Genomic DNA, 288358 nt, shown 5'->3' on the forward strand with positions numbered 1-288358 from the left:
GAAGGCAGGAAAATCGCAGTTTGGAGTAGAGGAAGGGAGGGATTAAAAATCCTCTTGAAAGCGAGCAGAGGAAAACGAAGAGGTTAAGGACATGTTCTGACACTTTCCACGTGTTCATAGAAAGGGGTTTATCTCTGTAGCCAGGGTCTTTCCTCTGACAACACGTTTTTATTATTTTCCCATTCAGAGTACCGGCCTCATTAAGAATGGTTTGCTGTGTTATCCCTCCAACCCCACAGAGAAGTTCTGAATTCTGAAGTAAGCATAGGAAGGCCGCAAATAAACACAACGTGGTTTTTGAGGCAATTTTCCTGTTGCTTCTTTCTGGGGGGTGGGATGGAAGGGATAACAAGCAAAGATCCTGGCTGAATTTAAACGAGAAAAGAATATTTATAAAAGAAAAAGTGTAGTCAGCTCAGCAGCGACAGTATTTCCTGACTGAGGCTCAGATAGGGCATACCTCACTCATATTTATACCCTTCCTGTGGCACTTACCTCCTTGTTAGACCAGGGAGGTGTTTTAAATTCTTAAGAAACGGCATCTTTGGAAGGAGGTTCAAAAGGAAACGGCGCTGTGGGAGTGGGGCGGGGCCGCGTGTTCGCTCCGTTTGGATTAAGAACCCGGTAAGGCCATCCCTCCTGGGGACCGGTTTTTTTTTCTTTCTACACCTATTACCCTCCAGGTCTGCCTTTAAAAGTCAAGACAGTTTCCCGGTGCTGCAGAAAATCCCATCAAGGTCCCTAGGAGAGCGGACCAAGTGCGCAATAGGAGTTTTCTTCTGGCCGAGAGGGGGAGCCCCGCGATCCCAGCCCCAGCGACTGGAAGTCCTGACCCAGCCCGGGCCGCCGCCAGCGCCAGTTCAGGCTTCGGCAGATTAGGAGACGGAGGGAGGGGACCGGAGCCCGTGAGTCCCGGGACCAGCGCCGTGTAGACGTCCACAAAGTTTCCTCGTCCTCCACGGACGCGGGACCGCGGGCCAAGGTCCCCGGAGTTCCCGTGCCTGCCCCCAGCCGAGCGGCCGCATCCCTCTGCGGAGCCAGGGTAGGAAGCCTACGCGTCCGTCCGTCCGTCCGTCTGGGTCCGGGCAGCTCCGGCCAGGTGGCGCGGGACCGGGAACAGAGCCCGGGAAACGGGCGCGGTCAGCGGGGAGGGTGGGGAGGGCGCGGGGCTGCGGCTGCCCGCAGGTTGCACAGATCCGGACCCCAAAGGCACGGGGAGTCGGCGGGCGGGCGGGGGAGGAGGCTGGGACCTGTTGCTGCAGGCGGGGGCAGTGCTGGAGGGAGGTCGGGGAGCCCTGGGTCCCCCGCGCTGCGCCTTCCCGCCGCAGCCCCCCGCTGGCCCCTCGGGGGGGAAACTTCGCCTGGATGCCGCGCGGGGCCGGGAGCGAGCGGTGGGGCGCTGGACCATCCCGCTGCGGGTGCGTTGAGCAGGCGCTGCCCAGCGAGCGGAGGCATCGCTGGGTCAGCGAGGAGACCCGAGAGAGCCAACTTCGTCCAGCCTGGTCTCGCTTTTGTTGGGTCGCTGGGAAAATGTGGGCCGGGGGCGGGGAGGCAAAAAGCTCGTGACCGGGCCGTAGATACTTTAAAGCCCCACGCGGTCAGGGCCCCCAGTCTGGGGCGGTGTCCACGCAACTGCCCTTTGGCTGGGCGTTTCAGATCCCCGCTTCTGCGGGCGTTGCGTTAGTCGGACCTGGCTTGGCAAGCTTGCTTGCTCGGGTTCAACTCCCGGTAGTGGCCTTGCTCACGACCTCGCTCAGAAGACAGTCCAGCTGGTTCTCTCTCTCCTCGAGTTGCTGGCCTGACTTCCCTGTGTGAGGAGGGAGCTCTGGGCAGTCTAGTTTTCTTGGAATGTGTTTACAATGTTGAATGGGACTTGAACAGGAAGCTGGACGCTGCAGCTAGAAATAGCGTGCCAAGGTAGAGCAAGGAAGACATAGCTGGTGTTGGGGAAACTCCCAAGTGTGGGCTGACAAGATACCCCCCTCCCGCCTTAATGTTTCTAGACGGAGCTATTCTTCGTTTGTACTTAGAAATTTACCTCTATTGTATCAGTCTGTAAGTTTGACAACATAATGTCGGTGAGGAAGGTGTAATACATTTATTCTGTGCCTTCTTTTAAAGATGTTGCACCAATGTTTAAGAACGAAAACTTTCCAGACGGTGCCAGTTCTAGCTCCCCTATTCATTCTAGGTTTTGCAGAGGCCAGGATACCGATGGTTTTATGTCGTCCATATGGGCGATCAGGTCGTAAAAGAGCAGATTGGAAGACAGAGTGAATGGCGAGAAGTGGGAAAACCCTGAAAAGAATTGGAAAATTTTCAGATTTGCAAATGGCCTGCTTGCTCTGCCAGCCTTTCCCTCCTTCCCCCTTGTAAACAAATAGCCTTGCTAGAAAACCCGCCTATTGGGAGAGTTCAGACGCTGGTGACTGACTGCAAGCTTTTCTGGAAACAACGGTCTTGCTAAGGTATTGCTCCTCTGCATTATTAAATGCTCTCCTTGAGCTGTCCAGGAGCGTGTTCCAAGTTTTTACGACCGACAAGGAAAGAAGAGAGGAATCTGGCGGGCAGCCAAGCTATACTAAGCTCGGTAGCCAGGCCTGAAAGAGACTGGGAAAGTTGCAGGGAATACTTGGAATGGGTTGGTGGCGGTACTGCTTCTGAAATAAGGGGTTTCTTTTGAAAGGAAAAATTTAGATGATTGGGAGTCTTCTTGGAAAAAAAATAGCTAAGCCTAGAATGCAGTTGAGTATCACAAGCAGGCGTGGAGGCGGGACGTGGGACACTTCATTCTTTCTCTCTACTAGCTATGGTGCCCTCGCTGATGATGCTTTGCTTGTGCTTGCACTATTACCAAGTCTCCTCCAGAAGCCCGTTGTTAGCAACAAGTTCAGTCCTTTGACCTTGACCTTTTGTCTTTGTTCTCCTGGCCAGTGAGAACTCAAGACCGGTTCCGAGCAGCTGGTTTTCCACCTAAATTAAATAATTCAATTATTTCCAACTCGCCTGGAATGTGGGGTCATGGAATTAAAGTGGAAAGTTCATCTAGTATTTCTTTCTTGTGTTTCAGAAGTGACCAGAATAAACAGATCTCCTTCTCTTACCTGAAGAAGTACAAATCGGGGCATCTCAGTGTTTCACACACGCACACACCGCTTTCTGATTGCAGGCTAGCCAGGCACTAGGTGTCTTATTTGCAGTTCTGACGCTTTCTGTGTTGACATCGCTTCTGTTTGGTCGTCTGTCTCTCATTTTTGTTACCCAGTGAGGTGGGCCTACTATTGTGAGCCTGGGAGATGAACTGTGGTTGCTATTTCTTCTGGCAGTGGGAGTTTGAGGTTGTAAATATCACCCTTCTCTCTGAGATTGACTTTATGAATCATCCTGGGTAAAGTATCTTTCCTGACTGTGACTTCAGTTTTTCCACTTGCAAAGTAAAGAAACTTTCCTTTACACAGTTCCAAGCTCATTAAAGAAATGAAATGATGTTAAGAGCTTTCAGTCCTAAAGGTCATGAGCTTTCTCACTCAAGTCAACCGAGTTTATGAGACATTTAGATCTTTTGTACACGCATAATATGTTGGTACATTTTAAAATTATTTTTTTGCATTTATTCATAGCTATAGTTTAATCACAAATTTTTCATTTTTAATGTTTTTGAGATTTTTTTACATCATTTTTAACCCCCTCGCTTCATTAACATCTTCTGTACCTCTGTTTACATCGTCTCAAATTCATCTCTTTAAATTATTACTGTTGCATGTATATGTATATACATATATTACACACACACTCCACAAAAACACCCTACTGGTTCCCTTCAGTGTTACTGCTATGCAGATGTGTTTAGGATGACCACTTGGGATAGAGTAACCTATCAGGGATCCTGTCTTTCAGCCCTGAGCAGCCACAGGTGGACTGTAGCTTTCCATCTAAAGGTTGGAACCTTGTGAAATGTACAAATCCATGTTGACACATGAGCTGGTATTGTCACTGTGCCGATCTTGTTAGGTGACTACATTGCTGAGATTTCCTGGGTACAGCTTTTCTGTCATGTCTACAGTTCCCCATCTAGAGTTGATGTCCTGGTTCTCTGGTTCTTACGGTCTTTCTGTCTTTTCTAACACAGTTCTCCCTGAGCCTTAGCTGTGTGAGTTATGCTGGAAATGTGTTTCATTTGGGATTGGATGTCTCATGTCATTAATTCTCAGCATTTTGACCCACTGTGGATCCCTGTAATAAATAATCTGAAAAAAGAGGCTTCTTGGATGAGGCATGCGAGCTACACTTATCAGGCAGACTGATATGAGAGCTGCATGTCCGTCAGGCCTAGAAGTATAGGATGTCCCAGGCCCCTTCATTCTCTGATTTTCATCTTTTGAAGACGCTGAGTGAAATTTTGTTACGTTAAAGTCTGGGTTATTTTGTTAAACGGTACAGAATAACCAGTAAACTCACTGTTTTTGCTTTATTCTTTATATTAAAAACACGTTTTTGTCTTTAAGCCTAGGTGATGTTTTTCCTTCGGGAAATGTTCACAAAGATATTTGCAAAGTTGTGCTTGCTCAACTGTTCAATAATTTGCATATTATAATATTTGCCGATTCGGAGCAAGTATGTAACCCTGTAGCCCGTAGTGGCTTCTAAGTCACGATTTATGGAGTTAAGGTTGGCTATCTACCACTTCACTCGGTCTCTTGAGTTTTGGAATTCCAGATGTGAGCCAACACGCCAGTTCTCTTTTCTTGGATGCAGCATTTGAGGGACTGATGATTGAGAGTCACGACAATTTCTGTAAGGGTTCTTTCTATGAGAGATTTGGAGCCAATGAGGGATTGACTCATTCTAGTATTTGTTATGTGTTGAATATGAACATAATTAGTTCTGTGTTAAGATTTCAGCACCAAGCTCGGCTTCATTGGTTCTTATGTGTTAGTTTATTGTCTGTTTGAATATTTATCATTCACGCACTTGTTAGTTAGTGATGCATGAAACTTTGTGAAATGGTTAATTTTACTTTCAGCTGGTAGGATGCACATTGACAGCGAAGCATATACCTGTTTTGAGTAGTATGTAGTGTATTTCATTGTAGTATGTAGTATTCATGAATGTTTAGCTCAAATCTTTAAGGTGAATAGGTCAATGGAACAGAGCAAACGGAATAAGAATGATAAATGACTTAAAGAAAGACAGCTCATCTCTGTAAAATCCGTAGTCTTTCCTATTGGATTTCACATTATCACGAATAATGGATGTAGCAAAAGCAAGTATATATGGAATGAAGTAATATTGGTGTAGTCGTCAGAAGAACACTAGAGAAACTTTTGCTGAACAAAGGAGTTTCTTAGGATAGATTATGGTAATTTTAATAAAAAAATGTCTGTGTCTTCTATGGTGATATTTTGCTTGTTCTTTAGCAAATAAACCTTGCCTGAAGATCAGAGTGAGGAGCTAACCACCAGTTAGCCACACAGACCAGGCAGTGGTGGCGCACACCTTTAATCGAAGCACTGAGGAAGCAGAGGCGGGTGGATCTCTAGAGTTCAAGGCCAGCTAAGAGAGAATCAGAGCCAGGTGGTGATAGCTCACACCTTTAATCTGAGTTTTTGGGAGTCACAGGCCTTTAATACCAGCACTAGGGAGGTGGAGACAGAAGGGGATAAGGCTGGGTAGAGAGAGGATTATCAGGAAAGTGGAGACAGGAGCTCAAGTCTGAGGACTTGTAGAGACAAGATAACCCATTCGCTCTGAGGCTTTCATAGACAGAAGAACTAGTGGCTGGCTTCCCTGCTCCTCTGATCTTTCAGCTTTTGCCCCCTAATATCTGACCTGGGTTTTTATTATTAAGACCGATTAGAATTCGCGTTACAATCTTGTCTTTCAGAGTCTTTCCCCCCCACGGTAGAATGGAAATGATGACTTTTTAATGTAAATTTTACTTAGACTGATTAGTTTTTCATTTGAGCTGCAATATTGCGCTCTATCTTCCAAAATCTCTAAAGGATAAAAAAAGTTATTTGTTTGAACATAATAATGAGTTCAAGACAGTTACAGAAGCCAGCGACATGGCTGCTGTTAGCCCTGGTCTCTAATGTACTCGGTGTTGGTGGATTTAACTGTGTCTGGTTTATGCATTTATAGATCAGGAAGGTTACATTTGTTCCTATGGGAGCCTAAATGTATTCAAATTGGAGGAAGAAAAATGGCATAAACTTTGAACATAGAAATTGCTCTGCTTTCAAGCAGCAGAGATACTAAATTGAGTCAGACCTTTACTTTCAAAGAGAATAACTGAACATTTCTCTTCCAGAGGAAGTCTCGCTGCTTTCAGATTGTTATTTGCTATTTGTTATTGGCTTCTGTCTGTTTTATACCTTAGGAAATGTTCTCAGCCACTCTAGTGATACTAACCATGCGTGGTTTTTAGTTTTTGAATAAGAACATAGTATATTGGCTCACATATTGTGTAGGAGGATAAATGCCATGTTTCTGTTTTCACTGAAGTGGTGTACCTGTATCTTGAAATTGGTTTTATGCTCCAACATTCCATGCTTAGAATAATTTACAAAGATGGCTTCCCTTCACAGAGGATTACTAACTCTTGAACTCTTGTGGCCACTTCCAGTATTCTGTACTGTATTGCAAAGATAAATAAAGCTTCAGAACTTATATTTAATATTAAACACATGGATAAAAACGTACTGGTGCACTCTCGTAATTGTAACTTTGTCTTCTGGTATAAATACCGATCATCACTGGCAATACACATAGTTACCGAGAAAGTCTGACTTATTATGAAGAACAAACTGTATAACAAAATTACTTTCAAAGTTATTTATTCCTGTGCTATATGCAGTTCCTTAGTGTAATTAGTAAGAAACTGCTTTACCCAGAACATTCTCTTGAAGTACAATTTAATAAAATATTAAAAATGTCAAAATTTGAGTAAGTAAACGTTTTTGGAATGATTCAGTTGCTACCTCTGATAGAAGTCAATGGGTACTTCGGATTTATTAAGTAGAATTGCTTTATCGCAAGAAGAACTATTATTTTGCATTTGTAGGAGTTACAAGTTTTTCTTCTAATGAACTCTAAATATTAGCTGAAAAATTTTAATAGCTGAGTAAGGAATGTCATGTGACCAGTATCATCTTCAATCATTTTAAAGGAAGAACTGATCTTCCATTTATAATAAGGGTTTTTCATAGGCTTGGTTGCTTAAGTAAGCATTCTTAAGAAATTTATGATCAGTTTGGAAAAAAAATCCCCAGAATAGTGGAAAAAGTTTTAAAAAACTGTTTTAGATGGGATATTATTGATCTAGTGGGTGCTTTTGTTTGCCACAATGACTTTCAGCTACATCGTTGTAACTTTGCAATCTTCACCTTTTCTCCTTTTGAAAAATACGTGTTTAAAGTATGAATCGACAGAGAAGTGGACTCTGCTGTGGTTGAAGCGGGGGAATATTTATTGAATACCACGCATTCTTTTGTAGTTCTGAGCATATCGGTAAGAGGCAGATCTTGCTGTAGGACTTGGCACTTTTCTGAGGGATAATGAAGAGGATGTTGAGGGGGTAGAAGCAAGGGGAAGCAGTATGTTTTTTAGACAAAGTCTCCCTATTTCAAATGAACACTAGAGAAGGCTTGGCAGCATGAAGCCATGAGAATGATTTAGCAGCCCTTAGAGATGTTTCTCTTAGCCTTTATGTTTATGATGGCAATCTTTAATTACATGTAAGATTTAAGGAATTTTAACTGAATCATTTTTTAAAAAGTGATCATCTGTCATAGCTATCATCTTTCTATTTCTCTAGATCCAAGCAACATATAATTGGAGTCATGAGGAGGAGGTTGTTCTTTTTATTAAACATTTATGTTTAATCTGGGTATATGCAAATTAAAAGTATTTATCTTTGTCAGAGCATTAATTGCATTGGGAAAGACAATTGTCTGACTAGCAATATTTTTCTTTTTAATGGGGACCTTTCACTTCTGTTTAAAGTACATATGCTATAATATAGTGCCCTATCTGTAGTCTTTTTCTTCTTTTTGCCTGGCTTAGTAATTTTGAGGGATCCATCTGTTTTATTATTTCAAAATTTATCGATGTTTGATTTCTTGAAATTGAAGGGGTTATTTTACTTTTAAAGTGTGTAAATAAGAAGGTATTTAAACATATTCATTTGAGGTGATCGATAAATACAACTTCATGTACTCCTCAATAGATCTATACTACCTTCAAATCCAAAGGACGGGGTGTTGGGGCTCAGAAAATAATATCCCAGCCTCTAAAGTCTGACAACCTTGGACTCAAAGAACAACATGACAGAATCGGGAAGCTGACTTCTCCAGCCTCTCCTGTGTCCATCCTTTTCATGGAGTGGCTTCTTCTGGAGCTGTCTTCCAAGAGGAAAGGCAATTATAGAATCTCTTTAACTTGGAAATACTATTGGGGGAAAAGAGACTGCATGTAGGACTCTGTTCTTGTCCAGTCATCATCTAATCTGAGGGCAGTACTGAAACTTTATTAACGTTCTTTACCGACCTCATGTTACCACTTTTGCTTCTGTGTGTTCCTTCTTCCATCCTCCCAGGACTTAGCACTGGCCTCCCACCCTGTTTAAACCTGGGCTTATTCATATAACTTCAAAGAACTTTAATAACCAACGTTATTTAACCTTCAGTTATTCAATTTTGGATACTGCTATTTTAATCACGTGTCTTATAGTTTGCCTCTCCCCAGAACACACATACATCCACAAATGTGTGTGCCTTTCTTTCCTATTAAATATGTGAATTGTCAGTTCATTTTTAACGTTGGTATAATTTCCAATTACTTAAAACCAAAATTTGAGTAAGTGGAATCGTAATTGTATAAGCAATCATGCTAGAAACAATGACTCAGTTGTTAAGTTAGATACCTGTCTCATCAGAATTTTAGGCAGAAGCTGCAGCTGTCTCAACAGGCACCTGCTCCAATATGGCAACTAGAGAGACGAAGATTGAGGAAAGGCAGAGTGGAGAGAGACCTAATCAATATGGCCACACTGACAGAAACAAATAAAGAGGATGTGTTAGTCAATGTCTATCTATCTATCTATCTATCTATCTATCTATCTATCTATCTATCTTTCTATCTATCTATGGAATTTACTGGAATGACTTGCAGCCTGTTGCCGACTAATCCCCCAATGGATAGCTGTGAATGGAAAGTCTAAGAAGCTACAGTTGCTCCGTCCCATGGGGCAGTGTGTCTCAGCCGGTCTTCTGTAGATGCTGGAATCCCCAAGCACTAGGCTCCAGTGCCAGTGAAGGGATGGATGTGCTGACAAGGAGGGGACAAGAGGGCAAAGAAGAAGGAAGCTTCCTGCTTCTACTGTCCATAGAGAGGCTTCCAGCAGGAGGTGTGGCCCAGACTAAAGGGGCGTCTTTCTGCCTTAAAATCTGGATTAAAGCTGTGCCCTACATTTCTGGATTATAGTTCATTCCAGATATAGACAAGTTGACAACTGAGAATAGCCATAACCGAGGTCCAGGAACCCCTAAATCCTTCTTAGGGATACTTAATTATGCATAATTAAGCATCCTGGTCAAGGTGCAGTCTTAATTGCTGTTAAATTCTACAAGGTGGTTCTGCAAGGTAGTCCAAACAGGTCCCTATGGCTATCATCTAGGAACAGGATCAGTCTGGTTGGTTTGGGTCGTTTCTTCTGCTTTAGGGTGCAGCCTCAGCTGGGTGGTGGTCTGCCTTGGGTGAGTTTGCTGTTCCTGGAATCCATTGTGATTGCACGTTTAACACATTGTCTATCTCCATGCTCCTTGAATTCTTAATGTGTCTGCTGCAGTCGTAAGTAGGTAACTCAGACGCTAGGCTTTCATCCTTTCTAGTTACTTTTTCTAGGGCCCAAACAAGGAGTTGGTAGTTTTTCGTGCAAACAGTTTCTAAATGATTATTATACACGTGTTCTGTAAACATTTTGCATAATAGTGCCATTCATCTATAAAAATGTTTTCAGTTATTAAATATTACAATAACCTCAATGTAGCAAATACATGCATCATTTTATTAATAATATTTAATTTGAACTAAAAAATTAGGGGGTAAGCAAAATGAGGAATAATCTAGTAGGCTCAGAGTTAATCAGTAAAGAATAAATTAATTTAAAATATAAATTCATAATCTATAATCAGTTTGCAAAATTATACCACTATTCATTGGTTGTGGAGTATCTTTAGTATACTGATAATATTTATTACACATAAAAGATTAAACCAATCCCAGCTCCTGGTTTGAGTAATTTAAAATCATCTCATCTTAAAGCTGACTTATAAGTATTTATGTAACACATACATCTTACAGGAATGAAATTAAAACTGTGAACTGGAGACCCATCCACAGAGGCTTTAGAGTATAGATCTATACTGAGGTTTTATGTTAAAGGAGATAACACAGAATTCGTTTACCAGACAGCAGTCAGGCACTTGTGAGCTTTGGCCTCTGGGATTCTCTGCTGCACTGTCTAGACTTAGCAAGAATCTTGCTAGCTCAGCTGAGCAGCTACAGCGGTCACATCCGAGTAGACAGCTGGGTTTCTTACTGCACATCTGCAAGATGATGTCTGGTGGCTCTGGCTGCATCTAACAGGAGCCCTGTGAGATCCGCTTACCCACGGTCTCTATAACTGGTGGCTGGGATGCTGCTTTGTTATTTGTCTTCTATTCTTCCCCTTCCCGCTATTTCCCAGTTTTCTGTTGCCTTTGGGCTTGAGCCCAGTGTTTCTTCCGTACCGCAAAAGAGTGGCTAGTACCTACTGTGATCCTGAATGTAGTTGGCCTTGCTTTCCTCCTTACATGTGCATCATGTTTCTATTATCCCCTCTTCCTCCACCCACCCGGGTCCCTCACAGTACGTGTGTATGATTGTGGGTGTACAAACAAGATCACTCGTATAGATCAGACTACAACTGTGTGATGTTAGTTCTCACCTTTCACCTTTTTGTGAGCTCTAGGTATGGAGCTCACTTCTTCAGGCTAGAAGAACAAGAAGTTTACTCGCTGAGTCATCTCTCTGGCCCATTTTTCATATTACGAATAATCTTTTTCTTTAACGCGAGTTTTCCAACCCCCTAACTCACTACAGTCATTAGTAACTGAATTATTTTCTTGACGTAGGAATTTGGTTCTGGTGCTTGGATGTATCTGTGTGAATGTTTGCCCCTTGTGTTCCAGGGCCTGCAAAGGTCAGAGGATTCCATCAGATCATGTGCAATCATGTGCAGCTGGAGGTACAGGCAGTTGTGAGCCAGCTGATGTTGCAGTTTCTGAGAACAGATTTCAGGCCCTTTGGAGATGCAATATGTTCTTGTAGATGCTGGCTTATCTCTCCAGTTTTTTACTTAGGTTTTTGATGACTTAACTTAGAAATATTTATACCATTTTCTTGTAGCATGCTGTCTCAGAGTACGAAAACAACCTTTGGCTGTATAAAAGTGATAGGATTCACCCCAAGCTGAGAAGTGGCAAGCACAAGAATAAAATACATACTACTTTGTCAATGTCCTTCCAAGCTGAAGTATTTACCCAAATAGTTTAAGCAGAGAATGAAGGCAAGCAAAACTATAAAAAACCTAAGAGGCTCAAATAAAAGGCAAGAGTCACAAATGGTCAGGCTTGTTGTGAATAAGGGTATGTGAGAAAAAGAAAGTAGAAAAGGTTGTGTAGGTGGCGCAGAGCAGGGAAATCAGTGGGTGAGACTGTGGCTAGCAGTCATACAGATGCTGAGAAGCTGCTGTAAATAGGCAGTAACTGAAACAATGGCAAGGCTATTACTATATTAGGGCCGGTACCAGCATGGATACTAGAAACATGTAGGTCCCAGAGAAACGTAGCTAATAACCTGAATACTCAAGGAAAAGGAGAGAGACATCAGAGGGGCAGTTACTGATGCCAACATTCAAAGTCTGGGACCTCCTGCCATGCTGGCATTGAGACATTCATCTCAGTGTTTTGCATAAGAATGCAATAAACATGCTTAAGATGCTTCACCCATGAGATCATGACCTTCACTCCAAGCAACTAAGGAAGCCACACACTAGGAAGCTTGCTGTAGGGAGCCTAGAATAAAACATGCTACCATCCTCAGGATTATTGTTCTGTTAGAAGCTATTGTCCTATGAATGTTTTGGGGCCTCCATTTATGATTGCAGAACAGATGTGCTCTCTGGTGAGCATGTTTTCTGGTTTAAAAGCGGGCTACATTCTTATGGTTTTTGAAACAATTAACTGCCCATTGGAATGAAGGCTTTAAAGTGAATCTCATGACTTATTTTGGAAAATTTAGTAGTAAATACAATATGGGGTGGGCATGACAGCTCACATCTGCAATTCCTGCATGCAGGAAGTTTTGATAGGAGGGTTGCCCCAAATCTGAGGCCAGGCTGGGCTACCCTGGGAGGAAAAAGACTTCCAGGCCACTTGGTCTTCTGTCTTGTTTTTAAAACACACACACACACACACACACACACACACACACACACACTCTCTCTCTCTCTCTCTCTCTCTCTCTCTCTCTTTCTCTCTTCCCTCTCTTCCTCTCTCTGTCTTTCTTTCTCTGTATCACCTTACAGTAGATGTAAAGTGAGGAAGAGATTAAGTATTGTAAATTGAATTTCTAGGGTCTTTTTCTCTTTAAATAATCAAACAAAATATAATCTATCCCCCCTTATTAATTTGTCCTTCTTTTAGGATTTTCCTGGCACCTGTCCTCTTTGTATACTTAAGAATCAGGACCAAAGGACATTTTTGAACAAGAGAGTAACAGTAAGAAAAGAACTTACAGAGTCCTTCCTCTATCTTCAGCATTATTGTTCTTGTTTTCAGTTATTTGTAATTATAAACTTGTTCTAAGTGTCCACAGGTAGCCAGCAATGGAGGCAGAGTAGCCAGTAGACTGTGAATAATGTTGGCAGCCCCTGGAGCTCTGCATCACTTTGAATTACCTGAATGTCGAGATCTGATTCCTTCTCATTTGTCCTCCTGATGGCAAAACAGCCAATCGTTTCTTTGTCTCAGACATAGCAAATTGGAAAACCCGTGTATCAGGACATTTGTCTATAGCCCACCTAGTAAGAGAAAACATAAAAATTAACTCACTGGTCTAGTTGTGTGCATATAACCTTGACTTTTACTTGATTTGTTTTGTCAGAAGATTAATAGTTTTGATTGTAGGAGTCTTACATTTGGATGTTAAATGTCCCTCAAAAAACCTGTGTTGGAAGCCTAGGCCCAGCAATTGATTATGCTGTTGTGGGTGAGACTGGAAATTTTAAAGTTGGGGCATAGTGAGAAGTCTTTTAGGTTTTTAGAGGCTTGTATTTGGATGAGATTGTGGGACACTGCTCCCTCCTGCCCCTCCTCTGTCCTTCCCTGTTTCTATCTTTCCTTTCTATCTGTCTCGCTCTCCCATTCAGTATCTATTAGTTGCTACTTGCGCCTAACTAATTTTCTGACTCCACGTAGACCCAAAGGTAATCATGCCACTGTTATCATGTATGAATACTCCCCAAACTCTACACCAAAACAAATCTTTTCTATTTATAAGTTGATTATTTTATTCATATTATTTTAGTGACTTATATGATATATCTGAGTTTCATTTCTGTTGCTTTGATAAAATACCCTGACAAGAAGCAACATAGTAGGGAAACATTTTGACTCACAAATCTAGGAGAGCTGGGAAGTTAAGGCAATGGAAATTTAAAACAGTAGGTCACACGTACTCAGGTACTTGCTTGCTTGTACTTAGCTCGCTTTCTGTGCTTTATTACAGTTCAAGAGTTGTTGCCTAGGGAATGATGCTGCCCATAGTGGGCTCAGTCTTCTCACCTCAATTAACTTAGTTAAGATACTCCCAAATTAATGTACATGATGTCTCAACAAGACTTTCTTGTAGATGATTATAGTTGTATTTAGGAAACAAAGTTAACCATTACATGATGGTAAGGTAATTCAAGGTAAAAACAAGACACTGATTTAATCATACCAATAATTTTGAATGATCTGTCATGTCCTTTTCACTTATGTATTCCGCACACTTTTTCTTCACTGAGATGATAGACGGGATAATCTTAAAGAACTTTCTATTCCTTATGATATTCTTTATTTTTGTTTTGAATACCTTATTTTAGAATATGTTTATCTTCTTCATACATATGTAATTTAAAACTTGCCCTAAATTTGGCAAATTTATTTTACAAAGTTTTCTTTTTTTATAATAAGTTAGGCAGTTAGACAGTTGATCTCTTGTGTTATTTGGAAATTGAATGTTTTGAGAGGGTTCTTTTGACTTGAGAGTATGGCTGCTAAGTAAAATTTCTTATGGAAAGTGTGTGTGTATGTGTGTGTGTGTGTGTGTGAGAGAGAGAGAGAGAGAGAGAGAGAAAGAGAGAGAGAGAGAGAGAGAGAGAGAGACAGACACTTGTAGGAAGCCATGTAGTAAGAGGGGAATATAAGGTTAGGCCACAAAAGCAGATGATTAGAGCAGAGCCAAAAAGTGAATAGAGAAAAAGGAACAGAAATTTCAAGGGATAATGACAGGGAGTCATAATAACGGGTTTGTTGATATACCATCTGTAGTTAGGAAGAATTGAGCTTTTCTTCAACCATTGTATACAGGCAAGAGAAGGCTGAAACAGAAGAATGGGAATTAGGAATTATTCTAGATGTACTTTGAAGAAAATTATTCTGTTCACTTTGTTTTTCAAATTTTAATTAAATTTTTGGTTAATATACAGTATGAATAATGTGGTTACATCATTTCCAGCTCTCCATATCTCCACCACACCAATCATCCTGTGTCTTCTTTCTCAGTTGCCTTCAAACTTATGGTCATTTTTTAAATTATTTTTTTTGCATATATACATACATAAAAACATTCTGCTGAATTCATTTAATGTTGCTCATATACATACATCTGCTTAAGGCTGACCACTTAAGGATGGATCTTATCTCTGAAGAAGACTAATTCATCCTCTCTCAGCATCCTCTAATTGCCTCTCCACTATTCCTTAGATTTTAAGCTGGGGTCATCCTTGAGAATTCCTGGAAATCTCCCTAGTGTCAAGTATTTGATAATCCCATAATGGTTCCCTCAATCAATCTCTTTTCTTGCTCTTCCTCTTTGTACTTTTTCCAATTCAACCTTCCCTATCCTTCATGTTCTACTCTCCCCTACCGTTTTCCCTACCCAATTTCTCTTCCACCCTCCCCAGCCCAAACTTGTCAGGAGCCGTTTTCCCCTCAAAATTATTACAGGAACCATCGCCCTGGGGAGTCTGCAGAGAACCCCACTTCCCAATTGTATTGAGAATTGTTTTACTGGCAGAGCCTACCCCACACCCAATTATCTGTTAATAGAGAGCTATCTGTTAGCGGAACCCGCCCCACATTCCAAACTATCTAGAGAACTAGGTGTGTCAACTCGTGACTTCCTGGCCTACAGGACCAACGTGAACCACGCAGCAAGAGTCCAGGCCCTTGTGCCCCCCTCCCCAATTCCTTATCCTATATAAGCTGTAACCCTGTCTCTAATAAACGGAGGCTTCGACAAATCTGCCTGGCCTTCTTCCTCTCTCCCCCCATATCTTACAGATAGCGCCTCTCCAGGACCCTGGAATTACTGAACTGCCAGGCGGGTTGCAACCCCTAGACTGAGTAACCCGCCGAGGCGGACTACACAAACTCCCAGTTTACTCGGGATATATTGTCTATTTCCTTTTCCCAGGGTAATCCATGTATGTCTCTCTTAGGGTTCTCCTTGTTCATTCTCTGGGGTCATGGAGTATAGGCTGGTTATCCTTTGCTTTATGTCTAATATCCACTTATGAGTGAGTACTATCCATGTTTGTCTTTCTGGGTCTGGGTTACCTTACTTAGGATAGTTTTTTTTTCCCTAGTGCAATCCATTTGCCTGCAAATTTCAAGATGCCATTGTTTTTTTTTTTTTTTTTCACTGAATAGTACGCCATTGTGAAAATGTACCACTTTTTTTTTTTTTTTTTTTTCATTCTGCAGTTGAGGGGCATCTAAGTTGTTTCCAGGTTCTGGCTATTAGGAATAATGCAGCTATGAACATAGTTGAGCAAATATCTTTGTGGTATGAGTATACGTCCTTTGGATATATTCTCAAGAGTGATATTGGTGGGTCTTGAGGTAGGTTGATTCCAGTTTTCTGAGAAACCGCCATACTGATTTTGAAAGTGACTGTACAAGTTTGCCCTCCTACCTACAATGGAGTAGTGTACCTCTTAATCCACATCTTCTCCAGCATAAGCTGCCATTGGTGTTTTTGATTTTAGCCATTCTGACAGGTGTAAGAGTTGTTTTGATTTGCATCCCCCTGATGCCTAAGGATCTTGAGCAATTCCTTAAGTGCCTTTCAGCAATTTGAGATTCCTCTGTTGAGGATACTCTTTTCAGATCTGTGCCCCATTTTTTAATGGATTATTTGGTATTTGGACATTTAGTTCGGTGAGCTCTTTACTTATTTTGGGAATCAGCCCTCTGTCAGATGTGGTGTTGGTAAAGATCTTCTCCCATTCTATAGTCTGCCATTTTGTCCTTTGCCTGATAGAAGCTTCTCAGTGTCAGGAAGTCCCATTTATTAATTGTCAATTTCAGTGTCTGTGCTACTGGGTTTATATTCAGGAAGTGGTCTGCTGATCCAGCGTGTTCAAAGCTACTTCCCACTTTCTCTTCTATGAAGTTCAGTGTGACTGGATTTATGTTGAGGTCTTGGATGCATTTGGACTTGAGTTTTGTGCATGGGGATAGATCTATCTTCATATCTTTTCAATATAGTACTTAAAGTTCTAGCTAGAGCAAAATGACAACAAAAAGGGATTAGAGGGATAAAAACTGGAAAGGAATAAATCAAACTTTCACATTTGCAGACAATATGATAGTATACATAATTGCCTCAAAAAATTTGATGAGGGAACTCCTACAGCTGATAAAAGTGAATAAGCCTCAGCTTTTCTGCCATGTCCGAGCTCTTCTCTTATACCATCTCTGCAATGATGGATTTAATTGCTTGAAACCATGAGCCAATAATCAGCCTTTCTTCCCTGATGTTGCTCCATAGTTCAAATGGATCTATTTGCATTCTTCTACATGTCAATATCCAGTTATGCCAGCACCGTTTATTGAAGATGCTTTCTTTCTTCCATTGTATAATTTTAGCTTCTTTGCCAAAAGTTAGGTGTTCATAGGTGTGTAGATTAATATTTAAGGTCTTCGATTCCATTCCATTAGTCCACCTGTCTGTTTTTGTGCCAAAACCAAGCTGTTTTCATTACTATGTACAGTAAAGCTCAAAACTAGGAATGGTGATACCTCCTTAAGTTCCTTTATTGTAAAGTATTGTTTTTGCTATTCTGATTTTTTTGTTTTCCATATGAATTTGAGTATTTTTCTTTCAATATCTGTGAAGAATTGTGCTCGGATTTTGATGGGGATTCATTGGATCTGTAGATTGCTTTTGCTATGATTACCACTTTTACTATGTTGATCCTTCCTATCCAAGAGCATGGGAGATCTTCCCATTCTGAAGTAATAAGAGTGGCAGGGCTGCATTCCCAGCACCCCGGCCACCTGCTCGGCTAGCTTATGCCCCAAAATAATTACACAGACACTGTATTCTTTTAAGCACTGCTTGGCCCTTTAGCTCTAGCACTTACAGGCTAATTCTCACATCCCGATCAACCCATCTCTAATAATCTGTGAGAACCGGTCTTACCGGGAAGATTCTAGCCTAGTCCATCCTGGGTTGGAGCTTCATGCCGTGTGTCTGCCCGGGAGTGGGGCATGGCGTCTCTCTCAGGCGTCTGCTCCTGAGAGGAAAGCTGTCAAGTCTGAGCTCACTTCCTCTTCCTCCCAGCGTCCTGTTCTGCCTACTCCTCCCACCTATCCTCTAACCAATAAAATGGGCCAGGGCAGTTCCTTTATTAGCCAATGACCTTCCTCCATCATTTCCCCTTTTTCGGTTTAAACAAAAAAAAAAAAGGCTTTAACATAGCAAAATTACATATAACAAAACAGTTATCAAGTAAAAGTTACAATAATCTTTATCATAACTAAGGAAAACTATAACTATAACTAACTATTCTTAACTCCATCAAAGACTCTAGAAAGATATAATATTACCTAAGTAAACAAGAACTAAGAAACTTCAAACTCTAGAAATGACAAAGACATCTCGCTGCCTGGACAGTCACCCAAAGTTCTTTTGTACCATTGGGGCATCCATCTTCAGCCTTCAGGCCCATGGTATCCAGCAGACATTTCCATAAAGCAGGAAAATTCAAAGTCAGTTCAGTCACTATCTGTTGTGTCCTGCAGAATGTCTCGCAGACTCTTTCATGAATCAGGAACCCCGAAAGATCATCTCACCTTAGGCAAGTTCAGTAGTCCTCTCTCTGCGGGTTCTCTGTGTCCAGTTTATGCAATAGTCCAGACAAGAGCAGTTTCTTGCCCAAATGGCTATCAAACTCCATAAGGTGCCTCTTCGATGCCCATCTTCCTCTTGAAGTAGATTGGTGCTGCCAGGAGCAGAGTGTCTCATTGTTATGAAAAGTCCTAAGTTATTAAAACATTTAAAATGCCATATTCTGTAATCTTTGAAAGACATGAAGAATGTCTATCTAAAATATATCTACGCACATCTAGAAAATCTTAACTAACATGACTACAAACTTGACTATTATTTATGATTATCCATCAACAACCTGTATTTCCTAATTATACATTACATTTTAATAATGAACTACGCAATCACAACACCTTAATCAATATCAGAAATACATATACATATAACAGAATTGACCGTAAATCTCTAGCAAAATCTATACTAATGCACATTATTCATACCTATATCATATCCCCCTTTAAATGTAAAAGAACATTTATAAACATTTTTTGGGAATAAGGGCGCAGTTATTTCTCTCCAAACTGCTTCCTGCTGAATGGGGGCGTCGTTAATTAGGTCTTTCATAGGTGTGCTAGTTTCATCTCAGTTGACAGTTGAGCGAAGCAATTTTTTGAAGGTGTTCACACCAACCCTTCAGGAGGGCGTGGTCCATCATACCAAATTGGAATAGAAGAAGTGAACAGCGTTTCATCCTCTGTGAAAACAAAATAAGAAACTCCTTTCCAAAGCATCATGTCCTTAGATTCCAATTTCAAAGTCAAGGCATCATAATACCTATGTTGGATTAGTTCAGCAGCATTTATAAATAAATATCTTTTAGCATCTGTTGCTCCTTCCTCAGCATTCAAACAATTCAAAGAGAGCATAATAGCATACAGTATCAAGATTCTCTGTGTATTTTCCATCTTTGTTCGTTTTATTTTAACCTCTATTTTGTTTATTTTTACTTTTAACTTTTTGCTTTTTGAGATAGGTTCTCTGTATCTTTGACCTGAAGTAACTCTGTAGACCAGGCTGTCTTTGAACTCTCAGAGATCCGCCTGTCTCTGCCTCCCAGGCATTGGGATTAAAGGCGTAAACTACTACACCTTGAAGTCACAGAGATCTGTTTGCCTCTGCCTTCTAGGCACTGGGATTAAAGGCGTGTGCTACCACACACAGCAACTCTCTTCCTTTTTTTGTTTTTTTACTTTAAGAACTTTAACTTTTAGTCTGCATATATTTTTAACACAGTTTAAACCATTTAGAAATTTTCTCTGTCTTTGAATCTCTCTTTACTGTATATCTCTCTTTTTCTGACCACATGAATCTTTAATTTACCAAGCAATCTCAGTAGGACTAAAGGCATGGCTTTGCCAGCTAGATCCAGTCCATTCCTTAGCTTTCCAGCCTCATGGCCGATATACAGGCTGTAGCCATGTTTACTGCAACAACTGTATGGCATTTCAAGGTCCCTGCCAGCAAGTGAGCTACAACAGACAATACTCAAGTCCTCTCTCAGTAGCCGGCCCTCCTGCCTCAAACAGTCAGAGTTTGCCCTGGCAGGACAGCCCAGAAAGCCGGCATTTTTAAACGGCGCAGCTTTTTCCTGCTATGGCTGAAAACCGAAAAGCATGTGTTCAGCTTTTCCTCAACACCGTTTAAGTGTTTCTTGGCAGGACCTCTTAATGAGCTGCAGGCTTTGCAGCTAAAGCTGAGTCAGGAAGCCTCTCTTAGATGAGGCCCTTGCTTGCCTCTAGCAAGCAGAGTAGAACCGAGAAATTGCTGCTACCAAGAAACCAGGCACAATGCTTTCATTTTGTTCTAGAATTACTTCCCAAGCTGTCTCAGGCTTTATGTGGAAGCAGTTGTCCACGTGGGCGCCATATGAAGTAATAAGAGTGGCGGGGCTGCATTCCCAGCACCCCGGCCACCTGCTCGGCTAGCTTATGCCCCAAAATAATTACACAGACACTGTATTCTTTTAAGCACTGCTTGGCCCTTTAGCTCTAGCACTTACAGGCTAATTCTCACATCCCGATCAACCCATCTCTAATAATCTGTGAGAACCGGTCTTACCGGGAAGATTCTAGCCTAGTCCATCCTGGGTTGGAGCTTCATGCCGTGTGTCTGCCCGGGAGCGGGGCATGGCTCATCCCGGGAGCGGGGCATGGCGTCTCTCTCAGGCGTCTGCTCCTGAGAGGAAAGCTGTCAAGTCTGAGCTCACTTCCTCTTCCTCCCAGCGTCCTGTTCTGCCTACTCCTCCCACCTATCCTCTAACCAATAAAATGGGCCAGGGCAGTTCCTTTATTAGCCAATGACCTTCCTCCATCACCATTCTCTGATATTTTCTTCAATTTCATTCTTCAGATACTTAAAGTTCTTGTCATACAGGTTTTTCACTTGTTTGGTCAGGGGTAGCCCAAGATATTTTATATTGTTCATGCATATTATGCAGGGTCATGTTTCTCTGATTTCTTTCATCCAGTTTATCATCTGCATATAGGAGGGTTACTAATTTTTTGAGTTAATATTATATTCTGCCACATTACTGAAGGTGTTTATCAGCTGTAGGAGTTTCCTCATCAAATTTTTTGAGGCAGTTATGTATACTATCATATCGTCTGCAAATGTGAAAGTTTGATTTATTCCTTTCCAATTTTTATCCCTTTCATCCCCTTTTGTTGTCATTTTGCTCTAGCTAGAACGTTGAGTACTATATTGAATAGATATAAAGATAGTGGGCAGACTTTTCTTGTTCCTGATTTCAGTGGGACTGATTTGATTTTCTCTCCATTTAGTTTGATATTGGCTGTTGACTTGCTGTATATTACCTTTATTATGTTTAGGTATACTCCTTATATCCCTGATCTTTCCAAGACCTGTGTCATGAAGGGGTGTTGGATTTTATTGAAGGCTTTTTCAGCATCTAATGAGATGATCTTGTGGGTTTTTTTTTCTTTCAGTTTGTTTATGTGGTGAATTACATTGACAGACTTTTATATTTTGACCCATCTCTGGGATGAAACCTACATGATCATTGTGGATGATTTTTTTCTGATGTGTTCTTGGATTCAGGTTGCCAGTATTTTGGGTATTTTTCTATCAATGTTTATGGGGTAGATTGGTCTGAAATTCTCTTTCTTTGTGTGACTTGAGTATCAGGGTAACTGTAGCCCTTGTAAAAGGAATTAGGGAATGTTCATTCTGTTTCTATTGTGTGGAACAATTTGAGGAGTATTGATATTAGCTCTTCTTTGAAATTTTGTTATAATTCTGTCCTGAAACCATCTGACCCTACGCTTTTATTGGTTGGGAGACTTCTGATGAGTGATTCTATTTCCTTATGGGTTATAGGTCTATTTAAATTGTTTATCTGGTCTTGATTTAATTTTGGCATGTGATACATATCCTGAAAATTGCCCATTTCTTTAAATTTTCCAATTTTGTGCAGTACAGGCTTTTGAAATATGACCTGATGGTTCTCTGGATCCTCAGTATTTATTGTTACGTCCCCATTTTTATTTCTGATTTTGTTAATTTGGATATTCTCCCTCTGCTTTTTTGTTAGTTTGAATAAAGGTTTGTCTCTCTTGTTGATTTTTCTCAAAGAACCAACTCTGTGTCTCACTGATTCTTGTATTGTTTTCTTTGTTTCTATTTTATTGATTTCAACCCTCAATTTGATTATTTCCTGCCATCTACTTCACCTGGGTGGGTTTGCTTCTTTTTGTTCTAGAGTTTTCAGGTGTACTGTTAAGTCACTATGTCTGTGATTTCTTCTGGTTCTTTATGTAGGCACTTAGTGGAATGAATTTTCTTTGCTTTCTTTAAAAGAATTTGTTGATTTCTTCTAATTTTTTGTTTGTCTTTTCCTCCAAGTTTTTCAGTGAATTTTTCATAAAGACCTCTACTATCTTCATAAAGTTATTTTTAAAGTTGTTTTCTTCTGTTTCATCTGTACTGGTATGTTCAGGTCCTGGTGATATAGAACCACTAGTTTCTGGTGGTGCCATATTGCTCTTTATATTGTTGAATATTTTCTTACACTGCTGTCTACCCATCTCTTCTTCTAATTGGTACAGTTGGGGTCTTTGTCTTAGATGGTCCCTCCTCCTCCTGTTGCAGGGGAGGTTGTGTGCCTCTGGTGGTCTCTGATGTCGCTCTGGGGGCTCCTCTCCAGTTACTGTCAGAGTCAAGGTTATGGTTGTTACAGATGTACTGGAGGATGGCTGTGGATGTAGGGAGGCTACTCTGGGATCTGAGGGGATTTGGTGGGTGGGGCTGGTGCATGGGATGTGCCCCTGGGGATTAGAGCCTAGAGAGCAGGGCCCTTCAGCTGGAAACACAGACACTCACTTCTCTAGGAACAATCAGGCACCCTTATAAAGGAAAAAAAAATTAATTGTGGTAACCTCCTTATAGTTTAGTGGTTCCATCTCTTATCATGGTGGAACATGGTAGTGTGCATGCAGACACAGTGTTGGAGGAGGAGATGTTGCATGTTGGTATGCAGGTAGCAGTAAGTAGACTGCCACATCGAGCTGTATCTTGAGTACAGGAAACCTCAAAGCCTGCCCACAAAGTGGCACACTTCCTCCAACATGGTCATACCTAATTCTATGAGGCCACAGCCCCTAATATTGCCACTTCCTATGAGATTATGGGGGCCAATTACACTTAAAGTCCTACAGGGTCCTTGTGAGATTTATCCTGTTCATGCTAACTGTCAACTAATATCATTATTCAGGGCTTGATTAGGTAGCCATATTACTGAAATTTCATGCAGGTAGCTTGAACTGGAGGACACTGCCTCAAAGCATACATGCTGGTACTCTCTCTTTTCTTATCTCTCTGCCCTGTCCTCTGTGATGTTCTTGAGCCTTCAGTGTAGGAGATTTGTTGTAGCTGCTTCCAGTCAACATTGTAACTATGATCTGTCTTTCTCTGCCTCTTACGGTGGTGTCTCTGTGACAGTCACCGTCTGCTAAAGAAAGAAGTTTCTTTGATGAGGGCTGAAGGCTGCACTTCTCTGTGGGTGTAAGCATATTCTAGTAAGGGTTTTACTGCTGTCATGAAACACCGTGACCCAAGCAACTTGAGGAGGAAAGGGTTTATTTGGCTCATACTTCCATATTGCCGTTCATCGTTGAAGGAAGTCAATACAGGAACTCAAGCAGGGCAGGAAATGATGCAGAGGCCTTGGAGGAGTGTTGCCTACTGGCTTGTTTCTCACAGTTTGCCCAGCCTGCTTCCTTATAGAACCAGGACCACCAGTCTAGAGGCGGCGCCACCCACAATGAGCTGGGCTTCCCACATTGATCACTAATTAAGAAAATGCTCTACAAACATGTCTGTTTGCAGCCTACTACTCTGGGGGCATTTCCTCAATTGAGGTTCCCTCTTCGCAGATGACTATAGCTTGTGCCAGATTGACATAAAAGTAGCCAACACAAAGCATAAGTTTTTAGAATGGAGCTATGAATTATATTGATTTAAATCAATAATAGGTTTCCTTTGGGGTCCATGACCTCTCCAGTTATGGGGAGTTGGCAAGGTTTTCAGTACCAGACACAGTTTCCCTTCTATTGGGCAGTCAGTCCTTAATGGTTGTGAGAGTGGTTGACAACTGGGTATTTGTACTACTCATTGACAGAGTGAATATAACATATGTATAATTATTGGGGAAAAAAAAGAATTATTTCTGCTTTGGAAACTGCTTGATTTGGCTTTCATTTTTTCTGCCTGTAATATTACGTATTTTCCTTTGTCTAAACCAAAACTCTGTAGATATAAACTACAATGTAAAGACTTTTACATACTCAACAACTACAGTCATACCCAAATATGGATTGTGTTAGGTCAAACTTATGAGCTCCAGGCTTACATTATATCCAGTGTATATTATAATTCTAAATGATATTGAGGAGCTAGTTTCAAGTGACTATAGTGGAAGATTAAAAAAGTTTTGGGTATCATGAGCAACAGAAACCAAATAAAGATACTAAGGACATGAAAGTTGGTAGGAAAAGATTGACAGGGGGAAGGAAAGAGGCCATTGCTAGTCACTTTTCCATTGTTGTGATAAAATACCTAAAAAGGAAAAAAGAAACTTACAAAGAAAGATTTATTTTGGCTTTTAATTCAGTGGTTTTAGTCTGTGTTTTAGTAGCTACATTAATTTAAGGCCTGTGATAAGGCCAGTACATTATGGCAGGTGGGTGGTGGCATAAGAAAGCGTCTGATGGCAGAGCAACCAGGAAGCAGAGGGAGAGAGAGACTGGGGACCAGATAAAGCCTATAAGAACATGACCTACTTCCTCCAGTTTGGCCCATTTACTAATAACCCTTTTAGCTGTGAATGAACTAGGTCCATGATAGCCAAGTGTCTTTTCAATAGCCCATTCACTCCAGCCGAGCCTTTAACATGTGTGAGAGGCATTTCCACACCAAAATAGGCTAAGGAATGGAGAGAGAGTCAGCAGCATAGACTTGTATCAGCTACTTTTGTCCTTCGGTGAACGGAAGGAGCAACAACAGGGAAGAAAGGCTGATTATTGGCTCCTAGTTTCAAGCAATTCAATCCATCATTGCGGAGATGGTATAAGAGAAGAGCTCAGACATGCTGAGGCTTATTCATGTGATTTGGACCAGGAAGCAGAAAAATTAGGCAGGAACCAGAGGAACCTGTAATTGTCAAAGGTCTGACCTACTTACCTTCTTCTGCAAGCCAGAACCCCACTTCCGCAAGGTTTCATAGCCTTCCAAATAAGTTGTAGAGCAAGTGCTCAAGATTTATTTCAAGATTCAATCTGTAATAGGCATATTAAGGATATCAGAAGGTGTCTTCAGCACGTTTGATTCTTGAAATGTAATTGTTTGAAGTAATGAGGACAGAGGACCAATTGTCTGAAAATGATAGGAGAAAATGTTTTGAGTATGGAAATACTGGATGAGTATTCCTATAGATTTTGAAAATTTATCCCAAGAGAGATATTTCAATTTATATACAGATATGAATGCTAACAACAATAATAATGGGGATACATTCTCTAAAGGTGGAAGCAGGGAGGGTTGGATCTTGGAATGCATCTTGGAATTTTCTTGAATTCTCTAGTGTCCCGAGTTGTGAACATGGCCCTATAGGAGGGGGAGGGAGAACAGGAAAAGTCTGAAGATTTGAACATCATGATTATAGTTGACCCATAGATGGTGGTCACCTAATGAATGGTTTCTAGTGCCCCATGGAGTGTAGTATGCTCAGGCTGTCGTAACAAAATACCAAAGGGGGGCTGGAGAGACGGCTCAGTGGTCAAGAGCTTTGCCTGGTCTTCCAAAGATCCTTAGTTCAATTCCCAGCAACCATATGGTAGCTCACAACCATTAGTAATGAGATTTGATTGTATACATAATTAATTACTTAATTAAAAAAAGAAGTCATGATGCAAGATGCCAACAAAATGCCAAAGGGTAGATGACTTAAACATCAGTGGGTTTGAGTAAGACCTGTCTTCCTAGATTTCTGCCTGCTTTGTGTCTTCTCATGACAGCAAACGTGGGAAAGATGAAGAGAGAGAGAGAAAGAGAGAGAGAGAGAGAGAGAGAGAGAGAAAGAGAGAGAGAGAGGGAGGGAGAGAAAACAAGGTCTGTGGTATTTTCTCTGATTAGTGTATGCATCTCATTCATTAGGGTCCTATCCTTATGATTTTCTCTAAGTTTAATTAAAAAACAAATACATCAAGAATCAGGGTTCCAAACTAGGGATTTGTGGAGTCTATAGCACCCGGAGATACATTGGCTTCACACTGTGAGGGCAATAAGGACTTTGTTTGTTACATACACACACACACACACACACACACACACACGAAAAAACAAAACAAAACACCTCACTGCATTTCTATAGATCAGTACTCAAGGTTACATTGGAAAGCCTGAGCGTTTAACTAGGGACTAGCCAACAATTTTAGAGGGATAGTTCATGCTTATCAGATAGGCCTGGCATTGAAACAGTAGCTGGGGCGCAGGTAGATATTGACTGAGGTTTTCTGTCCTGTCCAGTTCCCACAGTTATTAAGCCCCAAAGAAATCACACAGAGATCTACATTAGTTATAAACTGGCCCATTAGCTCAGGCTTCTTATTAACTAACTCTTATAACTTGCATTAGCCCATAATTCTTGTCTGAGTTAGCCTCGTGGCTTGGTACCTTTTTTGGCTAGGCTTCCTCTGAGGCTGGGTCACAACTACAGAATGAACTTTCCTCTTCTCAGAATTCTCCTGTTCTCATCGCTTCATCTCTACTTCCTGCCTGATTGAGCCTATACTTCCTGCCTGGCTATTCGCCAATCAGCATTTTATTAAACAAGAAACACATGTTTAAAGGTTAAAACCATTGTCCCACAGCAGATAAACAAGGCATTGGAACAGAAGCTGAGATTTGCATCCTGATCTGCAGGCAACAGGCAGAGAGAGAGAGAGAGAGAGAGAGAGAGAGAGAGAGAGAGAGAGAGAGAGAGACTGAGCCTGACATAGGCTTTTGCAACCGCAAAACCAACTCCCAATGACATACCTCCTCCAACAAGACCATACCTACTAATACTGTCCAAACACTTACGCTGAGGACCAAGCATCCAAACATATGAATGTTTAGGGCCATTCTCATTCACAGGACCCAATGTCCTATTCTGACCTCTGTGGGCATAGACATGCATATAGTCAAAATATCTATACACATAAAAGATAAAATAAATATTAAAAGAAGAACTTGGCTTGCTATAAGTTATGAAAAAGGAGCTTTGTCAAAGACTACTTTGACATGGGAGAGCTCAGGCTTTCGAGCTGAGATTATTACTACTCCATGACTTACCTATTGTGGTTATTCACTTATATACTCTAATGTCTAGCATGAGGTATGTGGGCTGGGACAAATACAGAATGAATATGAGGAGACTCTGGCACATGTATATAACTTGATTTCAAATTCATAGCACTGGTAAAAATGCATCAGATGCCTTGAATTCAGCAATGGTGGTGTACATCTGTAATCCCAGCTATGGAAGGTGCTCACAGATAAGTCTCTATGAGTTCAGGGTCCAAGCTCCAAGTCAGCCAGGGAGCAGAGTAAGAGTCTGCCCTAACAATCAGACAGACAGACAGAAAACAACAACTTGGGGTTCTGTGTATTTATACTGTCTAAACAGAAAGTGAGTATTCAGAGAAGCATGCATTATCTGACTCTGTCAAAACCAAAGTGATTTTTTTTTTTTTAATCAATAGGCAACCGAGTGAGCCTTGAGGAAGGGTGAGAGCATTGTAAACTGATGTCCCTTGCGCCAACCATGGCCCACTGATTAGTACCGAACTCAGCTCTTTCAAGCAGTGGCTCAGCTTCTAATCTAATAATTTTGTTTATGGTTATTAGAAGCTGAAACCCTGAGCCATTAGGACATCATCTTCTCATTGCCTGCATTAGTATCCATGTGTGCTGGACTGGAGTTATGGGAACAGGCTGTGTCTTTCTATTCCTGACATCTACACAGGCATTAAAGGAAATTAGGCCTTGTTGATGAAATCTGTTTCTCAGGTTTGGTATTTAAAGCATGTTATTCCCATCAAAGACTAAAGAAAATCCTCATTTAGCTTTGTAAATCTCTAGAGGAAAACCATTAACACAGAAAATCTTAAGGAAGTACTTCTTTTTTTTGTATTAAAATGAAAATCTTAAAAATCCGATATTTACTTGTATCAAATTTATAACATGTTTATTTTGTAATTAATTAACTAAATAATTATTTGAGGCAAGGCTTCAGTTTGTTGCTCAGGTTACCTTGGGTTTCAGTTCATGGTATGAGCTGTACTTGAATTCATGGCACTGGTCCTGAATACTGGGATTGCAAGTCTGTATCAGCATTCCTCGCAGCTCCCCACCCCTGCCCCTGTAACATTTTTCAAAGCAATGTTCCCTGATTAAAATATGAAGAGGATCATGTGCATGAACAAAGCAAAGACTCAGAAGCAGAAATGCACTGGGCTTGTTACATTTTCCTGTCTCCTTTGCATCTTACAGACTGCAAGAAAATAAGAAAGGAAGTGTGTAGTCTGTGTGGTTTATTAAAACTTACTGAGCTATATATAGATAACCAGGCCCTGGGTCAGGTATTCCCATTGTGTGTCCTTGACTTCATTACTTACTGCTTAAAGGGGGTACTTATTTTGCCAAATCAGACATGTCTTCTGGACATTTTTCCTCGAGTGTAAACTGAAGACAATGATTTGATATGAATGTTCTGTATCTCTCGGGCAGGTGTAAAAACAAAAATCTAGGCAGGAATCTATAAATTATTACTTAGTTGCCTCTAGTGTGTCCTTCCTCTGGATTCGAGATTATTGGGTTGCACACTGTGTGTTGTAGAGGAGGCGACATCATACTTTCCTGTTTCTGCTCTTTCAGGTCATCCAGAAGCTTCTGAAAATTAAGTCTTTCTCTTCTAAGGTTCCACTGTTGCTTTGAATTTGTTGTTTTCCTAGCTTGACTTCAATGAGTGTATGTGGGTCACAGCTCCATTGGGGGTTGAGTGACCATTTCACAGGGCCTTCATATCCGATATCCTGCACATCAAATATTTACATCACTTTTCATAACAGTGGCACATTATAGTTATGAAATAGCAAGGAAAATAACTTTATGGTCAGGGGTCACCACAACATGAAGAGTTCCAGTATTTGGAAGGTGAAGAAGTACTGTTAAAGGAGATGCAGCCTCCCCACGGGTCTCTACATAAAGGGGAACATGTTATCTTGAGATTCCATATTAGTGTCGTAATGGAACTCTGATGGTGGATCGTGATCTGGTCAGGATGCTGAGTCAATGGTGATGTTGTTAAGAGAAAAGCTCAGCAATGATGGGTCTTGTGGTAATTCCTCCACAAGTTGGCTCATTGCATAGATGAATGTCTAACTGTGAACCCTGAGATTCAGAAAAGGTGATCAATCAACTGTGATAATACTTGTGGACTGAGAACCAATAATTGCAGGCTAAATATATTTCTGGGGGGTTGTTTTTATTCCACATACTCTTAAAACTTTATTCTCTGTGTCAACTATTTTAGTACACTCCTTCAAAGAGTTCTTATGGTAGGAGTCATGGGTATATGCTTAATCTGGCTGTTGGGAGTGTAATTCTTTAAGTTTTTATTTATTTATTTATTTTTACATGCAGGGTTTCTCTGTGTAACAGTCAAGGCTGTCCTGGAACTAGCTCTTGTAGACAATGCTTGCCTTGAACTCAAGAGATCTGCCTGCTTCTGCTTCCCAAGTGCTGGAAATAAAGGCGCCACAAACTTTTTTTTTTTTTACCAAAAAGTTCATCTAAATCTTGCCCTTTATGTCACAGAGTTTGCTTACAGTAGGAATACTATGTTTTGATGACAACGAAGCAATGTTAGCTATCTAGACATATGAGATACTAACTTGAAGACTTCATGTAACCCTCAGATTGGTGTGTTTCCCTAAGTGTACTTAAATTCTTGTTACAATTTTGTGACAGAACCTGTGGGGAACATCCTGGAACTTTTAAGTCCCATAAGATCAAAGGCACAGAGAGATGGAAACACCAGCAACATGGTACTAATGGGATGCCAAATTTGGGGGAAAGCAAGGAAGGATGAGAAAGTAGATTAGGGACTGTTCAAACTGTATAGCTTGAACTGAAGAGGTGTAAACAAGATTGAAGAAGAATAAACTGGACTTAATTCATAGTATTTTGGGCAGGTTAAATTGTAAGCATTTCAGAGGGTTGTCAGAGAGATGGTCCAGTAAAGAATTCAGACTGGAATGATGGATGAGACTGTAGTAATATTTACAAAACCAAGGCCCCATGTAGGGTGGAGAATATGACTGGAGGAATAAAGTTGGAATCCTGGTTTGCATTTGGGAGTCTGAGGTGTTTGGATGTATTCACAGGAATCAGTCTTATGACCTTTGAGAAACGGGGAGACTCATAGGATGAGGGTGTCAATTTGGGAGTTGTATTATTTCTCTAGAACTAACCAGGGTTCTCTAGAGTAGCAGAACTTATAGAATGAATCTTTATGTATACGGAAAGGGGATTTATGGAATCACTTACAGGCTATGGTCCAACTAACCCAACAATGGCAGGCTATGAACAGAAAATACAAGAATCCAGAAGATGCTCAGTCCACAAAGCTAAATGTCTCAGTTGGTCTACAGGAGATGCTGGAATTCTGAAGTAGGAATGCCAGTGGGGGCGGGGTATGCTAGTAAGGAGAGAGCAAACAGTCAAAGAGCAAAATCTTCCTCCTTCTTTGCCTCTGTACAGACAGACATCTAGCAGAAGGTGTGACCTAGATTAAAGGTGTGTCATCCTGCCTCAAGATCCGATCAAAGGTATTTATCTTCCTACCTTAAAGGTCCAGACTAAAAGTGGATTCACCCACTTCTAGCCAAGCACAATTAATCTCTCACAGGTGTGCCCTCTATTCTATTGGAATGATGGTAGTTCATTCCAGATGTAGTGATGTTGACAACCAAGAATAGCCAGCCAGCCCAGGAGTCACCAGCACTGAGACAATTGTTAGTGTCCTGGGGTTACAGTACTGCTGTTTAGGAGGAATTGAAACTAAGGAACCAGCAAAAGACAGAGAGAAGAAAATCTGCACCCAAAGAAAACCTAGCTTTTTATAGACTGAGCTGGAGTGCCCTTTAAGATGGGTCCAGAAAAGACTAACTCGAAAATTAATTTAACGAGCTATTGTGTAGTTGTTTCAGAGAAAACTGCACCCAGTATTTACTAAATACTTCTAGGTTGGATCAGCTTATATGGCCAGGACTTTAAATTTTTTTTTTTTTTGTTTCAATTCCAGGTCCTCAATGTCACTGTTCTAGATACTGACTGAATACAGGTCTCACATGATTAGCAAAAGGAGCTGCAGTCCTTGGAGAGAGGACAGGGAAGTAGGGGCTTCCTTGGGTGGTGACTGTATTCTCAGTCAGGATCCCCACAGTCTCCTTCCACAAACCATTTCTCAAAGTCACTCACTTTGTGTCGTGGAGTGAACAATTCCTGTTTGTCCTCAGTGCTGTGCCTTCTGATTCAGACATTGTTTAAAATCTGACCATTTACTATAAAGGGATAGAGATACTTGGCGCAAAATCGGACAGGGTAACCAGTTTTGACAAAATAGATTTTTCTCAGATTATTGAAAATCGTTTGCTGTTAAATAAACATAGAATAACATCCTTGAACAATAGTTTACTAGTTTTATGAGAAATTATATATAGGATGTTCTTATATAACCATTGTTATGAACAACTATACATTTTACATTTATGAAAATGTTGTCTTTTTACATTTTGACTATGGTTGATATTACAAAATACTTACTTTGTTAAAATTTCATTTTGTGGTGGTGCCGGGTTACAAGCAAAGGACTTGTCTTTGCTAAATGGACACCTGCTTTCTGAGCCACACCCCCAGTTCTAAACTTTGCTTTGCCTTACTAAACCTGATAGCAAAGGGAAGCATGAGGGACAGAGCAGAGATGTGGGCGTCTGGTTCTTCTAACAGGGCCTTCCTGCACAGCTCCTTCAGCATGACTGAGAAACAGCAAGCCTGTTACTGGTTTGTTCCTGTCTTGTGCTGTTCTTGTCTGTCCTGTCTTGTTCCTCCCCCACTTTCTTTTAAGAAACAAGAACATTGTAGATAGTATTTCTTACAAAACAAAACAACAAAAAAGAAAACTTTTCCTCTAAACTTCAGTGAAAAGAAAAATTTAAATCAAGCATATGAAAGTGATATGAATTATATGAATTAACACAATAAAACAGCATTTTGGATGTAGTGGCATGAACCCTAAACATTTTCTGTTGTCTGTTTTTGAGACAGGGTCCTCAGTGGAGCCGGTTTTAAAATCCGACCCTTGCCCTGGTGTTTCCCACTCCACCCTGTACTGCTGTTGTTTCAGGGAATTTTTACTTGTGGACGTTCTTGAATTTTCTATCTGGTTCTTTGATCCAACTAGATGCCATTCATCAAATTACCTAATCTATCTTTAAACAATTGTATTGAGGCGAGAAACTCTCCACATCAATTTAAATGCAGAGTTGTGGAGCCCAGTCCTAACTGATATATCTGTAGCTCTGCTGCACTTCCGACTCAGGAATCACTTCAAAGGAGAGAATGGAAAAATGGGAGAGCCAGAAAGAAAAAGACAGGGACACTGGCGGTGAGATTTTTGTCTCCTAGAACTGTCAGACTCTGCAGCCTTAAATCCTCACTAGCATGACTCTATAAACATAAATTGAACAAGGGTGCCACCAATAGCTATGCTAATGTGAGTGAGGGAATGGTCAATAGTGCTCGACCTAAACCAAAAACCATAGACAACTAAGGGATGCCGAGAGCTGGTGAAACAGTCTTCCGTAGGGAAGAGCACACCAATTGGTTGTCCAATACAAATGACCAGCCATTAAAACATGCATTTAAATAATAATATTTAAACTAAGCAGGTTGTGTATTTTGGAATATATATATATATATATATATATATATATATATATATATATATATTCTTTTTTATTGATTGATTTATTGAGCTCTACATTTTTCTCTGCTCCCTTCCTTTCCTCTACCTCCCCCTTCAACCCTCTCCCATGGTCCCCATGTCCCAATTTCCTCAGGAGATCTTGTCTTTTTCTATTTCCCATGCAGATGAGATGCATATATGTCTCTCTTAGGGTCCTCATAGTTGTCTAGGTTCTCTGGGATTGTGCTTTGTAGGCTCCTTTTCTTTGCCTTATGTATAAAAACCACTTATGAGTGTGTACATATGATAATTGTCTTTCTGGGTCTGGGTTACCTCACTCAATATGATGTTTTCTAGTTCCATCTGTTTGTCTTCAAATTTCAAGATGTCATTGTTTTGTTCTGCTGTGTAAATGTACCACATTTTCCTTATCTTCAGTTGAGGGGCATTTAAGTTGTTTCCAGGTTCTGGTTATAACAAACAAAGCAGCTATGAACATAGTTGAGCACATGCCCTTGTGGTACGATTGAACATCCTTTGGGTATATACCCAAAAGTGGTATTGCTGAGTCTTTAGGAAGGTTGTTTCCTAATTTTCTGAAAAATCACCATACTGATATCCAAAGGGGCTGTACCAGCTTGCACTCCCACCAGCAATGCAGAAGTGTTCCCTTTAACCTACAATCACTCCAGCATAAGTTGTCATCAGTGTTTTTCATCTTGGCCATTCTTACAGGTGTAAGATGGAATCTCAGAGTTGTTTTGATTTGCATTTCTCTGATGACTAAGGATGTTGAACATTTCCTTAAGTGTCTTTCAGCCATTTTAGATTCCTCTGTTGAGAGTTCTCTGTTTAGGTCTGTACTCCATTTATTATTGGATTATTTGTTCTTTTGATGTCCAATTTCCTGAGTTCTTTGTATATTTTGGAGATCAGACCTCTGTCTGATGTGGGATTGGTGAAGATCTTTTTCCATTTTGTAAGCTGCCATTTTGTCTTGTTGACTATGTCCTTTGCTTTACAGAAGCTTTTCGGTCTCAGAAGGTCTTACTTATTAATTGTTTCTCTCAGTGTCTGTGCTACTGGGGTTATATTAGGAAGTGTTCTCCTCTGCCAATGCGTTCAATGTACTTCCCATTTTCTCTTCTATGAGGTTCAGTGTGCCTGGCTTTATGATGTTGAGGTCTTTGTTCCATTTAGACTTGAGTCTTGTTCATAGTGATAGATATATTTCTAATAGCACACACATTCACACACACATATATTTAACACCAATTAAGGAAAAAGAAAAAAATGGTGACTGTGGGCTAAACGGAAAGGTTTGAATGGAGGAAAAGGAAGGGGAAATGATGTGAATATATTATAATCTCAAAAAATACTTTAAAAATGATCCATAAGAAATAAGTAGAACAGTAGAAGGATTGCTGTGTTCTTGAGAAGCATTGCTTTTTAAATTTGAGCATTTAAATTTTGTCTTGTGTACTTTTTTCCTTCATTAAATTGAAAGAAACTACCTGTGCTGTGTTATTTTCTCTCCGCTTCCTGTTTGTGCTTGCTTGATGACCTCTGCCGACCATCTGTCTGACTTTCAAAATCCGTGAGATTATATGGTCCAGTGAAACTTATTTCGCAGAACTTACCACCTCTGGTGCCATCATTTTCTGTATGAAGAGGCCCTGTTTAATTTAATGAAAAGTAATTGTAACCATTAATTATATTTTATCTCAACTTCAAATAATAATTTTTTTTCTGCGTGTTTAGCCCTGCATCTTCCCAGGGGGTTTCTTCCTCATAGTAAAGAAATTATGAACTCCCGCGGCAAACCTATGCCATAGGCTACATTGTCTTCCTTCTTCACTAAGGGAATTTGAAGGACAGAAATTTGGATAAACTGCCTTAGGTCCTGCAGCCACGGCATGTGTTCTGCTCAATACTATGAGAAGAAACTGACTTTGTGAAGGTTCCTTTAACTTCAGAGGTCAACTAGTTCTTCCTCTTCTCTGATGCAGCCACCCTGAGTACCTCAGAGGTATTATTGTGGCAGAGATTGCTTTCCCTCCTCATAGTGGTTACCAGAGGTTCTTTCTCAATACCGCTGTTTCATATATTATTAAATGGATTTAACCACTGTCTTTTCAGGACTCGGCATCACCTGGCGCTAATGTGTGAAAGGTTTCTTTAGTTGATGCAGAGATAAACCAATGAATGTAAGAAGTACTAACCATGAAAAGCATGATGCGATTTAACTGCAGCAGTGGAGGACGCTGAGAAACAGCTGTGCTGTGGTGATTTCCACCGAGTGCATGGCGCACAGCCTACTGATAGAAGTCCAGTCTGCTCCTTTGTGGGAGTGGGCCATGTGCGGCTGTGGGAAGCTGTCTTTTTTACAACTCATTTCCGCTTTCCTAACTGCAGAAAACCCTGACATGTTTACGTAGTGAAGAGAGCCCTTAACATAATGGAAGTAGAGTCAAGATGGACTCTCTACTTCTTGGACATTTGGCCTACTGCCTTTCTGTTTGCTTATTGCTAGATTTGATATTAGAATGGCCTCACTCACTGCTGAGATATCTTTCTCTTTGTATGTGTTTGTGTGTGTCTCTGTGTCTGTATATGTATGTGCATGTGTATATGTGATTGTATGCTTGTGTGTGTGAATGAATGCATGGGCATGTGTGTATATATGTTTGTAAGTGTGTGTGTGTGTGTCTCCTATTCTGTTCCATGTTATTTCTCTACAGAAAACTTTCCTGTGGCTCCACTTGACATAGAGAAGAAGTAATTACCTAGACTTTCTGGTACCTTTCTGCTTGCACTGTTTACCCATTTCTCCGGATTCTCACCAAGTTGCTTTCCTCTCTCTCGTCTTCCCTTGGAAATTGCCTTCAGGATGGCTTGCTCTACCACCCCTGCTTGCCTTATTCTCCTCAGTCGTCTTAGCCTATATTTCCTTGATCATCTTATCACAGCATTTAATTTTGTAATGCTTGCATGTCTTTGTATACGGGAATGCAAGAAGCACAGATATTTTATGTGCGATTGTTTATTTCTAAGGACTCAAAACAAATGTGTGGCATAGTAGACATGAAAAAAATTGATGAGTGAATGAAGAACCTAGGAATTAAAGATCTATTTTCCTTTAAAGCATGCTTTTTCTAAATAATTTTGCTCAAGTAGCATCTTGGGAGGTGCTCCTAGGAAGACAGATACTAGACAAGGACTTGGGCAGGGGGTAACCCACTCATTCATACTTGCTTAAACAATTTGTTATTTAGTATCAGTATTTGGCCAAATAAGTTTATTTTTATTTTGTTGTTCATTTTGCATACCAACCACAGTCCCTTCTCCCTCCACTCCTCCTGTTCTCTCTCCGCCCTCGCATCCATTCCTCAGAGAGGGTAAGGCCTTCCATGGGGAGTCAATAAAGGTTGACATACCAAGTTGAGGCAGGACCAAGTCCCTCCCCCGTGCATCAAGGCTGAGCAAGGCATCCCACCATAGGGAATGGGCTCCAGAAAGCCAATTGATGCACTAGGGATAAATCCTGGTTTCACTGCCAGGGACCCCACAAACAGACCAAGGCACACAACTGTCACCCATATTCAGAGGCCCTTGTTCAGTCCCATGCTGGCTCACCAGGTGTCAGTCCAGAGTCCATTCGAATCAGTTTTTATTTCAGGCTAGTTAATGGAAAATAAGCCAACCCACAACATGACACACTGGTCATGAATAAAGAAATTAGCTATTGGGCTGGAGAGATGGTTCAGTGGTTAAGAGCATTGCCTGCTCTTCCAAAGGTCCTGAGTTCAATTCCCAGCAACCACATGGTGGCTCACGACCATCTGTAATGAGGTCTGGTGCCCTCTTCTGGCCTGCAGGCATACAGACAGAACATTGTATACATAATAAATAAATAAATAAAGAAAGAAAGAAAGAAAGAAAGAAAGAAATTAGCTATTGACTGCCTTCAGTCTTTGACCTTTTGCTGCCTATAGATTCTTAGAAAATGATCCAACAACCACTAACTGCCTATTAATCCTCAGGGAGGACTGGAGAGACAATGATCTTTCAAAAGTAATACAGGAAGTGAGATGCTTATAACCTGCGACATTGCCTGCTCTGATGGCCTTTTAAAAGCATAACTTACTATGACTTCATTTGCTTGTCTTTGTTAGAACAATTGATGACACACACTTACTTTTGTATATTTTTAATTATTTAAAGTTTATTTTCTCATTAAGGTTCCACGTGCCAAATATTTATGTGCTGAAAAATACCTCTTGTTAATGAAGTATAAAAAATGAGGAGTTATTTATTTATTTAGTCATTTTATTGTACGACTATCCTTGGAAGGGTTCGGAAGACACTGATTTTATTTGTTCTATCTAATAATATGATATAAATGATCGTATAGTCCTATGATTTAAATGCACAATATGATTTTTAAAGATGTGGATATTTATACTATTTTAAAATGAATTAATTGAAATATAAATAGTACATACTTGTGCTGATTATTATACTGTTTACTATCTAATGCTTAGAGGTTTATTTTACATATGTAATATATTAGCGAGCATGTTTATTTTATTTTTTGTCTTATGGCATACATATAAAGCATGGATGATGGTAGTCGAAGCAAGAAATTCTGTTTCAGGATTAGCACGACTAATTTGCAAGGGAATTGATTTTATGATCACTGTCTTTTTCATTTCCAGATTTACACTGTTCATTTTTCCATGTTGGCAAAATAATTCTTACAATCTGCCAACAATTTTCTTGACTATTTATTGTACATTGCCTTAGTGGATGAGTGGGAACTTCATGAAACCACTTCAGTTTTAGTTATATGGAATAACTGATTTTCTTCTAATTTGCGTTTGTCCCAGAGAATTATATGTTAATACATAAGGAAAATCAAACAAAATCCATCAAAGTGCAATTATTCCGGCTCAGAGTTAACAAAGGGCACAATTGAGAAAATTCAAAGACCTTAACTGTTTACTGATTATTGCTATGTATTATGTGTCAGTCACTCCCTGGAGTTGTAAAAACGAACTGTTTCAAAGAAATGGTTTCAAATGTTGTGGATTTTTTTTAAAAAAAATAAATATCAGGAAATTTTCTAAATTTCTAGAAATGCTCTACATTCTCTGAAAGTATCAGCTAAGTTTTCAGAAACATATTGGAAGCAAAGTGCCAATTTTTTTTTTTTTCCTGAGGAGATAGCTCAGTGGGTAAGAACCCTTGCTCTGCAAACGTGAAGAAATTAAATTACTTCAAACCCACAGCACTCACGTAAAAGCCAAGCTCAGTGGATGAGCCTGTACCCCAAGCCCTGGAGGTGGAGACAGGGAGATTCCTGGGCCTGACTGGCTAGCCAGCTTATGTGCAATGGAGAGCTTCCAGGTCAGTCAAAGACCCTAGTCTCGAGGTATTAAGGAAACAAATGCGTGATATCCTCTCCCCATCTTCTCATGCACGCTTATGGATTAGTAGTCTGGAACACTCGCTTGCATGCACCCACACATATTCAGATAAAAAAAATAGTGTGCGTAAAATTCCAAACATTTGCAATAATGTACAGAAAGTATTCATTTGCTCTTATTTTATTTATTTGTTAATTCTGTGTCTAGAAGTGTATGTAAATGCATGGGTGATATATAATATAAACATACATATATACATTATATATACACACATAATGTGTACACTATATATATATTAACAATAAGTGGGCAGGAGAAAAGATTGGTGGGAAAACCATTTGCTGCATTAGCCTGGTGACTTCATTTTGGTCATTGGAACCCATATAAAGATGAAAAAAAACCAGACTCCACAAAGTTGTCCCCTGTTGTTGTAATAAGAGTGGCGGGGCTGAGTCCCTGGCACCTGGCCGCCCGCATGGCTAGCTTATGCCCCGAAATAATTACACAAAAACTGTATTATTTTAAACACTGCCTGGCCCATTAGTTCCAGCCTCTTATTGGCTAGCTCTTACATATTGATCTAACCCATTTCTAATAATCTGTATAACACCACAAGGTGGCTTACCAGGAAAGATCTTAACCTGTGTCTGTCTGGAGTGGGAGAATCATGGCCACTGCCTGACTCAGCTTCTTTCTCCCAGCATTCTGTCTGTCTACTCCACCTACCTAATTTTCTGTCCTATCAGGGCCAAGGCAGTCTCTTTATTTAACCAATGAAATTAACACAAAACAGAAGACTCTCCCCCATCACCCTGTCTCCTTACAAGCTCCATGGCACATGCACACACACCACCCTCACCCCAACTCATGTAATCAAAAAGAAAAAAAAACCCAAGCTGTGGTACAAATTTCAAAATGTCTTTAACTAGCAAAATTGTTTTTTGCGAGGTTTGGCTGGGGTTCAAGGTGGGGTTGGAGAATGACTGAAGATCTTACTGTGATGGTCTCACATTTATATCGTACATAGGACAAGGTATTTCTATCATATGTTAAGAGGTTAAAGCAGACCTTTTGCATGTCATAAAAACTCGTTCTTTGCGAGAAAACAAAACCACCTAAGCTATACATAAAAATGCATCTCCATCATATAAACGCCTAAGTCAGAAGACAAAAGACCAAAATATGAGTGTTTCCTCTTGCCCTTCCCACGCTCATGCCTTTTGGAAGTAAAAACTCCTATTGGTTCAGTGTGTTTCATTTCAGTGAAAAATTCTAGCCATTTCCAAATGTGCACTTTGTTAAAATATTTTTTTGTAATTGGGATCACAATGCACATTCCTTTCGCTGGGCTGGAGGAGATAAACATTCTTTGTAATGAAAGAGATTGGCTTATATGGCCAAAGGTCACCCTTTATTATTTTCTCAATCATCACTGCCTTGTGTGGTCTCACTAAGTGACTCTTATCTTTCCTCACAGTCCACGTGAGAAACAGGAACCTTGCCCACAAGAGCATCAACTTCTTCTGTAAAGTCAGGTTGTGTTTTAAGCAAGAAACACTGCTTTTAAAAAACAAGAACCTTAGCTGGGCAGGGGTGGTGCACGCCTTTAATCCCAGCGCTCAGGAGGTAGAGACAGGCAGATCTCTGTGAGTTCGAGGCCAGCCTGGTCTAAAAGAGCTAGTTCCAGGACAGATTCTTTTTTTTTTTTTTTTTTTTTTTTTTATCTGTGATAGGTGTTTATGGACATTGCCTATATCCTTTTCTGTGCCTATGATAATGACTACAGAGATACGCCACATTCACTTCATATCAACCATGGAGTAAATATTAGGTGCTTCCAGTTCTTTTACTGATGTTGATTTTTCTTTTTCCTCTCGACCTTTTGTGCCCTTCCCGTCTTCTCTCTTTAGCACCCAACTTTTTGCATCAGTGTTGAGGGTGATGAGTGTAGCCGAGGGTGCCTGAGACACAGCAGCTGTATCACTTTTTTGTCTAGAAAACCATTCTGTGCATGGTTGGACATTTAATAATATCCCTGGGCTCCACATTCCAGGTGCCAAGAGAATGTGCCCAGTTGACGCAATGAAGGATAACTCTTGAAATTTTCAAATATTTCAGATCAACATCTCTAGTTAATGCCAGTGTTTGACTAGGAAGGTAACAAGGGACAGTTACTCAAACAGAGAGTTGGGAATAAGTAGCATTTCTGAACCCACAATCACTTCCTTACATATATTTTCCCTGGTCCAGGTCACAGTTTACTCTAAAGTATGATTAAAATTGTCTTCAGTACAACAGTACCAAGTCTGAGCTCCATTTATACACAGTTGATACAGACTTGGGAAACAAAATGCTTTTACATAAAAAGTACTATCTAACTCTTAAAAACGTCCTCATTTCCATATAAAATTATGAGGAACTGAAGACATCAAACTAAGATCTTTATGTTGTCACCGCAGCTCATGCAGAATGGTATTTCTTTGTCCTTTGTAAAAAAGCATGTGGAGGTAAAGGCTAATGTGTATGTCGTTTTCATTTCTTTACAAAAGGAATTCAGGGGTAGATGATGCGTTGCAAAATCAAAATTGATTTTTCTTAGCATTGGTTCTTTAAGATGCACATATAAAAACAATTAAGATGGAATAGCAAAGAGGAGCTGTAATGTGTCACCTAAGATTTGGGAATCTCAGCGACAATTCTGTGCGAGGGGACGTCTTCAGATAGATGGCGGTCATCTTTGCGATGTCACAGCTGGCCGCTATTCTGAAGAAAAGGACTAGAATAACGGCTTTCCTGACCAGAAATCTCAGCCTGCTTCACAAAATGTTTCCTGTATTTTACACTTAATATTCTTGTATCCGCCCTTAGTATATATTCACGCTTAATGAATTTCCTGTTGATTTTAAAATAAATTTCTATTATGGACTATTTTAAAAGAATTGTCTATTTTTAAGCTGCCCACAGCACAGAGTTAAATCACTTCCCTTCCAGGAACAATGCCTGACTTTGAACTGGAAAATCTGACCGTGAAATTTGGGCATTTTACTCATTTAAATGCACCATATTTTTCTTTTTATTTTCAATACAATATTTTATAAATTGGAAATATCCAAATCTTCTTCTTTAATTTCCCTTTTTAAAAAATGACTGGAAGTCAGTTTTAAAATATTCAAAAATAGCAAATCTTTTCAGAATAGAAAACTGAAGTGTTTTCAAAGGAATCCGAGCCATGTTCTATAAACCAGTAATATATTTAATGCTTACACGGATTCTACATAGAGTAAGAAGTTATTTTTCCCATAAACTGGAGAGCAAGTACAATTAGTAAAAATTAATATTCTAACAGTGACATCTATGCCACTAGTGCTGATGGAGATAGAAAGTTAAGCGTGTGCTCTGTAATGATAAAAATGATCCTTTTGTATGGATTTGCAGTACCGCCAATAATATTTGAGTATTGTTTCTAAAAATTTTAACATTCTTTTTTTTTTTTTTTTTTTTGGTTTTTCGAGACAGGGTTTCTCTGTAGCTTTGGAGCCTGTCCTGGAACTCCCTTTGTAGACCAGGCTGGCCTCGAACTCACAGAGATCCTCCTGCCTCTGGCTCCCAAGTGCTGGGATTAAAGGCGTGCACCACCACCGCCCGGCTTAACATTCTTATTTAAATAAACCATTTTAAAACTTTCATGTGCTTCAGTGGGAAGTGCATCATTATCTCTTTCGCCTGTTACATCCTTACAAATACATAATTCTGTAAGAAAGGTAGAGAGGTTAAGTGAGAGTGAGGGGGGTCACCATCTTGGAAAGTATCACTGACCGCTGAATGAAGGAACACATTTATGTCCAGTGAAGCTTCTCCCCTTGATTCAGAAAGGTTTTGGTTTTAAACAGGGATTTTCTGGAACATGATAAAATTAGCGGTGCCATTATTTTTATATATTATTCACAGTGATCTCCACTGAATATTAACTATCATGGAACACCACTCATATATGGCCTTTACGCCTTAGAACTCTTTCTTGGTTCCGGAGAGGAGAATGCTGTTAGTTCTTCAGGGTTGTAAAGGGAATGACAATTCAACCTTCTTTTTAATTATTATTTATTTAATGTTGTTGTTCTTAGCTCATAAACTTTAGTTGCTGGTTCAGTTGAAGGAGAGAAGAGAAGGCGATTCTAGCCTTCTTAATTCTAGACCTCCTCAGGGATGCTATTAAAAGACGGTTCAAACATGTGGCTGGGTGCACTGTTCTCGGTGGCTTTTGATAATCCACTTTTATAGCTAATCTTTTATAGGCATTTCTAAGCGGTGTCTTGTTTTTTTTTTTTTTTTTTTCAAAGCTGAAGTGCTGTGTTGTTTCAGTTGTTCCATGAAGGTTTCTGTTCGAAACTCAAGTTTCACTTGTCCCTTTTACTTCATTTCTGTAGTAAAGGTTACATTATTTAAAATTGTAGACTTTGTGGTTAAGAGGAGCGTAAGAGCTAACCATTCCCATTCCTTTATGACCCCAGCTTTGGCCTTCCGTACCTCTTGCCTGGTAACTTTGAAACCCTTTAACTTTCCTCTTAGATTTTGCTGTTCTCTCCCTCCCATTCAATGCCACTCTGGTTGTGTTTCATCTTAGACAAAAGCCTCCAGAACCCTGCATCAAGTCAAGACATCTTTTTCTCTATTCCCTCAACCTTCTGCCCTGTCCTTGTATTTATTACTCCTGTGCACCACACAAATTTACCATCATGTGAGATTAGGGAATTTTAATTTTGCTTTGTAGTTCTCACTCCTCTTTTATTAAGTTTTCCAAAAAAAATTATAAATTTATTTGTGTGTGAATTCCTACACCCCCTTCAAGGTTCAGCAGGCATTTTGTCTCTCCTCTTAAATATCTCATGTTCTCTCTGAATTATTTGCAAATGGGTACATATTTTCCTTCTGGAAATGCCATTTTAATTCTTGTGGTTTTATTTCGTTTTACTTTTTATGGCTAGATTGCAATCTCAGGGTATAGGAAAGATTCAGGTTACAGAGTCAGGCATATCTGGTTTCCGATCCATTTTTTATTTATATTCTGCCTTAGGTAGTAAAAATTCTTCTGATTTTTTTTTTCTTTTGGTTTTTTGAGACAAGACAGGGTTTCTCTGCAGCTTTGGAGCCTGTCCTGGAACTAGCTCTGGTAGCCCAGGCTGGCCTCAAACTCACAGGGATCCACCTGCCTCTAGAAAGAATTCTTCTATAATCCTTGTATGTAAAGTTGTTTGTTGGCAATAACTAAGAGTTTGAAGGATAAAGAAGGCTTATTTATGGAGCAATGCTATTTTAATATTTAGTTAAACGATATTCTAAAGAATCTCAGTGTTTTTGCCACCCACAGAGAAATAGCTTCCTTATCAAAATAAAAGTCATGCTATAAACACAGCGAAGGAGTTTGTGTATGGGAATGGTATGTGAAATGCCCCATTCAAGGAGTAGCTGAAGGTGTCTTTGTCATGTGTATTTGTGTATTTACACATTTGGAAAAGACTCTGTTTGCTTTTCTTTTTCTTTTTTTCTAAGTTCAATATGAGCTCACTTATAGTAGTTATTTAGAGCCAGCTGGAGTCAATTCTGACTCCTAATGCCAATTTCTGCTTTTGAATGGGGAAATGGATATGGCATAGTAATCAATTGCAGGACATCTCAGTCTCTCGGTTTTATTTATTTATTTTATGAAATCTTTTCTATTCATAACATTACTGGACAGAAGAAAACCCTAGTGTGTTTGCAAACAGGATATGCACAATGGTTTACTAACTTGAAAATGTAGCTATATAATTAGGCTCCTGAAAAGAATAGCTTGCTTTCATACTGTTCCTGTTTCTGTGATGGAAGATGCAGTATGCATAGCATAGAAAAGTTTTAGTGCTAGCTGCATTTATCTTAAACTCAGCCTGAAGGGCTAGTGGCTTGTGTTTGGGTGGAAAGAACACTAACAAAAATCTTAACGTCAGAAGGATGCCTCCGTCGGTCTGGGCCTTCTTGCTGTTTGCATGCAGGTATCTGGGATTACTCTGGCAGGTGTCTGGGATGACTCTCCACACTGTCTCGCATTTATTCAGGGCTGAATGAGTAAAAGGCTGGATTTCAATGCTATTCGTTAAACTTGTAGAAGAGCTTCTCGTACCTCTCAATCGTTTTCCTGGGGATGTTCTATAACTTAGCCCTGTAAAAATAATTGCTTGGAGGATGAATACAGTGACAGCAAATATTTCAGCACCCTCTTTTCAAGAGAAATAGTATTTCAAGGTCACTTAAAATGACCACAAAATATGTCTGTCCCCCACTGGAGGCCTCTAAGACACTGAATAGCATGAGTACGGAGCCTTGGATTGATTTCTTCAGACATGTAAAACATGATTTCATTTAAGGTGTGGATTCATTTTTCTTCTGCTGAACTCAATGGCAAGCACACAAGTAAACACAGAGCTAATAAAAACTGATACTTTCATTAGTATGTATTTTGCAAAGTCTCAGTATAGTTAAACCTCTTTTTCATTGCCCTAAAGCATTTTAATTATACTGCTAATGTATTATAATAATGTATCCTCTCCTTTTTGCTATCCGGTCTCATGTGCCCATTCCTCAGTCTCCAAGAGAGCAGGCAGAGAGGATGAATTTTGGAAGCGGCCTTCCATTCAGTCGCGCCTCCACTGTTGGAACCTGCCTGTAATTCCTCCATTGTTACTTGCTGCTGTCACGTGCAGTCCGGAGCTGCGTGGAATCAGGGGCCGACGGCCAAATTTGCAAACCCCCAAATAAAACGAGGTCACCCCTTCCACCTGCTGCTTCTATATATCCACAGGATCATTAGAACTCTCCGCAGCAACACGGCCAACCTGGGAGTTTAGTTTGAGTTAATTTGAAGATTGAAGGCAAGTGGAGTGAACACAGCCTCAGGCGATGCTGTGGATTATTGGGCAAAGGCGTTGGTCCCTTCATTTGTATTGTAAAAACAGAAGGAAATTGAAGTCACAGGGCCTCAATAGCAATTGCAGAGAAGACACCTTGGCATTAGAGGGGCTTTTATTTCCAATATCCCTTCCAGGAGACTAGGAGAACCAAAGTACCTGCCAGCTCGTTGGTAGGAAGCTCATTGCTTATACATAAGGGATTTGACTGTATAGATACAGGAGTCAATAAGGCAGAGGTGTTTTGCTCATCTTCCTGGACTGATGGTGGGCTACCATCCTGAGCGGAAGAAGTTGACTAATGATACACAGCTCATGAAGAATATTTAGCCTTATGCCTTATGGCCTCCAAGTCAACTCTGTGGGTGGGCTGAAGTCAAGACTCTTGACATATTTTGCAGCTGAGAAGATGGACATTTAGGGAGCATAAGTGACATGCCACAGCCACAACACTGACAAATAACAGAAATGGGACAGTCAAGTAATTGCCTCTCTGGGGACAGAGATCCCTGAATGTCTGAGACTCATAGTTCATATTGTGGCCCAATGCATTATTAGCTTCCTTCCATCTTTTTCAGTTAATGAAACCAATGACTTCTGGGTAGAGAAAGTTGGCTGATGCTTTAAAATATCTGAGCCAAGAGGACAGAGTTCCATGGCCCACCCATCTGTTCCCATTCCTGTCTCCATTCCTGATTCAAAACGTGATGTATTTTAGAGTCAATAAAACCCCCTTGACGATCTAGTGTAAGATCAAACTTGCGGCCGGATTACATTGTCTGCTGTCTCATGTTGGACAATCTTGATGAGTAGAATACGTGACCTGTGTCTGCCTCTCTACTGAACTGTATTAGAATGTGGGGCATTCTGAGCCAGCTGTCGCAGGATGACGTGGTCAGTACTGCTTTCCTTCATCTGACCAATCTGGATAAGCAATTACTGGTAATAAGTCTAACTGATCACCAGGGCTTGTTATTTCCTTGTCATTTGCTCTGACGACCTTGGGATCTTGACTTAATAATGTATTAGTAAGTTTTCCTTGGTTATCCGTGGGATTTCTAATGATTTTATGTAGATCAAGAAAGGGTTTAGTGAACAGAGGACAGCCAGGAAGCATACCAGATATAATAACGAGAAAAGACACTTAGTGAACCCAGATATAATAACGAGAAAATACATTTAGTAAACCCAGATATAATATTGTGAATATACACTCAGTGAACCCAGATATAATAATGAGAAAATAAACTTAGTGACCTTGATATAATAATGAGAAAATACACTTAGTGACCCTGATATAATAATGAGAAAATATATTTAGTGGACCCAGATATAATAATGAGAAAATACACTTAGTGACCCTGATATAATAATAAGAAAATACCCTTAGTGAACCCAGATATAATAGTGAGAAAATACACTTAGTGAACACTGTCTGCCATTTTAAAACAGTCACCAACAATGGAACAATCTGCTGTTCTGTTGGTGAACACTGCTAAGTGACTCAGGCTGAGTACAAAGCTGTGAGACCCCGTGCACCTGTTCAGCATCTGTTTCATAGTAGATAGGAGTCAGGGAACAAACTATAATTGGGAACCCCAGAAACCATGCTCCGTGTGAAAACCACATGGGAAAATATACTCCCCGTATGGATGTTTATGATGTCAATGGATGTGACTATGAAGGAAAACGATACTTTGTTTGCTGAGGGTCATTCTTCCTTTCACTAGGAGTCTTCTACCTTGGGTCCTCCTGAAAGGATGCAGTTGAGATGTTCAACTGATGAGCTCAGAGATGTGGGAACATAAAAGCCATTCCTGGGGGTTGGTTGCTGTTTTTTCTGAAAAAATCTATCACTGAAGATCACAAAGAAGTAATTCATAATACAAAGAGGGTGTGTCACCATGCTGGCAGGAAGCCACTACTTCCTTGCTCCTGCCTCCTTTTCTTCCTCTTCCTTCATTCTATTCCTTCCTTCCTTCCTTCCTTCCTTTATTTTTATCTTTTTTAAACTGGAGGCCACAACAACTGTGTGACTCAATGACAACTATAGAACCAAGAAGTCCCTCAGGCAACTAGTACACAGCTATCTTCCAGGTGAGCCCCCTTGTAGTATGAACGACACATGGAAAGCTGTACATTTGGAGTCCCTGCATGAATCCCCGGGACTTGCTTTACTGAAAAGACCCTGGCAAACCAATGGACCGCTAAACTATCCATAGGTCCCTCCTCAGTTTTAATTTTTATTTGTTTACCTCTTCTATAAATTCAGGGAAAAGAGGTGCATAGTGGGGGTCTCATAAAGATGCCTGAAATTCACGAACCCTGGAGATCTTGAGGTCTTTGGTACCCCAGCACTCACCCCATCTTTATATAAGGAAATGCATTTGGCTTGATCTATAAAGGGTCTTTGCAGATGATCACTGATGGTGGGATTTAAGGTGGCAATGATCGTGAAATTGATTCAGAAGAGTATGCGAGGATTAGCCTCTTGCCTTTTCCTGTGTAGCAGGTAGAAGGCAGAGAATGCCAAATAGTATTGCCTAACCAGGGAGAACATGGGGCCTCCAAACTTGCCAGAACTATTTTTGGCCATGGCAGTTGATTTCTCAGAAATGCTATATAATTCCTGTTTATATTGCAGACTGATACCTGTGACTATAACTGGTATATTAAAAGGAGAATAGACATTATTTTGTATTGCTACTGGAATAATAGTTAACCTCATGTTTGATCTAGTCAACTGAAATTGTATTAGCTTGATTTTTTGGGGCATCTTTTCACAAATTCATATTATTCATTAGAGATGTATAAGATAAATCTCATAGTTGTCTAGTGAATCAATATTTCTCATTCACTATAATTAAAATTTTGAACCAATCTATTTGGTGTTCTATAAGCCTTTATGTGCACATTCTTCTTTAGGTTAGGGAATTTTTTTTCTATGATTTTGTTAAACATATTTTCTAGGTTTTTGAGCTGAGATTCTTCTCGTTCTTCTATTCCTATTATTTTTAAGTTTGGTCTTTTTACGGTGTCCCAGGTTTTCTGGATATTTTCTGTTAGGATTTTTTTTTTTTGAATTTCCTAATAGACTTTCTCATTGCTTCTGTTTCTAGAGATTTGTGTTAATAATGTAACCAAGCCATTTTGTTCTTTTGTTGTTTTAGCAATACTAATAGATCATTTTGGCAAATTTCTTTTTCTGTTACTAGTGATTATTTACGTATAAAATTGTTTTTTAACTTGTATGTTACATGCATACATTCCTGTATAACATACATACATGCATATATATGTACATACACACATATATATTTATTTACATACACACATGCACAGACATGTAAGTATAGCAAAAATATCTCAAAAAGAAGCAGAGTAAAGAGCCAAACATTGACTCTTCGCTCATCACTGTGACATTTTTTGCTGTGATGGCCAACAGCTTCAGCGGGACTATAGGTAGCCACAGATAACCCTCCATAGAGAAGCGTCTACTGTCTTAGAACCACTAGGGAACCTCACACTTTCCAAATGAACATCCACTTTATGGAGAAGATGGGTTTTAAGTGTGAAATTTGTGCTCTGAGCTTATTCAGTGAAGGACATGTGTTCCAGGTTCTATTTGCCATGGGTCCTTGGTTTCTTGCCTATCTAGACTAATCTTTTGTTTTCCAATGCTTTCATTGTGGCTCTAGTGTGTGGTGTTCCAAATGACAGACAAGGCTACACCCATGAGATCCATGTCCTCGGTATAGTTCCAGGACTGTTTGTTACTTTCTTAGTTGTTTACTAGTGTATTGGAGTGGGTTTTTGGTACACACTGAGTTCAATGATGAACTATTTTGCTCAGTATCTTTGCTGAGTTTTTCTTAGCTCATTACTTAAGTTTGTGGAATCCACAAGGCTGTGTTCTAGCTGAGCTCAAGACCTGTTGATTGCTCTCTGTACCTTTGCTGCATGTGTGGAGTGCACTGCTAATATTTCAGCATTTGTAAAATCTGAACGAACTGTAAAAAACTAGTCATGTGTTTATGACTTGAAAGATGGCTCAGCGGTTAAGAGCACTACCAGCTCTTCCAGAGGTCCTGAGTTCAATTCCCAGCAACCACATGGTGGCTCACAACCATCTGTAATGAGATCTGGTGCCCTCTTGAGGAAGAGGCCTGGTCTGTTGTCCTCATGAAACCCAATATTGTCCTCATAAAACAAGTTCAACAGAACTGCCGTATATGGGCTGCCCACGAATGCTTCAGCATTGCCAGGGCATAAATTTCTTATTCATTTATTTATTTATTTATTTATTTATTTATTTATTATGTATACGATATTCTGTCTGTATGCCTGAAGGCCAGAAGAGGGCGCCAGACCTCTTTACAGATGGTTGTGAGCCACCATGTGGTTGCTGGGAATTGAACTCAGGACCTTTGGAAGAGCAGGCGATGCTCTTAACCGCTGAGCCATCTATCCAGCCCCTGGGCATAAATTTCATTTCATTTTCATTGACTTTATGATTTTATATATCCACTACTAAAGGCTAATTTTTAATTTTCACCAAAACCCTGAAAAGGTAAGTCAAATTATCTTTTCTTTACAGAGGAAAAACATGACATTTAAACAATTAAAATAGTTTGACTTTGGGGTTAGTGAGACAATGAAGACATCTGGTCAACAAACTTCATCGACCTGGTGTTGAATAGCCTTCAATAAATGTCAGTTTTATAATTGTTGTTTATTATTTGTACTGATAATAAATGCCTCAGTATAGCTGAAGCGCTGTTCATCCGAGTCCGAAGTCTTTTATGATTTTTAGATACCTTTAGGGGTACAAACGGGGTGAAGAGTAAATGTAGTTTTACTTCTTTTCTTTCTGTAGCAGAGTCCTTGATTATTATCACGAAGTCAGATGTTGGTGGCCCTCTGGAATCTAGTCCCTTCCTATTGCTGGCTTCCACTCACAAAGCCAACCTCCAGCTATGGGGCCCGGTGCTGTGCTTCATGCTGACGACTGAGCAGCCTGTGGGCATTGTTGGGACTCAGCAAGGCTCTGTCCTGCCCTGGCTGTGGACTCAGCAGATCAGCAAGTCCTGCCTGTGTGGGGCTTTGGTCTGGGGTGCAGAGGCTTATCTGGAAAACCTGAGAAAAAACAAACAGGATGCCAGTGGAAGTGGGTTGCGGGCTCTAACTTCTGGGTGGTGTCTGGTATCGGGTTTAAGAACCACATGGCCAGGAAGCTATTGTCTTGTAGGGCTATTTAGCAAATAGGATGGCGTCAGGTTCCAGATCAAACACAAGTTTGCATTTTGTGCTGAGACCGCTTTTTATCAGAGGGTGCTGTGTTTTGCAAGTACTCACAAGAGAACAAGATGCCTAGTGTACACAATGCAGCGGATGAATTCCCCAGCGACCCACAGAGAGATGTCATTCCTGTGTCAATAAAACACTCTTTGTTTCCCAGACTTCTCCCTCACTTTGGACAGGATTGTTTGAATCCAAAAAACAGATGGAACAGGCCCTGCTCTTCTGGTGCCTCAGACTGGGAACTACTACTTATGTGATAACTCTTTCTTGTAGGGAAAAGAGGGGTCTATTTGTTTTTCTGATTTATTTAACAAGTGTCCTTGAAACTAGTTACAAATGTTGAAATTTTGGTGACAGGACTGAGCAGCAGAGTGACTCACGATGGGCTCTCAGGTTCTGTCCAGAATCTTGGGCCTTCTTCACATAGTTATGTGTACATTTACACTTAGGATGGTGTGACTATCCTGCCTGTCATACTTCCTGGGTTACTTACAATGTGGTGCCACCCTTGCTGTGGCTACCCTTGGGATCTGGCTAATGGGATGTCCAGTCGCGGGTACATTTATTATGGACTTAGTTCGCAATTGTAGTGCGAGTCACCTGGTGCCAGCCTCACGTGGGCAGGATGAAAAATGAGGAGTGATTACTCCTGCTAATAGAGGGAGACCAGAATCAAAGAATTAAGAAAGGAATACCCCAGCTTAGTAATTGTCTGAAAATATAAATGATTCTCCTTGATATTATTGCCTTTGTGATACATTATTTAAATTTGTAGTGTTTTACAGTTGATGCCTACCTTCTGCCTTTGCCTCTGCCTTCCTTTCTGCTTGAATCTCAGATCATCTGTTTGGGAGGAAAGAAAGACCTCCACTACCTAGTGACGGAGATCTGTGTCATATGGAACTAGGGATGGGCGCGAAAGACCCTGTTCTCTAATATGGTTCCCGAGTTTTCTTTGTTTCTCTTATGTTACCTGGTTGCTATTACAATCAGCAAATCTATTGCTTGATAATAGCATCTCCGCCACTGTTACTTTTTTTAGTTTGCACAAGTAAAACAGAAATTTGCCCTTTCCCCCACTGTTTTTTTTTTTATCTTTTCCTTTAATCGCATCCTCTTCAGGGAGTCTGAGAAGCTGGAAGAGAAGAAGCAATGCTTTTCTGATTGCCGTGCACATCAAGCAAGCGAATGAGACGTATAGTTTAGAAAATCAATAATCAGCGGTTCTCCTAACATCTCTCCCTCCCTGAGCTTCTCTTTAGTAAACTCCTTGCTCTGGGCATGAAGTGTCCTATGATTGAAGGTTGGTTGATTTATTCATGGTGAAAGCAGATAGATAGGGTGGATATTAAAATATTTAATACTCTCTTTCCTTTTGGCATACATATTACTGTCTTTTTTCAGTTTTTTTTAAAACAGAATCAGAGACATCTGTGCTGTACATTAAAGATCATGAATCTGCTCATAATCACCTTCTGTCTTACAAAAGCCAGAGGAGTTGTTCTTAAGGAACTATTGTTTATATATCATGTTTAAAACCATATTCCAAAGGTTTTTGTCATTCCAGCTACGTTGACTCATTCAGTACATGATACTTGCAAGCCAGATATTTGCCAGGTCTTGTTAGATGTTAGGGAAACCATAAAACACCAGCAGACAAAAGTCCCTGCTCTCTGAGTGCTAACATTTTCGTGTGGAAGAAAGGAAAAAGAAAAGCAAACTGAGTAAAAGAGGTCAGACAGTGGTGCTTGTGATGGGAAGAGATACATTAGCTCAGAGAACCAGTGCTGGACACTTAGAACGTCTCCTACAGATCCATCCACCAGTCTGGAGCATTTTGTTTTCTCCCCTGGCCTGCAATCCAGTCTGCTTTGTCTTAATGGGTCTCTTGGGAAGAGATCAGAGGCAGGGAGAAATCTGAGTTTCAGCTCCGTTCTTTAGCAGGTACCTTGTGCTTATGACTGCTCTTTTCAGTTTCTAGCACTTTTCTCAAAGCACCCTTCTTTACTGTATTTTTTTTTTCTAGTTTCAGCTGTCTTCGTTTCATCGTGTCCCTTCAGGACTGATGCTGGTAATAACTCACTTCCTCAGCAATAATCTTTCACTCTCTTCACGGTTTCAGTGAGGCACCTACTTGCCAAGACACTGACCAATACAGATATTAGTCTTGGTTACCAAAACGATGGCTTGCCATGGTTAGGGATACAAATAAGGCAAAGGGAAAATAATGCGGGGGTATGGAGAGGAATCTTTCTTCAAGAAGGAGCACTTTTCTCAGAATGTTGGATTAATAGCAGGATGGGCTGGGTCAGAGATGGATTGGAACAAGCAAATGGGGGAGAAGTTGGAATTTTAGATAGATATAGAGGAAGAATAAGATCATGGAGCGTTTTCCTAGGGTTTATAGCTAGTGTCAGACTCTGAGGAAGCTTCTAGTACATTGCTCTCTATACTGCTTGGAAACTTTCCAGATGGTAGCAGAAGTGGAACAGGAAGACTTTTAGGAGGCTGCTGAAGAAGATGGTAGTGATGACTGAGGGAGTAAGGAGTAATGACACATTTAGAGAGTTTTCTGATGGATGAATCATGCTAAGAGAAGACTCTGGAATGATGCCAAGTTTAGCAACCTCATTGGGTCGGCTTATCTTTTGTGTTCTGAGGACCAGCTTCGGAAGAGGAGTTTAGAGAAGATTAGTGATGTGGTATTGATCCGCTTAACATGTCTCACAGCCAGTCTTCTGAGTTGGCAGTTCATGAGAAGCAAGCTGGAGACATAAATTAGGAGTCCTCATCCTCAATAAATAGATAATATTTAAAATTAAGAGACTTCTTGAAATTATTTATGTTGTTGATTCTCATACACTTGACTCTGATATTATATTTATAATTTTTACTGCAAATATATGATGTTTGGGTCAATTTAGTGAACTTTAAAACACACACACACACACACACACACACACCCCTGGCACCTGGCAATGTGCTTATTTGTTAAAATACTGAGGTCTTTGTAAATTCATTGATAGGCATACCAAGTGTGAGTAAAACAAGTAATCTGTTTGAAAATACTCTTATTAAGAGGGCATTTTATGTAAATGCTGGAAAGTGAGTGTAATCACTGTTTTTCTGTGAAGTAGAATTGAATTTTAACTCTGAGGAGAGACCATAAAGGACTTTACTGTAGCTGTCTTTCAGACGACAATTTTCTGTTAAAATACAGTTATTTTAAGCCATCTGTTTATAAAGTGGCATATTTATCAGTATAAAATTTCAAATACTTGTTCTTTCTGTGGCTTATGTTAACTTTCTAGGATTTTGGATAAAAGATAATTTGCAGCCATGAAATCATCATTCATACTGCTAGAACTAGTGTCAGCTGCGGAAGTTCAGGAGAATTATTTTGTCACTAACCAGCCACGGAAATTCGAAGCAGAACTTCACTGGGTTTAATCACTTTAAATAAAGTGATTCTTTATTTAAATCAAGACTTCTGATACCTAGTCAGTCTCCTAGGCTCAATGGTCACAATGGGCCAGGAAGATCAGCAGTGCCTGAGAGGGGCTGGGTCCTGCTCCCTGTTCTAGCCCCATAGCTATCTTCCCAGGGAGCTCTCCCTTCTGGTCTCTGCGGCATACTTTAGTCAGAAGTTCCCATAATTATATGGTCTCGGGATCTCCTAGTTCAGACGGCCTGTGGAAATGAGCCCTTCCAACCTCTAGCCTGCTACAGAACACACACCACATCCCTGAGAACAGTTATTCAAAATCTATTTGCAGAGTGCCAGCACCTCGTTAGCTGGGATGGTAGCTTTGGTAACAGCCGCCATACTTTCTTTTTTCCAGCCAAAGCAAATATAAATCTAAAACCTCTACTTTTGGGTCATTTTACCCTACGGATTTGTAAACACTCCTTGCGGTTTCGTGGCTCTCAAAGTTTACAGTATGTAAGGGTCACTCAGAGGGTTCTATGAGGAACACTGGAACTCCCTATCCTGGGGTGATTTTATTCCATCACAGATAGGCTCCAACCACAGACACGTCTTTCTGAGTGTGCGGCACATGAGTGTGTAAGCATGTGTATGCATTTGCACATGTGTGGACGCCAGAGGTCAGCTTCCATTGCTTTCTCTCAGAAGTCCTCATCTTTATTTCTTGAGATAGTGTCTCTCATAGACCCTATAGTGCCAGGGCTTGCCAATTAATCTAGGTGGGGGGGGGGGTCAGTGAACTCCAGAGATCTCTGTGTTGGCTTGCCCAGCGTTGGGATTACAATGATATACCACCATGTTCTCTTTGGGGATTATACTCAGGTCCTCATGGTTTGCACTGAGCAGCCTGCAGTGTGCATTTTAACAAACCTGTCACATCATTAACGAATAAAGATTTTACTATAATTCACCACGAATGTGTGGCATGAAAAACTCAGTTCTAACGCTGTTTGTATAGCGGGGTGAGGTGGCGGTGCCTTTAATTTTAGCACCCAGGATGCAGAGGTAGGCAGATTTCTATGAGTTCAAGAGCAGTCTATTTACACAGGGAGCTCCAGGCCAGGCAGGGCTATACCTTGAGATCACTTTACAAAGACCAAAAACTTAACAACAACAGCAACAAAGAAACACTTATATGATACAATTCTACATTTGGAATGAGCCAACCTTGGAGCAGTTTATGCACTATTTTAATGAACTTGGGAAATGAGGTAAGCAATCCTTCAGTTCTGCCTTGGGGGAACATCATAGCACAGAGATGGGAGGAGAGAGTGGAGAGACCAGAAGACCAGGAGAACATTGGTTATGGTGAAGTGCAGAGAGTGTTAGAGGCAAAAATGTAAAAGGGTCAGAAGTCTACCTGCTTAAGTGACAGGATTTGGGGCAAAGATGCCAAGAGGCTAATTGGTTTAGGAGACAGGATTAGTTTTCTTTGTATTCCTTTCCAATTCAAAAGAAACAGTAATTGAGTTTGACAACTTTTAAATGAAAATTACCTTTTCGAGTCACTCAGAGAACTTACCTTAATTTGAGAAACCCCCAAGATGACGCTTTTAGCCTCTAGTCTGTTAAAAGCAGACTTAACTCCTTGGGGTTGGCAAAAGGTTTGTGTGTTGGAAGCCGATTTCTGAGTTATATTGTTCTATAATGTCTGCTTTCCTCTTGCTTTAATTTTAATGACAGTACAGCCACTGTCTTTGTTTTGTTGGTGGCTTTGCCCTCCATCCCACGAGCATCAGTCTGAAACCAGATGATTCTCAGATCCATCCTGAAGAGTCCAGCTGCTGCTCAGATGTGACTGCTCATTGTTCTAAAATAAGCAGCTTGGGCTCAACTAGCCTCATGCTGGACCATCCCCTTACAAAGCCCTCTCTGTCCCACATAGACTGGGGACTCCCTGTGCACCAGGCTCAGCTGCAGGGTCTGCTGGATTAATCACAGGATGCTTAGGTCACACTCCCTGAGGACTTGGCAGTTTCTAGAGTCACATCACCCAAATGCTGAACTCTCCGCTCCCTTTAAATGACTCCTTGATGGCTAGGGTTGGAAAGCAGTGTCGCCCCAGGAGGACAGCTTAGGAAGGATGCTCTTAAAAGGCTGCTGAGGAGAAATGGACTTGTCCTCTTGCCTGTCAAGACGACTTCAGTAGTTCATTCACAATCAACATTTTCCGCACTCTAGAGCTCAGCAGGCACAGAAGGCGGTGTTTTGCTTCAACTATTTCATTGTCTCTGGCGCACCAGATACCCTGACTCGTTTTGTTTGCAGGAACTAAAGAGCCCCTTAAGTAGAAGTCACATTGGAAAAGTGGCTTCAGCTGAGGCGATACAGTGAAGTTATGTGGAAAGCTTTTATGAATTATTAATGCCTGGATCTATGTCAAATAAATTAGGTAAGAATTTGGAGTATGGGGTGAGAGAAGAAGTGCCTAATCACTGGAATTTAAAAAACACAGGGGAGCTTCCTGGGTAATTCTAATTTGTAGGTAAGACAGAGAGTCTTTTTTCTGTGTGTCTGACATTCATATCTCATGTTAACTGACATAAGTTGGTAGGGATCTCGAACCCTGACTGCTGCATTCAAACCTGAATTTGCCAAAGATTCCACAAGGAATGATTTGCACTAGCTTTTCAACTTTCTGTAATTTTAAAGTTACCCCAAGATTTGAAAAATGTTCACAAGGGAGAATGAAGATCATGCTTAGAACATGAAGACCAAAACCTTCGCTCTAGAAACTTAGCAAGAAACTTTGAAAAGGCAAGTTGCTGAGTGAACCAAAAGCACATTAGAAAGTGTTCCTGGAGTACAGAAGGAATCAGAAGGCTATGTGGTGGAATTTGAGATCCACCAAGCCGGATGACGCCAAAGTGTTCTGGGCACTGAGAAAGAGCAGGGGTAATCCCTCTTAGGGAAGCTGTTAATAGGAAAAGAATTTCAAAGAGAGGAGGGAAGTGGGAACTGACTTCAATGAAGCTGTATTTAATGCACCTGTGTACATATTTAAAGCATAGCTTCAGAATTCAGTTTCAAGAATCGTGTCAGGCTAGAAGGTGACGTAACAGCCAATGAGTTTTTCTTTTCTGGAAGAAATTATAGAGCTGAGAAAGTCAATCTTTGCTGTAGCACTAACTGTAAAGTGGTTTACACACATCTATTTGCTCCAGATTCTTCTTGGGGCAGCTGTGACCCTGTTTCCTAAACTACCAATTTCTAAGGCGGTAGTGTTTGAATTCGGCACTAGATCTTTGCAGATTTTGTGTTATTCGTATTTGTCAATACCTTGGTCATGTTTGACCCTTCTTGCCCCTATTTAGTCCCCTGTTCCTTCGTCCTTCATGTAGAATGCTCAGAAAAATTTTCATAAAAAGTCTTTTTCAAATTAGGTATCGTTTTGATGGAGTACCATTCATTTAAGATCCTGTGACATCTTGTGTATGTCACGTTTGGCTGGTTTTGCCTTTAGTGTATTTATCATATGAAATGGTAGATTAAGGTGTTTTCAGTGGCTTAGTGGCTGTAGTATGATGCCTTCTGTTTCAGTCAATAAGTGCTTTCAAAATAAAAGAAGTGAAACTACAAGTCTATTTTGGGCCTTGATCTTTGGCTGAAATGTATTTAAGATTAATACCGAGGAAGAAATTTAGAGGTGTCTATTGTGCACTGTACATACCTGCTACAGAGCAGATTTCCGGTCAGTTTTAGTTGTATGGAGTTAAAAGCCATGATCATCTCCCTCAGTAGAACTATGGTTGTATTAGTTTACAGATGTCTCTAGTGTGTCAAGAGCATATGAACTCAGATGTGGCTGTCTTTGTTCATACATTACTAATTTAATTAGCTTCCAATTATAAAGCATCCGTATATATCATGTTCTAACAAGCTCTTTAGGAATGTGGGTCATACTTTATCCTCTAAGAGTCTTATGATGGTTATAGAAATTTTGGGGCCGGGCGATGGTGGTGCACGCCTTTAATCCCAGCACTCGGGAGGCAGAGGCAGGTGGATCTCTGTGAGTTCGAGACCAGCCTGGTCTACAGAGCTAGTTCCAGGACAGGCTCCAAAGCCACAGAGAAACCCTGTCTCGAAAAACCAAAAAAAAAAAAAAAAATAAATAAATAAAAATAAATAAAATAAAAAAAATTGGGGGGGGGGCAGGGATTTGTATTCTGCAATGGGTAATTGTAGGCTCATTGTTCTTTTCTAATCAGTATTTTCTTTCTTTCTTCCTTCCTTCCTTTCTTTCTTTCTTTCTTTCTGCTATGTCCTTTTGTGTTCTTAACTTTAAGAAGAATGGGGCAGGTCACAAAAGTAAAAGCAAACACATTTGATTAGATAAAAATAAAATACTTCTTTATTAGAAGACAGTTCTCAGAGGACGATATACAGATGGCCTACAGTTGAATAAGGAATGCCAGTATTACTGATCATCATGGAAATGCAAACAAAATCACAGTGGCTTTATTACTTCACAACGGTGAGAATGGATATTTCAAAACAGACAAAAAAAATATACCACGTGCTGATGAGGATGCAGAAAAAAGGAACCCCTGCATAACACCCTGGTTCTCAGTGAAGCTGCTATAGAACGCGGTGTTAAAATTAAACCCAAAATTTTTACATGATCCAGCTGTATCCAAAGGGAATGAGATCAGTATGTTGAAGAAATATGCAGACTCCCATATTTATTTCAACACTACTTTCAGTGGCCATGAAATGAAAACATTCTAAATGTACATGTACCATGGACCACTGTTGGGTCAAAAATTTCAGTCAATTGTGGAAAGAAGATGGAAGTAGAGCTCATTGTGTTAAGTGAAATAACTCAAGCACACAAGCAATGACGAGTGTCACATCATCTCGCTCTATACAGTCAATTTCAAAAAAGTTGAAAGTGTTGTGGGGTTTAAGAGAGGCTGGAAGAAGTAACAAGGGAGGGGAAGGTTGGAAAAATTGTTCCGTGTGTATTCTGTTACCGCTTGACAACAGGCAGCCACTGGGATTTGTTCTCATCAGGATATTGACTTTAAGTAATGGAGTGAAGTCATGTGCTTAACAACAAACTATGAGGAATGGATTTTTTTCTGTTTTTTTTTTTTGTAAAATCTTAATCATAAAGAACTGATAAGTCAGCTATAGTTGTTTCTGATGGAATCTTTAGGAAATCCATTTACAAATATATGAATTGAGGATGCTTTGACTTCATCATTTCTGTTTGAATCTCCTTCATCTTCCCCACTGGTTTCACTTTTCTAACCAAGACTTCAAGTGCTATGTTGAATAGGCATAGGAGAGAGTGGACATCCTTGCCTTGCTCATAATTTTAGTGGAAATGCTTTAGTTCTTCTCTATGTGGAGTGATCTTGGTTTTTGCTTTATTGTATTTTGCCTTCAGTCTGTGGAAATATGTCCCTGTATCCCTACATTATCTAAGACTTTCATCATGAAGGGATATTAGATTTGTCATTTGCTTTTTTCGGCAATAATAAAATAATCATAGGTTTCTGTCAAAAAAATGATAAGTATTTGAAGAGATATATATTTAACCTGATTGCAGTATTACACAGTATAACTTTGCACCAGAATGTCACACAGTACCCACTATATCTGTAATTTTATGATTTTATGTATCAATCATCAAATAAAATTATTCTTAGGTAAGGGGAAGACGCTAGCTGAAATACCTTGACTCGTTCTTTCTGCAGATTTCTTGGTTAGAAATCAAGGAGTAGTCAGCCTTCCTTTTCTGTGGTCACAAACATATCACGGTAGCGCTCTTCCTGTTTCTGTGTTCCCCAGCAGGCCTATTTAGCTACGTCAGGGACTCATTCACTAAACAACATGTATTTTAACAGTGACTGTATCGCACACTGTTCTAGGTGTCAATAGCACAGCAATGTGTTGGACTGAAAGATTCTCATTTCCCACAGAGCGCGTGTTTTGAGACAAGCAAGTGATCACACCATGAAGCAAATAGAACAGGTTGCTGATGTGGTTGGTGTGTGTTGATGGACAGTCAAGGATATTGTGGTCTGTGAAGTAATATTTGGAACCCGGGGGTAAAGCTGCAAGCGGCTGTGGATTAAGTTTAGAGTGCACAGTTTAAGGGTTCTCAGAGGCATGAACCCTAAGGTTGTAGAGGCTTTGAACACTGGGAAGCCACTGGTGAGCAGCGTGCGGGGAGAGAGAGTAGTCACAGGTAGGTGAGAGGCTGGCAGCTACAAATCTCAGTCTCAGCATCTATGGCAGAGATAGATTGTTTCTCTGCCTCAGTATGTAGACTCCCATGAGCTCCTGGTACCATTCTTACCACTCTCATATTGCAGCCATCTTTGTCATTTTTTGAGTCTCCTTTAGACATCTTTGTCAAGCTCTATGTTTTATAGAAACTTTTCTTTGTCAATGCTTCTCTAGGATAACAGTCCCCTTCCCCTGTTTCTTATGCATTGATGATGCAGTTGTATGACCATGTCCATCAACCAGATACACACAGTTAAGACTTTAATTTGGAAATTAGCAACAAGAAAGAGGTACCATGAACTCCATTTTGCTTAATGGGGGCAACAGTTGCAGAATCCCTGATTGTTGGAGAAGGCCGCTTGTTTGTTCCTGATAGCCCGGTTAGGTTAGACCAGAAATAACCACACAGAAACTGTATTCATTAAATCATTGCTTGGCCCATTAGATCTAGTTTCTTATTGGATAACTCTTACATCTTAGTTTAACCCATCTCCATAATATGTACATCACCACGAGGTTGTGGCCTACCAGCAAAGTTTCAGCATGTCTATCTCCTGTGGTAGCTCCATAGTGTCCCTGACTCTGCCCTTCTTTCTCCCAGCATTCAGTTCCATCTTCCCCACCTACCTAAGTTCTGCCCTATCAACAGGCGAAGGCAGTTCCTTTATTCATTAATGGTAATCACAGCACACAGAAGGGACTCGCACATCATCTGATATAGTAGCTAATGCCAGAGACTGCTTTGCAAAGTGGTTTTTTGCTGCTTGATGAAGGCAGTAGTGTGGAGGTCATGGGACCAGAGTTGTTCTTTCTGTACTTCCTGTCACAGCAAAAGCCTGGTACATTGTCTGCCTTGAGATTTCCATGACTGTAATTGCCCACTGTAAGTATCTTTTGACTTACATTAACTAGGATGCATTTGTGCTGTTTGTAATTGAGAACTCTGTGTCAAGGACCTGAACTTGAAAGCAAATTTACTGCTTATAAATGAGAAGCACAGACTCTAATGGAGTCATTCCAATTCCAAAGTCTTGCATTATTTATTGGCCCAAGAAGTAAATGTTGTGTAGTTCAATACTTCATGTTTTTTGTATTTTTTTTCAAAACTAATATTGATACACTTGCTTCTTTCTCTATGCTTTCTTTCTTCTCAGCGTGCACAGGAGACACCCTAACTGCTCAATTATACACTAGATGCCTCTTTCTGACTTGTTTAGCTTAAAAACCATGATCTTGTCCAATGATGTCACTTCCCACATACATCACTGAAGGCATGCGCTATCCCAGACAGTCTCCTGCTTACAATGTGATCCCTTATTGGTAACAGGGACACGTGCCATTATTAATCACTACTTTAAATGCATTTTCATTTTCCAGAGAATACTTTGGTGTCTGTTTGGTAGTCATTCTTTTGGTAGTGCATATAACCAGTCTTTCACAAAAGCTACCATTTTGTATCTATGGGGAAAAAAAAGCTCATAAAATGTAAGTACTTTTTAATAGTTATACAAAAAAAGGTGAAAATATGCTTGTAATTTTCCCTGCTCCTATCTGCCCAGTCCTTATGACAGGCTGCTCTTGTTAAAAATGTAGATGCTTCTCTGGAATGCTTTCTTATTTTCCATGTCTCTGCCTGACTGTATACTCTATGTTGAAGTTCCGAGCCTTTTGTTAACGTCTGCCAGTTTTATTTCCCAAAAGCTATTCTTAGAGTTAAAGCTGAACATGTTTTCTTTCTTCACTGACCTGTCAGTTGGGTGTAGTGTTTCCACTATGACTCCTGGAGAAGAGAATCCATCCTCTAATGCTTAAGAAAGTGAAAATGACCCCTGGGGATACTCAGTTTGCCTAACTTCATAGGCATTACCCATTGTGACAAATGGGAGAGCAATGGAGCACCGTTTTCCTTATTGAAGGGCCTTGTGCCCTATGATGTCAGGATGCATAAAATTGACTTTTATAACAGATTCTAGACTTCAAGCGTCTATCTGAGGCATAAGCACTAGGCTGCTGCATAACCTTGGGCTGCTGTTGGTGTTTTAGAGGCCTGCTGTGTTACCTGTGCACAAGAAGTTTGTGAGCATTTGTGTGTTTCCACTTATGAGTGCATCCCACGGGCTAGAGACAGTGCTTTGAGCAGCAATTCTCACCCTGAAGTATCTTTGTTGGTTGTATTTTTCTCTCTTTTGTCTAATGACATGGTAAACATTTTAAATGATGTGTTACTCAAAATTTGAGGTTAGGAATGTCTATTTCTGGACTCGTTAGGAACATTTAAAAAAGTAATTCATTTCAAATAGTTATTGTGGTTATGTAATGAGTACTTGTTGATTATTCTGTTAATCTATATGTAGTTTTTGTATAATAGAACATAAAAGGAATATATTACATGGTATACAGATACAACTCTTCCCTGAACTTCCATGTCGTTATTGGTAAAGTTGCAGTGAATGCCTTGTTCATAGAATTAGAATTGTTACTAGGGAATGAACATCCCGATGTTCCAGTGTGCACTGTAAAATACTGCTTATATGTTGAGCATAAATGAAAAAGGATTTGCTTCAAATGTCACTCACTGTTGGTTAGCAAAAGCAGTACATGTTATTTGCACTTATGTAGCGTCTTGGAGACCAAGAGAACCAGGGAAATGCTTTTGGAAGGTTGGTTTTGGTTAGATTGGATCACAAATAATCACAGCTTGGAACAAGAATCCTTTTATTTTCTGCACTAATGAAGTGAATTGTGACTTTAATTGAATATAAATGCTAATCATGGCCTAATCAGAGATTTTCTTAGTAGTTGTAGCAAGCACTACAAACATATGTATATTTTTATATGTATCAATTTATTAGTGGCTGTGGGGAAAATGGGGAAAACAGACTCATGGAGTTGGGGATTGAGGGAACTAGGAACTGGCTACACGGAACTTCATTCCACCTTACTCAGTCTTCACAACCCAAGACAGTGCCTGCAACGTCTTTCCTTTTAAGACATCATGTCTGCAAACAAGAAGCCACTCATTAAGACTGGGAGCCCAGAGCTATGGGCAGAATAGTTTCCACAACACTTCCCTTTTTTGTCTAAATACGAAAGTTCTAATCCTAACATAAAACTGTTTACAATAAGAACAATTTTCATTTTCCAGGAAATGTATTGTTCAAGTGAAAGACAGGATAATAAAATAAACAAAATGGAGCTACAACCAATAAGAACATCAAGCAAGAAACACATATTAAATGTCTAGGATATAGGTAATTTGCAAATAACAGAGATTATTCTGATATCTGTCCTATCCTGAAGCATCTAAGTCTTGTATCTGATTTATCTTAATTAAGATATGAGAAGAAAGTAGCTGTGATATCTAGTCTTCAACCCCATCAAAGACCTGATTATGAAAATAATATTACCTCATCAAACAGGAAGTACAAGCAAGTGGCTTCCAAAAGATAAAAGAAATAACAGAAACAACTGACTAACTGGACAGTCACCTGAAGTCTGTCTATAATGTCAGGGCAACCAACTTTGGCTATAGGCCTAGAATACCTGATAGACCACTTTCAAAAGCAGGAATATCCAAAAAACTCCTACCCTGTCTTGACAAAGTTCAGCAGTTCCTATCCTTGTATTCTGCTTGTCCAAATTGGACAATGTGGTTGTTTTCAGCAGTAGAAGCAAGGGCAGTTCTTTGCCCAATAGGCCAGTTTTGCCAAGAAGAAAAGAAACTCAAATATGGAGTGTCCTCAGTTCTCATTATTCTCCCAGGAGGAGATCAGTGCTGCCAGGAGCAGTCATGTCTCACATCAACAGAATTCTAAATTATTAAAACATTTAAATGCCATATTTTATAGGTCTTTGAAGTGTTTGGAGATTGCCCATCTATGTGGAGTCCATCTCTGTACATCTAAAGAACCTAATTAACATAACTATAAGTATGACAAACATGGGTGGTTATTAACCTGTAATTCTTGATAGCCTATATAACTTAAAGACTAAAGCTTTATACTACAAAATAAAAATAAACAATCTTCAAACATCTGTACAGCATAAGGACAATGATCTCAAAATTTTAATGCTATATAAAAATATCTTAGTTAGAGGAGGAGATATATAGAGCAATATAACACAAATATCCTTAATTTGTATCAATATACAAAATAACCTAAGCACTTGGCGTGCAAGCCTGGGGACTTGAGTCAGTCTCTGGAATCCTCATGACGGTGGGAGGAAAGAACTGACTCAACGAAAGTCTATGACTACCGCACACATGCTGTGGTTATACTTGTGTCCTTACAGACACATCGGACACACATACGCACAGACTAAATATACACAAATATATTGAATACTACTATAATACACCGAGAATCTTATTTTCATTAATAATTGCCGAAGCTCAGCAGTAAATGCTTATGAATGCCTGTCTTTTAAATCCTTACTGTATATTTTAGATTCTGAAAGGAATTCACTTTTTGCTTACTACGTATGGCTCTGAGAAACTGTCTTCATTATTGTCTGTACAGTAGAGCTTGCTGTGAAGCAGATGGACCCCTCTTCTCCGTGCAGTTACACAACCCCACTTTCTTAAATCATTAGCATCACACCCCTCTCTGCAGCGTTTTGCACTGTGTCGGTTGCTCCCGCTGGCTCTACAGAACACTTGAAAATGGCTTCCAAGATGATTTTCTCCAGCACCTCCAAGGATTGTCACTGAGCTCAGCTAACTTATGGAGTTGCACAAGGGACTGAGAGGGAGCTATTTCAGAAGGGAGATGTCATGGCACCCAGGAAGTCAAGAAACAGTATAAAAGGGGGAAAATAATGGCTATGGGCATGCGCTGAAAGAGGCTTAGTAGAGACTAAATGCAAGCATGCACTTTAGATTTGGACACAGTTGAGTGGTGGATGTAAGCTGTGGTTTCAACCATGTGTGGGAGGCATTGAAATGAAAGGCTGTCTGCTAATGAAGGAGAGACATGATAGAGATGTAAGGGCATAGAAAAGTGTGTAGAAAGAAGTCAACAATGAAGACTCGACGAGAGGAGAAAAGTGACGTATTTTTACCCCGTTCTTTCTAGAAACTGTTCGTCCACTAATTCTTTCAATCTCTTGCTAATAGCAGTAACCCACGATATTACTTGAATATATTGAATGTGCTGCTCTGCTTGATGTTATAGAAAAAAAAATCTATGAGATCTTATTCCAGATCTTTAGAATTTACAGTCTAAAGTCATCACAGAAAATGTGAATGGGGTCATTTCTGCCTTATGCATGTTCTCTAGCAGATTTATTGTGGCCTTATTTTTATGGAGAGCAGTGATTTAATGTGCCTGTCTGTTGGATCACGTGAATTAGAAATTCCCTTTAACCTTGGCACTGAAAGCAGAAATAAGGCCTATCATTTTATATTTAGTTCCAGTGTCGTTTAATCAGCCATTTACTGTTTAAGCTCTCCTTGACACTGTAGAGTTAAATCTTAGTGTTATAATGTGAAGGTTGCCTTAGACCCAATTGCAGGATCTCCAGGTTGCTATGACCACAGGAAGAATCAATTAATGCCTCCAAATACTTATCAGATTAATTATTTTCTGTCTGATTCACTCACAGATGTATAAGTATCTGATGAAGAGTAAGAGCAGTCCAAATCAAATGAGGTTAAGTTTTTAGAATTTCTTTTGGTAACAATAGCCTTAACAATCGATACTGAGTATGGGATCAGCCACAGTTTTTAAGATGTTTTGTGGCCAGGGAATGCGTTATTTTTTACAGCTGATAACACACTGTCCTAGGCATTTTTTTTTTTATTCCTAGCATCACTGCTCCATAGACTAAGGGGGGTTTGTTGGGGTTCGATAATAATAATTGATATGTTGTCCTGGGCATGACATTGAGACACACATAGAAGAAGCTACCCTCTGCTGTATAGGTTATTGCCACTTTGAGTTTATGGTTAAGACGCTTGAAAAGTTAAGCTCTGTGTTCAAATACTTATGATAGGTTAGTAATAGAATGATTGAAAACTAAGGCACTCAAAGAGACTCCGAGCAACTTCTGTGGGCACTATAGGTACTTCACATAGCTAATAAACTACTAGGAACTGTTATGCAATATAACCATATGCAATATAACCATATAAATACTGTCAGAGATGTTCAAAAGACAATGGGTGGAATTCATACATCTGTAGCTTCAATGAGAATACAGGCAGATGTTTTATTTGTTTTAATTAAAGGATTAAGACGTACTGTCTACTGAAGAGAATGTTGGATCTTGTTATTAACTAAAGTGAGTTGCATATTCTTTCTTTAGAAATATTTTACGAGGGCAAAGATATAAAAATTAATATAAAAAGGATTTCTCATGAACATTTGGGACACATGATAAACTGTATTAGCTGTTTGACCAACTTACCCTCAGAGAATTTAAAATCATAATATCCTGAAGTTATCTGGCCTAGCTCATAGCTATTAACTAACTACAGATAGCTAGAACTTTCCTAACTAGCAGCATTTAATGGTCGCTACACCACACTATGCTTGTTGCTTCTGTTTTGAATGTAGTATGTTGAGGGTGTTGGTCAATACCCATGTGGCTTAAACATCTATTTATGCAAATATTGATTACCGGTTGTTATGACACAGAAATAAAAGGAAAAAGTCCTAGCTAAGTGCACCGTCTTGAGCTGATTTAGTTGCTACACCAAAAGAACAGAACATCGGAATACAGAACGGAAATAAAGTGGAATAACTGTTGGTGTTGAAATGATCCCCGCATCACATGGGCGCCAAAGCATATGATACACAATCATGAAGCGTTTGTAAGGAAATTCATTTCATACATTGACTACATAGTGATGTCATGAACAGACATGAACAAAAGTACAAAACTCAAAGCTTCAGACCTGTTGGGTACCAGCCATGCAGCTTAGCAGTGTAACAGAAAACAACAGTGGTTCTCAGATTGCCAACTGTTATAAAATAGTAGCTGTCCAAATATAGACACCTTTACTAAAGATTGAAAATTGGGGTCAGGCGGTGGTGGCGCATGCCTTCAATCCCAACACTCGGAAGGCAGAGGTAGGCAGATCCCTGTGAGTTCGAGGCTAGCCTGGACTACAAGAGCTAGTTCCAGGACAGGCTCCAAAGCTACAGAGAAACCCTGTCTCAAGAAACTAAAAAAAAAAAAAAAAAAAAAAAGAAAGGAAAATTCTTGCCTTGCTTTAAATAAATAAACATTTAAAAATAAATATACATTATTGAACATTCTGTTTTATTTTTTCTGAAATATTATTTAGATATTTCAAATAAGGACTTCACCCATAGGTCGTTTTAGGTCTCTGCTTATATAGTCTCTATTTGATTTATTTGGTCTTCTTTTTTTTTTTTTTAAAAAAATCTATTTAAAATATATCATTCTGTTCATTTATGTACAGTTCTTTTTTAAACATAATTCCTCTCAGGTACATATATTGAAGAGGGGTTTATAGTCACTGGTAACTGTTCCATATTCTGAGATATTTTCAAACTGTTTCTCAAAATACATGGTCTATTTTACAATCTCAAAAGTGTCTATTTCTTCCAATATATTCTCATGCTCATGCTTGCCAACACTTATTAATATTTTCTTGGCTTATTTTAGCCCCTCTGGTGGACATTCAGTGGAATTTCTGTCCAGCTTTGATTTCTTCCCCTGACCGTTCTTCATACTGAACATCTCTTCCCCTAGCTATTGGTCACTAGTGTATCTTCTTTGGAGAATTGTGTCTACCGAACTCTCCAATTTTTAAATCTTAGGTTATCATTTTTTACTGAGTTACTCTCATGTACACAATAATTATGCATCTTATAGCATTATTTGCTTGTCTTCATTTTATGAAGTATATAGAAGGGGATTACATTTCTATGAAGCATGAAAACATTTAATTTTCATGACAATACTTGATATAATTTAAAATTATTGTTGCTGTCCTTTTTGTGAAATATGTTAGAAACTATTGCCCATGACATGAAAGTTACTCGGGTTTTTTTTTGAAGAGGTTTGCATAAAGTATTGAAAATAAAAATTTGTGTGTGAATGTAATCTGAGGTAGGGGTTCACCTTCATTCTTGTATACAGATGACCTTCCCATTCTATGTGCCAATGTGACAGGACTTGACCCTCCTTCCTGATCTGGCACCACTGTGAAAAATCGATTGGCTCTATGGTAAAAGGGGTCTATTTCTGGACTCCCACCTCTCTTCCATTGAGGATAGATATATGTGTTCAGCTTCAGGACAGCACAGCAGCAATATCTTAAGTACTGTTTGCAGAAAAAAAAAGCTATAGAAGTGTGTCTTCTGGCTTTTCATTATTAAATATTTTTGATCATTTGTATTCTTATTTGTACGTGTATTTTGGAATCAGCTCATTGGTCTTAAAAGCAACATAAATGATAGAGATAATATTGGGCATGAAGGCCAATTGAAGGATATTAGCATTTTAAAATACTAATTTTAAACTAAAATTTTATATATTACATATAATACATTATATAAATAGATATTATATTTACATAAATATATCGCACACAATATAATTATAAAGTAATAAGTAATTTATTTAAGCTAAATAAAATATTAACATTTTAATGTATCAAATCTTTAAAGCATAGGCTATTTTTTGTCAGATCCTTAATTTCTTTCAACTCTCTCTTTATATACATATTTTGTTTTCAGTGAACCTGTGTTTTACTCTGCTTGATGCTATTATAAAAAGAATTATCCCCTTTCATTTTTTGAATTTTCCTGCTATTTTGTAGAAATACAACTAATTTTTATGTTTGTGTTAGTCAACGTGGTTAGTCATTCTCACACTTTTTTTTCCTTTGCTTCCACTGTATTTTTAAAAATTGCATGTATGCATGTCTATAAAATAGATGCATGTGTGTGTGTGCAAGTGTACAAACACAGACTTTTGTGTGCACATGCATGGATGCCATAGAACAATGTTGGTGGTTGCTTTTAACCTGTCTACCTTATTTTTGTGAGCTCGGATCTCGCCCTGGTCTGTGGTTCACCCAGTAGGTTAGTCTTTGGGGATCTACCTGTCTCTGCCTCCCAGCGTGGCAATTACAAGGCTTTCCCACCAATCCTGTTATTTTCATGTGAATTTTTCATGGTCAAACTCTAAGCAAGCACTTTACTGACAATTCTATCTTCCCAAACTTGAAATGTCTTTATATAAGATGTTGTCATCTATGCGTAAAGCTATGAGTAGCTATTATTTTCCAGAATATTATGCTTTTTATTTATTTTAACTAATCTTGAATGTTACAATCGTTTTTAATTTGTAGTTCAAGTTTAATCATGCTTAATGATAACAAGTTTTTTCTTTTTAAATAATTCTTTCTTTACTTTGTGCATTTGTTTTGGTTCATATTGTCAGTTACCAGTGACTGAGCCTACAAAACACATCGTCCTCATTTTGCAATACAGTTGTCAGTATACACTTATTAAATGCAACATCGCTTCAATAAATGCACTAGGCTTTGTAAAAATCAGAAAAGAGCCTGAGGTCTGTCTACAATTAATTTCATAGTGACTCCAAGTCTTAACATGCTTCAAGTAGCTCTGTGAAAAAATGTACGACATACAAATTCAGTGACTGTTGGGAAAACTGAACTGATAGTGTCAGACTGAAGCATACAATAATGCTATGAAACATGCTTAATATTGCCTTGCTCTTTTACATAGTGCATGGATTTGGCAATCAGCTTTTAGAATAATGCCGAGGATGGGCTGGCTATACCTGGAGAAAGAAAAGGGGCAAGTGACTAATTAGAAGTATTTCCTCGTGAGGCAGCTGAGCAGGGGAAAGGTTAAATCTAATTATAACAGAATGGCAAGGTGGAATGGAGAGACTTTTAGGGCACAAAACCACAGAACAGGGCGAAAGACTGACGGCGGCAGAATGAAGGAAGGGAGAGTAAAAATAGCCAATGCCACCGGGTACCATTATGAGAAGGCTGCCTGGAAGTTGTTCCAGTTCCAACGCCGTAGACGAGCCAAGACTGAAAGCCTCACCCTTTGATTCCACGCCCCGTGCTAAGTGTCCTCCTCACTTCAGAAGTCACTGCACGGGAAGCTCTACCAGACACACCCCACATCTTCAGCCTAATGCAATGGACAGACCATGGTTCTGAATAGAATAGTTTCAGTTTCCTTCCGCGTGCACCCTGCGAGTCCCTACACCCTACACTCGTAAACGTAGCTTGCAGTCAAGGGTGCTCGTGATAACTGAGGAAAAGGAGAGATCAAATAGAAGGATTTAAACGAATGTGTTCTAATCGGCAAGATGAGAGATGACGGTGTTTGTCCTGGGTCCTAAGATCCTGTTTATATGAATGCGGGTTCCCAAGAGCAAAGTGTCACCGTATGGCTGTGCCATCGCCTCTGCCATCTTCCTTCATGTCTCTGTGTATCAGGCATGTGTGGGCATGCTTGTTTTGTGTGTGTGTGTGCATGTGTGTGTCTAACCACAAACATGTGCAGGTTCAGAAGTGATATAAAGGGACCTTCTGGGTCGCTCTCAGATTTATTTTCCAATGCAGGATCTCACTGAACTCAGTTCTCAGAGTTCCAGGTAGTCTGTTTAACTAACTTGCTCCATCACCTGAGGGCTGGGATGACGGAAGGCCAGCCGTGTCCATCCAGCGTTTAGTGGGTTTTGGGAACCCAAACTCTGCCTCATTTGCGCAGCATACAAATGATTTATTACCCAACCCATTTTGCTGTTCTCCATATTAAGTTTCTTAATGTGATAATTTCTTCACGTAATTGTATATTGATTTCAGTCTTTGTTGTTGTTTGTTTGTTTTGAAGCAAGACGTCACAGTGTATCCCTGGCTGGCCTGGAATTTGCTTTGCAATCACAGAAATCCACCTGCCTCTGCCTCCTGTGTGCTGGCATAAAAGGCACATTTCACTGTCCCTGACTGATTGCTATTTTAGGTGAAAAAACAATTTTGGAATTCTGAATGAAAAGCAGCTTGCTGGCCTCCAGGATATCCCAGTGGGTAAAGGCACCTGCTGCTGAACATGAGGACCTAAGTTAAATTTCCTGGTCTCACAAGGTAGAAGAAAAGAACTGATTCCCACTAACTGTCCTCTCCCCACTATATGTGCTATTGGTGCCTGTACATGGGTACACAGAAACATATGCACAAGAAACAAATAAATAAAAAGTAATAATAAATACATGTAATAAATAAAGAAGAATGTAGTAATAAGAGTGGCGGGGGGCTGCGTTCCCAGCACCCCGGCCGCCTGCCCGGCTAGCTTATGCCCGAAATAACAACACACAAACTGTATTCATTTAAACACTGCTTGGCCCATTTCTATCTAGCCTCTTCTAGGCTAATTCTCACATATTAATTTAGCCCATTTCTAATCATCTGTGTAGCGCCCCTAGGTGTGCTTACTGGGAAGATTCTAGCCTATGTCCATCCTGGGTCGGAGCTTCATGCGTCTGCCTGGGAGTTGGGAGCATGGCGTCTCTCTGAGGCGTCTGCTCCCGAGAGGAGAGCTGTGGAGTCTGATCTCACTTCCTCTTCCTCCCAGCTTTCTGTTCTGTTTACTCCTCCCACCTATCTTCTAACCAATAAAATGGGCCAAGGCAGTTCCTTTATTAGCCAATGACCTTCCTCCATCAGAAGAACAAGTTCCTTCTCATGTTAGCTTTTTTACTATTCTCCGAGTTGCCTGCTATGGACAGTTTGAGTTTTTCTTAGTAGCCCAGCTTTTTCTTACACATACTTTTCTCTTCTTTATGTTTCAGTTTTGACGACAAAGGTATGGCACTTATTGTTAATTTTGTGTGTCAATTCATCTGGCCCCTACATGTCCATACATTAGATTATGGAATGTTCTGGGTGTAGCTCTGAGGATTTTCTGGATGAGATTAAACTTGGTGGGCAGAGTAGAGCATATTTTGCTCTCCCTTGTGGGAGGTCTTCATGCCGTCAATCAGAAACTTAGACACAACGAAAAGACTGAGGAAGAGGGAATTTGTCTGGCTGCTTGGACTGAAATATTGATCTCTGCGCACTTCAGACCTGGATGTACCCTCTAGTTTCCTGCGTTTGGATGACAACATCTTCCATAGCACTCTTGCTTGTCATGATTTTGAAGTTAGATTATCATGTTTCCTGTGTTCCCTGTTTCTTGCGTGTTATTTTTGGGAACCATTAGATTTCAAAATTGTGTGAGTCTATTTTTACTCATGTACCCTTTCCCAATGTAGATTCGCACATTTTGTTGAGTTCATTTTTTTCGGAAGGACAGTAAATAATAGTGTCTACCATTGAAAATACATTCAAACTCATGCCTCAGTAAAATTCCAATCAAAAATGCCAACATATTTGCAATATTCAGTATCACTGCTGAGCACCTGAAATAGGAACATAGTAAATACATGAATGTCAGAATTTCAGAATACTCTATATTACAGCATTTCCAAGAACATCACACAAATTAGGGTTAAATAAATTGATAATTTACATATGGTAATACTGATTTGCTGATATACATTGAGCATTCATACTTTAAATTAAAACAGTTGAAGAAAACTATTTCCCCTTTAGCAATAAATTTGTAAGATTTTGTTGGAAACACAAGATATCTGCTGTTTTGTGCAAAACAGACAAAATATTAACTAGAGGAATTCATAGGATGATAATGCGTGGGAGTACAAGCCCCAAGACACCTTCCTTGACTGTTTACGGTGTGGTACATGCTTTATGAGGCTTTCACAGATATTTTAATTAGAAAAAGGAATGGGATGAGCCAAAAAGATTTGTAGTATGTAATAGGGAAATGCTAAATAAAAAATGAACTCGGGGCTGGAGAGATGGCTCAGAGGTTAAGAGCATTGCCTACTCTTCCAAAGGTCCTGAGTTCAATTCCCAGCAACCACATGGTGGCTCACAACCATCTGTGATGGGGTCTGGTGCCCTCTTCTGGCCTGCAGGCATACACACAGACAGAATATTGTATACATAATAAATAAATAAAACTCCAAAGTTTACTACACACTCATTACATATGGAATAGTATTCTAAGTCTGTCCATGGACTAACTCTGTCCTTTTAAGCCATGATGATATTATTTTAATTCTGCAAATAAGGAAATGAAGCACAAAGAAACTACGTGGCTTGTATGACCACTCAGTGGCTCTTTACAGTTGATAGTCTGTCTCTAATGGCTCTTCATTTACCCTTGCCCATTTCTCACTTTTATTTTTAGAAATTATTTCCTATTAGTTTTTGAAATTATAATATAGTTAGATCATTTCCCTCTTCTCTTTCTTTCTCCCAAACCACCCATATGCCCATTTTGCTCTCTTTTAAATTCATTGCCTCTTTTTAAATTGCTTGTTCCTATATGACATATATAACATCAAATATATATATATATATATATATATATATATATATATATATATATATATATACACACACTTATTTCTCAATGTACACATACTGACCACTCAGTCTACATAATGTTACTTATGCATATGTTCTCAGGGCTCACCATTTGATACTGGGTGTATTCTGTGGGAATGACTATTTCACCGCTTTACCAAACAGTGTAAGTCCCAACTGCATTCTAAATATTTGTCCTTATACTCAGAGATCAGTGTAGTCCTCATGCCTCATAAAGGAAACATCTTTGCCGGGCGGTGGTGGCGCACGCCTTTAATCCCAGCACTCGGGAGGCAGAGGCAGGCGGATCTCTGTGAGTTCGAGACCAGCCTGGTCTACAAGAGCTAGTTCCAGGACAGGCTCCAAAACCACAGAGAAACCCTGTCTCGAAAAACCAAAAAAAAAAAAAAAAAAAAAAAGGAAACGTCTTTTTGAAACAAACAGGAAGTATCATACAAAATCATAAGGAATCAAAATGCAAACTTGTAGAACCTAGGCCAAACTGATGCATCTATGGAAGAGGGATTGGAAAGATTCTGAGGGCCAGAGCAATGTAGATCTTGCTGTGAGATAGTGTCTCTTTGGAATGTCAGAAGCCAGACTTATTTCCTCAGTTTTTATGCATACCACAGCAACTCTTATAAAGAAATACATTTAATTGGGGTGGCTTACATTTTCAGAGGCTTAGTCCATTATTATCATGGTGGTATACAGGTAGATATAGTGCCAAAGAAGTAGCCAAGTGTCCTACATCTTGGCTTGCAGGCAACAGGAAATGGTCTGTCACACTGGGTATGATATGGGCATATCTGAGACCTCAAAGCCAACATCCATAGTGACACACTTCCTTCAACTAGACCATACCTACTGCAACAAGGCCACACCTCATAGTAGTGCCTCTCCCTTTGGGGGCCATTTTTTTCGGACCAATACAGTGTTTTTTTTTTTCTTTTCTTTTCTTTTCTTTTCTTTTCTTTTTTTTTTTTTGTTTTTCGAGACAGGGTTTCTCTGTGGTTTTGGAGCCTGTCCTGGAACTAGCTCTTGTAGACCAGGCTGGCCTCAAACTCACAGAGATCTGCCTGCCTCTGCCTCCCAAGTGCTGGGATTAAAGGCGTGCACCACCACTGCCCGGCTACAGGTTTTTTATTTTTTTAATCTGTTCATATTTATGCCCTCTGAAGCAGCAATGTGTGGATGTCACCAATTAAATGATGCAGTGTGGGTTTTTTAAAAGTATTTTATTTATTTTTTAAAATGATCTTTTCTCATTTTGCATAACTATCCCAGTCCCACTCCCTCCCCTCCTCCTACTCCCCACGCCTTCACCTACCCCAGATCCCATCCACTCCTCAGAGAGGTTAAAGTTTCCCATGGGGAGTCAGTAATGTCTGACATATCATTTTGAGGCAGGATGGAGGATCTCCCCACTATATCCAGGCTGAGCAAGGTATCCCTCCAAAGAGAATGGGCTCCAAGGCGTCAGTTCAAACTAGGGATAAATCCTGGTCCTATTGCTCCAACCACACCTCTGTCTCCCTTATTCAGAGGGCCTAGTTTGGTCCTAAGTAGGTTCCCCTGTTATCATTCTGAAGTCAGCGAACTCCCACTAGCTCAGATTAGTTGCTTTTATGGGTATCCCCATCATGGTCTTGATCCCTTTGCTCATATTATCACTCTTCCTTCTCTTGGACTGGTCTCTGGAAGTTTGGCTCGGGGCTTAACTGTGTATCTCGATGCAGTGAGTTTTTATGGCTTGTCCAAAATTGTACAATTAGTGGGACAGAGGTTGCCTCAGACCTCGTAGCATCTGAGTACCTCATCCCATGGTGTAGGAACCAGAACTGTGCAGGCTGACAGTACCATCACTTGGAGGCTTAGGAAGCATTTTTGGCAGTATCGGAACGAAAACCCAGATGCTCACTGACTTTTACCTTTGGACATTTCCTCACATTAAAGGTGACTATTTAAACTGCATTGATGATACACCTAGTATTCAGAATGGAATAATATGCCTCAAGTTCCTATCTGTAAAACAATGTGAATATTTCATATATTTTTTTTTTGCTAAAAGCAGAATAACAAACACACTTATAAAGCACATAAAAGAGTGTCTGCTCTCTATTGTTTTCTAACATTATTAACAAGGACTGAACTTTAAATGTAGGTGGCTTCCTGCCAAATCAACTTCTGGCCCACAGCTTCCATTGATATCTAGAAAGTAACATTTTCATTTTTATATTGTAGAAGAGGTACCATAAGTGGAGGCCACATATTTGAGTCAAGGCTACCATGCATTAAATACTTCAGAGACTTCTAAATCCAGTATTTAGAAGATTATTTGCACAGAGAGTATATATTTTCATATCTAATAGAAAATGTGTTTCATTTGCCAAGACAAAAAAGTAAGAGTTAGTGAGAGCTTGCAGCTGAATGAACACAGAGCTTCAGTTCTCATGATCAAAAGACTGCTGGAGGGTGTATGAACAGCAGCATGCATGGCCTTAACATCACTGGACCTAAGATTAGCAAAATGGTAACAGTGTTATGTGGATTTCAGCGCAACAAAAACTAAAGCGAGGGAAGAACATACTATATTAGGCTTAAGAAAGCGAACTCTCATAATGCGTTCAAGTGTAAGACACAAGACTCAACATTACATCAATCACACAAGCTGGCTGAGAAGAGGGAATCTGACAGGCAGTCCTTTCGTCCAACTTTATATTCCAACTTTCCACCTTAAAAGACAGACTGGGAAGCTGATGTGAAGGTTGATGAATCAAACAAGACAGGAAAGTAGCTGGGTTTTAGGAAGAATATAACCAGTACATATCACTGCAAAATCCAATGGTGAAAGATACATTTAAGCAGGTAATCTGAGGGACAGGCCAAAATAATATTTAAAATGTGGCCTCTGTGTGTGTGCGTGTGTGTGTTTATGTAGATAGAAGAGTCACTTCGTTTCTTTTTCTTTCTGTCATCTCTTCCTTTCCTTCCTTATTAAAAATAGTCAAACTGAGGTGGAGCACGGATAATAAGAACCGAGAGACAGATGTTGGGATTCAAGCTGAACTATCAGAGCAGCAAAGCAACCAGTCACTAGAGAGCCCACAGCTCTCTGACATCTTCAGACTGAAAAAGAGCAAGTTCCTGTCTCATCCGCTTCATATTCCTCCCTAGTGCTGGGATTAAAGGCGTGCACCACTGCTGCCCTGCCTCTATGCCTAAGTAGTATGGCTGCTGGGATTAAACGTGTGTGCACCACTTCCTGGCCTAGATGGCTGACTAGTGTGGCTAGCTTTTCACACTGATCTTCAGGCAAGCTTTCTTTGTTATACAAATAAAAAGTCGCTACACTGAATTTTGCAAAGGAGAATTTATGCTCCGTTCACTATTAGGCTCTTCCCTCCTACTTAATCCTCCTGCCAGTTGGCTTTCTTTCTTTCCTTTTCTGGTTGTTGCTTTTTGACTCAGAAGGTAGGACGAGTGTTCTGTACTTCTGCACAATGTGTAAAGCAGTTAGCAGGGTCAGTCCACGGAGCAGGTTCACTTAAGGCGACTGTGTGTTCCCTGACAATGTTTTTCTCGGGTCCTTTTACTTTAACAGAAGGCACTGGCTAGCTTTAAATTTCTATTTGCTCATTTTAGCATCACCTGGGAAGAAAGCCTCAATTAAGGTGCCGTCTAGAATGGTTGACCCCTGGGCCCATTTGTGCCGGATTATTTTAATGTTACCTGACACAGAAAGACCCATTGTGGGAGAAGCCCTTCCTGATTTGGGATCTTGTATAATGTAAAAGAAGAAGAAGCAGACTGAGCAAAAAATCAGTAAGTAAGGATCCATTGATGTTTGACCGGCAGTTTGAATTTCCGCTTACCTCTCCACACATCAATGTTATCCTGTATGCTGGTTGGTTCTTGCCAGCTTGACACAGAGGGGAAAGGGATCCTCAGTTGAGGAACTTCTTCCATTAGATTTGCCCATGGGTATGCCTGTGGAAGCATTTTCTTGATTAATAATTAATGTGGGAAAATCCAGTCCACTGGGCAACAGTATGTTGAACCAAACACCCCTGACCGAGTATGTGTTCTTAGGCAGTGTAAGGCTGCAAGCCCCTATGGTCTCTGTCTTAATTAGCTCCTGTCTCCAGCTTCCTGCCTCCAGTTCCTTCCCAGATTCCCTCAGTGGGGGCTTTTATCCTGCAAACCAAATAAACCTCTTCCTCCAAGTGAGCAAAACTGTTTCAGAATGTTTACTAAGGCATGCGTGTGTATAGGTGTACATTTTCTTTTAAAATTCTAATGCCACCAGGAGTTAATTATTGGGAGTGTATTTCACAGATGATTTTGCCTACAGAAAGACATACATAAAGACCACGTCTTTCATCTGACTGATCGTGGTCCAGGAACATAGACTTAGTTTTCCCCAAATTCCGCGTTCCAATGTGGAAACAGTTTCACAGGGCGTATTTAGTTTTATAGAAAAGAGAAAGTCATAAATCAAGGCAATTTTAAGATACTTTGGTGGGTACACGAGAGAGACAGATAAATTGAATTGAGGAAACTATTTTATATGTCCAAGATGCTATCGAGTGACTTTCTTAGCTCTTAGCTTGTTGGAAGCTAGTGTATGTTAGGCAAATAGCTTCTAAGAGGGTTTTATTGTTATCGTGAAGTGTTAGCTGAGATGGAGTGGGGCAAGGAATGGTTGTTCCAGAAGGCTAACACTAGCCAAAGATGAAGCAATTAGCCTGTGAGTCTACAATGTTCCAGTTTCTCCCCAGTTCTGAAATTCCAATTGGTCCATCAGTCTCCGTGGATACAGATTCCTTCCAGGATTTTATGTTTACAGCCAGACAGCTTCTTTTTAGGATTTTTTTTTTTTCATTCACGATTTCTTTAGTCACTGATGCTTAAAGTCTACTGATTCGAGGATATCTAAACAGACACATCCTGTAAACACTGAATGAAGTAAATGGATGAGAAGTTTTTCTGGACACAAATTAGTTCACTTAAGCAGTAAGTTCGTAGTGACTAGAAAGCGGAGCAGTAGATGTGTATTTAGGTCATCCATCCATGCATGCAGCTTGTATACTAAAGTGGCAATAGATTCTGAAGAGCAGATCTAAACGTCTGATGGCTTTAGGTCCTTTTGGAAATAGAAACAAGATTCATGTGCCTATATACTTTTGTACATGGTTTAAGGACTTACTGAATGTATCCCATCATCCATGAACCACTTGAATATTAAAAATAATCTCCCATAATATTAGAAATGAAAATAGAGTGGAGACCCTGGGAGAGGCTCACAGGATGATTTTCTAGGCCAGCTAAGTGAAGAGTTGCTGGTAGGAATGAATTTGTAAACAGATTTGTTTTAAAATGCATATTAATATTTATGGATTAGACTTAATTATATCATTCTGTAACAGTTTAAATATGTATTTTAAGGCCAAATATTATTTAATGCTAACATGCTTGTGGCAACAGTTGTGGCCAAATACTTGGAACTTGGTTAATAACAATTTTCTTATGGATAAATGCCACTTAAGTTGGATATATATATGAAAGAAATGTCTAACATGTATGGATCTGTTTTTCAAACTAACATTAAGCTGGACGGCCTTAATTATGTTTTAAGGTTTTACTTTTACATTGTGGTTTATTCTCCAGACACATGCTAAAGCTACAGGATAAAGAGGGGCACATACCAGCTGAAGCGACCGGCCATTTTGTGACATGTCTGTACGTCACAGAAGATGAGAGACTGAAACTGAACTGTGATCAAGGGCTTCTCATAGACAATGTACATACTTCATTCTGTAGAGTACAGTGATGGCTAACTAGTCATAGATCGAAGAGAGAATGCATTGCACTAACGTTTTTGTGAATTCAACGTTAACTTTATATCTTGTAGACTTGGGGCGTGACAGACCTAAAGAATGAACTGTTGTTTTTCTTCATGGTTTTAGAAGGCTTCCCTTACCCATGCAGCACACAGGACTCAGAAACTGAGCTCAGCGAGGGCTGTTGCTCACGTGCTAGTTAAACTTTAGGAAATAAGAGAAAATATGAAAATTATTCTAGCAGAGATTCCAGCAGAGTCAGTATGCAAAAAGAGTAGGAAATAGCCTTGGGACCACCAAAATGTCAATGCTTCCTGTTGTTATTTTGTGATTTTTTTCGGTATTTTATAACTGCAGCTGCTTTGGAAATATTTTGATTATTGAGACTTATTTACACTTTGTAATGTGACGTGAACCCCTTGATGTTAGGGGATTCTGTTTCGCCATTGGCAATCCACTCAGCTGTCTCTCGTCTCTAATGCCCTTTGACATCCTGAAGTTAGGCCTCGGGTTTGCTTTGATGGGTCTACCTAGTTCCCTCGTGGACCCTCTGGTTCTATTCCCATAAATAGTGTCACTTATGGCGAAAAGAATGCAGTCCTGGTCAAAGGATCTCTATTACTCTGAACTACTAAGAATTTTTCAGGCAGGCATTCCTACCGTCAGAAGCCTGAAATCTGTATTTATATACTACGGCTTTTTAAGCCTACCAGTTAAGCACTGTAGGCAATTTCATCCTTTCTTCTGATGCAGCGTTTCAAGCAGATATATTATTCTCTATTAGCTGAAAGCTGTAAGAAACATTCAAAGATTTTTTAATAACTTATTTTAGCCTCAATTCCTGGATGCATCAAGGACAAGAAAGGCCTTTGGCAGTAAGCACTTCTGCTACCTTTGAAGCCTTTATTCTGACTTCCTAAGAGAAAGATGGATGTAATTATTATTGTTGGTGTGGTTGGTCGCAGGTTTGCTTCTTGGATAGGTTCCATGAGCACACAGTCTTTGACTCCTGTTTCTTTTATGGCATTTCTTGTCTGTTGAGGTGCCGGAGGAGGGATTAAGGAGAAACTATTTGGCTGACGGTTTTGGAAAGACAGCAAAGCCTGAAAAATGCTCATTTGGATGCAGGACAATTAACAAAATACTGCTTTCTAGAAATTTCACTGTGCAAGCTTATATTTTATTTTATTATCATACTTTTTTTTAAAAAAAAATATTTATTATGTGTACACTACTCTGTCTGTGTATATGCCTGCAGGCCAGAAGAGGGCACCAGACCTCATTACAGATGGTTGTGAGCCACCATGTGGTTGCTGGGAATTGAACTCAGGACCTTTGGAAGAGCAGGCAATGCTCTTAACCACTGAGCCATCTCTCCAGCCCTTTATTATCATACTTTTAAAAAATTAAAAAAACATAGCCCAAATTACAGTCATGGTTTTCATATAAGATAAATGGTTTAATTACCAGTTAACATTTATGACTATCGTGGTCACCTGTCTTATAGTGACATAAACGATAAAGTTTAATTATTTCTCTCAGTAAATGATCAGCGCAAAGTTCTTTGCCTTTTCCAAATGTCACCGAACTATATAATATCGAAGAGATGACAACTGCAGTTGTCTTGACCATGGGCAATGAAATGCTTAGGGCTGCAATCAACATTTAAGGTATTTTCCCGTGTAAATTTCTTGTCTAGGTAATAAGCATCTTCATTTGTGTTGTGGTTTATTCACCTGCTCTGCACTAAGCATCTTTGCATCTTGTGGTCTTCAAGGTACAGTTGTGCCTACTGTGACGTCAGGTTATTTAAACCAGAGTCTCTGGTCACTAAGAGTGCCTGAGCTAGGCTAACGTACAGACGAGGGACTTATCCACCCTCTCTAGAACAGGCATGGCTCTGGTTTGTGGTGCAGCTGGGAGATTGATGCAGATGGCGTGGGAAGGAGGTGAAATGATTAGGCACATAGGTCTACCTGGAAAGGCACTGTAGGTGCTTTAACTGTCTGCGGCAATAACAGATCTTTATGACATTGCATTCAGTGCCAAAGGAATATGGAGGACGACCTTAAATGTCACACGTTTGATGTCTGTTTTAGCTTTCCATATGTTCACAACTCAATAACCCTGGGTAATTCGGGTTCGGTTTTATGGATTAGCTGTATGAGAAGAAGAAAACTGTATTTGTGAAAATGGACTCCTATTTACATGGCTTTTAAAGGCTGGTGTATAAAGCATTTTATACTCTCCCGCCTTTGATATGGCTGTTGATATCACTGTATTATACAGAGATGGATGCATTTCATTTAGCGAAATTCATATGTCATTTATGTGCATTTATGTGCAGTAAGACATTTTATTTTATAAGTACATTTATTTATAAGTAAATTTATATTTTATTTTTATAAATGCCATTTATAAGCAGTAAGGCATTTTATTTTAAAAATACAGCTGAGCTTTGTGCAAATCTGTATTTTGAAAATCACAACTTTTCAAAATTTAATATTATTTCCTTCTTGATGACAAGGATGCTTTGTAGATGCTGGGCTATACTGTTCATTCAGTTTTTTAAAGTTAAAAGTATTTCATGAATCTGATGCAATACTCACATGAGTAGTATATTGTCTTCTGCCTTTTCGTCAAGAGTTTAGTTGTGGTAATTAGGTGATTTCCTAGAAATAATTGTTAATGGTGAAATTACCTCTTTTAGCACTTGTTTCCTTTCTTAAAAACTTGTACTATTTACTTAGTGTGTGTTGTGATGGTGGTATCATATACCTGTTAGTGTGTATGTGTCTGTGTATCTGTTTTTATGTTTATGGCATTATGGATTTATAAACATGGATTATGTTGTATGTGTGGAGGGACTGTGGGGATCTCTTCTCTCCTTCCACTGAGGGACTGCACTCAGGCATTGGGATTTGTGGCAAATACCCCTACTGTCGGAGACCAGCTTCGATAAGTAGACCACTTGCCAGGCTAGGGGCATGGGGATTAGAAAAATAAGTAAAGAGAATGAAGATGCAAGTGAAAATAATAAACAGAAACATAGACTAGTACTGGGAGGGAGTTTTAGTGAATACTGAAAATCATCCATGTCTAATTTCCATTTGCTTAAATACCCCGACTCCAAAATGGAGGAGTAAGGTAAAAAACTGCCTTGATATGATACCAGGAATGAACAGACCAGTTGAAGGATTATGGGCTACATTCTTAGTTAAACATTCTGTTGCCAAAACAAGACAAGTAGCGTTCACACCCTAGACCAAAACAATCTGTAGGCAAACCACTCCCTGCGTGGAACCCATTGTTATCTCCCTAAGGGAGCAGGAACCTAGTTGGATCCTTAGATTATTGTTTGAGGTAGAAACAGGTCTACGCCTTCATACCTGAAATACCAGGTCTTGATATTAGCCACACCTGTTGTCTGAACTGTTGATAATCATCTTGAAGAAACAGAAGTAAATTCCAACCCTCCGACCTTTAGTCCAGGTAGAATGGACCCACACCAATGGGCTCTGTCACTTTACCCACAGAGCCATCTCACTGGCCCTGTTTGTTGGTTTGTTCCTTTGTTTTCAGGGCATTTTGATCAAACTCTGGATATACTTCATGAAAAAGCACTTTTTTTTTATTAAAGAATCATGCTATTGCTATGTTTGGGCGGGGGTCACTTTAAAACATGTTTTAAAATATATGGTAAGAGGGCTGGAGAGATGGCTCAGAGGTTAAGAGCACTGACTCTTCTTCCAGAGGTTCTGAGTTCAATTCCCAGCAACCACATGATGGCTCACAGCCATCTGTAATGAGATCTGGTGCCCTCTTCTGGCCCGCAGGGACACATGCAAGCAGAATGCTGTATACATAATTAACAAATAAATCTTGGAAAAATATATGGTAAGAGTATATGAAGTACTGTAGTAAAAGTTGTGATATGAGTAGCTTAAGTATTTTTCAAACAAATCTGACCACTGAGCTGTTTTGAGTATGTGGGTAAAACTTTTTTCCCTTTATCACAAAAAAAACTGACTTTCTTTGGTTGGTGGCTTACCCTCATGTTTGTGACCCCAACTGTGAGAATATGGTTCTTTTTGATACTGATCAGATATGAACTTTTTCTGCTTCAAGCTATGGTACTGATGGGCTGTCTTTCCTTTCATTTTACCTTCCCCCCCCCCCCCCTGTAACTAGCTACAGTAAAATATAAAGGAAAAATGTGCTCTTAGACATAATGTCCTCATTAGTTGTATTAAGTGAGGTCTTCCTTGTCTGGAACTAAATATTACGCTGACTTCAAATTTAAGTGATTTCATGCCTAGCACAGTGTGAAGACTGGCCAGTAGGGGTTTCCTCTGGTGTTGCTTCGACAGGGAAATGCTGGTTCTTGCCCCTACTTTAATAGATGCAGAGAATTGGGAAGACTGCTCTGAGCATTCATTTTCACTACTTGCAGCATGGAAATTAGACAAACTGACTAATGTGTGATCTCCTCTTGTTTTTGTAAGGCTTACTACACACAAGGGCAGCTGCTCCTACTGATTGTTAAAAAGGGGAAATTTTATTCTGCAATTTACGTTTTCAACACACATGATAGCGTTTCCTGCAATGCGTCTTTCGTGCCTGATTACATGCTATTACGTTTGTTTTGTATTCAGCTGCTTGACAGTACTGTCATACATGAACTTCTTTGAAAAATGCCTCCAGGGGAGAGAAGGAGGCAGGCTGGGTATTGCTAGATTTGTGTTGCAAGTGCTTTCTAGGTTGTTTTGATTAACTTTCTGTGTACTGTATTTGACTGCCAAAAGAAATTAAGTGTGTTCTTGTGTTGGCATTTCTATATCTTGTTTTCTTCTGTTGTGTTTGTGAACACTGAAAAGGTCTGCCCTTTCTCTCTCTCTCTCTAAACTATATCTTTGGGTACTAGGGGAACAAATATAAATAAATAAATGCAGTTTCTTTGGTCACAGGTATATTATCTTCATTAATCACAGAATAACTGAAAAGTTAGTTGATTCAAAACACGTCAAATGGGGGAATGCGAGTTAAGTAATGCCTAACTAACCCTGAATAGAGTAGTCTAAGGTTTTTCTTTATTAACAGGAAACTCACAGATCACAGCGAGAAAATAGAAAGGGGGTTCAACATCCAGGTGTGGCTCTGTGGAAGAAGAGGCCGAGCAGAGCGGGATGGTGGCTTTTTGGCATTCAAAGTCAACACCTCAACCTGGTCCAGCCTCTCAAAGGGCCATTGGCTGGAGGAGGTTTCCCATCAGTTAGTGATATTTTAAAGGCTTTTTTTTTTCAAGATAGAAACGGGGAGGAAAATGTATGAGAAAAGCAGAAAAGAGAGGTGTTCAAAGTTCGGTAAAAACAAGGCTAGTACTTTGTAAGTATTTTATATATCAATTTCATAGCCCGGGCTCTGCATTATAGAGCTGGGAAAGGGATGAGTGAAATATGCATTCATAATTCATAATTCATAAACAACCTCTTTAGTTGTTGCAGCTTATTGCATTTGGGTTGAACTGAGATTGAAAGAGGACAAAAATGAAGCAGGAAATTCTAGAGAATCAAGAACTTTGGGGAGCAATACATATTGAGAGAGTATACTATTTTTGTACTAATATAAGGGAAAAGATAGTCACATTTTTTTAAAGGGATGAGCTTAATTAACATGTTATTGGTTTGATGGTTGATATTTAGGAAGGACATTTTCTTTATGAGATTTTACATTGTTACAGCATATATCAGGGATCCAGCTTTGAAAATTATATACCCAGGTATTTCTGATAGCCATAAGTTTCATATGAAACAAAGTTGGGTTTTTGCTTTTAGTTCTGATAATTAAGGTTTTTATTTTTAGTAGGTCACTCAGCTATTATTTAGGTAGAATCAAATCTGTAGTAGAGGTCAGGTCAAAGCATGTGCTTGCTGCTCTACATAATTCCATGATCCATTAGTAGAACAAAAAGGTTTTCTTTTAACCATGGTCTTTTTTACAATGCCTCAAAGATATAAGAAAGTATATTTCAGAGTCAAAAAGATCAGAACATTTCTATCTAGCTTACAATATGATATTTTCATTGTAAAATACCATAAATTTGTCAGTAACAGAAAGACACTGTCTTAGGGTTTCTATTGCTGTGAAGAGACTCCATTATCATGGTAACTCTTATTAAGGAAAATATTTAACTGGGGCTGGTATACAGTTTCAGAGGTTTAGTTTATTATTGTCATGGTTGGGGGCATGGTAGTTCACAGGCAGACTTTGTGCTGGAGAAGGAGCTGAGATTCTGTATCTACATCAGCAGGAAGCAAGAAGAGAGTCAGCCTCTGGACCTGACTTGAGATTCTAAAACCTTAAAACCCACCCCTAATGACACACTTCCTCCAACAAGGCCACACCTCCTAATAGTGCCACTACCTGTAAACCTGTGGTTGCCATTGTAATAAAAACAAAAACACAGATACTACTTATTGGATATAAAAACATTAAGGCTTATTTTTATTTATGTTGATATATGTATGTTTGTTTCTGTTTTTGTATTCTGGTGCCTATAGAAGTCAGAAAAAGACATCAGATCCCTTGCAATTGAAGTTACAGAAGGTTATGAGCTGCTAGACTTGGGTGCCAAGAATAGAACTCATGTTCTCTGGAAGAACAGCCAGTGCTCTTGACTGCTGAACCATCTCTCGAGTCCCAATTTTCTGGATGAATTTTAAAATACAAAATACTATATATTGTATATTCAGTTTATGTAGTTGCTCAAATGTCTCCTAAAGATGTTAATTTACCTGTTATAAAATTAATCTCCCTGCTCTCTTAAACAGAAACGAAGAATTAATTAATAGTGTATATTCCCAACCTAAGTTTGGTGAAAGACTATTACATCTTAAAAAAACAAAATGTTTAGTGTTGGCAAATTCTCTCAATGTGACAAAAAATACGGTGTTTGTAAATCAATCCTCCAACAGCAACAAATATCTTCAGAAAACCAAGAGTAGGTGAATAACGGTTTTCTAGAAATCTTTTATTCCCCTCAACATACCAATAAATCATTTTGGCCCAATATATTCATAACGGTTAATTAATTAAAGGCAATCTACACATGTTGGCTTAAATGGGAAATTCCTACCATAGGCTCATTTGTTTAAACTCTTTTGTTCGCAATTGGTGCTGTTTGGAGAGGTTATGGAAGCTTTGGAAGATGAGGCCTTGCTGGAGAAACTAGATCACCAAGGATGGACTTTGAAGGTTTATTATATCACCCCACATCCTATTTCGCTTCTGCTTTCTGTGAGGGTATCAGGATGAAATTGGTCAGCTTTCTACCTCCAGCTGAAAACCATGCTTTCTCCTACATTATGGCTATCAAAACTCCTGGCATCAGAAGCCAAAATAAGTTCCTTTTCCCTTTCATTACTTTTGGTTATGGTATTTTATCCTAGCAACAAGAAAATAAACAATACCTCATGCAACCTTCAGTGACACATATACATCACTCAGCAACACACATTTCAGCATAATGATGTGATTGTACTTAAGAGAAAAACAACTAAAATTGGATTTAGACAAAACCAATTAGGCTTTGGTTACCATAGCCACGGGTTCTAGAGCAGAGCTTCCCAAATGGCTGATTCTAGTCACTCCAGCGCACTACTCACTTCCTCCCACAGCTCTAATTTTCTGCCAAGTTGGATGGTGTTGTGGTTTGAATGAGAACGGCCCCCTATAGGCTCGTATATTTGAATGATTAAACCCCCTGGGGGATTGGAACTATTTGAAGGGATTAGAAGGTGTGTCCTTGTTGGAGAAAGCATGGCATTGTGGGTGGGTTTTGAGGTTTCAAAAGCCCATGCCAAGTCCAGCATATCTCTCTCTCTCTCTCTCTCTCTCTCTCTCTCCTTCACCACATGGCTGCACACTGCCATTCTCTCTGCCATATGATGATGTACTGAACCTCTGAAACTGTCAGCAAGTCTCCAATTAGATGTTTTCTTTTATAAGAGACTGGTGACTAAGACAAATACATTTCAAGACAAGTAACTGGAAGTCAAAATAGCCTCTGGGGTGTTAGCCTTCCAGTTAATCAACTCAAGTGGACAGAGATTGTCTCTTTCTAGCTGTAGGGAAGTGTAATCATTTTATTATCTTTAATTTAGTACACATTTCCATTCAGGAATGAGTCGCCACGAATAGATCATTGTTCTGGCACTGTCCAGTTGCAGTTGCCAGGGAGGAAGAAGAGGGCAGGTATGCAGAGGCCACCCAGGAGGCCATGTCCAGAATTTTTCTTTGTTCAGAGAGGAGTGGTGGCAGCAAGAAAGTGCAATGAATGCACATGCAGAATTAAATGAAAAGTGAAATGCATACTATTTTGTAGAAGCACCGAGCCAAAAATTGTCAGGGTAAAATTGCTACATGATCTGAAAGCATGATTATAAAATGATCACATGGAAATGCTGTGTGGCTAAAGGGGCAGTAAATACTGGGGACACATGCATGCATAAAATAGTTCCCCCATCTTTAAAATAATAATTATGTGGGTAACAGACGTATATTTATTTACTTTTCTACTAAATAGGTTGTATGGAAGGTATTCATATTTTATTGATGTCTGTAGAATATAAACCAGTTGCTATCCAAAAAAATGGTGATAAGATAAATAATTTGATAAGAAGGGTAAGTGAAACTCTAGCTGTTTTTCCCCTTTTCACTCTGGGAAATTAGAAGACTGAATTATGGCTGATGGAAATTTCCTTTTAAAAATTTTTGTATTTTTGGATATTTTCATGATAACTTTAAGCAGTTATGTACCTATGAATATCAACATGATAATATTAAAACAATTATGTATTTATGAATATCATTGTGATAATATTAAGCAATTATGTGTATACTTATGGATGTTACCATGATTAAATTAATTACATAGGTCTAGGAACAAAACATAAGTATTAAAAAATGTGTAGTCCATGTTATTGATGCTATTGTGCTTAACTTTTTATTAAGAATCCAATTGCATGCTGGGCAGTGGTGGTGCATGCCTTTAGTCCCAGCACTTGGGAAGCAGAAGCAGAGGTAAGCTGATCTTTGTGAGTTTGAGGCCAGTTTGGTCTTCAAGAACTAGTTCTAGAACAGCTATGACTGTTACACAGAGAAACCCTGCCTCGAAAAAAACAAAGAAAAGAAAAGAAAAAAAAAAGATTCCAAGTGCTATTTCTTGTTTTCCTTCCTTTGAATCCCATCTGTCTTTTGTGTGATTGAAGGTCTGATTCAGTAAATCCTAGAGTATATTAAAACAGTTCTGTGGCTTTTGGTAATTGTATAAAGTTATTAAATTTGAAGAATGCATGTGATAAAAAATACTTTGTTTCATCACACACTGAAGTATTTTAGTATCAAAATACTACAGCTTTCCCCTTTTTATTGTATAAGATGAAGGAAGGAATGTGAGATGAAGAAAGGTGGGAAAAGTTAATGAAGACAGGAACCAAACTGCAAGAAATGATTTTGGGAAAATCAGATTCTATTTCTAAACATCTTGGTGCTAAAATGTATAACCTTGGCATTTTACAGATAGCCCTAGAGTTGTAGGAGGGCTCACTAGAAGAAAAAACAAGTCGTAAAAGTTCAATCTGTAAACAGACAGACACACTTTAGGCACTATTAAATAAAGGTCTGTAACCCCTGTGTTAACGTAAGGAACTTGCTCAGCACAGACAGCAGTGGAGTTAGGCCCGGAATCTGAGGGATGGGATTGGAAGTGTGATGTGAATACCGGGCTCCATCAGTCTCTCCAATCCCATAGGAATACCCCATAAGGCACGTCATGGTTCCCAGAGTCATGCTTTAAAGGCAAAGCTCATCTGGGTAAAATTAACAATATGATCTCAGCAGAAACAAATTAGAGCCAATGAGTCATTCTAATTTCTTATGCTTAAAATTTTAGTTTATAAGTATGTATAAATGTTTGTGTACTTCAGAAGATGCTATGGAGGACTGCCTTTTTAAGCTTCATTGCTTGTTACTTTTCCCCTTTATATATGCAGTTTTTAATATTTTAAAATAAATATAAATTTATTGTTTGAAAAATAACTAAAAGATTATAACTTTATATATATTATATATATATAATACTTATTTGAAGAAAAGTTGTTTTACTGTTAGAGAAGAAAACAGGACCTAAATAAAATGTAAACAAAAACAAAATTCTAACTGCTCACCTGATGTACTTCATTGTTTTAAGGCTACAGCAAAAAAATCTGAGAAAAAAAAAACCAAACTCTTGGATGGTTGAAAAAAATGTTTAAAAGATTATATTACATGAATAAAACCCACAAATACAAGCAGTATTATTTGTTAATTTTTATTATAAGCCAATTTTCTTATGTAATGAAAAATACATAAATAAATCTAGAATCATGTCATATTATTGGAGGGGGATTATCTTTGGTGGTATCATTCACCCAATGTTTCTGAAATACTGATGATATTCTAAGTTGGACCCTGTAATTCTCATCCTGTTTTATATAAGAAGATTACCTGTTCATCACTGTAACCCTGTGCTTGCAATGTGGAAGACTGGAGAGTTGTAGGACACTTCACAAGCTCTAGGCCATATCTGTGTCTCAGAATCCTCTGGGTGAAGAGTCTGTGCCATGACTTGCCCAAGGGGAAAATTTTGAAATGAAGTGTCAAATATCTGCGAAGCCACCTAGTCATGATATCACAGTCATCCCAGCATACACCTCTGGTGTACACTTGGAGTACAGTTAGGAAGGCCCGAGCTACGTCTTCAGCACAGCCTAAACCAGGCATGGCAGTGCTTGACTAATTCTAGCACTCAGGAAACAGATGCAGGAGGATCAGAAGCTCAGTTATACGATTTTAGAGCAGTGTGGGATGTATGAGATCCCGTGTTAAAAGAAAACCTAGACAGTTGAATAATGTCTAGATGAAAATCTTTTAGTTTATCTTTTCTAAATGTGTATGCGTGTGTGTATATGAATGTGTGAGTATTGTTTATGTTGGTGTGTATGTGCGTGTTTGTGTATGTTGTGACTGTGTGTGGTAATGGGCTATAAACTCCTATAGACAGTGGATGGGCTATAAACTCCTGTAGGCATGTGAACTCCTATAGACAGTAACATAGCCTGAGGTAACATCTCAGGAACACTTTCACTTCCTTTGAAATCAGGTCTTCTCTTTTACTTGGAGCATGAGTTAAGATGTATCATCTGGTTACTACACCCCAAATGAACCAACTATCTCTTTCTTTCAAGAGCTAAGATTACCGGTGGTACCACAGCAGCAAGTATATTTTTTAATAGGCTACTGTATTTGAACTCAGCTGCTCAGGCTTATAAAGCAATCACAAGCTTTAGTTTACCTTAATATTAACTATTTTCTATTAATAACTTTCTACAACTTCAAGTTTTCTACTATATATAAATGTTTATACTGTAATACACATACAACTAATATTGGTGGTACTAAATTATTTTCTGTTTTACTTTGTTCTGTCTTTGAGTTCCTGTTGTATTAATATGTTCCTTTACTTTGTATGAATATGTTTTACCACGTGTCATTTATTAACTCAAAATGTAGGGTTTTAGCTAACCCAAACCCATTGTCACAGTTTTAATCTAGACTGTATTTGCTGTAAAGTCTTTTAATAACTGAGAGGTCAGAGATTTGAAAGAGTTTAATGCTTGAAAAGAGCAAAGACTTTAAAATAAATGATTTAGTCTTCAAAAAGATAAAGCCGAAACTCATAGAACAAGATCCCTACTGGTGTCAGTGGAAGGATCGGGTGCCTCGACAATAGGCATCTCTCTTTTGATTAGGCAAAATTCCTGTCAGTGGCAGTTCCGGAGGACCATGTAAAGGTCACTGTCCACTGTAAATTAATTTTGATTTTAACCAGCAAATTTACATTTTTATGTATTTGGGAAGTTTGTTATCACTGTTTTCTATTGCCTTTTTGTTAGCACACCGAGAGCTAAGGACACTTCTGGCAGACTCTACATGGAAAGATAACAGAAATTTAAACTCTTGGTCCTGTCTGCTATCTCTCAGAATAGAAAGTTCTAGGATGAGTTGGTTTCATCTCGTCTACTCCGACGTAAATATCAAGTATCTTCTCTATTTTGTATATTACAAATGTCCTGAGTTTATTTCACTTTAAATTCCCATCTGGCAGATCCATGCAGGTTTCCAAGAAACCTTCAATTTGTTTCACTCTTTTTCATGTGTCTTCAGAACAACACTGACTCCATGTTTTTCGTAAAGCAAACATCAGACTGTAAAATTACACTGTTTTATTTTATTGCTGTCACCTGTTTTGTTAAAAAAAATCATGGCAAGGTTTTGACAAACCATCTTGATGTAGGCTCACTCATCACTGAAGTTTTATACAAAGTCATCTCTTATAATTATTTTGTTTTCAAATCTCCATGATTTGTCTGTTTTGAGGTTGATGTGTTGTTTTGTGTCCCCAGGTCCTTGCTAGGGAACCACCTTCTAAACACCATCTTTTGGAACTTTCTCACCAATGAATTTTTACCCAAAGGTGAATAGGTTCCGTCTCTTAGAAGGTTTTCCTGAATCTTCTCTATGCTTGTTTCTGTAGCTCCAGTCCTTGGTTAACAGTCCTGCTACACTGGCAACAGATTTATATTCATAAAAGAGAGTGTAGGCTCATTCTCTTATTGTCTACCTCAATCATTGGGTAATCAGGAGCTATGCAGTGAATATTGGCTAAATACACTAGCAGTTATGACTGTGTCAAACAATATCTCTGCCCAAATGAGAAGACTAGAATGTTCCAAAGCACATAGAACAGTCTTCCCAAGTCATGATGTCTGTACCCAGAGGACTGTGGGGGAGAACATTTGATAAAGCCTTTAAAGGATACCTTGATGTCCAAACTGCATGTGCAGATGACTCACTGCATTACTTACTAGGGAAGTCAGGATATTAGATGTGCAAGTCAGGATGCAAACTGGGAAAGGGAAAAAAACATAAGCATCTGTTGTATTAAGTAAACTTGAAATGAACCTGTTAAAATGATGCAGGTAGAAAGAGAATGTAAGCAGATGAACAGTGCTTGGTTTCTGGCATTAATCAGCAACCACAGTGAGGATTTTACTAGTATTTAAGTTACAGGAAAACGAAAAGAGATCAGAAAAGAAAATAGAGAGAAAACGGAAATGATAAAAGGAAATTAGAGATTTTTCTACACTTTGAGTTTTAAGATTGTTTAGGAATCATTTTGCAAATTAAACTGATGAATCAAAGTCATAGTGTTTCATGCCTAAATCCCAGTACTTGCGAAGCAGGTTGTGAGTCTCCTATCATCCTGAATTACACAGGAAGACCGTGTCTCATATACAAATATTATTGAGCCCAAATGAAATGATTTGAATACCTTTAAAACTGTTTTACAGTTTTGTGATTATAAATACTTACATCATTTCCCCCTTCCCTTTCTTCTCAACTCCTTTCACAGGGGCCACCCAAGACCATCATAAATATCAGATATTTATGTAATTACTCACAACATTAGTGAAATTACAGTTATGAAGTAGCAACAAATATAAATTTATTTTGGGGGATCACCACAGCATAAAGACACTAAAGGGTCTCAGCACTCTGAAGATTAAGAGCTACTGTTTCAAACCATCTCATGTCCCATCCCCTTTCTATTTCTTGGCCTCTCTTTCTTTAGCGGTTGAATACCTTTTATGAACATCATATACATGATTTGTATGTCATGATAAGTAGCAATGCTGTTTGCCTCTACTTGGGGTTTGACCTTGGTTTTATAGCTCGGAGAACATCTATAGCCATGCTCTAAGTTGAAAAGTTGAAAACCTGTCCATGTATGATGATGTTTTTCTCAAGTTAGTGCTGTTAAAAAGTATGAAAGTTTGTGTAAAGAGTGATTGCCTTCACTTAATTTCCTATCTGTCTTCAGAGTACTCGAGAATGAGTGATAAATGGTGGCAGACAGCCTTAAATTGAATATATTATGTTCAAACTAGAAATGTAAGAACGATTTGAATTGGAAATCAGGATTTTTAAAATTCTAGGATAAAAATATGTTCAAAGGAACAGCATATAAGCTAGTCTCATTTTTTTTTTTGCAAGATTATCCAAAATGCTGTCTCTATGAACAAATTTAATCACATCGGACATGGAAGCAGAGTATATATTAATTCACTGCGTGAATGTCAACACTAGGCACAAGTTCATTCTTGTTTTTGGTGCAAGTATTTTTATTCTCTTCTTTATTCTGCCACATTCCATAAAATATTCTGCTTTGAAAACATTCTGCAACAAGATTGGGCTTTATTTAGTCAGCTGCTCTTGGAAATAAAATTCAGGGAAGGTTAAGCCAAAGTGACCCTTTTGAGAAAAGACACTGTTATTATCTTTTGGATAGAGATTTACTAGAAGTTTTTCTTAACACCTGTTAATAATATTATTTTGGTTAATTCTCTTTTTTTTTCCTTCTTGGATCTGCATTTTTCTACAACATACCTCGAAAAATCATTTCTTTGGCCTTAAAAATATCCCATTATTTTCTTTCCTAAAACAAATATGAGAATAAAATAGGATCTGGTAAGTGATTCTGAAAATTGTGGTCTGGCTTTTTAGTTATCTTTTTTTTTTGTTGTTGTTGCATATTGTGTTTGACAGTTTCGTGTCCGGCAAACTTTCATTTAGGACAGGAAATAAAGTATATGGTAGTGTGACCTTTACTTTTGTGTGGACAAGGAGTTGGTACAAGGTCGTCATTAGGGACAGCATCACTGGGTAGGCAAACATTCTTTGTTACTCAAAGTCTTAGATGTGGGCTGAAAATACAGGGTGTATGTTTCCAAATGGCTGCCTTCTTTGGTAGAAGACATTGTCTGGTGTCTGGCCTCACTGCCTACCTTATAGCTGAAGATTCTTCAAGGCAGTTCTTGTCTTTCTTTGCCCAGGACATTGTTTGACCATGGAAGCAACAGGGCCAAGGGATTTGGGCAGAGATGTGAAGGATTTGGTGATCCTGGAACCTGTACTTAGCATGTGACTAAAGACAGTTGGTATGAGACCTCCCAGCACTGCCATTTTGAGGTGTGATGACATGGAGGCGTGTTCTACATTGTGTGTCAGATGTCCCCCCTAAAACGGCAGTGTGGTCACTGGTGGTGTCCCGGCTGATAATAGAACTGTCATCGTTGTCTCTCTTTTCTCTCACCTGTTGTTTCCTGAGATCATTTCCCTAGTACACCCAAGAGTGAGTTGTAGCATGGGGTTTGCTGATGTAAGCGAAGCTAATACTTTGCTTTCTTTCTTCCTAACTTCATATTAGAAGTTTCTTAAAATGGTGAATAAATAAGATTTCTAAAGAAGACTATGTGTAACATGGAGAAACTTTTAAAATATTTAGATAGCGTAGATATGAATAGGAATGAAATATTTGCTATTGTCTATCATTGGTGGCTAACATGCGTGCCAAGGTGTTTTCTTTAAAGGCAGGGACAGAGAGTTAGAAAGAGGAGTTTCCTCATTTTGGAAAAATGATTCTATGTTTCAGTAAGAAGAAACTATCCTATGCAGTGTTCTGCTACTATCTGAATTTTTGTCAGGCATGTATTTGAGACGATTGAATTAAGTAATGGAAAATAATTTGCAGTTTTATGAGTTCCTGTGGAAACTATTTTATTTGGTCTCATGGGAAAAACCTTAAGTTTAACCGTTGATGGCTCTTGTTGTTAACTGTAGTGCAGCAATAAATTATGGATAAATAAAGAATTAAATACCCTTCTACAGTGACGGGAGTGGGATAAACAGGAAAGCAAATCATGGTGAATCCTGTATGGGCTTGGTGCATCTAATTCGCTAAGGTGTGAGGGAGCTGAGCCCCTATTAGGCTGAAGGAAGAATAGCACATGTTGTCAGCTGGTTCTGTGATGGGATGGTAACACATGTTATATATGTTAAGATGCCGACTGTCCTCTAGCAACTTTGCTACTTACCACTATCTAGCAAGGCGTTTTATTACTTATTACGTTTTATTATTGCTTCCCTACTATTTATGAACTTTCTAGACAACCAGAAGAAACAGAAGTAAAAGTCTTGGAGAGAGATTGCACCCTCTACAGTGAAATACACATAAACACAACTATTGGTTACTTCTACTAACACTCATGGCAATTTAATTCTTTTATTATATTTAGGTATGACCCTTGTATCCCTAATCTCTCCAATACTTTTATCATAAAGGGATGTTGAATTTTGTCAAATGCTTTTTCAGCATCTAATGAAGTGATCATATGTTTTTTTTCTTTCAGTTTATTTATATGATGGATTACATTGATAGATTTTCGTATGTTGAACCAGCCCTGCATCTCTGGGATGAAGCCTACTTGATCATAATGGATAATTTTTCTAATGTGTTCCTGGATTCGGTTTGCCAGTATTTTGTTGAGGATTTTTGCGTCGATGTTCATGAGTGAGATTGGCCTATAATTCTCTTTCTTGGTTGAGTCTTTGTGCGGTTTTGGTATCAGAGTAACTGTAGCTTCATAAAAGAAATTTGGCAATGCCTCTTCTGTTTCTATATTGTGAAATATATTAAGGAGTATAGGTATTAGGTCTTCTTGGAAGTTCTGGTAGAATTCCAGGCAATTTAATTCTTTATGCGTGACTCTGCCTGATAGAAGAGAAAATGATCAAAGGAAAATTCTGAGACAGCCATGTTGTGGAATGTGTAGAAAGTCCAGGGTCTGTACACACTTTCACCTATATTTGGGCATGCCTAGGTAAGGTTAAAGTGTTTGATTATGTACAGTCCTTCACTTCCAAACAAAAACTAAAAAATGGCCTTATTTGATAAAAGATTTGAAATTAGGGACTAACGGATAGTTCTATCAAGGATCTGAGTTTTAAACACCAAAACCCATGTTAAAAAGCATATTGAGGGGTGATGGTGCTTAGAGTTTTAGTGCTGAAAATTGGAGGGTGGGATAGAGATGGATCCCTGGGTTTTCTGGCCAGCCAGTCTGCCTTCGCGGTGAGTCCTGGGCCTTTATCAGACTCTGTCTCCCCCAAAATTTAGCCATTCTTTATGCCCTAATGTTTTGGCCTTTTTTGTTCTTTTCTGCATGACAAACTGTACCTGCATGCACATTTAACCTAAATTCTGAATATAAAAGAAAACATGCAGGTTTTTTCTTTCTTTCTGAGATTGTGTGTCCTTGCTTGATAATATTGATTCTAATCACATTCCTTTCCCTGAAAATTACTTAACCTCATTTTTCTTTAAAGCTGAATAGTATCGTAATACACACACACACACACACACACACACACACACACACGTATCAGATCTACACTTATATTATCCATTCATTTGCTCATAGACAATAAGATTCTTTCCATTCTTTTTTATAGTTAATAAAGGTAGTAATAAAGATAGAGTTCAAACATCTCTGTGATAGTATAAGGAATTCTCTGCATATATTGTCAAGAGTGAAGTAGCTGGGTTATACAGTAGATCTATTTTTATTATCTTCTTGTTGTTGTTAAATCTTCAAACTGATTTCCACAATGGATGTATTAATTTAAACTTCCATTAGTGACGAACGGTTCCTTTTTCTTCACGTCCTTTCCAACACTTGCCGTCAAATATGGTGATGAGAGCATTCTGATTAGAATGAGGTGATACCTGAAGGTAGTTTTAATTTCTATTTCTTGGATGGCCGGAGATATTAATCACTCTTATTTTATATTTATTTATTTATTAGAGACTGAATCTCACTATATAGTCCTTTTTGTCCTGGCACTCACTATGTAGACCAGGCTGGCTTCGAACTCACTGATATCTGCTTGTCTCTATCTCCCCACTTTTGGGATTAAAGGTGTTTGTTGCTACACCGGGCTAGATAATGAATACCTTTTAAAACACAGGTCACCTATTGACTTTAGTTTTTTCTTTCCCCTTCCCTTCCCTTCCCTTCCCTTCCCTTCCCTTCCCTTCCCTCCCCTCCCCTCCCCTCCCCTCCCCTCCCCTCCTCCTCCTCCTCCTCCTCTTCTTCTTCTCTCTCTCTTCCTTTTTTTTTCTTTTAGAACTATCTATTTCGATAATTTGCCCATTGTTGATTGGAAGTTTTATTTCCTTGCTACTTAACTGAAGCAAATCTTTAAGCTGCAGGTTCTGGAAATAAGCCTGCTGTCTGAAGTGTAGCTGGTAAGGTTTTCCCCCACAGTATGGGCTGTCTGTGGGCTCCGCTGACTGTGTCCTTTGCTGACTGTGCATTTTGCTGTCTGTGGGCTCTGCTGACTGTGTCCTTTACTGCCCTGAAACTTACTTTCATGTGGTCCCATCTGGTTTTCGGCCATGTCCTATTGTGTTCCATTTGAAAGTCCTTAGCCATATCCCAGTGTCTTGTATGGTATCCCACATGTTTTCTTTATATTTGCAATGTTGCAGATTTTAAATTAAGGCCCTTTATTTCATTTTGAACTGATTTTTGTACAAGGTAAACATATAAGTATACTTTCATCCTTTGCAAGCAGAGATCTAGTATTGCCAGTATCATTTGCTGAATAGGTTCTTTCTTTCCGAATGATGTTTTTGCCTCCTTTGTTGAAATGCAGTGGTCTTAGCTTTGCTGTTCTATTTCCAGGACCTCTATTCTAGTCAATCAATGTACCTGTTTATCCTGGTGATGATACCAGGTTGTCTCTATCACTGCAGTGTAATTTGAGAGCAGGTACCAGAATGCTTCCAGTATTGTTCTTTCTCCTTAGGATTGCTTTAGCTGTTCATGATCTTTCGCCATTCCATATGAATTCTTCTATTTTTTTATCTAAACATGTGAAATATGCCATGAAAAATTTGAAAGACAATGCATTGACTCTGTACTTTAATTTTGGTGGGATAGCCATTTTCATAATATTATTTCTGCCTGTATAGAAACATGGAATATTTTTCCATTGGTTATTATCTTCTGCAATGTCCTTTTTCAACATCTATAATATTCATTGTAGAGGCTTTTTAAAACTCCTTTGGTTGATTATTTTCCTAAATACTTAATATTGGGGGAGTAGTGTTTTTTTTTTTTTCTGCTCCAGTCGATGAAAGGGGACTTTATTTGGTCCCAGGGTCATGGGCCAGTTATGGCCTCAGCTTTATTTGACCTTCTTCTTGGGGCGCAGGTTTACTGCACTTCTTCTTACGTCAGTTGCAAGTGTGCGTAGCACTTGCGGCAGATCATCTTGTCATAATTGTACTTCTGGGCATGCTGACAAAGGGCCGGCTCGATGATGCCACCACGCAGAAAAAGCATCAGGTGCAAAGTGGACTCTTTCTGGATGTTGTAGTCGGACGGGGTTCCGCCATCCTCCAGCTACTCGCCGGCAAATATCAGCCTCTGATGGTCAGGTGGGATGCCTTCCTTGTCTTGGATCTTGGCCTTGACATTCTCGATGGTGTCACTGGGCTCGACCTCAAGAGTGATGGTCTTGCCTGTCAGGGTCTTCACAAAGATCTGCATGTTGGCGTCTGCAACCCTCTCAGTGCTGTGTTGAAAAGAAAGACCTGGGGGAAGTAGTTTTGAATGGGATATTTTTCCTAATCTCTTTCTTGTAGACTGTTAGTATAAATGAAAGCTATTTTTGATTTTTATACTTCAATATTAGGTTTATTATGTCTAAGAGTTTTGTAGTAGTAGACTTATTGCTACACTCTAGTGGACTCATGTCACTTTAAGTAAAGAATCATGTTAGCTGCAAATTGGATGACTTACTTATTCCTATTGTTATCCCTTTTATGTCTTCTCCTGTCTAATTGCTACAGCTAACATTTCTAATACTATATAGAATAAAAGAGGGGAGAACGAACATCTCTGTATACTTCTTGTTTTTTATTGCTTTATGAAAACAGTTCTTTTATGTACATATTTATCTTTGTAAATAGATCGATCTACATATCACTAAAATTCTATCGCTGTTATGATAATGATGTTTTAACATCTTTTTAATTCTTATTCTTAAATTTATCTGCAGATGATGGTTAATGAGATAAAGTTTTGATTAGTTCTGAAAATTTTCCAGTTATTTCTGTTTTGCTATTCAAGTAATTTTTCTAACAAAACCTAGCTTAGAATGAAAAAATAATCAATTATGATCATGAATTTTGATTGCAGACTGTAGCTTTTCTTACATTTGTAAAGCTAATACATTTCTTTATTTAAACAACTCTAAAAGATCAGTGACTATTACACACACCAAAGGTTTCTATACCATTTAAAAAGCACCATTTATTGGTAAGAAGTATTTTTTTTTGACAGCTGTTTATTGAGAACAGTAACACATTAACTCTTACCACCACGATGCTTTTATGCAATGGGAATGATGACGAGTAGGGGCAGAAAAACATGTCTAACTTTTGTTGAGATGCAGCGCCAAATTATTGGACACATTCCATCAAATTTTCTATAGAAAGGAGATAGCTAGTCAGTGCGAGCAAAGGTGTAAAAGACAAAGACAATTGAGAGTCAGGTTTTGAGGAATGCTTCTTGACCAAATGAAGTTGATTTGTGCTGCTGGACATGAAATGAATGGAGATTCAGCTTGGCACAGTGGTGGAGCAGGGAAAGCCAGGGGATGTGCAGGAAATTGGAGACAGGATGGAAGGAGACGAGCAGTGGGAATTACCTTCTGCTGTTTGGATCTGTGCATTTGAGCATTTGAATTTCATAACGTAGAGAGGGACCACTACAGGGGGAATAGGGTGTCTGCCGTAGCTTTAACAATTATAATCTAGAAACTAAATATGCTTTATACGATGTAAGAAAAAACAGTCTCCATGAGGACAAAAACAGAAGGGGCAAGGTACTTTTCATGATAGTCACTCTGGTTAAAAGTCTGGGGTCAGAGATTCACTGTGACAATGAATATGTTTCAAAAAGAAGAAGCTTTTTATTTAAATACTGGTGCCAGGTCTGTACCTAAGAGTGCCACAAAGATGTAGCACCTTGCCATATCAGCCCAGGGCTTATAAAGGCAAACCCCATAAAGTTACAATTTTGGGTCTTGTAGTTGCCTTTTTGAACAGAGTAAGCAAGTTTGAATTCCAAAGCAGAATGAGCAGTTGGTCTTGTGATCTACTATCTTGAAAGAACAGCAAATTTTCCAAGATCAGTCAGTTGAAGAATAGTTTGCAATGTCTGGGGAATAAAAGGAAGTGGGCTGCTTGGGTACCGCCTGTAAAAGCTAGGGTCTTACATATTAGAGACATTTTTTTCTTGCTTCTTGGTTTGTCAAGCATAGTAATTTTAAACATTACATGTAATGTTAACATCACAACTATCAGCTGAAGATTTGGTATTTACCATGCACCAAAGACTCAGTGCTCTAGGGAAGAAAGAAATAAAGCAACGAAGATACACTTATCATTCTGAGAACTTATAGTATATGAAGCATGCATGTGTTGTGTGACAAACCTTTTCCTGGGGAGATGCAACATGCACATCTCTTTACTGCAAAGACCAAAACATGAATATCACCTAAGTCCAACTTGGTGAACCAGGAGTTTTAATGCAGTTACTCACAGGAGTATGGATGACGAGTTATTGATAGGAACATCAGACACAGATATATCACCAAAGCCTACTCCAACATGGGTGACAGCGCAGGAATCTGGGAACCTGGAGCACACATCTCAGCCTGCAGGGAGCACAGCATGATGGAGAGTGCCTTTTCAGGTGCTTCAGTTGAAAGCTTGCTTTGCTGCTTGGTGTGTTTGAGAGGAGCTCTCAGCTTTGATTGCTTGCTCTTGTCAGGGAGAGCCCATTCCAGGGTGGTACCACCCATAATGGGTTGGGATCATATCAATCAGTAAATTAAAAAATATGCCCTTAGCCGGGTGGTGGTGGCGCACATCTTTAATCCCAGCACTCAGAAGACAGAGGCAGGAGGATCTCTGTGAGTTTGAGGCCAGCCTGGTCTACAAGAGCTAGTTCCAGGACAGCATTGTAAGCTACAGAGAAACTCTGTCTCAAAAAAACAAAAATGCCCTGCAGGTTTGTCTATAATTGGATACTTTGGAGGAATTTTCTCAATAGATGCTCCCTCCTCTTAAATGGATGGCTATAGTTAGTGTCAAGTTGGCATAAAATTAGCAGTACAGTAGACTCCTTGTCAACTTGACACACAAACCACATCACATGGCTGTTGTAAGTGTTACAGCTCTGAGGGGAAAGGTATCCTGGTGGTCTAGAGTCAAGGAATACCCTAAAGTCATACCACACAGCAAACCTCACACAAGAGTTTGATTGGGAGAGACACAAGAGGGTGGTTGCTTCTGGTCAGGAGAGAAGTAGCAGCCAACTGAGTAGAAGGCACATTTTATATAGGGTTTCTTGGGGGAGCAGAGCTTTCCAGGATGGCTTGGGATTGGTAGTATTCTGTTGCTTCATTTTTAGGCAAGCTAAGGAATTGGTGGGATTCTGAAGCCTGATTTTGGAGTAAGCTCAGGGATTGGTGAGGTTTTTTGGACTGACCTTGGGCTTTTTTTTTTTTTTTTTTGTAGGGCAGAGCTTGACCCCCTAAGTCTCAAGGATCTGGAAATGGCCCTTATGGTGATTAGAGTAGTCTGGGGTCAGGGCCTGATCACTTGTGTCTATCAAGAGGCTTACAACGGTTAGGCTATAATGTTTCCTTTCTGTTCACCCCCAAGATTATTAACATTACAATATAAAACAGTTCAACTTATGAAAGTAAGTCTCTCTTTTAAAATTCAAACTCTTGAGTTCCACGTCTCTTTAAAATACTCAAAACATCTCTTAAAAATACAGTCTGTTCAACAATGAGGACCCTAAGAGAAACATACATAGATCTAATCTACAAGGGTAGTAGAAAAAAAAATCAAGATTTCCTAAGTAAATTGGGAGCATGGGGACCTTGGGAGAGGGTTGAAGGGGAGGGGAGAGGCAGGGAGAAAAGCAGAGAAAAATGTAGAGCTCAACAAAAATCAATAAAAAAAAATACAGTCTGTTTAACAAGTTCAAATTCTCTCTATTTTTGGTTTCTGTAACACCAAAAGAAATTAAATATTTTCTCATTCCAAGAGAGGAGAACCAGAACACAGTCAAAATCAAATCAAAATAATACAAATCCCAGAAGTATATATACCACAGCGTCCAATGACTAAGATTCACTCTTGATTTATGGGCTCTCTCAAAAGCCTGGGTCAGTGCTTCCACTTTTCTGTAGCCTATATAGATTGTCTCCTATGCTCAAGCCAGCTGCACTCCACTGCCGCTGTTGTTCTGGGCAGCTTCCCGTTGGACTGGCATCTTCAAAATGCTAGTGTCTACTGCTGCAATTCAACTGTACTTCACCAATATCTTCTCCTGGGTTTTCTTCAGGACCCGACATAGTTCCAAACCTCGTCTGCTCTCTATGACTGCATGCCTACAAAACTAGCACCACCCGGGTGATTCTTACTCTACCAAGTTCACCTGCCAGTGAGTGGCCGCTCATTGGTCACCTCTGGAACACAGGGTGTGCTGACCCTGGGGAAACCCTTCTCGGGTTTCCCTTCATTGGTCCTGTCTCTTCAATCACTGCTGACTTTGTATCTCCAGCTAAGAGGCGTCAGTTGCCCCAGTGAAGAAAGCTTTTATTGAGTAATGCTTCTCTATTGTTATTCCCAGCTGATTCTTTAGCCCTAGCTGACCAGAACCGCAGATGCTTAGTTCAAAATATCAGACAGCCCTGATAAGAGTCTTTGCTTTCTTTTGAAACTCCCCAAGCCAGGCCTCCAGCAACTCCCAGCCTTATTATCTAATCTTTCGAGTTGTCCTGACAGCCCACCAAGCTTGGAAAAGACAAAGGTCTTTCCAGTCCACGTTCCAAAGTCCTCCCACAGTCCTCCCTGAAACACAGTCAGGTCTGTCACTGCCATACCCAGTGATCCTGGTGCCAATTTCTGCCTTAAGGTTATTATTGCTACTGAATCACCATGGCCCAAGCAACTTGGAGAGGAAGGTGTAATGTGGCTTGCATATTCCTAATCATGATACTGAGGGAAGTCAAAGCAGGAACTCAAACTGGGCAGGAACCCGGAGGCAGGAGTTGAAACAGAAGGCATGAAGTCCTACAGTTTACTGGTTTAGTCTTCATGGGTTGCTCAGCCTGCTTTCTCATTAACCCAGGACCACCGGCCCAGGGATGGTCCCACCCATTATGGGCTCAGTCCTTTCCCATCAATCATTAATTGAGAAAATATTCTACAGGCTTGCCTGTAGCCAGATCTCCTGGAGGCATAGTCTCGGTTGAAATACCCTCCTTTTGGATGATTACAGCCTGTGTCAAGTAGACATAAAACTAGCAAACCTAGATTTCAGGTTACTCTCAAATCAATGTTGGTATAGGAGGTTCTTCTGCATTTACATTGCTTTCATTGGTTAATTAAAAAAAAAAAACTGCTTGGCCTGATAGGGCAAAACTTAGGTAGGCAGAGAAGACAGAACTAAATTCTGGGAGGAAGAAAGCAGAGAGAGAGCGCCGCCATGGAGATGCCAGGTCAGACATGCTAAATCTTTCCCAGTAAGCCACGACCTCGTGGTGAACATAGATTAGAATAGAAATGGGTTAAACTAATATGCGAGAGTTAGCCACATTAACTAGAACTAATGGCCAAGCAGTGTTTTAATTAATATAGTTTCCATGTGATTCTTTCGGGTGTAAGCTAGCTGGGTGGCGAGGACCAAAAGCAGACCCTCTTTTCTTCAAGACAATGTTTGTCAATTTTGCGAGAATGAAAATCAGACATATTGGATTCTTTATTTTCAGTAAGAGAAGTTAAAGTAAAATTTAAAAATATGAACAGTTTGAATGAAAAAAATTATACATATATAAAAAAGGACCTGACTGCCCCTAGGCATAGTGGAGGAAATATTTTATTATAGGAGCATAGGAAGAGACAGGGACATCTGGGAACGTCCAAAGTAGACATGACCAGGCTGAGCTGAGCTATGCGAGGAGACTGAGGGGGAAAAGGAGAGAGGAAAGAAGCGGATGAGGGCAAAGAAGGCAAAGGCACAAAAAGGGGTAGGTAACCAAAAAGGTCGGATTATATAGGTAAGAGCATCTTGGGGAAAGACAGCCAGATCCTGGGCTGAAGAAATTTGGGATAGAGGTGGGATATGCCTGCCAGGAGGACCCTGTAACAGGTAGAAAATTAGGGATACTAGGAGAACCTGTTGGCCAGGTCCAGCTTGAAATGTTAAATAGGCACCTCACCTATTTGTCCCAAGGTTTGAGACTTAGCATCCCAGACATTTTGTTGATAATAAATGCTAAGGAGCGATGCAGCCTTCTCTTGCTACTTCTTGTTGGCATTGAAATGTAGTTGTTGAGAACCCAAGAAAACCAGAATGCTGCCCTCCGAGTCTGGAGGCAGACCTTTTCACTCCCTGTCCAGGCTCTTCAGTACCATCGAGGGCCAGAGATGTGAGGTGGCATTGGAGCAGAGTGTGAGCCTGGACCACCTGGAGCTAGCCCATTTGAAGTTGGCTAGGATGCAGCTTCTCAGGGGAACCCTGGAACTGGCAGGTTGTTCGAGCATCTGTGGTTTATTTGAAATTTGCTGGAACAGATATACTAGAGGGAGACGGTAATGTTAAGGAGTTTAGGGGAAAATTTTTTTCTTAGGTGTACATTTGAAACTTTTAGGGTCATGGCCCTGATAGTTGGGGGAGGGGAGTCTTAAGAAAAGGGAGAGGGAGAGAGATAGAGAGCCCACCCCCAAGAATAGGCAGTAGGTGGGGAAACAGGCTGTTGATTGACAGGAGAATTTTATCTGAAGTCCATTTGACTTGTGGATTCAAGTCTATTGTCTGAAGCTTACAAGAAAATTTTAAGTTTATAAAAAGAGATAAAAGGTTTAGATTCCTTAGCACCACCGCTGTTTGTACTCTGGAGTGAAATCTACATTGTAGAAAAGGGAGCAGAATCACACCTTTGAGTCATGGGTACCCAAAAAATGATTCTGGGTTAAAAGCATTACCACATTTCCCAGAGCATGGGATATATAGATTAAACAGAGATGTTTTCAGCATAGTGAGAAGCATTTTTCTGTCTATACATAGAAGGCAACCATCCAGAGGAAATTTAAAGTTTTAAGTTTTTGCATGCTAATATTATCAGTGCTTACCAGAACTAGATTAATGGCTTATCAGAAGCCCACTGATTGTTAAAATTCCGAACTTTTGAAATCTTAGTATAACAATAGCATAGCAAGGAAAATAAATCTGAAGCACTTTTCATTTTTTATTTACCTTAAATCACTTCTTAGTCCTTTAGGGAGACCTACCAGCTCTAGAAAAATGAGGCTTGAGGCCGGTTTTACATATGAATAGAACTGAGCTGTCAGCTGAAATCTTGATTTCTGCCCTTAAACTGACAAAGCTAACATAGCCCAGTTGTCAATGCCATCAGAGATCTGAGAAGGCTAAATTTCACCTTAGTAAGCAGGAAGCGCAGACCAAGCAGCTCCCTACTCTATTAAAAATGACGGAGATTTGCCAGCTATCTGGATAATCACCCCAGGGTCCTCGGTGGAAAGTTTGATTTCATTGTAGGCAGAGGTCACAGGAAAGCATCAGTCTTCTCCTTGCAGGCCCAGGAGATCTGACAGACTTTCTCATGGAGGAGAAATTCTGAGGACCAGCCTACCATGTCTTAGGCAAACTGGGGGGTGCTTGCCTACTGTAGCAGGCATTCTCGGAACTACCAGCCCCAAATGATGACATAGAGACAGAGACTTATTCTTAGTTATGAATGTTTGGCCTTAGTTTGGCTTGTCCTCCTACCTATTTTAACTCATTTTAACCTGTTTCTCTTCATCTACATTTAGCCTCCGGGCTTTTTGCCTTTCTTTCGTTCTGGACCTCCTATTTTCTTGCTTCCTCTCAGTCTACCTGGCTGGATTGCTGACCCAAGGCATCTCCCTCTCATTCTCCCTTTTTCTCTCAAGCCTAGATTTCTCATTCTACTTACTCTCTCCTTGCCAGCCCTGCCTATCTCTTTACTGCCTCACTATTGGCCACTCAGCTTTTTATTAGACCAATCAGGTGCCTTAGTCAGGCAAAGTAAAGTAGCAACACATGCTTATCTAGTTAAACAAATGGAGCATAAACTAAAGTAAAACGTCTGTACATAGTTAAAGTAATGTTCTACAACATAAAGAAATACAGCATATTTTTATTTAGTTAATGTAATATCTCCCAATAGTGCACAGTTTGGACAGGATCCTGGTGGTGAGCAAGTCAAAGGTCAGTTTTTCACCCAGTGGTTGGCTTGTCACACTTAAACCAAGATCCAGGCGAAGTCCTTCTGTGCCCCAGCATCTTCTTTGGAAATCTTGGGGTCACCTCTAGGCGCTGGGGTCTCTGTTACAGTAAGGTTTTTCCATTAAACATTTTAACTGCCATAGTCAGCAGATCTCTGAAAAGTATTGAGGAACATTATCTATTAAGTACTTCTAAACTAAACAAACTTTGTTTCTACATACTTATTAGGTGTAACCTTGAAAATTTATATAGAAGGCTAAATAAATCTTACTTCTGTAATTAAGTACATTAGTATGTAGCATTACTACAGCTATAGTTATGAGCACAATTAAAGAATCTGATCATTTATAAGGTGACTGGCTAGCAACTTGCATGCCTTAGTTATCTTTAATAGTTTACAATAAGTTAGTAGGGTTTTTTTTTTAAGATTAGGACTTTACATTTGTATCCCTGTTAGTTAGCCTTAAGAAAATAACAATTTTAAACTGAAGCTCTTTTAATATCAAAATGAAGCTTTTAATCATAATGCACCACTTTAGGATATCAGGGTTTTTTGTTTTGGTATAACTTAGATTATTCAAATAGCTAAAACTTAACAAAGTGATCAAAAACAATGGATCTAGATAGATACTACCATGAACCTCAGTAGACCCCAGGAATTTATAAATCTTGATTATGAAATATACTTTGTTTTTCACACAGATTGTTACATATCTAAATTTTCTAAAAGCTTAGTGTTGAACAGGTAGCAAAGATATAAACAGTTAGACCTATATCTTAAGTCATTGTTTATTAATCTGAGTAAATCTTTATAACCTTCAATTTTTATCATCACTCAAAAACCCATACCAATCCAACACATCCTGGAGACTTCTTAGTATTTCCTTAGTCTAAGAAGAGATACAGTGAGAAACCGAGAGATCAGTAAGACTGAAAGGTTTTATGATTGTTGCTTTATGACAGACATGTGGGTATCATAAAATGGTGAAATCACACGGCTTGTTTTCTTTAACCTTAGTAAAGGTAGCTGCCAGTGATGTGGTTGCTTCTATCTTGATGAGATAATCAGCCAAGAAGGTGGTAAGTCAGGTGGGTCTGTTCAAAGCATGTTTTCCTAGTAGATCTTTTTGTAAAAACAAGAGTGGAGTCCAAGTTGTATATATAGTTTACTCTAAACCAAATGAATCTCAAGTATAGGATATTGTAGCAAATTAAAATTCCTAGGTATAAGTTTTAACTCTAAGCTTTTTGTTAAAAGTTTTAAGTCACATTTTTTTTTTTTACAGATTTTACAGACTCTTTAGCCACACCCAGTGAGTTTTCAAATCCTGAGGGAAAGACTATTCACACAGCAGTCTCAGTTGATTTTTTGAGAGCAGAGCATAAAGAAATCATAGAGATGAAATTTCTCAGAGTTGAAAGTGGTAAAACCTTAGAGATAAGGTATCATTTGCTTGTGCAGTGGCAGAAGTTGGTGCAATCAGAGAATTTGGAACGTGCGTCAACCCTCTTTGGCCATCAAGCTATAGTTATTGTTATGATTTATGGAGTGGGTGACCCCAGCAGGTACCATAGCAACTGGGAGACAGCAGTGGGTGGGAGACAGACAGATATGCCATGCAGACAGAGCTTGAGTGTGGAGAGTTTATTTGGTGGGTATTGGGAAGATAGGAGTGTGGAGAGGAGAGAGAGAAAGAGAGAGAGAGAGAGAGAGAGAGCCAGAGAACAAGAGGAACAAAGAGAGAGGGAGGGAAATGGGGAATGAAGGAGGCAGGGAGCTGCCTCTTTAGAAGAATGGACAGAAAGAGGACAGGAAGTAAGAAGGGAGAGAGAATGGAGACCAGCTTGCCTTGGTGTGAAGGGGAGATTGGGAGTGGGCGGAGCTTGTCTCTTAAAGGGACAGGGTACCCAGGTGACAGGGCAGGTCAGCATATTTATAATTATAACACTGATGCTAAATCATTTTCAGTAAGACATTGAGGCCTTACGAAAATCTGAGTCAGAGAAAGGAATCAAATCCAAGGAGAAAAGTTTGAAGAAAAAAAAAACCAAACCAAAACAACAGCTTTGCCATATGGAGGCTTAAGCAGCTCAGAAACAGGGCACAGTGTAGCCATAAGGACAAGAAGGAAGAGCAGAAACCCTACCAAGAGAGGGTTCCAATATTGTAGAAGCTAGGAGGGCATAGAAAACCTTTAGGACTTTCAGGAGGAACTGAGAGACAGGGACAAGATCAACGGGGCCCAGAAAGGCTTAAAAAAGTTGTGTGACTTAGCAGTCAGCTCCTGAGGGGAGTCAATGAAATTCCTGGGCAGTGTTCAGGCCCAGAAGGGCACAAGGGCAGATAGACCAAGTGGTTCCAAGAGGAAGCGGGTATGGAAAAGTTCAGAGACCTAGGATATCATAGAGAACCTGTGGAACTTAGGAGGCCGCTGCTAGGGGAAGGTGAGGAAGTTTCAGGAAGGAACTGAGAGGGGTCACGAGGAAGCAGAGGGGGTAAGTGTCATGGCAACAGGAATGTCAAGCCAGGGCATCCCTTAATGGACAGAGAAAATTGCCATTGAGAAATGTCCAAAATCACAGAAGACAGGCAACCTTTTCCACAGGATAGGGTCCCAGGAAGGCAAGAAGAAGCCTCTCACACACCCGTGTTGCATTTGTAGTAAAGGTAGCCCTAGCAGGCATCTCCTTAGTGACAGCCAGAAGAAGGGGAGAGACAATAGAGCAGGTAGAGGAGAAAACAGCAGAGGAGGTGCATTGGGAGAGGCTTTGGTAAAGGGAGGTTTCCTACAAAAGGAGGTGAGCAAGTGTCTTAGTAAGTGACTACTCCATGCGTTGGGGCCCTGAAGAGCCGCTCAGGAGGATGTTCCCATGGTAGGCTCCCTAAAAGGCATAGCAGGCTCTAGGAACCAGAGAGAAGACACATACTGAGTGAGAAAGGAAAGATGGTTGTTTAGATGAGGTGGAGGGAAGAAGCGGCTGAAGACAGGTGGATGCTCCAATTAAATTTGGCGGATGGAAAAAGCGAGCAGAAACTAAGGATTCTATCCACCTTAGCAGAGTCAGATCAGATCAGCGCTTTGGTTTGGAGCAGCTGAGTTCCTCCGGGAAAGAACTCATTTAAGTCACTCCTAGGGTCTCTTCACCAGGTGAATGGAAAAATGAAATAAAAAAGGATACAAATGAATGCTCCTAGGTATGGCAGAGGATGATGATTATTGTAGGGATGTGGAGAGCATAGACAGAGACAGGCATTCTGGGAGAGTCTAGAGTGGACATGACTAAGCTGAGTTGGGCCAAGTAGGGAGAAGGGGAAGGCAAGGGAGAAGGGAGAGAGAGGGGATGAGCAGCGAAGCAGGTAGAGGCACGAAAAGGGGCAGGTCATGAAAATGGTAGGATCCTAGGGGAAAGCCTTTGGGAAGGGCAGCCCAGCCCCTGTACTGGAGAAGTTTAGGGTAGGGGTGGGTATGCCAGCCTAGAGGACCCTGTAATAGGTAGGGACTGAGCAAGGGATGCTGGGAGAACCTGGAAGCCAGGTCCACTTTGATACTTTAAATAGGTGCCTCAGCCATTAGTCTCAAGGTTTGTGACTGAATACAATTGACTTTCCAAGTGACGGAGGTAAGAGAGATGATGCTTGTGGTAGCTACAGACAGGAAGGCTGTAGTCCCAGGGTGGGATTTTGTGTTAGTAAAATTAGATTGGTTTTGAACTCTGCAGAATTTTTTCTTCCTTTAACTGCTATTCTCAGACCATTGTTAGGACATTTATACTGTTTCTCAGCTTCATTGTAATTATTGTTATAATTAAGGATTCATTTATTAATAAAATTATTCCAGTTTCTTTACATAAAATGGCACGGGTAAAACAGTTTATATAAAACACACTGTTAATACGACTTTATTTATACCATTTGATTTCCAGGTGGTACTACCTCCTTTAGCTCTAGAAACTTTCAATAATCTCAATAATGGAAATCGGATTTTACCTAGCAGCTTAAATCATCTCTTATAAGGGCCTTCGTGTAAAGGGATGTAGAGTGTTCTTTATACATAGTAATGCCTCATTGAAAGGAAAAGGGACTTGGTTAATTCATACGTAGGAGTGATTAACCTTGTTGAAATTCAGAATCAACTCTCCGGGCCGTGTCTGCTAACCATTGCAATGAGACTCTTCTGTGTGCACCGTGCCCCACAGCCTAAGTATTCCTTTCTCAAATCAGCCAGTGTGTACTTTTCTTTAGTCTTCTAAGACTGTAGAATCCTTACGTAGTGGGTCTTCATTTCTTAGTCAAGATACCGGTTTCAATATACATCAAACTCTCCACAATTTTTTTTTTGGTAGCAGATAATTCCATCAATAATAATTATATGCAGAATGGAATCCATTTCTCTGGCTTAATCGTCTTAAAATTGTTGTTCAGTTTGCATAAGTAATTTTTAGGTCATTTTTCCTATTCAGTTGCTATATAACAAATCTATCTAAAACACAGACCGTGACTATATAACATCTCATTGCTGTGGGACAAGAGTATAGTCCCAGCTTATGGCCAGTTTCCCTTGGGAAAAGCAATGGAAGGTAGGGAAAAAGGTAGACAATCACAGCGGTGGTCTCTTCTACGTAGCCAAGTCAAGGAGGAGGCGCTCCTTTGAAATGATTTGCATTTGGGATCAAACAGGCACATCTAGTCCTTGCTCTAAGTATTTGCAAACATATACACATATTTGATTTTTCGCACGCATGCACAGATGTGATTGGCCAGGTTTGAGATGAAGCCTGAATTCAGTGGCGTGTATCTCTAAAAATACACAGAGGAGAATGCAGAGTTATGGATGTTTTTTTGGTTTCTTCTTAGTATAAACAGCATCACCATGGAAGTCCCACCTAAACCTTAAAGAGGCAAGGAACAAAACTCCCCTTAATTTTCTGAGGAAATGAAGCCTTTCTAATGCCTTGATTTAAGACTTAAAAACTATGAGAGAATAAGTTTTTTTTTTATGTCACTCAGTAGCAACTGTGATAGTTTGTTCTATTGTATAGGACTCTTACACATCATCTCTTTATTCTCCTGTCTTGTAGATGTGACTTAGTAGTTCTAGCTTGTATTGAACTTCAAGGCATTAGCAGAGACCACCAGAGGCCATCCCGAAAGCTGCCTATACTCTTAGGTTTCATCTCTGGGCAGAGGTCATATTTCTTATTTTTACAACCTCAATCCTTCATTCATCTTTGTTATCTACCAAATTAGAATAATCATTCGCCATCAAAGGAGGAAAGGTGCCGAGAAGTGAATGGCCTTCCCTTAGTACTAGTAACCGTTCATTTACTGTCTGGTATTTTTCATTTATTCTGTGCATTGTTATTATCACCATTTCCTGTGCAGACCCACTTGCCTGGGTTTCTTCCCTCTTTGGTTGCCAAAGTAACACAAAGACTCTTAAATGACGTCTGCGCTTTTCTTTACACTTTCTTTGCTTGTGGTCCTGGAAACGTGCCTTGGATAAAGGAATTCTGTTCTTAACATTCTTCACCGAGTCTCCCCTCACACCTTGGCCAAATAAAAATTGACTAATAGGAAATAGAACTCCTTATAGTATGAATCTTTACTTTTTAAAATTTAAACTGTGTTTAAACTATTTCCCACGATAGATCTATAGAATTAATGCAAACTTTCAAAATACATTCTGTAACCTTTTGCTCCTTTTTCACTTCCGATTCCTTTTCTGTCAACCACCCATCCATCTGATAACCACATTGGTGTTTCTCTGTCTTATCTCTCTCTGGGATGTCTAGGATCAATGGCCTTACAGAGCATTTACAGAGTGGATTCTTCTGCTGTAACTAGTGTTGGCTGAAAGAGTGAAAAGAAAAAAAAAGGCCAAAACCATAATAAAATCAGCATGCCGAAAGACTAGCTCAGTGTCAAACAAGGACAGAGAAAGGAAATTACAAACTCATTACAGGGGAACATTGAAAAATTCCAGGGCAGGATTAAAGCAAACACAGTTTCTGTAAAAATGTTTAGAAGGAGTCAAAGAAGACGTCTCGTCTCCAAAGAGAACGCTTTAGTTTTGAGATTGTAAGGGAGTTTAGATTCAGATGTCTCTATCATGTGATTTACATTACAGAGTCTTGAAAGATGTTTTTGAGATTGCAATGTATTAATAGAAAACAGTGAGAAGTAACAAAAAAGGATGGAAGAAATATGGTGGAAGATGCTCCTAAGAGAATGGCGTCACCCTGAAACTCTCCTGAGAGGTCTTCTGGCCCGTCTGTGTAGAAGGCAAGGCTCAGTACTCTTGTTTGGAGAGGACATCTAGGGAGACATTTCACTGTACCAAAAATGTTCATAGCTCAAAAACACAGGTGCCTTACCTGCACCTATGTTTAAAAACGGAAGCTATCATTCGGGCCTTGAAGAAAATGAAGAAAGCTGTTTCGCTCTCCCTGAGCTTTTAAAGTTTACATTTAGTGCAACTAAATGTGAAAGACGCAGTCCTGTGTTAATCATGTTCATTTTCCTGCATAAAATGTTAACTTTGAGCTGGGCGGTGATGGCACATCCCAGTAATCCCAGCACTCGGGAGACAGAGGCAGGCAGATCTCTGTGAGTTCGAGGCCAGCCTGGTCGACAAGAGCTAGTTCCAGGACAGGCCCCAAAGCTACAGAGCAAACCTATTTCAAAAAATCAAAAAGAAATGTTAACTTTGGCTTTTATTTAATAATTTTAAATAGTCTGCATATTGATATAATAGTAATTAGTGAATGCTTTATGAATTATTCGAATGAAATAATGAAATGTGTCGACCAGTGGTTGGTTGCTTATCAGTATGTTGGTCATGGTATAAAGTAGTAATTAGTTTAGCCTAAAGGTTGGTATCATTTATACCAAACTCTTGATTGATTTGTTATTTCTTACAAAGTGCTTTAAAATTTTTTTTTTGCATTTCATTTATTCAAAACTTAGAAAAAGATTCAAGGTAAATTCTCATACTTCCATTTACCTTTATGAACAGTGCAGTAGGAGCTGGGGAGATAGTTCTGTCAATCCAGCGCTGGCTGTGCGGGTTCACAGACATGAGTCCGTCCTCACACATCATGTAAAAAGGAAGGTACTGTGATGAGTACCTACCATGCCCATTCTGGTACGGCAGACACAGCAGAATTCTGGGAGGCCACTCTCTAGCCAGCCTACCCAGATCTGTCACAGTGAGAGCCTATATCTCAAAAAGTAAAGTTGGTGGCCTTTGGGGACCTACATCTGAGATTGGTTTCTCCTCTGTATATGTGCTTGTGTGCGCATGCACACACACACATATTAATCTGAACTAGAAACTTCTTGATTGGGTGTTTTTTGATGAAACACCTATTTGTATAAGCAGTCTGATATATGTTCTAATTACATCTACATTTGAACAGTATAATTACAGTTAGATTGCAAGGAGCAGAAATTAGTTCTGGGTATTTAAACAAAAACTGCAGTTTGCTGAAAGGATATGAGCTTGCTGCGAGGACTGGAGGGTGAGCAGATGAAGCAGTTCTCAGAACTGATCTGAGCTGGATTGTCCCCGGGATCTGAAGAACAGGGGTGAGTACTGAAGGTGTCGGCCATGCAGCTAAATCAGAACCAGCCCTATGTTCACTGTTTCCATGGTCACAACGCCTCAGTGCCCACCTGACCTGCAGACATGTGAAGAGGGTGGATTCTCAGTTGAAAAACCAGCACAGGTCGTAGATGTGTCTGTCCCAAATGAAACTGAAGTATTGATAGGTAATGAGAAATTAATTGGTTCTTTTTTTTTCACACACATACAGTATACTACACACACAGACACACACATACACACACACACATACACACATTATATACATGCTTTCTTCGTTCTTTTTCCTTTTTTAGGTGTTTTTTGAGGGGAGGGTGATTTTTTTTTTGTTCGTTTGTTTTGTCTTGTTTTTCAAGACAGGTATCTCTGTGTAGCTCTGGTTGTCCTGGAACTCACTTGGTAGACCAGGCTGGCTTCAAACTCAGGTATCCACCTGCCTCTGCCTCCTGAGTACTGAGATTAAAGGCGTGCGTCACAGTGGCCCATTTATACGTACTTATTCTAGACAACTTTAGTGTTTGGCAGAGAGGAGAAACCTGTTAAACAGCTACTACCATATGAAGCCAGGGTGGGTGATATATTAATTACACAAGGCTACTATTACAAAGAGCCACAAAGTAGATTAGCCTAAGAGAATGAAAATTTGTTCGCCCAGAGTCAGACTCCAAAAGCAAGGTGTCATCAGTGCCATTGTCCCTTCTGGGCTTTAGCGAGATCCTCCTGGTGTTCCTTCTGAAACAGTGAGTCTTTAGTCTCTATTTGGCTTTCTGCCCTCATCTCTGTGTCCTTTTCTCTTTCTAAAAATACATCCGTCCTAAATTCAAAAGGATTCTCATCTCACCATCCTGATGAGCTGTGCATCTTTCTCTGTCGGCACATAAGATCACTTTCTGAGTTCTGAGGAGGTATAAAATTGGCGGGAGAAGAGATGACTGTGTCTGGTATCTGTGGCATAGTCTGAGTAAGGGCAGAAGAGAGATTATGAGACAGATGGCAAGGAAGCATTCTAAAGAAGGGGATGCCACGGTTAGTGCAGATTGCCACCAGAAGGTGAAACAAGCGAAGGATTGGAGCAGATTTGAGGTTTACAGTAAGCACGTTGGGTGTTATTTGAGTGCTTCAAGCAGTGCTAGAGAAAGAAAAGCCGGCAGGGACATGGAACAGTAGTTTAAGTGTGAGATAATGGTTTGGGAAAGGAGATGCTGGGTGGAATGAAGAACAATCAGTGGAATTGATACCGAATTAAAGGCAGAAGATAGCAGGAGTCACTGAATGGCTCAGGTGCTGCCTTCTGCCTTCTGGCGAAGTCAAGTAAGGTCATCTTGGCATAGGAATTGTAGTTGAAACTGAAGATATTTGCAAAATCTTTATAACTGTTTCCAGTAACAGACTATGACACAGAATTTAAGCACAACAATCTGAATATTTTTCACTGGCCCAGGAAACAGTCATAGCACAATGGCAAGTGAGCTAGACTCAGTAGAGTCTGCAGGAATATCTGCGCACTGAGTGATGGACTTCATTTAATAACAGATGATGAAGACAAACACTCTTAAATATTTCCATATCTGTTTTTGCATAGTTTTAATTGTCTTTTAAAAAGCCGCAAACAAAATTAAGCAAACAAAAATACGTTGTTTTTAAAGTTCATGTGTCCAGCATAACTACTTGTGTATGTAAAATATACTGTTAAATTTGAGCACCTAAAGGTGACCTGATGCAGCGTCTCTGAAATGTGATTTGTGAGGAAGCAAGTAACTAGTTTCAAAGGCTTGGGCATCTTTCCATGTAGGACCCAGACAGTGTGCAAGAGAATAAAACATTATTCCACTTGATCAAGGTATTTATAAGATATCCTGAAATATATATGGGGAACCAATCATGTCTTTAGGTTTTATGGCTATTTGATGAACCAAGGGGAAGTACTACTTGGTCATATGTAGAACACAAATGTAGAAAGAAAACGCTTGTCACAAACTTCTGGAGATGTGTCAGTGAATGAGAAGCCATGCTCTTGTGTAAGCGGATCATTCATGCTAGCCTGTCTTTTGTATGCAACTGCATTCCGGTGCAGACTGTGCTAATTTGTGTGATGTGGGTGACATTTGACTCTCTGGAATGGAAAGTTAGAGATTTAATATTAAATATGCTCTGCAGGTTCATAGGTTGTGCTGTGAAAACAGGGGGCTTTGTTTACACGCTCAGTTCATTCTGAAACTCAGATTCCGCGTGCTAAGACAATAATACTTCATTAATGCAGAAGACAATCCTTCATTCACACATACTCAAAAATGTGATGATTTAATTAAAACTCCCAAATCATTTTGGGGGGGATGGTCTTTTATTTATAGCTACCAAAAAATATCACAGGATAATTATTTAATATGTGGGCAAATTGTGGCTAATTCCTACAACCAGGACAATCTTTTGAGATTAATGTGAGAGTTTCTTTTGTTAAAATTGTGATAATTTTTGGAGCAACATTGCCTGCACTGACTCACCAATGAAGACATTTGCTCATGTGAAGTTTCTCCTGAGATAAGCTATAAGCATACACATATACTTTTCATTGAAAATAGTTCTGGATAGATTGAGCAATGGAAGTACTAGAAATAAATTCCTTTTAATCATTTCATAAGAAAAAGTAGATGATAACTATAGTTTAAGAAAAGCATGAGGTTAAATTTTTGTGGGGACATTGTGTTTTCCAAAGCGAGCTTTTCTCTCTCTCTCTCTCTCTCTCTCTCTCTCTCTCTCTCTCTCTCCCTCTTTTTTAAAAATCACTTAATTAGATCGTGCCATCACTGTGTAAATGATTTGCCCAATCTAAAATACTTGGCTTAATTAGTACGTTAAATAAGAAATTCCCTAGACCTTTGCTACTTATATTCTCTTTGAGTGTATTTTCTAAACTCCCTCTTTTGAAAAAAATCTGACCTGAGATCCTAAGAAGCAGCAGCAACAATTGTAGCAATACTCCAACATTCTCTAGTGTGGGTCCAGTGTGACTCTTCATATGCTAACACACGATCCCTACTGAGAAAGAGGAGACCAACAGCTCAGACCATAGATGAGAGTCTTAGGCCTTTAGAGAGGTCAACTAAACTCGACCAAGAAGAAATGGCAAGAAAGGAGATCACAATCAGGTTTGGTCCTGATTCCGCTCCGTACCTTCTGTGTCAAATAGGATGTATAAACATCGTAGAAAGTATTTAATCAAAATTATCAAATGCCTAGTCAGTATCCCGTGATACCTCCTCACAAACTGTCACTTTGTTCTGTGCTAAAGTCACACATTTCATTTCCTCCCACATTTTGATTCCTCCTACCCCTCATAAGTTATTCATTTCGGATTCCTTGCTGACGTTCTCTTGATATTCCTCTTTATAGTTTTATAAACCTAATTTCTAACATGTATTGCTATGAATAGATTCCAAGGTGAATTTATTATTTTGATGAATTAAAATGGTTGAAAGCAGCATACTGAGATAGAAAAATGGGAAAATATTAGTCATATACCTTAAGCTATCAGTAATGCAAACAGTAATAGTAAACTTTCAGGATGATAGAATGATTAGAACTTTTGGCATCTGCTGTTATGTTGAACTTATAATTAATGTTAAATTCCTTTCTAAATAGACAATTGGAGGTTATTTCTTATTTATTGTGATAAACTAAGCACACAGTAATCATACTTTAAATCCCTGAGTAGACCAGAAATGAACATATCATATATAATTTAATTCAGTGCTATGTTGGCAGTATGTTAGAAAATTCTAATAGGATACACATACATACATACACACATACATGCATACATACACACATACATGCATACATACATACATACATACATGCATACATACAAGAATGTTAGGAGGAGACTGTATCAGTTACTGCTCGAGACAACCAACAACTTAGCCCCAGTTCAGCCTAATGTGGGTGAAAGAGAGAAGAGAGCTCATGACTTTGCTTTTTATTGTTTCAGGGAATCTAACACCCTGTTCTGGCCTTTTCGGGTACTAGGCATGCATGTGGTATAAATCTCTGCATATGGTATAAATCTATACATGCAAACAAAACACTCACACCTAAAATAAAAATAAATAAATAAAATTTAGAAGAGTTACTTTAAAGTACCGTCTTCTATTTTCTTTTTGTGTTTGGTCATTCTACTTGCTTGCTAAAAGGCACAAACCAACAGGAAATTAGGGATGGTTCATTCAGCAACTCTGCTGACTGCCAAGAGCCTGAATCCTACCTCCTATCCTAGGCCATGCCAAAGACAAGCATGGTTCCCATGTGTTCTGCTCAAAGGTAACCATGGCCTCTTCTCTTCTGTCGACTTGCCAAGACAATGAAATTCTCTGTGGTCTGCTAGCAATGCATGGATTTCTCTGAAATGAGCATGGAGTGGGTGGCGCTCTTACACAAAGGAGATGCTGGATCCCGTGGCCAAGCCAAAGCCTTCACATTGTTGAAAAAAATCGCTAGTCACTCAGCATAAAACATTAGTCAGAGTTCGGGTGTCTGTATGTGCAAAACCACATTCTCTTGACTGCTTGCCCTGTTTACCAGAATCATGTCACTTTTTGATATCCAACTGTTTTGATCCCAATAGGATGTATTTATGTTTTGCACCCACCACCCCCACCCCCACCCCCACCACCCCCACCCCCACCACCACTACTTTTCACTCTCCACAATAATCATTTTCTGAAGTTTTCTCTCTTTGGGTGGGTGTGAAGCAGCCCTTTGAAGGTAATGAAGATATGCTATAATTAGTGTACGGTGAGAGCTATATACTCTGTAGGGTGTTGTAAAAAAAACAATTGAACCACATTTTGAATAGGGAAATCTCTGATATATAAGTTGCACATCAAGTGAGCTGTTTATCAAAATGTGAAGCTCTACCCAAAGGTTGATTAAGGGGAAAGGAATAATTACCATTGATAACAACGGCCTGTCTCACCTGACCGATAGCATACCGGTAACTCAAGGTTGCGTGCTCAAAATTCTGATGCTATTGAGATACCCTTCTGGGTCTTACCATTTCTGTGCTTTGGAAGAGAACTGACAATAACAAGCTGGGCATCAACCATAACTTTACTCCACCTCTATCAGTGTGTGAGCTTTGGCCATCCTACGGAAGGAGAAGGAGACCTCTCACAGGCAGCTTTGCCCTCATGAACATGAGGCACAAGTGAGCCCATGAAGGTATGGATGATATTCAATTGAGAGGTGAAAGGAGCGTACACAAGACATTTATTGCTCTTATCAGGTATAGCTAGGTAAACACTCTTTGAACATTTGTTTTACAGCCTGGGAGACTTTACTGTCTAGAGTAAATGTCATGTCCAAAGGGTGAAGATTGAATCTTTGAAAAAATAAATACCTGTTCTAATTTTGAAGGTGTGGAAATATCCTTTCAAGAAAGTTTTCAAACTAGGTAAACACTCCATGTAATCATCAGCCCTGAGTTGTTTCCGTCGGGAACTGCCATAGAGGTAGAAACTTTTACTAATTTTTTTTTTGTCATTTTAATTTTACAGATTGATGTCTGTGCACATGTATGCACATCTCAAATACATGCATTGTGAACTTCTCCAATCACAGTTAAATTGAACCTTATCTGGAACTCAACTGTAAACCTTATCCATAGTCTCTGACTATACTTACACAGCCCTACTCTACTTGGTATTTGACTTACTTTCTGAAAAACTAGAGACTTAACAATAGAAATTGGAGATGTACTTCCTCTTTAAACCAGAACACTCCAGGGTGTTAGTACACGTAAGGGAAGTCTGTACACTTCGATCTGTAATAAATAATAAGTGCTAAGGTTTATTGTATCATTTGAGTTTCTATTCCTTGCTATTGTTGTGGTATATAGGCATGCTGCGTGTGGGTTTACATGCTATGGCACGTGTGTGGAGCAGAGGACAATGATGTCGAGTTGGTTCTCTCCTTCCACCTTTACCTGGATGACAGGAATTAGACTCAGGCTGCCAGGCTTCCATGGTAAGCACCCTCGTCAGTTGAGGCATCCAATGGCCCAACATTGTGATAAGATGTTATTAATTAGTACTTAATTTCAAGTAGGAATTTCGAGTCCCCGTGCATGTTAAAGAGAAACCTCGCTGTTTTCGGAAAGTACTTTTGCTGAGCTAGCAATTCTGTCCCTGTGAGCAGATATGAAAAGCCAGGGGGAGTTCTGTACCAGAGCTAAGTCGAGGTGCATCCTTTGTATACCTTCAGGACGCTGGGCTGACATTTCTTTGCCTTCCATTCTGGAAAATGTTGCCTAGGTGATGAGTTATTGATTTTCTAGCTCTGTATACTCAGAGTTTCAGCTCAACTAAGTTTTAGCTTCTTTTCCATTCCCGTCTCCAATACATTCACTGTTCCTAGGATGAAAAGTTTCAGGTTTTACTAGTTGAGCAAAATGTTGCCGGGCGATGGTGGCGCACGCCTTTAATCCCAGCACTCGGGAGGCAGAGGCAGGCAGATCTCTGTGAGTTCGAGACCAGCCTGGTCTACAGAGCTAGTTCCAGGACAGGCTCCAAAGCCACAGAGAAACCCTGTCTCAAAAAACCAAAAAAAAAAAAAAAAACAACAAAAAAAAATGTTGCAGAAAATTTTACAGAATATTTCTACCCTGCTTTTCAGTGGTATATTGTTCTAAAAGAACCCGCTAAATAGTAATATTGATTCTAGTTTACACATTAAAAATAAACAGCTTTAAAGATAAAGCAGCTTTATAAAAACAGACAGTTGAATCTTTTTGGAACAATGTAGTCCCACATTAAATCCCAAATGCATCAGTCCCCAGACTAGCATTTAGTGATGGTGGAGGAGCTTAGCATGTGTCTCAGTTATGTATTATATAACAGTGGGTCTGTCTAAGAGTTCCAAGTTATTTCCCTCATTGAAAACCAGAGCCTTGGGTTCCGTTTCTTCAGCCATCTCTGTACCTCGTAAAGCCCGAGCTTTACTCCTCACTGTGTTGCAGAGCTTCTCATGACCTCTAATTTTTTGTTCCTACTTTAATTTTACTAGGCTGTGACTGGAATATGTTTTCTGTTTGTCATTCTGGTGACTTTGTATGAATATAAATTAACTTATGCATTCATATATACATATATATTTCTCAATCTTTTCATGTTTAATGAAGTTTAAAAAATAATTATAGCTTCTATGCTTTGTTTTTTGCAGTCTTTGAATAACATTATACATTAGATTATTTTTATGTCTAGTGCATTTGTGACTTCTTTTGTAATCCACAACATATCTTCATTTATTTTAACTTACAACATTCAAAAGAATCATTTGTTCTTTGTAGCAGTTTCTCCTTTTGTTCTTTATTATAGCTTTCTTTCTAAAATTGTTTATTTCTAACCTTCACAAACGATATCGCTGATATTTTGAAATTTTCTGAGCTTTCCTCATTTTTAAATGTGTTTTATTTTCTGAACTCCATTTAACTTAATTTAAATAACTTAGCTAGGAATTTAATCTTATTTGTTGATAGTCTTTCTGGTAGGCTTTCCTTACTGTACATCATTTTCTTATATATCCTTTTTACAACTTTAGTTAAGTTGGATCATTTAAGCCAGATCATTTTACTAGCTTTAATATTTGACATGGAATTAGGTATTTAAATTTTTTTATTTACTTATTTAATTAGGCTACCGTATAAAAAGATGCCTAATGACATTTGCATACTTACTCCATTTTAGATGATTATCTCCCACCCAGTCCCATCTCCCTGCCCCCTACTTTCTCTCTTCTAACTTTTTAGCTCTATACTATCTCCATGGGTTCTGTAACTCACAAGCCCCTTTCTCCCTTCAAAACTTTATACTCTATTGTGTGTTGGAAGGATAGCATTGCACTCCCCAATTTGTCATGGCCTCTGACTTTTACCTTAACAATTTTATTCTAGGTAATTTGTTTATATAATGACTAGTATTCAACTTTATTTTTCAATTTATTTTTTATTTTCAGAATTTATCTTGACTGTGAGACTGTTTCTGAAGGTTGCTTTTGTAAATTTATAGGGCAAGGACTTTTCTTATATTTCTTAAATGTTAACCCAAACCCTTTATTTTCTCCAGAGGGTTGGTATAGAAAAATGTTATCTCGTGTATGTATTATTACTCTCACTGGAAAGCTATGAATATTTGGGTGTATAAATGATTCTTTAATTTTCTTTAATTTATTCCACATTCTTGCAAATAATCTAAAGGGTTGTCCTCAATTCCACAGAGACATCTTTTGCATTAATTTCCTATAAATAAATTCTATATACGTTGCTGGAACCCACAGCCATTTATTATCTCACAATTTCAAGTGTGTGAGCAGTTTCACAGCCTTCCTTGAGTCCTCTATAGGCTGCTTGGAGTGTTGTCTCTGCTGTGTTGTGCTCTGTGGCCTCAGCCCAGGAAGAACCTGCCTTGGGGATCCCTCATTGCTGCCACCTGACAGATGCTATCGCTCCTTCAGACTCAGCCACGGAGAGGCAAAGCTTGTCCTGGAGTCTGTTCAAAGGCTGTGCTCTGCTTCCTAGCTCATGTGTCTGTATTCTGTTCTTCATAGTCACAGCAGGCACACCTTAGAAAAGGCTCAGTGTTGATTATGAGAGATCTCACCAAACTCTGTCAAGTCCATCCTTGAAAAATCAGTGGTTTCAGACTTTAACCGTACTTGCTTGTCCTGGAAGTTCCTCATTGCTTTCTTTGAGGTCCTGTGCAAAATCAGGGTAGAACTATGTAAGGATATAGGACTATGAAATGATAAGGTTCTTAGGATTCTATCACATCCTGGCGTCTGCTTTTCTTGTAGATTTCATTTCTTAGTTTGTGTGTTATTACCTTGATTGTATTTTTCAAAAAGATTAACTAATTATGCCACCCTTGTCATATTCTTCTAAAATCCCATTATTAAATTTTCTTTTAATAGAATCTACCATCACCATTAAAGGGCCCAACAGCATCATTGTCATGGCCACCACCTGAAGTGCACCCTAGGCCCCTTCTCTCTCATGCTGTGTGGTTATTATTCTCCTCGCTGATTTGTATGCATGCTCCCCCATCCTCTAATCTCAGATGTGTGTTCACACTTCTCTCCTAGTAATTCACACATCTTCGGATCTATTTTCCTTGATCAGTGTTTCCAAAGTAGGACATATGAATCCTATGGTGAATTCAACAGAAAAAAAGTAATACTTCGGTTTCTATTGAAGATTTCTCTTATACCTCATGCTTTACTTGTGTTTTTATCATACGTGTGTAGTAAGACAGGAATACATGAGTGAAAGTATAGGCTGAATATGATTTATATATCATGTATATGCCACATGAGCAAATATCTTTTACATTCCGCCCTCATGAAGAAAATATCTTTGTAAACTGTGCCCTTGAAATTGAATTTCCTGAAGATGAACAGTCAAAATTTTCCTGAACATGTGTATACTTTTCTCATTAGGTTAAAAACTGTAAAATTTGTTTGTCTGCAGTAGCCTCTCATTTTACTTACCAATACCACAGGATTGTCCTCTAGGGTTTTATATACATCATCAACATTATCACACCAATCCTGGTAGAGTAACTGTTCTAAGACATCCTTGCTTTACTGTGTGCCAACTGTGTGGTTCGTCTCCTATCTGCTAACCAGTGGAATGGGTGCTGTGAGGAAATGAACCAACGTTGTTGTTAGAAATGTAGCAATTATATTTTCCAGATTATGCCTGTTTCCCAAGGATGAAGAGTATCAAGAAGTAAACGTATTGGTTCCCTTTAGTAGTGGTCTGTACAGCTTCATCCTTCAAAGCCCACAGATTCTAATCCAGCTATATGTACCAAGCTGAAGTTAGAGTCTGCTTCAGACTAGATTTATCAGTTTGGAAGAGGGAATGCATGTTTTCCCCCACTACTTCCTCATTATTTCTTTGACTAAGTGTTCAGTCTTGAAAGTTATAAAAGTACTTTTTATGTAAAATAGCAAATTTCTTTGAGTTTTATGTTCTTTAGCTATGTCATTATTCCTAGGAACCCATATGAATCATCTATAGCAACAATTCTCAACTTGGAGATCACAGCCTCTTTAGGGACAAATGATTCTTTCACAGGGATCACCTAAGACCACCAGAAAACATAGACATTTACATTATGATTCATAACAGTAACAAAATTACAGTTATGAAGTACCCAGAGAAAGAATTTTACCGTTAGGCGTCACAACACTGTGGGGAACTGTATTAAAGTGTCTCAGTATTAGGGAGGTTGAGATCCACTGCTCGGCTGGATATGGACCTCCATTCTTATCACCCTCTCCAGGAGCCAAGTAGGGCATTTCCATCCTCAGAATGAGCAGAGCTGCGGCAGGTCTTCTTTACTTAGCCACACTGCATACATGGATCTGTTTCTCCGTGTTGGCAAGCTTCCTCTTCATTGTCCTGTCTCATCACAGTTTATGTGTCTTGATGAGGGTGCTTAGGGGCCTGTGATGCCCAACCTTTGAAATGAATCACTGATCCTTGGTTTGTAATGTTTTTTTACTTCAATACCAGAGACATTACTTACTCCAGCTGCTTTAAAGGTAACTGAAGGTTTTCTGCTACTCACCTAGATGTTCTAGGCACCGCCTTCTTCTTTCTGTACACAGCACCTTTCTCAGGGCACATTTGTACCATAGATGGGTGAAACTGTCATGATTCGTAGCTTCTCTCATCTTACAGAAAAAATAGGAACGTGAATAGATGGGGGTGGAGACTTGCTTAGCATTATAGGGTCAAAACAGCTGATATTAGGAATGCAAAAATGTCTTTAGCATGACTAAATAACCATCACATTTAATCACATTTACATGGGCATATTTTTATTGCCTCAATAAAATAATGACTTTAAAGTCGGAGATTGCAAATTGCCTCTGGAAGCTAAGCATTTAAAGGTTAACAGTTTGTACAATCAATTAAAGGATGCAAAAATAAAAATCACCTAACGTAGGAAACCTGCAACTAAAATCTCCACAGTTGAAATACGGAGTAATATAGGCTGTTTAAAGCCACCTCGAAATCCTCTCTTGTTAAGCCAACTATGGACAGGTTACTGGCAAGCGTGTCCAGTGTATGTACTAACTTAAATATAAGCAGTCATATCAAACTCCAAGCTTTAGTACCGTCATGTTAAACATTACAATGATCTTGCTGCTCTCCATTTATAAAATAAAAAGAAGTAGGCAGGTCAGGGAAGGACGAAGACATGGCGTGTAAGCACAGTGCACACTAGAGGTGCACCTGTCTGAGATTTGGAGGAAGGGGAAGAGTTTGAGCCAGGCAGTTACATAGCACCGTTGCTGCTCTGCAAGGAGCCAAGTTTAGCCTGAAGGAAAGAAAGAGCAAATGCAGGTCTTGGGGATGGCTTTAAGATTATCTTTAAACAAAGTGTTTCCCCCAATCAAGAACTGGAGTCTTTCATCTTGCCATTCATCTCTTGACTTTCTACTTCTCTTTGCTCAGATCTACCCCCCAAATCACTGTCTCCTGATCCACCATTCATCATGTCAGCGGTAAAATAATGAGCCCCTGTATCGCTTCCCAGCGTGTTTCTCTGCTTTCTGTTTTACAGTACCTGTCACTGCCCACTCCTCTAGCTTAATGTTCACAACCTCCATCTCGAAAACAAAATCTATCTCCACAAGGCTAGGGAGTTTGTCTTCTTTAGTACTCCTCTCCTGACCGGATCAATGCCTGCAGACAGAGAAGATGCTTGTAACGTGTGTGCTGGGGAAGGAACAGGGAGATGGGGAGAGAGGAAGAAGGCATCTCTTCAAAGCTTCCTGCTATAGTTCCTTTCTGTTCAGCTGGAGTGAGCTTCTCTTGTTTTATTCTATTTACTTGTCTCCTTAGAGGACATTGCTTCCGCTGCTTTCTATTTATCAGCATGCATATAATAAATTTTTCTTTTGAATTTTATCTCCCTAAGTTCAGGTTTTGTTTTCTCTGATTCACCGAAGTGCATAATATCACAGGATTAAATAAGTAATTATATAATGAAGTCATGACACCACTTACATGTGCTAGGTGTGTTGATAGGTGACAGACAGTGCTCTTTCAAGAGCAAAGCGAATTATTATGAAGTTATGACTCTTCCAAAATTTTCCTCTTTGTAGCACAATTAATAAAAGCCCAGAGACAGAAAGCGGGGTTCAACCTGAAGGTCAGAAAAGCAAAACAACGAGCCACTTGCTTTTACATATTCCTCAGTTGGAAATGGTGATCCTGTCTCCAGGAATCTCAGAATGAGACTGTCTCCTCCTGTTTTGTATTCCTTTCTAGGACTGGGATTAAAGGAGGCACCTCTGGAATTAAAGGCATGAATTGCCCAGTTTCTATGGGAAACTAGTGTGATTACTGAATTAGAGGTATGTGTAACCATTGCCTGGTCTGTAAGGCTGACCAGTGGGACTGTTTTATATCTGTTCTTCTGGCTTCTGGCAACAATTTTAAAATACAAATGAACTATCAATACACCTCCTGGCTTTTTTTTTTTGTCCTAGGGCTTTGTGCATTTTAGGGAAACACTTTGCCACCAGCCTACACCCACAGACCTTACCAAGTTTCTTCAGATGATTTTTATTTTCTTGTCATATGTTTAATGAGTAAATTAGACGTAAGCTATTTGATTGATTGAGGTTGGATAAATAGCATACAAATCTAACGTGAACTGACTTCCTTCTGCCATTAAATTGAAAAAAAAAAAAAACCCGAGCATGGGGCTGGATAGATACATTCAGGTAGATACTCAAACAAAGCCAAATACACAACGAAACTAAAAGGAAAGGAAAAGAATCTCAATCTGGGACGAATAATGTAACTTTGGTCTTTCTTCAAACAGGAAAGCTGAAAGCCAAGTACACCCAAAAGCTCCAGTGCTGCTGCTGCTAACACACCCCACACTCCCCCCCTCACCACACCTAACAAAACCACATTGTCTAAGGTCATAGGCTGGCTTAAAAGTTGCTCTGTGTTCCGTCCTTCTCATCCCCAGAAATATATAAAGCGTGGCTCTACTACAGAGAGGATTATATCCATATAAAGATTTATTCCGATGTTATATCAACTTTAATATTTCTACCTTTAATTTATGACTTATATATGTCCTAGCTATTGTTATCTTTTATTAACTGTGTTGTTACATGACCAGTTTGTATTTGGAAGAAATAAGATATGTTTAAAACCTTCACAGACAAAAATTGATTGAGAACTTGCTTGTGTACCTTCAAATAACCATACACCTCTTTGTTCAGCATGTGCTTTTTGGTGGGAAAAGAGTTATGGTCTCTGTTTCACTGGGGATTTTTATTTCTGTTGAGGTCAAGATGGTGGAATTAATCTTCGTAACCCCTCCTCTAATCAGAGGATGTGGGCCATTATGTTGTGTTCACATTGTTCTAGGAAAGGCAGGAGGCAAAAACGAGGGTGGGGGTGCAAGGAACTGCACTTGCCATGGGGTTCTTTGCTCCCAAAGAAGTATCCCAGAGAAGAATAGCATCCTGAGCTTTTTTTGGGAGAAGCAGGGGGCGCTGGCCCAATCCAAATACAGAAATTCAAAAATGTTTGTTGATGAGTATATTATAATTGTTATTACCATAGTATTCTTTGAGATCATATGTGATTGCTAACTCAAGGCGGTCATTTCTCAATACACAGTACTTTAAATTTTATGGCATATTTGACCATATTTTGATTCCCCAACAATCCATTCCTGGGCAAGATATTACAGGGTTTTTTTCCAGTCTTAGAGTAAGCACAAACAGTTGTATTAGTTTGTTGCTCTGTTGCTGTGATTAAAACACTGACCAAAAACTACTTACAGAGAGGAAAAGGTTTCATTGGATTTCACGTCTTCCTGATCACATCCAGCCACTGACAGAAGCAGGGCAGGAACCTGGAGGCAGTAAATGAGGCAGAGAACATGGAGGAATGCCGCTTATTGGCTTGCTCTGCTCTTCACTGCTTGGCCACGTTTTTTTATACAGCTCGAGTCTACTTGCTGAGGAATGCTTTTGCTCATAGTAGGCTGGATTCCCGTATTGGTCTTTAGCAATTAAGAAACTGTCCCCAAAGACATGCCCACACACCAGTCTGATAGAGGCAGTTTCTCAGCTGAGGTCCTCTTTCCAGGTGTCTATTTTGTGTTATGGTGACAAGTAGAGACAGTGCGCTGGTAGATATGTGTCAAGTCGCTTGTAAGCCCATAAAGGATCTTTCACTGAACGGCAATTTAAAACTAAATGATGATTTTTTTACTTTTAAGGCTTGAGCAAATGACTGAGGAAGGTTAGTGTTTAAACTTACTCAAACTTTTCATTTCAGATTTAGCATTTAATCGATGTTGGTTTGTGTCCAAGTTCAGCGAGTGATGCTCTCTCATTGGTCAAGAGTTCTGGGAGAATAGACCACTGTGAGCAGACCCGCTACTCAGACTTGGGATCTAGTAATACATGGTGTCCAGAGTGACACCTGTAGAGGTATTTACATTCAGTCTGTATATACCATGAGTCTTCTAGAAAGATATCTGAAAAAGAAAACATCAGGGCCATAGGTTTTATAAGATTAAGTTTGAGAAATGAGGTGAATATTAATTACTAGAATAGCCTGAAGCCAATGAGGCACATTAAGTCAAGCCCTGGTTTAATGTGACGGACACTGACTGAGCTTCCTGCTGGCTCTGCCTGTCTAAGAACCCTTCTACTTTTTGCATATGCTAGACTTCGTGCTCTTGGAACTTTAAGATCACGACCCATAGATCATTTTAAGTTTAACAAGGCAAAAGATCTAAAATGGCCCCTGTTTACTCGGCAAACAGACGTTTTGAATTAGACTTTATAATGATGTGTTGACAGTTTAAGACCATTGATTTTTGAAAACATAAAAAATAGCCTTTAAAAAATCTGAGTGAAAAATATCATGTCAGCTAGTAGGAATGTTCCTTCATTTTTAAAATGCCAGTGTAATTTTTCTTCCAAAAATAATTACAGAGGTTAAATTCTTTGTGCTGAAAGGGAAATAATGGACTCATTGAATTAAAACAATAGTTGGTGGCATTTTCAATTTATACTTAAAGGTCACAATTAGTTTTCTACCATTTGGTATTTTTTAATAAAACAGAATTTTAGTACATAAATATGATAAATTATCCATAAAGAAGTGTGACTGATTTTCATTGTTATTTTTATCTTTGCAAAGAAATGCATCTTAGTTTTAATTATACCAGGCAAATGCTGTTGGGCTGCTTGAGTCCCGAGCCATATGTAAGGTCATTAGCTTTCATGTCACATAGTGAACGTTTTAAAAAATGAAGTGTAGAGGGAATGAGGTGTGAGGGGATGAATATAATTTTGATGTTGGATAACCAGATTTTTCTAAAGAATCTCTTTCTGTCTCTCTGACGTGTATGCAGGCTCGTGTGTGTGTGTGTGTGTGTGTGTGTGTGTGTGTGCATGCACGTGCACAGGCATGGATATGCTCTGATGCCTGTGCCTGTGGAGGGCACAGCCTCCTGTGTTGTTTATACTCCACATCATATTTTAAGATAGTGTTTTTCATTGGTCTGAAGTTCATCAAGTAAGCTATGTAGGCTGGCCAGCAAGATCTGGGGATCCAGTTGTCTCCGACTCCCTTGCAGCTAGAGTACAAGGTGTCCAGTTCTGGGGATCAAACCCAAGTCTTTCTTCTTGCAAGGAGAGCCCTTCACTGTTAATCATCCTGTATACTCAGTATAAATAGATTCTAATACCTCCTTTTTTTTAAAAAAAAAAAGTGAAAGTATCTGAATTACCATGTTTTTTATGCTTCAATTTTGGCTCAGGGATAAATGCTTTATGGAAACCTAGATCATCCAGTGAGCTTGAATCTGGATACTTTACTACTTAAATTACTACTTAAATTAAATGAGTTTCCCAAACTCTATTATTTTGCCTGTATAATTAGGCAATTAGAAGATACTCAAATAGCACTATTGTGGGAATTATCGGAGTTATTTAGAATGTATGCGGAATGGGGTTTGGCTCTTAGCAAACACTCACAGCCATTATTTATTTTATAGTATGAAATGTCAAATCGACTTTGGTAATGAAATGTGGTATTATATAATCCATAAATCACATAATACCATCAATGTCGTAATATATAATTATAACTTTTGTATAAGCTGTAGTTTTTATTTGAAGGGTTAGAATGTTCTCCTTATTTCTCATGTTTCTTTCTGACAATCAACCTGTCTCTCTTGAGTTATTAGGAAAACATTTAGACATGGCCAAATAGTTTTGGGGAACTAGAAAAAGTCTGGATTTCCCACTTTCAAAAGAAAGCTAGAATAAAAATATCTTAATTATTCATAGTTTGTTCATGTTTTCAGTCCCCATTGGGCTTACCTAATAATCTTTTGTAGGACGATATAATAAGGAAATAAGAATGAGCAAGGATCCCAAGAGACAATGGAAAGGCTTGTAGGAAGGGCATTTTCTTGCTGTACTGCTGTTATCCACATGGTTTGGAATTAGATGTGACGTCTAGTTTCATAGTAGCTCCCCTCCTTTAGGTGAGGTGCATGATTCACGTGTTAGCTTTGCCTCTTAATTATTGAATGGCTCTGAATGTCTGGTCCAAGCCAACCTCTGTGACATTGTAAGCATTGAGCGAGAACTCAGATGACTTTTCAGTTAACCTTGAATACAAGGGTGACTTCTCACCACAAGAAAGAGCAATGAGTGAACACGACTTTAGGCCCTAGGCATAAAGGTAACCCAGGTTACAGTAGAATATTCAATCAGAATGGTATTTTATCAATTTGTACTATTAGAAGTTTATGTTACCAACTTGTACATAGTTCTATTAAAAATCCCCTTTTATTAAAATCCACATTTGTGTTATGTAGGAGAACAGAGAGGTCACACTCAACTGGGGTCATCCTTGTGGTTTCCTGGGAACTGGTGTCAGGATTCACACTAGCCCCATAATGGCTCCCACAATCAAGATACCTCTTCCCTTGTTCTCTTTTTCTGTCCTTTCCCCATCCTGTTCCCTCATGTTCTCCTCCTCCCTCCCCTTCTTCTTCCCTCTCTCCTTCCAACTTCCCTTCTCCTCCTTCCCACCTCTTGTTCCCAATTTTCTCAGGGTATCTTATTTCCCCTTCTCTGGGAATCCATGAATGTCTCTCTTAGGGTTCTCCTTGTTCCCCAGCTTCTCTGGGGTTATGGACCATAGGTTGCTTATCCTTTACTTTACATCTAATATCCACTTGTGAATGAGTACATACCATGTTTGCATTTCTGGTTCTTGATTACCTCACTCGGGGTGGTTTTTTTTTCTAGTGGCATCCATTTGCATACAAATTTCAAGATGTCATTGTTTTGTATTGCTGAATAGTACTCCATTGTATTAATGTATCACATTTTCTTTATCCATTCTTCAGTTGAGGGGCATCTAAGTTGTTTCCAGGCTCTGGTTATTGCAAATAATGCTGCTATGAACATAGTTGTGCAAATATCCTTTTGCTATGGGTTTGCATATGTTGGGTATATGCTCAAGAGTGGTATTCCTTTGTCTTGAGGTAGACTGTCAATTTTCTGAGAAACCACCATACTGACTTCCAAAGTGGCTATGTAAGTTTGCACAGCCACTAGCAATGGAGGAATGTTCCCCCTTCCCTTATCCTCTCCAGCATAAGCTATCATTGTTTTTGATCTTAGCCATTCTGATTGGTATAAGGTGGTATCTCAGAGTCATTTTGATTTGCATTTCCCTGATGATTAAGGATAATGAGTTACTTAAGTGTCTTTCAGCCATTTGAGATTCTTCTGTTGAGAATTCTCTGTTTTGGTCGAAACCCCATTATTCATGGGATTATTTGATATTTTAGTTTCTAGCTTCTTGAGTTCTTTCTATATTTTGGAGATCAGTCCTCTGTGTGATGTGGGGTTGGTGAAGATTTTTTCCCATTCTGTAGGCTGGCATTTTTGTCTTATTGACTGTGTCCTTTGTCTTATAGAAGGTTCTCAGCTTCAGAAGGTCCCATTTATTAATTGTTGCTCTCAGTGCCTTTGCTTCTGGTATTATATTTAAGAAGTGGTCTCCTGTGCCCATGCATTTAAGACTACTTCTCATTCTCTCTTCTATGATTTTTCAATATGGAGTACAGGTTTTTGAAGCATCACTTAATTATTCCTTGGATTTCTTCATTGTCTGTTGTTATGTCCTCCTTTTCATTTCCAAGTTTGTTAATTTCGATATTCTCTCCCTGTCTTTTGGTTAGTTTGCATAAGCATTGTCTGTCTTGTTGCTTTTCTCAAAGAACCAGTTTTTTTTAATCGACTCTTTGTATTGTTTTCTTTGCTTCTATTTTATAGATTTCCATTTTGATTATTTCCTGTATATCTGCTCCTCCTAGGTGTGTCTGCCTCTTCTTGTTCTAGAGCTTTCAAGTGTGCTGCTGAGGAGCTAGTGTGAGAACTTAGTGTTATGAACTTTCCTCTTTGCACCGCTTTCATAGTGTCCCATAGCTTTGTGCACTCATTTTCATTGAATTCTAGGAATTTTTAAATTTCTTTCTGTGAACTAGGGCCTTTCCAGGGGCAGCCAGGGCCAAGGCTCTGTGGTTTGAGACAATGGGGGATGATTGTAAGTGTGGGGAACTATTCCTAGATCCCTGGTGCCTAGCTGAGTGGGTGTGGTCACAGGATGTTCCTCCAGGGTCTAGGGTCCAGAGAGCTGGGTCCTCTACTTGTAACTCCAGACACTCACCTCTCTCTCCATTCCTAGATTATAGTCATTTAGAACCGAACAATTTCTTCTTGGTAATCTCAGTTTTACTTCTACTGCATTAGTCCCCAGGTTTGTTTTTCCACAAGACTCAAAAAGGAAAGAGGTGTTTAAATTAAAAAAAAATATTTTCCCTTGGAACACATTTTATGAGAAGCACACTTTATGATCCATTACAACATTGGGAAGACTCTGAGCCTATCTTAAGTGAGTCTTTTCCTTCACATGAGAGCTTGAAACAGTGATAATCCCCATGGATGTGTGCTCGCAGAATGAAGGTATCATGGCAATGCTTTAAAGGGTGACTGTTAAATATAAGCATCTGTAAACGGTAGCTCAGAATGACCCTGACACAGAACAAGCTCACAGCTAGGGCGTGCTGAGCCCCAACCCTGCTCTTTACCAATATCATCTTCTCCACCTCCAGCTCTGCAGAGAATCAGAGTATTTATGTTGCCAAAGCTGAGTTAATCTTATGTTAATTGCCCTTTCATTTACCATTTCAGGTCATAAGGCTAACCTCGGGTATAAGAAATGTCTACTAATTTATTTTGTTTTTTACCATTTATTTTCCTTTAAATCCATATATTTTTTTGTATTACCCATACACATATGGAATTCCTATGATTTATAATTTGGGAAGGCCTCTGCGATGCAGCTGCTTATGTTGCTCACTAAGGAAATTATGTAGAATGAATAATAATTACGTTGTAGATATAGTTCCAGTCACAGAGTATGAAACTTAATAGACAACAATATCAGGATATAGATCATGACCATTGTGAAGCATCATTGCTTTGTGGGTTGGTCGTGTAGCATAGCGTGTGTTATGCAATGATAAAGCTAGAAAATTAAAGTGACTATTTCTGCTACAGGTTTTCACAATGAGACTATGTTCTACTAATGCAAAGTAATTCCCCTTAGTACTCTAGAATTAAGAGACTTGGAATCACGCCTGGAAATGATGCCCCAGAAGATTATGAGATTAGAGACAAAATGAATTATCACCACATTATTGGAAAATTCAATGAAATATTAATTTTGCTTGAATTTTAAAAGAAGCAGGGTTTAGCAGTAGCTCAAGTGGCCTTGATAGACTTTACTCATTTTTGCATTCATTCAAATATTTAAAAAATTTTTTTTGTCTGTTTCCTCTTTCTCTGTCTTTACTCTTTTTTATGTTTTCCTGATGCTTTACATTTAACTCTTAGCTAATGCACATTTGACCAATTCTGCATGCCTATAGACTGCTTATTGCTGTGTATGAGGTGATGATTATATACAGTAATAATGTACATGGTGATGGTGAGGCCTAACACACACCTTAACTTTTACCATGAGTGACATTTAGAAAGATATTTCATGATCATGTGTTACATTCCTCTACTCTAGCAGATGATTTAGTATTTGTATAACAAGTCATGCTGCCTTCTAAGGAGAATCTAGCAACTTTCTCTCAGACTTAAATGTGTTTTTCTAATTATTTTTTATTTATCTTTCTATTTGTTTATAGCAGCATTTGGCATAGGGACACAGCTACCTGCTTTTCTCACATTGACCTGAGAAGTTCCTTTTATCTTTTAGGGACCTCAGCGAGGGTAAAACTCCATTCCTTTTTTTTTTTAAACTTTTATTCTTCTCTTATATATTACATCCCAACCACAGCTTTTCCTTTTTCCACACCTCCCACTACTTCTCCTCTCTCTCAGATCAACTCCTCCACTTTTCCCCTGCAAGTTAATAGGAGAAAATGGATCCCAAACACAGACAGAAGAGTCAGTGACACCCCCACCCCATTTCCGCTGTTGGGAGTCCCACAAGAACACCAAGCTACAGAACTATAAGGTACAAGGACTTAGCTCAGACCCATGCAGGATCCATATTTGTCACCTCAGTTTCTGTGAGCTTTATGGACCCTTTAAAGCTGGGGAAAAGAATTTCATACCAAGCCAGTGAAGAAACTGTAGCGATGTCTCGGAAGAGAAGGCAATCCTATGAAACTAGATGCAAGTACATTAAGCAAGAGGTTAGGGGTATGCCCTTTACTATAAATTCAGTTTCTGGTCAGAGTCCTAGGAAAGGCAAGTGTGTAGCTGAAAAAAGAGGCAGGTGCTGAGCAAGTTTAAATGTGTTTGATTTCTCTACTCCTATCCATCAAGAGTCTTCAGCCAGACTTCAGGAGTGAAGGTCTTCTTTCCCTTCTCGTTCCTGTGTCTATAACCTCGTCTTCACAATTCCTCCTGCGCCATTTATAACCTTCCTCCAACTGCTTAATTGCTTTTGATAAATAACATCTAAGCATCATGTATGCAGCATAGCTCAATTGTTAGTATGCTGTGATGGTTTGAAAGAAAATGACCCCGAAAGAGAGTGGCACTATTAGGAATGTGGTCTTCTTGGAGGAAGTATGTCATTCTGGGGGTGGGCTTTGAGGTCTCATATATACTCAAGCCACACCCAGTGAGACAGAATACTTCCTGTTGCCCACAAGATATAAGACTCTCAGCTACTTCTCCTGTACCATATCTGCCCGTGTGCTACCTTGTGCCACCCTGATGGTCATGGCCTGAATCTCCAAACTGTAAGTGAGCCACCTCAATTAAATGTTTCATTTATAAGAGTTGTCATGGTCATGGTGTCTCTTCACAGCAATAGAAACCCTAACTAAGGCAGATACTTAAGTCATTGTTTTGGTTGCTGATCTTTGATATAGGTTCAAGATATACTAGTATGGCCCCGAACCCATTGTGTAGCCAAAGATGACCCTGTTCAAGATTCCTGCCTTTATCGGCAGAGTGCTCTGATTACAGGAATGAACCAGCTGACCTGCTTTATCCAGTGCTAGAAATTGAAAAGAAGAAACAAGAACCTGATTTTATAAGCTACATCATCAGCCTCAACCCATCTGATGGAAATTTGCTAGCTGAGATTTGAACTAAGGGAACAATGATGACCTTGAATAAGAAACTTGTGTTGTAGTATCAGAGTGTGAAGTCTTCATGTTAACAAGTATCACCTTTTTGTGTTTTTTTTTTCCCTAGAATAACGAAGGGCCTTTTTTTTTCAGTGAGTAAATGACAACAGATATTAACACATTCCAAAATTTATAAGATAAGGGTCCACATGTGTTTTGAGTTATTGTCTTTTTCTATTTTAATAACTTGCCCAAAGGAATGATTACTTTAGTTTGATAGTTTTTCACTGTATAGTTCAAGGGGCTGTGGCAAAGTATTGAGCAGAGAGTAACTACATCAAAAGAGAGAGTTCCCCATTTCAAGGATTCTGGTATTGGAATGTCTTTAGGAGAATATGAGTTTTGGTAGTTACTGGTGCGTGTGTCTCAGGCACCTTCAAATTTTCTCTGTTCACTATTAGTTCCAGATGATGTACAGTCTTGCCTACCCAGCCCGGATCTGCTTACTCAATCTGGCAGATGAGGGAAAGGAGATAAAATTTAAACTGAGTAAGAGGACTTCCTGTAACAAAGATGGGGAAGCCAGAGATGTAAAATCAGAATAATAATGTGTAAAACACCTCAGCAATTTTTGTGATGAATTGATCATCATTTGTGTTGAAATCCACATTCAGCAAAGTAACTTGGAAATGTCCTTTCTTACCCCTGATGTCATAAAAAGCTTCAAAAGAATATTCATTCATATAATTGTTAATATGCCAAACCAAATGTATACAGTTTTGCGTTTATGTATGGTTTTATTTTTTGCTTCTTAGGTCATGAGCCTATTTTTAATCCTTGAGTAATTGAAAATTTTCTAAAGCAGTACACTTAGCTGAATAACTATGTTTATTATAATAAGGGAATATTTCTTTCCATAAAAGGGCACTTAATTGTTAAATGCTATATCTAAAACCAGACCAATTTCAAAGGCATTTTGTTTTTATTTAAAGCATATAAATTATCAGGATACTCTGCCTCCCCTCTTTGAATTACAAGCCTGGAAAAATCTCAGCCACTATTGCTGTATGAGCGCCATTAAATAACAATGGGCTAGAACACACACGCACACACACGAGTGCACACATTCACATGAATGCACACACATTTACAGACACCGTTGACATATAAACTTTAGTCGGTGACAATGGCAAGAGCACGCGCGCGTATACACACATTTACAAATAAAAACACACATTCATACATTTTTATTTACTTTGTATGTGATTGTAGGTCTCATGCAGCCAGTAAAATTCCCCCAGATTGGATTCTATTTTCAACTCATTCTCTTATTTGCGATGACTGTCTTGCTCTCCTCTCCACACCCCTCCTTTCCCTAATACTCCCTCACACATTTTAATTGTTTTCACTAAGGGCTAATGACCTACATCTTATTTAAATGAGAAACACTGCTCCAAAGAAAAATCTAATATTCTCCTCTCACCCAATTACCAAGCAGCAAGGAATCCTTTGTACTTCCCTGAGTCAGCTGTTTTTGTGTATGATGTTTGAATTGTTTTATTTATCTAGAGATAGTTGCTTTACTTGTGGATTTCTCTATATAATTGCATGTGTGTTCAAGACTTTTCTGCGTTTATCTTCTATTTTTTCTTTATCATCATTTTTTTCTATTTAATTCGAGTTTTACACCTGCGCTGTGCATTTGTAATAGTTCTAATTCCAATGGCTGACTGCCGTTTTATCTCTTGTCACCTTCTGGTTCCTGTCTTTATTCCTTGCTCCTATTTATAGCAAATCTTTTAAGTTTTCTGTTTCCTCTATTCATTTTCTCGCTTCCTATTCTCTCAGGATTCAAAACCAGCTAGACTACTTATCATACGATTGTATCTCCCAGACTTCTGAAACTGCAGTGGAAAAATCCACAGTATAGTGTAAAACTAGTAGCTTTTTTTTTTCAAATTTCTTCTTTGTAGTTATCACACACTACATGTTCGTTTTTTTTCCCTTTTGAAAATATTCTTTATTATGCTATTGGAAGACAATACTTTCTTCATTCTTTTTTATACCTTTACTGCTTTGGGTATAAACTGTTTCCATATTTTGCCTAGTGGATAGAATATACTTTGACTAACTATCACTTGTCTATTTCTAACTCACTGTCTGAATATCATCTCTATTGCTATGATAAAATATTCTAAAGAAAAGCGACTTTGAGGAGGAAAAGACTTATTGTGGGTTACAATTCCAGGTTAAAGTGTATTAGTACAAGGAAGTCACAGCATGGGGAACTTGAGACAGATGGTCAAGTGACAGTCACAGTCAAGAGTAGAGAGAATCGAATGTATCCTTTCTTGCACCTCAGCTAACTTCTTTCTTTCTTATACTGCTCAAAGCCCCATGCCTCGAGGATGTCACCACTCACAGACATGCCAGCAAGTGAATCTCACCTTTCTCTAATGTGGACCTATGTGGAAGTTAATTGCAAAATAATATTCTTTACACTATATGAAGATAATTTAATAAAGAGCTGAATGACCAGGAAGCAGTTAGATGGGGCTTCTGGGGACAGAGAGCACTCAGAGAAGAAAGGCAGAGTTGTCAGCCAGACCCAGAAGAAGCAGGACGTGCAGGGCAAGAAATAGAAGCCATGAGCCACATGGCAGCATGTACATGAACAGAAATGGGTTAATTTGCATTATAAGAACTAATTAGAAAGAAGCTTAATAAGATTGAGCTTTCATCATTAAGAAATCTCTCTGTGTCATTAATAGGGAGCTGGCTGATGGGACAGAGAAAAACTTGTTACAGAATTTGTTAGGTTTCATACTCAATAATGGAGAGTTTTATTTATATGACTATGGATCCTAAATTTGTTTAACTACTGGACCATAGATTGTGTCAATTTTGATGTTTACAACTAACCAGCACACTCCGAACTGAGCCATCAACTGTAATCCGGGCACTTTGTCATCGTGTATCGATTCCTACCTACTATCACACAACTCTGAAGTCAGCCACTCATTTTGAGCTGTTCATTTGGTATCTAAGGACAAACACTTCCTAAAGAGAAGACTTTTTAAAAGTCTCTCTCTCTCTCTCTCTCTCTCTCTCTCTCTCTCTCTCTCTCTCTCTCTGAGTGTGTGTGTGTAGGTGAGTGTGGATGTGTGAATTTATTTATGGGTGTGTGAAAAGAGTAATCATGAATGGCGGAAAGGATAGAAGAAGATGCCAAGGCCTCAGAGCTGTATCTATAGGCGTTTGTAGGCAGTGTGGCTTACTTATATAGATAGTTACTGAGATCTGTGCTCTGTTCTTCATGATGTTGAGTGGGTCTTAATCCAGTTAGGGTGGTGGTAGCTACTACTCACAGTGGTATTGTGCCATTCTATACCCATAGATGTCATAGCTGGGTAGGACTTATGGCTACTCCCTTCCTTTGATAGCCTGCATGGTTCTGTCTGGTCCTATGAAAGCAAGTCCTGAGGGAGGAGATACTCAGGTTACTTCCAACTCAGGGACTGCTCAGACTCATTTTTTTCACTCATACTGAATAATATAAATAAATTTTAAAAGTTTACTTATTTACCGTGATTATATTTTTGAAACAACATGCCCTTACACTATTAATTCTTTTCAGCAAATTTTGGAGGCACATGTTTGTTTTTATGTCGTCAGGAGAACGTGTACTTCCTTAAGAAGCAACTTATTTGGTTTGGAATTCAACTAATGTTTCCTATAGGTATTTCCTCCATGCTAAGCATGGAAAAAGTGCAATCGGTTAGCATTCAGATTCCTGTGCTTTTCTAGGGCATCATTTTCTAATTCATTTGTTGGCTTGTTGTAGACAGAGATACGGAAGCACTCATTAGTGCAGGGATGAAATGGCCACGTTGTTTGAATGGATGCCCTGAAAGGGAGATTTTCAAATTAGTTCAGCCAAGTAGGTTGAGGTTAGTTGCCAAAAGTTTTATAAATGTGCTCAAATGATTTGTCACATAAAAACTAAATCTAATCTTCGGTAAGAAGAGGCTTATGAGAACATTCCAGTTCCAGTGTGAGTAGGTGTGAGGGAGACGGGGTGTGGGGGGAGACTGGATGCAGGGTGGGCTGGGGTGAAGAAGGCTGGAATTTGGGGCAGTGTATCTGAGAATGATTCACCTTCAGGTCAGCCTGGCAGCAGCTCAGGAAGGAAGTGTTGGGGATGATGGGATTGCCCACATCCTGGAATCTTGGCAACGGAGACATTAAAGAAGTTTGATTAAGACAAGGCGGCACGTGTTTCCTGTCTTGTACACAAGCAGTTCGGCTAACCATTTATAGAGTGAAGAATATGGTCTTGGAGTCACAGTTGCCTGTGCTTACTACAAAAAGAACCCCGAATCTCACCCAAACCATCTGAGAAATGGTCTCTGCTGTGTTTGAACTTAGAAGAGAAGGGAAAATTTTTTGAACTTTTGTTTGTTTCCAGAACTGCAGGCCCAGGGTCAAGTAGACTACTTTCAGACAGGTGATGAGGAAAAATGTTTTACCAGTTATAATTGAAGCATTAATAGGTAAGTGAAATAGAAAACTAAAAAAAAAAAAAAAAGAGCTTACTATGGTCATACTAAAGTTAAATGGAAAATGGTCATGGTAGCAATGGCAAAAGCAGAAGGTGATATTTACATATCCAAGGTGATATTGACATATCCAAGTCGTTCTGTGTGCTGGCCTGGCCAGTGTATCCATCCTTGTTCCCATGGTGAGGAAAGCATTAATGGCTGAAGCCTTCCTTTCCCCTACACCTTGGTTTCACATCAGGAAAATGTCTCCCATTATTCTGATTGCCCACTTAAGTTGGACAATGTATGATTTTAGGGCCTGTTTTAACAGTGGCAAAAAGTAATCTCAAACCTTTGCTCAGACGCAAGTTCTTTATAGTTCAGTGAGCTGCTATGTAGTTATAATAGCCATTCTGCTGTGTAATATGATAAAATTGTTCATTATGATAAAATTGTTCTATTAAATTAAGAAATTCCAAAGAAATCAAAGAATAATTATAATATTTAAATTTTAAAAAGAGCAATCTGTTTTGTTTATCTTAAAACAGCCATTAAAACGTGTAATATGGTTAAAGCAGTAAGTTCAGATATTTATAATTACTGAGTTTTAACATTGGGTGTAATCTTAAAACTGCGCCTATTGTCAAAGTACCAACATATCAACTTTTTTACCAAGGAAAAGAATTCAAATGTCAAGTTCTTTTCAAGTATAGCACCTCAGTGACACATGGAATATTTGAAACTGAATCAAAAGTTTATACTATTGTTTGTGGGTAGAGATAAAATAGAATGCATATTTTAGTCATAGAAATCTATAGTCTTTAGTTTTAGGCTCTAACAGCATTAACTAGGCAACCATACTGTTTATCCTAGTCTGTCAGAGGAGTTCAGGTGGTTTCGCCAAAGACAGCTTCACCCCTGTAATTGAATCCCATGGTTCTCGGTCACTAGGACAGATATAGAAATATTTGATAAAATGACCAAGGCTGCAGATTTACTGAATTACAGTACCATGTGCACAATTTAAAAAGGAGAAGAGAGCATAGGTGTATGCACATTGCTGCAATAGAATAGCTGTGATTTTATTTTAAAGTAGATAAAGTATTGCTTTGGATTTCTGCAAAGAACAGAGTTTGTAGTTCAAAAGCAGACTTGAGAATTCAGGTTTTCCACAATCCACACAAGTCAAGTATGTGGTAAATGTTTATTTCAGCAGAGACAATTGTGTTTTCTATTAATTATTCATTAGTCTCTGAGAATATTTTTCTTACCAACATTATTTTCTGTGTAATTATTGCATTTTAGAGAAATGCAGAGCTGACTCTCATTAAGGACACAAACTCTTAATGAAAACCCAGGAAGAAAATAGTTTAATTGGCATTGGGAAGAATCATAATGAAACCTCAGTGTGTAACTACTGAAACGTGGCCAGAGTTGGAGCAGTTTAGCTCAACATCATACACTGAAGTACACATACGAGGATAAAGTTGTCACTGGCAGGAAAGGGATTGTTCTGAATTGTGTGTCACCTTCTGGTCCTAAGGATGTGGGAACCCATGTCCTCACCTGGAGACGGAGTGGTGATGTCAGACAACAAGCACAGCGTTTAGTTGCTGGATAACTACACAGCCTTTTGTGATGTGCCAGCATCGACCCAAGATCTGACTGTGCAGGGCAAGAGCCACAGCTGTGGAAAGGACTTTTGCTGTGCCTTATTGAAATCCTCTTAGGATAAAAAAAAACCCCACTGTTATCAAAATAAAGCCATTTAAACTCATGAACTGAAATGCCAGGAAGGATAGGGTGCATAGTTTTACTTTTCTTTTTGATTAATTAAACCAAGAACCCAGATGCACCTTTTAGTCCATTCTTTGCTCCTCCAACCGTTGCAGAACATGCTAAAACACACCCCTAGCGAGCGGCAGGAAGTGCTCTGAAGGCTCGCGGTGAGACTAGGAGTTTTGGCCACAAGGCAGGTGTCACCTCATGCGCCATCGTTGCATGTTCCTCTTTCATAGACCTTTGCCTCGTCACAGAGTCCCATGTCCACTCTCTCCTACCTACGAATATGGTGAGAATGTGAAAGTAGGAAACCTGTTATGCTTGTCTATTATCTTGATACACTCGTTGTAATGCATTATATATAAGGTCCTAAAACATATCTATGGAAATAGCAAACATTTTTATGAATGTGATCTGGTCCAGGTCACACATGTGCTAGGGGAAAGAGATGATAAGCATATCTATATCTATCATTATATCTATCTGTCCCTTTGTTTTGTGCTTCTCCAAGTTTGCCTTGCTATCTATAACTGAATATTGACCACGTTTAATTATGATGGCTTCATTTTGTGAACAACAAGATCTTAAAGTGACTTTTATCTATTGATCTTATGTGTGTTTTCATCAGTTTATGCCCCTCCCCCTTAATACTTCAAAACTGTTCCTGGAACATTGAATCACAAAGTAAAATGGAATCACAAGTAAAACTGAAACCCAGAACTATTTTACAAATTCTAATATTAAATCTACATCTAGTTTCCATTATCATAACAATATGGTTGGATTTTTAGTTTTTAAAAAACCAAAGATTCAATATATCAGACTAGTAGACAGAAAACTGCTTTTCCTTAAAAGACTGCACACTTTCAATCTTTTAAACCAGCTCTGAGTATCAGTGGTTTAATTCCTGCCCCGTATTTTGTTTATTTCAACAATGTTGACTGACTCTAGAGATCTTTAAATATTTCACTTATAAACTAAATTATTATAAAGTGGCCTCTGTATTTCATCTGTTGTTAATAAGTTGTAAAGAAAATGTAAGATAAATACAGTCTAATTAGATCTAACGTCCATTTTTATCTCCTCTGCCCCAATGCCCTCTTCAGTCCTTTGCTCCCAGCTCCTACTCTGTCTCCCTTACCTCTTTCTTCTCACTGGATGCCTTTAAGATTTATTTTTCCTTTGGAATACTTAAGCAACTGGGTGATGATGTGTTGTGGTGCAGTTTTTGCATTGCTTTAAAGATTTGGGGTTTGTTGAGCTTCTTGGATCTCTGGGGCTACAGTTTCACCAAGTTTGGAAAATTCTTACCCTTTATAGCATTGCTTCAATACTCCCTTCCATCTTCAACTCTCTGACTTCAGGAAGTTTGGACCACGTAAAGTTTTCCCACAGTTCAGAATACGTGTTCTCTCCCTCCCAACTGCCTTCTTCCTCTGCTTCCTTCTAGTCTTTTCCTCTGTTTCAGGCTGGTCTCTATGGTCCACTCTTCTCTCGGTTTCACTCTTCATTCTACTGCATTTTTTTTTTTACCTGCCACTCATTCTAACTAGAAGTTTTGGGAAAATACATCTGTCTCTCAGTTCATAGTTCCTTGACTTTAGCCCGATCGTCTCATGAGGGCAGGTCATAGCAGCTCTCACGTATCCACCATCCTTCTCTGGGTCAGTTTTCGTTGACTTTTCTCTTTATTTTGCATTTCATCTTTTGGTTTTGTTGCACTCCTGATATTTGACTGTGTATATGAATTGTGTTTTCCTGGGTTGTGAATAATACTCTAATCTTTAACATCCTCTTGAGTATACATTCGAGATGAGGATGTTCTTGGGAAGTTTCATCCTGGGGGTGATCTTCCTTTTAAACTTTATCAGCTTTTTCCTTGGGCTAGAAATTCCTCTATTAGGCAAGTAGAGAAATTATTGAAAATATGAGATTAATGAGAGGTGTTTTTGTGCAGTCCAATGTTTTAAGCGCTAGTCTGAGTTTTGAGAGCGCCTCTGGAATAGGAGTTTCTATGCTGACTGATACACTCAGGGTGAAAGGGTTGGTAAACTCATCCTGAGTAAGTGGCAAGACTGAGTTGAAGAATGTTGTGGGGAAAGTGTTCCCAGAGTCATAGTCGGTGCTTGGTCTTTTTCTTCTATCAACTGGACTTTGGACTTTGAACAGGAGAGGCCTTAGCGTGAGTCCCCCTGCTCTCTTGATGTTTGAAAGACAGAAGCACACAGATCTGGGATCCTTTATTGAAGATGTGAATGTCCATTGATTTCTGTGATCAGGATTACATTGGAAGATAGATAAAGATAAACATTATGGAATACTATTTAGGGACAGGGTTAAGTGCTGCAATATGTCAGCTCAAAGTCCTCCAAGGCATGCATATTGTTTATTATATTTATTTGTGAAGTTAAGGAAGTAGGTTACTTTTCTTCTGAAGTTGTTGAAGACAAATGCAATCAATTTTGAATTTCTCCTTGGCAGAGATATATAAGAAAACTATTATGGTTTTAAAAGTAAAATCCTTTTATAAATACATTTACACGTTCAATCACTTGGCTGCAAAATGGGCTTTCCAACCCAGACATTTCATTTTACCTACCTGATGTTTTATTAAACAGATATTTTAACTTTATATAATTGAAGCAGTGGTTAAAAAATGACAATGTGAGTTATGAAAGAATAAAGTATTTTAATTCCAAAACGTCTTTTTAGTCATCTGGAAATGTTATGGCAGCATTAGCTAGTCCTACTAAACATGAGGACCAGTGTAAAATCTCTTTAAGAGTGTCTGCATCTTAAATACAACACTCCTTCCACATTCATTCAAAAAGGCTTCCAAATAAAGATGCTAACCTTAACTTCTTCACACACTATTAATATGCAGTATCTCTGAGAAGGTATCTAGAAGTAATTTTTACATGAAAACATCAGCTAAGTATCTGAGTTGGACAGCTCATCTTGCAAAACAAAAAGTCCATAAGCATATCTCAGTTATTAAGGAGCAGATATATTGCACTTAACTCTGTCCCTCATAGTATTACATAATGGTTATATTTATCTATTGCCATGTGGTAGGCAATTGCTTGTTGACTATTTCACAGCTTTTAAAGGCTCTATAATGTAAAATTCACTAAAGCTGGGTGTGATGGGGAATACTATCATCTCAACACTTGTGAGGTTAAGGCAGGAAGATTGCCCTGAATTTGAAGCCAGATTTGGCTACTTAGCAAGACCTTCTGTCGGAGAAAAAAAATAAAAAGCAGATAAAACTATTGTAAACACAGAGAAAGTTGGTCAACAATGCTTTGTTTGTGTTTTAACAGGATACTTAGTGTTACTGAGAAGAGCAGCTGGGCGGACCCACATCATGAACCGGGCCTTCAGCAGGAAGAAAGGTAAGAGAACTTGGCTCAAGTCACTATTGCTAATAAAGCAGAAATAACACATTAGCTTTTCCTATTAGGACAAATCACATCTACAAGAGGTACTTACTAATACATTTTGGTCATCCCCTAATTAAATAGTAAGTTATTGTGCTTATTTCATAATGATATAAATATTTTATATGTTCTCTGGCAATTGTATGCTATGCTATGAAATTGCATAAAATAATTTATCTGAAATCGACGATAAGATTATAGATAAGCAATTGCAAGTTTCATTCTACACTATAAATTTAAGTAGATATTATAAGCTGTCAAAGAATGGTATAGAAAATATAATTATTGTATCAATTTTGGAAATTGACTTTAAGTTTTTTGGGTAATAAAAAGTGACCCAACAGTAAAAATAACCATAATTATTTAATATATGGAAAATAGATAGTCCAGAGCTAGAAACTACAGCATTAGTGTTTCATTTTATTTAGTGAAGCCAGATGAAGTGTGCTCTACCCAACTTCAGTCTCTGTTTGAGTAATCCAGGATTGAGTAATCTCCTTCTGGCCTATGAGAATGAACTTGAATTTTGATCATCTGCCCTCCATGATACAAGGGTTGTAATTATAGGCATGTGCCATTGCACCTGTTTTTGAGGTGCCAAGGAGCAAACTCAGGGCTCCGTGCATGCTAGCCAAGCACTTTATGGATGCAAATAAAGTGAGCCAAAGATGCCCTGGTACATACAACACGACAAGACCAGAAATAAAAGTGGAAGTAATTGTAACTCTTTCACAGGGAGCAGAGTTGAGAATTCCGTGTATGCTTCTGATTTAAAACCCACTAACAGGGAAATAGTTTTTCCTTTTTGTAATAGCAAAATCTAGAACCAGCCTCAGAACACACGTGTCTGCAGTAAAATACTTAGGTCACATTCATCAGCTAGTTCACAAAGACCAGATTTTTTGCTAGACATAGATCTGATTATATTTGTCTGACTCACAAAGCCCCCATCTTCAATTCAGTATTTACTTGAAAGAGATATGAATTGTTTCGCATTGACGTAGTCAATGGAACATGAGTTTGGCACGTTTGTGGACAGTGAGGGGAAACTGGAAATACAGACACTTGTGATTTCTTACAGTGCTTTATTCTTCCCCAATTTATCAATCCTCATTAAGTTTAATGATTATCCTAGTCAGGAAATTCTTGATCAGTGTTTTGTTCCGCCTCTAAGTTAGACTGTGACTGGTTTCACTTTTGTTTTCTTTAGTTTGTCAATTGACATTTTGATGAGTAAATTTAGTTGTAATAATGTTCAGCATTCAAAAACTATTAAGTTATTTTTTTCTTTATGGAAATTTTATTTTATAATCATTAACATTAATATTAAATGTAATATAGTAGAAGTAGGTACTCTATATTATGCGCAGAGAAATAGATATAGCCATGATGTATTGATCTTTCAATATTTTATATTAGAAACATGCTAGCATATAAATGTGTTTAATATAGGTATTATGTATTGTCCTAAAACAAGTGAAATTATAGGAATATATATACATATATTTCTGAATACACACACACACACACACACATATATATATATAGAAAGGTAAAAAGCCATATATATATAAACCTTTCTGCTCCTTCAGTTTTTAAAACACATATTAATGAAATCATATTGGCTTCTGCTAATGTAATTTTAAAATCACCTCAAATTAATTTTGAAAATACTTTGTTGGTTTTACCTGTGTATTTGTTGAACTTTCAGTTAATAATACAGGAAAGAAATGTTTGAAACCAAGCGTCTCTGCCTGACTATGGTAGAGCTAAGCAGGGATAGTAAAGTATCAAATACTTTCAGCAGGGGGAACGACAATAGAACACTTTAGTTATATTGTAACTTTACCTGCATGAAAATACTTTGTTGGTAACCAGTGTTCCCTTTCTGTGTGCACTTATTTATTGTTTCTACTGGCATGCACTTTCGTTCCCAGTACTTAGGAGACAAAGGCAGAAGGATCTCTTAGAGCTTGACATCAGCTTGGTCTACATATGAAATCCAGCCCATTCACGGATACATTGTGAGATCTTGTGTTAGAAACACAAAACAACAAGTCATATTTTAAAATTCTGTTTTATTTGTCGTATTGATTCTGATTTTAAGGTACCCTGAAGAATAATATATACATAAAACTTCTCTAATAGAAATAAGATATACCCATATATTTAAAAGTCTTACACCAACAAATGCAATTAAAACTATTAATGATGATAAATTTGCCTTATGTAAACCTTGGCTACTTTTTCCCCTTATACATTTACTATAGTATTTGCGAATTACATGGAATGTATAAGTAAAATACAACATTGAATGAAAATATAGATAATATAAATATAAGCAGCATGCAATACATATTAGTATGAAAATCTGACTTTGTATCTGTGTACATGTTTTTGCGTATGTATGTATGTATGTGTGGGGGCCAGATGTTGATATTGGGTCTCTGTCAGTTACTCTCTGTCTTAATTTTTGAGACACAGTTTTGTACTGAAGCTGGAGCTCGTTACCTTAATGAGATCAGCTAGACAGTGAGATCAAGGGCTCCTCGTGTCTCTGCTTACCCAGCTCTGCAATGAGAAGTGCGATGGGGCCACCATTACATCTATACTACAGATCTGAACTCAGGGCCTCATGCTTGCTCTGAAAACACTCTAACTGCCAAGCCTACTCTCCTGCCCTTCAATATATCCCTTCTGAAATACTTTATTTCTAATATTTCATTACGTTTATCTACATTTCCAATGAATATGCTTAATATTATTCATGTTCAAAACTTCTGATAGTAGACATTCAACTATTTTTTTCTAATTTAAAATAAGGATTATCTTAATGACATTCCATGAGAACATAATCACTAATGTATTTCAACTTCATTCAAGTGCACCTCCTCCCTTAATGTATTTTCCCTTTAAAATGCACAAATTCTGATGCTAAAGTTATCGTAACTCTAAAAGGACAGATTATTTTTATTATCTGGAAATGATGAAATATACCTTGGCATTCATGAAAGCATTAAATAAAAGAAGACAGGTACTTGTCTTAACTTGCATAATTGTTTTTGCTCATAGCCCCACTATGTTGTTCTTATAAAATGAGAACCAGGGGAAGAGCAAGCGTGGATAACTGAAGGACAACAAATTGGCTGTGGCCAGCTTTGGCTACATAGCAACACCCCAATCATTCATGAGTGACTTCTATAGTAAGAAAAAGATAAATGCCTGAATCATTTCCATTTACAACATTTTACTTTCTTAATTCAAGAAAGTTCAGAAGATTCGACTGCCTTCCCCAGTATAGATTTCCTTCAGGTAAGAATATATAAACCTCATTATAAAAATTGATGGTTTAATCCAATACTTCATTTTCTCTGTTACAGACAAAACATGGATGCATACACCTGAAGCTTTATCAAAACATTACATCCCCTATAATGCAAAGGTAAAATAGTTATTAGGATATTATCTGATTTTACTTTGTTATGTGTTGTTTTGAATAATTGTGCTAATTTTAGAAAAATTGCTAATGCGTCAACGTTTCCTGGTAAGTGATCTTTGAAACTAATTTGACATTGCTTAAATAAGTAATGTAACATTACTTATTAAATTCATCACTTATTAAATGACTTATTGAAATCATTTTAATCTCTAAATTAATTTAAAAAGAAATGTGTACCTTTTGCAGTTTCTCGATCTATGTATTTTAATTCATGCTTTTTCTTATTATGAGTTGGACTCTTATTTAAGTTATTTTGCAATGTCACAGACTCTGGGAAATTAAACAACTTAAAATTGACTTCCTTTAAATGCATTTTAATATTGTGGTTCATCAAAAACAAATAAAAACTCATCTAGGAAAGTGAGATGCAATTTTAACGTGTACTTGGAATCCAAGAAAATAAGCAAATGAAATGGAAAACATAAAAGCATAAAATGTGTTTTTTTTTTTTATTCTTTCCTGGATTACTGTGTTTTGATGAGGCAGCCAAAACACTAATGCATGTGCCATCGTTTTAAAGATTGCATCTGCTGTTTGAAGGGACATAAATTGTAAAAGGTCCATTAAAGAGAGACGAGTCATTGTATTTAGCAAAAGATCTGAACTTGTTTACAGAGAAATCTGATTAGAAATTTTGCAGAGGCATGAAAAATGTAATATTTGAGATTTTAAATATTGGGTTAAGACAAGCTCAAATTGCTGGACTCTGAAGACAACATGGAGGGCATAGGAAACTTCAATATTTAAAGGAGAACTTATGGTTTTTATAGGTTAACAAACTATACTCCGAGATATAATGAGCATAGACTCAGGGATTATTTTAGAAAATAAAATGAAAAACATTATCCAGCAGAAAATCAACTGTGCTTAGTGGGACCCTCAGCAGTGCTGGCTCATGTCCCTGTTGACAAGAAGATGTATATAATAGGATTGAGGACGAAATGACCACAGAATGTGCTACTCTGAACTGGGATTTGATAGGGACAGAAAAAAATGTGATTTCATAGAGAAATAAAAATGTTCTAATACTTCCCATGCCTCAGAAATAGTCCTGAAATTGTTGTATGCTTATTAATTTCCCTATATGATTGGTATGAAGGCTGATTGCCACTGCTTATCATAGTTATTGAACCTGAAAAAATTTATTGCCTATCCTGCTAAGTATTTATCATAAAGAGCATGTGATATATATATATGTGTATATATATATATATATATATATACACACACACACACATATAGCTTAAGACAGCTATTGTTATTTTAGGCTGCATAATCAGGCCTTGACAGTCATAGTACAGTGACATCCTTTAGCTGAAGTTATCAGGGCTATTTCATCTTTCTGTAAGGAAAATGCGTCGTATTGGAACTCCAGTTTGTTAGTATTGGGAGACTCTATTCTAATTAGAACTACCTTTTATTTTAGTACTGCAGGGGTACTGCGACAATGGAGATCTGTTATGTAGCCGGGGTTCAGTGGCTTGCACTGTACCAGACAATAACTGTAAAATTACTGACAGTCATGAAAAACTATAGAGCGCTTCCCACACAGAGACCAGCATCAATCAATTCATAGGGTTTTAGCGGCAGGGCTTCACACAGAGACACTGTTTAATAAATGAATAAAGCACTAGGTGTTATTATGTGCACTTAGAGTTATGCAGCTTTTTATGGGAAAGCGGGTTAGTCTCATCTGTTTTATTTTACCTAATCTGTGAGGATATATATCATGGGAACACCAAGTAGCATTGCAGCAATTGAAGAACATTCATTTCCCTTCTTTGCAGTGCTTGTCTTTTTAGTGAACCTGTTTTAAAGATGTGTTCTCTTCTCGTTAGACCTTTACCATCTGAAAAGTCAGTTCATTTTCACAGGAAGTGGTGTAGTACAGGATGGGAGATTACAGCCCACGGAACTAGACTGCTTTGACCGATAGCCTACCTAAAAATTTTAGCTGTGTATCACTGGGCAGACCATTTAATTTTTCTGTCCCTCGACTGTGCATTCAAGAATAAGGGAGGCAATAACAGCAACTTCTTTTTTTAATTGAATTTTATTGAGCTCTACATTTTTCTCCGCTCCCCTTTCTGCCCTTTTCCTCCCCTTCAACCCTCTCCCAAGGTTCCCATGCTCCAAATTTACTCAGGAGATCTTGTCTTTTTCTACTACTTATGTTGGTTAGATCTATGTATCTTCTTAGGGTCTTCTTACACGAGTAGTTTTAGATAAAAAGAAGGTAGATGAAGTTGGAAACAACATATAACATAAAATAAATCCCCAATAAATATTAGCAACCATGTACTAATTATTTTTACAAAACTTATTATTTTTCACAAAACTTATCAAAATGACAGTCCTATAGTCGGTTTTTATTATAAATGATTTATGTATCAATGTCGGACATTGTCACTGACATATATTTCATTCAACCCTTATCGACACAGGAGATTATGGTGCTCGTGAATTTTTACATGACTTCTGTTACTATTGATGTTTCTGATGGCCTCGTATACTGAATAGCAATGTTATCATAACTTTATGTTAGGAAACAAATAATGAAACACTGAATATTTTGCACTGTTAGTTGAGAAAGCTGAAAAACTGGGGTTTATTTGGCTTTAAAGTTTTATGTTTTTATAAACTGAATGTGATAATAACAGGGAATGTATGCATGATTTAAATGCTTACTGTATATAAAGCATTGTTGGCTAAAGCTTTACTGAACGTTGGTATACCCCAGAGCTCTGTAGAAAATGCTTATATTTGTGTAATGTCTATTATCATCAGTAAGCATGATAGCCATCATAAAGGTCACAATATGCCCTTGTGTGGTTTCCATTGCTGTGATAAACCACTGACCAAAACAACTTGGGAAGGAAAGAGGTTATTTGAGTGGTAGGTTTCAGCCCACCATCAAGGAAAGCCAGGGCAAGGATTCAAGGCAGGAACCAACCAAGAGGCAGCAGACCATGGAGGAATACTGACCTGTTCCCTGTTCTCAGTTTGCCCTCTCGTACTATACAGAACCACCTGCCTAGATCTGGCACTGCTCACAGTGGGCTGAGCCCTCCCATATCAGTCATCAGTCGTGAAAGTGTAACCCAGACATGCCTGGAGGCTGGTCTCGTGGAGGGGATTCGTCACCATGGTAGGCTCCTCCCAGGTGATTCCCGCTTATGTCAAGTTGACAAAAACCAACCAGCACATACCATGTTCTCTGCCACTCACATGACACTCATGGGAAGTTGTAGAGACTCAGAGAATAGTACGTCACCCTCTGAGGTAGGATTCCCAAAGTTTACAACAGGGAGTGCCGTTTCCATCCGACAGGTGTGGCAGCATGAGCACAGTGAAGAAGTTTTAGCATGAGCACAGTGAAGAAGGCACACATCGGATGCAGCTGGAATACTACAAGTGCTGAAACAATTTATCAAAGATTGGTCACCCAAGTTGGATCATTAGAATTGCGTTCACTACTTTTATGTCAATTTGACACAAGCTGCTTATTTTAAGAAGAGGAATTCTCAGTTAGGAAAAAGACTCCATAACATTGGCTCATAGGCAAGTTTGTTGGGAATTTTCTTGATTAAGGGTTGATGTAGGAGTGCCCAGCTCAGTCTGGGTGTCAACTCTGGGTAGTTAGTCCTTAGTTATATAAGAAAGCTGACAGAGCAAACTAGTAAGCAGCGTTTCTTGCCTTGAGTTCCTGCTGCGACTTCCCTCAGTGTTATGGAGTATGATCTGAAAGTTGTAAGAAACCCTTTTCTCCCCAAAGTGTTTTTGGTCATGGAATTTTATCACAGCAATTGATACCATAACCAAGACAAGAGAAATGATAAGCGGGAAGGGGCGGGGGGAGAGAGGCGCGCGCGCGCGTGTGTGTGTGTGTGTGTGTGTGTGTGTGTGTGTGTGTGTGTGTGTGAGAGAGAGAGAGAGAGAGAGAGAGAGAGAGAGAGAGAGAGAATCATAATGGACCATTGAAATTAGAGGGCGTTGAAAGTTCTTGCCAGGTGCTGACCTTGCAGATCATAGGGGTAGAATTCCCTTCTTTCTTTGAGAAATAGAAATTTCATCTCTGTTTCGTTCCCAGGATTTTTTTTTTTTTTTGGTTTTTCGAGACAGGGTTTCTCTGTGGTTTTTGGAGCCTGTCCTGGAACTAGCTCTTGTAGACCAGGCTGGTCTCGAACTCACAGAGATCCGCCTGCCTCTGCCTCCCAAGTGCTGGGATTAAAGGCGTGCGCCACCACCGCCCGGCTTCCCAGGATTTTTCAATTGCTTGTGTCAGGCCTGCCTAGATTATCTAGAATAATTGCCTTATTTCTAAAGTATCAATTGAGTGTAGGCATAAAGCACTCCTACAAAATGATTTCCTCACAGTATCGAGACTAGAATTGACTGAATATTGACATTATAACTTGGGGAGTTTGCACAGAGGACTTCTCATAAGTCTCATGACGGACAAAACTGGAAAGGGAAACTGAGAAGACTTTTTTGGATGACAGAAGAGTCGCTTAAGTCGTAAACTAAACATACGAGATTTTAATGATCTCTGTAGTTCCATGAGAGCTAATCTTGACCAGCAGAGGAAATCATTAGGCCTCCTAGGAAGCCATCTTAATGGCACAAGCATTAGTAATAAGTTTACAGAGTGGTAGGAAATAATAAGTCATAAAATATGGTGATAAACATCAGATAATAATAGGTGCAACATAGGAACAGATTATATACTGAGAAAAGGAATATAACTACTTTCATAAAGGCTGAAAAAATAGTATTGTTAGAATATTGCCATCACTTTACCTTTGGCATGCACTGGTTTTATATTAAGGAGATTAATTTGACATAAATGTTTTAGAATGGCAGTTGTGCCCTGTGAAATACATGATAATGGTCATTTGAGAAATCTTTAATTTTTAATTTTCTACATGAATATTCCTGTCCCTTTAATTTCTTTTTAAGAGTGCATTTTAGTTTCAGCCCCTTTCATTTTACAAAGTAACTGATGTAAAATATTGTTCTTGATCTTTGTATTGAAATCATTTTGAACCACATGTGGATACAGAATAGCAGGTTATTATTGAATATGTGTCAGTTTATGTAAGGTTCATTAGTTCTGATATTTTATTATGTGTTGTGACAGCATTAGTGCTAATTCACTGGAAATTATCAGCATTTCCTGTGTATTCTGTAGCAATGCTTTTTAGTTTACAGGTTATAACCTAAGGAAAAAGAATGTATTCTGAGATCAATGTTGTGTAGATCATCGGAAGCCCGCCTTTAGAAATAGAATAAATATAAAAAGGAAGAAACTCCCAGAATGCATGTGGCAAACACTTTTTTGTTCTGCAGAATTATGCTCTATAGTCAAGGAATTCAAAAGCTCCTGCTTTCCAATTGTGACCTATAACCTGTTTTTCAACATACTAGACCAGATTTAACTAATTTAAAGTACAAATCAATAATTGGATAAAAACCCTATTGAAGCAGCTACCAATTTTTAGAAAAATGTCTCTCGTGAGAGCATTAGCTGGCCTAGAACTCACAGAGATATGCATGCTGCCTGCCTCTGCTCCCTGAGTGATAGCATTAAAGGTATGCGCCCGATAGCCATATGGTGGTATACTCCCAGTAGAAGAGATGGTTTACAAGTTTAATCTCATACCCTCACTGAATACAGCATCTCATGACAACCCTTCAAATACTCATGGAGTCACAGGGTGATGAACAATGTACAAGACAATGAAGGGCAGCATTGAGCTCTGACATCTCAGTTGCCTTGTCTAAACGTTTCTCCTTTCCTCCCTCCTTCCCTCCCCCTTTCTTCTATTCTTCCTCTTGTTTTATGAGAACGGGTCTTGCTGTTGATGCCACGCTAGCCTCAGCCTGTAACACTTGTCTCAGGCTCCTTAGCGCCTCGGATTATTAGTGTGCCTGATTTCTGAGACACATTTTTAACTAAAATTGACCATAAGTAGCCAAAAAATTTATTCACTGAGTTCGGGCCAGATGTGATTGCCACTTGAATGAGATTAGGGGCTAGAGAAGAGTCACAGAGTCTGAACACATTTTGAAAATAAGGCTGTCAGGATCTAAAAGATGGATTTTATATTCACCCCCCCATTGCTATAATTAGAACATTAAAGCAGAAACTTTCAAAGACATCACCCACAAGGAAGCTGCATTTCCGTGCCCTCCCATTTCTGACAGAGGAGCGCTAAGTTGTCTTTTCTATGAAGGTTGAATACTGCCAGATTTTCGTTTCAATCAGTTTGTTGTGCTATTCATTTAACAATGATTTCCTGAATAAAGACTTGTGACAAATGTTTCATATATTTATTAAATAGTTTATTTTAAAATGCATACCTCTTCTTGAATCCACATGCCTTAATACTTTTATTAAATGTTTATATTTAGGATATGTTCAAAGGACTCTTGGAGTTGTAATTTAGTAGTGGAACACTTGCCTAGAGTATGAGAGGCCTTAAAAATCACTCCTCAGAAAGTATATACTCATGTCTTTATATGTACATATCATTTGCAATTCATGTTATAAGTATAAAATAAATACATAATATATACATATAAAATAAACTCATAGCATAAGGTATGAAACAATGTATTCTTAAGTACATTGCCATGTTATTTTATGTAATGGGCATTCTTTTGTTCTAGAGTCTAAAAATGAACAAATGTAAATAGAAACATAGACTTTGACCTTAAACTTGTGGTTTTCCTGAAGAGAGATAACTGTCAGAAAAAGAATAGAGACTCTTGGGGGAGAACTCTGTAAGTGCCGAGAAAGACCCTGAACTATAAATTTCAAAGAAAAATTTAACGAGGGAATTCCATCAGTTGTCAATATTTCCTAGTGATGTTGAGTCTCCTACAGGAACCTAGCTGTGTGTGCTCTCCTCTCGGTATGCTTTGAGGATTGCTCTCTCATTAAGCTATGCACCTTCTGACTACCCTTTCTCAATCCTCTAAACTTCTATACTGTATAAGCTCTTTTTTGTTTGTTTGTTGTTTTTCTTTTTTTTTAAATATTTTATTTATTTATTATGTATACAATATTCTGTCTGTGTGTATGTCTGCAGGCCAGAAGAGGGCACCAGACCTCATTACAGATGGTTGTGAGCCACCATGTGGTTGCTGGGAATTGAACTCAGGACCTTTGGAAGAACAGGCAATGCTCTTAACCACTGAGCCATCTCTCCAGCCCCTGTTTGTTGTTTTTCAAGACAAGGTTTCTGCGTAGCTTTTGGAGCCTGTCCTGGAACTAGCTCTTGTATACTAGGCTGTCCTCAAACTCACAGAGATCCACCTGCCTCTGCTTCCCAAGTGCTGGGATTAAAGATGTGCACCACTACTGCCCAGCTAATCTATAAGTTCTTATTTGGCTTCAAAAACAAATATAAAGAAACAGAAAACAAAATCAAGCTATCTATCTATCTATCTATCTATCTATCTATCTATCTATCTATCTATGTATCTATCTATCTATCTATCGTCTATCTATCATCTATCTATCTATCTATCTATCTATTTTCACATTACACACACACACACACACACACACACACACACCACATCTTGGCTTTTGCTGTTCGAAACTTTTAGCTAAATCTATTCAAAAGGATTTGGAATAGGAAAATAAAAACATAGATATGGAATGTGTTCTTTTTGCACATCACAAGAATAAACATTGTACCCTGAACTCCACTGCTGTTAAAATTTTCTAGTTATAGTTGATGAAACTCATTGCAGTATAATTGGAATAGCCACTTTGCAACCTATCTTGGTTGAAATTTCTACTTTATTAACTCAAATCAGATTGATGTGATTTTTCTGTTTTTTTCAAAAAATATTTTGTTGAAGAGCTTCCTGATTACATGGACCTGCATAGTTGATTATAAGTTACAAACAAGTGTAGAAGAATGTATAATTTTATCTATCTATCTATCTATCTATCTATCTATCTATCTATCATCTATCTATCCATCCATCTATCTATCCATCCCATAGTTTTCTATGTGTATGTATTTCTCTCTCTCTAGATATATGTCATTGCATTTCATATATATATATATACTTGTTATATATTCAACATATATATGTTTGATATCTATCATCTATCTGTCTATCTATCTATCTATCTATCTATCTACCTATCATCTATCTATCTATCTATCTTCTATCTATCATTGCATTTGATGTGATACACCAGAATCATATTATTAATGTGATATTTTCAACTTAGACAGTATTCTGTCAACTCTGGAGTCTGCCTTAGTTGTTATATTTGGCAATAATTGAGTCCTTTCACTGTTAGGCGAAAAACAGAAACAAACCACTCCAAATCTTTTTCAGGAATTTTATTTTATTTTATTTTATTTTGCTTGCTTCAGACGCTGTAACCAGTGATGGTTTGCAGTAGCCACCCTGAGAGTTTCACTGGGAGCAAATGACATTTTCTGCAGGCGCACAAGAGATTCAGTACTGCTAGCCCGGTGAATGTACAGAAAAGGAAATGTTTGACAGACCCGTAAAGAATAGCACCACGATGATTATGCCTTGACATAATCTTGAGTTTCCCACAAGTGCAGTCTGAAGCAAAATATTTTGTGAAGTTTTTTCCTATTTTTAAAATCAAACCTAGGGGAGGAGGCAGAAATCTTTAATAAATAAATAAATTAAATAAAAAATAAAATTAATAAAAAAAATCAAACCTAGGATCAAAAAGAAAGGCATGCAGACTATTAAAAATTCCTTGGGGAGTAGCATGCTAGAAGTTAATGAAGAGCGAGCTGTTCCATTAAGAGACCTAATGAGTCATGATAAAGAAAGATTTCAAATTAACGGAGTAATCTGATTAATGCTTAGGTTGTTTCTGATGAATATGTCATACACTAAGCTTTTGTGAAATATTTTTATTAGTTTGTAACTTCACTGGGGAGAAAATATATAATGTCTGCTACTGTATCAAAGAAAAAGGAATCAGGGCTGAAACATGTTCATACTGACCTCTGTGGAACCATAAAACACCTTGGAAAAGTTACACTTACGTAATATATTTCTGAAACACCCGAGATGGTTGAGAATTCTAAATTATTAGGACATTTCGGAGTAATTTTATAATGCCTATGAGAATTTGCCAAGTTTTCTGGTTGTGGCGCAAGAAGAATGTAAAGAATTAGTTTGCAAAGTTCAGAAGTATTTTCTATAACCCATCTCACTTATTCAGCTATGAAATTTTCATTACAACATGGGCTCCAATGATAAATTCACTTCTGGACAGAGCTTTCGTAAGAAGTTTCCTGGAATTTTAGACTTGGTCTTTGGTGATGTGAGTCCGTACAATAAGTTCATTCCAAACATTTGCAAACAGAAGGATGCTTATGTAAATTAGCTGCTGTTTCGTTTTATCTAGTGTGGAAATGTTATCATTCTGTTAGAATTCTAGGCAATTCTGCTTCTGCAGCCATAAGCCATGTTCTTTATGTGATATAGTAGCACTTAATAAGAGCACAGAAATCTCTAAAAGGCTAGTCCCCCTCCCTTTGTAGTGGGAAGTTATAAAGTGTTTTAATACTAAATGCTGAAAATTAATATGGCCATCATGATATACCTAGATGTTTGTTATTGAGCAGTGATCCTGTAGGCTGTGTGCTTGTTAGATAAAAGGCAAATTCAGAAATTGAAATGACCGTAGACTACGTATCTTCTCGGTTCTTCAGACAAAATGTACATCAGTGGAATTCCTGAGAATTAGGTTTTTTAAAGAGGGTATTAGTTGCTCGCCAGGTTTTCTCACAGTTACTGAGATAATTAGCAAATTGTAAAGCTCAATTACTGTATACTATTATTTTACCTCTTAAAATGCTCTAAACAGTGTTCCAAAGTTCCTAGAAACTGAGGCAGAAGTGAAGCCATTCATTCCAGTTATTTGCTGCCGCATTGAACTATGGCATTGTTTTGTGTATTTAAAGATATCACATGTGCTACAGATGCAAAGGTATTGGGTTTGTTACTCCAGGTCTATCATTTTCTTGAGGAACCTATTCTCCTTGGAGGGATATGTTGCTCAGCCGAGATATAGTAGCTAGGGCCCAGGACCTTCCCCAAAGCAATGTGCCTTACCCTCTGAGGAGAGGATGGGGGTGGGGTGGGAGCATTTGTGGAGGGAATGGGAGGAAGGGAGGGAGTGGGAACTTGGATTGGCATGTATAATGAAAAAAAAAGATGTTTGTTTTCTTCTTTAACAAAATAAAGAAAGAAATTTATTTTAAAAGAAATATGTAAGAATTTAAGAATATAAGTACATTTCAGTGTATATAAACAGCATGAAAGTTTAGTTGATTTAAATGTCTTATTTTCAAAAAAAGAAAAGTGTCTTTATGAAACAAATGAAATGTATTGTCGATTAGTGTAGGTAAAGAAACTTATTTGCGGACAAATTATATTTTTGAAAATGGCATGAATTAATCTCCTTAAATGTCAAACCGTAGAATTCTGAAGCTTGAAATGTGAATTCAAGGAACTGAGCAGAAAGCAAAGAGTGGGGCAGTGCTTGAGAAATGCCACAGACATTGGAGGGTTTCCTGGAGATTATTTCAGGAGTTGTTTTGATGAGTGGCTAAAATCACAATCTGCAGCATCAGAAACTCTGGACAGGAGGTGAGCATTCTGCAGCAGAAATGATGAGGTGATGCTAAGAAGGAGAAGCTGTCACAGAAGGTGAAATACACAGGGCACATGTGGGTTGGGGGAGTGACAGATATTGAGTCAGAATCAGCATCCTTAATACATTCCATGGCCTCATTTCAAATACTATCTACTTCTGTACCCATGACTCTGCATCTTTGAATTCAGCCAACAGAGGCAGGAAACTATTTGGGGGGAACTGTACTTATATATAGATTAATTTTTTTTTGTACTTGATCCCTAAACAGTGCAGAATATTTAGATTTTATTATAATATATGTAATCTAAAATGAGTCCAGGCAGTGGAAGGATATGTGTGTCCTATAAATAGGCCTCTTTACCTGAGCGGTTTCAGTGATAGCTTTATCTATCTGTGCCCTGCACCCCTCCCGTGAGCACTAAGGGGTAACTGCCTTGACTAGGAAGACAGTGGGGGGAAAGTTCCCTTCAGCTCTGTCCCTGCTGTCCTGCTTCCATGGTGTGAGGGGAGGCAGTGACCAGCTCATCCAGGCACAGCAAGGCTCTTTAGAAGATAATCTAAGGTCCCAGCTCATGGTACTCGCTACAGTTTTTGTAGACATTTTAGAGAAAGTAATCTTTTATCTTCTAGGCAGTAAACAAATACATGTATTTTAAATCCCACTGAAGTTATTATTTTCTCTCTTCCAATGGCATACAATATGGGAACCTTCATCTCCAAATCAATTTTACATCTACTTTCCATTCAAAGGCATCTGTGGTTTCCCTGTTGCTTCAGTTTCTGGAAGGATGTTTATCGCCACCTGGTTTTGTTCTTTTCCTTACGTTTTTGTGGGAAGGAAGTGCTTTTCTCCTGAACTTTAATATTACATCAAGGAAGTCAAATGGATTTCATGTCAGTCCTTTTGTTGGTCCGATAGTATGGAGCCTTTGAACACTGAGAGAGCAAAAGAGAAGAAATGAGAGCCTCTGAAGCCCTAAAGACCCATGTGGGCTTTACAGCCTTGGTCTGGGAAGCTGTCGCAGAGCACAGAGAACAAAATGTCATGTGTGTGCAAGTGGGCCATTTACATTAGCGTGTCGATAATTGGTTATATTTTCCAAGAATAATAATGATGTGCCCGAATATGATGCATACTAATGATTAAGATTTAGGCAGTGCAGAAAAACACAGAAGTATTAAAATTCACATATTGCTTCTAATCCTACCAGGCAGAAATCACCCAGGGTTAACCTTAAGCTAATGGTATTTCAAGAACTCCATTCTATACAAATGTGCAACAATGGGTATATAAATCAGAAATGACTTTAAAAATAGGTGATAACTCTTAGCAGTAACCTTGTGGGCACATTCTGACCATCTCATTAACCCTCACAAAGAACCATGAGAATAAGAGTGTTAATATTTATAATTGGAGAACTGAATGGTAACATTGATCAAATCGTAAGTCAGAAAGCAAGGCTGAGGCTGAGTGGACATGGAGAAAGAACTAGCTTTATAAATAAGTTATAATAGACATGTTAAAATAAAAACATGTGACTTGAATTATCAGATGAAAAATCGAAGTTACTAGATTCGAGGTATGCATCTTTTGTCAGAATGCTTATTAGCTCTGGGAAGATTACTGGAAGGTGAATTCTGAGAACTCGGCCTCTGCCCTGCTTCTTGTGACAGTGTGCATGTACAAATGGTAAACAGAGTGAAGTTTCTCTACTCTCCTGTCTTCCCTGCTCATTTTACATGGTCTTGTCAGGATTCATATCAACTCCATTTACTTCTGAAAGCATAATTGCTTATTATAAATAACGAATTGGACTCTGTTTCACTTTCCTTAAGTACCATTTCTTGTCTGTGCCCAAGGCCTTGATTAAGTTTTTTCCTAAAGAAAAAAAAAAACAGGATCAGATTTCCCTGCTGGCCAGCCCCCCACCCCCACCCCACCCCCACCCCCCCACCCCCCGCTTACAAAAAAAAAAAAGTTCTATCGGGAACTCACCAAGGCCAGCTGGACTGGGACTGAAAAAGCATGGGATAAAACCGGACTCACTGATCATAGCGGACAATGAGGACTGCTGAGAAGTCAAGAACAGTGACACTGGGTTTTGATCCTACTGCACATACTGGCTTTGTGGGAGCCTAGGCTGTTTGGATGCTCACCTTACTAGACCTGGATGGAGGTGGGTGGTCCTTGGACTTCCCACAGGGCAGGGAACCCTGACTGCTCTTCGGGCTGATGAGGGAGGGGGAGTTGATTGGGGGAGGGGGAGAGAAATGGGAGACGGTGGCGGGGAGGAGGCAGAAATCTTTAATAAATAAATTAATTAATTAAAAAAAAGAAAAAGAAAAAGAAAGACACCCAGCATCCTAGGTTCTGTGGGATATTTTCCATCAGAATGTCTTACAGCTGCAAGGCTGACTACTATGCGTTTAATAATCAATAAGGGCTCTTATCCTTCTTGACTGGTAAACAATTTCTGTTTCATGGAGCAGGAACTCCATTGGATCATCCATGTTTTCCTTCTTTTGGTTATTTTCCAGTTGCACTTGCTGATAGCCAGGTTTATCCTCCCAAGTGTGGTGCTTCCTCCTACCCTTGCTGGATGCTCTCACACACTCAAAACTTAGCTCACTTTCCATCTCTTAATGGTTTTGCCCCTAGATCTCATGTCTGAGCTCTTTCCCCTCGTACATAATTCCTGAAGATATACTGTTAATAGAAGACCATGAGATCACACAATCATGTCCCCGATCAGTCACGTGACCCTTTTCAGTAAGTTTATTTCCCCCATCATAGCAGAGTTGCAACTGAGCGCTCTTGGCTTCCTGATTTGCTGAGTGCATTTTTGGCATTATCAAGAAATCGAGGCACTGCATATGAAATAATTCTCTTCAGACCTCACCTGACATCGGCAACATGACCTTCCTACTGAGTTCTCCTTGAGTTTCCTGGGTCCTCATGCTGTTGTGTCACTTCTGACTGGCGCTGGAAGATTGATGTTGTCACAAATAGCAGACACACTTGTGTGAACGTAGCCTTACTAGGTCTAGGGAACTTGGATGGTTTTGTGTCCTTCCCAGACCAATCTCAATGGAGGGAGGATGAATTCATTGGCAGCCTATGTCACGATCTTCTAGACTATGTTGGCTTTCTGGAGGGAAGGCATGTACTTAAAAAGGAAAAACAAGCTTTAACTGGAAAGAGGAGAGTGACTACTCACAAACCCTTCCTACTACCATGATTAACTTTGCTCTGTCTTCCGCTTCCTCACTATTCCTCACTATCCTCACTATTCCTCACTATCTCGTCTTGAGATTACTTACATATTTCTCCTTCTCCAGGAAGCTGCCACCAACAATCAGCTATAGGATGGTGTTCCTCAAACTCTCTGCAGCGAAGTAGCAGACTTTTATGTTTTGTTTTAACAAAAGGGTCTTTCATGGAGACCATTTTATCCTAAATCAATAATTTTCAGAAATCCTACAGAGACTAGAAAAACATTTCCTTGTCAAAATGCCTTCAGAATTTAGCCAGGGTAACTGTTGATGCCTGTTGCGATCTTGCCGGCAGTTGGTTGGCAATTCATACTATTTGTGGTCTGCTGAACGGGTATGTCATGCCCATGGATTGCCATGCTCATTTCTGTGGCACAATACGATTTTGCAATAAATTCCATGCTGTTGTTATATCTCTTCTTTTTCCAGATCCTATGTTCTCCAAGTCAGAAGTAGTCTCTTTATAGTGAGATTTCATTATTCCACCTACTGATGGCTGTCCTACATTTCTGTCACTCATAGGAGTGGTCGGTGTTTGTTTTCTCTGCTTTTCTCCTGTGCCCCTTTGATTATTTTTTATTTTTCCTGTGTAGGCTCTTTTGTTTTGTCTCATCATCTATTTCTCATTCTTGCTTTCTTCAGAGGAATTGCATATACTGTGAGCATACCTTGACTCCACTTCTTTTCTTAGCAGAATCTTGGTGGTCTATAGGTCACTTCAGGTTTTTTTTTTCCCTGGCGTAGTTTGCGATCTTGTGCTTATATATATTATCCTCATTCTTATAACTACACTCTGAATTATTTTAATTTTAATTTACTCTTTTAGAAGTTCATAGATTTATATGTGATTTATCTTGATCATATCCACTCCGCACACCCCTCAACTACCCACGTGATTCCCCATCACCCTTCCTCCAAACTTTATGTTCTTCTTCTCTAATTTTTAATTAATTAATTCTTTTTAATTCACTGAATTCAGTTAGTGCTGTCCTTATGTGCGTGGACATGAGAGTCATTCACTGGGTCCTGGGGGACCTACCAGTTGCCACTGTCATTCGACCATCATCTTTTGGCAGTTAGGGTCAGATATTGGTTGTCTTCAAGTCTGAACCCTTATGGTAAGGCTTATCTTAACAATCGGTGATCACTATGGTAATATTGGTGGATCCTGGTCCCCCGAGGAAATGGAATGGACAAGCCATGTAGGACTATCTGTGCACTATAGTTCAACAACCAGTGTCTCTACCCTGACCTTTAACAGAACAAATAGAAGTTTAAATTAAAAGCTGGAAACTTTTTCAGTATGTGGTTATAAGAATGGGATAGAATGCTTAAACACGGAGATCACAGACACCCTTAATTCAGAAACTCAGGCGGAAGGCAAGTGTGCTAGGAACAGAGAGGGTAGTAAGCCACACATAGAAGTTCAGTGGGAAAAGGAAGCAGAATATGGTATGTTCCAAGTATACGCAATGCTTCAGAAGAGACCAAGAATGAAAAAGAGGTGGTGACATAAAACAGAACACCTTCACTGAAACACTAAAACTATTTTAAAATGGTAAGGGTGGAAAAGCAGAGAAGGCCAATCTTTGCTCACCCCTCCATGTGAGAAATGAACAATGCATGATAGAAATACGGCTGCAGTCACCAGGCCCAGTGACTGGGCTTCCTTGTACAAACTCTCTGATCCTTCTTGGACTACTAACTGCATCTTAATTTAAATCTCAGGACACATCTCTAGTGCACTAGACTAAGAAAATGAAGTCGTAATCTTCCATTTGGAAACACCCAAGATGCGAAAAAAGTAGCAAAATAGACCCGTGTTCTTTAATAGGCAAAACTAAAACTGCCAGTATCCGAGAGTTAAGGACTGTTCTACTATTAGTATACCAGATCCAACAAGTTTGGGTCTACAGAAAGCTTTATGTTTTAATCCAAAGAGCATGGGTTTGGAATCTCAGAAAAAGAAATTGAACGTGGGCTTTTTAATGTCACATAACCCTATTACTTTATACATTTTAGCACATATAAATTGAAAATGGTGCCTTTTTTAAAGGATTTTGGTATAATTTAGATAACATCAGTACAATTTCTGGAATGGGATTTTATTTTTATTAAATGTTGAGTTTCCTTTTGTCCCCAGTTGGATATGAAATTGCCTCTGTGAGGGAAAGCGTCTACAATATTAGCCAGTGCCACAGCTACAAATGGGATTTCAGACTACAGGAAGTTCATTACGAGATCAGTCCTTGGCTCTTTGCACATTTTAATAACATGATCCTTCTAAGATTCAGCGTTAGGAAATCATAGAAGTCAACTGAATAGATATGCACAGACTCTACTTCCCCTGCCCTGTCTTCTAGGCAGATTTTATCTGTGACAGAGTTGCTCACTAACGATGACAGGTATGGCAGCTATAACTAATTACTTCCTAGGAGATTTGGGTTCAGAGAAGTGCAGATCATCCACCTCAGCTCCTGCAGGCTGAGATAAGAAATGGTACCTGGGTGGGAAAACACACGATGCAAGGGCCTAATCTGCCTTTAGTTGATCCTCAGTTATAAAGCTCAATAATTAAGCATCTCAGTCTGGGTTTATTTCCAGTGACTGTGACATCTCTTCTCCAGTTATATATCTATTTTAATTGTTTATCAGAATGATATTGCTGCACACCTGCTAACACAAATGTTTGCCAAGACCAGACCATGGTCATCCATCTCTCTCTGTCTCTCTGTCTCTCTGTCTCTCTGTCTCTCTCTCTCTGTCTCTCATCTATCATCTATCTATCTATCTATCTATCTATCTATCTATCTATCTCTATCATCTATCTATCTATCTATCTTCTATCATTTATATCTATCTATCTACCCACCCATCCACCCACTCACCCACCCACCCACCCACTCACCCACCCACCCACCCACCCACCCACCCACCCATCTATCTATCTATCTATCTATCTATCTATCTATCTATCTATCTATCTATCTTCTATCTATCATCTATATCTATCTATCTACCCACCCATCCACCCACCCACTCACCCACCCACCCACCCACTCACCCACCCGTCTATCTATCTATCTATCTATCTATCTATCTATCTATCTATCTATCTGTACTCTTAGCAAATAAATTACTTCCATTTGCAAATATTCAGAATTTTAAGAATGCATTAGAGGAACTTCTAGGGAAAACTAGGTAAGACTGAATAAGCTCAATTGAGAGAGACAAACATCTGCATGATTTTGATTAACATATCAGTGAACTTGATTATTTCCTAAATGTACAGAAACAGTGAAGAATAAATCTAAGCCACTCAGCTCAGTAGAATGGCCTTTTCTTTGACCCTCATTAGAGAATGAAAATGCTTTTTGTTAAGATTCTGTCAGGTGCTCCATCCATGAAGTCCCATCAACAGGACTACCTAAAAATGAAATAGAAAGGCTGAAAACATTGGACGTGCCAGAGCAGATAGGGAAAAGCCCAGAAGGCTATGCAGAGAATGGCAGGCAAGTAAGGAATGCTGACAGTGGGAGAAATGGATTTCCCCAGCGAAAAGCACACCAATTGGTTATCCACTACTGAATGGTCAGCTCTGAAACCACACACGTACAAGTAGCATCACACAGACTTAATATGTTATATTAAGGAATATATATGGACACGTACATACATACAAATAATAGTAATTAATCAAAAAGAGGTCAGGAACTTGAAAGAGATCAAGGAAGGATATATGGGAAGGCTTCGAAGGAAGAAAGGGAAAGGAGAAATGTACTTATCTCAAAAATAAAATATGGGATCACATATTAAAACTTAAGTTAGCTTTTTATCAGTTTTACCATAGCTTGTTTCATAGTGAATATGTCTTTGTAATTGTGTATCTTTTATAGTTTGTTTGATTTTTAGTTATAAATTAATAGTATTTTAACTGAGTTCCAAGAAGTCAGTTTGTGATTCCACCATAAATGATCAGCGAGCCGTGAATGCTACTTTCCTTCAGTATACACTGACTGTCACGTGAGATGGGTAGAAAATGCCTTCCTCCCAGTCTCACAGAACAACCCATTGTAAGCCTTATATATACTTGTGTGGTTGGAAGGATGACCGTTTACTCAAAGCAAAGCAAACACTACATAAGCAGAGAAATGTCATACACAAATTATCAGACACCCAAGCATCTTCTAACTCTGCTCCCTGCGGTCCTTTGTTAGACACAAGATTCATCTCCAAATATTGAAGCAACAACATATGTAAGAATTGTTTTTGCTTTATGAAACTTTCATATTTCCACACATCTAGATAATATTTAAAGAACCAGTAGGTATTATCTTAGCAGTGGAAATAAGAGAGTCATCATAAGCAGCATTCCAGAAGCACACCAAAACATGACACAGTTTGAATACTCTAAGTTTGGGGGGACTACAATTTGTAGTAACATACTGAGTTCATAGAATGATACCAACACAATGATTCAGAAACGCAACATAATACTTGAACTTGAGAAAAAGCATAATGAGGTGCTGTAGCAGATATTATCTCTTACCACTGGGCATCAAAGTTTAAGTCCTATGGAGTATTTAAGTGTCTTCTGTCTGTGGTGTCATTAAAATGTCAACATTTAGAACAATATTGTGCCATGACCCAGCAAGACCTAAGTACAGAGACCAATCTAAAGGTCTTCACTGTGCCCCTTCAGAAACTGGGAACAGGAAACAATATTATTTAAATATGTTTAATTTTTGACACTTATATCAGAATAAATTACCTTTTTCAAGCTTCAGCATGGTTAAAGATGAAGATGCTGTCTCCCTCAAAAATTCCTCCTTGGACAGGAGCAGGTAAAATTGAGGGTATTGAAGAGAAGGGGCCAGACATGGAAATTTTTTTCATGTTTTCTTTGCCCTCTAAAGTCAGTACAATATTTCTCCTCTGGCTGCTCTAATTTATTCTTCATCTAGGAGTTTTAATCAATGTTTGAAGTTAGAATTTTCTAAGTAAATCTTTATATGGGCATGTATCTCTGTGTGTGTGTGTGTCTGTGTCTGTGTGTGTGTTTAGTACCCAGATTTAGGTACTATAAATTATTGTATCCTTTAGATCCATAGACAAATATGATTGTCTTCCTGCTTACAAAATTTTTTCTTATAAGTAATTTTCACAAGATTTGGGGAAACAGAAAGCTACACTTTCTGAATGACAGACCACTTCCTTTCTGTTCAAGTGCTGAACAGCAGGGGTTACCAATATTATATTGCATGTATACCTCAACCTGACCTCATGGTAAAATGTCTACAAAGTAATGACAAACCTCAAGCTAGGTTTTTCTGAGAAACACAAAATGTCACCATCATCAAGTACAGTGTCCTCTTCTACCCTTGCAGGCTTCCAGATCTTTGCCAAGGGCTTTACTTCTCATTTGTGCTATTGCATTCCAGGGAGGTAGTCAGACCAGTACCATTATTCTTCACTGAAAGTTATACAGTTTTCCATGTGTAAAAATAGAAGGCTGGCCTTTTCATACAGGTAATGTTTCTTTAGATTCCAACCTGTATGACACAAATGCTTGTCTCTGCATTTTGCCTTCTCTGGGTTCAGAAGTTGAAGAGTAGAGGAATATGTAGCATAACTCTTTTACATTGTTAGACATATGTAGAGTTAGGAAATTATTATATAGACTACTTTTATTTTCATTTTTATTTTAAAGCAACTTTTAGAAAAAGAGGGAAACTATTTGACAGTGGTTCTCAACCTATGGGTCACAACCCCTTTGGGGTCAAACATCCCTTTCACAAGGTTTAAGACTATCAAAAAACCATATATTTACATTATTATTCATAACACTTGAAAAAATACAGTTATGAAGTAGCAAGGAAAATAATTCTATTGTTGGTGTTCACTATAACAAAAAGAACTATATTAAAAGGTCATCATATTAGGAAGGTTGAAAACCACTGTCTTAAACCATGGAAACGCTCCTGTATTTGGCAGCCTGTTGCCACATCCTGTCTACTTTTTAGTATGTTCACGTCCTTTCTGTAATACAGAAATTAGGGCGTGTTTATCTTTGATTGCCTTACAAGAGATATAGTGGTTGCTGACAAAGTGCAGCGTTCTTATTTAATGTACAGAATTTGCTTTATTTGGACTTCACGGAATATTGGTGTTTCTTAAAAATTATGGGATTAGTTTTAAAACGTCATTTTCTCATTTAGTCCCTTTGCATCAGTAGGTCTAGAAGGAGTCCAGAAATCTTTATTAGTTCAGGGTTCTTGAGAAACAGTGGGAAAGACGTTTTCATGGTATTTGAAGGTCAAATAGCGAGCTAAATGAAATACACAGGTGAAGTCAGAGTTCTGATAGCAGCTACCATTTTCCCTCTGGTATTTATCGGAAGATGAGAAGGGTGAGTTCCGATTCTTTCTCACGATCCCCAGCTGTGACAGTGCTAATAAGTGTCAGACTGTCCGAAGGTGATGATTGAGGAAACTGAAAAGAAAATTGCAGGAACTGAATCCATTGCCCTGGTATCACATAGATAAACAAGTCGTGGGGGACAACAGCCTTGTAATGTCACTGGGTGGTGACGTAAGAGGCCATTCCCATGCTGTCGGAAAGAGTTCTCTTATTTTGCATAGTACACATACACTACCACCAAGACTTTCTGAAGGGCACTGTGAGCTTAAAAAAGAATTGATGGCGTCAAAATGTATTGTAGTTATTCCCTGCCCTCATATATTTTATCCCAAATTCCCCTAGTAAGAACTTCCAACCTGTAGGTTCTACTAGATGAGATAAGGTTAGCAGAGATTGTGTATTGGTCTCAGCTGACTCCTGAAACCTAATTACAATGTTGATGGTACCAAATCCTACCACCGATGTGGCTGATTATAACTCATTGGTCTCACACCCTCTCTGTTGCATAGAAAATCCTATGAGCTTCCTACTGCTTTTATGAAAATCCTCTATGTGCTTATCTGGATTGGTTATTATTACAACTTCATTTTGCAAAGAAGTAAGTTGAGGCTATGTGAAATTGAATATCTTCCTCGAGGTTTCAGGTAGCAGTCAGCAATTTACTCAACTGTACAAGGTGTGAATTTTTTTGGCTTGCTATTAGAACTCTAAGTCCCCTTATCAGGCCTATGTACTGATAAGACATTTCTTCTGTATTTTATTTATAAATGATAGAAAACTTAACAAGAGGAACAAAGGAACTGATGGCACAGTCATCTAGAAAGTCACTTTCTGAGGACTGGATGACCCTTGTTCTATATCTCACACATGAACAGACTCTTCCCCTGTCATGAATAATTTGTAACAGTCTTCATGGATATTTTGTCATGATGGAGAAGAGCATGTGCCCTATGATGTTGCCCATCCAGGTATATTAGCTAGGAATGTCCTCCCTCCCTTCACTTCAGCCCCCGTTTCCCAATACTGAATGTACTCTCATGGGTTCCTGAGTAGTCTTTCCTACTTTAATCCCTAATTTAAAAATGTTATTTTCTTCAGAAAGGACATTTGTACTAATTTCATACATAACCTGTTGCTGTCTTGTTAGAATCCTAGTACATAGAGAAGACTCGGCAGAGTAAAGACCAATTTCAGAGGTTTTTTCCAAGCATGCTAGTAATGGGCAATGGATGATCTTACAACTGGACCAGGGCCTGTGAAAACAGGTAGAGGGGAAAAGAGTTGCTTCTGATGGTCATGGAAGGATGGTATCCACAGGTGGTGTTAACTTTAGCATGGTATACCTCACTCTTGGTGAGACAGCTCCTCAGGAAACGATTGATTCTATCTAAAGGCTAAACAGTCATTGCCTAATTTATGAGGATGTATTTTTCATCGTGGACTCAATATTAACATAAACACTATGGTGTTTGTTATTAGTGCTATATGAATTAAATGATTCTTCATTTTTTTCTGTAAGGTGATGTCTATAGTCTAAATTCATGTGGACAAAGACATTAGCTACTGTTTGAAGGAGGAATTTACCTATGTCAACAGCAAACTTTTGGAATATACACTGTTATCTATTTCTCTGAAGCGAGATGTTTTATTTTACGACAACTTTGACCATGTGCAGCACAAGAAAGGGATGACGCAGAATGAAAATCTTTACTTGTACAATACATTTAAATTTTCAGAAGTTTAATGATCTCTTGAGTATTTAAAATATCCATGGAATATAGCTTCTTAGAACTTTTAAAGAATATAGTAGCTGGATATGGTGGTATGTAGCTACTATCCTAGCAGTAAAAAGTGTTGACCAAGGTTTCTGTCTCACCTGGTCCTGCCTGCTCAGACAGCTGTTCAATCCCAACGCAAAAACACAGAGGTCTACATTAATCATAAACTAGTTGGCCTATTAGCACAGGCTTCTTTTTAACTCTTATATAACTTATATCAGTCCATAATTCTTGTCTATGTTAACCAGGTGGCTTGATACCTTATTTGGTGAGGTAGTCACATCTTGCTTCCTCTGCATCTAGGTCATGACTGCAGATTGTGACTTCCTTCTTCCCTGAATTCTTGTGGCCCCACCTCTACTTCCTGCACCCCACCTATACTTCTTGCCTGGCTACTGGCCAATCAGCATTTTATTAAAATACAATTGACAGGGTACAGACCATTGTCCCACAGCAAAGGAGATTATGGCAGGAAGATTGGTAATGTAGAGCCCCCATGGCTACATAGTAAGATCAAGGCCAGCCTGAGTTTTGTGAGACCTTGTCTCACAAAGAAAAAAAAAATCATTTTATAATAACAATAGCAATAAAGGGCATATTAATGAAATTTCTTATTAATTCTTAGTTCACTATTGCTGCTGCAGGTAAAGATCCATACACTGTAATTTATGATTTCTGAAGTCTTATCAGAGGAAAATCCAAGGCCAAGTATTCACTTGTTTGGTGTCTGGTGCAGGATTAGCGACTTCTAAGCTATACCTTGAACTATGCATCCCCCAGTAAGAATAAACACTTTGTTCTTACTCGGGAGAGATGGCATGCCAGTAGTTGTCTTGAGTATAGTCTAGTTAGGTGATCAAAGCCCTCATGACCCCAGGAGTGGCTCAGAGAATCCACTACATTGTTGCTGTTTATGCAGCACAGGCATTCATACGACTGCACACAGGTCGAGGTCAGAGATAGTCTTCTGCCCTTGCCTGCTACCTTGTGGGAGCCAGGAATTGAACTCAGGACTTTGCTAGTACCTTTATTTACTACACCGTTAGCTATTGAGCCATCAGACTGGTTCAACCTGTGCACTCTTTGTATATAAGTGCATGTATGTCTAAGTATAAGCATTAAAATAAAGACTTGGCAACTCTGCTTTAAAAACCTTGAACTCAACTGGCTCAGTGCATTTTTTTGCAACAATTACCTTGCTGTAGTTCAGTATAACAGAATATCTCTAAAGTCACACCAGCAATAACACTTTGGAGTTCTAATCAGCGGCAATAACTCAGCTGTCACTACCCTGTACAATGGAAGAAAATGCATTGACATCAAACTTCCAGTGTTAATAATACAGAGATAAGGAAGCTCTCTCTACAAAGTGTTTCTATTCTGAAAAGTAGACCTGACAAAAGATGTTATGATCTGTACATTTTAAATGCCCTAAATGATTCTAGAAACTTCTTTGGGTTTTTTTTTTAAACTGCACATTAATCTGGATATAGAACTTTATACTAAGTTGGACCTTGTTAAATTTAAGCCTTCAGTTCTATCTAGCATCCATATCCTTCCCTTCATAATGTGAATATGCATATGTGTGTCCGTGTGTACATACACAGTGTATACTCCCTGTGATGCCCTAATGTTGATTTCTTATCCAAAACTTACCTTATGATTGCATTATTTATATTTATGTAGAAACAATGAGGAACATTATTTATATAGGCAAATAAACAATAAAACGTAATGACAAAAGCAGCTAATGATTTTCTCTTGGATTGAAACCGGTGACTGCACCTCCAAGGAACTTGAAAATGGAAGGGATGTTGTGATAAAAGGGAGTCAGTAATGACAGAGAAGCCGCTTTTATCTTCACAGCGATTACAAATACAAGATAAATATATCTAGTAGATTATTTGACACTTCCTGGGCTGTCAAACGCGTCTACCTGTGAATTCACAACTATGGCTGCTATTCAAAGTCTTATCACACGTATAAACAGCGTTTAAGTGCACTCAGCATCGAATTCCATGGTTAACTCTTTCTACTTCCCAGCTGCTGTGAAGTAAATAATGCTTACTTTAGGAATGACTTCTAGGAACTACACAGGATTGTGTGGCTTTGTGCTATACACCTCTTTCTAAGTTTCTGGCTTGCTTTCTTTGCTTTGTTTTTTTCCCCCACTTTTTTAATCCATGACTTTAAAAGTCCATGAATTTATGTTACATTAAATATAGTTTGATATGAAGTAGTATTGTTTTGTTGTTGTTGTTGTTTGCTTTCTTTTTATCAGGGGCTATATCTTTTCTCTGAAGGAGAATGCTAGCCCCATAGGAACCTTAATTAAGATTTCATGAACTTCCCCCGGTCTTCATCTCTCTTCTGAACTTTCTTGCTGCTTCTTACTTCAAAGGAAAACCACTTCTCTTTGGACATTAAGTCCACGTTGCTTCTCCATGATGGGCGTTTCTCCCTACACCCCACCACCACCCCAACATCTGGCACCTGTAGGACAGGTGCTTCTGATCTTTTTCTCCTTTTCTTATCCCTACATTTCTTAGGGTTCAGATATTTTATCATCAATCTATATCACCTTTCTCTCATATTGAAACCAGTTACCTCCCCTGGCTCACCTGTTCTTATATTCAACATATTAACTCATAGTCTGTAGTCATTTCGCCACAAATAATTCCATAGGAGGAAACACATTGTAATCTATAGATTATAACAAGTTATATGCTACTAGTACAGGATCAAATGTTCCTGTGCAGTAATGATCTACCTGTCAATTAATAATATCAAACATCATGATGTAGTAAGCCAGATGTGTTTCTGTGGCCAAAATCTCATTTGTCTGTTGACTTTTCTAACTGTGTGGTGAAGTTAGCGAAAAAGCATTATTCAAATGAAAAAATGATAATCAAGAAGTCAAATGTTTTGCCTTAAGTTAGTAAGTCTATCTTTCCATTTACCTAATATTGAAATATATACACATAAATTAGGGGCATTGAAATGGTTTGTATCTTGTTTTTTAATTACTGTGCCTTTATTTGCAGTACTGGGTGGTTCAAGAAAACAAAATTTTAAGCTTTAGACAATTTCCATTTGATGAAACATTGTGTCCCTTGAGCATCTCAGAGGAACCTCTTCTGTACTACATATAACCAACTGCATCATCTTATTAAGGGGATCACCATGCACAGTCCACTCATACACTTCATTTATTAAAGATAATTCTAATAATCTCATAAATTAGATTACTAAATTTAGAAAATAAGTTTCTGGACAAATGATCGCATTCAATATAACTAGCACCTCATCATTTAATGTTATGTTTGGTGACAGTTTCAAAATTTAACATTTCATTAATAATACCCTGCATGTCCACTATATTGCTGACATGTGTATGTACGTTACAGTCTTTTTGAAATCTCAGATTTCCATTTATTAAATGCCCGAAATTATTCTAAGGGCATGAAAATCACCAGTAATACTGTCTTGAAAAATGACCTCTCTCCTTTTCATTTAGCAGTATAAAAGCAAGAAAACATTTAATAACAATTGTTTTCCCCAATCTCCCTCAACTATTTAGTCTAGAACAACATAATTAAGGAAACTATAAGGCTTTTATCTATAAAATAGCTTTCATTATCCTTTCTGAATGAGACAGATCGATCAAACACTAATTTATTTTAAATAAAGCTCTGTTGCCTTAATGGCCTGTGCGGTAATTGGGTATCTTGGCTAGATGTATTGCCGCTGGTCCTTAGAGTAGTACATGTAGACAACAGAGTCGCCGAAGCACAACCAGGAAGACCTGTTATCCATTTAGAAAGATAATATTTTTAAAATAATTGAGGCATATGCCATTTGCACACACTTTATGGGACATAGAATGATAAATCAAAGCAGGTATAGAATGAAGATTCCAATCCTGATCTCCATGGGGTCAGAGACATGCTATTGTTCCCTGCAGATAAAGTTAGACTTTGTGGTATAATAAAAAGTCAGTCTGAGGTCAGAAGTTTACCAAAGCAACACATTTGACTCTAGTACTTAGCCAGAGATTTGTATTTTTTTTAAATGTGGTTAAGTAATAAATTTCTCATCTTAATAAGTCTCTGAATACTCAATGTAAGTGGAACAGAAGTCACCACAACCTTAATATCCCTCTGAATCTATTTTGCAGGATAATAAAACTGTTTAAAACTGTCACTTGCCCCACCTCGTTAACAACCCAAACATTGTGCTCCTTCCTGCAGATTTTTCATAGGCATAGCTTGGCTGATGAGCTCCTAGTAACAAAGGCTCCTCCAACACGTAGTGGATGCCATCAACGATCTGCAGAAGTCTTTGCCAACCTGCTAGCTATATGAAATGCTGTCTACTTTCACATAAACAATCATGCTAAGATGGCAATAAATCTCAGAGTCTTTATTATATTTTATTGAATTTAGTTTCCTTGAGCTTTGGTTGACGATGGGTCTTGCATTTTCAAAGTTGTTTCAGTCTCAATATTTATGAGTGACTAGGTTCCAGAGCAGAGGAAAAAATACCATATATTTATCACTTCTCCCATGGAGTAAGCAGCATTTATGACTTCTGTGTTCACAGATTGTTTTTGAAAGGCATGCAGGGTAAGTCCTGAAATGGAGCGCAGATAGGTACTCTAAACGTTAGGCACATTGATAGATGAAAATTCATAGATTCTAATGCTAGTTTATTCAAGCCTAGTCTTCGCTGTGTACAGCCTCATTCTTGCCATAGAACAGTGTGGAAAGTGGAGGAGAGCTTTCAGGGGTCTATTCTCACCATCTGCCTTCTTTACTGCTTCTGCGATGTGTACTGCAGGCTAGCTGGCCTGGAAATTCCTAGGTGATTCTCCCCGTCACAACCTTCTGTCTTGTCTTAGAAACAATGCAATTATGTAAAAACAATGACAGCTACTAGGTCAGACTTGTTATATGGATTGTAGAGACCCAAACTCAGGTCATCAGGTTTAGGCAGACGAGCATAGTTGCCTTCTGAACCATCTCCCCTGACCAGCTTTTGGTCATTTTTAGCTAAACAAAATGAAGTTAATGTCAAGACCAAGTCAGATATGAATTTTATAGTAAAACTGATGGGCAAGAAATTGAATGAAATGGTGTGTATGTAAAAGACGTTTAAATTAAAAGTATGGGGCTGGGGAGATGGCTCCCTGGTCAGGAGTGCTGGCAACTTCTCCCGAGGATGAAAATTCAGTTCTTAGCACCCATGACCACCTGGAACTCCAGCTCCAGGGGCTCCAGTGCCCTCTGCTGGTCATTTTGGGCACTCGTGTTCACATGACATACACTTGAACACACCCGTAAGTAAAACTAAAATAAATCTTTTTAAAAGTTAAAAGTACATACTCTAAACTTTAGGCACATTGATAAATGAAAATTCATACTTCACTAGTTTTACCACAGCTGTTTGCCAAGTGCTTGAGTCACAGCTTCATTAATAAATGGAAATATGCATCGTAAGTTTCATCTCAAAATCTATTTCTGCTGCGTGAAAACAGTCAGCTTGAATATGTAATATATTAATCAAACATGAAATGGGAAACAGCGATGCATCCCCCTTTTATACCACAATGCATTTCTGTATAATTAAAATGAAATTCTTCTTATGTTTGGAATGACAGCCACTAATGAAGTTCTCAATTTTTTTAGATATATTCTAATAAAAACCTAAAGGTCTACAGTAATACCAGGATTAGAAGTCTCAGAGGGCAGCTGAAATATGCACTCAGGAGCTGCCCTGGGATATTTTATCTTTGATTTTTTTTTTAAAGATCAATAAAAAGAAGCATACAGGAGAGTTCAGACAAAACCAATTAGGCACCACAGTGAAAACCAAGTGGTACAAATTAGTGATGAGTGATGTCAAGTGTTGAGAAAAAAGCCTAAATAAAATCATTTTTAGAAAGAAAGACATCTGAGCTTCAAAATCAGAAAAACAGCCAAATTGAATTTCAAGGTGTATGGTATTTGCCTAATTGGAACACAGGCCTGAATTGTGACCATGGATCAGGAACCGTTGCTCACTTTTACAAATGAGGGTGAGAGAGCTGGGTTATTAGCTGCCGAATCGAAACACCATACTTCAACTTGTCTTCGGCTGATCACAAGGCAGGCTCGATGACGGAGTTGATCATGCAGAAGGAGAATGGTCTGCTCGCCAGGACACAGCTGCTTTTAGGTCCTTGGAGCTTCAGTTTTTGCATCTTCTACCTTTAGTTCCAAGGATAGCTTCCTAGCAGATTTATGAATTCCTTGAAGCTTTTGGGTTCTGACAATTAATTGTGTTGATTTTGAGAAAGGATGAACCCGACCCTTGTTTAAAGGAGTAAAACCCGCACACCCTATCATAACATCCCTCTGAGATCTAAACCAAAATGATACAGACATGAACCCATCACAGAAAGGACATGCCCAGGGATAAAGTATTTACTGAGAACTTACTGTGGTGTTCAGCTAGTGTTTCATCTTGGCAGCTAATAGCCCAGTTTTCTCATCCCCATTTGTAAAAGATAGCAACTGTTGTGATCCACAGTCGCAAATCAGGGTCTTGTTCCTACTAGGCAAATGCTAAATACCTCTAATGACATCATTTGCTGGAGAGGATGTGGAGCAAGGGGAACGCTCCTCCACTGCTGGTGGGAGTGCGAACTTGTACAACCACTTTGGAAATTGAGGTTTCTCGGAAAATTGGGAGTCAGTCTACCTCAAGAACCAGCTATACCATCCTCGGAATATACCCATAGGATGCTCAATCATTCCACAAGGACACTTTCTCAACTAGGCACATATCACTATTATTCATAATAGGCAGAACCTGGAAACAATGTAGATGCCCCTCAACCAAAGAATGGATAAAGAAATGTGGTACATTTCACATAGTTTCACATTAACTCAGCTGTTAAAAACAAGGACATCGGGTAATTTGAAGGCAAGTGGATGGAACTAGAAATGACCATCCTGAGTTAGGTTACCCAGTCCCAGAAAGACAAAGATGGTATGTACTCACTTATAGGTGGATATCAGCTGTAAAGGATAACCACGCTATAATCCACAGCTCCAGAGAAGCTAAGTAACAAGGAAGGTCTGGGGTGGGGGTGGAGATTCATAGATTTCACTGGGAAGGGGAAATAGAAGAGACCTCATTGGTAGACTGAGAGCCAGTGGGGTTGGGAACTTGAGGGATTGAACTGGGAGGGATGGATGGAAGGGGAGAGTAGTGAAAGAGACGTCTTACTGTGGGGGGAATTTGGGGGTCAGGTAGAAACCTGGTACAAGGGAAACTCCCACAAATCTACAAGGAGGACCCCAGCTAAGACCCCTAGCAATAATAGTGCATAGGTAGCCTGAACTGGCCGTCTCCTGTGATCAAACTGGAAAATATCCTGATTGTCATCAGAGAGCCTTCATCCAGTGACTGATGGAAACAGATGCACAGTCAAGTACTGAGCTGATCTCAGGGAATCCCACTAAAGAGAGGGAGGGAGGATTGTACAAGTGTGTGGGGGGGTATTATCAAGGTCATCACAAGGGGACTCACACAAACAACTAACTAAGGGATCATAGGAGGTCACAGATTCTCTACCAACAGACAGTTGGAGAGCCTGCAGTGGACCGACCTAGGCCCTCTATATATGTGTGATGTTTATCTAGCTTGATCTTCTTGTGGGGCTCCAAGTGGGACAATCAGGGTTTGTCCCTAACACTTTGGATAGCTTCTAGGGACCTATGCTTCATACTGGGTTGGCTTGCCCACTCTGAGTACAGGGGATGAAGCTTGATCTTACCTCAACTTATTATGCCATGCTGTGTAGATGCCGATGGAGGCCTGCCCCTTTCTGAAAGGAGACAGAGGAGGATTGAATTGGAGGGGCCGGGGGAGGAGGGAAGGTATGAGAACAGGAAGGAGAAACTGCATTTGGGATGTAAAATAAATGAAGAAGTTTAATTAATAAAACAAATTATTAATAATAATTTGTAATAATGATAATAAACAAAATATAAAACAAAGAAAAATTGCTAAGACAAAAGAAAGAGAATTCAATTTGGCAATTTTCTTTATTTTAAAGCTCAGATACTTCTCTTTTAAACACAGTTTTATATGGGCTTTTTTTCTCCACTGGGGATTTACATCTGTTTCATACTGCTATGTCTCCAAAGCCTAGATTACGACTGAGTGTGCAGATAATACACAGTCGATATTAAAGGAAATATAGAAATAAAACTATGGACCATACTAATAATTTTCATACCAGCAGGATATCTTTGTTAAAACATACTAAGAAAGCTATCTACTAGGAAGGAGTGAAGGTATTTCTGGGATGTTTGCACAGAAAGGGTGGGAAAGGGGCACTTGGAATAGTAAAGGTTCTTCAAATGAATGCATTTGAAGTCTAGAGTATGGGGAGGATCATTGATAGAAGTAGAACCCCAGAGCAGCACACTATACCTTGGGCATTATTGTCAAAAGAGTAGAATTAATGGTGGCACACGCCTTTAATCCCAGCACTCGGGAGGCAGAGGCAGGTGGATCTCTGTGAGTTCGAGGCCAGCCTGGTCTACAAGAGCTAGTTCCAGGACAGGCACCAAAAACAACAAAGAAACCCTGTCTCAAAAAAATCCCCCCCCCCAAAAAAAAGAAAGAAAATTGTTACTTAGCTTCCACAGACCAATCCTGTGACTCCATTTGTTTTTCAGTTGAGATTCCCTCTTCCCAAATGACTCTAGCATGAGTCAAATTGACATAAAACGAACCAAACTGTGTTCAGTGCCATTTTACAGCTAATGCAGTAACTGAAAAACTTACATTGGCAACAAGGTTGAAAATTGCAATGATTTTCTTTCACTGATAATTATATACCAGCATACCTTTGAAAAAATGTGTTGTCTAGACGTAGGATTAATAGTTCTTAGAATACTAATGGCTTGTTATAAACAACATTGAAAAATAATCTTATTTGTTTAAATCTATTATGCATCTAAGACCTTATTTCACAAGGCATATGCTCGGATCCCTCTGAAAACCAGAATAACACTTAATGGAGGACATCTGAACATGTGTAGTTATCCTAAATTTGTCGCTTGCCTCACAATGTGTATTCAATTAAATTGCAAGGAATATTGTGAATAAGTTATGAGAATTTTTTAAAAAACTAAATATTTATTAAATACAATACAATTTTGAGAGAGGAAAAAGTGTGTGTGTGTATTTTGTGAGGGCCCTTGCTGCCTCCCAGCCAGACTCTAAACCTGATGACTTCAAATGCTTCTTTTCCTTCCTCTTGATTTTTCATTTTGAGTGATTGGTTCATCTTGTTTTCTTCTGGTGACTATTCGGTCTAATCATTTAGTCTAAATTAATTTCATCGATTGTCCTTGCAATGCTGAAAATGTCGTGCAACTTGACGGTGAAAATGCAGGGACAACGGAGGTACTCCAATCCCAGCTCATCGTTTTAAAGAGGGAACTTGGGCATTGAGTTCTCCTGTTTATAAATGAGAAGACAGATGTTGAGGATTTGACTGTATACAACATGGAATTCTTGAATTCAGTTCATTGCCTGAAGATCAACCCAGAAGCCCGTTTGTCCCTACAGCATATTTTATAAGATGGTCTAAACCTTAGCTAGTCAGGTGCATATGGTAAAGAGAGTAGTGTCATTCCAACTGTTAGCCAGATGTAATAGGACATTTCACTTTCCATTCTTTCCTAGTTTGCTTAAAGGAACAGGAATAAATAGTGCGTGTGTGTGAGAGAGTTTGGAGGGTTGGAATTCTTTCACAGGCTTTGTGGCCTCAGAAAGTTCCTTCACCTCCTTAACACCCAGATTCCCTCTTTCAAATGATGAGGTGGGATTGGAGTACCTCTGTTGTCCCTGCATTTTTTTCCATATTGTTTTATTTATTGATTTTTTATGTGCTCTACATTTTTCTCTTCTCCCCTCCCTGCCTCTCTCCTCTCCCCTTCAACCCACCCTCAAAGTCCCCATGCTCCTAATTTACTCAGGAGATCTTGTCTTTTTCTACTTCCCATGTAGATTAGATCTATGTATGTCTCCCTCAGTGTCCTCATTGTTGTCTAAGTTCTCTGGGATTGTGATTTGTAGGCTGGCTTTCTTTGCTTTATGTTTCAAAACCACCTATGAGTGAGTACATGTGATAATTGTCTTTCTGTATCTGGGTTCCCTCATTCAAAATAATGTTTTCTAGCTCCATCCATTTTCCTGCAAAATTCAAGATGTTGTCCCTGCATTTTTACGGTCATGTGGTTGGGACGTGGATTATGAAGCCCCTGCTTGTTGTTTTCTGTAAACATCCATTTTATATTTGCTCCCCGTTCCTTGGCATTTCTGCAAGGGGATGCCTTGCTTCACTCCAGCTACCCCAGTCCTGCCCCGAAGGGCACCAGGCTGTGGCACTCCTGATGCTGAAAAAGGCATCCTACTGCCTTTGACTGTGAGTAATCTTCAGCTCAGTGGGAGCCCTTGCAGCCAGCATAGGCTCTCTTTTGCAGAAACCAGGTCTGTTTGGGCTTACATTTCCTAATCTTCCCTTAAAAGCACAGATCTACTGAAACAACACACCCCATATCTGTCTATAATAAGAGAATGTGATTTCATAGAAAACGCTGAAATAAAATGAGAAACTTCAAATGAAATATATAAAAAATATATCAATGCTAAGCTTAGTTTTAATCCTCTACCAAAATATTTTAGACCTATTTTTAAAGGTGCCCTTTAGAGCAATTAAAGTTTAAATTAAAATCTATCTTTTTAGTGGGTCTATTTTAATTTATTTCTTTCGGGATCCTGGTTTTGGCAATCAAGTAGCAGATTCAAACCTAATCGAATCTGACCTTTCTTTACTAACTGGCAGTGAAGGTGCACTTTTTACAAATGATTTTTCCCGTGTTGCTTGGCACTGTAACACGGTAGTTCAGCCAAATAAATCTATTAATTCAGTTGGCTTTCTTGTATACAGCTAAACTCCTAAGTTGATTGTGAGGCAAAAATGTTAAAAAGCGCTTTTTGTTTGTTTATTTTTTTGAGACAGGGTTTTACTGTAGCTTTGAGGCCTGTCCTGGAACTAGCTCTTGTAGACCAGGTTGGACTTGAACTCACAGAGATCCGCCTGCCTCTGCCTCCCGAGTGCTGGGATTAAAAGCATGTGCCATCACCACCTGACTAAATAAAAAGTGCTTTTTAAAATTCGTTTAAAATGTAATCATGTCAAGTTGACTTAGAAGATTCATCCTATGATATTTATAGTCAGTGTTGTTGGATACAAGGCTATATTCTCATTTGCCTGTTTTTCCTCTAATCAGAATATCATTAGTTAATATTCCACCAAGATTCTTTATTCATTAATCTTGGTCTTAAAGATTTTTTTTTTATATTTTAACATGCTTTCCCGTTAACACTTATAGCAAATATATAGCAAATGCATACAATAAAGAGGAATATTTTAAATTTGAAGTAAAATGTACATTTTGTATTTTTTGTTATAAATTTAGACCTTCGTGTGCTAGATAATGACAAATTTCTTGGCAGACTGGATAAACCCTTAGTTACTTAATTGTTTTTAATTTTAACTTATTTACATTTTGTTCTACACGTTCTTTTCTGGAGTGATAGAAGCAAACATAGCAGTTCAAATGGCTGCGTAGTGTGCTGTGCAACACTGCCCTCTACTGGTACAGAAGAAGCAAAGTCTACCACACGCTTCAAAACAGTTCATTTTAAGTAATCTTTGAAAACGAGGGTGGAACTCTCAAACTTTTCCATACTTCTGTACAGTGCTTATTGTGAATATGATGGCATGAAGGAATATCAACAAAAATAAAAGAACAGGGGAATGACGTCACTGAGCTCTGTGCCACTTTCATTTATTGATAATTGTATTTGATAAATATTAATCCATACGACATTTTAATATGCTCTTTAATAGTGCAGGTATTTTATGCACTAGCAAACTGAATGAACATTTTCATACTTTCAGTTTCAGTAGACTTTAGACTGTGAGATGATCACTTTTTTTGTTGATTTTTCGAGACAGGGTTTCTCTGTAGCTTTGCGGCCTGTCCTGGAACTAGCTCTTGTAGACCAGGCTGGCCTCGAACTCACAGAGAGGCACCTGCTTTGGCCTCTCAGGTTTGGGATTAAAAACGTGTACCACCACCGCTGGCATCTTACTAGACTGTAAGTTTTCCATACATTGAACCTAGAGATCACGCATATTCTCTGTGTGGAATATTTTTAAAATAACATCTATAGTTGTAGATATCAGATCTGTATTTATCAAAGGCATCTAGTAACATTAATAAAGAGAAGGGATAGCTTTTAAATTATGAGAAAAACATATACCACGCTGCCACACTTTTCAGTACAGACTAGGATTGCCCCAAATGTTTTGGGTTTAGGTCAGTAGATTACAGTAGATGGACCTTCTTATTGCCTCCAGCAGCAGTAGCAGCAAGCAACTGCATCGCTAACTCTGGGAACTTTATGGTGTTAGTGACCCCCACCTTCTGTTCTTCCTATCATCTCTTCTGAGTTTGCACACAAGACCTTTGTAGTAGCGGTGCTTCTGAGGAGTCATAGCAACTCCTTGGGAACCCAAGATCTTTGCAGTCTCTGTCTTCAAGCCTTTGAGACAATAATGTTTCCGCTTCTCTCTCTCTCTCTCTCTCTCTCTCTCTCTCTCTCTCTCTGTACACAGTTTCTCATTCACCTCCTCTTCTGCTCTCTTCAGCTCCTCCTGTTCCGACCAGCTTCCTTCTTCCAGATTCCCCTTCTGATTTTACGTTGATTCTGGCTTCTGTGTAGGATTTTTATAATTTGTCCCCATATCTCTGGCGTATGGTGTCGTGCTGACATGTGCTTTTGTAATTCCCACCATGCTGCCTCTATTACTCTGGAACTTGTAACTTTGATTGGTGGAATGCAGTCATTTTTCTCCTGTTCTCTCTTTCTCCGACTCCATGGGGTTGACTGTTAGGCTTCTTGGTATATTTCTCCTATTCGTGAGGATGGTGGAAAAGAGAGACAGAATCATGGGGCTAGGTCCCTCGTTGTTTATGAGCCACTGGAATTCATATTTAAAACAATTTTTACTGACAACGCTGATGCTACCAATACAGCGAACAAGGGTGTTTGTTTGTTTGCTTCATTTGGTTCTCTAATTCATTCCCAACTTCCATAATATTACTTGCAATATGTTAACTCCTCCAACATTATACATTACTTTTAGCTGTGTCAATGACCTTGAACTTCCTGTTTAGCTGGGAATGATTTTGTCCTTTTGTGTGTGGGAAAGGATCTCACTGTATGACTGACTACATCGACCAGGCTATCCTCTAACTCACAGAACTCCATCTGCAATTAAAGGAGTGTGTCACCATGCCTATCTATTGAAGTTTTGATTTTTCTGCCTTGGTACCTCCAGAGTACTGGGATTACAGGCATAATATGTTTCATGTAATGCTGGGATTAAACTCAGAGTGTGTGTCCTATGATGTACTAGAAGGAGCTCTAGATTGGGAGTGTGAAAATGTTAGCGAGCTCATTCTAGTACATCATGTTTGAGCTTCTCAAATCCTTTATATAAAGCAGTAGCCCCTTACTCTTCTTGCTAATGATAGTTTAGTGGTGAGTCTGTCACTGGCTTTGAAAAATTCAGAGAAGCTGAGGGAAGGAGTCTACCCTATATCCATTCATTTTAATCTATAAAGCTTCTTTTCTGTTGAACCTTCTGTTTTTGAACCCTTCATCTTTTATGTGACCTGACATGGTGCTTTCCAACCCCTGGCACCTTCATACCAGCTCTGGAGATTAATATGTGCAGACATCCTGGCTCTGCTGCAGACCTATGAAATATAACTGGTAGGCATGGGTGATAACTGCACTCAGCCTTGGGAAGATCTTTCATGAGATCAAGGTTAAAAATACTGATGTAAAACAGAAGACTGTGGCAGGCCAATTGATGTCCAGCTATGTTTAGCTGTCACTGTCTTCTTCTTCTTCCTCTTCTTCTTCTTCTTCTTCTTCTTCTTCTTCTTCTTCTTCTTCTTCTTCTTCTCCTCCTCCTCCTCCTCCTCCTCCTCCTCCTCCTCCTCCTCCTCTTCCTCCTCCTCCTTCTTTTTTTGACACAGGGTTTCTCTGTAGCTTTGGAGCCTATCCTTGAACTAGCTCTTGTAGATCAAGCTGGTCTCGAGCTCACAGAGATCCACCTGCTTTTGCCTCCCGAGTGCTGGGATTAAAGGGTCACCCACTTCGTAAACAAAGAATCTCTTTCTTTAGTCTTCTGTGTACACCTAATCAGTCAACAACACGGTGTCACCATTAGGAGAGCTTGTGTTAAGCCTCAGGAACAGTTGTTTAAGGTAACCTGTGTGTCCTAGTTAGAAAAATAGTCTTGTATCTTAATCTCAGTGCAGAGGTACCATACTTTCTTCCCTGCATGAGCTCCTCAGAGGGAAAGCCACAGTGTTTTCAGCTCACATTTTTGTCCTCTGTCTACTGCTTCCATCTCCTGCTCTCTGCCAGCTGTTCACAAACTTCAGTGCAGAGAATCAGCCTCAGGAAAATAATTTCCTGAACGTATCCCTAGAGAGTCTGATATGTTTGACAAAGGAAATTCCTTATCTTATTGCTTAATTTTCTATCACAGTAATTCTCAGGACAGGACAGAGAACATGTTTTAAAATGGGAGGGACTAGAGAGTTGACTTAGTGTTTCAAAGTACTGCCTGCTCTTCCAGAGGACCCCAGTTTAGTTCTCCAAACCCACGTGAGAGCTCAAAACTCTCTGTGACTTCAGTTCCAGGAGGACACCCGTACAGTAGGCAAAACACCCATGCACATCCTTTTCTTTAAGAAGAAAGAAAAATGAGGACCTAGATTAATTACTACTTCATTTTTCAAGATTGAAGCAAAGAAAATGAGATGCTGCGACCTTATTATTCTCTTCCGTTCTGCACATTAACACACAGAATCTTATCAGGATTCTTTACTTAATCACTTCCTCTAAAATGTGCACGCACCCCGTAGCTATGAAAAGTGATGCCACTTGGTATTATGATCTGTGGTATATGACAAGAACAGAATAGTCTTTGGGAAATTTTGTACACTTGATGAGTTTACTGATTAATTGCGATCTATGAAGAACACTTCAAGGAGAGAAACCACAGACTTCTGGTGCAATGAGCTGACATGGTGGCCTTTGTTGGGAGATGTAATGTACTCCAGCATCGGCACTGACACACAAGGTCATGATCCTTAGGATATTTACACTGGGGATTATTCCCAAGCTTTAACAAAACTCTAGCAACTTCAGGGTTATTTTAGAAAAATAGTGAATTTGTAGGTTGTGTATATTTTAGTTTATACATTTAGTGTATGTACATTATTGAACAGTTTATACTGAATGTTTTAAAATATGACTTTTAGATTCTACATATTATAGGAGTTTAATAATTTGAAAACAAAGAAAAATGCTTATTTGGAATGATAAATGTTAAAGATTCTATTACAGTTTAATGTAGTAACCACATAAAGCATGTATATCTTTTGAACTTAAACTTTCAAAAGTGCACATCATTCTGGGTGTATTTTATTTTTCTGGGTGTATTTTAGCCTTGAGAAAATGACTGATTATAACAATCAGCCATTATAATAAAAAGACAATAACACGGAATTAGCATATTTACTAACTTTTACCTCAAGATTAAGTTTATCTCTTCAGAGACAATGAAATAATTTCAGTTTTCTTTCTAGTAGGATCTTCAAGTAAAATATATAGTAAACTATATTTTTAAAAAATCTTTTGAAAAATAGGAATTATAAATGGTCAAATAACGTATTTTCATGTGCTATGTACAAATTGAATAACAACTGCTCTCCTGAATTAGGATTTGTGTTTGGATTGTTTTGCCTAACTTTCCCGTATGCAGGGTGTTGGCTCCAGGTGGTTTAGTGAAGCCTGTGTCTCATGAATGCTCATGTTCAGTTTCTTGGCAGCACAGAAGTGGAGCAGCCAAAGGGGACAGAAGTCGTGAGAGACGCTGTGAGGAAACTAAAGGTAAGGAAGGCGCTCAGAAGAACCGCCAGTGTATCGGTCTCATGTAGGTAAGGAAAACCTTCAGAAGAACTAGTGTATCGGTCTCATGCCATCCCATCGGCAGATTGATGGAAGTGAAAACATGCATAACTCTGGTAGGTATAGCTCCACTCTTTAAATTATAATTAAATATTTTTGGTTGTGAGCCTAGCCTTTAATGGCTAAGCCCTCTTTTCAATCCCTCGACCATAGAATGGATAAAGAAAATGAAAAAAAAAAAAAACCCAACCACAATTACATCTTGAAAGTGACATGCAAATGGATAGATCTAGAAAAAAATATAGTAAGTAAGTAACCCAGACAGAGAAAGACAAATTTAATATGTACTCACTCACAAGTGGCTTCTAGACATAAAGCAAAGGAAAAAAACCAACCTATAGTCCACAACCCTAGACAACAAAGAGGACCCTAAGAGTGACATACATGGATCTACATAGGAAAGAGAAAAAGACAAGACTTCCTGAGTAAATTGGGAGCATGGTGGTCATGGGAGAGAATGGGGGGGTGGGGAGGAAGGGATGGGAGTGGAGAAAGATGTTCAGCTCAATAAATAAATAAATAACAATTAAATAACTATCACCTGTTCAAGGAGACATTTTAAAGTATAAATCATAGTTATTTTTCTGTACGTACCATATTTTATGAAGTATCATTTCTTTTTTTTTAAATTTATTTATTTATTAAAGATTTCTGTCTCTTCCCAGCCACCGCCTCCCATTTCCCTCCCCCTCCCCTAATTAAGTCCCCCCCCCTCAGCCCGAAAAGCAATCAGGGTTCCCTGTCCTGTGGGAAGTCCAAGGAACCCCCCACCTCCATCCAGGTCTAGTAAGTTGAGCATCCAAACTGCCTAGGCTCCCACAAAGCCAGTACGTGCAGTAGGATCAGAAACCCAGTGCCATTGTTCTTGAGTTCTCAGTAGTCCTCATTGTCCGTTATGTTCAGAGAGTCCGGTTTTATCCCAGGCTTTTCCAGACCCAGGCCAGCTGGTCTTGGTGAGTTCCCAGTAGAACATCCCCATTGTCTCAGTGTGTTGAAGTATCATTTCTTACAGTAACTAAAAGCTTTTAGGGTCAAGTTCCCTTAGTGTTTATATTCAGTGGTCTGCCTTTGTATTTCTTGGCCAGTGTGAAGCCATGCTCTAGCTCAAAACTAGTAGTACTATCATAAAAATCTATAACAGTTAAATTATTATATCTACCAGCTAAAATATTTTTTTAGCTGAAAATATTTTTGCAGCTGATTGCACAACAGACTTTGGAAATACTGCTATATATTAAGGATGTCCCAATGGGTCATGCCAATCAGCAATGTTAGGGGAGACTGTGTAACTAAGAGAACAGAAGAAAATATTGATTAAACCACCTAAGTATTCACAAGTAATAAATTTCTTGAGGAAAAAAAAATATGCAATCTCATGAACTCACATTCACCAAGGTTCCTGATAAAATCTTATAACTACACACCACAAAAATGTTTCTGTAAAACCCACCTCTCAAAAGTCAGTTGGGAGAACTCCTTCAAGAGGTCAGGCATCTTCATATTCCTAAGACGATCTGCATATCACTACTTTATTTGCTAAGTTAGCTTTTATTTTCTGTGGCTGCTTTCACAGTTTGGTGGATGGGAGATAACCTTTCTGTGACCTTGCTTCTAGAGGTGAGCTCTTTCCACAGGACTGTTAAGCCCTGTGGTTTGTTCCAAGCTGAATCATGAACATTAAAAATTACTACTATGGTTTGAGAAGGTCAAATAAAGTATATGCAAAGTTTAAGTTAAGGGAAAAGATTAGAATGAGATTTATATTCTGGATAAAGAAATAAAGCAGGGCGTGCCTTCATCCATTCACTCTTGTGATTATTTGATACAGTCCTCGAAGTAGACATTCTGGGCTCCCAGGATAATATCACTCACATTTAAGGAAAATGCTCTCTCTCATGAGCCATTTCTTCCCATTGTCATTAGGCAATGTTTCAGGCTGGTCTTCATCTGAACAACATTTTTAGTCAGCAATAGAGGGTTTTATTGATGACCTTGTAGGTTGTGGCAACACTTAAAATATGATTCTAATTGTTTTAATAGTGGTCCAAGTCCTGGGTTGAGTACAACTTTACTGCAACCAAAACATATCTTAAAAGAACAATGGTGTTGCAATATTTCTTTATACGTTTGGAATTCTTAATCCATTATCTCTAATATGAAATGAAAATGGTTCAATTACCTTATGACTATGCCAAAGAGATACTTTAACTTAAATGGCTTCTAAATCTATGACTAGTTTATATGAGGTTTTAAATGGCATAGCTATAGAGTTCAATACCTAAAAATGAACTGTTTGGGGGGAATATATTGAAAAATAACAATAGAGTTAAAATGTATACTTAACGGACAGTAGCTTTTATTAAACATGCGTCTTTCACAATTGATATGCATTTAACAAATAAATTGTATAGGTTGAAGAATTGGTTTCTCAACAAAGTAAATATGTATAAGAGAGAATTTTGCATTAGTGAATATGAGTAAGATGATGGTTTTTATCTGAGTTTGTTGAAATTGTTTCTCTTATGCTGTGTCTGAGGTCAGAGCTATGATAAAATGTATCAATATTTACACGTATTTTTAATTTGCTATCCTATGGATGTGGCCATTGGGTGGCGCTGTGGATCCACTGGAAATAGAAACTTTCAAATGTCTGTGACCCCATTTTGATTTTCTGCTTCTTTTTCCCAAACACATGTGTCCTGGCTCTTTTAGTAAATACATTGTAGTGTTGGACTCATTTTTTCTCATGTAGCTAAAAATGTTATTTATATTTACTCCGTTTTCTAAGTTAGCATTTTAAATGCATTGCCTTTTGACATTAGGTAAAAATTAAAAATTTAAGTATAATAAGGCAGTTAGAAATCTTAAAGAAGTTTCAGTAATGTTATATTTATACTCTTGCACTTCATCATATCTGCTTGATTTTTAACAGAATGTTTCTAATGATTTGGCTAGTCACTGTTTGGTGACTATAGAGAATTCATTGTTTGCGAATGTTAATGTAAGAACTTGTGTAAGAATAAAAATACCTTCTGCTTGTCAAAATGACATATCACATTTCTATTTCTTAATTATGAATTTAGCATGACATTTACAAACCAGTAAGTATTTAAAAATGTGATATTATAAAACTCAGCACTGTTTTCATTATGAGTTTCATTTTCAGACGGGATCTGTTTCAAGACAATCAGTTCAAACACCAGGACTCAGTGTGTATTCACAATTCGTTATGTTAAATTATGCATACACACTAGGACATGGATAGTAACTCAGTAGCCTCCCTCAGACATGCGTAGAGATAACATGTTTTGGCCCCAGTTTGAAAGGGCTGTCTCCAGTTAATGAGGTTCCACTTAAATACATGAAGCTGCTTCAATGTAATTCAGCCTTTGGAGTCACTGACAAGATGTTTTCATCAGCTTAGGCCTTCATCATTGGATTTCACTCTGGGTTACAATTCTCTTGTGTCTTCAGAGTTCTTTTTCTTCAAATGACCAACTATTTAGAACCTAGTTATACAAAAACAAAAACAAAAACAAAAACAAAACCCAGCATGATTATTAGAACTATTTTAGCAACTTGAGTGTAAGAAATACAAAGTGGCCTTGGAGTGCCAAATAGTTTGCAGATGATATGATAGTATACATAAGTGACCCTAATCATTTCTACCAGGAAACTCCTACAGCTGAGAAATACTTTTAGAAAGAGATTGGCTATAAGTTTAACTAAAGTCAATATATCAATCAATCATATTTATGAATGTATACATATATATCAATCAATCATATATATATATATAAATGTATACGTATATATACACATATTTATATATAAACAAACAAATCAGTAGCTAGACTGATAAAGATTTCATGCCAACAACGCTTTTCATAATAGCTTCAAATTATATAAATAACTCTAAGCAAGTGACTGATGTATATGATAAAAACTTCAAATCTTTGAAGAGTTTGAAGAAGATATCAGAAGATGGAAAGATCTCCCATGTTCATGGATCAGTGAGATTAACAGTATAAAAATGGCCATCCTACCAAAACCAATCTACAGATTCAGTGCAATCCCTATCAAAATTCCAACACAATTCTTTACAGACTTTGAAAGAACAATACTAAACTTCATTTAAAAACAAAAACAAAACAAAACAAAAATAGGATAGTTAAAACAATGCTGTAAAATCAAAGAATTTCTGGAGGTATCACCATCCCAGATTTCAAGCTATATTACAGAGCTATATTAATGTTTAAAGTGCATGGTATTGGCATAAAAACAGATACATTGATTAATGGAATCAAATTGAAGACCTAGAAATAAATCCTCATGCCTATGGACATTTGAATTTGGATTTTTTAAAAAAGCCAGAAATACACACCGAAAAAGACAGCATCTTCAACAAATGGTGCTGGTCAAACTGGATGTCTGCATGTAGAGAATGCAAATCTATATTTATCACTCTGCACAACTTCAAGTGGATCAAAGACCTCAAAATAAAATCATATACACGGAACCTGAAAGAAGAGAAAGTGGAGAATAGCCAGAACACTTTTGCCACATAGATGACTTTCTGAACAGAATACTGATAGTATAGGCACTAAGATCAGCAATTATTAAATGGGACCTCATGAAGCTGAAAAGCTTCTGTAAGACAAGAGGCACTGTCAATCAGGCTAACTGGTAGCCTGCAGAGTGGGAAAGTATTTTTTACCAACTACACATCCAATAGAGAGATCAAAAAGCCAAATAACCCAATTGAAAAACATGATACAGATCTAAACAGAGAATTCTCAGTAGAGGAATTTCAGATGGCTGAGAAACATTTAAAGAAAGGTCCAATATTCTTATCCATTAGAGAAATGCAAATCAAAATTACTTTGAGATTCTATCTTATGCCTGATAAGATCAATAATAGAAGTAAAACTCATGCTCAGGAGGATATGGAATAAAGGGAACACTCCATTGCTGATGAGATTGCACACTTGTACAGCCGCTATGGCAATCAAATACTTAAAAAGTTGGGAGTGGATCTACCTCAAGATCCACTCTTAGGCATATAGTAAAAAAATGATGTATCCTACCATAGTGACCTTTGCTCAGCAATGTTCATTGTAGCATAGTCATGGTAGTCAGAAGCTAGAAACAACATAGACGTTCCTCAACTCAAGAAATGTGGCACATTTAGACAATGAAGTATTACTTACCTGTGTTTAAAAATGAGTCAATGAAATTCATATGAAAATGGATAGAACTAGTAGAGAAATCATCCTAAGTAGGTAACCCAGACCCAGAAAGACAGATATGGTACTTATTCTCTTATGAATGGATATTAGCCATAAAACAAATTATAACCAAGCTACAATCCATAGGTCCAGAGAGGTTAGGTAAAGAGGAAGGGTCTGAAGGATGCAGGGATCTCCTTGGGAGGAGGAAATAGAATAGATTTGATGATCAACCTGGGGGTAGGTGGGGACAGGAGTTGGGGATCAGGTTGGGATAAGATTGGGTGGAAGGAGAAAGTGTGGGAAGAGTCACCTGGAATTGTCCATCAAATCCCTCCCCTCAGATTTCAGGGCATCCCATTGAAGAGGACATGGAAAGATTGTAACAACAGGAGGGGATGGAGGACACCAGGAGAACAAGACCCTCTGAATCACCTAAACAAGGGATACATGAGTTCAGAGAGACTGAAGTAGCATGCACAGGGTATACATGGGTCTGCATCAGATCCTCTGTGTATATATTATAACTATTAGCTTAGTATTTTTATGGGATTCCTTGCAGTGAGACCTAGTTGGTCTTGGATTCTTGTGCCTGCTCTTAAGACTCTATTCCTCCTACTGGATGACTGTGCCCAACTTCAATATGACAGCTCTTACTTGTTTGTATTATCTTTTTTTTATGTCATATTTAGTTATTATCTCTGACTAACCTGTTTGTTTCTAACTAGAGACTGAGAGAGAGGGAGTGAATTTGGAGTGGCAGAGAGGTGGGAAGGAACTGGGAAAAGTAGAGGAAGTAGAACTATAATTAGGAATATATTGTATGAGAATCTATTTTCTTTTTTTTTATTTTTTTATTGAAAAAATTTCTGCCTCCTCCCACTCCTCTCTCACTTCCCCCACTCCTCTCCCCCTCCCCCCCACTCCATTCCCCCTTTCTCTCCAGTCTGAAGAGCAGTCCGGATTGGGCCTGGTTAGTACTTTCATGGGAGAATCTATTTTCAATAAAGGAAAAATACACATTCACAAAGCGGCATAGAATTGCCAAATAATAGGGTCTAAGAAATAAATTAATTTTCCTGCCCACTAGCATGTATCCTATTAGTTTTAGTAATAGAATTAGATTTCACTTTTTAAAATGTCCTTTGAGAGATGTATGGAAATCATGTAATGTGGGCGTCAAAACTCAATGTTCTATAAACTTTCATGACAAGCTCTAAATAGCACTAACACATGTTTAACTTACTTTATAATTTCAATTTTTTTCATCATTTTATGGAAGCAAAGACTGTGTCTTGATCCTGTATTGTACTGGTGTTTAAAATGCTTATGTTTTATGTCCTTTGAAGCTTTTTGTTGGATTGGATTATTATGTTCAATTTACAAGGATAGATCTATGTAGGTCTACACAGGAAGGAATTCAGAGAAAAAATTGAAAGACATTTGCAAACAAGGCTCTTCAAGGATTTACATTAAAATAATAAATAAGAAAAGGAATATAGCCAAGGATAAGAGAGTATATGTCATGCATTGTCTCTCATCACTCTAGAATTAGAAGAATTTTGGAAGACAGTTAAGAAGTCCACAAGTAAGAAAATCAAGGAGACTTAAGATGGGAGAAAAGTTTTGTGAGCAGTGAGCTTGAAATTTAGGGAAAAAAAGCAGAGAGACCATGATTATCAAATTATTTAAGCTTAGAGTGAGTCTAATTCTAGATGCAAGACTTTTGCAGATATATTTTCAGCAATCACGTCACAAAACTGATGGGAATGTTGATATTTACATGAAACACGAATGGGGAGTGTGATGGTAAAGGAAGATGTCTGGGTGCAAGGGAGCAAGTGCATCCTCCATGATGCTTGTTCCCAGCCCATTTCATGATTGCGGTGTGTAAGGATGTTAGGGAATACAGTTTGGGTTGGTGGAGGATTGATAACTCAAGGCTTTTTTAGTACTGTTAACTTGGTCTTGACATGAGGTAGGGGAGTGATACCAGAGGGGCTTATACCAGCTGTTTAGGTCTCATCATCCCTTTCCTGCTTTCTCCGGCCCTCCTCCGTGTGTGTGTGTGTGTGTGTGTGTGTGTGTGTGTGTGTATGTGTGTACATGTGTGATATCAACACTCTCTTTCCTTTCTTCATTACTTCCATTCATTTGTCCCTTTCTAAACAGACAAGTTTTAAATTACTGGCTTTTTGTAACAATATTTTCATAAAACACAAGGTTATGGGATTCATGTCTGAGGTCACAGGAATTGCTGTTTTCAGATGGCGAAAAAGCCCTTGGAAGTGACTGTGAGGCCCTGCAAGCAGTACAAGGTGGCTTATCTCAGGTATCCTTCCATAAGTACAGAACACAGACCCTCCTGTACTTTTAGTGTTTCATGCACGGAAACCTTAATTATACTGAGTCAAAAGTATACTACAATTGGGAAAGACAGCTAATATGCACGCTTTGAGGGAGAGCTGAATAACACTACATGGAAGCAAAACATGTTTCTTAAAGACCGAGAAGTATTTGGCATACATTGGGTGTCATGTGCACACTGTAAGACTTCTACAGGCAAAAGAACAATAATAATGAAGCAGCTTATGTCAAAGGAACACAGGAAAAAAAGCAGACTGGAAAAGTATGCCACCCAAAGTGGGTACAAAACAAGTAACAGCGGCTGGGATTCGAAGGCAGATACTTAAAGGCACTCCTGTAAGCATTAATTGAGCTCCTCTCTGTGGCAGTGCAAAGACATAAATAAGAAGGCTTTGAGCACTCTGCCCCGGGAACAACTACCATGCATGCTCACATCTGCCCTAGATTAGAATGGATTGCGCAATGCAAATAAATAGGACACACAAGAGCCCTGGAGCTCTGCCCGACCTCACATCTGATCCTTCAGAATCAAGTTCAAAGGACTTTCCATATGCTGAAAATGAGTTGTAGAAGCCCTAGCAGTGGGGTATGCAATCCTACTACTTTAAAAGTCTCCTTTCTTTCCTTCTTTTTTAAAGTCATATAAAGGGAAGGAACTAAGAAAGAAAATAGGGGGTCAGAGGGGTTGCCACCAGAAAGTAAAACACCCAGTAAACCAAAGAAAATAGGAAGTTGAACAGAAATTGGGACATCCGGTGAACCGTGGATTCAAGTAAATAGCAATTAAACTAAAAAGGATTACAAAATACTGCCCAGGACATACTTATTCTAACAGCACATATATGTTGTATATATATATATATATGTGCTTAGGTAAATATTTGTATGTATTCTAATATTAAGTTTGTAAACATGTCTATTGTTTAATACTAAAATTCAGTTGTATTCATAATTTTTCTTCCACTAAATCTGGAGAAGCTGGGGAGAGACAGGCAGAAACTTCCTCTGCGTGAGAGTAGAATGATATTCTTGGTATTTTACAAAGACCTGAACATATGATTTAAATGAGTAGAAAGACATGATACTATAGCTATGAAAATAAGTAGAAACCATTGTGCCTACAAGATGCTGGCTGTGTTTGTGATTCTAGACCACCTCTGTCCCCACAAAGGAGTCATTCATGGTAAAATGACTGGAGCTCTCAGCTTTGGTTTAGATATATCAGTTGGTATCATCTTTGTTGATTTGACTGATAGGTCATGTACCCAACTAGGTAGCTGTCACTCAACAGCAGGTGAACAGCAAATTCTGAGAACACATTAAAATAAAATGATCTCAAAATGAGGACATCAGTACTTACTATCCCATATGGTTTCTTTGCTGGTTGATACACATTCAGCCCTTTAAATGCCATGGAAAATGTATGAAAGTCAAGGTTTTGGCATTTTTTAGAAGGGTGTTTTTGTTGGTGTTTAATGATTAGAATCAGCTAGGCATAGTGTCTCATACCTGAAATCACAACACTTGAGAGGCTAAGGCAGTGGATTGTTATAAATTTGATCGCAGGCTGAATTTACATAATGATTTCAAGGCTGACATGGAAAACAGAAAAAGAGCCTGTCTCAAAAAGAAAAGCCAAACAAACAAACAAAAACCAAAGGAAACAGAAAATACAAGTCACTGCGAATGAATCTGAATTACGGTTACAGACAGAGAGGGTTACTGAGCAAAACTGTTTCTACAAAATGCTTTGTAATGGGTAGTCCCTGAATTCATGAATGTTGGTTACAGACACAAACTCCAAATGTCCATTTATGTTCATATTCCACAGTCATGGAATCACAATTTTGTGAATGTTTTTGTTATTTATAGTTTGCAAGACACATCAAGAAATCAGAAGGCCAGAAGATTCCTAAAGTTGAATTGCAAATATCAATTTACGGAGTAAAAATTCTTGAACCCAAAACAAAGGTAAGCCTTGTTTTTTTGAGAGTTATGTGGACCTATTCTTCAATCAGTGACAATTACATCTATTTTCATGGATATTTAACATTTATTACCAACTTTAAATGTTTGGTGCTTGGCGATTTATTTAAACATGTGTAGCAATTTGGAGAAAGGGAAGAACTTTTGGAATTTTGGTATTGTCTACCTGCAGTCTATGCCCCACATATAGTAACTTATATAAAGTAGATTCAGTACTGGTAGTGCCTGTATTTAGTGATTTCTATCCCTCTATGTGCAAGATGCATAGGGTATGGTTTGCTGGGTATGAAAGAAGACAAAAGCTGTGCCTTATTAAAATGTCCTTTCCTGTGGATTCAATTGATGTGTATTAGTTTTCTAGGATTGCTATAACAAAATGCCAACGTCTGGAAAAATTAAGCAATGGCAATTTGTTTCCTTTGTAGTTGTGAACGTAGAATCTTAATATTCATGTGTCCACACACTCAGTTTCTCCTCTGGCACAGCTGTATCTTCATATGTGCACATACTTGAGATTCTTTGTATGTCTGGGTTTTACTTATTTGTTTGTTTGCTTTGTTTTGTTTTTAAAAAGGACACCAGATTGAATTAAGGATCATACAATGCTTTTATATGAGTTGTATTACCCATATAAATGCCTTATTTCCAATTTTTTAATTTTAAGACAAAGTTTCATATTTGTATCAACATATATTAATTAAACATAATAATGAATTTCATTATAACTTAATCAAACATGTATACAATATATTTTAATCCTGGTTATTGCAATCACCTTTTCTTGATTGCTTCCTACTCCCAACAGTTCCCTTTCTTTGCGCCAATCAGTGCCCCTACTACTTCCATCTTCCTTTTTTTCCCCAATGAGTTTTACTCGTGCTTACAGGAACATGGCAAGGGGCTTCTCACTGTATTATATGCTATTCACCTGAGGGAAAGTTCTCTACCTTCACCGTAGACTCTCTCTAGAGCCTGTTGAAGTGATTGGAATTGTGTGCTTTTTGCCACCACTCACACGATTTCTGTTAGTACCAAGCTTGTGCTGGTCTTGTGTAGGTAATTACAGCTGCATTGAGTTCTGAATTCAACAAGCACGCCATACCCCAGAAGCCGGTAATTCCACATTTCCCCATCCCTTCCTTATGGCTCTGGCATCCTTTCATCTTCTGTGAGGCCCCCTGAGCCCTGAAGGAAGTAATATAGATGTGTAACTTACAGAGGAGTACTCAGCAATTACTTATTCTCATCATCTCAGCAACCACAAGTCCCTGAAGTTACCACTGCAGTGCAAAGAAAACTTTCATGGTCCAAATGGATGCCATTAATCTGTGGGCATAAATTTAGTTATTTAGGAGGTGATTTGTTGACACATTATGTCCATTTAGTAAACAGCAGCCATGATTTCCTTACTAGGATTTATAGGACTTCTGTGGCTAAAGGCTTTGACTGTAGGACTACAATGCCAGACAGGAATTCTCTCCTCTGGTGCAGACTTCAAATCCAATTAGAAAGTAATTGGTTGTCTCACTAATATAGATTTTCTACAATTGTACCAATGAGCTCATCTGCCAGTCCAGTGGATAGTATAGCCTGCAAAGATTGAATTGTGGAAGACTGGATAGCAATTCTTCCTTAGCAGCCTGCACAGCACCTCCTGACACTGTGAGGGCAAACCAATAAGAAGATCTCTGTCTCCTTTCATCGCCTGATGAAGGTTAATATCCAGGAGGATGACGATATGTTTTTCTTTGGGTTCACCTTCTTATTTAGCTTCTCTAGGATCACGAATTATAGGCTCAATGTCCTTTATTAATGGCTAGAAGCCAATTATGAGTAAGTACATCCTATGTTCCTCTTTTTGGGTCTGGCTTACCTCACTCAGGATAGTGTTTTCTATTTCCGTCCATTTGCATGCAAAATTCAGGAAGTCATTGTTTTTTACTGCTGAGTAGTACTCTAATATGTATGTATTCCATACTTTCTTCATCCATTCTTCCATTGAAGGGCATCTAGGTTGTTTCCAGGTTCTGGCTATTACAAACAATGCTGCTATGAACATATTTGAGCATGTACTTTTGTTGTATGATAGGGCATCTCTTGGGTATATTCCCAAGAGTGATATTGCTGGGTCCAGGGGTAGGTTGATCCTGAATTCCCCCCTCCCCCCGAAATCCCAAGGTCCAAATCAGGAGCAGAAGGAGAGAGAGCACGAGCAAGGAAGTCAGGACCGCGAGGGGTGCACCCACATACTGAGACAATGGGGATGATCTATAGGGAACTCACCAAGGCCAGATGGACTGGGTCTGAATAAGCCTGGGATAAAACCGGACTCGCTGAACATAGCGGACAATGAGGACTGCTGAGAAGTCAAGAACAATGGCACGGGGTTTTGATCCTACTGCACATACTGGCTTTGTGGGAGCCTAGGCAGTTTAGATGCTCACCTTACTAGACCTGGAAGGAGGTGGGAGGTCCTTGGACTTCCCACAGGGCAGGGAACCCTCACTGCTCTTTGGGCTGATGAGGGAGGGGGACTTGATTGGGGGAGGGGGAGGGAAATGGGAGGTGGTGGCGGGGAGGAGGCAGAAATCTTTAATAAATAAATTAATTAATTAAAAAATATTTCAAATGATTTTGCAGTGTTCAATATAGGTTCCAAACATAACTGCAATAAATTAACATTTCAAGTTGGAAAAAAAAAGCAGAAAGCTCAACTTGATTTTTCCATGTCCTATGGCTGACACTACGACATTTTCAGCAATAAGGTCTATCCATCTAGTTCTGTTAGACATCCACCAACAGTGGTGATCACCTCTTTATTTGGGGTTCTCAGGGGAATCCTGAATCAGCCACTCATATGAGCTAGCCTACCCCTGACACAGGGATTTTCATTTAACGACTTGTTTCTTAGGAGAAACTTTATCTACCTATTCAGGGTCCTTCTAATTAAACTCATTGTTTCTACATTTTATAATTCTAGCCTATCTTACCAGTTATCCTTCTTCCTTTGGTTTTTTTTTTTCCTATATTGTTAGTTTTAGTTGATCTTCTCTCCCAACCCCTTTGTTTCTTCCAGCTCCCAACCTCCGCCCCCACTTAATTCTTGCCACTGCAATATAATATGTCATAAGTCAGGCAATACTCAGAATAGTTCACGAGCATGAGCAATAAGCCTTAAAGGCCAAATAAGAATATGGTAAGCAGATTTTCTAATTGGCGGCAGCTAGATGTCTGCTTTATTTAGATATGGTATCATGAGCTGGCTGCCAGTGGTTGGTTAAAACCCAGCTGTATGTAATTGGCTGAAGTTGCTCTGTTATACGTACATAAAGTTAGGCTGCTAACATACTCTTGGCTTGCAAATTTGTTAGGCAAGAAATGAAATAGGCAGACAGTCTCAAACTAATGAGCTTCTGTATATTTCATTAGGCATTTCTGATACAGTTATAGTTTATCACATTGGGAATGAGCTCTTCGGGCAGAAGAATGGTTTGTATCTATCTATAAATAAAAATGGAATTTTTAAAATACACTATTAGTCAAGAAAGTCTTTCTTTTACAGATACTATGTTTTTCCCACTTGGATGGGTAAAAATTGAAATAAATGCAATCTCTGTAGCAGTTAGCGCCTATGCTTTTCTCATTTCTACTCCCTTTAGCTGTTCTCTACGTGTAGTGTGTGGTTCTGGAAACAGAGTATTCAGAGAAACACAAATTGATCTGAAAATTTCAGCTGTAATCAAAGATGTTGATTATAAGTATATGTGTTTCCTCGCTGTGTGTTTTGTTGGTGGTATTCCCAAATCTCTTTAGCACATCTCACAAAACTAGTTCTGGATTTAATATCCATGAATTTTATCACAAGATGGACTGTCTAACTCGATACAGAAAACAAGTTATGCCTAACTACAAGAAGCTCTGAGTTCAATCCCTAGTACCTAAAACAAAAAGCAAAGCAAAACAAACTAGAAAAGTCATCCCAAGAGAATGGAGTGATAGTCTTCCTCAGTTCTAGTCTTCTTAGGAAGATGACTTTGATAACTGCCTTACTTTATTTTATTTTTAATATGGTAAAATACTAGAGCATCGAGGGGAAGGCAAGGCAACCTTAATTGAAGCATCCTGTGATATTATATCCGCAAACAGAAAACAACTATGAAGACATGTTTATAGCTTCTCTGCTTTATGCATTCTAGGATATTCTGTCCAGGGGTGGTCTCATCCATCACTAACATGGCTCTTTCCACAATGTAATCAATATGATATCCTACTGATATGACCAAAGGCCCGTTTCTTCGTGTGATTCTGGGATTATCTCATGGTAATAGTTCCCATAAACCATCACACCAATATCAACAAATATTATGATAATGTGGGACTGATTACAACCAAATGTCTTCTGTTTCCATACTGGTTGCTGAGTGGATGAAAAATGACACATTCCACCACTAGTTATAGAAATGTTGTGTTTATCCTATAAATAAGAAGAAAAAAATAAAACATTCTTTTCTGAACTGTATAAATATAATTTATATTTTTATAAATTATAAAATTTATAAAATTAGTATAAAATTTATACTAATAAAAAGTCATTAGGTCTTTTTTCTAAACCATATAATGATGAGATGGAAATGTATCACAAACATTGTCATATAGTTATTAATGATATATCCTAGCTATTAGAATTTAGAGACTGCAGTATAGCTCAGGGTTGTTATTTGATTGACTATATAAAAGCAAAAAATATGTGTCAATGTGAAAAAAATCATTGCGCTATCAGGCAAAATATAGGAAAAAGTCTGAAACTTACACAACTTGTTGCTGGTCTAAAGATTAAGGGCAAGAGCCAGTGTGACCCTGTCAAAGGAGCAGCAGGTGGCAATTGACATCCAAGGAGTCAGCCCGCCAGGAGGTACTTCCCTGATGGATGAATGTCAGATAGGCAAGACACTGAGAGCACAGACCCCGGAATGGAATGTGATTTTCTTCTGCTGTGCCTTCACGTGTTTACTGCTGCAATCTTTCTCTGGTATCTGGTAGGGTGTGGTGAGATCACCACTGTCTATAATGAAGTGTGTTTTTCTCATGGAAACATTTCGTTCTACTGGGTGTTTTTATCTGTGGATTATTATGAAGATGACCCCTTCCTAAGCTGTCCTATCTAATTGATGATAATAATGTTAGTTTAAATAGAGTTTTGGTGATAAAAAATAAAACAAGGAAGTGTCACACACATGGGTTTCTCTTGAGGAGCCATATAGACTGTGGCTTAGGTTAACGACTAAGAGAAACAATTGAGTCCCAGGAGCAAAGCCAGCTCGAATTCCTTTAATCTTAATGCTGAAAGATACAGTCACAGCTTTCGGTGTGCATCATCAGCTGGAACAAAGCTCTAAAATACCTTCAGGATAGAGCAGATGTTTCAATAATAGCTTTGAGATGAAAAACCCCAGAAAACAATCTAAAGTTTGCGAGGACACAAAACTGAGGTCAAAATACAAAGCAGCCCAACTATTAATCATTGATGTACTTTTCTTGCTAGGACTGATTGATGACCAAGGATGATTATTAATTCCGTATACTTATTTCTGACCTCTATCTCCTGACATAAGAACCTGATGAGTTGGTATGCACACTAAAGACTCAAAGCATGGCTGACTAATTCTTTTTCATGTATAAAAGTTTAGGTTTGTGATTCCTTTAAGATTCCTATAAAATTACCTCTAAAGATAAGGAATAAAGTAATTGGTCCTTTCTTTGTAACTGAAAAATACAACCTGCCATTAAAAGACCTGACTGAGAAGAGTATCTTGATTACCTATATGGCTAATCTATAACAAGTTGCTTGGGTATGAATGTATTTAGGTTCTTGGGATAAATTGTTTTTTTTTTACCTGTATTACATAAAATGTTTAATCTTGTAAAGAACATGGAGACCGTTCTGTTTTTTACTTGTGTTCATTGTAATCATTCACTGAAACACAGAATATATACTGTAACTGCAGTATAATTTTTATATTGCCTGAAATATTTTGTTGAGGCATGTAAACTGTAAGGGAAAGAATATAGTTAAAATGAGTTAGAAGGAAAAAAAAATCAACAATGAAGAAGTTAGAAAAAAAAACATCACAAATGAGAGATGGAAATCACCAAGAAAATAAAGAATATAGAATGAAAACGAAGAATAAAGAAAAGGTCTGATGGAAACCGTCAAGAGAGTGTTTCATACTTAACTCATCCAGCAAATGCTTGGTGACCTGTCCTTAAGCTGCCCCTCAGGTGATGCATTGCTGCAGATGAATTCTCTTAGCATTTGTTATCTATGGCATTTAAGTTCTTATTTTCAGTCTGTTTTTTTTTAATTTTTTATTGAGAACAAAAAAAAGTTTCCGCCTCCTCCCAGCCTCCCATTTCCCTCCCCCTCCTCCCGCTCTTCTCCCCCTCCCCCCACTCCTCTCCCCCTCCCTCTCCAGTCCAAAGAGCAGTCAGGGTTCCTTGCCCTGTGGTAAACAAACTAGAAATAAGAGTGATAGGTTAAATCAAAGCAAGCATGAGTGTAAAATGCAAAAAGATAAGATTCTAAGGCATCATTGCTACTGATTTTAAGACAGTCTTTGAGTTTCTGAATCAACTGTAATAAATACAGAGGGAAATGTTTATAGCAGACACTCTGGGGTTTAAAATTAGAAAGATAATTATCTAGTCAGTCTTGGATACAATTATAATAGCTCCCATCACTAATCTTTTACATGTCCACCAAATACTGCGATGACCAGAGGTTCTTACTGACGTTGTGTGTTATAATGCACTTTGAAATAAAGGATGCGTATAGCTTGAATAGAAAACAGAATGATTATTGATTGTATTTTATTTCATCAGTTATAATTAAGTAAAACATAAGATGTTTTTCTAACCCTAACATGTTTCAGAAAACTATGGTGATAAATAGATAATATTGATGATAATACTGAGTTTCATAATTCAGTGATATATGGGTCTCTCTGTGTGCATCTGTTCTCATGTTACTGCTCTATCTGTCTGGTCCCGTAATTGTCTTTCTGCCCATTAGAAGTCTTAATTCCATCATCTGCAGGCAGTGATGATGAGCGCCCTTCCCCATGTGTGTGTGGTGTGTACTATGAATGAATTCTGAAGTTCTTCTGCTATCAAAGTTGCAAGGATGACCTTCCTCAACAGAAAAGGCTAATTCATGAGTGAATAACAATATGGACCTGGTATTTAGTAAGAGAACTATGAATGAGTTGTTACTGGGCCTTGTGTAAACTTGCACAGAGGTGGTTCTGTTCTAGACTATAGTGCTAATTATTACCAGTAGCACAAAGTGCAAAGAGGTTGGCATAATTTCTTCTTTTTCTATAAACCTTTTGAAATGTTTTAATATTTTGGGGCTAAGTATACTCCTATGTAAATGTTCAAGGTGTGAAGAATATGGTTTTTAAAGATCCTTTGTAGGATCGCAGAATCCTACAAAGTGGCCCAGAAATGCTGCGAGCCACTGATCAATCCTCCTTTCTCCAGCATGCACTGGTGTGTGCACTGTTGCAGCGAATGTCTTGTTCCAACCATGAGTCAGGCGTTCCGCCTCCGTTATGTTCGGATTTGTGTAAAATCAGGCGTGTGCAATTCCAAGACCAAGATTTGACAGGTTATCGCTGCACGTTTAGAACTGTGAGGTGTCTTATTAATGCTGCCGACGTTTCAAAAAGTGGAAGAAAATACAGTCAACTTCATTTGTTTCCGTTCCTGTTCACAGGAAGTCCAACATAACTGCCAGCTTCATAGAATATCATTCTGCGCCGATGATAAAACCGACAAGAGGATATTCACTTTCATATGCAAAGATTCCGAGTCAAATAAACATTTGTGTTATGTATTTGACAGCGAAAAGTGTGTAAGTATGCCAGATGTTTTAGGGTGGTTTGTTCTCTTTTATAAGCCAGGGATTGTCTTGTTTCCGGCATTAACAAAGTATTTGGAAAAGAATAAGGCCTGCAAACACTTAATGCACCACTAATAGATTCATCCTGCCGTGAGAACAGGCTTCACAATTTTATCCTAACTAAATGCTCATGTTTGTTAGCAAAAGCTCACATGCAAATTTCTTTGGCTACTTTTATCTCTTTGTATTTATCTCAAAGTCATTTAGTTTATTTTAAATTTTAATTTAAAAGTTATTGACATATGTCTTCATGATGCAAAGAGGAACAGTGAGCCCAGGTTTTCTTGGAATATGAGGAATTTAGTGAAGACATGTCTTCAGCTGAGGAATAAATGCTGTATGCCTTCTTAAAATGTTCCCAGTTCTTTGAACGTTGACTTGATGTTTATTATTCAGAACACTTAGCATAAGTAGTGATGTGGAGCCCCCTTCCCCGTGTGTGTGTGTGTGTCGGAGGGGGGGTGTTACTATGAATGAATTCTGAAGTTCTTAGCATGTAAGGGCACTTAGGAAATTCTGAGTCATGCAACAATTCCTGAATCACCCAACATCTGAAGGAAAACCGTGTGTCTTGCTCATGAATGTGAGCTCATTTTCATAGCCAAGGCCGAGTTCTGCCATGAAACCTATGATGTGAATTCTGAGCGCATATTGCAACCATTGAATATGTCAATGGAAAACCATCCAACCTCAACAGTGCTATTGGATTAAAATGGAAACAGAGCTAAACTCATTTAGACTCTATTTTTGCCTTGTTCTCAAAAATAGCAAATTAGGTGATTCATATTTTTGATTTTACAGACCTTTTGAGAAAAAAATACCTGTTTATTTCATATCTATTCCTTGTATCAGGTGGATAACAGATACCCAGTAATTTTATATCTTGATGGAAAATACATTGTTGAAATTTATCCCAAGTAGCCACATCTTTTACGTTTTAGAGCTCTTAAAAAGCAAGTTCATAGGGTGTTTATGTGGCATCCTAAGATCTACTTGGGATTTGTAAACATTACAGAATATCTCATCTGAAAAATATGCTTATCGCTGCAAGGCAATGTTCTACAGACAAGAGGGAACTTTATATGGAGACCACACTATTTTTGAAACTTATCCCATTTCACAAATAAACCATAGTTGCATATTCCTCTGCTTTTTCAACATGTGGTTTGCAGATGACTTTGTATGTTTGAGAATATTAAAGCTGATATTCCTAAAAATCATTTCTATTTTAAGATAAAACAGTCTTTTTACATTTTCACCAAAACAATAAGCTCAATTTTATTTCATCCATGCCTTGAACATAGAAAGCAGCTTCCTTGGGATCCTCTGAAATGTTTCTTAATTAGAATTCTTAATAAATATCAGCATGTATTACTAAGTGCCCACCCCAATGGTAAAACAGTAATGACAATGACAGTACTGATCACCACCACTGTCCCAGGAACGTGACTGATAACAGTACAGCTAATCAGTGTTATTGTGGATGTGGCAATGACTCTCAAGGATGATTTGGCAGCATGTACAGTGCCCATATGGTTTGGCATCAGAATTGTCTTTCTGTTAGTGTATCTTGAATGAATGCTATCAAACACGGAAGGAGAGGAGCAAAGCTATAAGAAAATACTAGGAATGCACATGCTGAAAGGACAGGGAATAGTCTAGCATGCTAAAACCATTCAAGAGCATGCCATTTGCCTTGAAAGTGGCATTTGGGGAGCATACAAAATAGCACTCCAAAGGTGAGGAAAGTATAGCATTAAACAGGTACATTTTATATTGCTGCCTAAGGACAGCAATGGTTTAAAACAAAACAAGGAAAGAACAGAAGACGAAAATGTATACTTTCTACCTTCCAGAGAAGTTTTCGCGTTGCATCCACTTTTGGAGCATTTGCTTCTGTCATAAACTATCTAAGAATATATTTCTACTGAACTCACATGGTCTTTGTACAATAGAAACCCAGACTTAAGTCTTGCCATTTAAAGCTCAATTAGATTAAGTCTCTAAGATTTCTTTCTGAAGACTGTTTCCATAAATGTTTTAAGATTAAGAATTTTCAAGGTATTTTAATACTTAATAAGGAATTATCTTCTCCAATATACTTGCTGATATTTTCCCCATAATGTAACTTCCACAATTAAATACATAAATGTCAAATACAGGTAGTTTAAATTGAAGCAATAGAAATGACAAATTCAGGTTTTCAGTTTTTCTGGAAGTCACTGTAGTGTACACAGTGCTCCGCCACATCTTAGAGTTGCTGCGGAAAACCGATTTGACTCCCCCTTCAAAATCCCAAAGTGAAATGTTCATGGATATTTAAATTGCTTAAATAAAGTCACTCCATGTAGCTGCCAGATGCCTGGAAGAAAAAAGCCACCATAGCAATGGACTGAGAGCAGCTGATGAGTATTGGCTCATCCATTGTCTTCTGTAGGCTAATGTGAAGGTTGCTATTGGGCAAAAGACTCTTACAGAGATGACAAAACTAGCTAAGCCCAGGAAAAGTTGTTTGGAAACCTCAGAGGAGACAGGACTCATGTCAAAAACCCTCAGTGACCTGCAGTATAAAGTCTATGAAGCTAGAGAGTGGGCAAAAACATCACATTTCATTGACGACGAGGTCATATAGATGAGAAAGATGCACAGGAAAGACATCCGTGGTAGCATTTGTTAGGAAAATGCAGTTGAAAAATCAAACTGAGACATTATCCCACAGCTCCCCGAAAGATTACAACAAAGCCTCCCAATGCTGCTGAGGATGTGGAAAAGGCATGACTCATGTGGAGCTGCTGGGAACACTAAATGCTAAAGCCACTCAGGGTAAACAGTTTGTGAGTCTGTTAAGAAGCAACATCCAACTCTTGCATGAACGGCTTAGAAACTCACCACACAGAAATCAAAGCTTAAAATATTCACAGAAAACAAACCTGATAATGTTTACAAAAAGACACACATATGTGTTTGTTTGCATGAATTCCTAGTTACTAACAGTCCCAAACTACAATCACCCTAAAAAGTGGGTGAATAGTCAGTCTTTTATACATTTAAACCTCAGAACCCTATTTAGCAATGGAAAGAAGTGAGCTGTCAATGCATAAAGCATCCTGACGATTCTGCAGACAAGGGAAAGGGCCAGTCCCTGGACATAGTGTTCCATGATTCTACATCTTTAGTTCTCCCACACAGGCAAAATCATAGACACAAAACTAATTGATGTTTGCTGGTGTAATGAGGAAGAGCTGAGAACAGATTGAGAAAGAAATGTCTCTACAGCAACGTGAAGGATGGTTATGAAATTTTCTGTGCTTTGGCCATATTATCTGTATTCTAGCTGTGATTTGTGCTGTAGCTTTGAGATATAGTACCATTAGGAAGAGCAGGACACAGTGTTACCAAAACCTCTCTATGGAAATTCTTGCAATTTAAGGTAAATCTAAAAAATGTAACCAGTCTCCTTCTGTCCTGCTAGCAGGCTCCCAAATAATGTCATGGAGACTTATTAATTATGAAAGCTCAGACTTAGCATAGGCTTGTCCCACTAGCTTTTATAACTTAAACTGACTCATTTCTATTAATCTACATTTTACCATGTGACTTTTTATCTTTTTCTTCATTCTGTATGTCCAACTTTCCCCATTGGCATATCACTGGCATAATTCACATGCCTAGATTCCTCTTCCTCTTCCTCTTCCTTTCTCTCTCTGAAAATCCCATCTATCCTCCATGCCTAGCCATTGGGCATTCAGGTTTTTACTACACCAGTCACAACAATACATCTTCAGAGTGCACAAATATGCCACAAGAAAAACAATCACAAGAAAAGTGATGGCCTATTTCAAGCCAAACATTTCTCTTCCTTTAAATAAATAAGTGCTATAGAGTCATTGATGACCACAGACCTGCAAAGCCAAACAGAGACAGAATGTGAGTGGTTGCACACACCTTTTGTTCCAGCACTTGGGAGGCAGAAGTAGTCAGATCTCTAGGAGTTCAAAGCCAATCTTGTCCGCAAAGTGAATTACAGACCAGCCAGGGAACCACAGTGTTACCCTACTTCAAAACAACAAAACCCCCACATTTTCTGTTTCAAATTCAGAAGAAGGCCTATTCTACAATACAACGGACTGCAGTTCCTTTTCCAGGTTAAAGCATACTATGCTATTAAAATTTTACATTTATATAATTTCTACTGATTCTTTGTAGAAAACTGGGGTATTGTCAAGACATACATGCATCATTAATATAGGAGGAATCCTCTCTATCCAATATGTCTACAGTGGGAACATTTATAATGATTTCTTATAGTCATATTCTGTTTTAATTTTTGAAACAGCCTACATTTTTCATTTTTATTTTATATAGCAAAGATCTCCTTTAATGACATGACAATGTCAATTAAATATCTAACTTTTTAGAAAATGTTTTAGGTAGCTTAGAGTACCTAAAAAGTATTACAATGCTGATTTGTTACAGGGGAATATTTTCAGTACTTAAAGCTACCACCCTTGTCCTATCATTAAAAACAGGCACATTGCTTTTATTATAACATTTATCTGTACATTGAATCAGTTAGTGCCTTCTAAACTCCTACTTAATTAAGTAAATAAATATTTCGTGAGTTCTTTATGCAAATGTCATGAAACTCTGGAGACTCAGGTGAAGAAGGAATGAGGTAGTGAATTGGGGTGTCTGCAGCTGTCTCTTTCTGAGAGAATATATACCAGTTCCAATTCAGATGACAGCTGCCCTTTGATAAGTTATGTTATCATCATCTTTTTTCTTGACACAATATATACCAGATCCAATGCCAATGTCAGGTCTACTTTGTTCTGTTATCACCATCTTACAAAAATGTGAATTGTGAACATCACTGAAAATTAGAGGCTCTCATATAAAATTTCACATCTCTGCCCTCATCGCCTGTATTTAAGATCTGACCCTGTTTGAAACTGCTCAGTTATGTGAGGAGCAATGAACCAGCTGGAATTAGCTACTCCGTCTAGAGAGGTCTTCCCTGGAATTGTCCAGGGACTGTCCCTACCCCTGGTGACTTCATTCATGCTACCTGCCCAGAGTTTAAAACTCCTTCTCATTAGAAAAAGATAGCAGTAACAAGACAGCAGGAGAAACCACTCAATTTGATGCTTGCCTTTAACTGGTACTAGGTATTTAAGGAAGCAAGAAAACAGCTGCAGAAAACTATTCAATTAAACAGAGGGGAGTTTGTAAAAGTAGCTCACAGGGCTTTCTAATTCCAATTGCTGCTCTTTGGTGGCCTCCTTTCTCTTCACTTGATTTTACTCTTGAGGCTGAGGGACCACAGATCTTTATGCCAGCCCTGAATACTTTCAACTCATGTCTCTGAAGAGCTCCATGTTTTTTGTTGGTTGGTTGGTTTGGGGGTAGGGTAAATAATGCCTTGATTAATTGTTGCTAATATGCAGATCTTCATTGTATGGCTTTTTTTTCAAAGGCTGAAGAAATAACATTAACAATTGGTCAAGCATTTGATCTGGCATACAGGAAATTTCTAGAATCTGGAGGGAAAGATGTGGAAACAAGAAAGCAGATTGCTGGGATGCAGAAGAGAGTGAGTAACCTAAACTTCTTGCTTCACATCTGTCTGGTGTGTGTACAGGGAAATTTGTGTATGTTCAAACAAACCGAGAAGGCCTGCCATTTATTGTCCCTAACACGGTGGGCGCTGCTCGCAACATATTCCTATAACTCTTCATCCCGGGGCCTCTGCACAGTCTTTAACTGTTTTATATTGAATTCCCACAAGAACTTAGTGTTCTCATGTGACTTTGCTTCACTTCCTGATGCTTCTCATGGGGATCAGAGCAGCAGAGGCAGCAGATGCTGGGTAAGTGGATTCCCATGCAGCTCGGATTCCTTCGTAATTCAATTATGCCCCGTCTCCACCCTCCCATGTTCACAGGCAGCTTTTCTGTCTTGTGGTTCTATACCCCAAGATGGGTATCACCTACACCACTCAACAAGTAAACACAGAAATAAATATTAGAAACATAAAATTTTCACACACAATATTTTTTTAAATTTATTATCATCCTAGTGGCCTTGGATCTTCTGATATTTGCTGAACTGTGGCAAGTAATGCTCCTTGTGCACCAAAGACTTTTGAATTTTATAAATATAAAATATAAATGAATTTTATAAATAAAATGTTCTTTGCTAAGGTAACTGAGATAATACAGCCAATATTTTCCAAGAAAGAAATAATCCTGAAAATTATTCAATGATCTTTTGATTTTTAGATCCAAGATTTAGAAACCGAAAATATGGAACTTAAAAATAAAGTCCAAGATTTAGAAAACCGGTTGAGAATAAGCCAAGTGTCATCCTCTCCAGTAAGTACATTGAGAGTGTAATTGTACGATGTCAAACACCTCCTAATCTTGAATCCTTCTTTGATTCAAATCATTCTGTGATCAATAATAAAACTAACTCCGGTTAAGATGAAGACTGCTCAGCAGGGTGCCTTTTCACGTTTAAATTTTGTAGATAGTTCACAACATGGTTATTTTTCATGTTACTCTTTTTGTTACCCCTTGTTACCTAAAATTATTTCAACCTTACTTTGATCTTAAGAGTGAATATACTTTCTCCCTTTGTGGCAAGTCCTGTCCTTCTTTCCTGTTGGTTATCGCTTCCTGGGGTGAGTCACAATTTTCATGCAGGCTAGCCCCACAGTGCTGAGCTTCACCTTAGGAAATAGACTGAGAACAAGACCATGTACTAGACGTGGTAGCTTCAGACACTGAAATGTCCAGGTTCGGTTCAGACATCATGCAAACATCTGGTATGAAATTATTTGTGTCTGACCTGATCCATTTTTAAATCTTGTCCCCAATACCATTATTGGGGATGATACCATTATTAAGTGATTTCAGCCAAGGGGATTATTTTTGAGAGAGGTACAATTTAAAGCTATATTGTTTTCTAGCAATGATGTAGTTAATACTGAATATTTTCCTGTTTAATAATCTGTACCACTAATAATCTTTATAATGCATTTTATTCACACTGTTTACCTTAAAGCATGGGTGTGTGGAGTTGAACACAATTGAGACCAGTAAACTGTTGGAAAGATTTTGACAATTTATATATAAAGTATTTATATATAATTTATATATAATTTTATAGAATAATATCATAATAGCTTATCAGTTCATCACCATGAAGAAGGATGCTTCTATGAGAACTGGGCTTAGGGCTTCAAACTAGCATAACCTGGAAATTGATCGTTTTTTCAGTTTACTTTAAACTCTTGTTTTTCCATCCTCTGTACTGAGAGAGTTGGTCTACCATTGCCCAGCATTGGAAACAGTCTGCTGCTCCAGCTGAACACAAAGAATTGGCAGACTCCTAAGTGCAGACAATATACTCAGTGGGCATATTGGTCTTATCCCAATCCTTCTTACTCTTATTCTTCGCTTTATCCAACCCTCGAGGATTTTGTGTTGTTTTATTTTGGCTTGCTTCTCTTTTTTCAAGATCCAGAACAATGGCTTTGTCTTCTGCTTTGACCCAAAAATATGCAAAATGAAGCACACACCCTTTTGAGCCATGTTAAAATGCTTATTTTAAGTTTTGTTGTAAAACACAGAGTATGAGGGAGGGTGCTTTTCCAGTGAGTCTTGAGTGGTTGTTTCTAGAACTTATCAGGCATGCTTTGGTTCAGTCTTTGGGTCCTCAAAAGATAAAATAAGTTTGTCGTTATTTTTGATGCAAACCCAAAAAATATTCACTGTTTCCTTCCTGCAAGGACAGAAATTCGAGGCCATTTCATTGAAGGTGAAGGTTTGGGAGGATCAAATGAATTTGGAACACATTCGCAGAACTGCTCCCACCCTAACAGAGCATGTCAATTTGTCTCAAGGCAGACACTGTCCTACACTAATGCTGGGTAACTGTGAAAATATCAAGACAAGGGTGAAGTTGTAATTGAGCATGGGTGGTTTAAGTAAGATACAGTAAGAGCTTGGTTAAAGAAGACAAAGTTTCATTTAAGCAATACTCATGGGTTTAAGGGTCTTACTGAGATCTGAAGCAGTGGTTCTCAGCCTCCCCAGTGTTGCAACCCTTTACTACAATTCCTCATGTTGTGATGACCTTAACCATAAAATTATTTTGCTGCTATTTCATGATTGTAATTTTGATACTGTTATGAAAGGTAATGTGAATATCTGATATACATGATATCTGATATGTGACTCTGTTTAAAGGGTAGTTCAACCACCAGAGGGACCATGTCCCATGGCTTGAGAACCTGTGTTCTTGAGCATGCAATGGTTATTTTGACAGTAAGTAAAGGATGGGAGTATGATAAAGAACATAGAAAAGTTTTCATTACTAAGAAAGTGTCAGTCCAAAAGTATTCTAGATTTCTAAACTTTAGATGAAGTTAAGTAATAGTAATGCTAAAACTATGAATGATGACAAATCTATCATTACAGGCTTTTGTTACCCTCTTTTGTTCTTTATTTTCGGTACATTTTTAATAAAGATAGAATTACATCTCTCTCCCTTTTCCCTCCCTCCTTCCACCCCCTCCCAGGTACCCTCATCTCATCTCTTCCATGGATACTCAGACCAACCTATTTCCCTACTCTCCAAGTGGTTTTAGAAATTGGTCCCCAGGCAAAAGTATTATTTAGATACACTGAGAAGTTCCCTTCCTTGACTCCACACTTTGCTTTGTTCTGTGTTCTCGTGGTTTGGCAATCAATGAGAGGCTGTTTTGCTGCCATTTGGGACCAATTGTCTAGAAGCAAGCTGAATTAAGTTCATTATATCTGCACGGCAGTGTCACTTATGTTTATATTTGAAAGGGGGGTTTATTCTGCCCTTCTGGCCTCATGAAAACACTTTCAGGAGATTGTCCCCTCATAAAATGTGGGTACACCAAATTACGTCAAACTTTTCCTCCTGATTTCTGTGTCTGAGTGCTTGCATTTTCCTTTACTACGTACAGAAGCTTTCAACCAAATCAAGTTGTTCCCAAAAGTTAAATGAATAAAATTATAGTTTCCAGGAATACTGGACTGTCTATTGCTGGGTAAAGCAAATGTCTCCCTTTCAATTCACCGGAGTTAGACAAAATTCTACTTTTATATAATCTGCTGCGCAGCCATTCATTAGACTCGATAAGACAATTACAACTTAAAATTGTGTATTGCGTTGTGGTTAAACAATGTGCTTTCTCAAATGCTCTTGAACTCAACCTAGGCAAGAACCCATTATGAAAACTCTCAATTACGCAATAACGCAAACGAGAGTCTCTAAACAGAGGCACGAAGTGTAAACACGAACATCGGTAAAGAACATTTGGTGCCCGCAGAAAATGATGACTACGTCCCAGCTTTGGGATTATTGGCTGAACCCAGATGATCCAGAGACAAAGCCTATGGAATGGGAAGCAAGCGTGTTTTCTGTCCAGTTCCCCAGGGCAGTACCTGCGCACAGCACTGAGCTTTTGTCTCAAGTTTCTTTTCAGGGTTTGTGGCTAGGTTAGTCACAAGCATTTAACTTAAATATTTTTAAATGAAATATAAGATAATAGGTCTCATAATTAAGAAATTATAAACCCACTTTAGATCTGGGGGCCTGAAATGGTACTTCCCTGGTGGTATAAGTTTCAAATTAGAGGGTTTGTTATTTTTAAGGATTACTAAAATGTACCTTAAGTAGTTAACAAGTGCCGAGAGGGGAGAAATTAGTCTTCCCCATGGATGAACCCCCTAATGAGTTATCTAGTCCTTGTTCCTGAGAACATAGACAAAGAAATATCACTAAATGAAATCAGTAGGTTGTACCTATGTATTAATACATTTATATACATATGTAACAGTAACACTTAAAGAAAAAAAGGCCAAGGGTTTGGGAGGGAGGGAGGGAACTCTATGGAATATATATGGGAGGAATTGGAGGGAGGAGGGGAAGAGAGTAAGTGGTTTTACTGTATTTCAATTTTTAAAATACAAATTAAGACAAGTTCAGTAAAGATGAATTTTACAATGAGTCAATATTTGGACCCTGGCGAAAAAAGGGCTATCCACCCACCATGCCACATGCCACCACCGCAGAGCTGGGGCAGTTTTGAGTTGAGTCACGCTCTCTCCTTCCCAGCTGGGTATATGCTCATGGGTCTCTGCATTTCAAGTCTTGATACAGAAGCCCTCTCTGACACCTTTGCTCAAGGCATCTCTTTAATATTGCTGCCAGATTTCTTCATGCCGAGGGTCTTTGCCACACTTCTCCCCTCTCCGATTCTGTATTCAGCACTTCTTTGTCTCTTACAAAAAGAAAAAAAAAGGAAAACCAAAAGGTTAACCTTGGTGAATCTTTTGTCCAGGTTCCCTCAGCAATCACCTACTACGTCATGCCTTACCTCTACCCTTTCAGTGGCTGTTATGGGGGAAAATGCAATGGAGTGTTGATGTAGTAGGGCTCCCTCTTTCCAGCCTCTTGCCTAGAGTATCATAGTAAATGAATAAAGGCTCAACTATAGCTTTGATGTCAGATTGTTGAGTTAATTAGCGACTATAGAATCTGACACCTGGAGAGAGCTCAGCTCTTGACAGGAAGTGTTCATGACAGAAGAGTGACTCCCAAAGTCTTGATACTCAGACCCTGTTTACTATGCTACTTGCCTGCTATATGACCTCCAATTTCTATGAGGTCCTTGTTAACTTCCTTTCCATCTCCAGAATGTCTTACCATGGGGAACTCCTTACTTTCAGGGTGGGCAGAGAGCTGGAGTCACTGTTTTAGATTTTAGCTTTGCTCCTGAGCTTACAGAGTTTTATATCTTACAACCTATTGGGCATTACTTCTGTGAAAATGCAAACATTGCGATAGTCATAATTACAAAGTCTGGAAGATTACTAAAATGTATACTAACACTAGAAAATTCTCTGGTCACTAATTATTCACCAGAATGTCTTCCATGATCATGACTATTCCTCTTAGTGAGCAGCCCCATCACTTGGACCCTAAAACACATCACAGGCTTTCTCAGTTTCTTCTCTGTCTTCCACTGATGTCCTGGTGATTCCAATATTCTGTTTAAAACTCTGAATATATGACAATATTTCAATTAAAAATGAACAGTGAGAACTCATACAGATATTCATCTTCAGCGGGGTTTTGAAATTTCCACAAAACTCTTTCCCAAACGATCTTCATTTATGCTCTTCACTCTTTCCGAGCCTCCTTGCTCCTCCTTAGCATGTTTCTCGTTCTGTCTTCCTCTTCGGCTGCCACACAGAGTGTCTGGTCATGTGCCACATGCATTTCTGAGACACTCATCCTGTTTCTGGAGCACTAGCAATGATCCATCTCTGTCTAAGCATGTCTTCCATTTCTGTCTCTTCTGTCAACTTGTCTGGTTCCAGATTGTTGGTGGAAACACTAATACCACTGTCTGTTCAGGCCAGTCAGTGAGAACAGCAATCCAAGACCTCGTGTGACTTATTAAGCAGAAAACTTGCTATCCATTCCCTAGTTAAAAAGAGTTCTTGTAGAACATGTCGTTATGAAGTGCTAAAAGAAGGTGTGCCTTGAATTGCTGGGATGGGACCTGGGGCCTTTATAGGATTTTTATTTTCTTAAGTTTATGCTGAGCAGAGTTTGAAGCAGAGAGCCCTCGGAGTTTAGAAGCTGAGAATATGCATAGGATCAGTACAGAGAAGCAATATTACTGCTTTCTAGTGTCAGGTAAGATTTAACATTTTTATGCCTTAAAGAGAGATATTGGATGTGAGGGAAGACAGAAGAGGATTAGGAGAGCAACATTCCCAAATGTAGAAGGGATGAGAAGTATAATGGAAAATTATGAAGAAGGGCAAATAGTGGTATTTTTATGCAGAAAAATGTATTAACACGCGTTTTAGACGAACAACTAACCAATTTCTCTCAACATGCAACCAGTGTCCTGTGATTTTTATTCTTAACTATACTGTCAACATGAGCCACTCTTGGCAATCTTTCTTCAGTCTAATAGGAAGAGTAAACACTTCTATTCCTCTCTAAAGAATTCATACTTTAATCAGATACAGTCTCCATAGAAGATTATACTATATTTTAGTTAGCTTGGCACATGGGTGATTCTCCCATTTTACATTATTTTTGAGTGCATTTTCAGAGGATGTTAATATTCAGTTTTGTATATTTTCCTAGTCCTGATCTGTATTGTATAATTTGAGAATTTGAGTATTACATTGTTGGTTGTTAATTTGTTTACAAGGCTGCTGGGTTTTTTTTGTTGTTGTTGAAAATGTGAAGTTATTCAGGAAAAAATTACTGCAATAAATACCAATTACTTGCTCCTGTACTTGCAAATTGATGTGTTCTACCTTTCAGAATACAAAAATGTCAATTGAGTTTTGACATTTACAATTAAGAAAGTCTCTTATGGTCAACTGTTCGTGTTCAAAACCTCATGCAATGTCAATTTCAAAACTTTCCTTTCTAGTCAAATAGTTTCTAAGGTATTTGCTATTTTCTGACAGAGCTGACAAGGGTTTGTAAGTATACAAAAGCCCAGCACACCTCGCCCATCAATCTTGAGCAGTGTCCACACTAGTGTTGCTATTTACATTGAGAACAAGTTTTTGTTGTTTTCTAAGTGAGCATTTGGTGTATTGGTCTGAACCACAAGAAACTGTAGTTAACCACGTTTCATTTACACATAGGTTATCTGACTCCCCTCGGGACTGTGCTTGTGTGGTTTACATATGTGACATTCCCGGTACAGTATTAAGTATTCGTGGGCGATCACACTGATTCCTATCTTCATTGCAGGCCGGCAGTGTCACGGTGAAATCTCCTTCCACTGACATCTTCGATATGGTTCCCTTTTCCCCAATATCACACCAGTCTCCCACGCCTACTCGCAATGGCACACAGCTCCCACCAGTACCTAGCAGATCTGCTGAAATCCGTAAGCTCTCTTAAAAATATTCGTATTCTTTTTTTTGTTTATGTTTTGTTTATTTTTTTTAGTTGTTAAAAAAAAAATTCCGCCTCCTCCCCGTTTCCCATTTCTCTCCCCCTCCTCCCACACATCGTCCCCTCCCCCTACTCCCCTCCCCCTCTCCCCCTCCCCCCACTCTCTTCATTCTCGTATTCTTGCTATTTGGGTGTGTTTTCCCTCTTTCACATTTCGTGAAAATAACATAATGAGCCAACAGCTTTAATTATTGAAGGATTATGCTTTTATATGGGTTTCAAATTTGAATAATTCTATTTAACTTTATAATTGAAAAAAATTCTAAATACATCTCCATTTGCAAGTTGAACCTGATATGGACAATAAGATTTTGATATAAGTCTACTTGAATCATAAAAAGTTTAACTGTGCAGTTATATTTATTTAATATAACTGTTCAAAATAAGTAGGAGTCATTATGTACTCCTTTGTAATATGCTTACTAGAGTAGTTTAGATATTCTTACAAGGCCTTGCTGTGTCCTTAATGGGAGAATATGTAAAGAGTGTATATCCTATGATTTTTCTGTGTATACTGTCATTTAAGGGGATTGTCTTTGATATATTAAATATTCAAAAACATTTTTTCTGATGTATATTCTACATATCTGTAAACAGCATTGAAGTCTCTCTTTGGTACATCAGAAAGCATCCAGTAGGCATTTATTTTCCTGGTTTTATCTGATCTATGCCCTGTCACAGACTCTGAAGGAGTTATTCCAATAGCCAAGAATCAGCTCTTCAAACCACATGTATATTAAAAAAAATCAGTGTCATATTCCACCTTATTATGTATGCACTAAGACCTTTCTTTTTAAATTTTTTTTTTTTTTTTTTTTTGGTTTTTCGAGACAGGGTTTCTCTGTGGTTTTGGAGCCTGTCCTGGAACTAGCTCTTGTACACCAGGCTGGCCTCGAACTTCCAGAGATCTGCCTGCCTCTGCCTCCCGAGTGCTGGGATTAAAGGCGTGCGCCACCACTGCCCGGCTAAAATTTATTTTTTTAAACGCTTTTTATTCTTTTTACCTACCTATCCTACTCCCTCTCCTTCCGCTCCTCCCACCCCCTCACCTTCCCCCCATCCCACCCTCCATCCACTCTGCAGAGAGGGTAAGACTTCCCATGGGGAGGTAACAATATCTGACACACCAATTTGAGGTGGGACCAAGTCCCTCCCCTCTATATTTAGGCTGAGCAAGGTCTCCCTCCAAAAGCGAATGGACTCCAAAAAGTCAGTTCAGCACTAGGGATAAATCCTGGTCCTACTGTCAATAGACACAAAGACTACCCCAACCACACATCTGTCACCCACATTCAGAGGGCATAGTCTGGTTCTATTCAGGTTGGCCTGCTGTCAATCCAGAGTCAGAGAGTTTCCACTAGCTCTGGTCAGCTGTTTCTATGGATATCCCCATCATGGTCTTGACCACTTTGCTCATATTATCGCTCCTCCCTCTCCTGGACTGGTCTCCAGAAACTTGGCCAGGGCTTAGCTGTGGGTTTCTGCATCTGCCTCCATCAGTTATTGGATGAAGGTTCTATGATGACACTTAAGGCAGTCACAAATCTGATTATAAGGCATGGCCAGTTCAGATGCCTTCCAACTATTTGCTTAGAGTCTTAGCTGGGGTCACCTTTGTGGATTCTTGGGAATTTCTCCAGCGTCAGGTTTCACACTAGCCCCATAATGGCTCCCACAATCAAGATAATCTCTTCCTTGCTCTCCCTCTCTGTCCTTCCCCCATCTCAACCATCCTGTTCCCTCTTGTTCTTCTACTCCTCCCTCCCCTTTTCTCCTCTACCTCCCCCTTTCCCCACCCCATTCCTAATTTCCTCAAAATATTTTGTCTATTTCTCCTTCCCTGAGGGATCCATGTATATCTCTCTTAGGGTTCTCCTTGTTCCCCAGCTTCTCTGAGGTTGTGTACTATAGGTTGGTTATCCTTTATATCTAACATTCACTTATGAGTGAGTACACAGTGTATTTGTCTTTGTGGTCTGGGTTACCTTACTCAGGGTTTTTTTTTTTTTTTGTACCATATATTTGCCTGCAAATTTTCAAGAAGTCATTTTTTTTTTAGCGATTAAGTAGTACTCCATTGTTTAAATATACTACATTTTCTTTACCCATTCTTTGGTTGAGAGGCATCTAGGTTGTTTTCAGGTTCTGGCTATTATGAATAATGCATATATGACCATAGTTCTGCAAATGACCTTGTGGTATGATTGAGCATCCTTTGGGTATATGCCTAAGAGTGGTACTGTTGGATTATTGAGATAGATTGATTCCCAGTTTTCTGAGAAACAGCCATACTGATTTCCCACGTTGCTGGACAAGTTTGCACTTCTACTAGCAATACAGAAGTGTTCCCGTTTCTCCTTATTCTCTCCAGCATAAGCTATCCTCAGTGGTTTTGATTTTGGCCATTCTGACGAGTATAAGATGGAATCTCAGAGTCATTTTGATTTGCATTTCTCTGATGGCTAAGAATGTTGAACAATTACTTAAGTGTCTTTCGGCCATTTGAGATTCTTCTGTTGAAAATTCTGTTTAGATTGGAATCCCATTTTTTTAATTGGATTATTTGGAATTTTAATATCTAGTTACTTGAGTTCTTTATATATTTTGGAGATCAGACCTGTGTCCGCTGTGGGGTTGGTGAAGATCTTTTCCCATTCTATAGGCTGCTGTTTTGTTTTATTGACTGTGTCCTTTGCCTCAAAAAAGCTTCTCAATGTTAGGAGGTCCAATTTATTAATTGTTATGCACTAAGACCTTTCACATGTAGTCCTATAGTTGGCAGAAGCCTATAGTGCATGATAGAAATGATGCAGTGCATGGTAGGAATGATGCAGTGCCTGGTAGGAATGAAGTAGGACATGGTAGGAATGATGCAGTGCACGGTAGGAATGATGCAGTGCATGGTAGGAATGATGCAGTGCACAGTAGGAATGATGCAGTGCATGGTAGGTATGATGCACTGCATGGTAGGCATGATGCCGTGCATGGTAGTAATGAGGCAGTACATGGTAATAATGAGGCAGTACATGGTAGGAATGATGCAGTGCATGGTAGGAATGGTGCAGTGCATGGTAGGAATGATGCAGTGCCTGGTAGGAATGGTGCAGTGCATGGTAGGAATGGTGCAGTGCATGGTAGGAATGGTGTAGTACATGGTAGGAATGGTGCAGTGCATGGTAGGCATGATGCAGTGCCTGGTAGGCATGATGCAGTGCAAGGTAGTAATGGTGCAGTGCATGGTAGGAATGGTGCAGTACATGGTAGGAATGATGCAGTGCCTGGTAGGAATGGTGCAGTGCATGGTAGGAATGATGCAGTGCATGGTAGGCATGATGCAGTGACTGGTAGGCATGATGCAGTGACTGGTAGGAATGGTGCAGTGCATGGTAGGAATGGTGCAGTGCATGGTAGGCATGATGCAGTGCATGGTAGGAATGATGCAGTGCCTGGTAGGAATGGTGCAGTGCATGGTAGGAATGATGCAGTGCCTGGTAGGAATGGTGCAGTGCATGGTAGGAATGGTGCAGTGCATGGTAGGAATGGTGCAGTGCATGGTAGCAATGTAGTCTTTTTGTTTCCTGTGTGGAACTTGGCAAAGTAGATTGCACATGTCAATTAGTCAATGTATTTTTAATGACTATTTTTTTAAAAAAAGTAAAACTGTCATTTTTCAGTTTATATACCAACCCCAGTTCCCACCTCCCTCAAGTTTTATTCTAGCTAGCTCTCACATCTTAAATTAATCTCTTTCAATCAATCTATGTATCACCACGAGGCTTACCAGTAAGTTTCTAGCTTTTTTCTCCTTTGGAAGCTACAGGGCATCTGGTTGACTGCTCCTTCTTTCTCCCTGCATTCAGTTTAGTTTCTCTGCCGTCCTATATTCTGCCCTGCCATAGGCCAAATCAGCTTCTTTATTAACCAATGATAATAAAACATATTCATAACAGAAAGAGGGGAATCCCACCTCAAAGATCAAATTGTCCTGCTAGGCTTCCATACTTCCTAACTACTGTGGGATCATACAGAGAAGCACAAAGCCTTTAAATTATAGTCCTGGGTTTGTTGTGTCTCAACCAATGTTTGATCATCTCACTTATTAAGTGTTTTCTTCTTTATAGAACGGGACCTTTTTGGAGCTGAACCTTTTGACCCATTTAACTGTGGAGCAGGGGACTTCCCTCCAGATATTCAGTCCAAATTAGATGAGATGCAGGTGACTATTATAACAGATTGGACAAAATATTGTTTATTTCTTTTTCATCCGGAGCAAAGAAAATGTTGGTACCAAAACTCTATCCCTTGTTGTTGCTTTAAAGGCTTATTTAAAGCAGTTAGACTAAAAATAATTACACTTACTCCTAAAGGCTATTACACATGTTGAGACTTTCTTTCTTTTTATGAATGATTCAATATGCAAAGAAAGAAGATGCTTATTTTTTAATACAAAAATTACAGGATTATAAATTTTTTAAGTCAAGAACTTAAAAGGCCATTGAAATGAAATTGTAAGATTTTGTTTCAGTCCTAATAGGTTCAAATTTCTAAATTGCAAAGGGGTTGAATGAAGGAAAATCTTAGAAAAGAAACATTGTAACGGTTGCTCATGACTCCTGGACTACTAAGAAGGCAAACACCATTGGCAACTTCTTTAGAAATAGAGTCAAATTGATTATTTTTCTCTTTCTAAATTTTTCTATAAGCTGTAAGAAATTAGTTTCTGAAGCTTCATACCTTGGGTGGTGATAGAAAAAAAAACAGTCATCTTTATATCAGAATGAAGACTTCTCTTGATATTTTCCCTTTACATTTGGATGAAATAATTATTGTACAGATGTCATAATTAATAGAATCCAAGCACCAGTTCCTTGGAGCTGACTGAGATTAGAAGGCTGGGACACTAATGTGAGGAGGTAGAATTGTTTCTGCTTGTTGTCCTGGTGTACCCACTGGCTCCTTGTGCTTCCCCACCCCCAAATCAGAGTCTAGCTGAGCTCTAAAACTGGCAAACACATGCCTTGCCCTGAGACAATAAATATAAACATCCTTCCATTTAGATAAATGGCATGCTGCCTGCCTTATTTTTCTAATTATTTTATACACATCTTTTTGTTCTAGATTTAATTATATGCCTGCATTAAAAAGGTTGAATTATTGAAAGCATGCCTTGATGTTTGCAAAGAATATATTAAAATTTCCAAAATGCAATCACTTATAATTCTCTTTTCCATAAAAAAATATTTCAGAGCCTTAAAATTTACTAAATCATATCTTTTTAAAAAACTCTGAAAAAAATATTAGTGACTGAGTCATATAATTTTTATGTAATTAGGAAACATCTTAACATCAACAAAGTTTACATTAAGAAGCTTCATCAAATAAAATGTATATAACATTTGGGTGAAACAAAGATCGCTATGAAACTTCTGTTTATCTCAACGTGCGTTGTTGCATTGTGTCTGATGACAGTGAATTCTCACCTTTATATCTCAATTACTTTGAAAATTTCACTTAAATGTGGCTGGCTAATGAGACATAACGCTGCATCCTCTCTGGAATTAATGACTTTCCTTTGTTGCCATCTATGCTAGTTGAGCTATCTGGGACAATGCTTGCAGAACACGAGCCTGTGAACGGGCAGAAATGACTCTTCTCAGGGTGTTTCAGATCATGAAGACTTTCCTGCAGACCTTTTGTTCTTAGTACTAAATTTACAACCTCAGTAGGTTTTAAAAGATAAGCCCTCGGACGTTTGTAGAAACCCAGTTTGAGAAAATACAGGCGTGTCTTAGCAATGTGGTCATCAGGTAATATTAATCTAGAATGTGATGCTTTGCATTTTGATGTTTCTAATGTTTTCTTGATGTCTTTTTTACTCTCCTGCTTTCGTGGTGGGTAGCGCCAGAGATGGTTGGTATCTCATTTTCATCATTTAAAGAAATAACAATCTTTTTAAGAGTTAAAATTTTTGTATTTACATATTTTGCTTAATAACTATTCAAGCAAGTTTAATATGGATGTGTTAATAGAGGTTTTATAACTTAGATCTTCAGGTTAATTTTTCAGTGACCGTCAACATTTCATTGTTCACCTCACTATATGTTTCTGTTAGTTCACGACTTACTTGCTAGGCCACTTTAACTATACTTAGTAAAATCTTTCTTTCATTTAGATTTTACAATGAATTTGTTATTAATTTAGCTATCCTAATTAATCTAATATACACATATAGATGCTGTATCTTTACATGCTATATAAAAGGCTGATTATAGTATGTTAGGCTGTGAACGCTATAGGGTGCTAGTGATAAGCCTCCTAGCTAACTGCTTGGGGTTTTTTTTTTTTCTTCTTTTTTTACAGAGGATTAAAACTAAATTATTCCTAAGAGTTACATTACAAACTTTGAAACTCTAGGGGTATTTTGAGCATGTTAGATTTAACGCATAAATGTTAAACCACATGTCATTTTAGATAGTTGGGCAATTTAACATATATTTGAAATAAATTATGTAGTTGTTTGATCTGACATAATTTTTTTTTTCGAGACAGGGTTTCTCTGTGGCTTTGGAGCCTGTCCTGGAACTAGCTCTGTAGACCAGGCTGGTCTCGAACTCACAGAGATCCGCCTGCCTCTGCCTCCCGAGTGCTGACCTCATGACATGTATCTCTGTTAGGCAAAGGAATAGGATAGTGTTAATAACCAGAAACATATTCCATGAATTACAGAGTTGAAGGGAAAATTCAGTTGGTAAAATGCTAGCCATGCAGATGTGAGAATCTTAGTCTCAGAACCCATAAAGAGGCGGGGTAATCTCATCACTAGGGAGGCAAAGGCAGGTGGTTTCATGGGGATTATTGGCCATCATAGCCTAACCAGGAGGTTCAAAACCAGTGAAAGACCCTGTTTCAAAGGACATGGAAGACATTCCTGGAAAACAATACCTAAGCTTGATCTTTGGCTGTGTATAAATGTACATGCATGTATATGAACACACACAGTTACACATACATCTGTGTACTCATAAATATGCAAACACACACATGAATACATATACACATATGCATATGGCAATGTAATATGTTTAAGAACAATGGCAAGTCTATAAATAAAAGAGTTATATACAAATACCAAGTCATCTGTTTAAAAATTGGGGACCCTATGTATAAATGAAATATAAGCAGTTCTTCCATGCAAATATCTCTAGGAGGTTGGTGGCATTCCTGGGAAATGATGCCCAAATGGTCTCTAGATTTCATATGCATGATCATACATGTGCATGCAAACCTGTGAAATACCCATGCACTGACATGTATGTATGTAATTGCAGGAACGGATGAATGACTGGGAGACTAGCCACTCATCATATGAATAATAAACCCTCACTCACAAAAAGATCACAGTTGGCTAACCCACTTGTGAATGTGTTCTGTGTAATCAAAGCAAACATGCTATAATTTTAAAAGTCTGCAAGTGTCATTTTAACAGGAAATTCAATTTTTTAAATAAACAGTATTGAATGAAAATATTGAGAAACAAGCAGTCTAATGCTTATTAGGCCAAGTTTAGTTTATAACAGCATCTCTTTGGGGAGTAATTTGATATTACTGTATACACTTATATTTTCTATGTTATTTAAAACATGGACAAATAATGATAAATATGTTGAATTTTATGCATGAAATTATGCACTTGGCATTATTCATGATTGTAAGGTCATGGAAATGAATTGAAACTATGAAGACTAATAGTGTGTCATAGTCAGAATAATTAGTTTTATGAGAACTAGCATGTAGGAAGTCAGTTTACTTAAAGACAACAGAATAGAAAATTATAGGTAACATACTCTGTGAAGGAAAGTTTCTGCTCTCATGAAACTTGAGCGCTCTGTAAGAACAGAAAATGAAGCACTTACCTCAGTGTCTGAACACTTACTCAGTGTTCTCTTTCTACTAAATACTGCTCTCTGTTTCACAGAGGAAAATACAGCTCAGCAAAAGGTTTCATATGAAAATATGACTGATGTTTTAATTATAGAGTGATTATTTGTGATGGTAGCTAGGAATAATTGTGCTAAATAAATAAACCTATTTTTTAATCAGAGGCTTAGAGATTTACGAGGAAGATTCAAGATTCATTACACCTTGAAACAAAAGTGAAACTGTTGTAGGGTGGTCTGAAAATGTCCAGGGAGGTTTGGATGGGGTTAAGAAATAAGAAAGCCGTGAGCCTATAAGATCTATTAGCTGATGGTTAGATTAGTCTGTCAGTACTGCAAGTGGTGCACAAGAAAATACTTTCTCACGAGGGAGTGGATGTGCATTTCTTCTTTTTGTTTTGACTTTCTAGTTTTCCAGTACTGATAGCTCTGATAACTTCCCTTTTCAGGAACAGGAAATAATAACTAGTGAACTTTTATAATGAATTGATAAACATTGAATATATTGTGGGCCATCGAATTGTCTCTTTATCATATCATATCAGCTACTTATCTGCTATCTATATGTCATCTATCATCAACTTACCATCATCCATTATTCAAAATGTACTAGAAGATGACAAGTGTATAGGTCTTCAGATAGCAACCAAACATTTGAAAAAAAAAAAAGACCAGCGAGTAATATTTTCAGTACTCACTTTTAAAACCATTTAATTTTTATTGATAGATACACATACACATATAGCCAATAGTTCTTATTATGATACAGGCTTTTTAAAATTATTAATAGCTGCCCTGATTTCTACCCTGTTGAATATAGTTTTCATCTAAATGGTGAGAAGAAGTTTTGAAAACCTTTTCAGTACTGACATTGCCATGTAGTGTGTGTGCGGTCCACATAATGAGGGGATCTCCAGGCATCGACTACATATGTGTTTATATTTTGAAAGCTCTTTTTTCCTGCATATGGTAATGTTTACTTTGCCCAAGTATAAATCTATCTCCAATGATAATCGCAAATGAAAGTAATCAGGTACTATCATGATGACTCTCGAGGAAACCGACAATCTGACCTCTCTTTCCACTGATTAGCGCATACCTATGTTCCTCTTTGTAAGTTAGCGTGCATAGATTTAGGGGCAAGATGATATTGGAGAAAGACTGGAGGAGCAGAGACACCTTATACTATAACTGTTTCTTTGAATAATAGAAAGGAAGCCAGGCATAGTGGTGCATGCTTTTAATCTTAACACTTGGTAGGCCCAGACAGGCAGATCTCTGAGTTTGAGGCCAGCTTGGTTTACAAAGTGAGTACCTACAGCTACACAGAGAAACCTTTGTCTTGAAAAACCAAACCAAATCAAGCTAAAAATTAAAAAAAGGAAAGAATGTCAGACAGACAGGCAGACCACACAGTATGTGCAGGACATAACACTTTTGTCATTAACTTTGAACTCCACACCTTAGTTCAATACACAAAACTTTAACACATTTTCTTTTAACATTCAATAATTAAATGACATCTAACCTTTTAAAGCATGCAAGGAAATCAGGAGTCAAAGTCAATACTGTTATATAATATGTGTGTGGTCAATATATATTGTCAGCATATGTATATGTATTGTCAATACTGTCAATATACATATATATTTGCACATATATGAGATACAGCTATCAACAATTATAAAAAAGAGGCCATGAATTTGAATGAGAGCAAGGAGGGAGATATGAGAGGTATTGGAGGAAGAAAAGGGAAGGGAGAAATGATGTAATTATGTTATAATTTCAAAATAATTTCCAAGCAGAACTGATGGGCAGCTTTCAGATGGTGCGGTGGTCTGTGCTACTGCATTCTGTTTGGATTACAACACTGCCCTTACAAAAGTGTTTTACCCAGCATGTGGACTGTGGTAGCCAGATAGAAAAATGCCAATAGGGTCAGGCAGCTTTGAGCCCTTCCCAGAAGAGGGGCTTGACAAACAGCTCAGCAGGGAAGAGCATGGACTGCTCTTCCAGAGGACCTGGAATGTCCTCACAGCTATCAACTCTGGGTCCAGAGATGCAGTGCCCTCTTCTGCTTTTGTGGTACATATGTGCGTGCGTGCGCGCACACACACACACACACACACACACACACAATTTTTTAAAAAACTAGTAAAGAACTTAGAGTCAAGTGGAATATTGAAAATGTCTGATACAAAAGAAATGGATAAATCGTAGAACTACTTCATGTCTTACATTGGTATTTTCTTCTGTTTCTCATACACATTCAGTATATATACTTAAGACAGCAAAAATGTCACTAAACATAAAAGAACTCATAGTTCTTTACATCTGTGTAAGAATTTGATAAACCAAAATTTGCATTTATTTAGACAATGGAAGTTAATTTCTGTTCATAGTCTCTTTTGCTTGGTGAGATGATTTTTCTTTTGCCATTACTTTCTACTAACAATTTTAACCATTTTATTCTGCTTTACAGGAGGGGTTCAAAATGGGATTAACTCTTGAAGGAACGGTATTTTGTCTCGACCCGTTAGACAGCAGGTGCTGACGTCAAGAATGAATGATCCTGACTTACGCTTAGTTTGTTTATATACATATATATCATTCATTATTTCAAGACAGTTATTATATCTGTGCCAATATATTTTTGAATATCTAAATGTTTTTAAATCTATTGAAGTAAAAGCTTCCTCATTCACTGTTGATTTATCTTTTATTTTAAGTATAACTAGTGTAATGTATATTGGATTTTTATGTTCCCTTCTGTGGTATGGGTGAATCTGTAATTGAGAGAGAAGTTTACTGAGTATCTGCCTTGTCTGTGTTCTAATAATCATCACCTTGAAATTTATGCTCATTCTCAAAGGCATTAGTTCATTATCCTAGTCCCCAAGCCTACCTTGATATTTTTTCAAATTTCTGAAACAGGAGACCAGTATTGAGCTATACATGTTCTATTTTGATGCCAATAAACAGGCCACTAGTGAATAGATGGATGTCATTTTGTATCTAAAATGTTCATCTCATTATGAAAATCAAAAAGTTTAGCAATTATACTGCAAGTTTACCAAATTCTAAAATAAGAATATAAGTTCTAATAGTATTATATCAAATATATTTAGACTATTAATAATTACTATATAATAACATCAGTCATTTACGTTATATTCTAAAAATGTTTACTTTGTCTCAAAAGTAACAATTGTGGGAAAAGTGCTTCCCTGAAAAAAGTAAAAATTTTATTTCTAGTGTGTTGTCATATTAGTATAACATTGGGCCATCATTTGCTCTGATATTTTAAGAAATGAAGTTTTTGCTTTCTACAGATGCAATGCCTGCCTGTTGTCTATTTTTATTTTGCCTGTGATGTGGTATTTCTCTTACCGACCTTATGTCTCTATGCCACATTAATTTGATACTTTAAATTTTCTGAGAGGTATTCTATTTAATTTTAAGAATATTTAACGAATTTAATTTTTGCTCTGTTAAAGTCAGAACCTGTTTCTCACAAAACCTTCTCATCAGCTTCATCTCCAATATGAGCAATAAAATTCCGTAGTGTTAATGCTGATACGCTGATGAACCCCGACCTTTGAAAACATATGTTTCCAATATATTTGCCTAAGGTGTAAAATACTAACAGTGATAGTGCAGAAAAAAAATATGGTCAAATTTCTAATTTGGTTAGTCACAATATAAGAAAATAAAGTAATGAAAATATGGGCTTGGTTGTAGGAAATTTATCAAAAATAAGTAGATTTCTACTCATGGAGTTTTATGCAGGTATTAAAGGTACCTTTTCATTAGGAACAGAAATCAAATATGCTTATGCAATACTATATTTGTACCACCATGCTCTACAGTATAGATGAGCCTTTCTATTTATGTTCTGTTAAGCCTGATAAGTCAAACCTGAATTAGCGGGTAGTATGCATTTCATCAGGAAGTTTTTGCTGTTCTATTTGTCAGATAGTATTTTGGAATTTGTATAATGAGGATATTTAGAAGCCATATAAATGGCTTTTTTTAAACAGATAGAGTTTGTATTTTTATTGTTCTTTAAAAAGCTTTATGTACTAGGTATATATTTAGCAAACATTTAATATCAATTGTAACACGATAGAATACTAAGATGATATTTGCACATTTAAGATATGTTACTTATCAGTTTTTAATGGTGATCTGTTCTGCTAATGGCATGATCAAGTAGTACATAATTGGTCATTAATATGAACATGTACTTCACCAGTGAATTTTTATGAAGACATGATTGGAAATTGTATTTCTATGTAAACTCAATGATATGTTTGAATTTGTTGAGAATAAAAGATTTTAAATAAATCAAACTGTATTATATATTCATTTAATAATCTAAAAATACATCCTAAAACTACATATTTAATTTTTGTATTTAGTAGTTGGAACTGGGGGGAGAAAGAGAGAGAAAGAGAGAGAGCAAGAGAGAGAGTGAGTTTAACTTTTGACCTATTTTTCTCAGCCCACACATGTTTCAGTTTTATGAATAAATCTCACTCAGTTGTGCAAACATGGACTTGTTGCTGATGATGGCAAAGGCCATGATTTGGTTCCTTTTACCAGAAGCATCTGATGCAATAACTGTATTACATAAATATCACTTTTCAAAGCCAATTGTTCCTTTAGAGTGTGTTGGCTGACCATCTTCTAACTGGACCTGATAACAGGACTGTCGAACTATACTGTCAAGAATAATTTGTTGCTCTTCCAAACATAATGCTAAATATTTGAGGACACATGGGTTTCATATAAACTGTCTTTGCACACTAAATTATGCACCAATTCATTTAACAAAATGCATTTACCACCACTTTATCTTACCTATATATGTAATATAGGTAGGAAAATATCTAGGAAATTTGCTAATGTAGTATTAAGGTGGCAGAATTTTTAACTTCCAATGAAAATAAATATATGAATTAATAAGTGAGAAACAATGTATACATCAAAATATCACATGAACCAATCACTTCCTTGGGAACATATACATTTGATTATGTTTAAATATGATTGTCTAGCACCGGCTACTCGTTTTAGTCAAAGAAAAAAATCACATGAACCAGTTACTTCCCTGGGTGCACACACATTTGACTATTTAAAAATATGAGTACCTTGCACTGGCTACTGGTGCCAGGTGTCCCAAGGGAGGTTTATCAGGACCAACAATAAAGACTGTTCTCCTTTATTTCTAGTCCTGCCGCCTAGGCTGATGACCTGATTTAGATCTTGTTGGAAGGAAGGAGCTGAGTCTCACAAGCTGTGCTCTTGACCGCTGCATGTATGGTTTGCACATGTGAACTCGTCCCTACCACACAGACAGATGCGCACAAAAACGTAGAATTATTATTTGTTAAACAATAAAGAACATTAACCGTGGAGTGGAAATTAATACTGAGGTAGGCATTTTGACAATTTTACGATGTTTCATTTCTAAAGGCTGCTACATTTTACTTTTTGTTATTTCCATAATTGAGAAATATTGGCTGCTACTATTTTTCTGTGCCAGTATTTCCATCTATAGCTCCAACTTCAATATTTACTAATGGTATTGGGTTTCAGCCTCTGTTAAATTACTTGTAGAGAGTCTCAGACTGCATTTTAAATTTTGACAGCTAAATCTGAAACTCCACCTAAAGGACACTCTGTGCAAGCAATTAAGGAACTGCGGATATGATCAGGGGTGTATTAGCCTCCACCCTCATGAGTTCTGTGAGAAGTGTCTCCTTCCAAGATAAGTCAAGACAAATCTTTGGAGTCTTTGTTCTTGAATCCCTATATAACGTATTGAACAGGATTCAAAGCACAATTATTAACCATGGACAATTTTCGATTACATGGTGTTACCTAGCCACTGCGATCCCCTGGTTCTGAAATTCTATCTACAGAAGCACGTTAAATACATACAAAGTGAAATTTTCTACTTAGGCAAACACACTAATTCTTCATGTAAGCAACGCTTTTCAGATGACACTATTATATAGAAATTCACTAAATATGGCTGAATGAAGGAAGATTCTCTTATTGTTTCTGTAACTTCTTTGCAAGTTGTAAGGCTTAATGATCTTTTTAACATGTCCTTGCTGATGATATAGAGTCGAATTTCTTTTGCATACCTATATAAGAAATAGCTTCATGCCTTCTAAATAAACATTGGAGAAAATAACCATTCCTCCTCTCCAACAAAATCTTTGTAACGTTACTTTAACCTTCTCCCCCCTTTTTGTGAGACAAGATCTCCCTGGCTGGCCTGGATCTCACTCCATTGGCCAAGCTGGCCTCGAGCCCATAGAGATCCATCTGCCTCCTCAGTGCTGGGATTAAAGACATACTCCACCACTCCTAGACATCACTTTAACTTTGAGTGAACCAATAATTTTCTAAAGTAAGCACTTGATAATTGTCTGAAAACATCTAACAACTCTCATGGAATTACAGGTCAAAGAATTCTGACCCAGTTGAGAGATGAAAACAAATGGATGGTTCTTTAGCTTCAGTGATTCTGATTACTCCAAGATGAATGTTACGTAACTATTCAGCTTTTCTGTACTCAAAGAACTATTTGTTGAGCCTGTATATAAAATATTGATTAAAAAAAACCCTCTAATTTTAACTATGCTTGAATTCTGTATCATGGACACACATTTTTTTTTCCATTGGCTGTAACTTTTTTTTTTTTTTAAAGTTTTCTTCCCTTAACTTTTCACCATTCTCTTCAGCAGCAATTTCATGAGAACAAGCTGGGGACCTTCCAGTGGACTCCACCCTCGCCTCAGCCTGGCAGGGCTTTTCTGTTCTAGTCTGTTCCAAAGGTCACTTGTTCCAGTTAAAATTGTTATCCGGATGGCCTGGAAGCAATCCAGGTTTTGGTCCTTTCCCGCGAAGAAAGCAGAGACAGATGTTTGTCACTTGCTACATTTTGGAAAGAGAAAAAAAAAAAGTGAAAGACTGTTATGGCCGAATCTGCTAATGACTGGAAGTACTGATGCATAAGCGGAACCGCTGCTGTTTTCCAGTGTTTCGTGTTTATTTTACTTTTCATACATTTTGGAAACCACTTGATTACTCTCAATGTCTAAGTAATTAAATAGTTATTGAATAGCATGTCAGAGTGTGCACAGCAATTTTAGCCAATACTCAGCAAATTCAAATCCCCGCTTCATCCTCCCCACACTCCATTCGTTATTCAGCTCGCCCTCTATTTATTTTTACTAGCTGCTTTAATGGAAGATAAATTGAGTTTTACTAGACAGTGGCAGCCCGGAGGATAGGAAGTGACAGGTATTGAAGGACTAGTCATAAATCTTCGGAGATGTCAGCTAACACCTAACAGCCTGAGTGCATAAACAGCTGACCCATTTCATTTTCCGGATAAATTGGATCATTTGGGAGCCAGGGAAGTACTGGGAATGATAATTATAGGAAAGGATGGTTCTACAGTGACTACTCTTCAGATTCTCTGTTTCATAGAATGTCCACAGATTTTTTTTTCCCACGTAAGAAAAATAATTGAAAAATAAAATACCTGAAAATATTCTGGTCATGATTTCATGACTTCCACCAATTAAACACTGATCTATTCTAGGCAATACTAGAGCATAAAAATTTCTGAAACACCTGCGGGGAGATGTGGAGCTAAACCTTAAAACTCTGTGCAATTCTATGTATGCTTACTGCGACCGTTGACCTTAAATATGTCAGGATTCAGGAAATCGTGTAATAGATTATGTTTCTTTAAATTCATGAATGTTAGCTATCTGGAGCACAATGAAGCAGAATATCCCCTTAAATACCCATGATTAAGAAAAAAAATTGTTGGAAAACTCATGAATTTCCTATATTTAATTCGATCTTTTTGCAAACATCATAACAGAGTGTTCTCACTCCTTCACAAACAAAGTAGAAAAGTAGAAAGACAAACAAATAAACAAACAAAAGAGCCCCACCATTCTAAGTTTGTCTGCTTCTCAGCTGTCTGCTTTCATGGATGGGCTGAGAGGCAGACCTCAGATAGCCCTAACACTGGTCTCTCTTCACACGCATTCATGGCTTGCTATGTCCTCAGAAACGGAAGGTGAATGATATGTGTGTCAACGAAGCTTAAAGGCTTGATATGAATTGAGCATTAACCATTAAAAACAAAAGGATAAAACACAGTGCACAAGGCAACAAGGGAATAGTAGAACCGAAGTCTCTGTGGTCAGAAATACACAAATTCTGAATTTGTTTCAAGTGTGAATTTTCTACAAGGCTGCTTGTGAGCACCCCCATTTCACAAAGGCATGAAAGTGACTGTGGCTGTATCTGAATGTTAGAAGTCTTTCTTAAAAATGGATTCAGGAGAGGAGAGGCAGAGAGGGGAGCAGAGAAAAATGTAGAGCCCAATAAAAATCAATACAAAAAAAATGGATTCCAGTAAAATGTGATTTGGATAAGCTAAGTTATGACAGTCTCTTGAGTAGCTGGTTTACCAAAGTTTTTTCTTGTTTCTCTTACCTACAGTGTAATGAAAAAAGAGGAGAAGATGACCCTCCTGGAGTGTCTGTCAGCTTTCCCAAATGCAGATCCTGCTCTGCCCATTTCCCAACCCTGTCATCAATCTTTCCTTAGTCTTAATCACAGAGCTGAAGCTACAGACAGCAGCTGGCCCTGGAGCCCTCAAGGGGCTCAAAAACACATTCTTTTACTCAAACTTGTCTACTCTACAAACCTTTAAAAATATTTTGCAAAATAACAAGAGAAATTTAAAGTACAGTATTCTTTGCAAATTACTTTATTTTTAAAAGAAGCATTTAAAAATGCCCATCTGATCAAGCCATACTAATTGAGCAGTTTCTAGACAGAAAATCAAGTCAGTGAGACCATGGAAAGCCTGTGAGTCATATGACCTAGTTGAGTTTATTTAGAACATACAAATACTCACAAAAATTTGGGTTGCATCAAAACCAGATTGTTTCCAGCAGTTTCCAAACTAAAAATTAGAAGGTTGAAGGAAAATTGGACAAATCTCAAAAAAAAAAAATCACTTTGCATGAAAACTAGCAACAAGCAAAATGAAATAAACGGAACAACAAAAGGAAAAACTTCTACCATTTTGAATTTATGTGTTAAAAACTGCAAATAATTATTTTAGCTAATAATATTTGATACTTATTCTCATCTGACACCAGTACCATTTTGACAATTACCAGGAACCAAGAGCATTGTGGAATGTGATTGTCCTCAGGAACAACCAAGTGGGATTAAAAATTAATCTTCTGATTCACTATTGCTTTCCGTGAGAATGAACAGTATACAGAAGAGAGAAGCCAAAATAGAATGCAAGGGGAAATTGAATTGGGTATTAAGTAATTAGAACAGATCCATTATATTGAAAGACTGCTCTAGCCGGGCAGTGGTGGTGCACGCCTTTAATCCCAGCACTCGGGAGGCAGAGGCAGGCGGATCTCAGTGAGTTCGAGGACAGCTTGGTCTACAAAGTGAGTTCCAGGACAGCCAGGACTGTTACACAGAGAAATCCTGTATCAAGAAAAAGAGAGAGAGAGAGAGAGAGAGAGAGAGAGAGAGAGAGAGAGAGAAAGAAAGAAAGACTGTTCTGGTGCTATGCTGTCTGTTTTGAGTGGGTGCAAGATAAAATGAGGAAGCAGCTACTGTTTTGCCTTAATTCTCATGTGCTATAACAGTCCATATTCTGACAGGACAGTTGAAATGGTCATACCCTGGCTGCGTCTCCCTCTGAATGTTCCCACCAACAGGGCAGCAAAGTCATTTTACTTATTAAAGAGAGAGAAAGTGATACACAATTGAGTCTTCTAGAAACACGATTCTGAATTTGGTGAAAGTCACATCTACAGAGTTTAAGATATTTACTTTGGAAACATACTGGAAGCATAGCTCAAAATTTTCCATTCTTAAAGGTAAAACTTTTCAAAGAGAAAACATCAAATAACGAGCATAGATTGGCAAGGTTCATATTCATTTTAGATTGCCAAAATTTTATGAGTCCTATTAGAGCTGAGATGCGTATGTGCCCAAAGGACCCCTGTGAGACCAGCAGTACTTTCCACCCAGGGCTCAACACAGAATCTCCTTTGGTCTGTGGATGAACCACAAGTACATGAGTGGCTGCTCACTGCAGCAGTATGGAATCGCTACAGGCAAACCACTAATAATGGCAACAACTTTTTCCCAGAATAAAACTCTAGAAGCTGTGCCAACAGCTTGGAGTCTAAAAAAAAAAATTATGGATCTTCAAACGCTCCAGATCAGCATAATATAGCAGAGTTGCTATTAAATTGCAAAAGTGTGGTTTTAAAGTAAAGAACTTGAGCAGCCTTCCATCGTGGCGTTCATCTGTCTTGTAAGTTCTCCAGGGCTGGTGGCAAACAACACCAATTGCTCAGTGAAGTGGAGCACATTGAAGTTTTGTTCTTCTGCTTAAGTGAACTTTGCTCACAGAACTGTTTTTGCATGGGATATATGTCTGCATGCATAGTTCTAAACTAAAAAAAACACTTGAGATAATCGTCCAGATAGTGTTATAATATTCTGTTTTGCTTGTTTGTTTGCTTGCTTTGAGATAGAATGCAAACGGAAATGGGAAGTAGGGAAATATCTGTGAAACATGTGGGACCCTCTACCATTTTTGTTATTTTCCTATAAATCTAAACCTGTTCTGTAATGAATAGCTCCATTCTTCTTTTTTTCTGTTTGTTTATTTTTAACTACTACCAGTATTATGAGCTGCAGAACTCAAGTGCTTACAGGCTGACGGGTTTTTGGAGTTATTACTATCAGTTAAAGAATTTTAGATGCACATCAGTAGAAAGACCTATTTACTATAAAAAGAGAAAACCAGTCACACACACTCAACCAGATGGGTGGCAATGGGAAGAAAACACAACGTTGGAATTGAATAACATGGGAAATTACATTTGATGCCTTCACTACTCACTAATTGATGAGCTCAGAAAAAAGTACTTCATGTCTTCAATGTCCATCTCCTTTCCTGTAAAACCCAAGCAGCATTTACTCATGTAATTAATAAGGATATGAAGCATCTATAATTAGAAGGATACTTGTTTAATGATAACTTTCATTAGAAATTCTACATATATGTGTAAATATAATGGTACTGTTATGCTGTGTTAATAACTCACTTGTTTGCGATAATAATGCTAACACATAAAAATTTAGCTTAAATGTTTATATACCATTAAATGATTTAATACCAAGTAAATATTCTTTTGAGTTAGCTTGTAAGAGTAACTTTATTTTCTCTGGCTCTTGAAGCGTTCTGACATTTTAGTTGTCTGCTTTTTCTATAGTATATCTTTAAGGAAAAGAGGTGGATACCCAAAACTCAGCAAATCATCAGAAGATCTACAGAACTGGAAACATTAATACTTGTTCCAGAAAGGGTCTATCCTGCCATCAAAGCTAACAGAATGGCTTTTGAAAGGAATCTGGGTCTGCCAGAAATCATTGTGCTGCGGGAACCAGATTCCCACAAAGTGCAGTCTGGTTCGCCTTGCTGGTAAGTCAACAGCTCTGCACTTTTTCTATGGTTTGGAATTTATCTCAAGGAAGAATTCAAACCAAAACCAAACTTGGCTCCAACACTTAGGAAATCTGAGTATTCAGGCAACCCAGGGATTTTGAAGTGTGAGGGGCTGCTGACAGAGTGTCTGCCTGGTTTTGCTTCCTTCAGTATGGTGGACAATGAGAAGAACACAATTCCAATCTACATCAGTGTTTGTTTTCCATGTGTACTCGCTTTGAAAAAATGATTTCTATAAGGCTCTCTTACTTCCTAACTGCAAATATAGTAGTTTTCTCTTCCACTGGTATGTCTTCTCTCACTTCACATGGTCTTGCCCTTTCTTACTTGATGCTGATGAACTCTAACTTTCTGGCTATTTTATAGGATATCATGTGCCCTTCTATCTACTATCTTATGAAAGACAACTGAAAAGTACAAGTACGTATTATTGTTGGTGCCCAAAAGGGAGCGACTGGGATAAACATGTATTTAGCCAATCACTTCCTGCTCATGTCTCTTTCCTTCATTTGCTTGTGATTTTTTTTCTTGATTTTCTGGCTGTCATTTTCCCCAAACTATATATTTTTCTTGCAAAGTAATTATGACCTTAGGGTTAACCCAGACAAATATTCAATTAAGTTTAACTGTATGAGGGACACATAATTAAAAGTGAGATGACATGCAGCCTTCCTAAGAGACTGGAATTAGATTTGGGTTGATTTGCATAATGTTCATTTAAGATAGTCCTACAATAAAATGATTGAGTTAATTCAGGGAATAACTGAGTGGCGATACTACAAGTGCAGATGTGGAAAGATGAATTTTAAAGAGGCTAGATTACACAGAAGATATAATTTAATAACCCAGGTTTGGAGTCAGATCAGACAAGGAAAATAACACACATTTATAAAAGGATGCTAAATTTGGGACATTTGAGATATAAAGTTAATGGGGAATTTATGAGGATCTGCATCTGGGAACAGATAAACAGAACGGCAGCTTTGAACAACGTTGAGCCTTGTAAGAAGTAACCCTACTGCCAAGGCATAAAGAGAAATTTATGGCAAGAGGGCCTAGGTATCGCCAAGATTCAGTCTATGAAAAAGCCTGCACTTTAACATGTGGATCGTTGAGAAGTTAGAACCATATTGACCTCAAGGAATTTCTGCTTCATATTTAATTATTCTAAACAATTGAGATGAAATAATGTTATAGGAAATACTCTGCGGTGGCTCTTTACATGCTGGTGACTCATTTGGGATTACTCTTAGTGATGACGTCTATTTGGGAGAGAGAATAGAGCACTGCCGAGAATAATGTTGGATTGATATGCAACAATGCCCTTCAAGGGGGATCTATGGAGTCACAGATGCTCAGAGATTTCTGCAAGAAGAAAAATGGCTCTTGGTACTTATAAAGAAGCAAGAGGAGAATGCAACTGCAGATTTCAGATGTCCAAAGTCTGGCAGCAGGGTATGGAACTGTCTTCAGAGCATCCTCATGGAGGGATGTAGAGCTAATTACACCACTTGGAAAGCTTTTCCACAGTTCTGCTTGGTTTTCTTTCCTAGGGACATATTCACAAGGAAAATCTTATGCCCCATCACTGAAGCTGATATTGGGAAAGTAAGTGATGGTCACCATAACTTTCTGCTGCTGCCCATCCAAACTCCCTTCATCTCGATGTTCAGCCATTCCACCTGCTTGCCTTCATGTCTTAGAAGTCCAAGATTCAGATCTTCCTAGACTTTAGCTATTACCTATGTCTGTTTATCAAAAAATTCAATGAGAAAAAAAGCCCAAGCAATGCCTCAATGAATTATCCACACTATTATGTAACATGTAACAGCAACCTTATCTCCATTTGAGGATGAGAAGAAAGATCTCTTTGTCAGTCTAGTGACATCTTTCTTCATCTAAAGATCTTTTAGAGACTTAAGTAACTGATCACACCAATTAATTTAAGTTTATTGTGATTGCTTTTTGGGGTGGGATGTGGGATAGAATCATTAGGAACTCCTGAGGTCCCATCAGCAATAATTTTAGGAACAGGGTATGATCATAGTTATTCACTTTTACTATAAAGACCCTAGATGCTACTTACCATTGACTTTCTATTGCTGATGATAATTGACTAATATCCTGCTTCCCTCTGTGCTCAGGAGGACTCATCTCCAAACTTTTTTTCTTCATGAGGTGAAAAGATCAACATGTAATTGGAACCACATTTGGAGTATGAGAAATACAGCCTTGGACACATGGATCTAATCTAATAATATACACAGCATACCCTTGTCTATATGATAATGTAGGTACGTTGGTATGGTGGGATGTTCATGGCAATACCCTTGAAGTAGAACAAATTTCTCTGAGCACTAATGTTTCATAAGAAAAAGAAGATAAAATTAGACCCCCAGTATAAATTGATTTCTATGATAATGAATTCCTCTTGTAGAGGTAGATGTGTTTCAGTATTCTTAGTATGTTATCTAATACTAGTTTTTCTCTCCAGGGAATGGTGATTTAAGAAATTAGAGGTGTTCTTTGTTGTTTACATATTGGGCATTGTATAGTGACAGTTGCTAGAAGATCCTTAGAATGTAAGAGTGTAAGCTTTTGTACCTATGCATAGCTGCCTCTCCTGACATTATGCTACTCTTTTGCACTCATATGCTAAATATAGATACTGGTAAGCACAGTTTCACCAAGTCATCCCGTCTTCCTGATAGTTAATGGTCACATACATATGAGCATGTATGTTAGCATGTGTTAAAAATATTTCACATTTCATGTGCAATCTATAGTACCACCCACAAACGTTAAGCTTTTTGTCCTTTCTTTCTTACCATATTTTTGCTATACTTTTGGTCAATGACAAATACTATATTGCTTTAACAATATATTAACAGAGTTTAGTCATGTTTCATTCAAAGCATGTGATAAGGTACATCATTTTTGTTTAAGGGATTTCCCATCATGTTTGTTTGACTTGGCAAAAGAATGGAAAAGAACAGCATTTTCTCAGAGCATCTGTTAGCTATCTTCTAAAAGCTACACTGTGAAATTCAATAAAATTGCTATGCTGATTCATCTTATATCCCTTGAATCTTTAAGAATAAAAATAATTTTGCCATTTTCATTTGGTGTTCAAGAACTCAGTAGTAATTTTTGTAAACTTATTGTCTTGCTTGGAGAGACTATAGTTTCACCAGATTCTCTACTGTACTGTCTCCATCCTACATGCCATGGACTACCTTGATGATGTTGCCTAGCAATAAATTGTGGAATTTGTATACCAGGAAATTGTCCAAGAATTCAAATATCTCGTTGAAAGTTGAAGCTTGGCCAGAGGTTCATTTCTCACAAAGCTCCAAACCCTCTCTCTTTGAAAGGAATCATGATAACATTTTTTAACAGCTACTCTCAAAGTTCTTGAATATGTTTTTCTTCTGAAGGGCAATTACTCGAGTAACTGTTAATAAATCTTTTTGGTGGAAAGTCAAGGAATACCATTACTGTTTGCATTTGGTGTAATGTTAGAGTCTTAGTCATAAAATTATTTTACCTTTCATGCAGACTGTAAGCCCCAGCTCCGGACAGTTACTCAGTTTTGAATAATTAGTTATAATTTTTATTGGTGTAGTCAATTATCTATACTTAATTTTTTGAGTAAAAATTGCACAGTACCATATTCATCTACAGCTATGAACTGACTAATTTTTATTGTCTAGCACTCTGTGTTGGACCTAGAAAGTGTGTATTTTGATAACCACATTTATAACTTTTTTTTTCAAGTCCATACCTCTGCCTTGCATTCAGGCCTCACTAGAAGAACCGGAGTGCTTCTCTTAAGATGGTTAGATTCTTCCATTGATATCTATCAGGTGATCATATCATTTTCACTGGTGTCTATTATCACATTTCCAAAAACAAATAGCACCTATCATCTGCCTAAACATAACAGTACCAAAGATTTTTTCCCCCAATCCTACTGCCCTTTACTTGTTACCAAATATTCCTTTGCACTGTGTGATCATGTGTCACTATGATTGGTTTGATAAATACCTGAATGGCCAACAGCTGTGCAGGAAGAGGTTAGGTTGGACTTCTGGGAAGAGTGTGGTCTTGCGGGAGAAGAAAGGTGGAATCAGCAGCCTGATGCAGAGGAAGCAGGACATGCAAAGGAGAGATAAGCGCTAAGAGCCACGAGACAGCACACAGATTAACGACAATGATTTAACTTATAGGAGCTAGTTAGAAACAAGCCCAAGCTAAGGCTAAGTTTTCATGATCTATAATAACTTTTATGTCATGATTTGAAGGCTGGCAGTAAAAAAAAAAAAGCCTGCTACATTTACCCAAGCATATCTTGACTTTTTGTGAATTGAGTGTTCTTTGGGTGAGATGAGGCATAAAACTTGTGATTTTTATGCCTTATGTATTTTATCCAGTCATATAGCACTTCTCTGACCCTTTTTATATAGTCCTCCAGTATCTACCACACTCTTGTCCCATCCATCTCACAGTGTACAAGTGATCACCTCCTTGAAAGTCCACAAACAATCGCTTTCCTGTTGTCTCTGTCTTCTCAGATGGTGAAGCCAGGTGTCACAGGAGAGTGAGCCCACATCAGAGTAATTTTTCTTTTTTTATTTTATTTTATTTATTAAAAATTTCCACCTCCTCCCAGGCTCCCTTTTCCCTTCCCCTCCCCCCTCCCCACGCCCCCCTCCCCTTCCCCTCCCTCTCCAGTCCGAAGAGCAGTCAGGGTTCCCTGCCCTGTGGGCAGTCCAAGGTCCTCCTCCCTCCATCCAGGTCCAGGAAGGTGAGCATCCAAACAGGCTAGGCTCCCACAAAGCCAGAACATGCAGTAGAATCAAAACCCAGTGCCGTTGTCCTTGGCTTCTCAGCAGCCCTCATTGTCCACCATATTCAGAGAGTCCGGTTTTATCCCATGCTTTTTCAGTCCCAGTCGAGCTAGCCTTGGTGAGCTCCCAATAGATCAGTCCCACTGTCTCAGTGGGTGGGTGCCCCCCCCCCGCGGTTTTGACTTCCTTGCTCATCTTCTCCCTCCTTCTGTTCCTCATTTGGACCTTGGGAGCTCAGTCCATTGCTCCAATGTGGGTCTCTGTGGGTCTCTGTCTCTTTCTCCATCCATCGCCAGATGAAGGTTCTATGGTGATATGCAAGATATTCATTAGTATGACTATAGGATCGGGCCATTTCAGGCTCTCTCTCAGCTGCCCAAGGACCTAGTTGAGGACATCTCTCTGGACCCCTGGGAACCCCTCTAGAGTCAAGGCTCTTGCCAACCCTAAAATGGCTCCCTTAATTAAGATATATACTTCCCTGCTCCCATATCCATCCTTCCAGAGTAATTTTTCTTACACAAATTTCACGTTTTTTACTCTTGATTCACAATTGTTCTCACAATTCTTGTCAGTATGTAGAACATGATACATTGGTGGGGGGGCATAGCATTTTTCTTTGCTTAGCATTCCGTTTATATCATAATTTCACTATAAGAATGGGTTTGTTGCCAAAGATTATTGATGTCAAAAGTTCTGAAGGGAGATGAATATATTTCCATACACTGGTGAATCATTTAGACTCTGAAAGCTTTGAGGAGAGCCCGAAAGATGGTTTATCCAGGTAAAGCCCCTTGCAGCCTGCCAAGCCCAATGGCCTGTTTCCCCTGTCTAGCTATTGTAGGCGGCATTTTGAAATTGCCCCAAGATTTAAAAGTTGTGGCATATGTAACCCCTGTAATCCTTTCTTTGACATAGTATACACCCATGACTTTATTGTGAAATGTCTTTCAGAACTATGTTAACGATCAACTGATATTTGTGTTAATTCTTGAGATTGTATTTTAACCACATCTCCCTTCTCATTCCTCCTTCCAAAGTCTGCATACGTACTTCCTAACTCTGCTCCCAAGTCATGACATTGTTTCCATCTGAAGAACCCACCTGCCTCCATTTTAAGCTTAAAAGCCATTTCATAGTAAAGACAAGTAGACTGTTCCTGTTTAGAATCTTTAGTTTGAACTCCAATTTCCGCCTCTGGGTTTTTATTATTCATGGTTCAACAGGGTTCTTATTTATGCCTCTGTTCTTGGGATGTGTCCTCAATGTGGGAACTTTTCTCATAAGCTCTATTTATCTGAAATTTTAAGGCACATGACTCATATCTTCTGTTTCAGCAGTTTCTCTATTTCTCGATTATCATACGGAATGTGTAGACTTTTACTAATACATGACAACTACAAAGAAGCAGAACTCAAATGCTTTCAAACCTACTTTTCAGGTCTGACTCTTAGATATAGACCTTCTACCTTTCTCTTTGATCTTCTTTGTTGATTTTCAGTTCAGCTTTGGCCCTTCATGGTCCAGGTGGAAAATAAAGCAAATGCGAACATTATATTGAAAGTGGTAACTTCATGTAACAAATCATATAATGGCTCAATAGGTATAGGTTCTGGTTTCCAATATGGATAGCATGTATTTATGTTCAGTTCTGTGAAGCACACGGTAGAAAGAAACAAGTAAGTCCAGCAGATTGCTCTCGGACCTCCATCTGCATGTCATGGTCCACCAGCAAATTTGCACATGTGTGCATATGCATATGTGCATGCATGCGCACATGCACACACACACAAATACAAAGCATGTGTAAAAAAGACACATCTTTAAAAGAAACTCCTTATATATTATTTAGAATCTGGAACTACTATCTCCTGGTTCCTGAACCACTGAACTTAGAATCAGAGATAAACAGCTAAGAATTAAGAAATAGATTTGTTCTTTCATAACTCATACTTACTTACTTGACATATGAGTGAGGGTCTACTATTTTGGCTAAACAGTTACTGCAACTGTAAAAGAATGCAATCATCTTGTTTTGGGCATTGTTGCATTTGAAGAAGTCATGTGATAGCGTAGTCATTCATTTTAAATATAAATCTTTTCTAAGTTAATCTCTGAAACCATGGAGCAAAATTCCATGAGAGACATACTTAGATCCAATCTACATGAGAAGTAGAAAAAGACATGATTTCTTGAGTAAATTGGGAGCATGGGGAATCTGGGAGGGGGCTAAAAGGGAGGGGCGAGGCAGGGAAGGGAACAGAGAAAAATGTAGAGCTCAATAAAAAAACAATAAAAAAAATTCCATGCCGGGCGGTGGTGGCGCAGGCCTTTAATCCCAGCACTCGGGAGGCAGAGGCAGGCGGATCTCTGTGAGTTCGAGACCAGCCTGGTCTACAAGAGCTAGTTCCATTCCAGGACAGGCTCCAAAAGCACAGAGAAACCCTGTCTCGAAAAGGCAAAAAAAAAAAAAAAAAAAAAATCCATGACTTTCTTAACCTTGCATCCTTCATGCTTTGGAAACTGATTTCACATAGACGACCCTGCCGAGGTATAGGTCATCTCCGGATGGAGCCTGGCCCTCTTAGATCATAGTTTCATCTACTTTTGTGTGCTAGTGCTCTTCTATGCAGTTGTTTGTGTGGTGCATGAAAGATTATTAGCTGCATTTGCAGCTCCTTGGCATAAACCTGCATAATGACGACTCGGAACCTTTGTTGGGTAAAAGATTGCCCTCTGGACAGTTTTCCTACTGAGTCAGTATAACACGGGAGGGTTTTGGATTGTTTTATTTTTTTACTTTTGCTATTCTTTGTCAGTTACAGTTGCTTTATTGCCTTCAGTCCTCCTGAGATTTTAACTTTGCTCGCTTTTCTTCACACTCACGCAAAAATCAACCCTTTATCTTTAGCATCAACTTCAGTCACGCTCTCACAACTTGTGCAGAATGAAGCTTTAGCCAGGTCCTTATAGTGTCATTGTTCCCCTCTGAAATCCCATGAGCTGGCCCAGCTTCCACTGTCCGTGTTTCCCTTAGCATTTCTGTCTTCTTAGCTCTCACTAGAATAGCGACGTAACCTCTGCTTCTAGCATCATAAGACTTTATAAGCCCGAAGTTCCAAATTTTTTACACAAGTTTTTTCCAAAGGCCTAAAATTAAATAGTCTGGTTTATCACACAACAGCCCCACTTGTTGGTACCAATTTCTGTCTTCGTTTCTTTGACTGTGACTGTGATGAACTATTTTAGAAAAAATAAGTTAACAGAAGAAAACTTTCTTTTGGCTTATAACTCAACGATCGTCCATCCCAGTGGGAAGTCATAGTTATAAGAACCTGAGACATTGGATAACATTACATACACGCGTGAGAACAGGGAGCAATTAGTGCCTCTTATTGCTCAGTTACTATTTTCATAGCATCACACACAGTATGCAGCTTTCCACAATAATTAATGCAAAACAGTTTCTCCTATGTGTGCCCAATAACTTGTCTCCCAGTTTAGTCTATGGTCTGTTATCTCGAAAATTAATATCAACCACTATATTAGTGTATGTGTGTGTGTGTGTGCTTTTTTATATGTGTGTTTACAAGTAATTTATGGGTCTAATGTATAATAATTTAAACAATAGCATGCTGATATTCATTCACAAGTTTCTCTGGGATAATTTTTGACAATATGTTAGGGATAGGATTAGAGTTAGGGTTAACAAGTCTTAAAAAAACCCTTTACTTTCAGACTCTGTTGTTTCTAGAAAATACTGAGAAGCATATAAAAGGCTGTTTACTTGTGTTAACTTTTATTCACATTTAGCAATACTTCTAGGCTTTACCTTTCCAAGTTTCTCACCACAGACAGCTTTATGTCAGATTAAATTTGGATTTCATATAAACCCGCGGATCCCTGACCATTGGCAATTCATTGCTGCCCATACAAATGGAGAAGGGAACTTGTCAGCTCATTTGTCTAGTATCATTTCCAGAATCAAAGGTTTATATTTTTAACTGACTAAGCGTTTCGATCTAAAAGCCCTCACCTAAACGTTCAGGGTCTTTGCGTCTACCAAGAACAAATTATCAAAAATGCTTTTCATCCCTCACTGATTTGCATATTGTGTCTAACAGCTATGGAGAAGGAGTCCTGATGACGCTCGTGAGTATTTCAGTTTGGATGATGAAGTGGAACTCATGAAGACGATAGGCTCTGACAAATAACTATTGTCCTGATGAATCTCAGTAGTAATGGAATCAAGACAATCAAAACATCCTTCATTAACAAATGTAGACTTGGATTTCAGTAAATATGTTTGCATGCAATTAGAAGAGAATTAGTTTTGCTTTTTATTTTATTTGTGGGAAAAAGACTGTGATATATCAAACAATTCTTTAGGTGTTGTGTGACTATCTGGCGATTTTGTTTTCCTTCCAGAATGAAATTCAAACTTTTAATTATTACCAAAACATGCTGTCCTTGGGGAGAAACATGGGTTTCATGTTAAATGCCGTGACCTGAGAAGGAAGGGGAAAGGAAAGAAAGCCTCTCAAGTAACTCCCTGTCTACAGTGTATTTGGAAATGCTGGGCTTTCTCCTTCTCGGCCAATCTTACTAACCCGTGGATCAAAATTTTATTTTAACAAAGAAAAATAGAGTTTGTAGAACCATTTGCTTTCCACTTCCTTTTCTTGCATGACTTGACCACAGACTGAACCCTTCGCTCTAGCTGTGCTGTTTCCACTCTGTTTCATTCCCTGATGTAAAATGATATCATGTTTCCATTGTTTCTGGATAAACTCAAGCATAGGCTGAACCCACCATGGCTTGCTGCTTTGATCTAAGCCTCAGACAGAAATATTGTAAAATATGTGCAAACTGTCTCTTTCTCATAAGAAAAAACCAAGCTTTTTCTGGAGTGGATCTGGGGAGCTGCAGGCCTTCATCAATCTACTTTTCCAGAAACCTGACATGAAAGGACTAGCTCCAGACAATCACATAAATAAAGAGGCGTTCATAAAGAATTAGGCTTGTCTCACCCTCTTGCAAATTCTGATTTAGCATTTTTCCTAGAAATATTCCTATGGGTTTGTAGCTTTTATAATTTTTGTTTTCTTTTTCTACGTCTTAATATCACTGACATTGGTTTAAATCATTTAATAACTCCATTGAATTCTGACCAATCTAAAATGTAAATGAACAACTAAATAATTCCCTAAGTTCAAAATTGATCCGTATGGCTTTTTAATATTGTCCTTATCTGGCATTAAATACATTTAACCTAGTCACAAAAGGCAGATTCTGAGGTTAGATTTAGGACATACATGGAACATTTGAGTTAGTTCTACTTCTATTTTGTCTCTGAAAACTTTTGAAGATACCATAAAGATCATCTCAAATTCTCAGAAATAGGCTACATCTTACTGTTACCTCATGTATGAAATGCTCTCTGCCCACTACCTCCTGAGCGTCCTACCACAGAGGCACTATTAAAATACACTTTTCAAAGTAAATTTGTAAATGTTTCTGAATTTATACTTTGATAGTTTTATCCATGTAAAATGCATTCATTGCTATAAACCTACAGCTACTCTTGTTTTGTTTTGTTTTGTTTTGTTTTTTTGGTTTTGTTTCTACCCTTATTTCCCCTCCTCCTCTCTATAGGTCCCATTCCAATAATTATTTGTTTGTTTGTTTGTTTATCTCACTTTGTGACCCACTAGGGTTAACCACGGTCATTCGTCTCACCATCGGTTAAGAACTACTCATTGGAAGCTGCTGAGTTCTGTAATAGGTATACAAATGAAGATAGTAACTGTTTCTTCCCCCAGAATCCATATGCTACTTAAAGTGTTCAACAGACAGGGTAGAGTCCTTTGTGATCCCTTCCTGGTTGACTCTAGGTTGGGTTGAGTTGACAATAAATCCTAACCAGCAATATTCATCCCTCATTGAATTGCTGCACAAACTCATTGCTGCTAAGCCATAATCTTTTCTTTCTTCTTTGTCGCCAATCTTATGTCATATCATAATAAATAATATAATCAACCTTAAGAGTCTCACAGTCTTTTGAATTTCGACCATTTAAATGTTCAATTTCTCTTTTAAAGCCTCTTAACTTTTGTATTAATAAAATGAGGGAGACAGAGACAAACACTTAAATATGCTAAAAGGGAAAAATACAGATGTAGGAGCACTTAGCAGCATAAATAAAATCCTGTATCTCTCAGTGTCTGGCAATTAAGACTCAATTCTTATGTTCTGAGCTCCCAAAGGCTTGGATAGCTCATTTCACTGAGTCTTCCATCCACAGCACACATAACTAATCTCAAAAGTTCAATATGGCTCTACTTTGTACTTGCCACTGTCTTTAGTAGACATCCCATGGTCATAACATACCCAGCATTCTGAGGTTTCCACTGAACCTGAGGTTGCACCTTTCTTTACCAATTGGCCCCTGTGAGCCAATCAGTGGGACCGCCAACCCTGCCCTACAGGGAGAAGCCTAATGCTACCCATGATGCCCTCTTGCATATGGAAGTTTCATGCATGTCATTTGTCAACGTCTGCTGATAACTTGATGTGTACGCTGTACACCCCAAGCCACAGCTTCTGAGTGCTGACCCTGAAGAAACACTTCTCAGTTCACTTCACTGATGCCAGTCTCTTATTAACTATAGCTGAATTTTCAGCATAGAGTACAATCTTCTATTGTACTAGAAAAGCACAGTTTTCTCTTCTACAGATTTTTAACCTAAAATATCACATATATCACATATATATATGAAATAAAGACTTCATTTCTCTCCAAATCTTCAAAAACGAGGCCCCGGTTTTGCATTTCTTTCGGCATTCTTAGCTTTAAATTTCCCATAGAACAGTCCCTGAAGTTCTAATCACAAAATGGAGTTTCTGGCCTTAAGCTATAAAGTACTCCAGAATTCTCTCTAAAACCCGTATAGTCAAGTTCATTATAGCAACAGCCCCACTCATGGTACCAATTTTTGTTCTATTATATTTTCTAGTCATGTGATAAACAGTGTCCAAAAGCAACTTGAGAGAGAAGGCATCCTGTTTCATTTAAATTTCAAGTTAATAGTTCTAATAACTAAGGCAAATTAAAGCAGAAACTTAAGCAGGTGCAACTTACCTACCACAGAACTCAAGAACCAAGCCAATTATTCACAGCAAGGCCACAGGCCAATATGATCTAGGAAATTATTCAACTAAAGGTTCTCGTTTTCAAGTTGATTCTGAGCTATGTCAAATTGACAGTCAAAACTATCTAGCACACTGGACTTCTAATGTTTCACCAATCTCCTCTTCTCAACTCCCCTTCTATGGTATTTCCTTTTGCTCAAAACTTTCAGCATTCCTGTTCCTAGTCCATGATACCCGGTGTCTTCCATAGCATAACGGTAAGCTAACCTTTACAATCACTTTTGCCTCTGTGGTCCTGTGAAAAAGGAGATGGAACTTGGGGGTCTCTAATGAAAGAATGAAAATTGCATTGGAGAATGAATTTAGTTACTTCTAGTGATTTGTTTCCAAAGTAGCCTTGAGAGAATAATATTCATAAGGTCCTCTAGTACTACATCAGTACCCAGGTGTTTCATAGATTTCTTCTGATTTTGTTGTCAAACTGTGGAGTTAAACTTCAGGGTAATAGTGTGGTATGTCTCTAAATTATACACAAATGCTTGTCTCATAAATCATTTCAAATTAGATTTGTCTCCAGTTTTCTTATTGTCTTTCACAAAAACAACATCAACTACATAAGCACACGGACATAGTCTTTTCTGAATTTGTATTTGGTGTTCCCCACAAAAGCTTATAATATTAGAAAATTAGTTCACAGTGTGGTAGTATTAAAAAATGGCAGAATCTTCAAGAACCAGGTCACTGGAGGTCTTGTCCATTGAGAGACTTAAGAGATCATTGCAGAGTGATTTAGTAATGTATAACCTGCTTTGTTTTGGTCTCTGATTTTTCGCTTCTCTGCGTACTCTCATTTATAGTCTATGAGGCCCTTACTATGGCCAAAGAGGAACAGCAGCTTTACTCTTGTACCATTAGAACTGTGACCTAAGTAAACCTTTTCTTCATGAATACTAAGACTCTAGCATTTTGTTACAGTAATAGAAAAATGAACTAACAAGAACTTGCTGTAAATACAATTCTGAGGTTATTATTTTATTCATATTGGGCATAAAGAAAATTGCATGGCATTAATAATTTTATTTCAATAAGCCACACACTGAGGAGCTGTGAATTTGCTGGTGTGGGTAAGATGAATACAGTGTTATACCACCCAGAGGCACATGTATTTTAAATGAAAAGAATGATAATACAGTTAACACAAGATGACATGAGCTCAAGTAAGACCAAGCATGGTAATAAGTCCCTTGATGGAGTCTTATTTAGCTCAACAAAATGCTATTTGTCTTGCTGAGATTTCTATACTTTTAAGGATTATAGAAGAAACGTTGAATGTGTCAGTTTACTTCGCCTCTCTTCCAAGTCATTGATGATCTATATCACCCTTATTCTTTATATCTCAATGACGTCCGTGTTCATTTGAAAGAAAAAATCCATTAGATATGTCATGATCTTTCTCACAAGATGTTAACATCCTGATAACAATGACTCTGGACCATTTGTCCTAAGCAAAAGAAAAATCTATTCCTTTAAGACATTGAATGTTCAAAAATATGACTCTTCTAATTGATACACACTAATTGTGTTCTGATTTTATATATATGCACATGAATTATCATGTACACACACATATACACACACTGTCATTTCTGTTTTGCCTCATTGATAGCACATTCTCTATATTGCTCCTTAAAGAACAAGGCAGAAAAGAAATAGAGCGTGGGCTCATTTACCTCAGGCGTATCTACTTTAGATGCTCATCCAGACTTTTGTCTTCCACTTCCAAATGAGGGAGAAGCCTTGGAAACTCTGAGAAAACAGGATGAGGAGAAAAGTGACGACTGCAGAGGCATGCACTGTTACTTTTGTGGTTGGCATTATTGACTAGCAGAAACCAATGACACAGCCCACAACCAATGTTGGAGCCATCAAAAGCCCCAAACTTGGGCATATCCAAACTTTTTGGAACTCAAAATCCTGCCATCTCATCCCCAAAGTTCCAGAGTGTACTCCTTGTTATAGGACTGTGGGATCTGCCAGTTGTCAGTCCTGGCTTCAGGGAGGTAAGCAATTCTACAAGAAAGAACTCTGAGGGCAGTTAAAATCCAGTGCTGGCTAACACTTCAAGCTGAGGTTCTCACAGCCAAGGGCAGGGACAAGAAAGGGTGGATCTATAAAAACCAGGGAGGAACATAAATGTCTGAGCTGCAGTGCTCTAGAAGGGCGGCTATTGGTTATAAAAATACAGAGTACCGAGCCGGGTCAGGATGCTTGGGAGATGGGGACCTAGGTTTAAGATAACTGTGTATGAGGGGAAAGTAATAGAGAATGCAGATCCTCTTTTTCTTTTGTGTTATGAAAAGTATATTACTTAAGAATGCTACATTGAGAATTCAGGGCATACGTGTTAGCCAGAGGTAAAGAAGGAAATCAGTTTATTTCATCTTATGCAGAAGTGCAGCCCCCTTGAAGTTTGCCATGGGCTTAGATCTTAAAGATCTTGTTCTACTCATAAAGAATTTGGCTATAGATAAAAAGTGGCCAGGGAGTTGAGTAAAAGCTCAAAAAGTAGGTTGGCATTTATTTCTCAAGCCCTCGTTTAACTTCTGGTCAAAGAAATCCCTGTAGAAAGGGCAGGGATCTAAAGGTAATGGGCTCAGCAGACAACCAAATGCATCATTATTTTTTTTCTTGTGGTCATTAGGGCTGGCAGCCAAACTCCTGGAGGTCTTAAAAGTGAAATGTTCTCATACAGCTATTTTCTGCTAAATTTGTCAGAGAGAGAGAGAGAGAGAGAGAGAGAGAGAGAGAGAGAGAGAGAGACTGATACTGATATTATTAAAACTATGTCTTAACTTTGTGGGAGAAGAAAGGTTAAGAGCCAGTATACATTCAGTTTTGACTCTTAGAACATTCTATCATTCAGCTGAGTGTAAACATTAAAAAGAAATAAACCTGGAAGACTCATATTGAAGTCTGGATTTGACATAAAGGCAATCGCTTCTGATAGTTTTGCCAAAAGTTCTTGATGAAGTATTTATTCAAGTATCTGAAACACCAGTTTATATTTGAAAAGTCAATACCAGAAAGAGAAGCAGGTAACGAGCTACAATTACCTCTTCACAAGATTCCTAAGCCACCCGACTCTTGAGTTCCATGGACCAGGATTTGCCACCTGTCCCAACAAAAGAACATTTGAAGGGATGATTAGTGGTTAATACAGAAACAGAATTTGTATTAAATGTGTCATAAGTAGAGAGAGCTCAGAAGTCTAGACAGTAACTGGAAGTATTAGGGGCTGATAAATAGCACTTTGGTAACACAGCCTGGGTTGTAGGCGGGAGATTCTTAAGGACATAGTCTGCTGGTCATGATCTCAGCATTAGTCACACAAGATCTCATCAATAATGAGGACATTGTTACTGCTTAGTGGTAGGTTTAACTCATGTCACAACATACGTACTTGACTTTCTGTTCCTGGAATCTAAAGTAATTGCAAGAAATGAATTAAAGTAAGAACAAGTCAAAAAGGCAAAATAGAGATAGAGATAAGGGGAAGGCTAAACACACAAAAGAGACATATAATATAAATGCAAAAATGCTGAGATTTTTTTTATCCACTTTTCTGTTACTTAGAACACAAAGCAGGTCCAAGTATACTTTTCTCTTTCCACCTGTGAGGTCAGGAATTGAATTCAAATAGTTGATTAGGTTTAATCACAAGTACTGTTACCTGCTGAATCATTTTACTGGCCCCATTGGTAGGAAATACACTAAAACAAGAACCTGAACAAATAATATGTAATGCAAAACTAGATAGTTAGCACGTTTAAGTTTGTAATTAAGAAACCATACATGAGAGAGTTAAGCAAGACGAGAATTACATAATTCTAATTTGCTCTACATCAGAGGATTATTTTTTTCCTAAGGACTGATACAAGGATGAATATGGCAGAATGTCATCACAGACTTAGAAATATCAATTTTGGGGGCTTGAATTTGACCAGAATAACAACAGAATCTTACTAGTCAAATAGCATTGAATATAACTCAGAACTCCCTTTTAGCCTCCTGTTCTGATGAAGCTTCAAAAATTCACTGGGTAAGAGGCAGGAGTTCTTGCAAAGTCTACAGAGGGAAAGCTTTAAGGTCACAAGTATTTTTTAAGCATCCCAGTTATGGGGAGACATAGTCTCAACTGGCTATCTCCTGTCACCAAACAGCTTCCAATACTGGAATTGTGTTATGTTGAATTGAGTTGTGGGCCCCATGGGAGTTTCCCAAACAACCCAGAGTATTGCCGAGACACAACAAGACCCCATTGCTGAAGACAACGCCTACACATCTCATTGAAGATGGAGATGTTGAGCGAGTGTTTAAATAGAACCTTCACCCTTATGTCCTAGTATCTCATGTACCACAAGGAATTCTACAGGCTGTCAAAAGAGACATGCAAACACCAAGCCAGTCACAAACCTTTTGTTGAACATTGCTATAGGAAATCCTACAGCCAGTAGCCATTAAGTTAATTGCCCACTGGGGTGTGGCCTCTTCTACTACTTATGCCAATGTAAAGCATGTGTCCAGCCTCCTTTCCAACTGTGGGATTCGGTTGTTGTTCTCTGTTCCAGCAGAGGATATTAATTTATGACTTTACCCCTAAATATATACCCATCTATTATCCTTAATTCTGAGCTAGTGTGGGATTTCTTTTAAGCATCCTTCTTCAGTACATTGGTGTACTGCCTCTGAGATAAGCTAGCGCAATGGTGGCACAAAGCCTGTGGGAGTAATCAATAAATAACTGATTTGATTTAAGTCCTACATTATGAGATAGAGCCCATGCCTGACATTGCTTGGGTATCAAGAACCTGAGACCAAACTTTCTAGAGACCAAAGGTAAAACCAAGTAATACCAGTCGAAAAAGAGTAGAAAAAAAAAAAGTTGTGGTAAAATGTCTCCTATTGATTTTCTGCTATATTCCTAGACCAGTGCCTTGTTCAGCCATAATTTGAGAAGTCTCCTCCCAAAGCAGATGGGAGCAAATATAGGGACCCACAGCCAGACATTACAGAGAGAGTGAGAGACAGTGGAACACTTGGCCCTAAATGGGATGTCTCCATCAAATCCCTCTGTTGAGTTCAAAGAATTCCTCAGAAGAGGAGGAAGAGTGTAAGAGTCGCGAGAAGAAACCAAGAAAACATGGCCCTCTAAATCAACATAATCAAAATTAATATGAATTCACAGATTCTGAAATAGCATAATAGCTTACATAGGGCTACATGGGTCTGTAACCAGGCCCTCTGCTCTTATATTTTGGTTGCCAGTTTAGTGATTTTATGGGATTCCTGGGTGCACAAATGAATAGGCCTCTGGTTTTTATGCCTTCCCTATGGTTCTTTTTCTACTGTTCCTTTGCCTTATGCTACTTTGATGTGATAGTTCTTGTTTTTGTTTTATTTTTAAAAGAAAAGAATGAATGAAAATCTAACCAGTATCATAAAAGTTAACAATGTAACTCTCATTTATGCCTGATGGAAAAGGGAAATCCATTTTCTCCAATGGAGTGACACTGGCCATATCTACCACACCAGGGAAGGTTCCATGTTCAAGAGTAGTTGATGAACATACAATGGACTCCACAGGTCTTTTTGTTTGTTTGTGCTTTTATTTAGTTTTGTGGGGTTTTGTTTGTTTGTAATAGGTTTTCTATACCTCAGGAAACCTATTGTTTCTCCATCAACTAGTATGTCCATTATTAAGCCAAATTTGATGATGCGCTCCACAAGCTGCATGTGTGCCCAAGTATGGTCAAAAGCTGACCACTTTAGGTGGATACATGGGCTGTTGACAATTTCAGAGGAAGAGCTGACATGGCTGCTGAGAATGTAGAACTGGGCATTTTGGGGGCTTTTCTTTGTTGGAAGTTCTCTGAGAAGGTGGAGTTTGGAGAGACCCACAGCCAAACAAGGAATGGGGCTTTCTGGATAAAGCAGGAGTGAACTGGAGATTCCAGTTGAATTTTGTTTTCTTCTTCTTTTAAGTGCTGTTTTATTTTTTCCTTGGTTTGGGTTTTTTGGGGAGTGTTTGTTTCTTTTTTTGAGAAAGAACTTAAAGTTGGGTGGGTAGGAAGTGGGAAAGAATCTGGAAGGACTTGGAGAAGAAGAAGATGATCAAAATATATTTAAAGTTAAAAATTATATACCAGGCAGTGGTAGCTCATGCCTTTAATCCCAGCATTTGGGAGACAGAGACAGTTAGAACTTTGTGAGTTCAAGGCCAGCCTGGTCTACAAGAGCTAGTGCCAGGACAGGCTCCAAAGCTACAGAGAAACCCTGTCTCAAAAAAAAAAAAAACCCAAAACCCAAAAACAAAAATGTTAAAAATTGTAAAAAAATATATGATTTATTAAAAGCAAAGACCTCCCAATTGTGAAAGGCAGAAATTTGCTAAATGAATCATATTTGTTAGACATCTCTCTTGTGATCCCTTTTTCTAGGGAACAAATTTTTATTTTATTTATTTATTTATTTATTTATTTATTTATTTATTTTAGTTTTTCGAGACAGGGTTTCTCTGTAGCTTTGGAGCCTGTCCTGGCACTAGCTCTTGTAGACCAGGCTGGCCTCGAACTCACAGAAATCCGCCTGCCTCTGCCTCCCGAGTGCTGGGATTAAAGGCGTGAGCCACCACTGCCCGGCCGGCAACAAATTTTTAAATGGTTACTTCAAGAGTCTACTACTCGGAAGCTCCTTCCACTGTCCTTCTCTGGGGCATAAGAGGATTTTTCAGTGAATTCCTTTTTTAGAGCCCTCAAAAAAGGAAGAGGACTAATGTTGCAATTTCTTTGTTATTTATGATTGACCACTCTGATATTATTCTATAATGTCATCTGATAAAGCTTGCATTTGTTCTAAATATAGCCATGATCCATTTCTGTATTTAGATCTGTATAGCTCTGATTATCTATCATGAACTAGAAAATAAAACCAGAGAATTGTCTTTAAAAGATTCATGGTTATAGGGCCTGAGAAATGGTTCAGCAGCTAAGAGCATTGACTACTCTTTTAGAGGACCTAGTTTTAATTTCCAGCACCCATAAAGTAGTTCACAGCCACCCATAACTCTTGTTCCAAGGGAGCTGATGTTCTTTTCTGACTTCCACAGGGGCCAAGCACACATGTGACAAACAGACATACACGGAGGAAAAGCAATCATGCAATAAACATAAATAAAGATGTAAATTTTTAAAAAATATTCTTGGTTATCAAAACTGATTATAAGTATTATATGAAATTAAACCAATCCACATCAGCATGTCAACTCATTATGTGGTCTCATTGAAGCAGTCATACTGTTGTTGAGCATCCTTTGGTATATGAGATGATCATGTGGTTTTTTTCCATTTTGTTTATATGGTGGATTACATTGACAGATTTTTCGCATGTTGAAGCATCCCTGAATCTCTGTGGTGAAGCCAACTTGATCATGGTGGATGATTTTTCTGATGTGCTTTTGGATTAGGTTTGCCAGTATTTTATTGAGTATTTTTGCATCCTTTTTCATACTGTTGAGTGTAGCGGCGTAAATGAATGCAGACAGAGTGTAAAAATATATATATAGCTTTAATGTAGAAATAGACTTACAGAACCACCGTTCCCGCGGAGACCAGGAAAGCAGAAGCGAGAAGCTCGGAGCTTGCTCGCCAAATTTATAGGCAGACATTAGCCCGAGGCGAACACGCCCCTTAAGGGGCGGGACTTATCCCTACATCTCCCCTTTTTGTCTAAATAAGACAGAACTAAACCAAATACAACTACATACAATAACAACAAATAATAAATACAACAAACAATATTGAGAACAAAAGCTTTGCTAAACATTCTATCTCAAGAAGTCCAAATAATGTAAAGAGTAACTACAATTATATAATCTTCAACTCAGTCAAAGATCTGAGAAGGGAATAAACACTACTCAACAAACGAGATATATCCAAAATGTGCAACAATTGACAGAGACAACTGACTACCTGGGCAATCACCCAAAGTCTCGTTTGCAACGTTGAGTCAACCAATTTTGGCTAAGGCCTAACATAACTGACATACCATTATTAAAGGCAAGGAACTTTTCAAAACTATCTTACCCTGTCTTGGCAAGATATGACAGTCCTGTTTTATCCATTGATGCACGCTCTGTATCTGTGTCAGTGGTTGAGGTATGGGCATTTCTTTGCCCAAAGGCCAGTTCTGCCAAATAGAAAGGCTCCAGGTGTAGTGTTTTTGGTGCTCAACATTCTCTCGGGAATAGAGCGGTGTTGCCAGGAGCAATTGTGTCTCACTATCACGAAACTCTGAGTTAGATTAAAGGCCATTTTCTACAGCTCTTTGAAGAGGTTGAAGATTATCTATCTATACTGAGTATAATCTCTATATATCTAAAGAACCTGATTAGTCTAATTATAAATGACAAACTTAGATGACAATTAGTCTATATAATTCTCAATATCTATCTAACTTAAAGAATAAGACAATAAACGACTGTGAAAGAAATGAGGACAATGACCTCCAAATATAAACAATGTACAAATATACATTGCAGTAGGTAAATATATATCAATACACAAATATTATATAAGTATCTTAATCAGAGGTAGAAATGTACACTGCAATATGGTAAATATATACAATATATATATCAATACAATATATGTCAATACATAAAAATGTTTTAAACAGAGGTAGAAACATGCATGCGTACAATAGTCAATATAATTTAACTTTGTATCAATATACAAGAATCTATACCAATATATTTGTCTATTATCCCATCATCCCTCTTTTTTTTTTTTCAAAATGATCCCTGAGCTTATAAAATTCCTCCCCCAACCCTCAATCATATACTAATTATAATCAACCCCTAAATGATGTCCCTAAACCCAAGGGCAAACTTTACTGGGAGAGGGGACGTCGTTCTCTAGAATTACTTCCAGCTGTCATAGGGGCGACGTTCTTTCTGGGGGATCCTGTGAAAGTAAAATGATGGTTAAATTTCAAGATAATGTCTTTTAAAATTGCAAATAGTCTCTGAGTATTTTCGTGCAGGTCTGGCCAAAATGTTGTATAAGATGTGCACCATTTCAGCTAACCAAGTTGGAACTGTCTTGTGCAGCTGGTACCCAAAGCAGGTCTTGTAGTAGCGCTATCAGTATCATGACGTCATATCAACCAGGTGGAGTTGTTGTTATGGGGCCCCATCTTCTTCCTGGAAACTTCAAATGTCACTTCAGGAAAAACTCATTGTTCATTATGAAAAACTTAAACATTAATCATATAGACATATATAGATATATATATATATATTCAATGAAAGACATGATAGATATATTCAATGAAAAGTATGATAGATATGAAGAAAAGCAAAGATGTTTTCTAAACTCATATTTCTTTCTGTCCCATATCATGGCTCTTGACATGAGACAGAAACTCCAGAAACTCTGGGTTTTTCTCTTATTAACAGGCTTGGAATTGGAGAGGGACTGAGCCAGAGTCCAACTTCAAAACCAGCTTTATAAATTTAGAAATATGGTTTAATATTACTTACACAACCCATTCAGTTTTCTTGATATTTCCTATTGGGCAGGTATTTTTCCATCTGTCAGTATCCAAACATCCAGGGTCCCTTGAATTTCTCAAAGATGAGTGTTTTCCTGTGGAGATAAGAACAGAACCCTGCCCCCATTCTATATGTTTTTCTTACCACCTGTATGAATATCATCGTTGTGGATGAGTTGTCATTTCTCCTTTCCAAGAGGTTTCTCCTCTTCAAATCGAAACTTTATTAATTTTGATGGTATCCACAATTTTTCTTCTCCTGTGGAAACAAGAGCAAAACCCCTTCCCCAACGTAGCACATCTCCTGGCTTCCACTGAGAGGTCAGCTCATCTTTGAAATAAATCGGTTGATTTAGTTCAGCAGACTTTTCCATTATCCAATGTCTTTCTGCTGCTGTCGTTCCTTTCTCATTAGCGTTAAGAAAATTCAAGGTTAATAAAGCATTATGTAATCTATTTCTGGGGGTATTTTCGGTCCCTTTCTGTTTGTTCAGCATATCCTTTATAGTACGATTTGATCTTTCTATAACTGCCTGACCTGTAGGATTATTTGGTATACCTGTAATGTGTTTTATATTATAATAATCAAAAAAGCGTTTCATTTTCTTAGATACATATGCTGGACCATTATCTGTCTTTATTTGCGCAGGTATACCCATGATGGCCATAACTTCCAATAAATGTGTGATTACTGAATCAGCCTTTTCTGAGCTCAGGGCAGTAGCCCATTGAAAACCTGAATATGTGTCTATGGTGTGGTGTACATATTTTAATTTGCCAAATTCTGCAAAGTGGAACACATCCATCTGCCAGATTTCATTCCTTTGGGTGCCCTTTGGATTAGCCCCTGCAGGCAGTGGCGTTTGGTTATAGAAAGAGCAAGTAGGGCATTTCTTTACAATCTCCTTAGCTTGTTGCCATGTAATTGAAAACTCTTTCTTCAAACCTTTGCTATTAACATGATGTTTTTTATGAAATTCAGAGGCTTGTAGCACACTACCAATCAATAATTGATCAATTTCTGCATTACCTTATGCTAGAGGACCTGGCAGACCCGTATGGGATCGGATGTGTGTTATGTACATAGGGCAAAGCCTGTTCCTGATCAAATCTTGAACCTGGAGGAACAATGAGGTTAGTTCAGTATCATCAGGTATAAATTCAGCAGTTTCAATATGTAAAATAACTCTTTCTGCGTATTGTGAATCTGTAACTATATTAATAGGTTCTTTAAAATCCCTTAGCACCATAAGAATGGCATATAATTCCGCCTTCTGGACAGAAGTATACGGACTTTGTTCCACCTTATCCAAGTCTTCTGATTTGTAACCTGCCTTCCCTGATTTATTGGCATCAGTATAGAATGTACGGGCTCCAGTTATTGGAGCATCACGGACGATTCGAGGAAGAATCCAAGAAGTTCTCTTTATGAAGTTAAGCCTCTTGCTTTTTGGATAGTTGTTATTAATGTCTCCCAAAAAATTAGCACAAGCTCTTTGCCATGGTTCATTATCTTCCCATAATTTCTTTAGTTCATCAGCAGTGAAAGGCACTATAATTTCTGCTGGGTCTATGCCTGCTAGTTGACGAAGTCTCAGCTTGCCTTTTATAATTAACTCAGAGACTTTTTCCACATAAGTTTTCAGTTTCTTACTTGGTTTATGTGGTAAAAAGATCCATTCCAAAATAATATCATCTCTCTGCATTAAAATTCCAGTAGGAGAAATTTTTGATGGTAGTATGACGAGAATACAATCGAGCTCTGGATTCACCCTGTCCACATGTGCCTGTTGTAATTTTTTCTCAATCATTGTCAGTTCCTTTTCTGCTTCAGCTGTTAATTCTCTGGGACTGTTTAAATCCTTATCACCATCCAAGGTTTTGTTCAAATGAATTATTAGATCAGGTGTTATTCCAATAGCTGGTCGTAGACTGGAAATGTCTCCTAACAGTCTTTGAAAGTCATTAAGAGTCCGTAGGCGATCTCTCCTAATTTGTGCTTTTTGTGTCTTAATTTTTTGCAAACCTATTTTATAACCTAAATAATTAACAGAATCTCCCTTCTGAATCTTTTCAGGAGCTATTTGCAATCCCCATTTAGGTAAAAGTATCTTTATTTCTTCAAACAGTCTGTTCAAGGTATCCATGTTTGAATCGGATAACAAGATGTCGTCCATGTAATGGTATACTATAGATCTGGGAAATTTCTTGCGTATTATTTGCAATGGTTGGTTCACAAAATATTGGCACAGGGAGGGGCTATTTAACATACCCTGGGGGAGAACGGTCCAGTGGTACCTCCTCGAAGGTTGAGAATTGTTATAAGTAGGCACTGTGAAGGCAAATTTTTCTCTATCTTCTTTTTGCAAAGGTATAGTGAAAAAACAATCCTTTAAATCAATAACTATGAGAGGCCATCCTTTTGGTAATAAAGAGGGCAAAGGAATTCCAGATTGCAGAGGGCCCATAGGTTGAATAACCTTGTTGATGGCCCTGAGATCTGTCACCATTCTCCATTTACCTGATTTTTTCTTAACCACAAATACAGGAGAATTCCAAGGGCTTGTAGATTCTTCTATATGTCCAGCATCTAATTGTTCTTGTACCAGCTGTTCTAAAGCCTGTAACTTTTCCTCAGCTAAAGGCCATTGCTTTGTCCATATTGGTTTCTCAGTCAACCATTTTAGAGGCAAGGCTGTTGGTATCTCTGAAGGGACATCAATTGCTTGTTCTTTTACAGCCCGAATGGCCGGTTTTCTCAGTTTGTAATATCTTTTAATATTATTCTCAGAAATATAGGCTCTAGATTTAGCAGGAATGTTAATTTCAGTATTCCATTGTTGTAATAGGTCACGACCCCATAAATTCATTGCGATATTGGCTACATATGGCTTTAATTTTCCTATTTGTCCCTCTGGCCCTATACATTCAACCCATCTCGTGCTCTGCCTTACTCGAGATAGGGTTCCAATTCCCAGGAGCTGAACATTTACATTTTGAAGAGGCCAATACGGATGCCAAGATTCTGGGGTAATGATACTTACATCAGCACCTGTGTCCAGCAGGCCAGTAATAAAAATGCCATTTACACACACTCTCAGTTTAGGTCTTTGATCATTTATAGAAGTTTGCCAAAACACACGTAACTTATCTTTCTGATCATTATTGCTTGTAACAGTAGGCATGGGGCTTCCTAATTGTCCTGATGAGGCACGTTCTCTGCAGAAACTGGATATGACTGAACCATGTTTGCCATGGGGGCCTGTGAGGCCCCCCTCTCACGTTTCCCGGCTGTATCAGGTTGCCTTGTCTATCTCTTGTAGACCTGCATTCATTCGTCCAATGTCTGCCCTTTCCACATCTTCTACATAAACCTGAAGGCTGAGTCCTCCTATTTCTGTTATTTCTAGAAGATGCATTATTATTATTATTTCTGAAAGATGCATTATTATTATTATTATTTCTGAAAATCCGTTGTCTACAATTCCTTTTAATATGACCCATTTTTCCACAATTAAAACATTTGGTATTCTGGTGTCTCCTTTTACCATTGGAAATTGCTTCTTCTACCCATGCTTCAGTGCCATAATCAAATGTATCAACATTGAGTGTATGCAAGACCCATTCTTCCAACGGCGCTGATCTGAGCTTTAAAGGACCCAAAATCCTTTTGCATTCCACATTTGCATTTTCATAAGCCAAAGACTCAATCATTATACGTCTTGCTTCTGGGTCAGATATTCCTATTTGTACAGCCTTAGTTAATCTTTGTAAAAAGTCACTAAAGGGTTCTCTCTGACCCTGTTTAACTCTGACAAATGATTCCATTCTCTGTCCTGGGTCTTGTACCCTGTCCCAAGCCCTTAAGGCTGCTGTAGTACACATGGAGAGTGTGTTTTCATCCAAATTAGCTTGTTCCTGAGGATCGGAAAAGAGCCCTTCACCTAGAATTTGATCTAGGGAAATGTCAATTCCCTTTGCTTTTTCCTGCTGTTCTAAGCGTCTAGCCTCTTGCCTGAATAAGCATTTCCATTTCAATTGTGGTCCACTCTCGAGTACCGCAGAGCTCAGCTGGAGCCAGTCTGAGGGGGTTGCTCTGCTTGTCGTGGCCCAAGATCTTAGCATCTCTTTAACAAAAGAGGCTTGCATCCCAAAAGTCATGACAGCCTGTTTTATTTCCTTGAGATCATTCATACGCACAGGCTCCCATGTATCCTCCTTGATGACCCTAGGGTTTTTGGAACCAATCACCTTCTCTGTTGTTATTACGGGAAAGGCAGGTAGAGCTGTAGGTAGAGCTTTGTGGAAATTGTCCCGGAGAGACTTACCCACAGATGTAGTTAAAATTTTCCTTTCTACCCTTTGCTCTTCTTCATCAGAATTTAGAAATTCCTCAATCTTTTCAATTCTATTCACCATTGCCTTCTGCAATGTCTGAATCTCCTGTCCAGAATTATGTTCCAAAGCCTTCATTGAGGATTCTAATGTATGAAGTTTGTCCGTTAGAGATAACATCTCATCTTTGGACATAATTTTTATGGCATAAACCGTGCCTTCTTGTATTGACAATCTTTCCGTCAATCTGTCATAAGCTTTAGACAAAATCCGATTGTCACATTCAGCAGTTTTGATTCTCTCAGTTAATGTTTCATTTCCTACAGAAAGGGACTGAATCTTATGGTCCAGATCAGCTGTTCCCTCTTCCATAGTAATGAATTTCTCCTTAACATCAGTCTGAAGAACTTCAACCTGATTCTTGAGAAGATTGTTATCAGCCTGGAGAACTTCAAACTGATTCTTGAGAAGATTGTTATCAGCCTGGAGAACTTCAAACTGATTCTTGAGAAGATTGTTGTCATTCTCAATTGTTTTTAAGCGTTCAATCTCTACCTTAAGAATCCTGGATTCGTCTCGTAAAGACTTTATCATATTTCTATTATCCAACCATTTGATGCCAATGAAAACTACGAATCCCAGAAGGATCCATATATGTGGGGTGATAGACACCTCTTGTAAAATCTCCCACATGGTACAATTAAAAAAATCATTAAATTCTTGAACAGTAATGTGTTCAGACATTTTATTTATAAAAGAAAAAAATTTACCTGCAAAGATCAGTTCCTGTCAGTGGTGGTCTCTGTGTTTTTGGAGCCTGTCCTAGAACTAGCTCTTGTAGACCAGGCTGGCCTTGAACTCCCAGAGATCCTCCTGTCTCTGCCTCCCAAGTGCTGGGATTGAAGGCGTGCACTACCAAGGCCTGGCAGGCCTCAAACTCACAGAGATCTGCCTGCCTCTGCTTCCCAAGTGCTGGGATTAAAGGCGTGCTCTACCACTGCCTGGCCGGCCTCAAACTTGTGATCCTCCTGCCTCTGCCTCCTTCAGCAAATCCTACCGGCGTGCACCACCACAACCGGCCAAGTCACTTTGTAACAGACCAAATCTGACACTGTGGCAGCTTTTGTTGCAAAACCGCAAGTACTTGAGCTTCTGCTAATTCAGGCAGTGTGGTTCCGCTGCAAAACTTAGCCAAGGCAGGCAGAATGGGCCTGTGTTGCCGAGTGGGTCTCGGACTCGGCACTGGGGCCGGAGTCACGAACTGAAAAACAGCACCCGGGAGGGTGCTGTGTTAGGTAGCGGGCTACCCGCTTGAGTCGGGGGCAAAATAGCCCGACGTTGGACGCCAAAATGTAGCGGCGTAAATGAATGCAGACAGAGTGTAAAAATATATATATAGCTTTAATGTAGAAATAGACTTACAGAACCACCGTTCCCGCGGAGACCAGGAAAGCAGAAGCGAGAAGCTCGGAGCTTGCTCGCCAAATTTATAGGCAGACATTAGCCCGAGGCGAACACGCCCCTTAAGGGGCGGGACTTATCCCTACAGTTGAGATTTCTTTTTAGATGCTGCTTCCCTCTTAAATATGGAAGACACTATTTTTTAACAATGTTCCAATTTTCTGGATCTTACAATCTTTCCACCCCTCCTCTGTGGTGTTCCCTGAGCTATGGAAGAAATAGTTGTGTGTTACAAGTATAAGTTCACCTTGGAACTCCATGTCACTTATCCTCTATATTTTGATAAGTTGTGTCTCTGACGCACTCTTCATCTTCCGCAAAAAGAAGCTTTTTTATGCTTAGGACTGAGAGTTATGCTTTCCTGTATATATAAAGGCAAATATTTAGAATACACTTAGGAAGCGTAGTGATTTAGGAAAGTAGAAGCAGTAGATTTTCCTCTAGGATCTATGACCTTTCCAGCTAAGGGTCGTTGGTTAATTGCAACAGCAGGCTGAATTCTTTCCTATTGAGATAGCCTTAAGTCCAATTAACAGCTGCTCATTATCACAAATAAAAGTGTTCTACTGGAGACACCTGTATGTACCAGTCATTTTTGCACTCATAGGTTTACAGGGTAGGACTATGGATTGTTTTGCCTTACTTGACAACTTACATAGCACCTTCAGACACTATGAGGACTAGCTCGAAGGGAAGAGGTTTCAAGGTCAGTTCCAGTTTGATCACTCCAAGTTCAGTGTCCAAAGGTATCTTTACCTGTTTTTTTTTAATACTCTCTTTTTGCAATGGCAATGATTTCTGCAGCAGGTAATATAGTATGGATAATTTTTAAAATGTGTTTTCATTATTTATTCTGAGGCAAAAGCAACAGTTACCTGGGTACTCAAACCATAAAAAGATACAGCTAGGAAAGAGACTTATAGACCAATCTCCCTCATGAAAAATGATGCAAAAATACTCAATAAAATACTGGCAAACCTAATCCAAAAGCACATCAGAAAAATCATGCACCATGATCAAGTTGGCTTCACCACAGATATTCAGGGATGCTTCAACATGCGAAAAATCTGTCAATGTAATCCACCATATAAACAAAATGGAAAAAAACCCACATGATCGTCTCATATACCAAAGGATGCTCAATCATACCACAAGGACATGTTCTCACCTATGTTAGTAGCAGCATTATTTGTCATAGCCCAAACCTGGAAACAACCTAAATTACCCTCAAATGAAGAATGGATAAAGAAGATGTGGTTCATTTACACAATGGAGTACTATATGGCAGAAAAATCTAATGACATCTTGAAATTTGCAGGCAAATGGATGGATCTAGAGAACATCATAGTGAGTGAGGTAGCCAAGACCCAGAAAGACCAATATAATTGGCTTTACTCATAAATAACTTTTAGACATAAAGAAAAGAAAACCTAGTCTACAATTCACAGTCCCAGAAAACCTAGACAACAAAGAGGACCCTAAGAAAGACATATATGGATCTAATCTACATGAGAAGTAAAAAAAAGTCAAGATCTCCTGAGTAAATTGTGGGCATGGGGACCATGGGAGAGTGTAGAAGAGGAAGGGGGAGGAAGGGAGGGGAGTGAAGAAAAGTATGTAGCTCAATAAGATCTTCCACCATTCTGCATCACACATGAATGATGCTGTCCTTTGCCATACAGAAAGCTTTTTCAGTTTTATAATGTTCCATTTATCAATTGTTTTTCTTAGTGGTCATGTTATTTGTGTCCTTTTCAGAAAGTCATTCTTGTTCTAATGGGCCCAAAATTGCTACCTACTTTCTCTTCTATCCAATTCAGGGTATTTGGCCTCATTTTTAGATTCTTTATCCATTTGGAGTCATTTTTTTTGTGTGTGCACATTGATAAGTTTGGATCTTCTTGATTTCTTTCAACAAGTAGCCATCTGGTTTGAACACTATCATTTGTTGAGAATAGTGTCCTTTTTCCAGTTGTGTTTGGGTTTTTTCCTTTCCTTTTCCTTTTTCCTGCTTCCTTTTTTATTTATTTTTTTGTTAGTACCTTCTGTTTTTATTACTACAGCTCCATAGTACAATTTGAAATTGCAGGTGTGACTTTCTTTTATCAGTCAGGGATATTTTAGCGTGTGTGTGTGTTTGTGTGTGCATTTCTTTCCTTAAGATGAAAATAGTGAAATAGTTCTGTGAAAACCTGGGTCAGAATTTTGATGGAGTTTGAATTTAATCTGTTTCTTTTTAGTTTATATAAATATTTTCATAATGATTGTTTGTTTTGTGTTTCAGTTTTGTTGCATTTCTCGGGACCTGTTGTAGGATTACTACAGATTATCTTGGGTGTTAATGAGTGTGGTTTCATGCTGTTGTCTCTGCATCTGGATTTGGGATGGTTGATTCTAGATGCTGTGATTTGGTCTTGTTTTTGTTGGGTGGGTCCTCCATTCCTTGGTTTATATTTCTCTTTTTGTCTCTTAGGAACGTGTGGAGGCTGGGGTTTGGCTGGCAGAGACTACTTCTGCCAGCTAGTGGGTGACAGGATGAGAGTTATGCTAGAAGAAAAGAGTGAGAAGTTCATCAGGGAAGAGCTAAAGCAATTATATTCACAACAGAGGTTTAGTTCAGAGTGGATTGGGGATGTAATAGGAAGAACAGATCCTATTTGTGGATAAGTGATGACCTGGAGATAAAAGGATGAAAATTTTAGAGGTACCCTACGTCTGAACCAAGAGTTAGAGTTTTTAATGCGTGAAGTTGAAGTAGAAAGAAGGGTATCTGTAAGTCCTGGGTTAGAAGGTTAGAATGGGCAGATTGTAGTGGAGTGGGCATCCTTGTCTTTTTCCTGATTTTGTCAAAATAATTTAGGTTTCTTTCTGGTTAAATTGATGTTGACTGTGGGCTTGCCTTAAATAACATTTGTTATGTTAAAGCATGGCCCTTGTATCCTTGGTCTATGCAGGACTTTTTTTTTTTTTTTTAAATCATAAAGGGGTCCTGGATTTTGCTGAAGTTTTTTTCTGCATCTAATGAGATGATCATGCAGCATTTGTATTTCAGGCTCTTTATATGGCAGATTACATTTATCTATTTATGTATACTGAACCATCCTTGCATCTCTAGGGTGAAGACTGCTTTATCATATTGGATAATTTTTTGATACATTCTTATGTTGGGTTTGCAGGTATTTTATTGATAGTTTTGACATCTATGTTTATAAGATAAATTGATCTATAATTTTCTTTCTCTGGTGGGTCTTTGTGGGGTTTTGATATCAGGAAAACATGGCTTTGTTAAAACAATTAGGAAATGCTCTTTAAGTTTCTAATTTAAAGTATAAAATTCATCAGTATTAATACATTTAAAATATTATGCAACTCTCACTACTATCTGCCAGAATATTTCACCTTGTAAGCAGAAACCCAATAATTATATAGTGATCACTTCCTATTCCTTCTCTATTTACAGCCTCTGACAAATATTATACTGATTTCTATCTCAACTATTTTACCTATTAGTTATTTTCATAAATAAAATTGTATATCACGTATGATTTTACATGTTTTGGATATCTGTGCTTAGAATGTTTTCAAGCATCATCCATATTGTTCATTACTTTTATATATGGTTGAAACTTAATTTTATTGATAAGGCACCACAATTTGTTTATGGGCTTATTAGTTAAGGAGTAGTTGGGTTGTTTCTGCCTTGTGCATATAGCGCTGTTATAATATTTATACATTTCATTTTTCTTGACTCTAAATTAATACCTAAGAATTGAATTATTCCCCTCCAGATAAAGGCAGTAGTGGCTTGACCATTTTAAATCCTCTGTAAAATGGGAATTCTAAAAGTATTCTAATTTCAGTATTTTCCATTTTATTTTTGTTCTTGATACCTACTGATTATAAATAGTAACTTGTAGTTTTCATGTTAAAAAGCACATTTGATATTTAAAAACCTATATTTGAAGAATATAAAATAAACAACCAACATATTTTGAATTTTTTTATTATACATAAATCGGCCATGGGTAATATCTTGGAAGGAATGGCTTGTTTAAAAATGAGACAGATAAGAAAGAGTGTGAACATTATTCTCTAGTGATAAACCATTGATGAAATAATAATCTCATTCTTTTTTACCTTGCCAATGAGGAATCTAATGTGCAGTTATGAAAATATGTGAGATCAAATCTCAGTTTCCAAACTTTAATATTATCATCTCATTTCCCTCATTTTCAGCCTGCTAATGGAATGATCAGATATGCTTTTCTAATAGTTCATTCCTGCCTCTTCCTTAGAGTTTGGCATTGAGTTGTAATATTTGGAAAATTTCACAAATATTTTGCGTTCTTTCCGTAAGAAATCTAAGGCTTATCAAAGAGGGAGTATACATTCTCCTCTCTATATCAGTCTACTGACAGAAGGAGACTGGTTCTTTCAACACGATTGCAAACAATGTCAAATGAATTTATGCTTCAAATTCAATCTTTTCTAAGCTGATATCTACAGGAGGAGTACATTCCGTATTAAGTATGTACATGAAGGTCTTCCCAGGGATAACAGCATGTGTCAAGACGCTTATCTCAAAGGCTTATGGGAAGATTCCTGGGGACTGTACAGACAGTGTATATCTTGCCTGTAAGATCTTTAATAAAAATCCAAGCAGCTGTTGGAAGTTTTAACATCTCAAAAAAGAAGATCGCTTGTAAAATGCTAGGTCAAGTTTTGTCCTGCTAGATAATTGTGGAAAGTAGTGAGTCATACATTGAATAATGCCAGAGACGCCTTTGATTTGACAGCACATCTGGGATCCATAAAGATAACCTTGGGTTTTTCTGGTGCCTGGGAAGAAGGTAACATTAGAAAATGTCTCTCACACCATGTTATTTGACATTAGATGCTTGTAATTCTATCATGTTTTGATGTTTGCTTGCCTAGGGATGTAGTCTATATTCGGAAGGATAGGAAACTGAAAATAAATGAGGTTTGGCTTAATCTTTGGTTTTATAATGAACATGGGTGATAAATTTCACAAAAGATAAGGAATTCAGAGGCAATAGCATATAAGAAGTAAATGGGTTTTTATCAAAATGTAGTGACAAAGAATGCATAAAAATAATGAGAGGTGTATACATATTCTATAATAATTGCAATTAAAATATACATGAATGATTTATATTTCACATATATTTTACCTATGAGATGATTTGATAAAAGTTGTGACTGAGAGCATATGCCTGTTTCATGTTCTACAAACACATGCCTTGGTGAGAAGTCTGTTTTGGCCTTTAAAACTGACGTACAGGAATATGCAGCTTTAAGTTATTTAAGATAATATGAAACTAAAAAACTTTTGAAGACAAGAAGGCTAACCAGGAAATTTATTTTCTTTATAAATAAAACAAATGCATATTTATTAAAGAAAATGCTTAGCAAGCTACACGATTGCCTTGCTATTATTCTTCGGGCCCTTGAAGGATGGAGGAGCAGGACCAACCTCCTTTCAAGCACGTGCCTTTGTTCATAGTCAATGTCTCCCATTCTTCTGCCCTCCTCATGCTATACAAATATAATGAACAGTAGTAATTTATTTTTAGTCACTTCCAAATACAGAACTTGAGGGTTCTTCTTTATGATTTCACCCTTTAACTAGGTGTCGTCTGCAGCGCAGTAACTAGGTGCAGCTGTGTCGTTGGAATTTATGACATATTCCTGTTGTTTGGAGCCAAGAGGCGTGGCTGCAAAGCAACTGAGTGACTTAAGAGAGGGCACATAAAAGACAGAGTCTGTCTTCTGAAAACAGAAGAAAGGAATTGTCAAATCCTTGGTCAGTGTTTACTCATGAGCCAGTTTGCCACATCATGGATTCCTACATCCCAGGGTTTATGTATGAGTGGTTATGTATGTATGTATGTATGGTTATGAGTGATACAAAATTTAGGTCCTTTATAAAGTTGTGTGAGTCTCCGTATTTTTCCATTTTGTCCATTAAAATTTGTAAAGATGAGATATTTATTTTAAGAACAATACAAGCAAAAACAAAATATTATTTTACAGTAGTTTCTGCTAGCAAGGATACAAGGAACATACTCTGTAACTACTTTGAAATGTAAACTAGATAGTCGGCTTCAGACTACCTATAGTGTCTGAGAAAGGGACTTCCTACACAGATTAATTTTTTGACATAATGATTTTTTCACGTAAATTACATTTGATTAAACACAATTGAAATTCACAATATTTAGTCACCTGGATTCAAAATATTCTAATGAAATATATTCTTCTTTCCATTATTAAATGGGAAAATAAGAAATAATGGTTTGTAAATTATATGTAATTATATATAAAACTATATATATATAACTATGATATATATGTTACAAAAGGTGATGTGAACCTATTTATATATAATATTGTTACATATGCCTGTATATTATATATAATATATAGACATATTTTATACATAAAACTATATCATATAAAGATTTGCATCATATATAATATAGTTATATATAATACACAGCTGTATGCTCTATACAATATATACTATGTATTATATATAAATAGATTTATATCACTTTTCCCTCCCTTTTCTCTCTCCAGCCTCTCCTTCAAGCCTTGCCCATCACCCCTCAAGCTGATAACCTCGTTCTCTCTATTATTATACAAATACATATGTTTTTGTTGTTTGTGTGTATATGCTTTCCAAACTGACTATTCTTTACTGGAAGATAAATAGCAGTGGCTCATCCCAGGGAGACATTAATCTTTCACCTAGTCATCATTAGCTGCCTGAAGTGTTTTGTCTATGGATGGGAACCTCTGAAATGTTCCTCTGTGCACATAAAACATTCATTAATAGTGTCATCTATCCTGTCTTTATGCAGGCCTTTCCAAACTTGACTGCCTCATAGTAGACTTTCTGATATGAAGGATATCATAATCAACACCCCATTCAACAATGTTCCTTGTGCCATATAGATGCAGGAACTGTAAAGTAGATGTTTTCATTGTGGCTGGGTTCTCCCTGATACACCGATTTCTGCATTGTGTCAACTTGCGGCTTTCTATGATAGTCTCCGTTTTCTGTAAACATAGGCCTTTTTGATAAGAGGTGGTTAAACTTATCTGTGGAAATAAGGATAAAGTTCAGAAATTAGTGATGCCAATTTCCTGTACACAGAGAAGAAAAGTCAGAATCTCAATGGCATTGATATACATATTGTTTTGTACTTGTATCCATTATAAATTTTTACCTCTCTCTTCCATTTGAATTTTATAATCACTTATTGTAATATTTATTTCATAGTGCTGCTGAGTAGTTGACCGTTATGCTTGTCACTGTCATGTAGGAGCTATTTGCACATTTTTGTTATTAAATTTGATAGTTCAATGGCTTCATGACAAGGTCTTATCCATTTTTTTTTAAAAAAATGGAAATTCAACAAACACCATTTTTTCATAGCATATTTTGACTATTTAAAGCTAAAGATTGATGGAAAAAAAATAAAAGACCCATCTTTTTCTACATAAACCCTACATTGTTTTAAGTAGTTTAGCAATAAAACTTTTTGCATCTATATTGTTTATGGATAAAAGAGAGCATAATTTGACCCAACAATTGTGTTGTTTATAAGAGAGGGTCTAACTATCAAGCTATGTCCCTCCCAAAACTCGGTATGTAGATCCGGCTGGCTTTGATCACAGAGATTTGTCTGCCTCTCCTCCAATGCTGGAATTAAAGACATGCACCCCCACGCCCAGCTTGAAAAGAAGTTCTTTCTGGTGATGTACTCAAATAGGAGAAATGTGAATTTTTCTAAGAGGAAGTGCCATGAATATTTTGGTTCCTTTGGGTCCCTTAAACAGGTGTCCATCTATAGTGAGCCTCCATGAGTGTTGGTGCCGCTAGGAATTCTGACAGTAACTGAGGGTATCTCATCCCACCTGGTCCCACAGACATTTTTAAAATAAACATTCAGAGGCTTGATATTAATTACATGCTGTTTGGCCAATTAGTTCAGATTTATTGTTAAATTAATTGTTACATGAAAAGTAAATCCCTTATATATCGTCTATACAAAAAATATATTCCATATACATTCTAATAAGATATATATTCTATATCTTATTATAAACAATAAGAGCACAGCACTTTTTTTTTTTCGAGACAGGGTTTCTCTGTAGTTTTGGAGCCTGTCCTGGAACTAGCTCTTGTAGACCAGGCTGGTCTCGAACTCACAGAGATCCGCCTGCCTCTGCCTCCCAAGTGCTGGGATTAAAGGCGTGCGCCACCACCGCCCGGCTAAGAGCACAGCACTTTTAGGGAAAAGTTTACATAAAGCTGGGATCATTTAGAAATGACTGGCATCACAGGAAATGGAAGTAACGATGTAGAATGTGAGGCGTGCCTTCTGATTGGTAGCACCAAGAATTAGAATCCTAAGATACGTGTTTTAAGAGCTTGTCTTTTCTATGCCTCTGTATCAAGAGTTGGTGATATTTTTATACAATAAACCTCCATAAAGATCAAATTAATTAAACTAGCTAAAACAATGCCAACCACAAAATAAGAAAAATATGAATGTATCAGGCTTTTTCTTTTGGGCCACCAACCAGCTCCCAAATCATGACGTGGAGGCTTAATTTCAGTTTTGAATGTTTGGTCTAGCTTAAGCTGTTTGCTATTTACCTCTTTCAACCTTAATTAACCTGTTTCTCTTTATCTACTTTTTACCTTGGGGATTTTTACCTTTTATCCTTCTGTATATTATTCTACTTTCACTGCTTCTCATGCCTGTCTGTCTGGTGACTGAATGGCTTCTTGCCCCTAGCATGCCCCCCTCCCCTTTTCTCCTCATTCTCTTCTTTCTTTCGGAGCCTAGATTACTCCTCCTATTGATTCTGTCTGCCTGCCAGCCCTGCCTATCCTTTCTCTGCCTAGCTACTGAGAGTTAAGCTTTTGACAATCAGGTGCCTTAGGCAGGCAAGGTGAAACAAATGCAACCTATCTTTACATAATTAATTACACATCTTTACATCATTGAACAAATGCAGCATAAACAAATGTAACACACATTTACACAGTTAAAATAATATTTTACAGCATAAGCAAAAGTAGCATATCTTTACATAATTAAAGTATTCCACCACATATGAAAATAAAATTTCAAAGGTCTTTAAAATGTGGATCAAATTTTCTCATTGTTCCAGAGAGAAATCTAAGATCAGACAGGAGATATTTGAGCACTGTGAATTATTTTTATATTGCGGAAACCCAACTGCCATTATAGCATGAAAACAGTAGAAGATGGTATGCAAACCACATATTTATGTAAATGAAAACCTCAATTATTCAAAAGCATTTTATGACAAATGAAATTTGTCTGGTGGATTGTAGATGTCACCCTGAATTAAAACATTTTATAAGTGAAGCATCTAAAGATATCATAAAGCATAACAGATCAAAAGATCTGGAAGTCAGTGTTAGCTAAATTTGTGTTTTTCAAAATATATTTATTTATTGAGGGTAAAGTCACATTTTTTTGGCCAAATCATACCCTAGAATCTAGCAATTTTTGACATAGCTAATTCAGCAACTCACTATAAACATTAGAAAGATTGTAACCTCAGGGTTGTAACAATCTCCTATAAAATTGATGACCTGCAGAACCACAATCAGGAGCTGAGTAAGTATTGCTTTAACTAGCTATAATTGGAAATCGAGTTCAATGAAGCAAAAATAAGATGAATTATAGATTGTACACTATTCTCAAAACATTAAACAGGTAATATGCATATGTTTATTATGATGGCAAAATGTATGTATAAGTCAGATGATGGGGGATGCCCCTATGTCTGCTGTGAATTCATTGTAGTACCACTGGTTAATAATGAAGTTGCTTTGGCCTATGGTAGGGCAGAAAATAACTAGGTGAAAAAGTCAAACTGAATACAAAGAGAAAAAGGCAGAGTTGAGGGAGAGATGTCAGCAGCTATCCGAGAAGCAAGATGTGAGGTAACGAGCCATGAGCCTCGTGGTAAAATATAAACTGACAGACATTGGTTAATTTAAGTTGTTAATTTAACAATTTTTTCATGAAAGAAACTGTATATTGTTATTTTTATTCTCCCATTATATTCAAGTTTAAATGAGAAGTTTCTGAAGTATTCTTTTCTAATAAAAAAACTCCAAATAAAAAAAATTCACACATTTTCTTGTTTGTTCTCAAAGAATGCTATTATTTTCTATCGTAACCGTAGATTTACATTTATCTGTCAAGGAAAGTTTCTGTGCTTTTTCCTTTATAAAATGTTTTTATTGTCAAATACTAGTTTTACATAGTAATGGACTTCTTTATGATATTTTTATAGAATTTGAAGAACTGTAAAAGAAAATCACCCTAACAAGTAAGCAGGTATCATAAATAGATTTCTTTTATTTATTTGTTTGTTTGCTTGTTTTGTGTTTGGTCATGGGGTTTATTACAGCAACAGAAAAAAACTAAAAATCCTCACCAGGATTCCCTGCCTTATGTGCTATTGATGATGATAGACATCCTGCTATCATTAGATGAAATTTGAAAGTAGGTTGATTCTTTTCCTGCTGGCTAAGAATATTGTGAACCTTTTAAAATACTTGTTGATTATTTATCTTTTTTTTTTTTGAGAACTGTCTATTCAGTCCTTTACCTCATTTAAAATTACAAGACTTATTTTGGGGGTATTTAATATTTGTTGTTCTTTCTGCATTCTAAATATTAAGCTTTTTTCAAGTTCACAATTGGCAAAAGGAGTTTTGTTGTTGTTCAGCCTATGTACTGCCTCTTCACTTAGCTGATTATTTACTTTTATTTGCAAAAGTTTATAGTTTCATGAATTGATAATTCCTATGTTTATTTTCTGTGCTACTCCCCAGAAAGTCCTTGTATATGCCCATATCTTGAAGTGCTTTATTAATGTCTTACTTTTGCAAAGCCCAAATTTCTCATATTATTTGTAGGTCTTCAATTCATTTTGAATTGACTTTTGTGAAGAATGAGAGTTGGAAGTCCGGTTTCATTTCTCTATGAGTAATTTTTTTTGCCATTGGTTTGAAGAAACTCATCTTCAAAGTTTAGATGTCCACACACACACATATTGACTTACTTCCGAGTTCTCCATTGTGTTACATTGGTCTGCATGTCTGCTTTTTGTTTTGTTTTGTTTTTGCTAGTGTTTCACAGTCTGGTTGCTATGGTTCTGTAGCACAATTTAAGATAAGGTATTGGGATGGCTCCAGCATTACTCCCCCTACTTAAAAACTCTCTGTCTATTGAGCATCTTTTGTGATTCCATAATGCTTCAAGACTTTTTTCTAGTACTACAAAAATTACCATTGTGATTTTGATGAAGATTGGGTCTATAGATAAATTTTGGAAATGTAGCATTTTTACAATATCACTTTTTTTTCTTAAGGGGAAGAATCTGAGTTTATTATTTTTCCAAGTTTTTATGTCACTGTGAAAGTTAAGATTAAACACAAAGTAGAAAAACAACAACAAAGAAAACAAAACAAAGAGAAAACTAAAACTTTAAATTGAGGCAGGGCCAGCTAACCTGTCAAAGGAAGCAGGTTATCAAAAGCCAGTTAAGTGCCAGGGAGAGGTCCTCCTCTCATTACAATCATTAGTAGCCTTACAAAGAAACCAAGCCACCTGATTGTCAAACATATGCAAAGGGACTAGGCCGGTCCTAAGCAGTCTTCCTGACTGTTTGTTAGTCCTGAATCCATGAGTTTCTGCTAGCTGTGTTTCCCCCATTACGAACCCTCTGGCTGGTATAATCCCTCCTCCTTTTCATTTGCAAGACTTTCAGAGCTCAACGCAGTACTTGTCTCTGGATCTCTGTCTCTGTTTCCATCAGTTACTGGATAAAGTCTCTCTGAAGGCAGTTAGGGAAGTCATCAGTCTGTTTATAGCAGATGACCAGTTCAGGAATCCTCTCCACCACTGCTAGGAATCCTAGTTGGGGTCGTTGATGTGGGTTCCAGGGGAATTTCTTGGCACTGATTTTTTTTTTCCTCACCCAAATATGGTACTCTCCAATCAAGACATCTCCGTTGTTACTCTCCCCATCTATCCTGCCTCCATCCTGCCTCCCACACCCAGCCCTTCCAACCTGCTCCATCTAGTTCCCATCTTTCCATCCTCCCAAACTCCACCACCAGTTTACCTAGAAGATCTTGGGCCATCCTTGTTATCTAGTTTCTCTGGGGCTGTGGATTGTAGGTAATAACCACCTACGTGTGAGTACATACCATGTTTGTCTTTCTGGATCTGGGTTACCTTGTGCAGAATGATATTTTTCTAGTTCCATCTATCTGCCTGCAAATTTCATGAGGTCATTTTTTTTCAACTGAGTAGTACTCCATTGTATAAATGTACCACATTTCCTATCCATTCTTCTGTTAAGAGGCAAGTAGGTTATTTCCAGGTTCTGACCATTACAAATAATGCTACTATGAACATAGATTAGCAAGTGTCTTGTGGTATGAGTGTCCATCGTTTGGTTATATGCCTAAAATTAGAATAACTGTGTCTTAAGGTAGATTGATTCCCAATTTTCTGAGAAATAGCTATGCTGATTTTCAAAGTGGCTCTAAAAATTTGTACTCCTGCCAACTGTGGAGGAGTGTTCCCCTTACTCCACATCCTCTCCAGTACAAGTTGTCATCAGCGTTTTTGATCTTAGCCATTCTGACTGGTGTAAGATGGTTGTTCGCATTGAGGCATTATGATGGCCTAGCCCCATTAGCTGGCAAGATGCACGTGTCAGCATTTCAGGCAAATACCTAATCTTTCTCAGAGTCGTGTATTTAGATAAATATTTAGTCAATCCAGGGCCCTCCAGCTATACATAAATACATCTTGTGCTGTGTGCCAGAGTAGGGCTCTGTACACATGCGCAAAGGGTCATTTTTAAGCAAGCTCTGCCTGACTCTCACTTTTTCTGCAGTACTTCCCTTTTCTTGGTCAATCATCACAATTCCCCTCCTCTTTAACAATAAACTTTCATGTGGGTTTGTTGTATATCGTTATTCATTCTTGCCACTGCCGCTAAACTATAGCAATGGTATGATTTGCACTTCCTGATGACTAAGGATGTTGAGCAAATCTTTAAGGGTCTTTTGGCCATTTAAAATTCTACTGTTTAGAATTCACTGTTTAGATCTGTACCCCATTTTTAATAGGATTATTTGGTATTATGATGGTCAACTTCTTAAGTTCTTTATATATTTTGGAGATCTGTCTTCTGTCAGATGTGGGGTTGGTGAGGATCTTTTCCCATTCTATAAATTGCTATTTTGTTTTGTTTACGGTGTCCTTGACCTTACAGAAGCTTTTCAGTTTCAGGAGGTCCCATTTATTCATTGTCAATCTCAGCGTCTGTACTACTGGTGCTTTATTTAGGAAGTAGTTCAAGGCTACTTCCCACATTCTCTTCTATCAGGTTCAGTGTAACTGGATGTATGTTGAGGTCTTTGATCCACTTAGACTTGAATTTTGTGTCTGGCAATGGTTATGGATTTATTTGCATTCTTCTACATGTCAACATCCTGTTACTCCAGCACCATTTGTTGAAGATGTTTTCTTTTTCCCATTGCATAATTGTGGCTTCTTTTTTTTCCCCCAAATCAGGTGTTCATACGTGTGTGACTTATGTCATGATCTTTGATTCAATTTCATTGATTCATGTGTCTGTTTTTATACCAATACCAAGCCTTTTATTACTGTAGCTCTATAGTGGAGCATGAAGTCAGGAATGGTGATGCCCTTAGAAGTTCTGGTATTGTACAGGATTGTATTAGCTACCCTGGGTTTTATGTTTTTCGTTGTGAGGTTGAGTATTGTTCTTTCAAGGGATGTGAAGAAATTTTGATGGGGATTGCATTGAATCTGTAGATTGCTTTTGGTAAAATTTCCGTTTTTACTATGTTAATCCTACCTATCCATGAGCATGGGAGATCTTTCCATTTTTTGGTATATTCTTCAATTTCTTTCTTTAAAGACTTAAATTCCTTGTAATACAGGTCTTTCATTTGCTTGGTTGGAGCTACCCCAAGATATTTTATATTATTTGTTGCTATTGTAAAAAGTGTTGTTTCTCTGATTTTTTTCTTGGGTCATTTATCATTTGTATATAGGAAGGCTACTGATATTTTTTTTTTAATTAGTGTTGTATGCCACCACATTGCAGAAGGTGTTTATCAGCTATAAGAATTCCCTGGTAGAATTTTTGAGATCACTTATGTATACTATTGTATTATCTGCAAACAGTGGAAGTTTGATTTTTCTTTATTTCTTTCCGATTTGTATCTCCTTGATTTCATTTCATTTTGTTATTGCTCTGGCTAGGACTTCAAGTTCTATATTGAATAGATATGGAGATAAGGGGCAGCCTTGTCATGGTCCTGATTTTAGTGGAATTGCTCTGTTTCCATTTAGCTTGATTTTGGCTGTCGGCTTGCTGTATATTGCTTTTATTATGTTTAGATATGTTCTTTTTATCCCTGACATCTTCAAGATCTTTCTCATGAAGGGGTGTTGGATTTTGTCAAAGTTTTTTCAGCATCTAATAAGATGATTTTGTGTTTTTTCTATTAATTTGTTTATATGAGAGATTACACTGACATACTTTTATATGTTGAACCAACCCTGCATTTCTGGGAAGAAGACTACTTGGTTATGGTGGATGATTTCTTTTTATGTTTTCTTGGATATGATTTACCAATATTTTATTGAGTATTTTGGCATTACTGTTCTTGATGAAGATTGGTCTGTAACTCTTATTTTTATTGCATCTTTGTGAGGTTTGGATATCAGGGTAACTGTAGCCTCATTAAAAGAATTTGGTAATATTCTTTCTGTTTCTATTGTGTGGAACAATTTGAGGAGTACTTTCTTTCAAAGTGTGGAAGAACGTTGTGCTGAAACCTTTAGGCCCTGGACTTTTTTTGGCTGAAAGACTTTTAATGATTGCTTCTATTTCCTTAGGAATAATAGGTCTATTTAAATTGTTTAGTTGGTCTTGATTTAATTTTGGTATGAGGTACCTATTCAAAAAATTGTCCATTTATTATACTCCCCAATTTTATGGAGTATAGATTTTCTCAATGTCTATTATTATGTGCCACTTTTGATTTCTGATTTTATTAATTTGTATATTCTCTCTCTCCCATTGTTTATTTTCTCAAAGAACCAGCTCGTTGTTTCAACGATTCTCTGTATTGTTCTTTTTGTTACTAATTTATTGATTTCAACCCTAAGCTTGATTATTTTCTGCTGGGTGAATTGTTTCTTTTTTTTTAGAGCATTCAGGTGTGCTGTTAATTTATTTGTGTGAGATTTCTCCAAATTCTTTATGTAGACACTTAGTTCTATGAATGTTCTTCTTAGCGCCACTTTCATTGTGTCCATAAGTTTGGGGATGTTGTGCATTCATTTTCTTTGAATTCTAGGAAGTCTTTAATTTCTTCCTTTATATTTTCTTGACCCAGTGGTGATTCAGATGAGAATTGTTTTGCTTCTATGACTTTGTAGGTTTTTCTCTAGTTTGCATTGTTGTTGAATTCAAACTTTAATCCATGCTGGTCCAATAAGATACAGGTATTTATTCTAAATATTTTGTGTCTGTTGAGATTTGCTTTGTGACCAAGTATGTGGTGAATTTTATGGAAGATTCCGTGAGGTACTTAGAAGAAGATTTTCTTTTTTATGTTTGGGTGAAATGTTCTACAGATGTCTTTTAGTCAAATTGAATCATAACTTCCATTGGTTCCCTTATTTCTCTCTTAATTTTCTATCTGCCAGATCTGTCCCCTGATGAGAGTGGATTATTGAAGTCTCTCACTATTAGGGTATGAGGATTGATGTGAGATTTATGCTTTAATACAGTTTCTTTTACAAATGTTGATATCCTTGGATTTTGAGCATAAATATTCAGATTTGATACTTAATCTAGGTGGATTTTTCCTGTGATTAATATGAAATGTCCTTCTTCATCTCTTTTGATTAATTTTAGTTTGAAGTCTATTTTGCTAAATATTAGAAAAGCTACACCAGGTTGTGTCTTTGGTTCATTTGATTGTAAAATCTTTACCCAACACTTTGTGCTGAGGTAATATCTGTCTTTGAAGTTGAGGTGTGTTTCTTGTATACAGCAAAAGTATGGACCCTGTTTTCATATCCATTCTGTTAGCCTGTCTCTTTTTATAGGTGAATTGAATCCGTTGATATTAAGTGGTATTAATGACCAGTGATGGTGAGTTCCTGTTGGTTTTGTTGATGATGGTGGTGGTAGTGTATGCATTTTTCCCTTCTTTGGGATTTACTGGTGTTGGATTATCTAATGCCTGTGTTTATGTAGTTGCAGATAACTTCCCTTGGTTAGAAATGGTGTATAAATAATTTCCTCTGTTTATTATTTTAGCATTATAAGGATGATATTTTTATTGGATGCTTCTGATACAGATACTTTGGAAAGAATGTTTAATGCAGTATAGAAAATTTTGCCTTAGGGATTACAGCTGTCTTCTGAGAAAATACAAAGAGGAGATTCTCTGAACTATTTAGGATTTAATGTAAGTAAACAGAAAATTCAGTCACAAAAGGTACAGATTAGGAAAATCTAATCACACTCTAAAGGAGATATTTGTTAAGCAGAAGAGTGATATTAAGACCACATAATACATAATGCTTTACTAACTTCCAGTTTTAAAGTTTTTAAATGCTTATGAAACAGGAATAGCAGCTGCTAAAAGACATTGAATTATGGAAAAAACTGCTGAATTAGGCCAGCATTTGTAAAACCAGGGAAAGTGTTAAGTCCTAGGTTATGCTTATATTTTCACAGGAAATAATAAATTGTGGATCTCATCGAAACTAATAAAAATCCAGCACAGCCATAAAGAATCTCTCCAATGCTTCAGCTGCTGAGATGCCTTTAAGAAACAAAAGGCCTGGAACAGACAGAGAAACCTACCATCTGGAGACAGCTTAAGAGTCTGTAAGAAAAGGGGAAAGAGAATGATTCAGAAACCTGAATGCTACAGATCTGGTTCTTGATATATGTATTTGTGGTAATTATACAGGTAACAGAGACGAACTATACATTTTGGACTTTTATCCCCAATATTTCAATTACCATAGCAGTGAGTTGGGGAGATATTGATATTCCTGTAGTAGTTAACACATCCTCTTGAGTACCTGGTCCATATGATAACAGAGATCCTTCTCAGGCAATGGAGGAGGGTAGAGTGATCGAAAATTATACTGCGGGAGTATGGGAAATTCCCATTTGCATGGGAAATGGAACTCAATCCCTAAAAATAACTTCTCATGTATGGTTATCCATAGTCAATACTACCTGAGATTATCGTAACAAGTTTTAAATTTATATGCCTCAAGCATCTGGGTTTAAAGTGCAGATAACATTACTAGTTTCATAAGTCTACTGTTCTGTGAGATGTGGGTTGCCAACAAGGAACTGGATTGGGTACATTGGCAACAGTGTAAGAGTGAGAAGCCTCGAGCACTAATTAATATCTCACAAAGAGATGTCATAGACTGGAGCCCTTTTGGCTCCACTCAAGAAAAATATTCTCACTCAGAGCAAGATGGAAATTTATAATATGAGTGAGGCTGTGGAAATTAGTGCATTTGTTAGTGAACCTATCCGATGGCATAGAGTTGGAATGAAGCCCCCTCCTGAAATTTGGTCATTTATTTCTGAATAACTTGTGGAAATTGGCAAGTGCCTTCCCCCTTCTTAAGGTGTGGTAAGAAAAATTAAACATTAAGCAGGATAAATATAATTTCTCTTTTAGACTAAATTGGAACCATCCACTTCTGGCATGTGTACTTACTACTGAAAGGGCTTATATAATAGTCTCCTATAAATTGCAGCATCACTTCTAAACACTGTACAAGTAAGATATCACCACATTTATTTCCTTCTTGGGTCTCTGATTGAGTTGAAGACTTTTAGTTATAGGTACAGTTTTCCTTGTTACCAGATTCAAAAAAGAAATTCACTAAAGAAATGTAAAGTGTATAAGGATGAGAGACATAAAAAAATAGTTTTGGGGGCTGGAGAGATGGCTCAGAGGTTAAGAGCATTGCCTGCTCTTCCAAAGGTCCTGAGTTCAATTCCCAGCAACCACATGGTGGCTCACGACCATCTGTAATGAGGTCTGGTGCCCTCTTCTGGCCTGCAGGCATACATGTAGACAGAATATTGTATACATAATAAATAAATTTATAAAAAAATAGTTTTGGTAATGCAAATTACAATAGCAAGGGAATTAGTTACAACCTTTGGACTCACCAAGACAGGATAGATATTGAATAGTTTCTCTGAAGTTGTCAATTATTAATGGACTAGACATGGCTAATGTATTTGTTATCTATATATTGTATATAGTTATTATATTTATTGTATATAGTTTTACTTATATTAGTTATAACCTTCTTTTTTAATTTTTACACAAAAAGAAAATGTAATGGTACATTTTTTTTTGTACAAATAAAGCTTTCCTGAAGATTAGAGGGCAGAGCTAGCTACTAGTTAATCATAGAGGTGTGAAGGTCTGTACAGACAGACAGGAAGTGATATGGCTGGAGAGAAAGGGGAAGTGATAAGGTCAGAGGAAACAGGATCTCAGTCTCTTTTATCTGGGAAGTTGAGAGTTAAAGTGGCTTTGGGTTTTCTCCTTTGTCTCTCTGATCTCTCAGCATTTTCCACAATCTGACTTTGGGCTTTTATTATTAAGAACTTTTTATTTATTTATTTATTAAAGATTTCTGTCTCTTCCCCGCCACCGCCTCCCATTTCCCTCCCCCTCCCCCAACCAAGTCCCCCTCCCTTGTCAGCCCAAAGAGCAATCAGGGTTCCCTGCCCTGTGGGAAGTCCAAGGACCACCCACCTCCATCCAGGTCTAGTAAGGTGAGCATCCAAACTGCCTCGGCTCCCACAAAGCTAGTACGTGCAGTAGGATCAAAAACCCATTGCCATTGTTCTTGAGGTCTCATTGTCTGCTATGTTCAGCAAGTCAGAACTTGTGTTCCACTATTTTCCGTGGTCTCTTAACATCTGTAAAACATCTGTTCAGGACATTTTGACTTTCATAGTCTCCACTGAGAAGTCGGTTGTAATTCTGATAGGTCTGCTTTTATATGTTACTTTACATTTTTCCTTTACAGCTCTTAGTATTTTCTTTGTTATGTATATTTAGAGTTTTGATTATTATTTTGCAAAAGGGCCCTTGTTTTCATCCAGTCTATTTGGTGATCTGTTAGCTTCTTGTGTCTTCATAGGCATGTCCTTCTTTAAGTTGGAAAGTTTTCTTTTACAATGTTGCTGAATATATTTTCTATGCCTTTGATCTGGAAGTCTTCTTCTTCTATCCCTATTAGTCATAAGTCTCATCTTTTTATGGTTTCCCTGATTTCCTGGATGTTTTGTGCTAAGAATTTGTTGGATTTAGTGTTAACTTTGAGCATTAAAACTATTTCCTCTATCATATCTTCAAAGCCAGAGATTCTCTCTTCCATCTCTTGTATTTTGTTGGTTATGCTTGCATTTGTATGTCCTGTTCATTTATCAAGATTTTTCATTTCCAGAATTTTCTCCATTTGTTTTTTATTTATTTCCTTTATTTCAATTTTCAAGTCTTGAACTGTTTCTTTTACCTGCTTGATTGTTTTTTTTTTTTTTGACTTTTTAAAAGGGGTCTATTGATTTCTTCCAATATTTTGTTTGTCTTTTCTCCATTTCTTTAATGGAATTTCTCATTTCCTCTTTAAAGGCCTTTATCATCTCCATAAAGCTATTTTTAAGGTCATTTTATTTCTGCTTCATCTGTGTTGAGATGTTCATGTCTTGCTGGTGTGGAACCACTAGTTTCTGGTGGTGTCATATTGTTCTTGATTTTGTTGAATGCAATCTCATACTGTCATTTATTCATCTTTTCTACTTGGTGCAGGCAATGCTTGTATCTATTGGGGCTGCTGATCTTGTGGGGGATGTTTGGCCAAGGAAGGGTGAAACGTTCAGTTGATTTGTGTAGCGGAGTGGGTCTTATAGGTTATAGTGCCCAGTGAGTGGGTTTGGTGATAGAGCAGCCTGCCAGCAAAACTCTTACCTTCTAACTGACTGCTGGGGCTAACATAGCAGTGGCAAGGCAAGGGCACAGAATGTACCCTGGGGCTTATAGCCTAGTGATGGGGCAGTTTAGAGGAGAGACAAGTCACTCACTTCTAATTGGTGCAAGTGGTGCTTGTGTCTCTAGGAGCTGCTGCTCTCACGGCAATGTTTGTTCAGAGGAAGGGTGATGGGTTCTCTGGGTTTGGGTGGCAGAGAGGGTCTTATAAATTATGTGGCCAGTGAGTGGGCAGGGGTGGAGAGCCTACCAATAGGACTTTTATCTGCTTTCTGGCTCCTAAATAGACTCCTAACTTCTAATTTTATTATTAAATTAAAAGATAATCAGTAGTTTCATTGAAAAATATAGTTTTTATTTTGATCCTGGTTCTTTTGGCTTCACTAACTTTTCCTTTTATATAAACATATATAATTTATTTTTCCATATCTTGTTTAAATTATATTCCAACAGTTCTTTTATTGTTCAGGATTTTGAGCTATTTTGTCTTTCAGTGTTTTTACATGAAATTTAATATTTTCCATTTCTAAAAAAATGCATTAGAATTTTAATAAGGGTGCAATAAATCTATATATTGCTTTTGATAAGATAAGCAATTTCACAATCTAAATCCTTCTAATTTATGAGCATGATATAAAACCATCTTTTCTTCTTCATTTTCTTTTGTCAAAATATTAATATTTTTTGAATGATTGTTCCAGGATTTCTTTGCTTTTTGCATATAATAAAAACCTTAGCAAGACAGAGAAATCTACATATAAAACTAAAGTAGTTGAAAATATTAGTAAAACTAAAGTCATTACTTAATATAAAGGACTTAATGGAAATACGGCAGCATAATCTGTTTTATCTAATAAAGGAATCTGTTACATGATGTTTTACTCTTGGCTTTTGAACTTTTGGGGAGCCCACAACCCAATTCCCAAATAAATAACACATGAAAAGAGGCTTGTTCTTAGCTATGAATGCCCAGTTTTAGCTTGGCTTGTTTCTTGCCAGCTTTTCTTAACTTAAATTATCCCAACTACCTTTTGCTTCTGGGCTTTTTTTTTCTTACTTATGTATATCTTACATTTACTCTTAGTCCCTGACTGAGAAGCTATGTGTTTGGCCCTTAGTATCTTCTTTCCTTGTTCTCTTGCTTGTTCCTTTCTCCTTTTCTCCTTCTAATTTTATCCTATGCCTGCCAGCCCCACCTAATCTTGCTCCTGCCTTGGTATTAGCCATTCAGCTCTTTATTAGGACCATCAGGTGTTTTAGACAGGCAAAGAAATCACAGCTTCACACAGAGTTAAACAAATGCATCATAAACAAAAGTCACACACCTTAAAATGATATACCGCAATATTACACTTAAAGTCCAAACTGTTAAAGAGTAAAAGATGGACAGTGTTTAGTAATGAGAGTAATTTCATAAGCTAACATTTATAGATGCATATATTACACGTCAACACATTTAAATTCGTAAATCAAATAATGTAAGACATAAAAAGGAAAAGGTAGCAACAGTTTAGTAATTATTTGATGACTCTTGTTAACAATAAATAGTTATTATAAGAATATTTATTTATATAGAAGCTTTCTGTAAGAAGCAGAGAACATGGTTTTCTGTAATGAGAATAGATCTTCTTTTATTATATAGCAGGCCACAAAAGACTTATAAATCTGAGAAGAAGTTACCTTATTTTGTGATTGGATGAAATGTTCTATAAATATCCATTAGGTTCATTTAGTTCATAATGACAGTCAGTTATCTCCAGCATTTCTTTGTTTAGATTTTTGTCTGGGTGTCTTACCCCTTGGCTAGAGTGGGGTATTGAAGTTTCTCACTACCAGTGGGTAAGGTTCAGTACTTGACTTAAAGTATAGTAGTGTTTCTTTTATGAATGTAGGTGCTCTTGTTTTGGGGACATAGATATTAAGAATTATAATGTCCTTTTGCTGGATTTTTCCTTTGATCAATATGTAGTTTCCTTCTCTATCTTTTCTGATGAGTTTTGGTTCCAAGTCTATTTTGTTAGGTATTAAAATGCCTATTTTACTTGCGTTTTACGTACATTTTGCATGGAATAGTCCTCTTCATCTTTCTACTGCAAAATGAGATTTATTTTTGATGTTAAGGTGTATTTCTCCGATTCAGCAGAATGACTGACCTTGTTTGAACATCTATTTTGTTAGTCTTTGTCTTTTTATTGGGGAACTGAGACCAATGATGTAGAGAGATAGCAATGGCTGATTCCTATTACTTTGTGGTGGTGGGGACGGGGGAGTGTTTCCCCTGCTATGTTTTTCTAGTCTGGTATTGATCATTTCTTGAGTTTACTTAGGTATGGTTAGCCTGTTTTAGTTGAAGTTTTTCTTTTAGAACTTTTGTAGGACTGAATTTGTCAATTTCTTAATTTTGATTTTTGTCTTATTTTCTCCATCTACTGTGATTGAAAATTTTGTTAGGTATAATAGTCTGATCTAAGATCTATGTCTCTTACCATATGTAGAACATCTGTTCATGCCCTTGCTTTTAGATTCTCCATTGAGAAGTCAGGTGTTTCTCTAATAGGTCCGATGGTATGTTATTTGGTCGTCATGCAACTTTTGGTATTCATTCTTCATTCTATGTGTTTTGGGCTTGATTA

General features: G+C 38.3%; 1 protein-coding gene, 1 non-coding gene and 1 pseudogene across 5 annotated transcripts; 1 reads left to right on the top strand and 2 right to left on the bottom strand.

Annotated features, from left to right (window-relative positions):
* Positions 1-876: 876 nt before the first annotated feature.
* On the top strand, positions 877-230865 carry LOC121442184 (PTB domain-containing engulfment adapter protein 1). 4 transcript variants are annotated; one of them, XM_041643623.1, is made up of 13 exons: positions 877-1042; positions 146051-146122; positions 149548-149609; positions 187857-187928; positions 197474-197572; positions 205362-205499; positions 211024-211140; positions 211393-211416; positions 211829-211921; positions 218379-218517; positions 222707-222801; positions 224485-224495; positions 229005-230865. In XM_041643623.1, exons 2-13 carry the CDS (start codon positions 146095-146097, stop codon positions 229024-229026), a joined length of 900 nt encoding a protein of 299 aa, XP_041499557.1. In that variant the 5' UTR covers positions 877-1042; positions 146051-146094; the 3' UTR covers positions 229027-230865. The 4 variants fall into 4 exon arrangements, with proteins under 4 accessions (XP_041499557.1, XP_041499555.1, XP_041499558.1 ...); XM_041643621.1 differs by lacking the exon at positions 224485-224495; XM_041643624.1 differs by lacking the exon at positions 211393-211416.
* On the bottom strand, positions 98893-99268 carry LOC121442185 (annotated as a pseudogene).
* On the bottom strand, positions 147898-148022 carry LOC121442220. The gene has a single exon (XR_005973537.1). It is a non-coding gene; the product is annotated as a small nucleolar RNA SNORA63 (small nucleolar RNA).
* Positions 230866-288358: the final 57493 nt, after the last annotated feature.

The sequence above is a fragment of the Microtus oregoni genome, unplaced genomic scaffold (genome assembly GCF_018167655.1).
Source record: "Microtus oregoni isolate MIOR12 unplaced genomic scaffold, Mior012 000087F_ref0000451, whole genome shotgun sequence".
In the NCBI taxonomy this organism is placed as follows: domain Eukaryota; kingdom Metazoa; phylum Chordata; class Mammalia; order Rodentia; family Cricetidae; genus Microtus; species Microtus oregoni.

Bases quoted from the DNA above. Each gene is read 5' to 3' on its own strand.
- LOC121442184 (XM_041643621.1), top strand. From the start codon at position 146,095: ATGAACCGGGCCTTCAGCAGGAAGAAAG. The intron at 205,500-211,023 runs GTAAGTATGCCA...TTTTTTTCAAAG, and splicing joins TATTTGACAGCGAAAAGTGT to GCTGAAGAAATAACATTAAC. The intron at 211,417-211,828 runs GTAAGTGGATTC...TTTGATTTTTAG, and splicing joins GCAGAGGCAGCAGATGCTGG to ATCCAAGATTTAGAAACCGA.